A 232,951-nucleotide genomic window follows, 5' to 3' on the forward strand; every position below is an offset into this window, starting at 1 on the left:
GCTGCAATCGATGAAGCGAGTGTTGATTTAGTGGGTCTGGTGAAGACACACTAAATCGATGGGAGAGCACTCTCCCATTGATTTGTGTACTCCATGTCCCTGAGAAGCATAAGGGAAGTCAACAGGAGACATTCTCCCATCGACACAGCACAGTGTAGCCACTGCGGTAAGTGGATCTAACTACGTCAACTTCAATTATGTTATTCATGTAACTGAAGTTGCGAAAATTAGATCGATTTACCATGGTAGTGTAGACCAGGCCTAAGAGACTAGCACAAACAGTGACAATCTTCAGGAAGAGGGCTGAGTCCTGCCACTCACTGTTCTCTCCAACTGGGCATCCAACAAGGACTCAATACTGAGAGAATAGTGCTATGTGAAAGTTTTAAGGCTCCAGACAGCAGCCTTACAAATCTTAGCAATAGCACATATGAAATACAAGTTGCAGTAGCTGCTATCCCTCACCAAGAATGAGCTTTAAGTCCTTCAGGTACTGAATTCCTCCTAAAATATAGCATATCTGAATACATAATTTAATCCATTTAGATAGCCCCAGAACTTGGATATCCTGGCTTTTAGATATTTATTTATTTTATCAAAAAAACCTTGTGGACTTCCAAAACTGCTTTTTCCTATCAAGGGAATAATGAACAGCTCCTTTAACATCCATGTAATGCAGCTTGGTAAATACAAAGGCTTTCAGGGGAAAAAATATACTGACAAAGAAATTGATTCAAATGAAACTGCAAGACTAACCTAGTCAAGAATTTTGCCTGTGGTCTCAAAACCAGCATCATTATGCACCATTCCCATGCTTCTTGGTATGGCAGGAGACACTGATTTCTGTTCAAATAATACACTTGCACTGCACTGGCTGACCAATCCCTATTGCTCTTACTACTAGGGGTATGACTACATTTCAAGATGGAGGTGTAAATTCCAGCTCGAGGATACCTACCCATGCAAACTCTAGAGTCTGAGATGGGTACGTACTTGGAGAGGCTAGAGTCTCCTGCCATTCATGCTGCTGTGGCTATACTCTATTTTTAGCATGCTAGCTCGATTAGAGCTAGCATGGGTCTGTCTCCTTCAGCTGGAATTTACACCTCCAGCTCAAAGTACCCTAAGAGCTTTATGTGAAGTCTAAGTACCCTGGTCTTCTCAAGAACCCCCAGCTAATCCAAAAGAGATCCACCTGAAATGTAAAGCAACTGTGGCTTTCACCATGCATGGAATGGGGGGGAGACGGGGTCAAAGGGTCATTCCCTTCAGAATGAGGTGTCTGGAACGGCTGACTGTAAAGGGGTAAAATCCACCTCTGGCAATCACCCGCTGCCCAGGTGTGCATCTGCACCTCTCTCAGTCTGTGGTGACCCCTGTCGGTGGTTTCTCAGGCAGTTTCAGTGACTCAGCCCTCCGACCAAGTCACACACACAGGCTGTGTGCTTTTAACAAAACAAAACCCCTTCCAGGATAAATAGTTCAAAGGTAAAGTCTCAGTCTGCAGTCTTTATACAGTCCCAACCCTGGTGAGGGGTTGTGCCCCCAGGGCTCCCTCCCTTCCTCTCTCTCTGAGCCTGTCTCATCCCAGCTCAGCCACTAAGCAGTTCAGTTCCCCTTCCAGGGTGCATAACATTTCAACATTCAGGCCACTGCCCCTGTGGCTAATGGGGCGGGACGACTCAGGTCCATCCACTACTCTGGGTCCCAGCCCAGGGACTCTGTGAATAGCAGCCACATGCTGCTGTGTCCCCTTTAACTCTTCACTATGCTGCTTCAGTTCCCTTTGTCACTTCCCCGTAGCTCTAGCATCTTCACAAATGCTTCATCCTTACCGTAGGGCTGAAGTCTTGTATTCAGTCCCAGCAGCCAGTCAAGAGCACCTTCTTGCTCCCGTGGTCCCTGGCAGCACCTGCTCTGTCCGTGGTCCTGTAGCTCCCTCAGCCAGCCAGGAACACCATTCATGCTCCTTCAGCTCCAGGCAGAAACTGACTGTCTCTAGCTCTGCAGCTCCTTGTATATATCTCCCTTCAGCCTCTCTGACTGGCTGCTTCCCCCCGCAGCCACTCCAGGCAGCCTGAAGGACTTCTTTACTGCTCTTTTCTGGCATGGTAGGACCATGAGGTCTCCAGCAGGGTCTCAAAACTACCATCGTTATTCACCATTCCCCACAGACTCAAGAGTCTAGAGCATTAGCCACCCTTCATGTGAGCCAGTTGCCTAGATATGGTTGTGCTTGTGGGCTCTGATGATGAAGGTGGGCTGCCACCCTTGCCAATTATTTGTACAGCACTTAACTTAATGGGGCCCCGAGCCACGAATGAGGTCTTTGGATACTAGTGCAATACAAGTAAATAAAATAACAACAATAATTAATAATAATTAATAATAATAAAGTATACTTTCAATGCTGCAGCCATCCCAAAAAGTAGAACCTTGCACTGGTAGTGATCATTGCTCAGCTCTGAACCCAAATTATTGCCCATGACTTTGCCTTTTTGAGATGCAGAAGAGAAATCCTGAAGATTGAGGGTCTCAGACCTATTCTGAATATATAGGGAAGCACTGATGTTCCCCTGACAAGCCAGACACACTGTATTTTTTCTAAAATACTTGTTCATCTTATGAAAACTTAAAATTGGACACAGACCTCCTTTTTTCATTGGACTAAGACTTCATGGACTTTTTAAAATGGCCTAATTATGGCTCTGGCATAAATTCTATAGATCATACCTCGAAATAAATGCTTTCTACCATAGTATCTTCAGACAAATGTCCTTAAAAAACATGGAATGGGGGTTAAGCTTTGGAATGTCCTCAAACTTGAGGATGTGCCAACTATTCAGTCATCACTAGAACCTATTTGTCCCCAGAGATATTTAGTCAGGCCAATAAAAATTAGGCTAAATAGTCTCCAAAAGGGATAACAAGAATTGAGGCTGCTGACGAGCCTGATCCAACATAGTTTGGCAAATCCTCAAAGTTGCTTCTCTCCTGCATCTAGAGTACAGGATGATGTCCTCAGGGCTGAGGAAGATTATGTAGATTTCTGACCATCTTTAAATTATTATTATTTAACAACAGGAATATTGGTTTGTCATCTAGAAGTCAACCCCATTGGGGCCCCATTGTGCTGCTGTACAATTAGATAGTAATTGACAGATCTGAATTCCCAGACTGATCCTTCTAAAGATGAAAAAGGATGATGGGACTGGCTCCTTTGATACCAGAAAGAAGACTGTCCTTTCCTAAGTGAAGTCTGACTCTGCCCCAGAGACCAAACTGTTCATCTGGCTGCCTGTAACTCTTCTATGGGTCAATTAGTGTTTGAGTGGAAATGCTCAGTCTCCTCAATGTTTTTCATGTACACCTTGTCCAGAAGACCAGAATTTCATAACCAAAAGTACATGTAACTGGTGACAGCTGTAGCCAAGGAGCCAGGTCCAGTATATCATGGGAAGCCCTTAAGAAGGATCTTGCTATGTTCCACCTCGGGAACGATGACCTCTTTTTTTCCTGACTTTTTATACCTAAGCCAAGAAGAATCCTCGGTCCATAAAGAACTATTGTGTCTCAGAACAAGTTGTTAGTCTTCCATCCTCGTAGTAAAAGCTACTGAGCAATATGTCTTCCTCCCAAATATGCCAAAGTTTTCTGGACATATTTGGACAGATTATACCCTACATCCAAGCTCCACTCCACACAGAATGGGAAGCTATGGAGTGAATTAGAGCAGCCATAGCTGCTCTAACTTATGCCAGCTGAGGCATCCCTCACATGCTCTTCCCAACTCACTCCCTATGCATGCAGGATGGCTGGCACATGAGCTGTTTCTGCCAACTTTGCCCTCCACAGGGGGAATTCTTAGCTCCCTTTCCACAGGGGAAATTTTCAGCAGGCTATGTACAGCTGGAATCTGGCTCATGGGGCACAAAAGGGCTGGAGTGTATTTGTGAATCTGGTCCTTTTGGGGCAGGGGCAGATGAAAAATTCTTCCTTGAGCAAGACACTTAGCGGAGCCATCATCATTCCCATATTGCCAATTCTTTTTCTTTTCAATGGAACATTTAAATAGATGTGAGGAACATTCTAACCCTCTAGAGCAGGTCTTCTCCAATTCTTTCACAATACTGGGAACCATGTCTTAATAAAGGGATTGTATCAGGCAGACTCATATCCTCTGTCAGTTGGATGCAGAGGAAGATGCATAACACACACTGACCATTTATGCATTAACTGTCTTTAGTATAGTAAGTGCAAACAGTTGATCTCAGTGCTCACTTTTGTATTGCATGTCATCTTCCCCTCCTTCTTGTTCTGTGTCTCTTAGATGGAGGCAAGGAGAAGTATGTCTACACTGTAATTAGACACCCATGGTGGCCCATGCCAGTGGACTTGAGCTGGTAGGGCTCCAGTTAAGGGGCTGTTTAACTGCGTTATAGACATTTGAGCTTGGGCTGGGGTCTAAGTCTACACCACTATTGAACAGCACCTAGCCTGAGCCCAGTAAGCACAAGTCAGTGGGCTCGGGCCCACGGCAGGTGTCTAATTGTGGAGTAGACATACTCGAGGGAGCCAGCACCATGTGACCAGTTCTGCAAGCATCACCAGTAAGCACCCAGCTCACCATGAGTGATCCAGACTCCACAGAGAACAGTTTGGGGACCTCTACTCTAGAGCTTACCTCAAAGGAGAATGATCTGAAAAACTCAGAACCTCAGACTTAGGAGCCATTGAACCCATCCCTCCATGATCCTTCCTTCCTTCCCTGACCGATCAAATTACTTGTTTACAGACAAAGGGCTTCTCTTCACTTCCAAGTTAACTTGAGTTATAACTTTTGTGTTACCCCTATCTTGAGTCCTGTTCATACATAAAAATCCTTAAATTGTGTGTGATGGTCCTTTTAACTCAATTTAGTTAGCACAATTCGTCAACTAATGTGACCACTCTGGAGTGTGGATGCAGACTAGTGCCACTAGTCAGCCAGTGCCTTCTCACCATTCCCGCTGTATGTCCAGAAGGGACAGACAAATTATCTCACAATTCACTGAGGAAGAATTCATTGAGTGGCTCAGCTTACTGCAGTGCAAAAAATCCTGGAATGTGCCCCCAAATGTCATAGTGCAACTCACAAGTGAGTGCAGCGCCAGTGTGAACATAGCAGCTCGGGTGTGCCAATCTCGATTGAACTAGGCTAACTCAAAAGAATTAACTTGAGCACGTATAACTTGATGCAGTGAAGACATATTCATAGAAAAATTTAAGCACTGGTTCTAAGTAACTTGAATCCTGGATATATGCCAGGGGAATGCTCCACTTGCATCTTGGATTCTCCAAACCTCTTCTTTATTAATGGATGTGAGTCTCAGACTCCTTTCTTTGGTCCTGGATATAAAAGCACAACCATTGATGAGTAAGTGCCCTTTAACTAAGCACTTTAAGCACTGGAGATGTTAGTCTGAAATGCACATTAGAGTGGGATAAGAGGAACACTTATTAAACCTCTTAAATTTATGCTCTTTCTCAACCATGTTATGGGCTTGATGCTTGAATCGCTTGGTGAAATTCTGTGGCCTATGTTATGCACAAAGTCAGATGAGATAAACATAATGGTCCCGTCTTGCCTTGAAATCTATGAAACTAAAACTACATAAACCCTGTTTTCTTCTCCACATCCTCCAAAATAAATAAAATAATAAACTCTAAAAACACAAACCCTGTACACCTTAATAATCACATTAAGGACTATACAACACATTGCAAAAGGCAACATATTTTAGCAGAAAAGGCTAAAAAACCAACTCACGTAACCTTAACTGATGCAGGGAGAGATTTGGTTGTGTGGCTGCACAGGCTATCAGAAAGAGAGGAAATGAAGATATTGAGATGCAAGAGGTTCCTTACGCCCTCATTTCCAGAATGTGATATCCCAAGGAGATGCGTGCACACACACCATTATCTATTTACAACTTTCAATGTGTTCTGTGGTCACACAGCAGGACGATAGACTCCTATAGTGGGGATCAGGAAAGGCAACATCTTCAAGCAAATTCTTCATTACTGGTGATAATGCACAAACAGGAACAGACACAGCCTGACTTTCAGATCCCAGTTTGAGTTTGCAGGGCTGGCAGTTGGCAAATCATCTTTTTACTACTCGTCAACTGAGCAAATTGACTAATGAAGAACGTCAATAAACATGGAACCCCACGGAGTCATTTTTACAGTGTCACCTTTCACTTTAAATGATACAGCATGATAGTGTCTGATGAGAGAGTCACAGCCTGAGCCAGCTCTGATATTTAATTGTTCTAAAGCAGGAATGCTTCCTAAAAACATCTTGTAGGCTTCCATTTACATCACAGTTGGCCTGTAGATAACTACTCAACTGCACAAACATTTGTCCAAAACTCCTCTCAGAAAAGACAGAATTCATAGTGGTGAACGAAGCATGTGATCATTTTCATTGCCACTAACATGTCTATTACTTGTTGCCCTACTGTGTGTTGATATAGTTAGGACTGTGTTATTAGTCCTTCATTGAGGCATCAATTTTGTTTCTATTTTTATTGTGGCAGGTTGGGATCTGAAAAGTGTCCTGGTGCTTCAGCCGTTCTAACCTATCCCAGAGCAGTTTTATTTTAAGTACCTTCTGATTATTAGGTCCCCAATCCTAGCTCAGAACAGGTTTCCTTTTCTATATTATGATCATAGATGGATTAAGTCTATTGAAGAACCAGCACCAAATGTTCCCCATTCCCTCAATATCTGGCTCATGTTCAAATCTGAGCATAGGTGTTCCCTGTTTAGCGCCTCTCTGTGACCACTCCTTGACTCCTATGTCCACTCCTTAGCATCCAATCCCTGGCCCACTCCCCAGCTGTCAAGACCCTCTTTGGATCTCATCCTTAAAATACCAGGATGCCCTAGTACAACCCCTTACCAGGTGTCAACAATCTCCTCATTGTTTCATGACAAGCAACTCTGGCCCCCAGCCCAAGTCTCTCCCAGTTGCCAACCCAAACTTTTCTAATTTCTCTATGAAAAGCACCCGACTGGTCCTCCCTGACAAGCACTCCCAGCCTCCTTTCTTCTCCCAGTGGCTGAAACCCACTTGATTCAATTGCTCTAAAAAATGGACAGTCTGGTGTCCTCTCAGCTGCCAAAGCCCTTTTCATGTCAAGGTGAGTACGCAATGAGTCTCCAGTAATGAGGAAGCCTCAAAGGGCTTTTGTCTACCATGGGAAATGACATTGTGTTGTAACACATGGTAACTAACATGATATTAAACACATGTTACCATCTGCTGTAGACAAGGACTGATGAATTTATAATCAGCTGGTCATGGTTAACCCTAGGCTCTGCTTTAGAAACAACCCTTGTCTATATTGAGTGCTAATATATATTTAACATAATCTCATTTCCCACTGGAAACACTAGTGCAGGGAATTTGAAAGCATGTGGCAATCTGAAAATCTGCAAAGTGGCCGTGAGGTATGCTAGGATCTTCTCCTAATTCTTCAAAGGTAGAAAGAAAAGAGTATTAATAACAGTAACAAAGGGTGTTTGGGCCTGGATCTCCAAAGGGCATTGGCAGTAATGGATCGAAAGGGAATGGTTTGTAGAACAGGAACAAAGGATTCTGCAATTTGCTTATGGTTCAGATAATAATTCAAATGCTTCGTTTGACCTCCAGATCTTTTGAAGTTTATCCATTGCTAAACATAATGAAGATATGTTCTGCACTCCACATTTTTTTTCCTTTCCAAGAATCATAAAATCATAGAAGATTAGGGTTGGAAGAGATCTCAGGAGGTCATCTAGTCCAACCCCCTGCTCAAAGCTGGACCAACCCCAACTAAATCATCCCAGTCAGGGATTTGTCAAGCCGGGCCTTAAAAACCTCTAAGGATGGAGGTTCCACCACCTCCCTAGGTAACCCATTCCAGTGCTTCACCACCCTTCTGGTGAAATACTTTTTCCTAATATCCAACCTAGACCTCCCACACTGCAACTTGAGACCATTGCTCCTTGTTCTGTCATCTGCCACCACTGACAACAGCCTAACACCATCCTCTTTGGAACCTCCTTCAGGTAGTTGAAGGCTGGTATCAAATCCCCCCTCACTCTTCTCTTCTGCAGACTAAATAAGCCCAGTTCCTTCAGCCTCTCCTCATAAGTCATGTGCCCCAGCCCCCTAATCATTTTCGTTGTCTTCTGCCGGACTCTCTCCAATGTGTCCATATCCTTTCTGTAGTGGGGGGCCCAAAACTGGATGCAATACTCCAGATGTGGCCTCACCAGTGTCAAATAGAGGGGAATAATCACTTCCCTCGATCTGCTGGTAATGCTCCTACTAATGCAGCCCAATATGCCATTAGCCTTCTTGGCACCAAGGGCACACTGTTGATTCATATCCAGCTTCTCGTCCACTGTAATCCCCAGATCCTTTTCTGAAGAACTTCCACTTAGCCAGTCGGTCCCCAGCATGTAGCAGTGCATGGGATTCTTCCTTCCTAAGTGCAGGACTCTGCACTTGTCCTTGTTGAAACTCATCAGATATCTTTTGGCCCAGTCCTCCCATTTGTCTAGGTCACTCTGGACCCTATACCTACGCTCCAGCGTATCTACCTTTCCCTCCAGCTTAATGTCATCCGTGAACTTGCTGAGGGTGCAATCCATCCCATCATCCAGATCATTAATGAAGATGTTGAACAAAACCAGCTCCAGGATTGACCCCGGGTATTCCGCTTAATACCAGCTGCCAGCTAGACACAGAACTGTTGATCACTACCCACTGAGCCAGACGATGTAGCCTACTTTCCATCCACCTTGTGGTCCATTCATCCAATCCATACTTTTTTAACTTTTTGGCAAGAATACTGTGGGAGACTATATCAAAAGCTTTGCTAAAGTCAATGTATATCACGTCCACCACTTTCCCCATATCCACAGAGTCAGTTATCTCATCATAGAAGGAAATCAGGTTGGTCAGGCATGACTTGTCCTTGGTGAACCCATGTTAACTGTTCCTGATCATCTTCCTCTCCTTCAAGTGCTTCAAAATGGATTCCTTGAGGACCTGCTCCATGATTTTTCTGGGGACTGAGGTGAGGCTGACCAGTCTGTAGTTCCCCATATTCTCCTTCTTCCCTTTTTTAAAGATGGGCATTATATTTACCTTTTTCCAATCATCTTGGACTTCCCCCGATAGCCACGAGTTTTCAAAGATAATGGCCAATGGCTGTGCAATCACATCAGCCAATTCCCTCAGCACCCTCGGATGCATTAGATCTGGACCCATGTGCATGTCCAGCTTTTCTAAATAGTCCTTAACCTGTTCTTTCACCACTGAAGGCTGCTCAGCTCCTCCCTATACTGTTCTGCCCAGTGCAGCAGTCTGGGAGCTGACATTGCTGTGAAGACCGAGACAAAAAAAGCATTGAGTGTTTCAGCTTTTTGCACAGCATCGGTCACTAGGGTGCCTCCCCCATTCAGTAAGGGTCCCACACTTTCCCTGACCTTCTTCTTGTTGCTAACATACCAGTAGAAACCCTTCTTGTTACCCTTCACATCCTTTGCTAGGCGCAACTCCAATTGTGCTTTGGCCTTCCTGATTACACCCCTGCATGCTTGAGCAATATTTTTATATGCCTCCCTAGTCATCTGTCTAAGTTTCCATTTCCTGTAAGTTTCCTTTTTGTCTTTAAGCTCACCGAAGATTTCTCTGTTAAGCCAAGCTGGTTGCCTGCCATATTTGTTATTCTTTCTGCACATCAGGATGGTTTGTTCCTGCGCCCTCAATAAGGCTTCTTTAAAATACAGCCAGCTTTCCTGGACTCCTTTACCCCTCTTATTAGCTTCTGAGGGGATCCTGCCCATCAGTTCCCTGAGGGAGTCAAAGTCTGCTTTTCTAAAGTCCAGGGTACGTATTATGCTGTTCTTCTTTCTTCCTTTTGTCAGGATCCTGAACTTGACCATCTCATGGTCACTGCTGCCCAGATTGCCACCCACTTCTACTGAAATTATGAAATTACTTCCCCTACCAATTCTTCCCTGGTTGTGAGCAGCAGGTCAAGAAGAACATGACCCCTAGTTGGTTCCTCCACCACTTGCACCAGGAAGTTGTCCCCAATACTGTCCAAAAACTTCCTGGATTCTCTGTGCACTGTTGTATTGCTCTCCCAGCAGATGTCAGCGTGATTGAAGTCCCCTATGAGAACCAGGGACTGTGATCTGGAAACTTCTGTTAGTTATCCAAAGAAAGCCTCATCTACCACATCCTCCTGGTCTGGTGATCTATAGCAGATGCCCACCATGACATTAGCCTTGTAGCTCTTGCTTCTAAACTTAACTCAAGTGATGCCTTTATTGCTATGGCATAGGAAAATAGTCAGTTAAGGACCTTAATCCTTTACGCTGCCTATAAACGGGCATGTTGACAAAGGCCCTTATACAGCAAAGCACTTAAGCACCTTAAGATATGCTTAATAATTATTGATTTCAGTGGCATTTTAATGGGATTTAAGCAGGTGCTTAAGCACTTTGCTGAATAGATACAGACTTAAGCACATGCTTATCAAGGATCGACAACCTATCCTGAAGGACAACCCATCACTCTCACAGATCTTGGGAAACAGGCCAGTCCTTGCTTACTGACAGCCCCCGAACCTGAAGCAAATACTCACCAGCAACCACACACCACACAACAAAAACACTAACCGAGGAACCTATCCTTGCAACAAAGCCCGTTGCCAACTGTGTCCACATATCTATTCAGGGAACACCATCATAGGGCCTAATCACATCAGCCACGCTATCAGAGGCTCGTTCATCTGCACATCCACCAATGTGATATATGCCATCATGTGCCAGCAATGCCCCTCTGCCATGTACATTGGCCAAACCAGACAGTCTCTACATAAAAGAATAAATGGACACAAATCAGATGTCAAGAATTATAACATTCAAAAACCAGTCGGAGAACACTTCAACCTCTCTGGTCACTCGACTACAGACCTAAAAGTGGCAATTCTTCAACAAAAAAACTTCAGAAACAGACTCCAATGAGAGACTGCTGAATTGGAATTAATTTGCAAACTGGACACCATTACATTAGGCTTGAATAAAGACTGGGAGTGGATGTGTCATTACACAAAGTGAAACTATTTCCCCATGTTTATTTCCCCCCTGCCCTACTGTTCCTCACATGTTCTTGTCAACTGCTGGAAATGGCCCACCTAGATTATCACTACAAAAGGTTTTTTTTTCCTCTCCTGCTGGTAATAGCTCACCTTACCTGATCACTCTTTTTACAGTGTGTATGGTAACACCCATTGTTTCATGTTCTCTGTGTATATAAAACCGCCCCACTGTATTTTCCACTGCATGCATCCGATGAAGTGAGCTGTAGCTCACAAAAGCTTATGCTCAAATAAATTTGTTAGTCTCTAAGGTGCCACAAGTCCTCCTTTTCTTTTTATTGTATCTACATGAGTCCTAATAGGTAGAAGGTTTAAAACAAACAAAAGGAAGTCTTTTTTCACACAACACACAGTCAACCTGTGGAACTACTTGCTAGAGGATGTTGTGAAGGCCAAAACTATAACAGGGTTCAAAATAGAACTCAATAAATTCATGGAGGATAGGTCCATCAATGGCTATTAGCTAGGATGGGCAGGGATGGTATCCCTAGCCTCTGTTTGCCAGAAGCTGGGAATGGGCGACGGGGGATGGATCACTTGATGATTGTCTGTTCTGTTCATTCCCTCTGGGACACCTGGCATTGGCCACTGTCGGAAGACAGGATACTGGGCTAGATGGCCTTTGGTCTGACCCAGTATGGCCGTTCTTATGTTCTTACGTACTTTTTTCTCTCAAGCAATGTCTGGAATATGCTTGTATTTGTTCAATTTTCTACAATCATCTTAAAATATTTTGTATTATCTTAATGTATTGTATTGTGAAACACACTTTTTTTTAGGATGCTATGATATTTCAGAGAGAGAATTGCTTAATCTGAACTGGTGTATATAATTTTCTAGAAATCCTTATGATGATGTATTACATGTAAGAGCAGTAATAAGCCTTTCTATCTGTATCTGTAAAACATTTCATAATATCTGCCATGAAAAATGGCATTAAACCCTATTTGGTACTCTTTCCTTGTAACACCAGCTTGCATTGGAGGGTTACTTTTATGACCAGGGCATTGCATCATGACATGGTGGGAATGAAATACTACGACAGAAAGAACAATTGCAACAGTGCACTCACTGGCTGCAGAGCTTGACTTATGATTCATTGTCCCCCACCTTTAACCTTCCCCTCATTTACGATCACAATTGGATCTAAGAGAAAAAGGTCACCATCACCACCACAATAGACACAACCAAACCCCAGGTCCACACACCCCCGAACTTTGGCTGATCCCTGTCGCGCTCTCTCTCAGGCTGAACCAAAGCCTCTGATCCAACACTACATTCCCCACTTTTGGTGGAGGGGATTTCAAATTCCAGATAGGGATCTCGGTTTTGCAGCTTGGGCCCTTTGGTAGCCAGAGGCTAATTATGGCTCCATGTGTGGAAACCAAGAGCAAGGCAATACAATTTTGTAATATTACGGAGCTTTTCCACATTTGATTATGAGGAAAGAAAAGGGGGCTGGTCACCACGGCTTGCTTGGTGTTCGTTCTGTCTCCCCGGGACTGACAGGAGAATGCCCCCGGAACAGACCTTCTGGAGCAATCAGACCAGTCGTCAAGAAAACCTTCTTGGTTTAATTCTTTAATTCCAGGCTACTGTTAGTTATTTGCAAGATCAGGAGTTCTAATCCTATTACCTGTCAATTCACTTTAACCTCAATCTTTTTCTTTACTTTCTTATTCCCAGAACCTGTTTCCTGCTTTCATGATGCCTGATAGAAAATTGCCTTGAGTAGCCCTGAATGATCAAAACTGACCGGATGTGCAGAGTGAATATTCATGATTTAGTGGTGCAGCATCGGCTCACTCTTTAATGCAGGATCCATGCTATAGTCCCATCCACCACATGAATTACCAGGTCATCACTACTTAATCCTAATAGAACGTATCTTGGAGATGCTCTGTTTTACATAAAACAAAGAAAGAAAATGTATTTGTTCTGGACTCGAGACACCTTTAATTCACTCACACACATACTCATGAAAATGGCACTAAAAGAGCATGAAGGGCCAAATTCTCTCCTTGAACATGTACATGAAGCGCACACACTCGTGCGAGTAACTGAGGATGGAACGTATTGATTGCCATAGAACACAATAAAACAGGTGCCAATCTTTAAGATACTGAGGGTTACTTAGGCAACATGCTGAGCATTTGATAGCCAGATCTAATTTGTACATATATATATTTACATACAGGTTTTAATCAAAAATAAACACATGCACAACCATAATGTTTGCTTTGCACTTATATCTTCTTTGGTAGACAAACAGCAATTGTCTGTTGGTTCAATTATTCCAAAATTAAACAAAACCAAATGAAACAAAGCTATTACAGAGTATTAGCTGGGCTGTGGCCGATTAGAATCCTTAGACTTCATAGGCCAGACCTCTATATGCAGGGCTTCCGATTTTTGTTGTAACCAATAAACATTTTGGTTGTTTACCCAATAAACATCAGCAAAACACCAGAAAAGGTTACTTGTATCTCAGGGCTTGTCTACATGGAGCAGTAATGCAGACTATGTGAGTGAGATTTCTGAAGCTCACTAACGTGTTGTAAAATAATTGGTCCATGTAGCTCCTGCTGGCATGCACTAAAGGTTCCCTAGTGCGCTTTAACAGAGTGCTGGTTCAAGCAGTACCACATTAATAGGCACTAGGGAATGTTAAAAAGAGATTACTCATTACAGTATATACTACTGTAATGAGTAATATATATATAGATAGATAGATAGATATAGATAGATATAGATATAGATATAGATATAGATATAGATATAGATATTATAGATATAATTCATTACAGTATATACAAAGAGACAGCCCTGAAAAAAAAATGATTTTTCGACATCTACATAAAAGTCAAAAATTGCTAAAAACACCTCCCCCCCATAACATTAATAAACCCTGAAAGACAAAAGCCCTCTCTATATTGTAACTAATTAGTGGCTGCCAAGAACTTCATAGGTGTCACTATGCTACACAGCATGGCTACCCAGACTTCAGAGTGATAACAGGGAGGGAACTGAGAACCTCCCACTTATATAGCACAGTCTTCTATCACTTCAGATGCTCTGTTAGTTATGGAACCCCCATCATTGGAGGTTTTTAAGAACAGGTCAGACAAACACCTGTTAGGGATGGTCTAGGTTTACTTGGCGCTGCCCCAGTGCAGGGGGCTGGAGTTGGTGACCTCTTGAGGTACCTTCCAGCCCTACATTTCTGTGATTTCTGTGATTAATAGTACAAGGTATATGATGCACAGTTGAGCAGGTCTGCTTCTGTCCAACAGAGGGCAGTGGTGTACATACACTCTAGGCAGTTTCTGCCCATACTATCTAAGATACAGCATGATAGAGGGTGGTTGTCGGTTGCATTAGTGGATGCCATGAACCTTTTGGTCGCTGTTCCATAAAGCAGGGAGTTAAGAGTTAAACTCATGAGCTGTCCTGGTAGATGAATGGGAGCATCATAACTGGAATGGAGGCTAAAGTAGGGTGTGTAAAGAAATGTGATGAACCTCACTTCTCTGATAGGGATGCAAATCTCTAGGAAAAACAGAGCATAAAACTTGAACCCCAACATATCAACCATGAAGTTGCTATCTCCTTGTGTCTACACGTGAGTTTCATGCTAAGGGGACTAACCTCTCAGTGAACAAGGGGATTCATGCCTGTAACAGTTGACATTGATGGAGGAGTTACCATGTGAACTCCCTGTGCAGCATTGGTGGGAGTTAGTGTAACCCTCCCATGAAGCATTGGGCGGAGGATTTCACATGAAGGCCCTTGCTTTAGGTTTTCTAGCATAACCTTAGGCCCAGTCCAGCAAGGTTGCACCTTGCAGGATTGATCAAGTAATGGCAAGTGGGAGGAATGAATTGATTTTTGTTGGTTGGTTGGCTGGTTTTCCCCCACTTCCCCCTCTAATTAATACACAGATGGCTGTGGAGCAATTGTCAGTTTGCAAATGAAAATGTAGTGCCATAGAACGCTGAGGCAGTACTAAAAATGTACTTTGTGGATTGAAACGCTGCCAGGGGACTAAAAGGCAGCATGCACTTACTATAATACAGTCTCTCCGCATGCACGGTGAGACCATGGGCTAAAAATAACCAGGGAAGCTAATGAAAGTAGCTACAAAGGCGCTGTGTGGACCACTTTTAGAACCATCTTTTTTAAAAAAATGTGATGGTTTAAAAGGTTGTTTCATTTTATTTTTTCTACTGTTTAACGTGTCCAGCAACTTGATAGGGTTTTTTAGGAAAAAAAAAATGTTAATGGAGGGAGGAAAGTATCTACAAACAGGAAGGTTTTTTATTATTACTACTTTAATGAGATTAGTAGAATCTGGGCCTAGTTTGTTTGCTAATGATACTGGGATAGCACATTATAAATATTAAGGGTGAGATTTCGACACTGCCAAAGACTAGAGCTCCGGACAGCCATTTCTCATTCAGAATGAATGGGATGAGTTTTCCCACCCAACTTATCCCCGAAAACCTGTGAGGTAAGTTTTGTCATCTCTGTTTTACAGATGTGGATACTGAGGCTATGTGTACATTATGGGGGTTCTCCCGTTTCTTTAGGGTAATCCACCCTTTGACCTAGCACTGTCTATACTGGGGGTTAGGTCAGGATAGCTATGTCTGTCAAGGATGTGGGTTTTTTCACACCCGTGAGAGATGTAGGTAGGCCGATGTAAGTTTTCAGTGTAGACAAGCCCTGAGATGTTACGGGCTGATATTTGCAAGCTAGGATTACTAAAGTTAGGGGCTTGTGCAACTGGGATCAGGTTCTGGCCCACTGTTTTAACAGCTATGTAAAAAATAAATTAAAATAAAAATGGTCTTCTTGGCTGAGGTCTTGTAAGGCCTATTTCAGCCAGGAGAGAAGTTTGCGCCAGATCCCATTTACATAGAAGTCAGTAGCAAAACTCCCATTGGCTTCAGTGGTACAGTATGGGGCCTTTCCAGTGACAATGATGAAATGGGTGGGTTCTACTGGAATAGGACTGGCACAACCTTAGCTATAAATTATAGATGTCAGTGTCTGCAATCAAGATTTTTCTCTCCGCTCTAAACAAAAAGGCTACATTTTGGCATATATAAAAAAATAGCATTTCTCCTTTAAGCCAACTAACCTACCTATTAGCAGCCTCTAGCTATGGACCTTAAAGTATACAACAAATCAGTTCTCACACACATACTTGTGTCCTGGAAATACTGCTCAAGGATGTAATGAATCAGGTATTGTCTCCTAATGCTCCCATAAACAGAGCCACAAAAATGGTAATTAATTCATCAGATCATGCCATGACTAACTTGTAAAAAGAAAGCACTAAAACAGTAGCAGGAATCAGATTTGTGTTCACTTTGAGATCAACTTTTTTTGTTTTGTTTTTTGTTGCCCTAAGAACTGGAGACCAACTATTCCACATTACGAAAGATTGATTTGCCTCCTTTCCTGAGTTTCAGGTCATAATGGAGCTTTGTTATCTTTAATAGATTCATGTAGTCCTTCCCTAGTGCCTTGTCAAATAATAATACATACAAAGCAATAAAAGGGAAAAGAGAAAAAAAAACCCAAGTATCTCATAAGTCCAGATTGGAGTGGATGTGTGGAGGGGGAAAGTGTTTATTGAGCTGTCCTGAGCAGAATGAAATAATTTATGTACCATCTACATGCAAATGCATTTTTCATTTATGTAATAAACTGCATCCTTCTATAATTTAGCCAAACAATGGAGCTGGAAGGACAACACTGCTAATCTTCAAAAATCAACCGTGCCTTTTCAAAAGGGATTTTGTCTTTCTACAAATTGATCAAACTTGACAAGTAATTTCAACCTAATGTTCACGGCCACCCTCCTCCCTCCTCGCCATCTGTAGGTGAGAAATCCTATTTTCTGGTAGTGACAAGGTAATAGGGGAGGCTTCAGACATCTGTAAAAGAGGGAAGAAGTGGTTTTTCCGTAGCTACAGACAAAAATAAAATGTATTCAGAAGGAAATGAGTGGATTTCTTTTAAAAGGAATGATAAATCCCTGTGTCTGTCCATTTGGTCTCTGACTTCTGAAGCTGTCAGGCTAATGAAAAGTAGTAAGAAATTAAAATGTCTCTGGCTTTAAAATACAATGGTGGAAATGCTCCTCCAGTGGCATTTCCTTGTTCTCATTAACAAATACTGTAAAGGCCTTCAGAATACATCCATTCTACCAACTTACTGCATCAATGAAAACTAAATTACAGGCAAAGAGACTGAATTTAAACTGAATTTGATTCAAGATTTATTATAAAAACAGCTTTAACTGAATGTGATTCAGTCCTATACCAAACAACGGCAGAGAAATTGGAAAAAGGTGAGTTATCGCCTTTCATCCACGTCACAAACATGAGTGAGATTAAGCAAAAGCGATTGCACAGTTGCAAGGCTGTCTAGTGAATTCTGTTTTCTTTGAGAAAGTATAATGCTAACATTTTAGGGCCCACAAACACCCACTGCTCTCAGGCTGCTGTGAATTGCTCTAGTGCTGCAAAGCAGCCAATGAATCTGGTCCCTAACATCCACTGGCTGGGGTTATGCAGTATTCAATGTGTACAATCAATATAAACAACCAAATCCGGAGGTCTTTACTCCCTCTTCACTTGAAATCCCTAAATGTGGATGCTGTGCCCACCCCTACCTTCGCCTTCCAGAGATCTGGCACAAGAATTTTTTCCATGGAAACTAGGGATTGCACTGACAGACTAGCAGGCCCACCGGGGTGAAAGACTAATTTAGTCTCCTATGTCCATTCTGTGTATGGAGTGTGGAGGGACTGAAATCTGGGCTGCTGGTCAGGATCCAAGGGGCTAAGAGTTTGCTTCTCTGTATAGCTTTAGCCCTTTTTCATTTTGCAATCTCATTACTTATTATTGTTTAGGCAAAAGATGCTAATGGATTGCACATCAAGTTGCCTGACGAAATGCATCCTAGAACACTCAAGGAACTGACTGAGGAGATATCTGAGCCATTAGCGATTATCTTTGAAAAGTCATGGAAGATAGGAGAGATTCCAGAGGACTGGAAAATGGCAAATGTAGGGCTAATCTAGAAAAAGGGAAATAAGGACAACCCGGGGAATTGCAGACAGCTTAACTTCAGTCCCTGGAAAAATAATGGAGCAAATAATCAAGCAATCAGTTGGCATTAACCTAGAAGATAATAAGGTGATAAATAACAGTCAACATGGATTTGTCAAGAACAAATCATGTCAAACCATCCTAATAGGAACCTGTCTGGTTCCAAAATCTGCTACTGCTCGGCAAAGGGGCAACAATGCATATACTACAGTAGCTCCCAGGGGCTATCCTCGGGCTAAATGCCCCACAGCATTAGGTGCAGTACAAACACATAGGAAAACACAGTCCCTTCAGGTTAGGTCACAGCTTTCAATGCATTTCTACATAACCTCAGGTGTGTATCAGGGATGCGTTCTTGCCCTGGCACTATTCAGTCAAGCTATTAAGTGGATATTAGGATTTGTCGCTCCACACATTGGAATCAAGGTTGGTGAACAAGTGTTTACCAAACAAGACTACACTGATGATGATGCCCTGTTTGCGGAGAAGTCAGAGAAATTCAGCCCCCCTCTCCAAGGTCTCCAAGACACCGGGGTTGAATGTCTCATGGCAGAAGTCCAAGGTCCAGAACCTCAGAGCTGGGCCACCAGAACTCTCACTGCAGGTGGGGTCATGTACTGTGAAGAGCAGTGACAAGTTCATCTACCTAGGCTGCAAGCACAGTTCAAGTGGTCACAGCAAACCGGACACTCTTCAATGAACAGGTCTCACCACCTCCTGCATGAAGTCCATGTCTTGCTAAGGGATGCAAAAATGTCTTTGTGCTGAGACAAAGTTCAGGCTCTATCAAACCTCCATACCACCTGCATTGCGATAAGGATCAGAAACCTGGACTCTCTGATAGGTAGGCTTGGAGCAGCTAGAGTCATTCCATATGTGCTGTCAGCACCAAATCCTGAGCACAAAGTGGTTTGACTTTGTAAGATATGTCACAGTCTTACAGAGATGTGGCTTTCTTTCAGTTGCTCACTGTATTCAAAATCAGCATTGCAGGCTCTTCAGCCATGTTGCCAGGATGGACAAGACACGCCAGCACATTGTGCTCTCACACCCTCCATCAATGCATGAAGGGGTGCAAGCCTTGACCCCTACCTCCCGCAAGGTCACCCCAGAGATTCGTGGAGTTGGGGGATTGAGCCAGATCTGGGACCTTAACTGCACAATGTCTGTGGCAACACCATTAACCATGGTCACTCTTGCTGGTGCAACAGTCCCCAGTAGACCATGCATGGTTGATGATGATGATGTTCCAAACAGCTTATAATCAGAGGCACTGATTCTCAAATGTACAACATTTGGGTACAGCCTGCACGTGCACAGAGCCTCATTGACATGGGGGCTGACCACACATTGTAAATTGCAGGATTAGGACCTAAGAAATGAATGGCAAGTCCACCTTTTGGGGTTTGATCCTGCCAAGTGGTGAGCATGCACAATTCTCACTGCGGTGACTGGGAGTACTCTATTATGAAGCAAAATAAAGGGGCAAGAGAAATTACTCGAAATACATTTCTACCTTCTGATCTACCCCTTTTTCCTCTTTAATCAGAGTGAGGCAGGATTGAAGCAGCACATATTTTATGATGCTCCAGTCTTATGGGGGTTTTATAGCTAGAAATTGGCTTCTGCTGTTACATGAGGACATCTGGTTTCAGCGGAAACTTGTTCAGGCTTGGAGCTGAGGCTTGGCCCGACATGAGTAATTAACGCATGGAGGGAGGCCTCATTTTTTGGAAGATAGAATTAGGGATGTAAATGAATCATCAGGGTTGAGAACAGAATGTTTGTGCTAAATAAGATAAGTAAATAGGTCAGTAGGCTAAGAAGACAGAATGTCTGAGCCAACTAAGACAAGAGGCAGAACACGCAGGGAACTATTTACTATGAACTAGATAACAAGGAACAAAATATGTTAGGAATGTAGAGCTGAGGTAAAGAGGAAGTCGAACCATGGACAGGGCACGCTGCACAGGGACTAGTTCCTGCAAAGTAACCAAACCAATCCAAAAATGTGTGATGCAATGCGTAACTTTAGCACCCTTGTGGTCAAGATGGAGTCTGCTCCTGCAGGCAGCTCTGGCCAAGAGAAGGGGCGTACACGAATACAGCAGGAAAAATCCCTTCCACCCCAGGGGCACCTGTTCCAAATACCCAGAGTGAACACACACACACACACACACACACACACCGGAAAAGTACAATGGATATAAGAAAGGGAAATATTTATTTACAAAGGGACGAGAGGAGAAAAACAACAAGGGGAAATATAGGGGGAGCAGTAGAACAGGGCTGCATCCAAACCAAGGCCCTGCAGGCCCAGTGGTAGCACAGTCTGAAAGGGCAGACACTGAGCAATGTGTCTGCACACAGAGTTCAGAAGGCCTGAGCAAAGTTCCAGTCTAGTGCTGAGTCTTGGGTGCTCCTCGTCATCTTCACCACCAGTAAACTTTCTCCAATAAACCCCTCCGGTGCCCTCTTCCGCCGCTCTCTACAAAGCCACAGAGAGCGACCACCTCCCCACTTAACTAGCTAGCAGCCTCCCTCCTTATTCCCAGTGCAGAGTCACAAGCCCCAGTACTCACAACCCCATGCAGCTCTGGGCAGCAGTGATATTGGGTCCAGCTCTGGCCTGTCCTTCTCGGGCAATTCCCCCCGGCACAGTGCTCCTCCTGGCTCCGGTCCTGGCGTGTCCCCAGTTGGCCACCCTGTCCTTCCCAGGCTTCAGGCAGGTTCTCTGCTGCTTCACTTTGGGAGGGCCTGCTTGCTGCAGCCCTCCTCTCTCACTCCAGCTCCAGCACCCCACCTGGAGTTTCCCTCCTTTCTCTCACTCTCCCCCTTCCCGCTTAGGAAAAAGATTTAAAGGGGCCATGCTCTCTAAACCCCAAGGGGTTACAAATGTACAGTAAAAGCAATGAGATGTTTAATGTATATAAAGGGAGAGGGCTTCTGTGTAACTTTGGAGCCATGATGTACCCTGCAGCCATCTCCACTGCATTTGAGTCTGATCAACTCGGCGTAACACTGCCATATGCCAAATAAAGATACCTAAGTGACAAAGGCTGGAGTCGAACTGAGTTCTTGGAAAGCTGAATGAAAAGAGGTCTCAGAGGAAATCCCAACAAGACTTTCATCCTTGGACCAGATGGACTGAAATTTCTTTGATACTGTAGTGTCTAGGACAAGACCATTCCATGCCGTTTGCTGGTCACTCAGAACAGGAATTGAACCAGGAGTTCAGTCTTTATTATTTGGAGCAGATTAGACTGGAACAGTCATCCCAATGGTCCACAGAAAATGTTCCTTAATTAAATCCCCAAATCTTCTGGAAAATTGTGAGGGGAAACTTTATTATGTTCTGAGCTGAGAGACAGCAGCTGAAATTACTGCAAATTTTCATAAAGTCATAAAAGCCTGGAGGTATCAGTGAGATGGGATTCAATCAAATGCTCATCATTATTCTGAGGGATAGGGGTACATGGAGTGGCCAGAATAATCCAAAATAGATGATGAAATTTCCTTTGGCTCCTCTGATTAAAACTGCAAATCCATAACCCTAACCCTAATCCCTCTGTGCAAAGTGAAGATTAGATGGGGTCTCGGCATAGATAACTCTGTCTTCCTCTTAGGTTACATGTTAAATTTCCGTCTCCTCCCAGGAGACAGAACGCATGGATATTGCTTTTTCCCTCACACTATTTAGAAAGGTATAGGAAAGTAAACATTACTGATCGCATAATAATTTGAATAATAGAGCAGGCTTCCTTTGTGTTCCTGGATTACTGTATTAGTTTACTGGATGCACATACACATCCTGAAAGGATGGATGAATGAGGCTATTTCAAGTCCTCAGGGTCACTATATTTTTCATTATGTTAAGGCAGTGGGTGAAATCCTGCTTTCATTTATACCAATGTAAGTCTCCATGTAATTCCACTGACCACACTAGATTAGCTCCAGATTTACATCTGTGTTGGTGCAAATGGACTTTGGCACAATAACTCCCTGCATTTTGCAACATTTCTCCACCCTCCCACCAATCTTTGATAACTGGGAGCATCTTTAAAGTGGAATTGCTTCTTTCATGAGCTAAATGCGTTGGGCCTGATTCTGATGCTGTTCCAGCCCTGATGTAGCAAGACACTTAAGCATGCGAGAAGCCCCATTGATTTCAGAGTGAGTACTGCCATGCTTAAAGTTCAGTACATGCTTAAATTCTTTGCTTGAGTGGAGTCTTACAGTGGTTTTCCACTGGTGGTAACTCCATTAACCCCTAATGAAATTACTCCTGGTTTGCACTGGACTAAGATCAGAATCAGGCCTGTCTGTTAGGTTTCTTTAGGCAACCAACAATGTAATTAAATAATTAAATTAACAAAAAACAAACAAAAAAAAGAGTTTTCCCATTGACTTTAACAGGAGTTGGATCATACCCTTTCAGACGTGTACTGAGGGTACATTCCCCCTGTTTAACATTTCAAACTGTTTCATTCGCTCTGCGGTGCCGGAGGAAGGGGCTGTTATTATGAAGAGAGAGACTGAGTTTCAGAGGAGTAAACTGGGATTTGGGAGGGAGCCTGCTCATCAAGCAGAGGATTGCATGTCACAGAGTTGATGTAATCAATGTCTAGGGGCAGAGGGTCTTTGCTGCATTGCCCTTGTAGAAACCTCTTCCGACAGGTCTACCAAGCAAGTTCCAAAGAGAGTCATTCGCATGAATGCCTGTCCTACCAGCTGATGAAAGGGTACTGCAATGGGGCAGCTCCCAGTGGAACTGAGAGAAGAAGAGAAAAGAAAACAAAGAATAGAGAAAGAAATGGCCACTTGACTGCATCCACTTAACACATTTTTTTGTCAGCCAGATACTGATTGTGCTCAGTAATAATATCTTAGTGCCATTTTGTTTCTAAACAAGTGAGAACTTTGAAAACAGGCCGGAACCCTGCTGATGTCTTTACAGTACGTTCCTGGGAAGAATACAAAGCATAATAATGATTATTTATTTTGCACAGCATAGCTGTGTTTCTGGATTTTTTTTCTCATTAAGAGCACAGACACACTAGTGCATGTTTCAAAGCTATTAATATGATGGGTAACGTTAATGGAAATATAATAGAGTGAGATGCTTTTAAAAATACCAGATTTCACAGAGTCAGAAAAAGGCATTAATGAAATTTTAATGAGAAAGTCAGCTTGCAAAGTAATGATTATTCGCATTCCACATTCAGTCTGAATAACTTTGTCACTAGTGTCTTGTGTTTGCCAGGTGTTTATTAATAGGATGCACTAGAGGCACTTAGAACAATGCACTAGAGGCTGGAGGGTGATTTTTCTGAAAGAGAAACAAAAATTGTGGGCTAGTAACTGACTGCTTTGACTAAGATATTACACACGCATGCATGCATGGGCACACAAATACCCATACGCGCATTCAGAAGGTTTCTAGCTTGCTATTAAATGATCTATGCCTTTTCTATTAAATCTCTGGCATGCTGACACAAGCAAGGGGGATTTTCATAGCTTTTAAAAAGTAAGGAGTTGAACTATAATGATAAAACTTACCTGGAGTTTTTCAAAGTGCTTTGCAGACATTAACTAATGAATTCTCACAACATCCCTGTGAGGTAGGCAAGTATTGTAATGAACCAGCTCTCTGTGTGTACATATCACTTCTCTCTACTGGACAGAGGTCCTATGCTGTCAAGCTCTCCTTTAACTCGACTGATAAAGGGGTATGGTTTTAGAATAGAACGATCTGAGTTCTATCCCTACAGCTGCTGTGAAGGTCTCAGTGTCCAGGCCATACAGTGTAATGAAAAGCTAAATGATTTGCTATCATATTATTACCCCCATGTTATACTGGGGGAAACTGAGGCAGAGAGGTTTCACTGACCCAAGGCCAAAGAGGGAGCCAGTGTCACTGTGTGGAATTTCAGTTCAAAAGTTCTAGTCTGCCAGTCCTCTGTCAGACCAGACCTCCCTCTAGCTCACTACACTACTTTTTTAATTGATAATGCATTGGTCAAAAAACTGCATTACAATAGTTTACAGTAATGAAAACAATGGAAATCTTATAAGAGTCAGCTTGAAAAGAGACAGATTTCTAGATATTCCTTGAGCACAATGCCCAGAAGATCTTCCCACACGGCCCCAGTCCTGCAGCCCTTATACCAATGTAATTTCTACTGAAGTCAATAAGGGCCAGGTTCTCTGGTCTGCTAATGGTACTTTGCACCACTGGAGAAGGCCCGTGGAGAATTCCCCTGGACAGGAGAACTCTCTGTTGACATAAAGCCTCCTGCACCAGCCACCCCGTCACCCCTGTATTGGATTAATAGATTAGTAGAGTTTAAGGCCAGAAGGGACGGAATAATCATCTAGTCTGAGCTTCGGGGGGAGGAGGGAGGCGGGAAGGGCCATGCAATTTCACCCAGTAATTCTTGCATCAGGCCCCAAATTCGTTGCTGAGCTGGAGCATATCTTTCAGAAAGACATTCAATCACTCAGAGTTTTGCCGGCGAGGTGATGAAGTACTCAGGTGTGGTGTTGCTATGGGGATCTGCTTTCGGCATAGGTCATTCTTGCTAGTATTCATAAGCGCTGTCAAACTTTAATGTGTTAATTTCATGCTCAGTATTCTCCCACATTGTTACTGTTTATTCAGAGAAATGATACAGGTTTAGGTATATTTTGTTTGGGTACTTGGCAGGCCAGAGCCCAGACAATATGCTTACATTTTACATCTGTTATTACTTGACTTTTTCTTTTTTATGTTTTTCCATTTGGGATTTCAAAGGGTTAATGTGAAAATTGGAAGCCAGCCTTCATGCCTCAACTGCAATGAGTATAATACACCAAGGTAGGTCTGGCCACACTGAGACTGTAACACACACGAAAACAAGTGGACACCTCCGATGTGTGGAAGTCGAGACAGTGGCTGTCTGTCGTTTTATTTTCCCCACCCCTGATTACTTTAGTCACTTGTTTTTGTTTGTTTTCCAACATAATGTGAAATTTAAAATTAAAGTTCCATTCTGACGGGAAAGGGAGAGATGCTATAATGTAGCCAAGCTGCTGGGGCAGCAGGGAAACCCATAGCAAGGATATTGTTTGGCATCTGCCCTTTAAGCTAGACTATATTATTCCAAAAGGTGTACAGTATTGTAAGTAACCTCTAGTGCCATTTGCAGCATTGCTTCAGGCTTGGTTGCTTGCAGCTGAATTTCACCAGCGAATTTCTAGCATATTAGGAAATAACACTGCAGACATGGATCACAAAGAAAATATTTTCCTTGTCAGCTGTAGCCTGTCGATTAAAATTGTGGGGTCCTGACAGGCCCCTACTTTTCAATGCATGCAGAATCAAAAGCTGATTAAACACATATCATTGAAACACAGTGATGTTCATGCTGTTTTCCTGTTAGAGTTTTGGTTTTTACTAAATCTCATAGGATTTCATTTTAGCCAAATCATATCATTCTCTTAGGTAACACAGATGAAATGGATTAATTTAAATCCTCATTACATTACGTTACATTTCCCTAGCTGAGTTCTCTGTGGTGCTTAGACTGGTTTGCTTTGGGCCCCGATTCAGCAAAGCCCTCAAATATTGGATCTGTAGATTTGGAAAAGTACAAAGGGCTGAGCAGAAAACAAGGAGCCAGGAACATGTATGTATTTATATCAGCTGTTACCTGTAACAGTTTTCAACATTATTTTAAGATATTTTCAAGATAGGGTACATTTCGCTGATGTAAAGGCAATTACTCTTTCTGCAGCCTTCTGCAAGGCACAGAACTAGTGATGACTGGAAATTTTCTGACAATTTTGTAACAGAAGATTGGGGTTTTCATCTGAACAAAAAAGCCCAGGAAGGGTCTGCTCCCCTCAAACATTTTCAGTTTTTGAAAAACTGAAAATTTTCATCCAAAACCCAAAATGTTTTCATTTTTTATAATTAAAAGTCAAAATTTTCTTCAAATTAAAAAAATAAACAAATCATTTTCTGACCAGCTGTATATGCAACCTCATTGCTTCTGTACTCACCTGAAAAAAGAGGATAATAATATTAACTTGGCTATTTCACAGGATTCATTATTGTTTGTAACATGCTGTGCAGATGAAAAGTTCGGTGTCAGTATTATTAAGCACAATTTTTAAAAGACTATTCTTCATCAGAAGCCTAATGGCTGCACTTTGGATAAAAGCAATCACATAAATGAGTCATGGTATATTTCTGTCCTGTGTAACCTCCATGAAAATTGCTCTTTAGAAAGGCATACATTGATCACTCCAAGAGACCTTAAACAAGGAATTTCACGCTGGAATAAACTTGGGGAAAGTTAAGCAAAAGTAATTAACTTGAGTATTAATTGTCTCTCTTCCCCTTCCTATTACTTCAGATATCTGTGCTTGAACAAAAACATTTTCATGTACAATTTCTCCACCCTGATCCAACAGTGAAGTCATAAACCCATGTTTGTGGAATTACAATCTGTTACCATAAAAGTGATTTTGATGTCAGAAAGTTAGCATTAAGGTCATTGTCAGGGCAGGGAGGAAAGGGACAACCCCTGATTTTAATCAAATATATGTGTATCGTCATCATATGGTGATCTTGGAAGGGATATGTTAGTGGCCTAAGCATCAGGTGGCTGATCTGTATTGTATCAATACTGTATGTGACCTGGTTATTGGGCTAGTCACTGTATGGTTATATTGCGTTATTGGAATGTTTACTGCATACACATGTTGATTTAGTTATTAGCAGGACTGTTAGGAAACTAGTAGGAAGGCAACACAACAATTCCAGATAAGCAACCTCCTGGTAAACATGGCAAGGGGAGAGGGTCACATAGATCCTGAACTATTAACTGGGAGGATGATACTTCCAGGCTCCAGCCTAAGTTACAGGACTTATTTTACCAAGGCTGTGAGCCAGATGCTCAAAAGGATACTAATCAGTGAAAAAGCTACTCTCTAGAGAGAGTGGGGAGAAGCCGTCACCAGGGAGCTGTTTGCAGAGAACAGTCTGACAGAGAGACAGACACCGCCAGTCTGTCTAAAAGCATCTGTTGTCCCTTGTCATATACTTCAAATGTAAGTTCTTTTGGCAGGGACCATCTTTTTGTTCTGTGTTTGTATGGCACCTACTAGAGTGGGGCCCTGGTCCATGAACATTGCGTGCAGTTCTGGTTGCCTGCTCTCAGAAAAGATATATTAGAATTGGAAAAAGTAATGATTAGGGGTATGGAACAGCTTCAGTATGAGGAGAGATTAAAAAGACTGGGTTCACCTTGGAAAAGAAACAAATAAGGCAGAATATGATAGCAGTCAATTATAAATGGTGTGCAGAAAGTGAATGAGGAAGTGTCATTTACCCTTTCACAAAACACATGAACCAGAGGTCACGCAATGAAATTAATAGCAGCAGGGTTAAAAGCAAACATAAGGAAGTACTTCTTCACACAGTGCAGTTAACCTGTGGAACTGATTGCCAGGGGATGTTGTGAAGGCCAAGAGTATAACAGGGTTCAAAAAAGAGTTAGATAAGTTCATGGAGGATAGGTCCATCACTGGCTATTAACCAAGATGGTCATGGACGCAACCCCATACTCTGGGTGTCCTAAAACTCTGACTGCAAGAATCTGGGAGTGGACAATAGGGGATGGATCACTTGACAATTGCCCTGTTCTCTTATTTCCCTCTGAACCATCTGGCAGTGGCCACTGTCGGAAGGTCCATTATGGCTATTCTTATGTTCTTAAGAGGGGACAAAGAGACAGCTAGCCCTATAATGGTGTCATTCACATCCTTGCAACCATAGCTTCTCATCATGATTGGGTTAACTCAGAAGTTCCTTCTGAAGAAATAGATAATGTGGGTATTGTGTATGAGCCTTCTGTATGTGACCTTAACAAGGGCCTGTCTGCACAATGTGTGATCTCAACAATAGGGGCTCCCGCCATGTCCTTGACCAACACTTTTCCTCCCTGCAGCAACCTGTGACTTGGTTGTTGCTTTTCACTTGAGAGATAGCTGCAGGCCAGTGGTTCCCAATCTTGCTTTCCTTGAGGTCAACAGGTAATCTCGTATAGAACTCAAAAGGTGTAGGATCAGAGTTATGGCATTCTTAACATTCAGAATGAAAGGCACTCTGTATTATATAAAGGATTTATGTTTAAGTGTGATATATTTCAAGGGTTTTCCTATATGAAATTCTTCCTTAAATGGAAAAGTAAGTCTACTACATGTTACAATAGCAAAAATCACGGGTTAAAGTTTCTAAAGGGCTGACCTCTGGCCTCTCTTTTTGCAAGTGTAATTTTTGCCTGCAAAATTTGCATTTGCAAAATGAAATGTGGGCACATATGTCAATATTTGCACCTCGAACTATGTGATTTACTCTTGCAAGTTAGAGGCTTCATTGCTCTGATTTGTACCTGCAATTCAATTCCAGATGCAAAGTGTACGTGCAAAATGAGAGGTTGACCTTCTGAATATTAGGCCCTAAATTACTCCCAGCTTCTCTTGCATTTAATTTCAGATTTATGATAAAATAGATATGGAACTCTGCTCATTACTATAATATATAATCATGGATAACTCACCCCTTTAGATCTCTGAATGAGCTGACGTGTAGTCTTTCTGCATTCCAATGTAATGGCATCTCCATCATAATACAAGGAGAGGAAGGGAGAGATGAGTGGAGTAGCCAACCAAATCAGGAAAAGCAACCTGCTAAATTGAGTGCTTTCTAATCTAATGCATTTAAGTCATACTCAATAAAGCTTGCCAATGATCCCTGTCCTTGGTGCTGAAAGACCACAGCAGCATCTGATTAGAATAATGTGCATCTCCGGAAAGCCTATTTTAGAAATATGTTCATTCTAAGCAACTACGATCATGTTATGGCTTTTGAAAGGCGACATGGGATGTCACTGGCCTCACAGCCGCCCAAAGGGGGTGGGGCGGGGTCTCAGAAAATAATCTATCAGTCTAGAAAACTTACCGAAGTGGCACAGGCCAAAAAAATAAAAAACCTGATAATTCCTTTATTTTGTTTTATTTTTGAGACATTTTGGAAGCAATCTTTGACTGTGAAACCTCAATGATATAGTGTAAAGAAGGCCCAATTCCTGCAACACGTACTCCAGTGTGTAATCCTTATTCACACAAGTAGTTCTACTTGCCTCAACAAGGCTGTTTGCCTGAGTAAGTGTGAACCACTGACTGCAGGTGTTAAATTTTGTTTATTTCCAAGAAGAACCTGGATTTCTTATTGACTTTAGTAGCTAGTGTCTGTGTCAATGAGCAATATTCTGAATTTACAGCTTGGGCAAAGCTAAAATTGCAGAAGCTGTCTGGCAAGATTGTGTGAGTGGCTCAGTCCTTTGCTCTGTTTCACCATGGCTCATCAACTCCAATAATGGGGCAAATGAGGTGAGTGGAATCCAGGATAGGGGTTTTGCTCATGTGTTGTATTTTACATATGGCGTGTCATGCTGCTAGAAAGGCCAAGAAACTCAGGTCCTTTCAGCCTACTGGAGAAAGTGAGTGCTGGAGTCTGGGGCCCACCATTGAACAGACCCTGCCCACAGCTCCAGACATGCAAATCTAGGGACAGTCAGCTCAGGCACCCCAGCTGATGACAACTGCTGAGCACAGTCTTCTTTCCAGTTGTGTTGTATTAATCTGAATGGACTAAATGGGCCCAGAGAATCAAAGGCATTAACATGACCTTGTCACTGCACAACACTAACGGTTTTAAACAAGATTTGGGGTTCCAAGTGCAGAGACTCAGCCTGCTTAGTACAACAGCAAACACCTTTAAAAATCCTTTTAAGCTTTTATTAAAGATACAGAAAGAGAAGGGAAACCAGTTAAAACATTTGAAATGTAAAGTATTAACTAAGGCTTCCATTTTAACAATATCTCTTGCCTTTAGCTGTACAGCATTTTTAGAAGCTAAAAGCCCCTTTGACCAGCGTTTAGATGGTATTAAAGATGGTAATAATTCTCCTTTTGCAGTGGGGGCAGAAGAGAAAGAGTTAGCTGAGCTGTGCTGGAGCTGTTGTTGTTAAAGTCTGAGCCCGCTTTCCTTAAAGACAGAACAACACACACACAAAAGTGAAGACAAAAAGAACAGCAAAGAGAAAATGCAGCGTCTGTCTCTGGTGTTGACTTGGTCTAAACTGCAGAGTTGGTCGATATAAGGCAGCTTACATTGGCCTAACTCTGTAAGTGTCTATATTACAACGTTGCTCCCGCCAATGTGAGTCGCCCACTACAGCGACCTAATAACGCCACCTTCGCAAGAGGCGTAGCAATTAAATCGATGTAGTTAGGGCGATGCAGTGTCTGTGTAGACGCTGTGTTACTCACACTGCCTGTTGGCTATCAGCCCCGGCACATGGTGGGGCTGACAGCTCAGGGCAAGGGGCTCCAGCTGTGAGCTGTCTGTGGCTGACTGCTCAGGGTGGGGGTGGGCTCCCGCTGTGAGCCCTGTGTGTGGCTGACAGCTTGGGGCAGGGGCTCCAGATTTGAGCCCTGTGTGGGGCTGACAGTTCAGGGTGGGGGGGCTCCAGATGTGAGCCTCCCCCCCGCACAGCTGACAGTTCCGGCTGTCAGCCGCAGGGTGGGGGTGGGTCTCAGCTGTGACCCCTGTGTGCGGCTGACAGCTCGTGCTGCCAGCACTGCGCCCACCCCCGCCCTACTTAAGTCAGTGCAAGCGCTCCTGATATGGACACGCACTACCAGCAGAAAGAGGGACGCGTGGACATGAACAGTGGCTGTAGGTTGACCTAACTTAGGTTGACTCAATTTTGTGGTGTAGACAAGCCCTTACTTGCAGCCTCCCCGCTGGAGAAATGCAGGCACAGCACAGCCGGTCAGACTTGTACCAGCATCAGGCTGTTTAGGTCATTGCTTTGTGCTATCTTTCTGGTCACAGACTTACAGCAGCATTGCAAAACATATAGTCTTGGCTGGCAAGACCAGAGTATGATTAGACAGAAGGCAAAAGGAGAAAAAAGAGAAGTGATAAGCGGGGAAAGATAAGGGGACACATGGAGATGATGATGACAGAAATCAAAGTCTCACATCCCAGGTGATGCTCAGGGTTCAGGAGAGGCCCGTGGAGAGTTTTTATGCAGTCAAAACTGTTTTTTGTTTAGAAAATGTCAAAAAGACTATCTGACTTTTCATTTCAAAGCAATATTTCATTTTGAAATGTAGCTAGATATGTTTACCAAAAAAAATTTAACGGGGTAAAAAAAACCCACCCAAAACCATAAAAGAAACAAATATATTTCAAATCAAATAAATTGTTTTGTTCAAAATTATTTTTCTTAAATAGTGTGTGTGGAAACTGAAAAGCGACGGTTTTGGTTTGACCCCCAAAATATTTTTTTTTCAGTTCAACCTCTGAACCAAAAACTCAATTATTTGCTCAGCTCTAATCCTGAATTCTAACCCAATTATGAAAATGAATTTTGTGTGTCCTGGGGCAAATCATTTAATTTCTTTGTGCCTCAGTTTCCTCATCAGCAAAATGGGGACAATATTTGTTAGGATTAGTTAGTTAATGTTTTCAAAGCAATGTACAAAAATTAGGGGCTAAATACACCATCTAGATTTACTCTATAATTACTGGGGATCTGAATCTAAAACACAGTATGACATACACTCTTATTGGACCAACAATTGTACCTTATAATGCACACACTTCTAGTCCTGAAATTGGCCTATTTCAGGTGGTGCTGGTTTGCACAAAGAGCACAGATTTCAAAAAGGGTAGCTCTGGCATGTTCACTGTGATTTAAGAGGTTTATGTTGAATAGCAGAGCATGGAAAAGTTGTAAGAAAGTCTGAAGGTAGTTGATAGAGCTGACAGCTGAAAGAGTCAAAATTCCTTTCCTGGATTGCTCCACTATAGCTATGCATTGCCTCTCAAGCCTTGTCTATAATACAGAGTTTTGTCACAAAAGGCAGCTTTTGTCGACAAAAGGATGGATGCGTACAGACTACGATGCAACTTTTGGTGACAAAATAAAACCACCCCCATGAGAGACATAAGGCATTTTGAGCAAAACTTTGGTTGACAAAGTACCAGTGTAGACACCGCACTTGATTTTATTGCTTTAATTGGCCTCCCAGAGTTGTCCCACAATGCCCATCCTGACCGCTCTTGTCAGCAGTTTGAATTCTACTGCCCTGTAACCAGGTAAACAACCATCAACCCCTCCCCTTTTAAAGCCCTGGAAATTTTAGAAATTCCATTTCCTGTTTGCTCAGCATGAAGATGTCTCATCGCATCTTACCAGGTGATCATGGCGGCTTTCAGCAAATGCTCTCCCACTTGGACCTGCTTAGATCTGCTTAGTACTGGGGAGAGGAAGCTGTGCAGTCCAGCTGCGCTTGAGCCACAGGAATTTTGATATCTACAGGCAGATTTCTCGAGGCTTGTGCGAAAGGACTATGATCGGGACACACTGCAGTGCAAAGATAAAGGAGCTGAAGAAGACGTACCATAAGGCAAGGGAGGCAAACCGTCACTCTGGTGCTGCAGCCAAGACCTGCCGGTTCTGTAAGGAGCTGGACGCTATCCTTAGCGGCGACCCCACTTCCACTGCCAAGAGCCCCGTGGATACTTTGGCGGTCCTGGAAGCAGCAGAAAGAGGACCTACCCCAGAGGACGAAGTAATTGATGAAGAGGTGGAGTTAGACGACGATGCGGAGCACACAGCTGGGTCACCCAGTGGGACAGGCAGCCAGGAACTGTTCACTACTACAGCGGTGTCTAGCCAGTCTCAGCAGTTGCTCTCCAGTGAGCAAGAAGCAGTAGAGGGGATGCCTGGTAAGTGGCTGTGGCTTGTGTAGTGTGGAGGTGGGTTCAGGGTATAGAAATGTATAGGGCTGGCTGTGTTTCTGTGTGCCAGACATTTCTCTGTGCAGCTAATCAGTATGGCGGAACAAGATGTTGATGCACGCTGAGATCGCCCAGGAATCCTCCAGAGAGATCTCTAGGAAATGTTCCTGGAGGTACTCGGCAATTCTCCGCCGAAGGTTCCTTGGCAGAGCTGCTTTGCTCCTCCCACCATTGTAGGAAACTTTCCCACGCCATTAGGCAATCATTTGTGCAGGGACCAAAGCAGCACATAGGCGAGCAGCATAGGGACCAGGGCAGAATGCACAAGTGTGTAGTAGATGTGCCCTTGCTTCCCTGCTTGCCCTCAGCAGTGAGAAATCTGCTGCAATGACCCACAGCTGTGGAAAAGTGTGGGAGAATTTTAGAATTTTTTCCCTAGTCAGCTGTACTGCAACCCTTGCAGCATGCTCTTTTCCCCATGTAGAGTGCTTTCCCATCCCAAGCCAATACTCACTATGCTTTGGGTGTTCACCAAGATGTGCACTTGCCAAGGGTCAGTGAGAAAGTGATGTTATGTTACCAGAGGTGTATTTTACAGAAATGTTTCAATGCTATGCATGAACTTAACAATCATGCTTCTGAGCATTGTTTCTTGCGCTTCTGCAGATGTGATCTTGAGGGCCCTCCCCACACACTCCAGCAGAGTGTCTCTGCCAGATAAAAAAGCACCCAAGCAAAGAAGACATGTTCCAGGAGGTACTGGAGTTCTCCAATGCAGAGAAAAGGGAACGCAGGGAGTGGAGAGACGCTGAAAGGCAGGACAGAAAAGAAAATCAGGAGTTCATTAAGGATGCTACTTTCCGGATAATTAAAGTCATGGAGGAGCAAACACAGATGCTGAAGTCCTTAATAATGCTGCAGACTGAGCGGATTGGTGCTCGCCCTCCCCTGAAGCCCATTCAGAACTCTTTTCCATGCCCCCCCCCACTCCAAATACACCGTCCTTTCCGCTTTCCAGAAGTTCTCGGTTTCCCGTTCACTCCACCCCCCTCACACAATGTTCAAAAGGATAGCTGGACCTACACACAGCTGAGAAAGTCTGCTCTTCCCTGGTACCTCCTTTCCCACCAAGCATGTGTGTGTGTGTGTGTGTGTGTGTGTTGTTTTTTCTGAAATAAAAGCAAAGTTTTTGAACGATAACTAACCTTTCTTTGTGTCCTACACACTGAGAGAGCAGGCACAACCAAGACACACACAGGCAGTTTGATCATTTACTAACTGGAATTTAAGGCCCCAAATGTCACCATTACTTCCTAGGAAAACTACATGTGATATAACATTGCAGCACCAATTACATTCCTGGTTCTCATTTTCAAAGTGTTGCCTCAAAGCCTCCCTGATTCAAATTGCCTCCCCTCTGGGCTCCTCTGATAGTCCTGGTATCTGGCTGCTTAAAATCAGCAGCCAAGTGGTCTACCTCAGCACTCCACCCCTGAGCAAACCTTTCACCCTTAGCTTCACACAGATTATGCAACGTACAACACGCGGCTATGGCCATGGGTATATTACTCTCATTGAGATTTAACCTGCCATAAAGGCATCACCAGTGCCCCTTTAATCTGCCAAAGGCACATTCCATGGATGTTGAACCGCTCCTTATTGCTGTCCAGGTGTCCCATGTAAGGTTTCATGAACCATGGTTGTAAGGGTCATGCCGGGTCTCCCAGGATCACTATGGGCATTTCAACATCCCCCCTCACTGTAATCTTCTGGTCTGGAAAAAAAGTCCCAGCTTGCAGCTTTCTATACAGGCCGGTGTTCCTGAAGATACATGCATCATGCACCTTCCCGGACCACTCTGCGTTGATGTCAGTGAAACACCAACAGTAATCCATTAACGCCTGCAACATAAATGGAGAAGTACCCCTTCCTATTGGTGTACTCAGTTGCAAGGTGTTCTGGTGCCAAAATCGGAATATGTGTGCCATCTACCACCCCTTCACAGTTCGGGAAACCCAATTCTGCAAAACCATCCACTATTTCACGCACATTTCCCAGTCACGGTCCTTCGTCGCAGGATGTGATTAATTGCCGTCCACACTTGTACTAATGCAGCCCCAATGGTCAATTTCCCAACTCGAAAATGATTTGCGATTGACCAGTAGCAGTCTGGAGTCGCAAGCTTCCACACTGCAATTGCCACGCACTTCTCTACTGATAGAGCAGCTCTCATTCTGTTGTCCTTGAGCCAGAGTGCTGGGGTGAGCTCCGCCCACTGTTCCAGGAAGGCGGCTTTCGGCATCTGAAAGTTCTGTAGCCACCCCTAGTCATCCCAGACCTGCATGACAATGCAATCCCACCATTCAGTGCTTGTTTCCTGAGCCCAAACGCGACGGTCCACCGTGTGCAGCTGTTCCGTGAATGCCAAAAGCAATCTAAAGTTGCTCCTATCCATATCACACACCATGTCAGGCAACTGGGAGTCTTGTTCATTTAGGAACTTTGTGATTAACAGCACTGCCATTCGCGATGTGTTAATGATAGTTCTCAGAGCATAGGAGAACACTGCGGGATCCATCCCTTCAGATACCGGCATGCACAGCAAACAAGGGCCATTGAAAAATGCTGTGAAAGAAAAACAGAAGCCCATGGAATGCTGGGACGGAAAACAACGCATCATGGGCCATTGAGCCTGGTCCCAAGATGCGCTGCGATCCGCTCCACCTTCCCACAACACCTAGCGGCAGAAGGTGTCGAGCTGGACTGTGGGATAGCAGTGCATTGCTCACAGTCAATGATAGTGGCCCAACTATGGATGCGCTCTGCCGACAGAGTGAGTGTGAACATACAATACCGATTTTTATTACAGCGCTTTTTGAGTGTTGACATAACTTTTGTCCACAAAACTCTGTAGTGTAGACAGGGCCTTACTGTGGGCTAAGAGGAATGTCCCAGTGTAGGGATGTAGCTCTTGGTAATATCCCTTCTACATTGTATAGGGAACTAAAATAGTACCACTAGATCTTCCCTCTTGACAGTCAAGTAAATTTCAAGAGCCTGTTTCTGATCTCAATTGATGTAAATTCAGAAGTAACTCCACTAAATCAGCATAAATGAAATACAGTCTAGCCCAGATGAGCTCCTTTGTCAAATGTGCATTTGTGGTGCCCAAGAGCTCCTTTGTTATTTAAAATTAAGACAAGAATAGCTTTGGGTATGAGTTCTTGAACCTTTTTTCTTCTCCAAGAGTAATTTAAGAAACACGACATGTTTTCATCATTTTATTCCTGATCTCTGTAATCCTTCACAATTTTGGCAGTGGAAAGCCAAATAGACCAGAAAAAGATTACTATTCAGAAATAAGCTGTTGAAATAAAATGCCATTAAATAAAAAAAGCTTGCAGATAATTTAGTCCTGACCTCCTCATCAGCTGAAGTTTTTTTTTTTATTTTTAAGTGAATTCATGACCTATAATTATTGATCTGTGACAGCAATCAGAGAAAGCATTTTGTGCTATACAAACAGCAAGGCCACAAATGGAGTCACTGCCTGTCTTAAACAATCAGAAAGCTTTTTGTTCAAATAAACGTTATAGCCTTCTTGCTATTTTAAGAATTTGCTCCACGCTTTGTACTTTGACAATCTAATACCACCTCCCTTTCACTATTTGTGGTACATTCACATCTGCCACAACAATGTAGTTTTTGAAAATGTCTTACCTGACTTTTAACAGATGGATGTTAATGGGATATTTATTTACAGAATAAAATTAAATCAAAGCTGAATCTTAATGTGTAATTTACATAATCAGCTTTGTTCTGAGCTGATGAGCTGTTTTCCCCAACACTTGGGACCCTTCAGTCACAGCTGCATCAAAGAAACAGCCACTGCGAATGGAGATTAAACAATTTCCTAAAGCTAGAAGTCTTGATGAGAATCTATTATTCCATATTAGAATCCCATAATTTCTCCAGACACTGCCACAGGATCAAAGATGTGTGTTAGAGCTCTGGCATAGCCAAGGATCAAAAGAAAGAGATGTTCAATTTGCATTTTGAAAACATTTCTGTCATTTATAATTTTCTAAAAATGGATAGTTCTGAGTGTTTTCATTATAACACCTTTGCCCCAACACCAACACCTCCACCCCCTATTAACCCAGAGGCACAGAAGCTTTAAAAGAGCTAACATGAATATGTGTGCAATTATTTTGACAGATTTGGTTACGATATTTAGGCACATACAAACATGCAGCCCAATCCTGTCCCCATTGAAGTCAGAGTGAATTTTGTGATTGCTTTCAATGGGAACAGGATCAGACCAGCAGATCTGAATATGGAATGGGTTTCAACAAGGCATATCTATAAACCCACAGGTATGGAGAGGTGGGAGGGAATGAGTATGTGCAACTTCTATAAACATTTAGAATCAGATTCTGATCTAAACGTTTGGTAACTTCATTAGCTACAGGTTTCAGAGTAGCAGCCGTGTTAGTCTGTATCCGCAAAAAGAACAGGAGTACCTGTGGCACCTTAGAGACTAACCAATTTATTAGAGCATAAGCTCTCGTGGGCTACAGCCCACTTCATCGGATGCATAGAATGGAACAGATAGATAGATAGATAGATAGATAGATAGATAGATCACTGCACATCTACCAATGTGCTATATGCCATCATCTGCCAGCAATGCCCCTCTGCCATGTACATTGTCCAAACCGGACAGTCTCTATGCAAAAGAATAAATGGACACAAATCTGACATCAGGAATCATAACATTTAAAAACCAGTAGGAGAACACTTCAACCTCTCTAGCCACTCAGTAAAAGATTCAAGGGTGGCAATTTTGCAACAGAAAAGCTTCAAAAACAGACTCCAACGAGAAACTGCTGCGCTTGAATTAATATGCAAACTAGTTACCATTAACTTGGGTTTGAATAGAGACTGGGAGTGGCTGGGTCCTTACACATATTGAATCTATTTCCTTAAGTTAAGTATCCTCACACCGTCTTGTCAACTGTCTAAATGGGCCACCTTGATTATCACTACAAAAGTTTTTTTCTCCTCCTGATAATAGCTCATCTTAACTAATTAGCCTCTCACAGTTTGTATGGTAACTTCCTACTTATCTGTATGTGTGTATATATATATATATATATCTTACTATATGTTCCATTCTATGCATCCAATGAAGTGGGCTGTAGCCCAGGAAAGCTTATAAAGCTCTAATAAATTTGTTAGTCTCTAAGGTGTCATTAGCTACAGTACGGTTATTCTGAATTTGCACTAGAGTATCTGATATCAGAATCATCAGCCTGTCTGAGGCACACTGAATGTTTGAAGTTCTGGTAGGTTATCTACTAGAGTGAGAAGGATGATCTAGTGGGGAGGGCCCTGGCCTAATCAATTCCCCATCTGTAAAATGAGGTTAGCACTTCCCTTCTTCGCAGCTTCTGACACCCTGGTGTGAGACACATGTCATGAGAAACTGGTAAAGAATCACAGAAAGAGTCCATTTTTTTTCTAACACTGAACAAAGAACTTTATTAAAATAGGAAAACAATACTAACTTTAAAACTTCTCTGTCTCTGCTTCACTCTAGAGCTTCTGCCTTCAACCTTCCCCAGCCCCATCTGAGGCCTGGCTTCCTGCTAGAGTTTTAAGAAACACTATTCATACTCAGAGCCACCAAAATATAAATACTAAATAAATAAATAATGAGAGAGAGAACGAGCAAGCAGAGAGTGAGTGTCTCTGAGGAGACATAGACATAAACATGATCCTCAGCATTCAAATGAGGTATTTAGCTACATGCTCCCCTCTTTAGCTATGCTACTGTCACTAGGCAGGAGCAACCTGGTGGCTCTGAGTGCTCTCATTAAAGTAGGATGATTTCCCAGTTCCTCCCCTCACTTTTTACCTTGCAATTATATACGTAACACTGTATACCTGCGTTCTGCAGAGCCAAATCCTGTATATTCAACCATGAGGTAATTTTCCTCTCAACATTTAGATGTCCTAAAAGCAAAAGCTGATGCTCTATCCTTAGTACTTTGAAATAAACAGTTATTACTGGTATTTGGCCAGGTGTTATCTGAGCGAAATACAAGGTGAAAGATAATTCATCCTTTCAGTAATTTGATGCTTAATCATTTAGAGACTTATAAACTGTAGTGACAAGATGTTTCTCAGGCCACCCTGCAAGATGTAACTCTCACTGTGACCTTTCCTTTTCTCTATAATGACGCTACCTTCAATTACATTGCAGAAACCTTCTTGGTGCTGTCTTGTTAGATTATCTAAAGGTTTCAGTGTTCTGTCTGAAAGATTTTGCCAAATTGCTCTGCATCACAGGAGTCCAAGACAGAGAGAGAGAGAGAGAGAAATACATTTCCAGGTTTTCTAGTCATACCAGTTGTGAGACTAGGTCCAGTTTTCAAACATGGAGGTTTTGTTAGGATGCCCAAATTCTGTATGTGGATAACTCAAATTGGCAATTGGATACATAAAATGGGCGTTTACACACCTAAGTGCTAGTTTGAGCAATGAGATGTGGGATTTGAACATCCAGCAAAACATCTTCTGGAGACTTGGGGTGAAGGAGTTCACACTCCTTGTGGCTGTTCTAGGGATCAGCTCTCACCCAGGTCTGGCACCCTCCTCCATCAGTTACTCAAGGTGTGACTCCTCACTCTCTCTCTTCATAATTCAGGGTGTTCCCTCTTTGTGACTCAACACTAATGTCAGTTCACTCTGTAGTTTTCCCCTTCAGGGTTTACAAAGTCTCTCCAGACCAGCTGTCTGGTAGACATCTCCAATGCTGCTGTGCTATTTCCCCGTGGCTGGTAGGGAAACCCAGGCCTGTCCTCTACATTAGGTTCTAGCCCAGGGACCCTATAACAAGCAGCCAAGGTCTGCCCAGTCCTACCCCTTGCTGCTGTTTCCTTGGGCTTCTTCCTACTAGCCCTTTCAGGCTTCCTTTCCCCACAACTCCTCTGGGGTTGACACTTCTTCCAGGGCTAGAATCTCAGAGCTTATTCTCCCTCTTAGGTTTTCTCCTCCCGTACTCTCTGGTCTCAAAGCGTGACTACTGACACTCTCCCTGCAGCCCCTTTCTGCAGCTAACTTCCTCGTTTTATAATCCAGCCTACTCCTGCCCAGCTGGGCTTCTTGTTCAGTTAGGCTTTCCCTACATGTGCAGCCAGGTACCCTGATTCCCCCCTCAGGCCCACATTACACATCCCATTACATTTGGTTACTTGTTTACTTCTTTGAAAGAAACAGTTTATTAATCAGCAAGCTTATTTGTAGTATGCTGTATATTTACTATGGGCTAGCTAGTCACTTGGACTACTTGCCCATGCAAGGTAGCTAGAGATGGCAAAAGCTTCCTTAATGCCCTAAGGAGGCTATCTGGACCTTATGTCTAGGCACATAGGATAGAGTGAGCACAATGTGTGTCCCCCTACACTCAGGTGGGTCTCTCTCTGACTCTCATAGGCTACTCCCGGAGAGTCACATCTTATACACCACAATCTAGCCCCAAACCAATAGCCCAAAGGACTTCAGGATCTAGCCCATTGTGAATATTTATATAGTTCTATAAATATGCATGGTCCTTTACAGACAAGTAAAAGATAATGTACTTGTCTCAAAGATGTTCTGATGAGGCCCTGATCCAAAGCCCAGTGAAGTCAACAGGAGTCTTTCTAGTGGCTCCAATGGGCTTTAGAGCAAACCCTAAGAGTCCTGTACTCATTTAATTGGATGTACAGTTAACTATAGGGTAGTAGTCTCCCTTGGAATCAATGGGACTTCTCACGCTAATGAACACTGCACTCAGTAGTATGTGCAGGATAAAGCCCAATGCAATATGATGAGAGATGTTAATAAATATTGGGGCAGGAAGAGACATGATGTTCTGGTTGCTAATATACATCTTTGTGAGTTCAGTAATATTTTATGATACTGTTGCTATATGGGAAGAAATGGGTTTATAGACCTCTTTGAGGAAGTGTTTTAAGCAGGGGCTAGAGGCAATGGAAAAAGGCAGGAATATGTGAGAGGAGAAGAGAACAAAGAGAGTGTTCTAGCAGCTCCATTTTCAGTAGGGAAGATCCCATATCCTTGGCCACTGTAAGCCTGTTTGCACATTTTCTGTCGAAATTGTTTTTCAGCAGAAAACTGGGTTTTCGACAAAGTGTCGTTTTTCGTGAAGTGTCCACTTGCTGCCGAAATTTTTGAGTTTTCATCCAAAAACTGAAAACCAAACCACTTTGATTTGGATATTCTGCTGCAGTGCCTCATGGGAGCTGTAATTTGGTTGTCTCACCAAATTTCCTGGTGCCCTGCGCAGCTGCATGCTGCTCCAGCCCCTGCTCCAGCTCTTCCCCAGGGCCCCCGCCCCTGCTCTGCCCCCACCTTGCCTCTTCCCACCCCTTCCCGGCTCCAGCCCAGGCTCTTTCCACCCCTGCACCTCCCGAGCCCCGCTCCCACTCCCCTGAGGAGAGCTGCAGTGAGTGCTGGGGGGGTGGTTCCCTCCTATCCCTCAAGCCAGCCCCGCCCCCCGCAGAGGCCTGGGGCCAGCCCCTGCCCCCCACCCCACCCGCAGAGGCCTGGGCCCCCACACACACACACCCCCATGGCGGGGCTGTGTGGGGCCCCAGAATAGCTAGGGACAGCCCTGCCCTTGCTAGACTACATGTCTCATGATGTGCCATAGCCAGGAACTCACATGCTGCACCACCTTTCTTCTTCAAGAGGGGTAGACTCTGGTGCACCATGGGAGATGTAGACCAACCGGGGACCCTGGTCTGTAGAAGAGAATGGGAGGCATGAGGCAGCTGAACTACAACTCCTATCAGGCATGGGGGCAGCATTTCCTGAATTGAAACGTTTGGGGCGGGAGGTTAGCCAAAATATTTTTGTTTTAAAGTTTCTGCTGAAAAATTGACATTTTCCATGGAGAATGTAGACAAATTATGATTTTATGTTTATTTTTAAATTTTATTTATTTATTTATTTGCATGTTCATGAAAACTTCCTGCAAGGAAAAAAAAATCCATTTTCTGACCAGCTCCAGTTGCAAAATTAGTCAGTGCCTATCTCATGCGGTGATCTGATTAGATCTTAGACGATACGCTGATTTAGACTGTGTAAGTACTTAGATCTCCCAAGTAAAACCCAGGTGCTGGCGATTCAGTGAGTAGCACTCGTATCCCCAAGTTAGAACAAATACTTCCACCTGGGATTGTAGAGGAGGGTGATGATGAGTAGGGTGACGATGAGTAAGGCTGCGAGTCTGTCACGGAGGTCACGGATTCCGTGATTTTCTGGGACCTCGGGGACTTCTGCAGCCGGCTGGTGTGACTGACCCCAGGGCTGCAAGAGCTCGGGTGGCCCTGGGGCCAGCTGTACCCCCTCTCCCACAACAGCAGTGATCCTGGGCCACACACTACACCCCAGCTGTGGTGGGAATTCCGGGCTGCCCCCACCAGCAGCAGCATGGCAGTCCCAGGCTGCCCCCTGACAGCAGTGGCTGCCATGACCCCAGGCTGGCGGGGCTGCTCTCCCTCCAGTAGAAGCTGCGGCTGCTAGGGTCCTGGGCTGGCAGGACCATCCCCTGTCAGCAGCGATGGTGGCAGTCTCATGCCACCCCCCGCACCTCCCCCTCCCGAGCACCAGCAGGTGCCACAGAGCCTCCATCCCAAGCACCAGTGGGCACCCTGAAGCCCCCATCCTGAGCACCAGCGGGCACCCTGGAGGCCCCCCTCAGTACCAGCGAGTGTCCCAGAGCCCTCTCCTTACCTCCCCCCAGCACCAGCAGGTGCCCCAGAGCTTCCCCTCCAGAGCAGCAGCTGCACCCCTGAAGCCCCTCAGAACACCAAAGATTTAGTCAGGGGTATATAGTATAAGTCATGGGCAGGTCACAGGGCCATGCATATTTGTTTATTGTTTGTGACTTGTCCACGACTGTTACTAAAAATACCCATGACTAACTCTTAGCCTTAATGATAAGAGGTAGAAATGGCATCCTTGTCATTACAATTTTCACAAGAAAAGAATATTAGGTGTGAAGGACAATTGTATTCTGAATACCTAGATCTCTCTTGGCTCTTTATTTATATACGGGAAGAGACAGGGAAAATGACTGAAACTTTTCTGCAAACATATAATTGAATTCTGAATACTTTTTGACTTTATGCATTTGCCAGCCTTTTCTTCACTTTTCCACAAACATGTGTGAGGTTTTTGATTGTTATTGTTGTTGCATAATTTGCTTAAATGTGACGGCTAGCTTATACACAATGAACAGCTCAATCAGCTTTTGATATAGATCTTCTTCACTTCTTGTCCTGAACGGTTAGGGTAGTTTGAGAACCCTTCTCCTCTAGCTCCTCACAGAAGATTGCATCAGAGACAAGGTTCATTTACCATGTCAATTCCTATAAAACTTTTTCCTCTAAAGAATCATAACATCCTGATATACTTGGGATATAGCACCGTTAGTCATTCAGGAACAGAATTATCCATTATCTGTACCTGCTGATTTAAAAATGTCTAACTTTAGTAGCTGCAGTTTAACATCCTCCCAAGATACTAATGGACAGAAAAGAGTGTTATCATCATCATATATTAAGACTATAACATCTGTTTTTTCCTAAAAATAGAACAGAAATATTTATTGAATACTTGTGCCTTTTCTGCATTATTATTGATAATTCTGTCATTTCCATTAAGTAATGAACCAATATCATTGTCGGGATTCTTTTTGTTCCTAATACACTTTAAAAATGCCTTCTGACTGTCCTTAAATCTTCGATTGTCCGTAAATCTGCTTGCCATTGATTTCTCCTAGTGTCCCTTTTCTTCCCTTATCATTATTTTATAATTCCTAGATTCTGATATATATTCATTACTATCAACTTCCATTTCTTTTTTTTTCTTCATTTTTTATAGCTGTCTTTACTTCCCCTCTAAACCAGATCTTTTTTTTTTTTTTTTTTTTTTTTACCAGTACAACCTACTTCCTTGATTATGAGATTGTGGCTTTTGGGGTATCTAGTAAAGTGTTAAACAATTCTCATTTATAATTCACATTTTCCTGATTAATTTTTTCCTCACAGCTGATTTGGCTCATAATTGTTTTCAGCTTTGTGAAAATGGCCCCTTTAAAGCATTCAGTGTGTTTGCGTGTATTTATATATATATATATATATATATATATTACTGGTTTTAACTTTATTCTGTTAGAACATTATAAATGTGATCAAGTCACGATCACTTGTACCGATGTTACCATTAATTTTTAGTTCTGTGATCCATTCTTCATCGATCAAGACGAGGTCTGAGATAGAATTCCCTTGTGCTGGATGAAATACTTGAGTTAGGAAATTATCATCTATAATATATAGAAATTCTTGGAAGGGCCCTGATTTTCAGAAAGTGTTGAGCAGTCATCCTCTGACAAACAAGACCCTTTAAGGTATCTCATGTTAGACACCCAGAATCACAAGCCGCATTTAAACGTTTAGGCCTTATTATCCTTAGAGTTACAGTTTAAAAAAATCACTTGGTTGGTAATCCCATGATCCCCTAGGAGTAAAAATCTATCAATCCCTAGCAGATGACATTTTTGCTCACGTGAGGCTAGGAAATATGGCCGACACAGCAACTTCATGACACACACCAATATGCATGTTATCAGAGGAGGAAACAAGAAAATAAAGATAAAGCAAAACATGCAAGTCTCAGAATAAAGCAATATTCCCCCATCTGTTTTTTTCTGAGTCTCCACCAGGACTTTATTAGAAACAAGGAGAGAGGTTTTTCCATCAAATGTGATCTAGCAGGTCTTTAGTGCCAAGCAGCACATTTCTCCTTGCTGATATTCATTTACCAGCACCTGTCTGGCTTCCTCATCTCATTACACTGCACAGGAGAAAGGGTATTGAGCTCCTTTTGCAGTATTTCCATCCTGGCCATAATCTCCAACACTGTGCCTTTCACTACAGTTAGCTGCAGCTTCAACTTATTGTTCTCTTCCCAGAAGACTTTGTTCTCTTCCTGAAGAACCTGGATTGCCTTTTTCTCTTCCAGAAGGGTCTGGTTCTCTTTTAGCAGGGCCTGGAGGGTTTGATTTAGTTTCTTGACAGCCTGGAGAGCCACATTTTCCTCCTGGATACCTGGGGCAGCCTTGTTCTCCTCCTGAACTGGGACAGCTTTGCTTTCCTCCCAGATGTCCTGGACAGAATTACTCATTTTCTGGAGGGCTGAGACAGCCTTGATCTCATTTTGGATTGGGTTGGCTTTGCTGTCCTCCTGGATGGCAGGGACATCATCCTTGCTCTCCTCCTCGATTGGTGTGGCTTTGGTCTCCTTCTGGAAGACTGGGACAGCCTGGGTCTCCTCCCGGAGTACCTGTAAAGCCATATTATTTTCCCGAACAACCTGAAGGGCCTTGTTCTCTTGGCTGACCTGGAAGCCTATATTCCTTTCTCGGAAGATTGGGAAGGGCTTGTTCTCCTTCTGGAGAACCTGCTGGAGGGTCTCATCATAAATAACCTGGATGGCTTTATTCTGCGTCCGGAGGCACTGGAGAGTTTTGTTCTCCTCCCGGAGGGCCTTGTTTTCAATCCGGAGGGCCTTGATCTCTTCCCAGAGTGCTTTGTTCTCCTCCCAGAGAGTCCAGTCATTCTGCATCTTCTTGTTGTAATGTTTCTGTTGGGAAGCAAAAGGTGGCTGATTATAGGTCTCACTCACCCATTTGCCATCTACAAAGACAAATGTCTCATCACTTAGCTTGACCCGAGGGGGAATGTAATCCATATCTGGTTCTGCCCGTTGCATTTGGTGATTCATCAGATCAAAAGTAAATGAAGTGAAGAAGTCTGTATGAAAAGATTTTCTTCAGTAATTTTGTAGTAGACTGTTATCCTTAGCAAGGAGTAGATAGAAAGGGGTCTGTGGAGAGGCTCAGTCAGGACTGCTGGAATATGGAATACAAAAACAGGATTAGTTATGAAGTTCAAAGACAAAACTGAACTCAATTAGACAAGAAATAAACGGATAAATCTAGTTCCCAAAGTCTGTTCGTTGATCAGCCTCTGTCGGAATGGTTGTGTTGGCTGAAAACAATTTTGCAGATGCTGGCAAAACTAATACTACTATATCTACCAGCTTTTTTGTGCACAATACAGCTTCATCCTGAGCGTAGTTAAGGGGCTAAAAGACAGGAATCTAGCTCCTTATGCTATTTCATTCCCAGTCTCTTCACAAGCAAATGAGTTTACAAATGTTATAGGTTTAGGCCCAATTTTCAAAAGTACCTTAGCAGGTTAGATGTCTGACTCGTACTGATATCAGTGGGAGTCAGGCACCTAACTTGCTTAGTGGGATTTTCAACAGCTCCTATCTGCATTTTTGTGGACCTTTGAAAATTCAGTCCTTGGTGCAGAAATTACTGGGTGAATTTCTGTGGCCTGTATTATGCAGGAGGTGAGACTGGATCAAAAAATGTAGAAACTTATGAAATGTAGAGCACAGAATGGTGTAACATGCACACACAAAATGACCAAAAACAGAACAAAAAACAGCCCTGAACCACAGCACCGGCCTCTGGTTTTTCATAGATGATCCTCTTGCATGTTCTGCCACCATCTCAAAAATAGTCATTCTAAAAAAGAATTCCTTATGTTTCTTTCTGATCTCTCTTCATTCTGTTCCTTTGTTTGCATCCATTGGCCGCTCTCCTGGTCTTCCTGTCCCCCAGACTTACATTTTCGGGATTATATTTGACTCTTTAGCTTCCCCTCCCCCAATGCTTGTTTCTTGCTAACCAGTCCTATTGCTTCTTCCTTTTTCACATAACCAAAACCCGTGTTTCCTTACTACTCCTACTGCTTGACCACAACTTAATCACAGAAAGTTGAGGCAATCTGCTCCTTCTCTCACTTTTCCTCCTTCACTTGGACCAAATGTTGCTGCTTATGTCACCTTCCTCTCGCAACCCTCCTTGTATCCATCAGCTGGCTTCCTGTCACATACTGCATCCAATTCGGTCTATTCAGCTTGTGTGCAGGGCCCTTGTCCGCCTCTGAGGTGCTAAGAACACTTTTGGCAAAAGATAAGTAACTATAATAATAAATGCTTTGTCCTCACCTTCAAACCCATATATAGTCTCACCTCCCCACACCTCTGTCCTCATTTTCTCCTATGACTCTTTTATCTGTGCACTCTTCCCAATCTGCTCAGTCCTTCTCTTCTACTCTCCTTCTCTCCTTTGCATCTTCTAGCAGGTTGTTTCATGTGCTGCCAAACAGCCTCTCTCTTGATTCCTTCAAATTCCTCTGTAAAACCCACTTCTTCCAGGGATACTCCCTACCTTCTTCTGCTCTCCAAAACCTCGGCACTTCCTCCTGATGAACTTTTTGTCTTATTTTATAAGCCATTTGGAGCAGGGAACATCTCTCAATGTATGTTTGAGAGTCACAGTGTAAGTTTATGGCAATAATGAGTGGTTTTATATCTGTAGCAAGGACTCACCCAGTCTGGCTTAAGGCCCCTCCACTGCATCAGTTTACCTTCCATTTCACAAGTGGAGCTCTGTGTTGACACAGATTTCACAAAGAATCCTGGCCAAGATTTTCAAAAGTAGGAGCCTAGAATTAAGTGCTTAACTCCATATTTAGGCATCAGATATATAAATGGTCTCATTTTCACAACTGCTCTACTCTCACAAATGCCACCAAAGTCAGTAGGAGCTAGGGCTGCTTGGCACCTCTGAAAACCTGGCCCATTTCTATTAGGTGCCTGCATGTGGATTTAGGACCCTAATTTTAAGCATCCAAGTTTGGAAATGTCGGCCCTGGCTGTGTCCTTTTCCAGAAAGTTTCAAAAAAATCACACATACCACACTGAGTTCTCTTTGCGATCAAGAAAAAGAAAATATGCTAATTTTTAGCTTTTCAGTGGTCCATGCTGCTGCTTCCAGTGGGAACTGAGATCAGCATAATTACCTCCTCCAGCAGCAATACAAACTTGTCTTAATTTTTGAGAAAGAACCCAAGGCATGTTACCCTGGTCAAACCTGAGCTGTGGGACAAGTCTTGTCTGGGTATTGCCAAGAAAATTCCCAGCACAACCTTTCATCATTTTGACTTATGTCTGGGGAAAGTGAGTTAAAACACTTTTTAGGGAGAGGTGTTCTTGTAGGCTTTAAAAACTTTACCTAATTCTGACATAATTCTACTAGACTTTACATCGTTGTTAACTGAAGCAACATAGTCAACTGCTCATGAGGCTGTCTGGGAATCAAAAGAGCCTAATAATGTAGCTTCTTTTGCATAATCTCCATCTCCTTTGTTACCCCCATTGGTTTCTCCTTCACTAAGACTATCCACAACTACCTCATAAATTACTGGAGTTTCTTTGACTTCTGAGGCTGCACCCTCTTTGTCCTAATAAGTGCCTGAATCTCTTACTAATTCATGTTTTTTCTATACATTTTTTAATTTTCTTAACTTTGTACACTCCTCAATTTTCTTACTTAAACTCTTGTGTGACTCAGCTAAGAGTTGAGTCTCTGCTTTTTCTCTAACTGATCGTTTAATAAAAATGCAGTGATCTCAATATCAGAGAGCAAAGATAGAGGTCACTGATTCATGGTTAATTATCTATAGTGTAGCATAAACACGTTACCAAAGTTCAGGGTGCATTCTCCATCACTGATCATTTTAAAATCAAGATTAGATATTTTTCTAAAAGATCTGCTCTAGGAATTATTTTGGGGAAATTCCATGGCCTGCGTTATACAGGAGGGCATCTTAGATTATCACAATGGTCCATTCTGGCCTTGGAATCTAAGAATCTATTAATCTACTATATATACACTAAACCTCCAAGGCAAATTCACTGCTATTCTCTCTGTCTCTCTCTGTCTCACTGATTGACAATCTCTTTTCAAATCTCATTTTACATGGGATTGATTTATCACTGTGTTACTCCAGTTTTACCCTGATTTCTATGGAGTTACATCAGTGTAAAACCAGAGTAATGTCAAGTGGTGAACCACACCCATCTTTTCTCACTAGCAGAGGCCTTTTAATTTCTCTTAATCTCAGTTATCATTTTCGTTTAGCTCTGTATTAAACAATCCTGTAAGCAGTTTGGAGGTACAGTTTGCATGAGCAAAGCTATCTAAAATCAAGTTGAATAGTATTCTTCAGTAGTAGTAGGTATATCTGCTTACCTCTGTTTAAAAGATAATAACTCTACCGATGTCCTGTTTCTTTTCTCTTTATCTTCTCCAATCATGCAGTTGGTTTATAACTATAGTGCATCCAATGCTGAGGCCCAGTGCCAGAAGCTGCCTCAGCCTCTACCTCCTCAAAACTGATTTTCAGCATGGCCAGAGACAGGACCATGGTGTTCAAACTGAGGCATGTAACAAGAAGGAAATGTGTCAGCCCCATTATGACATAGACGCAATATTCAAGCACATCCAGAGTAACAGTACAATTGATGGAGCTGAAAGGCATCTGCTCCCCAGGCCTGTTAGGCTTCAGTAGGATCTCAAGTGTTTCCCACCAAAAGTTTCCTAATACTATATTCTCACAACTTAATCTCCATTGTTCCCACCACAATCTCTGAAGAATATCTTGTTTTTTCCAGATCCGTATGTGGATTTTTTAAATAGAAGATACCTCCATTTCCTTATAATGAGTAGCTCATTCTCAAGCTCCTTCCTGAATCAAGTCCTCCTTCTGTTTTCCATCCTCACATATGATCTTAGAAGCAGTTCAAATGAATTCTTTTTCCAGTACTTTGTTTTTAGAGAATATGATTTGTTCCATCACAGAAATTCAAATTAGGTACACTTCTGAATTGATACTGAAGTTAACAAAACACCTTCCTCTTATCCAGTATGAGGCCTGCAGTAATTTTCCAAAACTAACTTTGAGGTTGGCGGGTTTTGGGGTTTTTTACTACAAATTAAAAGAGCTAGGATATCACTGAATCCTGTTAACAAGAAAATAGACAGCAGAGAGTATCCGGGCATTAAAGTTAATGACATTATCCAAAGCAGTTATTTGCACTTTCACATCTTTCCATTTTTAATGATCTCTTCCTATTTCTTATTTGCTGCATCTTTAAGAGTAAAATAAAGTGTTTTCTAATTCAAGTGTTCCTGAGTCACAAACACTACAGTTAATTTCTTCTCAGATGAAAATACCAAACTTGGCCTTAGCCCTAAGGTAATTGTGATTCTTTTGGAAAGTTGGAGGTAAACCAGTTCAGCTATTTTTGAGTTATGCAAGGATGATAAACCTAGGCATACAAATTCTCACTGTAATTTTTTCCACACTTCTATTTAATCTCAGACAACACTAAAGCATCACTAGTCACTATAGCAACTCCCTGAAGAGCATTCTGTTTACTTTCTAATTCAAGTATTCTACAGTGGAGAGCAGGAAAATCAGTTTCTTGCAAGGAGTTTGTCCTCTGATAGAAGGAGATTGAAGTTTGCTGACTGGTTGTAGGGAGCTTTAGGAAAGGTGATTGTTGAACGGGTGATCCTCCTCAACTCCTGGAGAACCAAGGGTGCCCAATATACTAAAGCAGACCTTGGCAGAAAAGCTTAAGGGCTCAGTAATTTACTGGAGCCAAAGTTAGCGAAGATAAGAACAATCCAGTAATAAGTACTGATCAAAAGAGAAAAATCCAATTCTTCTGAATTAGTAAATACTGCTAGGAGTAAAGTTTGTGTTTCATGTTTGTGTTTTATGTTTTCCTGCCTTTTCTCATAGCTGTACAAACTGGTGTGAATGAATCATCATTCTTTATGCTACCCCAGGATTTAAGGTTGATCCACACCAGACCAAAGTCAGTGGAAAGACTGATACATACTTCAATGGGCTTTGCATCAGCTCCAGAACTGGTTAATTGGGGAGGTACAACAAGGTATTTGTAGCCTATTTCGTCTGTGTTCATGGCATAGTAATTGATCAGAAAGAGTTACCAGGGATATCAAGGCATTCCTTCTGCTCTGAAAAGGACACAAGGGAATTGGGATGGCAGTGTATAAATTAGGGCTGTAAATTAATTGCAGTTAACTCAGCAATTATCTCAAAACAAATTAATCATGATTAAAAAAATTAATCAAGATTAATCGCAGTTTTGATTGCACGGTTAGTACTAAACATTGTTACCTTTTCTTGAATATTCCATTCTTTCGCAACATCAAAGAAATGCTCTACACATGTTTCAGCATAATGTCTCTCTTCAGAATGCATTACTGTTAAAGCAGTCAGGTGTGCCGTGGCTCCAAGATAGCTGTGATTGCTCAAGGATGTCCAGTGATCACCAGTCAAAGCAACAGCTAGTGCATTTTTCAGAAGCTCCAACTTTGTACTCTTCTCACTGTGATCATAGGTGCTGACTTTTGATTTTGCCGATGGGTGGAGCTGGGATGGGGCACCTACTCCCCTGAGGGCCTGCCCCATTCTGCCCCCGAGGCCCTGCCCCCATTCTGCTGCCTCCCCCTAGGCCCTGTCCCCTGAGCACCTCCCACTCACCGCTTGCTCCTTTCTGCCCCTTCCTGCCTTAAGGGTGAGATGTGTGTGTTTGGGGGGGCTCTGCCAGGTTTGGGGTGCTGCCCGCCCATCCTCTCCCCCAGTCCCAGCCCCCTGCAGCCAGCCCAGAAGCTACCTACCCAGGCTGTCTCCTCCGCAGGCCCAGCCCCCTGCGACCAGCCCAAAGCTATCAACCTGCCCTGTCTCCCTCCAGTCCCCTGCAGTCAGTCCAGAAGCTGCCTGCCCACCTTGTTTCCCCCAAGCTCCAGCCCCCTGTGACCAGCTGAGAAGCTGCCTGTGTCCCTGCTAGCCCCTCAACCAGCCGGGCTCCCTCTGCCCTGGAAAAGAACTCACCTGCCTGCAGTGAGAGCCAGGTTGGGAGATGCAGCAGCCACACGTGCTGGGAAACAGATGCTAGCTGCATGCAAACAGCTGATAGGTGGCTTTGCTCCAAAGAGCTGATTGGCCGGATGGGGAACAGCTGATTGGCTTCAGCGCAGCAAACAGCTGATAGGGGCTGTGCAAGCAATATAGCTGGTTGGTAGATCAGCACCCATTCTTTTTCCCCCAGGGGTGCTCCTGTCCCGAAGCACCCATGGAGTCGGCACCTGTGGTTGTAATGGTTTAACTGAAGTCAATCCTTCCTGTATTGGCTCCCCCTTTCCCAAAAGTTTCCCCAGTTCCTAATAAAACTAAACCCCTCCTCCCTACACCATCGTCTCATGCATACATTGAGACCCTGCAGTTCTGCTTGTCTAACTGGCCCTGCACATGGAGCTGGAAGCATTTCAGAGAATGCTACCATGGAGGTGCTGGACTTCAATCTCTTACCTAGCAGCCTCATTTGGCCTCCAGGACCTCTCTCCTATCCTTCCCTATGTCACTGGTACCTGTGACGTTGCACCCCATAATGCTTTATGGGAATATACTTTTGAATGTGTTATACCAATAAAATAAAAACCAGCAGGATCTTATTAAAGGGGAAAAAGCAAAATACCACATTTATTGTGAATACAGAAAGAATCACAGTAAGCAGTTAGTTATAGCTATAACATTCCATTCAATCTCATATTTATTCACACATTCATTCCTACAAACACACACAGAGGTTCTGCAAGGTTGTTATCATAGTTACCAACCTTTGAGTTGCTCATGCCAAGCCACTGGCCAGGTGGCCTGGACATGAGGAGGGAACAGGGCCTTGTCAGATGCTCATCTGATGCTCCTGGAAGTTGGTTTTCAGAATCAGACCCCCAAAGTTCTCACTTTCTAGAGTCCATTTTTATAGGAATTTCTTCCTATGCCAGTCTATGGGAATTGCTTCATCATGCTGTTGCTGAATCAATCAGCAGATAGCACATTCCTGACGGCTCCGTGCTGCTAGATGTTATCTTGTTCTTTGTTCTCCCATTTTTGAGGCTGTTGGGTGGATTCCAGTCTGCCCTCCGGGGGTCCTCTGGTTATTTCCACTTGACGCCTTCTTCAGCCGATGGACACTGGATTCTTAGGCTGGCACCTCCCTGATCATTCAGTCATTATTCACACCAAGCATCCATCCACAAACATCCTCTATCTCTATTTTAATCACAATTGTTAATACAACAAAAGGGCGGGGAGTCTCTGGGTGCTGTTTCTGTTGTTACAGAGTATTGCTTTGAGTCTCTCTCTCTGTGAATTGCTTTGAGAACAGACTCTGTCTTAGAATGTACTAACGCAATTAGCAGCTTGCAAGTTTCACACATAGAGGGAGCGAAACAGTACCAAAAACCAAGAGACCTCTTAATTAGTAATACCCTGGAATTTAAACTATGGGGAATCAAAGTCATTTGTGATTTTAATACAAAACTTCTTTAATATGATCCAACAAATGTATATATGACATAACTGGAATATGCTTTATGCTACATATGCCATGTAACATATTTCGGTAAAGGTTATGATCTGCTGAATCTATTCATCCTATTTGTATGCATGTGTCATTTTTGTACTCAAAGTTATGAATATTGGCTGTATACTTGTTTAATTTTAAATAGCCTCAGTGAAGCAGTTGATCAGCTTCCTGAAAAAAGACTATTCTCAGTAAGTGCCCAATCAAGAAACACTTAAGACAACAATGAACTTGGAGATTCCAATCCACATCTGAGCTTTCGCAGGAATGTGGCTTGGCTGGTAAGGAACTCAGTCATGCATGGACATTTGACTTGCCCATGTGACTCCAAAACTCCATTTTTTGTAGCTGGATTCTACACAGGGGGAGAGAGGGGTGTCCACTCACAAGGGGTATTTGAACCCCTGGGAGACCCCTCCATTTTGTCTTCAGCTGGCTCAAGAGAGAGCCTCTCCACCCCCAAAGGATACCTGAAAGAAACTGATACAAAGGACAGTAACTACAGGGGGTGTGAGTGATTGCTGGATCCAGACTAGAAGGAGGCTAGTCTGTAAAAGAGGCTTATTGGAACATCTCTGAGGGTAAGATTTTATCTGTATTCAGCTTCTTACTGTATTAGGCATAGGCTTGCATGGTTTATTTTATTTTGCTTGGTAATTCACTTTGTTCTGTCTGTTATCACTGGGAACCACTTAAATTCTACTTTTTGTATTTAATAATCACTTATTAATTAATCCAGAGTATGTATTAATACCTGGGGGGGGCAAACAGCTGTGCGTATCTTTCTGTCAGTGTTGTAGAGGGCGAACAATTTATGAGTTTACCCTGTATAAACTTTATACAGGGTAAAATGGATTTATTTGGGGTTTGGACCCCACTGGGAGTTGGGCATATGAGTGTTAGGAACACTTCTTACGCTGCTTTCAGTTAAGCCTGCAGTTTGTGGGACATGGTTCAGACCTGGGTCTGTGTTTGTAGCTGGCAAGCATGTCTGGCACAACCAGGCAGGGTTCTGGAGTCCCAAGCTGACAGGGAGGGCAGGGGCAGGAGTAGTCTTGGCACATCAGTTGGCAGCCCCAAGGGGGTTTCTGTGATCCAACCCGTCACAGTACCTACATGTACCATGACCACCAGCTCCTCCCCAGCACTATACATATGTCTATCTAGATGTCTCGAGAGATCCATAACCTTCACACCAGGCAGGCAAGTTACCACACAGTTCTCCTGGTCATCGCAAACCCATCTATGTTTCTAATGATATCTATGTTTCTAATGATTGAATCTCCCATAACTATTACCTGTCTCTTCCTAATAACTGGAGTGCCCTCCCCTGGAGAGGTATCCTCAGTGCGAGAGGATACCACAACATCATCTGAAAGGAGGGTCCCAACTATGGGATCATTTCCCTCTGCTCCCGGTGGATGTTCTCCTTCCCTGAGACTTTCATCCTCCTCAACAGCACAGACTGTCAGACTGCGAGTGTCCCGGAAAGTCTCATCTATGTACTTATCTGTCTCTCTCAGCTCCTCCAGTTCAGCCACTCTGGTCTCCAAAGCCTGTACACGGTCTCTGAGGGCCAAGAGCTCCTTGCACCGAATGCACTCGTACCCCACCTGCCCATAGGGCAGATAATCATATATGTTACATTGGGTCCAATAAACTGGGTAGCCCCCACTCTGTTGCTGGACTTCTGCCTGCATTCTCTTTTAACTCCTGCAGTGCGTTCCTTTGTTGATGTTTTGTTTTTATCAGGGGGTGTTTCTGACTTTTCAGTTCAAAGACTGTTAAGTGTATCTAGTTCCCCCCTCAAACGCTCCCTCTACGAACTCCCTCGCAAAACTCCCCTGTTAGTCAACCCTGGTCGCTAGCTCCTCTGGTCACTTAGCTGTGGCCTTTTTTAAAGCCCTGCCCCCTGGTTAAGGGTTGATGGGTGCTAAAGGACTTGGGGATCAGAGCCTCCTAAAGAAGCTCTCAGCCATGCCTAGCAGGCCACTAGGCTCAGCACACGGTCCCCCAAACAAACAGACCACACGGTATATTTCAGTCAAGCAGCAAACACACCACAAACACACACACTACTGACAACAAATGTACTTCAAGGGTCACGTAATTGCTTCTCCTTCACCTGAAGAACTCCCTTTCAAAACTCCCCTGTTAGCCTCTCCTGTTCAGGAGCACCTCTCTCTCCCTGATGTTTATCCCTCTGAAGTATTTATAGAGAGCAATCATACTCTCCCCCCAGCCTTTGTTTTGTTAGGCTACACAAGCCAAGATCCTTACGTCTCCTCTTGTAAGACAGTTTCTCCATTCCTCTGATCATCCTCGCAGCCCTTCTCTAACTTGTTCCAATTTGAAATCATCTTTGTTAAACATGAGAGATCAGAATTGCACCCAATGTTCCAGATGAGGTCTGGTAATAACACTTCCCCATCTCTACTGAAAGTACAATGGCTGAAATATCCTAGGAGTCAATTAGCCTTTTTCACAGCTGTATCACATTGGCAGACCCATACACCCAGGTCTCACTCTATCTCTGTCACTTCCAACTGAGAAGTCCCCATGACCTTTCACTTTGCACTACGGCTGTCAATTAAGGATTAATTCACAGCACAATTAATGTGTTAATTTTTTCATGAACTAATCCCACTCCAAAACAGTGGGGGCCTGGAGCCCCAAAACCAAAAGCTCTGTAGGTGGTGGAAAAACTGGAAACCCAACCACAGAGCTCTGTAGGTTTTCTATTTAAGTACAGAAATGGAAAAAAAACCTCCCTGTAAGCAAAGAGCAGCTTGGAATGAAAACCTGGTTTTGAGTCTTCCGTTTTTTGCACCTGGGGCTACTGAGTTATTGCTCTGGGACTTTTCTCCATCTCTTGAAGCCAGGTGTGTAATAGGGAGTCTGCCCTAGGCAAAAGAAACCATTTCCTTCTCTGAGCAGAATGCTCGTCAGGCTGAGAGAATAAAGCGTCATTGACGTAGGAGGTAGAGAAAGCTCTCAAACTAACAAGCAGAAGAGGAAAAGAGAGCATGGCATCTCCACCCAGCAGCAGAGAGAAGCTTGGTCTGGGTTTTGCCAAGGCTGACTGGTCTAGAAAAACGAGGGGCTGAACTTCAAGTCATAAAGAATTGAATCAACTGATTGTATCAAACAGTACTGGGCTCTGAAAGGGTATTGAGCAAGGCCTTTTCTGGAAGCCTCTCACACACTGGTGATGAAGATCCTGGTAAAATGGAAGTCTTCACACAAGTTGAGGAATTAGGAAGACTCCCTGATCTTCTGCTTTACAGTTCGGGAGCAAAACAAGGGAGAAGCAGGCTTTCCCCTCAAACAGAAGGGAAGGCAGCTAGCTCCCTGTCTCCAAAGAAATGGAGTAAAGGGGAAGCAAAAGCAAGGGAATCCTCATTTCCATAGAAATCAGCAGGGGCTTGGGAAGTGCAGAGGAAGGAAAGAAGAGCAGAAGGTCATCCTGCCTCTTGAAAGAAGGTCCTGGAACTTTGGAGGAGAGAAGCCATCTTTGGCATCCATCACTAGACAGACACAAGGCTTCAGAGCACTTGCAAGCTGAGCCCTTCAAGCAAGGAAGGCTTGAAGTCTCTGGGAAGTGAATCCAGGTGAGAAGCCTGTTAAGGCAGACCTCTTTCACCTGGGAGGAGAAGGGAAAGCCAGCTCCTTTTACTTCTGTGCAAGGTCCTGGGCAAGAGGTGACATCAACTCTAACAAGTCTTCCCAAACAACTCCTACAGTGAACAAGAGACGTAAACTAAGGTTGTCAATTAATCTCAGTTAAATCTGTGATTATCTCAAAACAAATTAATTGCAAATAAAAAAATTAATCATGATTAATCACAATTTTGATATCACTGTTAGTACTAATTGTTGTCACTTTTTCTGGAATATTGTATTCTTTCATCACATGGAAGAAATTCTCTACACGTGTTAGCATAATGTCTCCCTTTAGTATTCTTTACTGTTAAAGCAAACTACTGCAATGTCCATGCAACCTCAGTCAGGTGTGCCATGACTCTGAAAGAGCTGTAATTGCTCAAGGCTGTCCAGTAACCACCAGTCAAAGCAACAGCTAGTGCATTTTTCAGAAGCTCCAACTTTGTACTCTTCGCATTGTGATATAGGTCATGTATTCCTGATTCAATGGTTCCCAAGGGCAAGGTGTATAACTGGTTGGAAGATGCAATTTGAATAACATATCTTTGCCCTGAGTCATTTACAATGTTGAGTGGTCTGCAGTCCATAGTTATCCACTTTGAAATAGGATTGGTTAAGCTGTTGTCCTTTGTTTGATCCAATGGCTTATAACCAATCTGAAAGCGTACCCTGTCACAGCTGGCAGGATTCATTTGCTCGTGGGATTCATAGCGCAAGAACTGGAGGAGAAAGCATGTTTGGCATGTAAGTGGTACTGCAGACTTGAAGTACTTTGATGGTATTGAAACTTAGCCTTGCAGTGGCTACTCTAGCAGAGCACCGGCTTTGCCTCCGGTCGTCCTGCACTTCTAGGCGGTTAGGGTTTGCCTCAGAGATTTGCTGTGACCCTCCATGTAGCCCCTCTCCCCACCTAGAGCCCAGGGTTACAGCGTACTGAGTCACCTTCATCATCGACCAGTCAATGGGTTTGGTGTAAGAGCCCTCTTTAGTCCCTGTCTTCCTACTCAGGGAGCGTTTGTGTAGAGTTATGGGGGAAATTGGGGGGAACCTGGGCCTGCCCTGTTCTCTGGGTTCCAGCCCAGGCACCCTAATTGGCAGCAGAAATGTAATTTTCCTATACTGCCAGAGCTATAGTCCTTCCCTGGGCTACTTCCCCAAATGGCCCTTCCTAGCACCCTCCTTGGTACCTGACCACACTTGTTCTCCTGGGTCTTTTACTGTACACCTTCTTTCTCCCAGCTCCTATCAGCAGGCTTCTCTGAAGGGGCTTCCTTTTAAACTAGTCCCAGATAGTTCTAAATGGGCTTCAGGTGATCCGATTAGCCTGTTTCCTATGATTGCTTCTTATCAGTTCTGAATTGGTTCCAGGTGTCTTATGGAGTGTGCATGACTTAATTGCTTTTAGCACCTTCCTGACTGCTCTAGGGTAGCCCCTGCCCTGGTCACTTAGGAAACAGAAAACTATTCATTCAGTGTCCAGTGTGTTTTCCTTCTACCAGACTCCTGCACCCAACCGGTCTGGGTCTGTCACACTACGTATAACTGTCTTTTTTCCACTGTGATTAATCACGACCAATTTTTTTAATTGCTTCACAGCTCTACTTATCAAATTCAGTCTTGAAACAAGTTAGTATTTTTGCCCCTGCTACTCCCTTTGGAAGGTTGTTCCAGAACTTCACTTCTCCGATGGCTAGAAACCTTCATCTATCTTCAAGCCTAATCTTGTTAATGGACAGTTTATATGTATTTGTTATTGTACTACCACTGGCCCTTAACTTAAATTGCACCTTTCTCTCCCTGGTGGCTTTTTTTTAAGTCCAGTTGGGGTCACCAGTACACAAAGTTTGAGAAACTCTGCTGTAAAATTTCATATTGTTTTGTTTTGGAGTACAGTTATGTAAAAAAAAAATCTACATTTGTAAATTGCACTTTCACTATAAAGAGATTGCACGACATTATTTGTATGAGGTGAATTGAAATACTTTCTTTTGTTTATCTTTCTTACAGTGCAAATATTTGTAATAAAAAATAATATAAAGTGAGCACTGTACACTTTGTATTCTGTGTTGTAATTGAAATCAATATATTTGAAAATGTAGAAAACATTCAAAATACTTAAATAAAAGGTTTTCTATTATTGTTTAACAGTGCAATTAAAACTGAGATTAATCACGATTAATTTTTTGAATCACTTGACAGCCCTACTATAAATCAATAATGCAAACCTTCAAAACAATGTATTCCAGACTCATCAAATGTTTGAGGGAGCCATCCATGCCACAGTCTAGTCAGACAAATTCTCCTTCCAGTGGCATACCATAGTGATGTTGATGATGTTCCCTTTACATCCCACATTTGTTACATCATGCAAAATATTGACCTTTCGTTCTCATGGGAGTGAAAGCCAGTGCCATGGAGTGAACTGAGTGCTGCAATGGGAACTTCATAGTTTTAACCTCACCTCTGACCCCTGTGACCTTTGGTAGCATACTTCTGTGCCTGTTTCCTCACGTATGCAATGGGTATAATAATACTCATCAGAAGCGTTGTGAAGATTATTTAGTTCACATTTGTAAAGTGCTTTGAAAATGAAAATCACCATGATAGATAAGTGCTACATGCTACTTTTGTTTATCCTCTCAGGTGTAAAATATACTGTGTTCACAAAAACAACAAGGAGTCTGGTGGCACCTTAAAGACTAACAGTTATTTGGGCATAAGCTTTCGTGGGTAAAACACCACTTCTTCAGATGCATGGAGTGAAAATTACAGATGCAGGCATTATATAATGACACATGAAGGGAAGGGAGTTACCTCACAAGTGGAGAACCAGTGTTGACAGGGCCAATTCAAACAGGGTGGATGTAGTCCACTCCCAATAATAGATGAGGAGGTGTCAATTTCAGGAGAGGCAAACCTGCTTTTGTAATGAGCCACCCAGTCCCTATTGAAGCCCAAATTAATGGTGTTAAATTTGCAAATGAATTTTAGTTCTGCTGTTTCTCTTTGAAATCTGTTTCTGAAGGTTTTTTATTCAAGTACAGCTACTTTTAAATCTGTTATAGAATGTCCAGGAAGATTGACGTGTTCTCCTACTGGCTTTTGTATGTTACCATTCCTGATGTCTGATTTGTGTCCATTTATTCTTTTATGTAGGGACTGTCCAGTTTGGCCAATGTACATGGCAGAGGGACATTGCTGGCACATGATGGCATGTACAACATTAGTAGACATGCAGGTGAATGAGCCTCTGATGGTGTGGCTGATATGGTTGGGTCCTCTGGTGGTGTCACTAGAGTAGATATGGCAACAGAGTAGGCAACGAGGTGTGCTACAGGGATTGGTTCCTCGCTTAGTGTTTCTGTGGTGTGGTGTGTAGTTGCTGGTGAGTATTTGCTTCAGGTTGGGGGGCTGTCTGTAAGCGAGGACTGGCCTGCCTCCCAAGGTCTGAGAGAGTGAGGGATCGTTTTCCAGGATAGGTTGTAGATCGTTGATAATGTGTGTCAAGGTTCCTTCCCCACTCTGAACTCTAGGGTACAGATGTGGGGACCTGCATGAAAGACCCCGTAAGCTTATTCTTACCAGCTTAGGTTAAAACTTCCCCAAGACACAGATTTCTTTCTTGCCTTGGGAACCAGCTTAGGTTTAAAACCTGATACACTGCCACCACCAAGCGATTTAAACAAAGAACAGGGAAAGAGACCACTTGGAGACGTCTTCCCCCAAAATATCCCCGCAAGCCCTACACCCCCTTTCCTGGGGAAGGCTTGATAATAATATCCTCACCAATTGGTACAGGTGAACACAGACCCAAACCCTTGGATCTTAAGAACAATGAAAAATCAATCAGGTTCTTAAAAGAAGAATTTTATTTAAAGAAAAGATAAAAGAATCACTTCTGTAAAATCAGGATGGTAAATACTTTACAGGGTAATCAGATTCCAAACATAGAGAATCCCTTTAGGCAAAACCTTAAGTTACAAAAAGACACAAAAACAGGAATACACATTCCCTCCAGGACAGCGAATTTCACAAGCCAAAAAAACAAAAGAAAATCTAACACATTTTCTAGCTAGATTACTTAGTAACTTTACAGGAGTTGGAAGGCTTGCATCCTTGATCTGTTCCCGGCAAAGGTATCACACAGACAGACAAAACTCTTTGTCCCCCCCGCTCCAGATTTGAAAGAATCTTGTCCCCTCATTGGCCATTTTGGGTAAGGTGCCAGCGGGGTTACCTTAGCTTCTTAACCCTTTACAGGTGGAAGGATTTTGCCTCTGGCCAGGAGGGATTTTTTAGCACTGTATACAGAAAGGTGGTTACCCTTCCCTTTATATTTATGACACGCCCCCCAAATCACAGATAGGGTGAAACACTGGCTGTGATTTTTTTCTGGCGCTCTAGAAGAAAACAGAGTTAATAAGACACATATTTGTCTAAATATACTATTAACTATATAAAGACTAATGCTTCCTAAGTGGACCCCAATTTAATTGACCCAGAGGTCCAAGTGACAATTCAACCCTTCAAGTCAAACTCTTTTGACTTGCCTACAGCCAAGTTGCTGGTCCAGTACAAGGGCTGGTCAGAAACGTGGACTTTTGCAGTCTATGATGATTATCCCATCCCCATGCTGTTGGGGGAAAGAATCTTGTCCCCTCATTGGCCATTTTGGGTCAGGTGCCCTGGGGGTTACCTTAGCTTCTTAAGCCTTTACAGGTGAAAGGATTTTGCCTCTGGCCAGGAGGGATTTTATAGCACTATATAAAGAAAAGTGGTCACCCTTCCTTTTATATTTATGACATTGTGCTGGAGAGGTTTTAACTGGGGGCTGTACATGATGGCATGGCCCCACAGTATGCCAACATTTTTATGGCTGACTTAGAACAACTCTTCCTCAGCTCTCATCCCCTAGCGCCTCTCCTCTACTTGCACTACATTGATGACATCTTCATTATATGGACCCACGGGAAGGAGGCCCTTGAAGAATTCCACCTGGATTTCAACAATTTCCACCCCACCATCAACCTCAGCCTGGACCAGTCCACACAAGAGATCCACTTCCTGGATACTACAGCGCAAATAAGTGATGATCACATAAACACCACCCTATACCGGAAACCTACTGACGACTATATTTACCTACATGCCTCCAGCTTCCATCCAGGACACATCACATGATCCATTGTCTACAGCCAAGCCCTTAGATACAACCAAATTTGCTCCAATCCCTCAGACAGAGACAAACACATACAAGATCTTTATCAAGCATTCTTAAAACTACAGTACCCACCTGAGGAAGTGAGGAAACAGATTGACAGAGCAAGATGGGTACCCAGAAATCACCTACTACAGGACAGGCCCAACAAGGAAAATAATAGAACACCACTGGCCATCACGTACAGCCCCCAGTTAATACCTCTCCAACACATTATCAATGATCTACAACCTATCCTGGAAAATGATCCCTCACTCTCTCAGATCTTGGGAGACAGGCCAGTCCTCGCTTACACACAGCCCCCCAACCTGAAGCAAATATTCACCAGCAACTACACACCACACCACAGAAACACTAAGCCAGGAACCAATCCCTGTAGCAAACCTCGTTGCCTACTCTGTCGCCATATCTACTCTAGCGACACCACCAGAGGACCCAACCACATCAGCCACACCATCAGAGGGCCATTCACCTGCATGTCTACTAATGTTATATATGCCATCATGTGCCAGCAATGCCCCTCTGCCATGTACATTGGCCAAACCAGACAGTCCCTATGTAAAAGCAGTCTTCCTGGACATTCTATAACAGATTTAAAAGTAGCTATACTTGAATAAAAAAAACTTCAGAAACAGACTTCAAAGAGAAACAGCAGAACTAAAATTCATTTGCAAATTTAACATCATTAATTTGGGCTTGATTAGGCACTGGGAGTGGGTGGCTCATTACAAAAGCAGCTTTGCCTCTCCTGAAATTGACACCTCCTCATCTATTGTTGGGAGTGGACTATTGTTGGGAATGGACATCAAATTGGCCCTGTCAACACTGGTTCTCCACTTGTGAGGTAACTCCCTTCCCTATCAGCTGTTAGCGCAGGAAGCTGGGGCAGGCTGAGAAGCAGGCCGCGGCTTCCCGCTCAGGCCCAGGGAGGCGGAGGTGAGCTGGGGCGGGGGGTGGGGGAGGCGTGAGGAGGGCTGCCCGTGCTGCAGCAGGTAACCCGGGAGGGGGAACCACCATCAGCTCCAGCTCACCTCCGCCACCCTCGGCCTGAGTGGGAAGCCGCGGCCTGCTTCTCAGCCCTTCCCAGCTTCTCGCCAAACAGCTGATTCGCGGGAAGCCGGGGCCGGGGGGTGGAGAAGCAGGGCGGGGCGGCACATTCAGGGGAGGAGGAGGAGCAGAGGTGAGGTGATCTGGGGCCAGGCATGGGGCGGGGAGCTGCTGGTGGGTGCTCTGCACCCACCAAATTTTCCCCATGGGTGCTCCAGCCCCGGAGCACCCAGGGAGTCGGCGCCTAAGGCACCACTTTTGATGTGATCAGTGGGGGAGCAGCTGCTCCCCCTGCTCCCCCACCCCTAGGAGCCAGAGGGACGTGCCGGATGCTTCCTGGGAGCTGCCCCAGGTAAGCACCACTGGGACTCCCCACCTCGCCCCCCTGGCAGGTGCCTCTTAGGGATGGGGTGGGCACCCACTACGGTGGCCCACGAGACCCTCCTGCCTGGTTCTGGGGGCAGTCAGGGGATAGGGGAGGGGGGTGGATGGGGCTGGGGGGGACATCAAGTAACGCGGGGGGTTGGATGGGGCAGGAGCCCCGGGGGGCGGGGGTGGGCAATGACCCCCTCGTGGGGTGAGGAGGGAATCCGTTGTTAAGATTTTGGCAGCTGACTGACTGAGACCCACCTGAACCTCACTGAAGCACGCCCACTTACAGCAGGTCTGAATCGGGCCCACATTCTGACTAGAGTGATCCTTCCTAAGCAGCAACCAGGACTGGAGGAACAGGTATCTGTGGGTTGATGAGGAATGCCATCAGTTCCAGTTTTGATTGACATTGAGAAAATTGAGGTTTCAGCTTATTAAGAAGCCCCTAATAGTGATTTATGTGAGCCTGTACATTCTAAATTTTAAAATCATCAAATTAGCTAAGTGTGTAATCCTCCCTATTAATTATCCATTAGCTACTTCTTAATTAAAATGGAACACTTATCAAACAACATGTGACGGCCCCACAGTACCAATTTAATTCATTATCAAACCAGTTCCAGAAACAATAAGGACCAGGTTTACTAAAATCTAACAATTTAGTTTTATCCAAGCTATAAAGCTGACTGAGCTAAAGAGGCCTTAAAATGTAGTCTCACTAGGATTTAGTAGATAAAATACTATAAACAGTGCTACTTTTAATATTGCTAAGCAAAGAAACATGAAGACAAACATTACAAACCTATTAAAGTACTGAAATAGCACAATTAAATGATAACATGATGGAAACCTACCAAAAAAGAGACTCCTGTGATTTAGAAAAACAGGCACTCTCAATTCTGGTATCTCCTGATTTCTGAGCTTGACTTTGCAACCTTAACATTCTTTTAAAGTAGGGTTTGGTTATGGCTTTTTAAATGTAATTCCCTACACTTTGGGAAACGCAAAATGAAAAAACAGATATTCCATCATATTGACACCCACATAGGTCAACAGTAGGTTTAGAACCTTTAGAACCACAGCCAGACCTCTACCACTTCAGGTAACAGGGTAGCTGGTAGCAGTAGTAGGCTGTTGTCCTTTATGTGAAATAGCATTATAGAGGAACAAGATAACAGCTTACCAATGGGTTTCACAGCTATTTGCTGACAGCAGAGGAATGATCAGACTCAGGAATCAATTGGGTTCAATTCCAAGTTCTGGAAGGGAGTGTTCTCCAGTAGATATAGACCCTGCTGCTCTGTCCCCATGGCCTGTGCGCCTCATCACCCCCCAGTGCCTATCCTCATTCTCTCCCTCCAGCTTCTGTCCCCTCTGATGCTATCTACTCCTCTTCCATCCCCTATTCCTGTTCTGTCTCCTCACCACTCTGCTCTTCACCCCTCCACATTTGAGTCAGGCCACCTGGAGTGCCTGGCGTGCCTGCTGAGTAGAGGGAGCAGTTAGAACATCAGAGAAACAACCTCCCTACTCTCAGTTGCAGTGATTGGTACCACAGCTTGAGCATTCAGCTTCCCAGAGGAACAATTGCAAGGGAAATCCTGCTCAGTGCCTGCAGCTCCAGGATGGAGCATGCTTGGTTGCTCTGAGGGGATGGTACATGCCAAATCTAGTCAGTATGTAGGAGCTGTGTGGGGCTGGAGCATCCTCTGTACAGACAGAATCTTCAGAAAATGTAGAGACCGAACTCAAATAAACCTCTCCTGAGCATGTGCTAAATGAGAGTTTCAAAGGCTTATACCTTGGGCAGATTTTCACACATCTAACAAAAGTTATATCTCTGACACTAGGGCAACCCCCCACCAAATCATAGATCCCTGCTCCAGGGTATGGAGAGGCGAGAGCATCTCAATGAAACAGACAAGAATTTTTTAGCATGGTCAAAACAATATTGTTCTCTAACATCATTCTTGGAAATGGCTGAACTATTCTAGTTGATATGGAAAAGAAAATATCAGCCTGAGGCAGACATCAGGCCTGGTACATCTCAGCCCAAATGATTCAAGTTTTTGGCAAAGTTATAATCAACTGAACAGAGGGAGTTATGATGGAAATTGTTAGGCAATCTGATCTACAGATGACACTACCAGCTCCACCTATACTGAAATGAATTGACCATGATTTCAGTTCTCTTTAACTTACATGAGAATATGAATGTATCCCTCTAGTCTCATGTGGTGCTGTGGTTTTTGTTCTGTGTCCATCTCCCTGTTGAACTAAATCGCCAAAATGGAGGTATATGAATTTCTTACAGGTATTGTTATTAAAGTATGGAGAGTGATACATGCTCACCAGTGCCTTTTGAAACACTGCTGTATAATGCCAGTACTGAAAAACATGGTGTTTCTTCCACAGGTCACACGATGCTGATAAGTTTCATGTCCATAATCACTTCCAATGTCTGGGGCAACTCCATAGTATGGGGTATATGTGGAAGAGGGTCCCTCTTTCTCTGTTTTCATCTCCTTCAACCTCTGCCTTAGGATCTGACCAAGTTTTCTTCCTCGCTGCCTCATTTATCACCTTGTCTCATACTCCTCGAATAGCTTATTTATACTGCACAGGCCAAATGCCCTCTGTCTTATCGTTCAACAAATTACTAAACAGTCTCTTATTCTGAGAATCATTCAGGCTGCAATGGGCACATCCCATTCTGTAATATTCCATGCTATTTTATAGATGTTCTTGTAACATCACCATTACCATAGTATCTGAGAGCCTTCCAGAATGTCCCCATCTGTTTTTCACTATACCGTGGGGGCCAGATACTCAGAAGACCTCAAGTGCCATATAAGCAGGGAAATCTAATAACTAGTCACAGACAATCTGATGGCAGGCCAACAGTGTGTAGTGGAGCAACAGGTGGCATTGCTGCCCCTATAAAATGCTACAGATGCCTAAAGACATGGCAAATGTAGGCCTCATCAAAGAAGCCTGTAGCCAACTACAACCTATAGGGGAATGCAGTTGCCCTTACAGCAGTAATTCTGGAAAGGCAGAGAAACCATTCCATCCACATCTGTTGCCCTTCTCATTGCAATTTCTGCACTGAATGTAGCACATGGTTTGCCTGGATGAGAGAGTAAGACCGAAACCGCACACATCTTTCCTACTACCAATTACAGTGCAGGTGATTCAGCAATGCAAATATGTACATACGTACAGTTGGCCCTGATCCTTAGCTGAGGCTGCTAGGTGCTAGTACAATATATATTAATGGTTAATAGTAAGATTATAGGTCCTTTGGGGCAGATACTGATTGCCTACTGCTAGATGGTATCATGTACGTTTGCAGTGCCAGATACATGAATAATAACACAGTAAAGATGAATATAGAATCACAACAAAAATCATATTATGGAGTGGAGCTGATGTGAGATGCCTTCAAACTCTTCAGCTGTCATTGGTTTACCCCCTGATTGCCTTTTTAATACTTGCATTGGTTTGATGAGGCCAAAGTATACCTTGCTCCACCGAACACAGTTTTAACACCTGTTCAGCCCATGCTTCAATGGCTTGAAAATTCTTTCTTGAATCCCATAGTGGTGATTTTTAATAGCATGCAGGCAAAATAGAGAGATTTTAACAATAAGAGAATAAACATTTGGGTCCCAGTTACCATTACCAGCAGTTGCACAAGCAATTTTGGACATGTTATCTAATCCTGAAGAAGGCTTTGCCGCCAGAAAAGCTGCCATTCTTAGTCATTTCCTTCGATCTTTAATTTATGAAGTTTAACCATTGACACCTATGGCCCAGATCCCCAGAAGTACATACGCTCCTAACTTCCATTGATTTCATCTTTCATTTACCTTTGAGGATCTTTCCCTATGTGACTAGAGGTTGCAAAAGGAATATTTTATAAATGGAAGGTAGTAATTGCAACTTCTAATAAATTACCTATAGAACATCTATACAAAATACCCATCCAAACTTGGGTGAGACTCAGAAAAACAACGGGAGCTCGAATACCAGGCAAACTATACAAAGAGCTAGAAATAGGTTAAATAGTTTTCACATGCAACAGGAGGAAAATATTAACATTAATGTAGTCATAAAGCAACATCTGCTGGCATAATATAGCGAACCTTCACTTACTACCAATTAACACTCAAATAATAACAAATTTCCCACTTCCCTCCCCACAAGCAATAACATGTTTTCTGCTAAGCATTATTAATTATAATGGGCCTGATTCAGTTACCCTTTCTCACCTTACTCCGTGAGCAGCCTCATCAGTGGGATTTTTTGCATAGTCAGATATATCTCAACATGAGTAAAGGTGGAAGAAGTAACCACTATAATCTATTGTCCTTGTTGTTTCTTACCCCTTGTCATAAACATAGAAAGAAGGGTAGCCTAAAATCCCTCCTTGGCAGCTGTACTACATCGCTTTACCTGTAAGGGGTTAAGAAGCTCAAATAACCTGGTTGGCACCTGACCAGAAGGACCAATGAGAAAGAAGATACTTTTAAATCTGGGGCGGGGGGAGGATTTGTTTGTGGCTCTCTTTGTTTGTTCCCTCTCTGGCCCGAGGGACAGACCAAGCAGGTACAACAGCTCCTGAAAATATACCTGGAATGATCCATCTAAAATAACATAAATTGTAAGTAGGCAAGGAAATGCGTGAGGTTATCTTTTGTTTTAGCTTGTGAATTTTCCCTATGCTAAAGAGGTAGTTTCATTCCTGTTTTGTAACTGTGAAGCTGAGTCCAGAGGGGAGTCCTCTGTGTTTTAAATCTTTTTATTTACCCTGTAAAGTTACCTTTCATCCTGGTTTTGCAGATGTGATTCTTTTACTTTTTCTTTATAAATAAATTTCTTCTTTTAAGAACCTGATTGATTTTCAGTGTCCTAAAGACAAAGGGTTTGGTCTGTGCTCACCTTGCTAACCAATTGGTTGGTATATTATTCTCAAGCCTCCCCAGGAAAGGGGGTAAGGGGCTTGGTGGGGGGATATTTTGGGGGAATAGGGATTCCAAGTGACCCTTCCCTGAATTTTTGTATAAATCACTTGGTGGTGGGCAGCAATACTGTCCAAGGACAAGGAAAGGAATTTGTGCACTGGGGAAGTTTTAACCTAAACTGGTAAAATATAAGCTTAGGGGGTCTTTCGCTGGTCTGGATTACACCCCGGAAGCTCTACCAAGTCCCTCTGTGTAGGGGCCTACATTGTTTTGGCCCCCTACCATAACTTTGAAGCTGGTTTTAGCCACATAAGTGTCCTCAGGATTTGGACTTTAGTACGCAATGGAAAGAGACAGTGCTACATGGATTTAAAACGTGGGCCTTAAATGTCTGGGATATCGAAGCAAAGTCTGTTTGTAGCCTCAACACAGACACTAGCAGATTGTCCACATTAGAAACCATCAGGCATTACTTACCAACAAAATTAGAAGCCTGTACCAATCAGAATAGGCTGTGAGAGAAATAGACCTAATCACCTTTCACCTGAAAAAAATGCTACTTTATCTCATACGGTTTGTAGGAAGAGGCAAAGCAGTAGAAATATATTGGGTCACAATGGTCATGAAAATAATGTAAATGGTCATTCTTATTACTATTTAACATTAATATTGTGATAGTGCCTAGAGGCCAGCAAGGTCAAGGACCCATTATGGTAGGCGTTGTATAAACATATAATAAATGACAGCTTTTCATGATACAGACATTAAGGTTCCATGTGGAACCTTGCCATTTCCTATATTCTAAATAGAAAAGTATGTCTGCACAAACACAGATATTTGAATGGACAGATTATTTTTATTGATGGACTATTTTTATTGCAGTAGTTCCTGGGAGCCTCTGCATGGACCAGGACCCCATTGTGCTAGACAGTGGATAAACACAGAGCAAAAAGACAGTCCCTGTCCCAAAGAGCTTTCACAGAATAATAATTTAGCATCCCAAGTCACACAGAATGTATTGTTAACAACATTTTTCTTCTGAAAGAATGTGCATTACTAATGTGTGCATTACTTTCATATTTATAGACGTGGTTGAACTGATTCGCAAATAGTGGTTGCCCAAACTTCAGCAATTACTAAAATTGCTTGGCAACTTTCTCTAGAAAATAGGAAGGTCCTTTAAGTGTTTTGCATTATTTCTGGGTTTTGCTGCTTTGCCTGTCACCTTTTCTTTAACTAACAGGGAATCTGGATACTTTTCTCCTGCTTCTAGCTAAAATTTGTACCTGACATTAACAGGTGGTGAAAGGCCAACTACCACCTCTTCAAGACAGAGAAGGTTATTCCAAAAACCCCTGCGGGCCTCATCTAGAACAAACCAAACCAAATCCTGTCATAATCTTATAGACCAGGTGCAATTTGGCAACCTAAGTTCACTCACCTTTTTGCCCCAAAGTTGATTTCTGCAAGTCTCATACCAAGTACTGACGAATGACAAAAAAGGCTATTCCTACAGGTATCACACCAGTTTTGCCAGGGCACCTTCATCTTTGATGCCATAGCTGATAGATCAAAGATATCATTATCATCTGCATTGTAGAGTCTCATTGTCAGAGTTCAGTATTGCTGACCCCAAGCACTCAAAAATCATGAGTCGGCCTGCCCCAAAATCATGAAATTGGCTAAAAATAATGAGATTTGTGTTAGATAGGTACATAGATAGATAGATAGATTAGATAGATAAAAAATGGATTCTTTTTATTTGCCTTCTGGTTTCTGAGTCATATTTTCAAGCTTTTCTTCACAACCATGAAGGCTAGAAGCTTACTTTTTAAAAGATTTTCTTACAATCCCATGTTTCCAGGAGCTGGGGCTTCAAATAAATCACCACATACCATGAGACTCATGACAAAGTCATGAGAGTTGACTGTACTGAAAGTTGTATTGGAAGGTATGTGACGATGTAGAAAATGATTGCCTCTGTCTTGCATGTCAGATTTATAATTTCCGTATGAAATGATGAGCCTGTTTTCTGTAACTTTCCTTCTAAAATGGTACTTTATAAGGGAGCTAAAAGCCATTGAAATATTAATGGAAAATTCCTTCCAGCAAGAAAGCAAAGTGTTGTCCTGTTTTCAAAGGGACTCTGTAAAAGTGTCACCATGGACTTCTACATTTCCTGCCTCTCAATGGCTCATGTATGAAATTTGCTCCATTTGCAAGTAAAAGAGAATATTTTTTTCATATTTTTTCTTTTGAAAACCACTTATTTTTATTTTCTCTGTTTCATCAGGAATAAAAGTATGACTGGTTAAATGACAAGCTTCTGGGAATACAAACAAGCATTTGGGGAGAGTGTAACGGAGGAGAGAAATTGGTGGGCAATCGGAATTTTGTTAACAGTTCTGCTGATGAGCCAGAATGGAATCCAGCTCACTCTTCCAAACTCCACATGCTCAACCTCAGGGGAAACAGGAAGAGGGACTGACAGGTGTCCGCATACCAGCTCTGTGTATGGGAGACGGGTGCAGACGTGTTCTGGAACAGTGGTAAAGAGTAGCTGGGAAGAACTATCGTGACAAGGCCTGATTGGCAGGTACAAAGTGGTTCAGAGTGTCTTTTGATCAGCCCCCAAATTAGGGTCCTATTCGACAAGGTGTTGAGCCCCTTCAACTCCCATTAAAGTGAACAGAAGTTGAAGGTGTTCTGCACTTCAAAGGATCAGCCCCCCCGCCCCCCCGAATAATTTGCAGACATGAAGGAAAACAAATCAAGCTGATGTTCCAGGGCATTCATCAAGGAAAAGGATCAGGCCCTTGTAGTGAGGCCTGGGGGGCATTTTCCATGAGGAAATTAATTGGTGAAATCTGGCACATTCCAAAACAAACAAACTGCACAAAAGAAAACTGTTCACAAGTATCTTTAAGGCAGATTCTCTTCCTTCTTCTCGTCCTGCCTTGAAAACTCTCACCCCACCAAAATTCCACATCATTTATCACCCTCCCAAAAGTCCACCTTCCCCTCCTCACAAAAACTTCAGTCTTTCATTCCCCTTTCCCCAAATCCCACCACTACACCTTTCAGATCTCAAACATCACTCGCTTTCTCTCTTCCCCAACTGTCTCTCCTCTCAAATATTCCTGGAAGGTCAGGGTACCTTTTTGTTGACTCTTTCATATATATTTGCAAATAAAGCAACAAGCATTTTTTTAAATATATATACATATGTATATATATACACATATATATATATATATATATAAATTTATTGCTAACAGTATACATAATTCCCAGATAGCTGTGAATTGCCATGGAGAGAATATTGCAGGTTTAATGGCACAGCTTCCGAACTCTTCATTTACCATCAATGACGCTGAAAAAGTTTCCTTGATAAAACTCCTAAATGGATCCCTCACAAAACTTCCCATTTAAAAACAGAAACATTTTCGGCTTCAGCTCTGCTTAGGAAGTCTGTCTACACAAATATTAAAAATCATGCCTTTCTCACAAGGGCCCATGCGATCTGCCGCAATATTATGACATGAGATCAGTGAGCTCCTTTTTTGAGTCTGATTTCTTCCTTTTTTTTCTTGTTGACATTTCCGTCATCTGCAGGCGTTTTGGAGTGAGTTGGTCATTTGGGAGGCTGGGACTACAAATATGCCTGAAATTAAATCCTGTGTTCCTAGGCCGACATGTCTAACTTCAGTAACCATTCAAGCCAAGAATCTAGGGAAGAAACAGCTGAGGGCTCTGAGATGGGATTTTCATCCAGTTTTGCCCAAGTGAGACTGAGTCTGGACCGTGTGTAAGAGTAAGTATAAAGTTATTTGTACGACAGGATGTAATGTTAGCATGGGACTGATTATGCTAATATTATGCCAGTGCAAACTAGATGTCTTAGAAGTCTGAGCATGTTCAGACTGAGATGGGGCTTCTGTCATTAATAAACGTGCTGTGCCTTCTCTCCTGACAAACCTGCCTCCTCCTGAGTGCTTATTAAATCCTCTTGATTTGCAAGGAACCATCAGAGAAACACAGAGGCTGAAGAGACATTTTTAAAGTGCAGGTTGAGAAATTTCTGTGTGGCAGTCCCAGCAGTATCTTAAGTCTATAAAGCTTTTACATGGAGCGGAAGGAAGTTAAAGAGGATTTGGTACAGATGATAGATCAGTTTTAACACCAGAAAAAAATATTACTTACTCAGGAGAGACATTTGGGTTTTATGTGTAACCAAGGCCAATAGGAACCAATTTATGTCTATCTGAGTTAAAACTCAAAAGCTAATTTGGGGTACAACTCCTTCAAAAAATAATAGGCAGATGGATGGAATAGGAAATCACTGTATCAAGTGCAAAGCGCAAAGCACTGTACGAAGCTGGTTTAATTTAACATGAGCCATTGGCACTAGTGGAGCCAGTGAACCTAGTGCAGTTTTGATCTTTAAGGGCTAGAGTCAAAGCCCATTGAAATCAGCTGGGCTATTTCCATTGACTTCAGTGAGTGTTGAATCAGGCCCTAAGTGACCCAATACCAAATGAGCATCTATTTCATGTGGCACTGTTTCTAAAAGAGAAAATTAGAAATTGGCAAGGCTGATGGCCACCTGTGACTTCTATGGCTGAGACTATTAAATTGTGCAAATAGACTCGCTTTTAAGTTACCTGACCCCATCTCCATTTTTCTCTTGCAGCTTGTCCTCTCTTGTACCTGCCCCTGTTTTACTCATGAGTACAACACCTAGCAAAACGGGACCCTGATCCCCAATGGGGGGGCCTGTAGGTGCTACTGCAAAGAAGAAGAAGAGGAAATGGAAGAAAACAAAATAGTTTCTGACAGGCAGCATTTCCTGTGCAATAAATGTGCTTGAGAAGGTGAGCCAAGAAATTGCTCGGCATTTGGCCAGATGTGCCATTTATGATGCACAGTTGAAGCCAAGAGCATTCGTGTTCTGGTTGATCACCAGGGCCATGATGCAGATCTCTTGGTAGGTACAGTGATCGAAAAGGAAACTGCTTCCAATTGGAAAATACAAGTAAACATTAATGGCAAGCGAAATCATGTCCTTTCAACTCAAAACTTGAATCCAATCTGTTTAAAGGAAAATACATAATACTGTAGCTAAGGCCACTTAACAGTAATCTAAACTAAAGCTTGTTTCATCTTCAGCATATGTAATATCAGTAAATAGTAAGGGACACAACCTTGTCTTTAAAACAATAGTATCACTAGGGAACTTTCCAAATATTAAAGGCAGATGTGTCACCTGTGGTTGAACTGAAATCCTGCCTAGCCATGAAGTTTGTTAAAAAGTGCTTTGATGTAAATGCCCATAGTAGCATACATATATAAAATAACTGGGACAGAGAGTTATATTTCACTATAAAGGCATCTATTCATATTATTTTATGGAAAACATAAGTACAACATTGCACAAGTATATCTGGGCAAACTACATTGTGCTAATCGTTTTCACAGGGAAGAAACGAAGCACCTGCAGCATCTCATATTGTATGTCAGAATTACCTCTAATTAACAAATTAATATTTGTGGTAATGCCCACATCAATCAGGTTGTCAAAGCCTTTTATTGCCTTTTCAGGGATATTTCTAACTTGAGACCTCTGTTATCTCAAGGAGAAACAGAATCCTTGATTCATAATATTGTCATTCTCTGCCTCAACTACTGCTCTTTTCTTGTCTCTGATCTTCCCACTAACTCTTTATATCATTTTCAGCTGCTTCAGAATCCCACAGCAGGGCTACTCATTAGAGGTGTCAAGATTACATTATACCTCCTCTGAGAGACTTCCACCGGTTTCCAAATGATCTTTAAAATCTTTAAGGTGTTTCACCTACAAGGTTCCTCTTAGTTAGGCGACTCCAGTATCTTCGTATACCCTACATCAAGCTCCATACATCTTTGTCTCATTCAGAGAACATACTAGTCTGATCTTTGCATTTAACGCTTGAAAGTTTGAGGAGTCCTCTTTTGCTATTTATGTTCATTGTCTCTTCTGAGTCTCTGGCAACAAGCCTACCATGTATTAATTATTTTGGGGGGAGGAGGGAGGCAAGGGCTGCCATACGAAAAGGATTTTTAGTTTTATTCTCGTGACAATAGACGATGGCTGGAGTTTAAAGTTAACACTATATTGCCACTCTACATAGCAGGAAGTCACCAGACAAACCTTGACAAGTCACTACATGTAGCTGTTTAAGCACTCAAAAGGAGTCAAAAATGTCACTAAACAAAATTTCCAGAGAATTCAACAGAGAATTATATATACACATGCACGCGCGTGCTCCCAGGCCGGTCTAGTCACAAAATCATTCACAAGCCGCTCAACAGTGTTAAGAAAATTCTTTCCATGCTCTTCTTACTACATTCTGTTGGACACCAAGTCAATACTACGTATCAACTGAGCATGTTTTGGGAAGGAATCACATTCCAGGGCTTCTTGGGCTGAGATCACTATAATCTGACTGCAGGAAAGGAAAAGAAGTTCGTGGAGGTTGATGAAACACTTTGCTAAAGCCAGGTGCTCTTTGGAGAGAGCAGCACATTAGCCAGGGCTTCTTTCTAGCCAAATGTGTTCTTTCTCGCTGCTTCGTAGTAGGTTGCACACCCAGTGATGCAGGGAAGATGGCTAATGAAGCGGACAGGGCTGGGGAGGCAGGTTAGCCAGCAAGGAGAGCTGCACGGACGGAAGGAGGGGTGGGAAGAGACAGGGCCATATGCCCCAATGGGATGGGGGGCACTGTTCCCCCAGGGAGGAAGCCCTTACTACAGGATCAAAGATGGAGCTAGCTTGATTTTGCCTCCCCTTTACTCCTTCCCTGGTTTGGTCTGGGGTTAGCTGCCCAGCTGATTTCAGAAATCAAACTCTGGAAATGGGGGAAGGGGTCCGGCTAGTGAATTTTTGTTTTGAAATCTACTTTCTTAGCTCCCTGCAGCGCCAAGATCAGTCAAGTGAATGCCCTCTTCCCTTTGGCTCTTTGCCCTCTCTTTCACTAACCTGTTGGCTCAAATCCAGGCAAGAAAGGGAGGCTTGGCTGAAATTCACCAACCCCAGCCAACCTGCGCTGCAGTGGGATGAGGATATTTTGCAGGTTTAGGTATGCCCAGTGCTTAATTTGTGATGAAAGAAGTGCCAGGGCTCAGCTGTCCTCAGTCCCGGCAAGCTCCAGCACAAATTAAGCATTGCCCAGAGGTGCTGGGGCTATGACCTGCCAAATGCATCTGATTGGTAGGAAAGACCTTCTGCTTTGGGGCTAATGAATATTTCCTCTTTAATCATGTGTGTTTCATTTATAAAACAACGCCATGTTATCGGAAAGGGAGGAGGGGGGCTTTTTGTTTGTTTCGTTGTGCTTTTAATTTCAACAATTTGATCCAGAGGGTAAGTGGAGGAGGAGGATTTACAAACTTTAGCTGTATGGACTTTGCTGTTTGTCTAATAGAGAGTCCAATTTCCACCCACTTAAGGGAGCCTGGCTGCAATGGCAGAACCTCCCCTGGCCCTGATGAAGTGCGCTCCCCCTATCCAAGCCTATTCAGCAGAGGGCTTATGGTTTGTATGTAAGCCAGTGGCCCTCTCATCATTGGGAAGGGCGCTCTGTACACTGTAGCCCAGGTCGGTTAATTTCAGCTGAGTCTTTCTTGCCAGCCTGGATTTGAGCCAACAGGCTAGTGAAAGGGAGGGCCCAGATCTTGGGGGAAAAGGGCATTCGCCTGACTGATCTTGACACTGCAGGGAGCCAAGAAAGTAGATTTAAAAACAAAGATCTGCTAGCCGGACCTCTTCTCCCCACTTCCAGAGTTTGATTTCTGAAATCAGCTGGGCAGCTAATGCCAGGCCAAGCCAAGGGAAGGAGTAAAAGGGAGCCAATATCAAGCTAGCTCCACCTTTGATCCTGTAGTCAGGGCTTCCTCCCTGGGGGCAGGGTGCCCGCCGCCCCATTGGGGCATATGGCCCTGTCTTATCCCACCCCACCTTTCATCCATGCAGCTCTCCTTGCTGGCTTACCTGCCTCCCCAACCCTGTCCCTTTCATTACTGCATCACTGGGTGTGCTACTACGGAGCAGCGAGAAAGAACACATTTGGCTAGAAAGAAGCCCTGGCTAATGTGCTGCTCTCTCCAAAGAGCACCTGGCTTTAGCAAAGTGTTTAATTAACCTCCAGGAACTTCTTTTCCTCTCCCGCAGTCAGATTATATTGATCTCAGCCCAAGAAGCCCTGGAATGTGATTCCTTCCCAAGACATGCTCAACTGAGACATTGACTTGGTGTGCAAAAGAAAGTAGTAAGAAAAGCAAGGAATGCATTTTATTAACACTACTGAGCTGCTTGTGTATGATTTTGTGACTGCGCATATTGGTGATTTCTTTCTCTGAATGTCACTGTAATTGGCAGTGAAAGTTGCTAAATTTGTCACTGGTCACTTTGGCACTTACTTTCTCACTAGGGAAACCAACAAGTCGCTAAATCTAGTGGCAAAGTAGCTAAGCTGGCAAAGCAATTTTTAAATGCAACTATAATTTGGATGGGACCAAATAAGGACAGAAGCTGACTGAGAAAGAGAAACTGGTGGAGTACCCTGCCCCTCAAAAGGTCATCATCCATTATGTGAGTTCCACAGATTCATTTGAAAGAGATGTGATGGCCTTGTCTACACTGAAATTTGTAAGGAAACCTCCAACCTGTTCTTTGAGCAGGATTACATGACCTGAAGACTAAAAAATTAGCAGTCAGTTTAAGCAGTGCCCCTATTACTGTAATGGTGGGAGATGTCCCTAAAAATCTCATCTGTCTAGACAATGCCGTAGATGATGGAGCGTTGTCTGTACTCACATAGTGAGATCTCAGGCTTTGACGTGTTGTGGAATGTTTACTTCTGGTAAGAATTCTGTAGAACTTTGAATTATAAAATGCCCAGGATGTTTGTATGAAGGACACTATGTACACAAATGTCTTCTGAATCTCACTGCAAACAGGCTCCCAGAGCAGTTGTAATGGGACAAAAATTACATGCATTCCAAGAGATCCCATTTGTTCTGTCAAAGTAGTGAGTTTTTGAGATGCCTCATCGTTTTTTTCCCTGTGAAAATTGCAGGCCTGTCAGTTCTCACACTCTTTACTAATACAAGCCCAGTAATTCCGTATCTGTCCTTCACAATCATCACCAGAGTTTTCTGTTCAGACTAGAAAGAGTAAAAGGAAACCCACTCAAGAATATAGGAAAGAACTATCAGCTGTGTAATATGAGTGGTTAGTTGTTACATAGTTGTTATCAGAAAAGAACAGTGCTTTAATCTGTATATGGAGTGTGCTAATAAAAATACTCTAGCTCATTTGTCTCTTTGAATGAAGCCAGCTTAAGTTTTTGATTCAAATTCATGTTCTGTGTCTGTGGTAGCTAAGTAATATGCACCCCCTGATTTCTTCCTTCCATACATCCATGAGCTGTTTGGTTCTTCTGAATGGTTGAATCACAAATTGTTACTGTTCATTAGAGATGGCCAGATGGGGGGCGGGGAGGGGGAGGGGTTGACATTTCAGTGAAATATAGAAAGAAATTCTGGAGAATTTTTTCGAGGATTTTTTTGTTTTAACCTTTTTGCAACCAGTTGTACCCACACATAGGTGAATCCAAACCAGCTAAGTGTGTACATGCTTTGCAGTTTTCCTTTGTTTGACTTGCAATTTGAATACTCTGTTGCCAGCAAAAAATGCATCTCGGTAGCTCAAAGTTTCAGAAAGTTATGAGCAACTAGAGATAAGGTCTTAGGGTAAAATCCTGGCCCTATTGAAGTCAATGACAAAACTCCTATTGACTTCAGTGGAGCCAGGATTTCACACACAGAGTGGAAACATTTTGGCAACCTCTACTACAGCTGTTACTATGCATTTCAAAGAAATGCCATGAGGACTTCACACAGGTGCAGTCTAATGATGAGAGGCAAAATTCTGCTGTCCATTATGCAACAGTGTAAATCCAGAGTAAATCCATAAACAGCTCCAGTGCAGCTACCCTAGACTTGCCCTGGTGTTCATGAAAACCGAATTTTGCCCAAGAAATTATATTGACTACATTTTGCAATAAATTCCATCCTGATGTAGAGTCCAATTCTTCACTCAAGCTAAACTCCCTCGTGAATGAGCAATGACAAGATTTCAGAGGTAATCTGCTGTTCAGTACTTAAGCAACATTATTTTCACCTCTGAGGTTTCAAAAGCCACGAGTGTTATTTTCAGGGCCTCATATATTAAATTAATGCTAAACCAAAAGTCCTGCCCGCCATGGAACTTGATTGGATTTGGACAAAGAATGTAGCTTTTTGGAGTCATCCAGGCTGTAGATCATTTTTTCCCCATGTAATCATGACTGTGGGGGTGTAAATCATGAGAATTACAATAGAGAGACTGATGAATGTGCACCACAGGAACTCACACTTCAATCCACTCTTGGATCATCACTGCAGAAAGTCATTTCCCTTAGTTGTGTTTCCCCCCTTACAGACCCACTGGAGTGTGCTGTCTGTGATGAGATGCTAATGTGCCCCATTTTTCTTTGTTTTGTATCAAAAATGCTTTTTTCCCTTTTAACTGTAAAATAGTGCCTTCTAATTGTCTTCGCTTTAAAGTTTTCCTATCAGTTTTCTATTCACTTAAGATTGTGCTCTTAATAATTGGATGTGAAGCAAGCTCTGGAGTGTAAGTGTAAAGTCTACAACGGCCTGGGAATTCAATTCTCTCAATATTTATGTTTAGCATTAAACACTTTGTGCAAAAATAATGACTTTGGCTCCAGGGGTTTCCCTCCATTATCTCAAAAACTGTTCTTACATATGCTCCAGGACCTCTATCTAAATATAAAAGGGATTAGGGTATAGGTGCAGTAAACTCTGTTTTAGATCAAATAGAAGAAGCTGAGATCTCTTGATCTCTTTGCCTGCTTACTGAATAGTCTTAAGGTTTCCTCCTCTCAGTTATCATTGGAAGACAAGAACTGACCTTTTTCTAAAGGGAAATTGAAGTCAATTATACATATTAAAAAAAAAAACTTATGTCAGGAAGCCCTAAATTCTTCTCTCCCCAAAACCATTCATCTTGAACTGAAATTCCAAGCCCTCTCATCCTTGTAAAAAGTGCATCATAATCTTTTCTAACCCTTTTTCTATACATAACTTGATGGTCTAGGAGTTTGACTTTAACAAGTCCTCCATGATGTCAGATTAAAATCTTAAATTGGCATGGGGGAAGCAGTCTCAGTTGCTGGAGTAGGTAAAGGGATGCAAGCTACTCCAGCTACTCCAGTGTCTCCAACTTTCCTCTTATCAATTTTAACTCCTTCAGAGTGATTGCAAAGGTCAAATCCACTGACATTTTGTTCAATTTCTATTGCCATTTCACAAAGAGAAAAGCAAGGATGTGCTGGCAAGTTGAAGGGCATATAGAGCACAGGGCTTTGCTGGCAACATGGCATTGTGGCCATTGACCTTATCACATTTAGTTTTGTTTCAGTTATTGTCATTTTTCTCATTTCAACACCCAGAATAACAGAACATAAGAAAAATTCTTCCTCGTGAATTACTTAAGGTCACCCTATTGGGCCACCCCATAAGAATAATAGCAAAGATGAAAAATACCCTTCTAAGTAACATATAGGGCTCAGAACCAATGAAACTATCTATAAAAGACAAAGCCATAGCTGCCAGTGAGATCTATGAAGCAAAAGACTCCAAGAAAGTGCAACAGAGTTCTTGGTCACACCTGTCCACATCAGCACTAGACTTTAAAAAAGCTGTCTCTTTAAATGCGGTTATTAGAATCATAGACTCATAGAAGATTAGGCTGGGAAGAGACCTCAGGAGGTCATCCACTCCAAACCCCTGCTCAGAGTAGGACCAATGCCAGCTAAATCATCCCAGCCAGGGATTTGTCAAGCCAGGCCTTAAAAACCTCTAATGATGGAGATTCCACCACCTCCCTAGGTAACGCATTTCAGTGCCCCACTACCCTCCTAGTGAAATAGTTTTTCCTAATATCCAACCTAGACCTCCCCCACTGCAACTTGAGACCATTGCTCCTTGTTCTGTCATCTGCCACCACTGAGAACCGCGTAGCTCCATCCTCTTTGGAACCTCCCCCTTCAGGAAGTTGAAGGCTGGTATCAAATCCCCCCTCTCTCTTCTCTTCTGCAGACTAAATAAGCCCAGTTCCCTCAGCCTCTCCTCATAAGTCATGTGCCCCAGCCCCCTAATCATTTTCGCTGCCTTCCGCTGGACTCTCTCCAATTCATCCACATCCCTTCTGTAAGTGGGGGGCCCAAAACTGGACACAATACTCCAGATGTGGCCTCACCAGTGCCAAAAAGAGGGGAATAATCAATTCCCTCTATCTGCTGGCAATGCTCCTACGAATGCAGCCCAATATGCCATTAGCCTTCTTGGCAACAAGGGCACACTGCTGACTCATATCCAGTTTCTCATCCATTGTAATCCCCAGGTCCTTTTCTGCAGAACTGCTGCTTAGCCAGCCCGTAGCAGTGCATGGGATTCTTCCTTCCTAAGTACAGGACTCTGCACTTGTCCTTGTTGAAACTCATCAGATTTCTTTTGGCCCAATCCTCCAATTTGTCTAGGTCACTCTGGACCCTATCCCTACCCTCCAGCGTATCTACCTCTCCCTCTAGCTTAGAGTCATCCACAAACTTGCTGAAGGTGCAATCTATCCCATCATCTAGATCATTAATGACGATGTTGAACAAAACCGGCCCCAGGACCAACCCCTGGGACACTCTGCTTGATACCAGCTGCCAACTATAGAGTTTCCCTCTTCTTTATGAAGAAACATCTGAGTGATGCACAGAACCAGCCTTTGCCTATTTCCAAAACTTTCCAAACACAGAGGCACTGTAAACTCAGCTGCTCAGATGCCAGGCTAATGGGTAACCATATAAAAACCTGGGTCAATAATTAGATCTGCAGGAGGGATGTGGCATATCAAGGATATATGGAAATGTATCACTCACCGCTGAATTGTAGCACTCTTTTGTGTGGAAAGAGAGCTATTGGTTAACAGCGCAGAACAACAAGGCACCAGGATGACCCCAGAAATTTTTCACATGGTACTGTCTGCTGCCTCTCTCCCGGCAGGCTCTCCAGTGCAGACATGCACTGCAGCTCCCCATACTTGCAGCAGGTCTATCAGGCTGTTACGGAGTGAGTCCTGCAGTGTGGGCACAACAAAGGGGATAGGGGCTCCTGTCAGCAGGGCAAGGTTAGGCTGGCCCAGGGGAAAGCCCTAGTGCAGGAACCAGCCCCACAGCAGCAGCAAAGAGGAGCGGCATTGTCCACCACACCACCCACCGAGATTTGGCCCTGCTGTCCCACTATTGTGACAGCTGGTGGTGGGGCCAAAACTGAGTGAGTGGCACTACAGCCTGGTGCATGGGGGTTGCAGTGTTGTTCCCCTCCGTCATGATGGATGCCTAAGGAATTTCCCCAGCCAGAAAGAAGATGAGTAAGTTGCAAGCAATCCCCCGCGCAGGGTATCTGCTCTCTTGGCGGTGCTCGGCTTGTAGAAAGCATAACACATGAACAGCTGTGGGCCGGCCGAGGGCGGGGCAAATTTAAACTGGGTTCGAGACGAGCTCTGGGCCCCTGGGGGTCCGCTAGTCCCGGCGGCTGAGAGAACGCTAGGACAATGTTTTGCGAACGTTGGAGTCGCGAGGATTCGAAAGGAAGGTCTGAGCAGGGGGAGGGGAATGCTGAGCCGCGGTGATGGCATCCGGGCTAAAAATTGACCAGGAGCGGGACTGGCTGGTCAGGAGAGGTGGGACAGAAGAGAGAAATGAATTGTAGACCGAGTGCTTTTCATTTCTGACAAGCAGGCGCTTCTCTCCTGCTCCAATTAGTTCTTGATGTCACTGAAAGGCAGAAAATGTTGCAAAACAAGGGAAATGAGTTTCCAGGGTTGGAGGGGAAATGTGGTTGCGCGGAGAGAAAGGGTTTGGTTTTTTTTGGTGTTGGGGTTTTTTGTCTGTTTTGTTTTTGAGTTATTGCTAGGGTGACTATATTTCCCAAAGGGAAAACGGGCCACCATGGTGGGCTGGCCAAGCCCTCCACCCCCCAGGTGGGGCTGGCCCAAGTCCCCCAGGCAGGACTCAGATGCACATGCTAGGCTGACTTTGTTGAGGGGTCTGTGTGTTTGGCAAGTCTTGGACTGATTTGACTCAAGGAGAGGGTGGTTCTCATTCACTCAAATCTTTCTTCAGAAAGAAGAGCAAAAAATTACATTTTGTTGAGACAGCTCTGAGATTTTATTACTGGAAGAGGTTTAGGAGAGTCTAGCTGTGAATATTAAACACTGTGGCTGCCTTAATATTGCTTAATATTTTATACTTTCTCTAGTTTGTATTGACTTCCAAATTTTCCCTTCTGCAATGTGGATTAAAAGCAAACAAAACCTTCCCAAAATACTGGCAGCAGGCTTTAAAAAAGGTGAGGGCTTCTCCAAGGGCAAACAATTTTGAATCAGGCATATAGATGGGAACTATAGTGGAGTTCTGGGGGTGCTGGAGTGCTGGGGGTGCTGCCACGTCCTCTGGCTTGAAGTGGTTTCCATTTTATACAGGGGTTACAGTTTAGCTAAATGGCTCTCAGCACCCCCACTATACACATTGTTCTAGTACCACTATATGGGAAAGCTAATAAACTTAGTGGAAAGAGATGAGAGGTATGTTGTATAGAATCTTAGCACCTCACCCACAACCTACACGTTTGCAAGTCAAACTCTGATAAATTTCTGTTGCTAAACTGCTAGTTATAATAGCGATTTCTGGAAGTGTCCCCATCCCCCCCGCCCCTGAGATCTACCCATAGTGCTAGAATTCTAGATGCTTATTTTGGGGGCTATATGAATAATCAAGTGACTCATTTATTCCAGTGTAAATCTGGAGTAACTATATTTACGTCTTTGGTGTTACTGCCAATTTGTCCAGTATAAATGAGACTGGAAACCGGTGTCTTAAATTTGGTCCTTATCCCTGGTATATTTTAGCTTAGTGCCTAACTTCTGTCCCAGAATTTTATAAGATACATGGTGAAACTTACTTTTAGCCCTGTGTTTAGGGCCTATACAGACCCAAGGACTAATGTAAGTATTATTTGCCATGTGTAAAGGTTGCAGAACTGGGCCCTCTTAAAATACTTTCCCTCTGTAAAGGAAAGGGCCTCATGCACTGTTACATGGACTTGATTCTTCTCACATGGGTTAATAAGGAGTAACTCCACTGAAGTCAGTGGAGTTACTCAGGTGTGAAACTCACATAAGTCAAAAATATTTCTGCCTGAAACGTAGTGCAGTGTTGGAAATCAAAACTCTACTCGTGTTTCTGACTCAAACTAGAAATATTACTTAAAGCTAAATATAATAATTCTTCTGTGGTATCATCAGAACAATCATTTCTACTTTCAAAGCACGAAGGAGCCAGTATAACTGGAAATGTTATGTTCTGGGAATTCTTTGCATTAGGACTATCTAGCAACACTTTATCTCTGTTCTTTTATGACAAGAATCCATAAATACTCCCCGATAACTGCAATTTATGGACCAACCCATTCTTTTTTATTATGTCATATAACTGCTTTCCTGTTGAACGATGAAGCTTTTTAGAGAGTATTTCAGAAACGCAAGTTCCTCAACTGTTAATAGAATATGTGCCCAGCCTGCCCTGGGATGCACTGGTGCAACTTGCCATTTAAATATCAATATAATAGGTGAGTTAAAAACACCAAAGACAGAGACTTATGGCCTTATTTTTCCCTCCTCTGAACCTGGTAGAGCCATTTACACCTCTGCAACATGCATGCAGAGAAGTAACTATTCTCATTTACTAGCATTTTACATGTACTTTGCACAGGTGTAAATGACTGCACAAGATGCCAAATGATGGAGAATCAGGCCCAATGATAGAAACTTCCACTGAGTTAAGCTCTTCTCTGAGTAATACTGGTCTCATTTTTGTACAGAGGCCAGATTCTGATACCTTTACTCATGTTGAATGCAGCTGATTCCATGTGTGGTGTGTGTCATTCACTTCGGTAGGAATGATCATGAAGCCAGGTGCCACTCAGTATGAGTAATGCTATGACAATCTGGTCCAGAAGGGATCTAGACACTATGGGCTAGATGGGCTGCTAAGCAAGGCAATGGCAGAGTAGCTGGCTGGGTGCCTAGACAGTAGTAAACTGCTGCACTAAAGGGAATGAAGGAGTTTATTCCCCCAACTCACAGCATGGGGGAGAGCAGAGACGGTATTTTGGCTGGGAGTCATAGTTAGCTCTCAGAGTAACAGCCGTGTTAGTCTGTATTCGCAAAAAGAAAAGGAGTACTTGTGGCACCTTAGAGACTAACCAATTTATTTGAGCATAAGCTTTCGTGAGCTACAGCGTAGCTCACGAAAGCTTATGCTCAAATAAAATAGTTAGCTCTCCCATCCTAAGAGCAGACAAGAGCACAATGCTGCCCCCTTATGCAGAGCAGATTGTAACTTTACAGTCTAGCCCACTTCTGCCACCTTTTAGTTTACACTGAGGTGAACTACCATGAGTACCGCTATTGATTCCAATAGAGCTATTGGTACGTATCTGAGTAAGTGCTACTCAGCGTCAGTAAGGACATCAGAATTGGACCCTGTGTAAGAATTGCGTTATTTGCAATAGTTGATTATTGTACAAACACCTAGAACAGGGCCGAATGGAGCTATTTTTGCTGGTTGCCATAACATCAGCTGCGGTAGGGAAAGCGCAGACCCTGAACGCAGATCTGGGCAGGAATGTGATGGAGGAACTATGTGGGGCTGTTTTGTTTTAAAATGTGTCTGTAAATTTTAAGCCTGCATACTAAGGCTTGACACTCCATTCTGTTACACCACATCTGTGTTGCTGTACCTCACTTGATTTCAATGGGAGTACACAGGTCTAATATTAGTGTCACGGAGGGAAGAACTGGCCTGTACACATGAATGGTTTAGAATTTATGCAGCACTTTTAAATTTTTTCTTTACAAAAGCTTTTCTGGTTACTTCTACCAAGTGTGCCACCCCCATGAGAAGTGTGGGGTCCCTGCCTGTGGGTATGGATGACAAGGGTGTTCATTAGGGTAGCAGGCTGAAAGTGCTGAGTTACAGAGAGAGGTCCCCATGGGTTATATTGGCTTCCTGAACTGCTTGACCTCTCAAGCAAGAGACAAAAAGGATCAGCTATACGTCTGTTGATTCCCCCCCCTTTCCCATCCCTTCTGGCATTTTGTCTTTTGGCAGAAAAATTTAGCACTGCATCCTATTCTCAATGGAGAGAGGGAACAAGTCCAATTAAGGATGGGGCCTGAACGGGAGCAGAATAACATAGTGGGATTTGCCCTTGTGACTGAACTCTTAGGGCTTGTCTAAACAAGCATTTAGTTTGTGGCAATCCAAGATGTGAATCTGCACTCCACTAACCTGCCACATGCTAACTGTTCGTGTGGACCCTGATGACGTGATCTACCCTGCTTTAGAACGGGAGTGGATTAAAATGCTCTAACAAACTGTTAATGCACAACAGCAGGGCCCAGTTAGTGCGTGGTGGGTTAGTGCAGGGTAAATTCACACCGCAGATTGCCGCCAACTAAATACTTATGTAGACAAGCCCTTATTCTTCAACTTTCGTTCATAAAGAAAGCCTTAGGCACATGGGGAAATTTACCAAGAAGCTGAGCAGAAATCAAGTGTATCCAAACGATTAATGGATTTATTAATTCTTATCAGTTTTGTTAATTGTCAAAGATATTAGGGCCTGATTTCCCTCTTGCACCAGTATAACTAGGCTATGCTCAACCCTGCTGTCATTACTCCAGTGAATCCGAAGGAGCTCCATGGGAGTCAGTTCAGTTACTCCAGATTTACACCTGAGTAACTGAGAGCAGAACCTGGCCTGGTGGAATTCACTTTGATTCACAGTGTACATTAGCGGAGAAGCGGGCCCATTTGCTGTTTGCTCCCTCGCAGCAAACCCTGCTTCTCCTCCTGTTTTGCAGTAAAGCCACAATTCTGCAGTTGAGGCCCTTCCTCTGGGTCTCTCAGAGCATTTTGTTTTGTCCACCTGTTGTCGTCTGTAAGCTCCTCTGAGCAGGGGACAGTGCCTTAGAGGAGGGTAATGTAATTAATGAAAATCAACATAGGTTTATGGAAAATAGATTCTGTCAAACTAATTTGATATACATATTTTGGATAAATTACAAGTTTGGTTGATAAAGGTAATAGTTCAGATCTGTACCTGTCAGGGCTTTACAAATAGCAATCACCATTATATGCATTTCCATAGCAATAGACTATGGAAGCAGAGGATTATGAATACTGTGGGATCAAGCAGTCACTGCTTGGCAGGAAAGATCACATATGCAAGCACAACTATCTTTAAATATAACAAAGGCAAATGCAGGCTGAGTAAAATTCTTTTGGCAGAGTATTATTTCCAAGCTTACTGCTGTGTGAAAATTCTCCTTTAGTGCCTAAGTTGCTGTATATAAAAGTCTCTTTAGCATTGCATACATATTAGCTCTCTATCTTTTGGGACAAGTATAGGGAGCTTACAACTAGAAATAATTTTGCTGGAAGTTCTCAGTACGATACTTTGTGTTTAACCTCATTTAAGAGGATTACATTTTCCTCCTCCTGCTGCTGGCTTGGGATGTGCAGTAATACAAATAATAAACATCAAATAATAAGATTCCCTCCCCTGTCCTTGGTTAATCCCAGAAGGAGGGAGTCTTCTCTGTGTACTTGCAGTGTGCACTGGATCTTGATGCAGTTTCATTCAGCTCTTATGCCTGCTAGGGATTCTCTCTGAGAAAGGCTTCCAAGTGCATTCATTACCCGCAAACACGCAAGGTTCCCAGGGGTAGTACCCAGGCTCACCTCACTACAGAGCTTATTGCCAGATACTCTGGGCCCGATTATTCTCCCCAATTGGTGTAAATCAGGAATATCTTAGTGGAGGTTTGCCAATATAAGACTGGTGTGAGAAGAGAATCAGGCCTTATCTATAGTCAGGAATAGGTCTGATTCGGCAATCAGTGGCCATCAATCTGTCTATCTACATCACTGCTGACCCCTATGTGTAGGAAAAGCAAGCTGGAGTTTTTCAGATGACTTACTCAGGGTTTATCCTGGTTGCACCTAGGGGTAAATCTCAATTAGCTCAGTCAAAGTAAACCCCAGGCATAATGTTGTCTATAAGGGTCAGTGCTAGTGCTGAATCAAGGCTATGCCTGAGTACTGACAAGGCCTCGGGGACTCTCTTCACTTTTCTCCCCATGAAAGCTAAGATAGGAAGGTCATGGAAAGGTCATCGGGGAGCATCAGTACATGTGAGAGAGCCGGGTACTCGCCCCATCCCTGAACATAAAGACCCACTTTCAGCCTTCCTTCTTGCATCATTCTCTAAGGCCCATAGCACTTACCCCACTGTCACCTGAAAGAGTTTCTGATTCGCAAATGATGATTTCCTCCAAGCCCAAATCAGGAGTATGCGTGAACTGGAATGAATACAGCTTGATTTTTATGAGCTATGATTGAAGTGCTCAGAGTAAGGGAAACCTGTTTTTAACAGTGAACCAAGGGGATGTGACCAGAATGTATATTAGGCCAACAGTAGGCCATGCTCAGTCGCTTGCTTCACCAGGGGGACTCCGAGATCACTTGAGTGGTCAATTTTATCTGGGCGAGACTGTCAGTTACCAGATGGTTTGGTTTGGTTTTAATGAGGGAAGGCTGCTCTGACACTCACTCCACAGCCTGAAGGCCCTGGATCAAACAAGGTCCTTCTGCTGCTTCCAGCAAATGTGCCAGTTCTGATTGCCATGGAGATTTGAAGTGCACTGGTGGTGAGACAGAAGATGAAACTAAGGAAGAAATAAATGCAAGGGGCAGCTACGCCAGCGAGGCGATTCCACTTTTATTAAAACGAATATGACCCTCTCTTTTCCTATACCCCTGGCCTCATAAGCCTGCAATCTTCAGCCCACTTCAGATGTGTTTGTTTCCTTAAGATTCAAGTGTTCGGACTAGATTACAGCATAGAAAAGCTGCAAGGAATGTGAAACTGTGTAAAGGAAATAGCAGATAAGCATCACTTTTCTAAATACAATTGTGGTGTCTGGATGCCCTGGCACAGCTTGATTTGGTTCAGCTTCGCACGAGAGGAATAGCTGCATGCAAACATCTGTATATTCTAAACAGGTGATCCCTTTTGATATTTTTAATGGCGATTTAACGTTCTGTGGTTTATTTTCTAGGCTGTGACTGGCTTATTATTTGATATTTTATTTCATGGCTTCCTAGACCCGAAGCTCTATGAGGCAGAGACTGTCTTTCATGTTTGTAGAGAACAACGGGGACTTGATCCTTTATGGGGCCCCCTAGAAACTACTGCAATATAAATTGTATTAATAGCGGTACTGTCCAGATGCTTGGATCAGGATGATAGCCCCGTCATGGCAGATGTTGTACAAACAGAGGTAGACACATCCCTAAAGTCTAGGATGTTCGATCTGTACGGCGTTCATACTCTGCACTTGCATGGCATGGGGAAAAATACAGTTGAAATGACTTCCCACCATTAGTTCTTTGTGAAAGTGTGGCACGCTGTCCCTCTCTAGTGGTGGGTAAGTCAACTAGAAATTGAGGAGTCTGCTGCAGCACCGGCTAACAGAGAGGGTTGTGTGTGTTCAGGTAGTAAAAGCTCATGTACTAGGTTCCAAGTGTGATCTCTGCTGCCAACCACCCACCAGAGAGTGTTGGTGTTACATTTGCACCTGGTTTATAAGCTGATTTTGACATTTCATTTTAAGAACATCAGGGTGGGGAAGGTGAGCAGTCAAGCTAAACACCCTGTATATTAGTGGATACTGCTATGAGGCTCTGCTATTGTTGTACAGCTCTAGTCAAAAAAAAGAAAATCCGCTGTGTATGAAAATTAAGAACTCTCTCTGTTTTGCAGCGTTCAAATGGGCCTATTTTCCATTTTTTTCACTAATGTTTATGTGAAATTTTTTATTTTTGTAATGATTTTTTTTAACCACGAGCAAACACAGTCAGCAAAAAAGGATGATCAATATCGGTAAGAATGTCACTGAAATGGTCAAGAAGAAAAAATACAAAGACGGCAACAATTTTTTTGTGAAAAGTTCCATTGGCTGAAAAAAGGCCATTTTTAATCAGAAACAGTATTGACTAGCTCTAGTGTAGTAGCCTTGCTCGGAGCTGCAGAAGAGCAGGGATGGGTTGGTTAGAAGAATCCTCTTCCCCTCCAACAAAACAAAGGAAAAATTATTTGTATTGTGGTAGGCCCCAGTCAAGGTTGGGGTCATAGGTGTTGCACAGTGCACGTTACATAAAGTAAAAGACAGTCCCTGGCCTGCAGAGTTTATATTTTAAAAGCTAGATGAGATCTCTCAAACAGATCTGCCTGGGCTCACCCCTGAGCCTGTATAGATCCCATTGGCAGGATCTAGGCCTATTATGAGAAAAGATATAACAGGGTGCAACAAATGGATGGAAGGGATGAAGAAGAGAGAAAGAAGGGAGAGGAAATGTATGGTTATAAAAACTAGCCATATACAATGCTTAGATGGTTTTGAGACTTGATATTTTAAATAAATAATAAAAATCAGTAAGCAACTAAATAAAATACCAGAAGTCCCAACAGACACTTTGTCTCACTCTTGTCACACACTCAAAACTTCCCCCACAACAACTGGTACTTGAAGAGAAAGTGAGCTGGGAACTCCTCTTCTTGGCCCAGCTAGGGGCGGCGACAGCAGCAGTAATAGTAAAGCTGAGCAGCAGTATGGGCTGGTGGACTGGTACTGAGCTTGAAGTCAGAAAATCTGAGCTTTTGTCCCTGCTTGGCCACAGATTTACTATGTGACCCGGGGTCAGTCACATCAAACCTCTGCCTGTTTTTGTCCTCCCACCCTTAGTTTTTCTTGTCTATTTAGATTGTAAGCTCTATTGGGCACAGACAGTCTTACCTTGTGTTAGTACAACATCTAGCACAATGCGACACTTTACAAAAGATGTTGCCATAATCATTACTATTAACTTTCCCCTTCTTCCACTTGTTTTTATTATCTATCGTTTTTATTTATCTATCTGTCTATAGATAGATAATAAAAACGATAGATAATAAAAACAAGTGGAAGAAGGGGAAAATTAATAGTAATGATTATGAATCAGAAGTTAAGAATTGTAGAAAATTGAAAAGGGAAGCAAAGGGATACAAACAGAAATCTATGGCCAGCAGAATTAAGGACAGTAAGAAAGTTTTAAAATATATTAGGAACAAAAAGAATCCTGACAATTGTATCAGTCTATTACTATATGGAAATGCTAGTGTTATCAATAATAATGCAGAAAAGGCAGAAGTGTTCAATAAGTATTTCTGGTCTGTATTTGGGGATAAAAGAGATGATATAGTCTCATCATATGGTGATGATAATTCCAGCAGTATCTCTGGAGGATGTTAAACAGAAGCTATGAAAGTTAGATTCTTTAAAATCAGCAGATCCAGATAACTTGCATCCAAGAGTTTTAAAAGAGCAGGCAGATGAGCTCTCTGGACTTCTAATGTAGATTTTCATTAAGTCTTGGAGTACAGTACTGGGGAAGTTCCAGAAGAAAGCTACTGTTGTTCCAATATTTTAAAAGGGTAAATGGTATGATATTGATCCTGGGCAATATAATAAAGCAGCTGATATGGGACTCAATTCATAAAGAATTAGAGGAGGGTAATGTAATTAATGAAAATCAACATAGGTTTATGGAAAATAGATTCTGTCAAACTAACTTGATATACATATTTTGGATAAATTACAAGTTTGGTTGATAAAGGTAATAGTGTTGATGTAATATATATATAGACTTCTCTAAGGCGTTTGATTTGGTACCACATGATATTTTGAATAAAAAACTAGCATGACAGAAAATTAATATGGTACCTATTAAGAGGATTAAAAACTGGCTAACTGATAGGTCTCAAAATGTAATTGTAAAAGGAGAATTATCATTGAGCAGGTGTGTTTTCTAGTGGGGTCCTGCAAGGATCAGTTCTTGGCTCTGTTATTTAACATTTTGGTCAATGACCTGGCAGAAAACATAAAATCACCACTGATAAATTTTGCAGATGACACAAAAATTGGGGTAGTGGTAAACAATAAAGAGGATAGGTCACTGATTCAGAGCAATCTGGATTGCTTGGTAAACTGGATGCATTTTCATATGGCTAAATGTAAAATGTATACATCTAGCAACAAAGTATATGTGCCATACTTACAGGATGGGGGACTCTGTCCAGGGAAACAGTGACTGTAAAAAAAGATTTTGGGGTTATGGTTCATAATCAGGTGAACAGGAGCTCTGAGTGTGCTGCTGTGGCCAAAAAAGCTAATGCAATCCTACGGTGCATAAACAGGGGGATCTCTGTTAGGAGTAGAGAGGTATTTTACCTCTATATTTGGCACTGGTGTGACCACTGCTGGAATAGCATGTTCAGTTCTGGTGTCCATAACTCAAGAAGGGTGGTAATAAATTGGAGAGGGTTTAGAGAAGAGCCAGAAGGATGGTTAAAGTGCTATAAAACATGCCTTATAGAGAGAGACTCCAGGGGTTCAATCTATTTAGCTCAACAAAGAGAAGGTTAATGGATGACTTGATTACAGTATATAAGTATCTGTACAGGGAACAAATACTTAATAATGTGTTCTTCAATCTAGCAGCGACAGGTATAACACAATCCAATGGCTGGAGGATGAAGCTAGACAAATTGAGACTGGAAATAAGGTAAATTTTTAACAGTGATGGTAATTAACCACTGGAACAATTAGCCAAGGGTCATGGTGGATTCTCCATCACTGACAATTATTTTAAAATCAAGATTGGATGCTTTTACTAAAAGATCTGCTCTAGGAATTATGTTGGGGAAGTTCTATGGCCTGTGTTACACAGGAGGTCAGCCTAGATGGTCATAATGGTAAATGGTCCCTGCTAGCTTTGGAATCTATGGATGAATGAAGCTATTCTTTAGTGCTTATTATTATTAATTTGTAGCAACTACTGGACCAAATTGTGATCAGGCCTCATTTATATTAATAGATTTTAATAATGGACCATAACATGCATCTAATTTAACCTCCAGCATAACACAGGCCATAGAATTTCACCAAGTGATTTCCAGAATCACACCCATAAACTTCTTCTAGAGCTACAGTGTATCTTTTAAAAAGACATTCACTCTTAATTTAAGGCCTTCAAGTCACAGTATCCATCGCAACCCTAGGTAAGTTGTTCCAACGGTTAAATTTTCTCATTGTTAAGAGTTTGCTCCTTATTTCTAGCATGAATTTGTCTAGCTTCAGCTTCCACCCATTGGATCTTGTTGCCTATGTCTGCTAGATTAAAGAGTCCTCTACTATAAAAATTTCTCCCTCTGGAGGTACTTGTAGATGGTCATCCAAGTCACCTTTTAACTTTCTCTTGGATAAACTAAATAGACTGAGTTTTTTCAGTGTCAATGCAAGGCAGGTTTTCTAGATCTTAAATCATTCTTGTAGCTCCTTTCTAAATCCTTTCCAATTTGTCAACATATATATCTATATATTACTTTTTTTAGCTGCCTTCTCTTTCCCGCTAAACCAGGTGGGTTTTGGTTGGTTTTTTTTTTAATCCTCACAGACTTCTTCATCAGTTGTGGGATTGTGCCTTTTGGAGCATCTAGTAAGGTGTTCTTAAATGACTCCCAATTATCATTCACATTTTTTATTAAATTCTTCCTTCCAGTTGATTTAGTTCATAATTGTTTTCAGCTTTGTGAAACTAGTCATATTAAAGCGTCAAGTATATATATTATGGGCCTGGACTTTATTCTGTTTGCACTTTATAAATGTGATCAAGTCATGATCACTTGTACCTAAGCTATCATTAATTTTTAGTTCTGTGTTCAGTTCCTCCTTATCCATTAGGACAAGGTATAATATAGAATTCCCCCAAGCTGGATGCAATACTTCCTGGGTTGGGAAAATGTCATCCGTAATGTTTTTAGAAATTCAAGGATGTTTTAGTATTGACAGCATATGTCACTCAAATTGAAGTCCCCCGTGATCCGGCAGCTTTTTTTCCTGCACATTATAGATAGGTGCATGAAGTGATCATACTGTTCCCTAGTGTGATCTGTAACAGACACCAACTAATACTCCAGTTTGTGCTTTATTGGTTAGGACAGTGATTCATAAGCATTCCAGATAATTTTCTTCCAAGTTATCAGTGACTCGGAAACAGGTAATGCCATTTTTGACATAGAGTGCTAGTCCCTCTCCCCCTCTATTCACTTGATCTTCCTACATAGGTTAGAACCATTTATTTTAACATTCCAGTTGTGCGCATCATCCCACCAGGGTTCAGTAACACCAGCTAGATCAAATTTATCCTCATAAATGAGCAATTCCAATTCCTCTTGTTTATTACCCTGGCTACTAGCATTGGTGTTAAGGCAATTCATGATTTTTTTTTCTCTTCATGCCCTTTGGTTCCTTGATTAATTTTGTTCTCCTAGTCTTAATTTTGTGCTGAGCACTCAGATCTTCGCTCTTTTTTTACACTCCTCTTTTGCTATTGGTTTACCCCCTCCTGGCTACTCTAGCCAGCCTGTCCCTGGGTAGATTGGAGGCCTTTTTCTGAGGTGGAGGCCATCCAAACTAAACTGCCAGCTCTCCCACAAAAGGTGGATCAGTGTTCCACAAAGCCAAAACTTACACCGCTTACCTAGCCAGTGGTTCACTTCCAGAATCTTCTGTCTTCCTTCTCTTGTGGGACAGCAAGCATCTCAGAGAAGATTGCTTGAACATTCTTCTTCTTCAGCAAGTTTCTGAGTTTCTTGAAGTCATCTACTATCTGCGAGATATTTCGTGACTCAGGGTCATTAGTGTGAATGTGAACCATCCCTGATGGCTCCTTACCCATCAACTTCAGAAGCCTATCCAATCTTGGAGTGAAGTCTCCTGTTTTGGCTCTGGGAAGGCAGCACAATGTCCTGTTGTCCACCTGTCCCTTGCAGAATGTTCTTTCAAGTGTTCTAAGTATTGGATCTCCAACAAGGATTGTCTGTCTTCCTTGGATGGCTGGAACACTCTTTGAGGGCAACTCGATTTTTCATACGGGTTGGACCAAGCTACCATCTACATGTGTGTACCATACATCTCTCTGTCCCCTTAGACCTCCTGGATCTTGAGAGGTCTCTTCCAACGTATCTACGTTTAGGACCTGGTGTCAATTTGAAACTTCTATCTGTGTAGAATTCTTCCTGGTCCTCTTCTCTGTGATGCGCCCATCCTCATCTGTCTCCAGCTGTGCAGATTGCCTCCATGATTTCTTGCCTCTGGTGGTTATGAATTCCCAGACCTCCTCTCTAACTTCCTCTTTCTCTGATTCCTTGGTGGCCAGTTCCATTTTTCTTGAACCTGGGGTTCTGATAGCAGCTGCCAGGAAAGACCACAAAAAACCCATGTATGACATGGTCACCAAGTGTAGGCTGATGAACCTGAAAAATCCCCAAGAGCAATATACCAGTGAGAGCTATGATAATGAACATTTCCTGCTTGCTCTGAAGCAAACAAGACCCATTGCAGATGAGGGCAAGGCTCTTAAAACTTCCTCCAGTCACATCACAGACCCAGAATGGCTGCTCTGCTGGACCTCTTTCCAAATTTGGGATAGGAGACAGGATGCACTACATCAACCCTCTCTACACAGACTACAACATAAGGAGTCTGCAATAATAAGGAAACCTACCCAGGAAAATGTGGGATCCTTTAATGTCCTTAGACACAGGAAACTGTCCCAAAATCCTGTTAGGCAAATGTCCAGTATTACCACATAAAAATAGCAAACACCCTATGTCTGCTTAAATCAGTAAGAGTGAACCTGGTGCTGCTGAGGCTGAACTGGTGGTAGGCCAGCATAGCCAGAGCCCTAGTGTTTTTACCATCCGGTTAATTAAAGTGGTGGTAAAAAAACAGCCTTGTCTACAGGAAGGCTCCCATCAGTGAGAATTTTTTGTAAAGAAGGCCCACCTAGGAAAGAGAAGATAGGTAAGTTCTGCTCCACATGGCCAAGATGGCAATGTTGGAACATACACCTATGACATGGCAGTGTGTATTAACAGGGTGAAAGTAGAGAATAGCTTTGAAAAATTCTAGAGAAAATACTACCGATAAAAAGAGACACAAACCTCTCAGTGGAAGAGAGAAAAAGGAGAAAAGTCCAAAAAAGATGGAAACTTAAGTAAATTTTAATTTTATCAAAAGTTTGACACAAGAATGTCACAATAAAATACTCACTCCCCTATTTCCAAAAGCTTTTCCAAAACTTGCCTCCAAAGTTTCATTCCACCAGCCCCAACCTCAGAATTCCCTGGAATTATTATTAGGAGGAGGAGGAGGGTATGCTCTAAGGAGAGGGTAGGACAGGAAAAGGGGAGCTGTTGTGAGATAGGAAAGGGCAGGTTCAGCAGAATTTCAGAATAGCTAAATGTTTTGAAATGGCTTTTGCAAGACATTCTTGGAAAGCAGCAACAATACATTGTAATAACACCAAACCAATGTACAGCACAGAACTCCTTAAAGAGCCTTGGATGTTCCTTGCAAGGAATTGCATTTGGTTAGAGTCATAGAATATCAGGGTTGGAAGGGACCTCAGGAGGTCATCTAGTCCAACCCCCTGCTCAAAGCAGGACCAATCCCCAATTTTTGCCCCAGATCTCTAAATGGCCCCCTCAAGGATTGAACTCACAACCCTGGGTTTAGCAGGCCAATGCTCAAACCACTGAGCTATCCCTCCCCCCAGGTTCCCTCACCAGACTTGAATTTCCTTGCCCTTAATTTGGACGAATATGGCAGAAGACCCTTCCTTTCCTTTCCTTTCCTTTCCTTTTCATTGGAAACATAATGAACAAAACTCTCCAGAACTTGGAGAGATGTAATGTAGGGCCCCAAAGGAACTATCTGAGAATATAGCATAGCTACAGCAAGGATAATATTTGGCACCAGTGTGATCACTGCTGCAATACTGTGTCCAGTTCTGGTGCCCACAATTCAAGAAGAATATAAATAAATTTGATTGGGCTCAGAGAAGAGCCAGGAGAATGATCAAAGGATTAGAAAACATGCTTATAGGTACAGACTCATGGAGTTCAATCAATTTAGCTTAACAAAGAGAAGGTTAAGGGGTGACTTGATCACAGGCTGTAAGTATCTACATGAGGAACAAATATTGTGCTCCTCAATCTAACAGAGAAAGGTATAACATGATCCAATGGCCAGAAGATGAAGTTAGACAAATTCAGACTGAAATAACATTTTAATTTTTTAATTAGTGATGGTAATTAACCATTGAAACAATTTACCATGGCTCATGATCCATGTTCCCTCTAATTTTTTACGTCCATGTGCAGAATGAATTTTGTTATGTGTACTAATATGCAACTGATGCGTGGCGGGGGTGGGGCTGAGGGGTTCGGAGTGTGGGGGGGGCTCAGAGCTAGTCAGAGGGTTGGAGTGTGGGCTCTGGGGGTTGGTTTGGGGTGTGGGAGGGGGCTCAGGACTGGGGCAAAGGGTTGGGGTGCAGGGGGTGAGGGGCTCTGGCTGGGGGTGCAGGCTCTTGGGGCTGGGGATGAGGAGTTTGGAGTGAGGGAGGGGACTCGGATCTGAGGAAAAGGCTTTGGGTATGGGAGGTGAGGGCTGTGGCTGGGGGTGCGGGCCCTGGGGTGGGGCCAGGGATGAGGGGTTTGGGATGCAGGCTGCCCCGGGACTGCAGCGGGGAGAGAGGACTCCCCCCAGCCCTCTCTCGCTGCAGCAGCCCGGGGCTGGGGGAGAGGTGCATCTCCCCACTGTGCACCTATGCGGCCCTTGATGGCCTGCTGCGCGGCCACACAGATTAGAGGGAGCTTAGGTCATGATGGATTCTCCATCACTGACAATTGTAAAATCGGGATTGGATGTTATACCAAAAGATGTGCTCTAGGAATTATGTTGGGGAAGTTCTATGGCCTGTGATATACACGAGATCTGACTAGATGATCACAATGGTCCCTTTTATTTCCCCCCCGTACTGTTTCTCACACGTTCTTGTCAACTGCTGGAAATGGCGCACCTTGATTATCACTACAAAAGATACCCCCTCCCTCCCTCCCCGCCCCCGCTGGTAATAGCTCACCTTACCTGATCACTCTCGTTACAGTGTGTATGGTAACACCCATTGTTTCATGTTCTCTGTGTGTATATAAAATCTCCCCACTGTATTTTCCACTGCATGCATCCAATGAAGTGAGCTGTAGCTCACGAAAGCTTATGCTCAAATAAATTGGTTAGTCTCTAAGGTGCCACAAGTCCTCCTTTTCTTTTTATAATGGTCCCTTCTGACCTTGGAATCTATGGTAATCAGGTGAGTTTTTCAATCACTGAGAAAAGCTGAATGTTCCTCCAATCTTTAAAAAGGTAAAGGAGAGACTCCAAACTATTCATCTGATGTTTAACATAGGTAAAATGTGTGTTAATGACCATATTGGTGAGCAACTAGAGTAGAGGAAAACAATGCATGATAATATCCAAGATGGGATTGTGAAGCACAGGGGCCGTCAACCTATCTTTAGTCCACTCCCACCCCCCTTTTCCTTTTTCTTTACATAAAACGGATTGGGTGGATCAGAGGAAGAAGCTATCATCAGCCAGGTATTCAAAAGAGCAGGGCAAGTCACTCTGCTTGACTAGTGTATGTTTCACAAAGAGCTGTACAAAACTAAAAATATCAGATCCATACAGGATTTTCAAAGGCTAATATTTTTATTCATTTCAAGTCTTTCTTGGGCTGTCTTGTTTGTCATCTCTTAATTGGCATGTTAAATGGACCACCAGCTGGGCCAGTTAAACAGATTCCTCTGTATATTTGTGGTGGTTGCCAGCATGTAGCATAAAATGCCTAAAACAATTTGTTTGGACGCTGGTAATGAATATAAAGTTCACTTGGATCCAGGCTTCATATGGTAAGTTTCAACCATTCAGCATTTTATAGCCAATGACAAAGCCCCTGGAAAAGTGGGTTAATAATGACATCACCGGCGCAATCTTTAGTGCAGCATTAGTGGGTACCACGGTAATGTGTATTATGAGGCGAGGTATTTAATTCTAGTGTGTTTGGGCCTATGAATATGGAGTTCTCTGAGGTATTTTGGGGTTTCATTTTTTTAAGCTATCCCAGGGCCTGATTCAGCAAAGCACTTAAGCACACGCTTAACAAAGTCCTGCTGACCTCCAGGGGATTTAAGCACATGCTTAATACTAAGGACATGCTTAAGTGCTTTGTTGGATTGGAGCCCTAGTAGACCCTCCTGAAAAGAAAGTGATTTTCAATCTAATAAGGTTATCTCAGTGTGAATATTTTAACTACATAAATCAATGTGCCCAGCAGTAGCAAATGACTAATGGGATTATTCTTTCTTTCTTTCTTTGTTACCAGAATGATGAATTGACTTCTTGCCTGTTGCTGAAGATTTTCATCTCCTTAATGCATTGCAGATATGTCGAAAGGACACAAGCTGTCAGTGGCTGGCAGTAACCAGCCCCAACTGAGAACATCCCCATCTCCCTCTGGGTGTATTTCATCAGATTCCCAATCTGCTATTTTGTGCCTCACTGTAGAAAATGTTAAAAAGCTAGAAAAAGAGTATTTGACTGCAAAAGGAGTCCTTAGTAACCAGTCCGTGGAGGAGTACGTTAAGCAGAGTAATCTCTGTTTGCTGGAGAGAGAGAGGAGTGGGGAAGTCAGCAGAGAGCATGTCCCAGATAAAAAAGATCCAGAAGGAGCCATCTCCTTCCTTTCAAGAGAGCTGGATAAAAAGTACAAGGAAACTCACTTGGAAAAGGCTGAAGAAATTTCACCCAAAGGCAGATTATTGGCAGGTATTTTGGCTGAGAGGGGGATTTCTTTGTCCTTTTAAAATATGTGTTCAGACAAGGAGAACATGGTTATTTGGGGAAGGCTTTTCAAAGATGCTCTCAGTGCTGATCTAAATAATCCCGGTGAAGGCAACAGTAAAACTCCCACTGACTTTGGTGGGAGCAGTTAGGCTGATCATGAGTGTTTTAGAAAATCCCACCCATGGAACACCTACATCCAGATTTAGGCATCTTGTTTTAGGTACCCAGCTTTGAGAAATGGACCCACAGTTGCCACATAAACAGATGGATTTTTTGCATCAGATATCTTGGGTAAAGAAGGGTGTTGAGCTTTGATGGCGGGGTCAGAACCCAAATCTGAATGCAAACACAAACCGTCTGGGAGGGATTTTCAGTAGTGCTGCACTCTGGCCTAGATACTCCCATTGAAGTCAGTGGGAATTTTACCAATGATGGGCACCAGAGTTAGGGCAAGGCTGGGTGCAAATCCCATCCATACGAGGGGCCAAAATGACACCTTGGAACTTTCAAGGTGCTTGAAATCCAGATGTGAATTTTGTGGCTTATGCCCATCTGGAACTTAACAGGTCATTCTGTGGCATACAACCACCAGCAAATTAATAAAAGACAATGTCAGGTGGTGATATCCTAAATCTGTTTGATTGCAACTCTTTTGCTTTATACCCAGCCTTTAGCAGTATTTTATTGCTTGTCACGCAATCTAGCCAACTGTACAACGCAGAAAACTGAGGGAAGAAGAGTTTAATTTTTATTTATTTTTAAAGTACCTCTTAAATCACAAAAATCTTGTTTACTTATACTCATTACCATTTTGCCTCATCACCTGTGTCACGCTGCTTTCAACACCTTTTATTTCACTGTAGTCCCCAATATTCTGGAGTCACTTCGCTATACGTGATTGTCTTTAAAACTGGTAGTAAGAAATACCCAATTCTCCACTCCCTTGTACCAGTGTAAATCAGAAGCCAATCCATTGAAGTCATTGGTGTTCCACTGGTGTAAACCCGGGGAGTGAGTGGAAAAACCAGGTGCTGTACTATAAATGCACTAGTTTGCATGACATAATGTTTTATGGATATGGGATTAAAATTTCAAATTTATTTTGCAGTGGGTTGCTCACGTGTGGTCGATAGCCACACTTCTATTTAATTACACACACAAAATCTCTGTTAAAAGAACAACGATTAAGATTGCAATGTCAAGCGCTCAAAAGTTAGAAAATGTGGCAAAAATAGTATGATTCAGTCTTTAATTATACAATCACATAATGCATATGCATAAGGACACTGAATTAAGGTTTCAGAGGCAACCTTGATTCTGGTATTTTGTAATTTTTGAGAGTTTGACTTTGCAATATTTATAAAGTTCTTTACACACCGGTTTGGGAGAAAGGGTATATAATTTTCTAGATTTTTTTAGAAAAGCAATTGAAAAATATAAATTCAACACTCACATGGGTCAATAGCTGGGTTGGAACTTTCTGGAACCACTGCACAGACCTCTGCCACTTGGGCTAAGGAAGTAACTGATAGCAATAGTAGGTTGTTATCCTCTAAGTAGACCAGCACTAGAGGGGAATGAGAGACACACTTGGTCAGTGAGTTTCAAAGCTATTTGATGGGAGCAGATGGATGGTGAGACTCAGGAACTGTGGGTTCAATTCCAGACTCTGGAGGGGAGTGTTCTCTCATGGGCCCAGACTTTTCTTTCTGTTCCTTTCAAACTTGACCCCTTCAGTCCTAGCCCCTTCAACCTGTCCATGTCCTGTCCTTTCTTGCCTCTTCTCCATCCTTGGCGCCTCATCCCAGTCAATTCTCGACTAGCCAGTCCTAGTCTTTACTCCTCAGGCTGCTCATCCAAGCCCCAGTCTCCTTGCCCAGCCAATCCCAGTTTCTCTCCTGCCCCCAGTCCCAGTCTCACCAGGCTTCTTGTACCAATCTCTCTCCTTTCCTTCACCCCTGGTCCAGCTTTTGTCCCCTCTGCTTTAGAATCAGATGGCTTCCTCCTCCACACAGCATGAATACCAGCAAGACAGGTCACTGAGCACTCAGAGGAGACAGGCTCCCTGTTCTGAGTTCCAGTGACCACTCATCCTCCCCTCCTAGCCCAGAGCACCTGAGAGTGGTCACTAGGAGGAAGTCTGGGCTGCAGCATGCTCTGTAACTGTGTGGGGACTGAGCATGCTCAGTGATGACAAACTTTGGCTTTACAGCTGTTAAAATTGAAGACTTCTCTACTGAGCATGCGTGAACTATGATTTTCAAAGGCTTTATACCAGGGGTGGCCAAATTTACTGACACTCTGAGCCACATATGACAATCTTAAGAACTTTGAAAGCTGAAACCCCAAGACACCCCCTCATCCCTGCTGAGCAGAAGCCAGAGGCGATGCATAGGTGAGGCACGTGGGGTCATGTGTCCCCCCCAGATTTTTGCCAGGGTTTGCTGGCCCCGCTCCATCACATGATGCCACCGGGCCCTCTCCCTGCATAGGAGTTGCTGGAGCCAGCAAGCCAGGAGCTGTGGCTGCGGGGAGAGGCAACGGCAAACAGTTGGGAGCTGCAGGGACAGCTGCTGCTTTTGCAGCTGCCTCTCCCTGCGGAGCGAAAGCAGCAGCATTGTGTTTTCTGGAGATGTAGCGGGGATAGGTGTTTTCCCCTCAAGTCTGTGTAGTTGCCGTGCATGCCTTACCCACTTCCTTAGAATTACAATAGTCATCTCTGCTCACATACAAGGTTTATTTTCTTAATGCATAGAAACCATTTAAAGTCTCTCTTCTCCACAATGAAATCAAATATTCTTAGCATGCATTCACACGAGCTACATCCTTGCAAGTAAATCCCCCACTGGAATAGGTCAAAGATTTGAAACAATGCTGTCAACTAACTAGAACTGAATGCATATAGTAACCTCAACAAATGCCATTCTGAGGAAGGAAGCTAAGAACTAAAATGTTGGACCACAAACTTTTGACTTGCAATTTAAAATGCAAGTAAGATGATACTCTGTCTGTGGCTTCTTTGGCATAGAGTGGTACATGGATGCATGGTAGGTAAAAAAATCAAATATGGGTTTTGGGAACTCCTTGTTTTGGACCCAGAAAGCACAGTCAATAATACAGATTTATACAGACTCTTATCAGTACAAAAATTGTCAAAGAAGGGAAATTCCAAATGTAATTTTGTCGTCTTTATTCATTGTTCATTAGTGGGGGGGGGTTGTTTTTGTTTTGTTTTTTCAAAAAGAAAAAATGAAATATTTCTGTGGGGAAATATCTCAAAAGGAAGGGGAAAACCAGGAAACAATGAAAGCTGGTAAAATAATCTGTAGCAAAAAAAGGAGGAATTTTGCCTTATTCTCTTCATGTGCTGACTGAACAACCTACAGGTTTCTCATTGTTTTTCCAGTTTTTAACATTGTTGGATCAAAAATAGTCACAAATAATTCTTGGACTGTAGATTGTGAGTAATTTGTGGGTGAATTCAATATTTGAAATTTGAACTGGTGTGGTTAGATTTGATTGGTCACGTTGATCACATGGTATGCTATACTGTGATCATGTGGTATGTTTCTGTTCCCTGGTTGGATGAGAGTAACTCTTAAGTCCTGTCTACTCTTCAGAAATTTACAAAAATATTTCATCCCATTCTAAAGCTGATTATCCAGTAATATAAACAAGCTCTAGCAAAGGGATCCATATTTAAAACCAGTTTAGTTAAAACCACTTTTCAACAAGTTAACTAAACCAGATCCATCTTCCAGAGCCTTGTGTGCACTATCCTTCCAACCAGTCCTAGAACAGGTCTGAATGTCTGTATAATGTCAACCCAACTTTAGAATCAGGTTTTCAGTGTGAATACTCCATTTACAAACTCAGAATTTCCTGTCTGTGAACACTTTTGCTTAAAATTTGGTGTTGCCACAAATATTTATGCCAGTAAACTCACTCACTAAAATATTTACAGAAAGCAGATACAACAAGGGTCTGAACATATTAAAATGAACTCCTCTTCATTTTTAAATGACTGTCCTATAAAGTTTAATATAGTGGATATATGTGCAGCTCTACAACACATTGTTTTAGAATGTCCACTGTGACGTAAAAATATAGGGCCAGAGTTTCATTCGCACTACGGCCCCTTTACACTACTCTAGACATGTAAAGGGGCCTAAAAGTGGGTATAAATTTTCACCAGATACCCACTTTTAGGCTTCTTCATGCTGCCAGAGCAGCATAAAGGGGTCCTGGTGTGAATGGCCCATGAAGTATGGGCATTAACATGGCATCCAGGAACCTTGTTTGATTCTTTCGGCTTACGCGTCCAGTTACTTTCAGCACTTCTCTCTTGTGCTTTCTTTTCCCCAGGTGTCTTCTGCATCTTCCCTTTCTTATCCTCAACCTCCTCCCATCACCTTAGTGTATAAACCTCTCTCTTCATCCCCTTGCTGTCCATATGCCTTTTTCTTCTCTCCCCCCGCCCCCCAATCCCTGATGGTCTCTCACGTCTCTCTTCCATCTCCTCCTCATTTCTGAATGGCTCTGTCTTCTTTCCCTCTATTTCTCTCTATATAAGTTCCTCTTTTTTAGATCACAACTATGCTTGGGATTTTTGCTCTGATGCTAGTGTGGCCTTGGCCACCACGTTGGTCAACATCAGGAATTGAACCAAGGATCTTTAAAGCAGAGTGTCTACAGCTTGAGCTAAAGAGCCAGACTCTCTAGCTGAAAGCTGTAACAGACCCATAGTCTCTGAGGGGTGGGTACAGAGGGGGATGTGTAACACTCACTGACCAGTGGGTTACAGCAGCACCTAGTATAGATGTGCTGCACGCGTGTAAAAAGTGGCTTGCATTGATGCAGCTCGCCCTGGTTGCAAACAAGGATAAACCACACCAGCGAAAACTACCTCTTACACTGGTGCAGCATGTTTACACTGAGGGTTTGTACTGGTGTAAGAGGTAATCCCAAGTGTAGACAAGCTCTTACAGTGTGTCTGTAGTGCCGGTAAAGATGGGATGGTAGCACAAGGAGGCATATCCATGCTAGCTTCAGTCTAGGTAACATCAGCAGTGCGGATGTGGTGGCCCTAGTTTCAGCACAGGATAGCAACCTGCAAAAAAGTCCTCCAGGGACCCTGGGCACCTACTCGGGTTGCTCGCCCATACTGAAGCCCATGTCACCATGCCCCCACTGCTATTGTTACCCATGCTATCTGGGTTAAAGCTAGCACAGGTATCCATGCTAAAATCACACCTTTCACTTGCAGTGTAGGCATATTCATGGGCTACATCTACGCTCCGAGCTAGCACGCTGGTTTCCTCTGCTCATGTATGCATACACAGTAGCTGTCATCCAACTATTGTGGGTGTAAATACCAGTGTAGCTGTGGTAACATGGGTAGCAGCAGCAGAGGCCTGGCTGAGACGTGCCATGTACCCACCAAGTTGCAGGTGGGTTTGTACTCGGCACAGCTCAGTCATGGCTTGACTGCTGCTACTCCTGCTACTGTAGCTACACCGCTATTTATACTCATGCTAGCTCTCCCTGAGCACCATCAGAGGACGCTCAATCTCCGCCTCTGTGCTCCTCAGAATACCACGTGTAACGCTGACAGACCGTGGTCCTCGATGGGCAGGATCGAACCGGGGGCCTCTGGAGTTAGGTCATGAGCCTCTATAGCATGAGCTAAACTCCAACTGGCTGTTAGCTAAGGCTGTAGAGCAGACTCATTTTATCTCTCTAAGTGGTCTCAGTGCCACTAGATGGGACCGAACACCACACCCTGGAGGTGTGTGGGTTACACACACTCTGTCTCAGCACCACTAACAATTGTTTTCAACTAGAAAGAATTGATTGTGCAATTCTAGTTAGTTTCAGATTAGTCACACACACACACACACACGCACACATACACACATGCCACCGAGAACACACTACCGTGCAGAAGCACAGGCGTGATTAAGTGGAGTGAGAAGTCCACAGGAGTCCGCTATTTTGATAAGCGGGCAAAATGTGGGGTTCCTGCCAACCTACAGCCAATTTAACTCCCCCTATACATGATTTTACATGGCACTTTGTGGGAGGTTTTCAAAAGTTTTCAAAAGTTTTCAAAACATATTGGTTTATACTCTATGCAAGGAATTCACTTGGCATGCTGTCCGTGGTAGTTTAAAAGGCATATTGCTGTAGGTTGGCATGTGTGTGTGTGTGTGTGTATTATTGGAATTTACATAACAGTGCTAACTGTGTACACATGGCATATTGCTAGGTTTGTAGAGTAATTTACATGGCACACTGTCACAGCTTTATCTCTTTAGGAACAGCATACGGTACAGTCTGCAGAGTATGACATGATACTAGGGTGACCAGATGTCCCGATTTTATGGGGACAGTCCTGATTTTGGGGTCTTTTTCTTATATAGGCGCCTATTCCCACCCCCTGTCCTGATTTTTCACACTTGCTGTCTGGTCACCCTAGGTGATACAGGTTAGTTATAATCATAATTGAATAGGAAGGCAAAGTAAATTTGCTTGTAAAACTTATCATTTTCTGAAAATTCTGTCCTCAGACTCCAAGGACTTCTTTAATAACTAATTTTAAAGGCCTTCCCCCCCCCCCCATACAATTTATTGTATCATTAAAATGCAAAAAGCTTCCAATTAAGGCAGCAACTCTGGCAAAGTGTTGTCTGAAATACAAAACAGTGGAATAGCAAGAAAATTCAATACTGAAAAGCTCCATTGTTCCACAGGGCAAAACATATGTTTAAAGAAAACTTTTCTCTTCCTCTCCCCTCCAGAATTTCAGGTAGATTCTCTATCAACTCCGCATGCCGGTCCTAAATCAAAGGAATCAAAGTAAGGAGAGTATTTGATAACATTTTTCAGTACGATTCAGTCAGGTTACTGTATATTTGTACAATACCTAGGTTAGTACTGTGAACATCTAACAACTGGAGATGTACAGTATGTCTCCAGCATCTACATTCTGGCAGGATCTGCTGTATCTGTGCTATTAATAATCTGGAAGTTACTTCTGTCTAAGTAATTGTCTCATACCCCGCATCGTTTGCTATATTAAAAAGGACATTGTCAACCTGTGCAGACATCAATATAATTGTTTCTTAAAGGAAAATGCAGCCCTGGAAGTTGTGCGTGTATTTATATGATTTTATTTGATGAAATGTTTGTATAGCTTGGGTGAAACAGTGAGCTGGATCCTCTCCTGGTGTAAATCAGCACAGTTCCATTGTTTTCTTCATTGACTTCAGTGGAGCTATGCTCATTTACATGATCTGAGGATCTGGCCCAGTTTTAGGCCCTCCTCTATAAATGTTAGACCTATTTAGAGAGGGGGGAATAACAGGGCCGTTGCAAAAGAAAGTACAATTTGGCTCAGAATGAATTGGACCAAATTAATCTCTGGTGTACTTTACTTGTCACTAAGGGTGAATGTGGCCCACTGATGTTATTCCTTTAACTGTTAATATTTGAGCAATGTTTTCCTGTAGTAAAAGGATGGGCCTTTACGCCTAAGGGTCTGTATGTAACACTAGCCAAAATAGCTATAATAGTCTGTTTATAGAAAGAACATTATTGTATTGCTACATGTAGACACAGTGAAATGTCTCATTCTGAGGTATCCACTCTGATTGCAAATTACAACCTGGAAGAACTGAGGCATCATTCATTTCAAAATTCTGAAAACTGGGGGAACAGTACACTGTGATGGGTTGCCAGCCCCTGTTCTGGGGAGCCACCTGATGTACTGGGGTACCACTGAGCCTGCCTGTTACACCAGCCTGGGCTCCCTCACCCTGTTCTGCTAAGCCAGGACCTCAAGCCTCCTCTAGCATACACTCCCACACAGGTAGGGACACACCCAGCTGAGAAAGACACAGACACTGAAATCAGTACCGCATGGGAAGGCTTTCAGCTAAGGAATTGCCCAGCACTCAAGTGCACTCCCCCTCTGGAGAGTAAACCTAAAATTGTATTGTCTTGCGCTGCACAGAGAACTGTACAGCGTAAGCTAATTGAAATTCACCCTCTCCCTCAATGTGGAGAGAGAGATGCACAGCTTTTTGCACCCCCCAGTTTTGAATTACACAAACTGGGTTTAAAACAAAAACAAGTTTATTAAGTACAAGAGGTAGATCTTAAGTGATTATAAGGGAAAGCCAACAGACCAAAGCAGATTACCTTAGTAAATAAACAAAAACCACAAACTGAGCTTAACACACTAGATAGGTAGGATATAAATTAACAAATTCTCAACCTGAGTGATAACACAGGCTGGCAGACTCTTCAGGCACAAGTTGCCTTGGCTTTCCTAGGTTTTCATACACAGGCTAATGGTCCTTCTAGCCTGGGACCATCATTTTCCACAGTTCAATCCTTGCCCCTTAGGTGTTTCCAGGTATGTTGCTGGACAGAGAGTGAGGACCCCCTATGATGTCATTTTTCCTCTTTTATATCTTCTTCCCACTTGCTGGAATGCTCTTTTGCTGTGACCTGGGTCAAACAGTCTCCATTGTGTAGTGCTATCTCTGAGAGGTTTCTATTGTACACAGTTCCTGGGGTAACCCTTGTGCTTGTGTGCATTTCCTCAATAAGCCATTAACAGTGTTTGGCCTTTTTACAGTTGTACTTGAAAGGCTGTTTGTGGGTGTTTTCAATCTCACAACATGTTTCAGTAGCACATACATAGCCCAACTTCACATATGACAATAACACATACAATCCAACACGATATTAATGTCTAGCAGATCAAGACTTCAGAATGACACCTCACAAGACATACTTTGTACAAAACATATGCTAATTACATGACAGCGGTGAATAGTGAGGTGTCAGGGTGTCATGTACACATCCTGGGGTAAATGCTTCACTGTGATACGAGAAGAGATTAGCTCCACAACTCCCAAGAGGACTAATGGGAGATCACAAGCGTAAGCAAATGCTCTGTGCAAAAGCAAGAAAAATCTTACTGGCAACCTAGAAAGTACAAAAGCATTGGGGGGGGGCTTTATTCCTTCCCTGGAGGTGGGCAGTTCTGGCTCCTAGGTGAGGTAGGATCTGAGCCAGTGATTAGGGTACTAGCCTGGGACTTGGAAGACTTGGGTGCAATTTCCTGCTCTGCAGCAGACTTTCTATGTGACCCTGGGCACATTATTTCGTTTCTCTGTGCTTCTGTGCCTCCTCTATACGCTGAGATTTCTAGCACTTCCCTACCTCCCAGGGTGTTGGGAGGGTAAAAATGTTAAAAGATTGTGAGGCATTCGGATACTACAGTAATGGGGCCATGTAAGTAACTTAGATTGATCATTCCTGCATTCCCCTGGGGGTTTCATCAGTTAATATGTAAATTTCAGTGTATACAGTGTCCAGAATCTTTTAAAATTCTTAACCATAAGACACATAATACAAAGGCAGTGATGTGTAACGGCCTCGCTGAATCACTAATGCTATGGGGAAAAAAATCCACTGGCTTTCTGGGGTCTCATTCAATTAGCCCCTGGTGGCACTTTGCTCAACCTCGTTCCTCCTACGCAGGAGGATACTCATAAAGACCTTGAACACCTTTAAATTACCATTTAGGAGGCAAACCAAATTAACTATCTATCTCACAGGGATGTCAGGCAGAGATGGCTGGACGGGAACCATGTCAGCTCTTAAACACTAGTTCAAAATGATTTCACCGCTTGCCAGTCAATTTTAGGTGAAAAGAAAGTGCAGAAAATGACAGGCCAATCCCTCAGACCTCATTGGTTGCTAATCATACGGAGGTCCAAGAGACCCATCTCCTTCTCCTCACCAATACATGCAGCCCCTGTGTCGGACTGTGGTGTGCACACAATGCAGGGTGAATGCTGCACTAAGAAGTGGAGCTGAGCTGAGCGATCAGCGTGATCAGAAGATGCAGCAGAATCCTCTGAGATGAAATGAGCAGAGCATCAATCACTCCAAATTGAGGTTAGGCTTCATGAGCACATGCCCGTCATGCTTAGGTTAGAAACCCTCGGGGATCAGCGGTAATGAAAGTGACAAGGCTGGAGGCTGGCTCTTATACACTGGATCCCCACTAATGCTGCTCAGTTGTTTCGGGTGCCTGAGGCTGATAGTTGCCCCTATGTTTTCATTCAATTTAAAGCGTGACTTTCTTCTGAAAAGTTCTGTGCAAAGACAGCTGCCTCTTATGCAACAGATCTGTTCCCTTTGAGAGTCCAGAGTGACTGGTGATTGTGGGTGCCCACCTTGAGACACCTTAAAGGGGTCTGGCTTTCAGAAAGTGCAGCCCCCCCACACACACACACACACACGCACACTGAAAATCAGGGCCCTTTAAGGTGTCTTAAGTTGGAGGCACCCAAAATCCAGGGGTGACAAAAGGTGGTGGCTTGCACAGGTAATAGCCACCCGAAACTTTGCCTTGGCCTCCCAGTAGCCACCCCTCCCAGCGCGAAGGCCAAACGTTATGCAGCAGTAAGGGTGTCATGGTACGGTATTGCCATCCTCACGTCGCTGCTGCTGGCGGCGGCGCTGCCTTCAGAGCCGGGCGGCTGGAGAGCGGCGGCTGCTGGCCGGCTGTGAAGGCAGCACCACCTCCAGCAGCAACACAGAACCGCAGAAGTCAGGGGGGCCGTGCACCCACAAGATGGGTAGCGCAGCCCTCCCCCTCCACCCCCAATTTTCTGTCTAGCCCGCCTCAGCCCCGCCGCTGGGAAGAGGTGGCACCGCCCCTGCTGTAATCACTTGTCATGTCTGAAAAATTTGGCTCGTGTCTTACGTCAGCGAACGCTTCTGATGGTTTTTCCGCTCTGGCCACTAGTAGTGATGTAAAAGCCAGTCTGCTGTGGCCTCTTTGCAGAAAGTCTGCGGGTGGATCTTCCGCCACTCACGGAAGAAGATGTGAGGCTGAGGATCTGGGGACCCAGACGGAATGGAGTTATTCAGACAAATCCCTAGCGTCTGTTGAGAACGGTGAGCTCATCAAACAGCAGCACCGTGTTTAACATCCAAAACACTCTGCTTTCCAAAGAGTGCACTTTGGGAAAACGAAACAGTCGGTTTGCTTTTAAAAACGGCTTTGTGGCATCAGTAAAAAAAAAATGCACAATTTTATTCAGCATGAACTTTGATGCATTTGAAGCATTTTGACAGGGGGATAACTGTCTCTCATTCCTGATTTGTGTTGCCCTCCTGTTATTCAGTGCAGCGCATCTACACTTGAACAGCTGGTTTTCTGAAGCCAGGTTTGTTTTGCCTTGTATTTTAGCAGGGTTTTATGCAAAGATTGGCTCAGGTAGCGGTGTTCAGATCCACCTCTAGCATGGAATTAGATATCGGCCAGAGTTCAGGTCTGAGGCTGAATCAGAGCAAGGGTTCCACTTGAGAACTGCCTGTGAGCAGCAGCAGCGCCTTGAGTCATAATGACCCCCTGCATTTAGAGTCCCATCCCCATAGGTTCACAGGGCCTATTTGCAATGGGTCAAGGCCCCAGCACTGAATAGGGCTCCCTGAGAGACCTCACAGGAGTCGGCAGGCAGGGTTGCAACAGAAGAAAGGCCTCAGTGGGAGCTGATCCTCGGGCACGTATGTGCTTCGCCAGACTGCTGTCAGTTTCACTGCCCCTGTTGGCTGCTGGCTCCCTCCTGTGGCCAGTCTGCAGGGGTGTGTGGAAACTTGGACAAAACCAACGAGGACACTCAGGATATGTCTACACTGCGATTAAAAACCTGCGGCTGGCCAAGGCTCACAGGCCTTGGGCGAAGGGGCTGTTTAATGGAGGTGTAGACGTTCTGGCGTGGGCTGGAGCCCAAGCTCTCGGACCCTCCCCCTCACAGGGACTTAGAGTCTGGGCTGCAGCCTGAGCCTGAACATCTATACTGCAATTAAACAGCCTCAGGAACCCGAGTCAGCTGGCCTGGGTCAGCCAGGGGTGTCTAATTCCAGTGTAGACATACCTTACAGCAGACCTCGCACCTAGAAACATTCTAGTTATGGGGAGCTCCTTTCTGCTCACATTCCCATCCTATCCCCATGACCCTTACAGGTCTCTTCCGGCTGATGGGTCCCTTCTCCCTTACTGATAGCTCCTGGTTCATAATGGAGTTGTTCATTTCAGGTATGAGTGCCTTAAAACTTCTACCACAATGGACTCTCAGTCAGCTGGTTCAAAAATGGCCCTACTGTTGTCTTGCAGAAGGAGGTGATTTCTCTAGGATGTCTAGGAACAGGTTAGGTCTCTGTGATGGTGTAAAATCACCTTTAAGGGCCTGCTTGTCCTCTTACACTAGTGTAACTCCAGTAGTTTCAGTGGAGTTACTCTGGGACACTGGTGAGAGAACAAAATCAGGCCCTATGTATCTGCCTTTGAGAAGAATGGGCCCCCTCAAAGGAAGACGTTCCCTCTTCTGTTGCAGAATCTGGGAAAAAATTTAGACTGCACAGGGCCCCAGCTGAGCTAGGTTGTCTGTCATGCCACTGGGAGCAGATGGTGCAGTATTTTCATGGCTTTATGACAGAAAATGCATTACTGCCAACCTATCACAGCCCACCTCTGAATCTATTAAATGCGTAGCAAGCAAAACAAAGGACGTTAACTTATTAACGGTAGCTTTTGCCAAAGACGTGCAAGTTGTGCTTTGAAACAGATGTCCTGGGAGAAAACATACAGGACGTCAGAACTGGGATTCATAGAATTATTATGCTCATTTCTCATTGGTTTTAAATTATTAATAAAACTACCTTGGTGATATTGATCTATCATTGAATCTGAGCTTTATTTCATATCTGTAGTCACAGAAGCAGTAAATTTAATTTCCATCCTACTTCCTAAGCTTACTTCATAACTAAAACATGATCTTTAAGCTATATCAGTAATCAGAGAGGAGAAGAGGAGCAGAGAAGATGTGGATGGCAAGGACAGTCCTGAGCCCACACTGAGTCAAGGTGAGGAGCGCTAAGGGTCAGATTCCAATACACTTTCTTATTTTATGTCTTATTCCGCAAATAGCCACCGTAAAGCCATGTGATCACAGATGGAGTAAAATGCTACTGAACAGAAGTAAGTATCAGAATTAGGCTCTATGGACCAGACCCTCAAAGGCATTTCGGCACCTAACTCCCGTTGATTTTACTGGGATTTAGGTGCCTAAATTCCTCCTGGGAGCATTCTGTTCCAAAAAATTAAAAATTCTGCACACAGTATTTCAAAATTTTATTTGTCAAAATAACACTACATAATCATGCCAGTTTCAAGTATTTTGGTAATTTATTTCAAAATACCTGTCAGCAAGTATGTCTATAACAATACAGACACACACACGAAATTCCCCCAGGAGTAGAGAATTAAAGAAACCCCTATGACAATGCAGTTCCTGTTTCTCTGCACCCTTCCCTCCTCCCCAGAGCCCAGATGGGGGGGAGGGGAGAGGGTCAGACGCGCAAAACCCCTCCCCATATAGCCCAGCCACGTCCCCCCAGCTAATACACCCAAACCCCCATTCCCACCCAGAGCCTAGCCCAGTGATTAAAGTGAGGCCCAGGAAATCCAAAAGGACAGGTTCCTACAGCAATACTAACATGGCCATATTGCATATCCAGTGTATTTACTGTATACATTTAACAATATAAGCAGCAATGTAGTAAGGCCTACCTTCAATAATAAACCAGGGATAGACACTACCACCTAAGAACGGCCATACTGGGTCAGACCAATGGTCCATCTAGCCCAGTGTCCTATCTTCTGACAGTGGCCAATGCCAGGTGCCCCAGAGGGAATGAACAGAACAGGTAATCATCAGGTGATCCATCTCCTGTCGCCCATTCCCAGCTTCTGGCAAACAGAGACTAGGGACACTTCAGAGCATGGTTTTGCATCCCTGCCCATCATGGCTAATAGCCATTGATCAACCTATCCTCCATTAACTTATCTAGTTCTTTTTTTAATGCTATTATAGTCTTGGCCTTCATAACATCGTCTGGCAAGGAGTTCCACAGATTGACTGTGTGTTGTGTGAAGATACTTCCTTTTGTTTATTATAAACATGCTGCCTATTAATTTCATTTGGTGACCCCTATTTCTCGTGTTATGAGAAGGACTAAATAACACTTCCTTATTTACTTTCTCCACACCAGTCATGATTTTATAGACCTCTATCATATCCCCCCTTAGTAGTCTCTTTTCCAAGCTGAAAAGTCCCAGTCTTATTCATCTCTCCTCATATGGAGGCTATTCCATACCCCTAATAATTTTTGTTGCCCTTTTCTGTACCTTTTCCAATTCCAATATATCTTCTTTGAGATGGGTCATTACACGAGTATTCAAGATGTGGGCATACCATGGATTTATATAGAGGCAATATGATATTTCCTGTCTCATTATCTATCCCTTTCCTAATGATTCCCAATATTCTGTTAGCTTTTTTGACTGCCACTGCACGTTGAGTGGATGTTTTCAGATAACTCTGCACAATGACTCCAAGATCTCTTTCTTGAGTGGTAACAGCTAATTTAGACCCCATCATTTAATATGTATATTGTAGTTGAGATTATGTTTTCCAATGTGCATTACTTTGCATTTAACAGCATTGAATTTCATCTGCCATTTCATTGCCCACACACCCAGTTTTGGGACAGTTCCTAACATTTGTCACCTAAAAAGAATGGCTCAGGTTTGGGAATCTCCCTCACATCCTCAACCATGAAGACCAATGCAAAGAATTCATTTAGTTTCTCCACAATGGCCTTATCTTACTTGAGTGTTCCTTTAGCATCTCGATTGTCCAGTGGCCCCACTGGTTATTTAGCAGGCTTCCTGCTTCTGATGTATTTAAAAAAAAAATTCTGTTACTTTTTGAGTCTTTGGCTAGCTGTTCTTCAAATGCTTTTTTGGCCTTCCAAAGTATATTTTATACATAACTTGCCAGAGTTTATGCTCCTGTCTCTTTTCTCACTAGGATTTAACTTCCACTTTTTAAAGGATGCTTTTTTGCCTCTCACTGATTCTTTTACTTTGTTGTTTAGCCACAGTGGCTCTTTTTTGGACCTCTAATTTTTTTTTTTTTAATTTGGGTGTTTATTTAAATTGAGCCTCTATTATGGTGTCTTTAAAAAGTTTCCGTGCAGCTTGCAGGGATGTCACTTCTGGCACCGTACCTTTTAATTTCTGTTTATCTAACTTCCTAATTTTTGTGTAGTTCCCCTTTCTGAAATTACATACCACCATGGTGAGCTGCTTTGGTGCTTTCCCATGCACAGGGTTGTTATGTTATGGTCACTATTACCAAGCGGTTCAGCTACCACTAAATTCTTTGCACGGTGCCTAGCACAATGGGGTCCTCGTCCAGGAGTGAGGCCCTACTTGCTATGGCAATGCACATACTATATGTGATGAGGCCAAGTTAACACAGAAATGTCAGCATTTGGGGCTGGATTCACCAGCAGGATCCAGCTGCTTTGCACCACTGTAACGCTACGAACTCAGTGTAACCAGCCGGTGAAGCTGGGTTTATTACTGCTTTGCCTTTCCAGCATGGTGTAAAGCACTGGAGCATACCAGTGAATCTGGACAGCATGGAAAACATTCTGTGAGATGAGTATAAAAAAAACCCTATGTGCTTAGAACTAAAATGTCTGGAAATATACACTGGTGATTCTTAATAAAATAAACTCTTTAAAAAATTGAATCTGGAACAAACAATGTTTAAACACTGGTATTTGTTAATCTCTTAGGGCATCAGTAATTTTAATCAATAACACATCAGCAGATAAAGCATGTGACAGGGTGTTGGATGGGCTAGTAGTTAGGGAGGTCCAGGACTAAAAGCCAGAGGAATCCTAAATTGTAAATCCAGCTCAACAGCTCTCTCGCTGTGGGACACTGATTCATAGATTATTTTTTTTTAAGGCCTGAAGGGACCATTGTGATCATGTAGTGTGACCTCCTGCGAAACACAGGCCACTAAGTGGTTCCTGCATCAAGTCCATAATGTCTGGCTGAGCTGAGACCTGAGAAGGTCAGGTAACGACCAAATTTACCTGAGAGGGGAAACAACAGTAAATTCCCAGACACTGCAGCTTTCCTGGGTAAATAAATTATAAAATAGTGCATCCCGGCTTCGTAGATCATAGGCAGATGTTCAAAAATAGGTGCCCGTGAAACAGGTGTGCCTGCAAAATGGGTGACCCCATGCACAAGAACCAGATGTTGTATACAAATGTATATCTGTACAGAATGGACCCAACTTAGGTACCTATCTTTGAATATTTGGCCCATAATATTGTGTGTCCCAGAGCCCCCAGAGATAAGTGCCAGCTTGAAAAAAGGAAACCTGTGTAGAGGGAGGGAAGGTTCTTATTAGCTGATCGACAGGCCGTAACAAATTCCTGTAATTCTTCATAGAGGGCAGTTCAATCTTATTCCTATGGAAGGTGCTTGCATGGCCCCCATGACCACCGTATCTGAGCACCTCTCACTCTTTAATGAATTTGTCCTTGCAGCACCCTAGGGAAGGCAGGGAAGGACTTTTATCCCCTTTTTGCAGATGGGGAAGTGAGGCATACAGAGACTAAGTGACTTGCCCAGGTTCACACAGGAAGTCTGTGGCAGAGGCGGGAGTTGACCCTAGGTGTCCTGAATCACCCTAACGCCTGGACCATCCTTCCTCTGTAAGTTATGGACAACTGTGACTACGAAGGAATTAGAACCAACCATTTTATGATTTCTGCCCTTTCATTCTTATCAACCTCTTGCTTTCACAAGTTCCTAGGACCCAAACCGCTCTGCCTGCTGATTCTTCCACCTCCAAGGCATGACTCCAATTTTGATAAGTAACAAAGCAGAGGGACAGGTGTTTGGTTTTTTTAATACTTTTGTAACATCTCTGTTTGGAATCGTGTCTTTCCAGCTCTGTGGAATGCTGGACAAAAACAGAGCGGTCAGGCTGACAGCCAAACTCACTGCCACTGGGCATTCCCGGGCATATAGTCTAGCAAAATAGTATCAGTGTGACACTTCCTGGGTGTACCAAGGTTGTGAGGGGGCCTTGTCTGTCCCTGTCGTGGCTCAGCTCGCCAACCCCACCAGCCACAGGCAACGCAAGCACACCCTTCTAGGCCTATGCACGTCCTGCTTTCACTCTGCAGGTTAGCGATAGGCACACCCCAACTCCTGAGCCCTCTGAGTGGAGTGTCCAGCCCCTGGTCCACTGGACGGACATTTACAGTAGTCACAGATTTACTGCTTCCAAAGAAGCAGTACACCCCAGCTTATCTGCTTCACCTCAGATCACCACTCTGCTTAACCCACATCCCATAGACACGTGTATGGTAAAAACCAGTGTGATCTTATTTAACAAAGCATAGCAATTCAAGGGCAGCAAGGAGAAGTATTGGAAACAAAGGGTCATGTATCAAATAAAGTCATAACACACATTCTAAAACCTAGACTTAATTAACTAGATGCTCTCATGTCTTATAGAGCAAGGCTCACCCAAAGTTCTTCTAGCATTTTACAGCCAGGCTTGGCTGTGATTTTCCATTCGTGAGCCAAGATCCAGGGTGTCTGTTAGCAGCCCCAGATATATCAGAACAATCCATTGTCCTTTTTCATAAGCAGGACGCCCCCCTGGTGGGGTTTTTTTCCTGTATACTCCTTACTTGTCGATTTCCCAATCTGTTAATCAGCATCTGGCTCAATATGCAAATAGGCCTATATTGTTATGAGCACAATACACAATGACCAGACAGGGCGATAAGCGTCTGTTACCCACTGCCTCAAAAGGGATTGTCTGAGACAGGTCACTGCCTGGTTTCCTGTCTTAAGAACATAACTTTTAGTATAGAAATATAACTCCTTAAATATTATCTGTACATACATTTTGCAATGATTATGGCAACCAGTGGATAACTGGCTCTCAGTAGAGACCTTACATGCCAACCTTTGGTGAATTAATATGCATCTATCCAACCCAGGGGTTCCCTGTAAAACTCTATGCACTGTCTCTGTCCTCTAACCATTGGCACCAACAGTTGCCTGTGTCACAATCTGATTTTATACTAACAAAGTTACGTTATCCATTTTTATGCTTAGGGACATAAATGATCCCCAGCTGGGATTGGGAGGTAACTTCCACCCCATGATTCATGGTTACCCAGGCAGTGGTGCTGAAGACAGCTCACAAAACTCTAAACCATGTGTGTTCAAAAGCAATGTGGGAAAGGGTGATTCTCGCTCACACCACACGGGTGCTGCACAGCTCTGAGAGTCTCAAGAATCGCGAACCAGTGCCAGCTCCATTCTGATAGCACCAGCAAACTTTTCACAGTGAAACCTGGGGATGCTGCCTGCAGCATCTGCCGTGCCCCTAGTTCCCGAGCCTATGTTACCCAGGTACAAAAGTTAGGGACATTGCTATGTGGGACAAGAGTTATTGCCACACACCACAGGTCTCTGGTTAAGGATTAGCCTCGTTCAGTTCAGCACAGCCGGCGCTCTATCAGACCAACTCGTAACATGAACTCTGCTTTCATGTTTCAGGCACTGTGGTACTCTTTCCTGACACAGATGAAGAAATTAAGACACATGAGTCTGAAGAAGGAAGCGAAGAATGTAACCAAACTAAATCCAAAGGTGAAGGTAGGGTGCGCTTGTGGAGACTCCGTCATTGGCAATTTTTAAATCAAGATTGGAGCTTTTTCTAAAAAAGAGGCGCTAGTTGAAAAGAAATTATGTTGGGGAAGTTCTATGGCCTGTGGTATACAGGAGGTTGGACTGGCCTGGGAATCTGTGAATAATCCTGATCACTGTAAATTAAAGTGGGGTTTTGAACTAGCCTCCTTTGAAAATCCCAGCCTTGTTGCTGTAGATGAGAGATGGCTAACACTCCGTAGTAATGGGGGATAAATCACCCTGTCTAGGAATAGTGATTTATCCCCCATTAGGTCCAGGGCAGCAACCAAAGCTAGAGGGGTTTTGGCATCTTGGCAGGACAGTTCTGGCTCATGAGTGGGGATTTGAATGAGGTAGGTGTTACTTTGGGCTTGCCCATCTGATGATCTAACATTTCGCCCTTTACCTTCTGACCAAGCAGTCATCTTCCAGCTTCCCTCATCTCCTATCTGTACCTGTCTCACCAGCCTCCAGACTCCCAGGCCTCTCCCACAATACAAGCACACGGGATGCTCGATGAAATTAAAATGATAACAATGAAATACTTTTAACTAGAAAGTATAAGTAACCTACGGAACTGCAGAAGGCTATTGTGGCAACTAAAGTAGCAAGAGTCAGAATGTATTAGACCTTCCAGGCAGACGTGTCTCTGTGAGAAGCATCAAGAGGCATTGTATCCCTGCACAGCATGGACCACCTCTCCAGTCTGCTTGAGGGGGTCAGCCCATGGACAGCTACTGTCCATTCACAGTCTCAGACTGTAGCTTCCATCTGGGCACTGGATCATGCCACCTCCCCTGATCCTGTTTGAGTGTTTGAAGGAGGCAGCCTACCATGCCCTGCCCCAATCTCACCATGAAACACTTAGCAACATGTGGCCTCCCTCCCCAACTTTGCCAGTGGTTCCCATATTTCCATCCCATGGGAGAGTGCAGGGGCCCTACTGGAGGGGTAGGAATCTGTAGACGCCATAAAAGGTGAGAAAAAGCTCGGGCTAGGGGAAAAAGAAAACTGAAAAGGAGAATGTGGGGGAGTCAGAGAGTGGACAATAAATCTGAGAGAAGGGGGGATGACAGAAAAACATTGGGAAGAACTATGTGGGGAGGGAGGAGGAGGCATAGAGCATGAGAGGAAGAGGGAAAGGAGAATGAAAAGAGAGTAAAAGAAAGTGGGAAAAGGTCAGATGATGGGAAAGGCTTGAAAGGGGGGAAATTTAATTAGAGGTAAAGTTGAGGAGAAAAGAAACAGGCAGCTAACAAAGCAAACATAGGAAAGCAAAGAATGAGGCAGACGGACCCAGCAAGTTAATTTTTCTCATTGCTTCATAGAAAATTTGGCACCAAAATATTACATAAAGCCAAATAGGAGTATATTTTGATATCTGTAGATCAGGATGACATCTGTCCATAGCACAGCAAGACAGGAGGAAGGCATGGGGTAGCAGCCTGCTTCCGTGTGTGTGGGTTTTCTTGCTTTTGTTCTGTATTGTGCTGATGCTGGTTTCTATACGTAGCTCTGTGGTTGTCAGGTAGGAAACACCTGCATGAATCTGGGCCCTGGGGTTTTGATGTGCAGTCTTTCTTGGTACTTTAACAGAATGTAATTTGACAGAGGCAACATATTACAGGACAGAATTCCAGACAAACCCATCCCAGCACAGCCTCTCTTCCACCACCACCCTCCCCCAGACCCCATACACTTTAATAACTGAAACATGCTAGTCTTCAAAAATGGAGGGCTTTGGACTTGAGATTCCAAAATTTTATGGAGGAAGCTCCATAGAAACCTTGCTTAATTCTTTCCTCTCGCTCACCACAGCGTCCCCACTTTTGCTTGGTTGGAATGTATGTATATAGGATTAACATCTGCAATTGCACTAGCTAAATTGCACAGGCTATCAATCTTTATGCTTCAGGGCATACAATGATTACCATCTTGGGGGGGTGTCAAAATTAGTTTCTCCCATGCTATCGTCTGGTACTGTATGATTGACCAGGTGCATAAAGGAGGAGGAATGGGTTTGCCTTCACCAGGAGTATCAGTTATATGTCACTATCAGAGGCAAAGTACCTGACTGACTGAACCAACAGCCAGTTTCACTATGACATTTCCTATGTCTCAGTTCAGTCCCCACAAGTCTAACACTTAAACCACTCCTGAATCTGGCCATATGACATGTAGGTCAGGCAACTACCATTGCCCAAGCAGGTTAGCCACTAAAACACGCCATGCTTGTTCTGTATCTGTAGTTGTGAGAGCTGAAAGTGATGCAGCAGGAGGAGAAGACAAGAAGTCAGATGATGAAGGTATGCCAGGATATGTGGCCATTTGGGCTGTTATGAGACAACTGTCCTCTCTGCGCAGTTAAGAGACCAAATCAGGCATCAACGCTTGGAGTTCTTCATTACCACTTTTCTGTCAGGATGTCCCAACCCTGACTAGTTACAGAGGCCAAATAACTGCTTTCTAATATGTCCAGGAAAGGTAAGGGCCACATCCTGTAAATAGCTGAGTGCCTCTTGCAAGGAACTGAGACTCCTCAACTCCTCTTGAGGTCAACAAGAGTTGGGGGCACCCAGCACTTTGCAGGAGGCACCGAGCACTTTGCAAGATCAGGCCCTGGGTGGGAGGGGGCTCATCATGGCAGTGCTGGAGGATACACGAGGGTTTGGGTAATCTGGTGGCTAAGGATGCTTTCCGTTGTGAGGAAGACAGAAAGGGTTGACAGCTGGGAAGGGGGTGGTTTAAGGGCAGGTCAGTGGTGGGCAGTGCAATATATTCCAGGGGTACCTCTGATTAAGGAAGGCCCTTGATCCCACAAGAGTTGAAAACAGCAGTCAGGCTGGGCCCAGCAGAGATTTTGAGATCTGCTGAGACCTCTGATGGATCTAGAATCTACATCCACAAAGGCCCAGGTGCGGACCAGAAGTCGGGGTGGAAAAGAGGGGCTTTGAATGGCAGGAAGTGGAATGAGTCACTGGGTCTAGACAAGAGGTCTCAGGCTGATGTCCGCATGGGGGCTGGGAGCGGGGGTGATACTAAGGGACACCTGGCTAGTGGGCACTCGCCCATAGTTTTGACCCTTCCAAATGCTTGTGAGTGAGGTCTGAGGTTCAGACAAGTTCTTATTTTCCATGGCCAAGTTTGCCTTGCCTCAGGTTTCAGAACATCTTGGCAGCAAATGATTATCTCATTGGAATGGAAGCAAAAAGCACGAAGTGACAGAACTCCAAAATAAGAAACATAATTAGCAGCAAAACTTTTAATTTGCCATTCTGAACCATTTCTAAATGAGTTAGTGGCTTATTTATCGGACCTGGCTTGACATTTAGACAGTTCCTTTTAATGCTAATGGGCTTGATTACCGGGTTGAATCCTACTGCTCGGCAGAAACTGCTGTTCAGTATTCAGAGCTGCCAAATTCTTCCCACACAATAACACCTTCCTTTCTTCACAGTAAATATGTATTATTCAGTGCACCCATATTACAATAAGCCGCTCACTGGTGTGAGGTGTCTGCTGAGATAATTAAAGCAGCAGCCACCAGTTTGCTAGATACCAATTGCACTGGCTCGTGTCGTAGAGTTTTCTGGCCTGGGACTTCCCCAGTTTCTTTAAATGGCACCACACACTTCTCCTGGCCCTTCCCCGCTCCAGCTCACCCCTCTGCAACCTTAAGTTCAGCTGGGAGACTGAACCAAAGCCCATTAAAATCAGTGGGAAAAACCTCCCATTGAGTTCAGTGGGCTTTGGATCAGATCTTTGCAGGGTTTCACTGCACTTTCGTTCCTTACGCCTATTGCTATCTTTTATACCATTAGTTCCCCGGGGCAAGGATTATCATTATCATGAGTTTATACAACCCCTGTTGCAAAGGGGCCTGACCTTGTTGTGACCCTAAGGTGCTTTCAGAATGAAAGTGTTGAATAATTAATAATTAAATCCCCCCAGATGGTTAACACTGCCAGGGCTGGTTCAACAAAGGCAATGATGGTGCATTGGTGACAGCCCATAGGCAGCTAACTGGGCCCTTGCATTTTAAGGTAAACATTTAGTGTGTGACTTTTCCCTCCGTCACTTGCCCCAAACTGCTTTACTTACCGGCTGGGTGAGGAAGGGTGGGGAGACAACAGGGCTCGTGTCCAGTACTGGTGTTGAGAGGTTAGGGGACTTGTGGGTGGAAGCTTCCTTCTAGCTCGAAGGAGGTGGAAACCCTGTGCTGGGTCTCAGATAAAGCCAAGGAACCAGGGCAGGCAGCCTGATTTCCCCATGGGACATCCCAGTTCTCCCAGCGCTCCCAGTCAGCAGGGAGAAGCTGTTACTCCATACCTAGAGCCCTACCAAATTCACAGCCTGAAAAACACATCACAGGCAGTAAAATCTGGTTTCCCGCCATGAAATCTGTTCTTTTGTGCGCTTTTACCCTCTACTACACCCGATTGCCTTCTATGGTGAGATAACTGGCTCTGTGGATAGGGGGAAAGTGGTTGATGTGATATATCTTGACTTTAGCAAAGCTTTTGATACGGTCTCCCACAGTATTCTTGGCAGCAAGTTAAAAAAGTATGGATTGGATGAATGGACTATAAGGTGGATAGAAAGCTGGCTAGATTGTCGGATTCAACGGGTAGTGATCAACAGCTCGATGTCTAGTTGGCAGCCGGTATCAAGCAGAGTGCCCCAGGGGCTGGTTTTGTTCAACATCTTCATTAATGATCTGGATGATGGGATGAATTGCACCCTCAGCAAGTTCACAGATTACACTAAATTGGGGGGGAGAGATAGATACGCTGGAGGGTAGGGATAGGGTCCAGAGTGACCTAGACAAATTGGAGGATTGGGCTAAAAGAAATCTGATGAGGTTCAACAAGGACAAGTGCAGAATCCATATTGGGCTGCATTAGTAGGAGCATTGTCAGCAGATCGAGGAAAGTGATTATTCCCCTCTATTCGACACTGGTGAGGCCACATCTGGAGTATTGCATCCAGTTTTGGGCCCCCCGCTACAGAAAGGATATGGACACATTGGAGAGAGTCCAGCAGAAGACAACAAAAATGATTAGGGGGCTGGAACACATGACTTATGACAAGAGGTTGAGGGAACTGGACTTATTTAGTCTGCAGAAGAGAAGAGTGAGAGAGGATTTGATAGCAGCCTTCAACTACCTGAAGAGGGGTTCCAAAGAGGATGGAGCTCGGCTGTTGTCAGTGGTGGCAGAGGACAGAACAAGGAGCAATGGTCTCAAGTTGCAGTGGGGGAGGTCTAGGTTGGATATTAGGAAAAACTATTTCACTAGGAGGGTGGTGAAGCACTGGAATGAGTTACCAAGGGAGGTGGTGGAATCTCCATCCTTAGAGGTTTTTAAGGCCCGGCTTAACAAAGCCCTGGCTGGGATGATTTAGTTGGGGTTGGTCCTGCTTTAAGCAGGGGGTTTGACTATGACCTCCTGAGGTCTCTTCCAAACCTAATCTTCTATGATTCTATACAGATTTCAGGGAGGAGACCAGCGTTTCTCAAATTGGCGGTCCTGACCCAAAAGGGAGTTGCAGAGGGGTAACAAGGTTATTTTAGGAGGGTTGCAGTATTGCCACCCTTACTTCTGCGCTGCCTTCAGAGCTGGGCGACGGGACAGTGGCGATTGTTGGCCAAGCATCCAGCTCTGAAGGTAGTGCCCTGCCATCACCAATTCAAAAGTAAGGGTAGCAGTACCGCAACCCCCTCTACAATAACCTTGCAACCCCCCGGGGGGCCTGGCCTTGGCCACTATTGGTAGACAGGATACTGGGCTGGATGGACCTTTGGTCTGACCCAGTATGGCCATTCTTATGTTCAACTCCTTTTCAGGTCAGGACCCCTACAATTACAACACCGTGAAATTTCAGATTTAAATAGCTGAAATCATGAAATTTACAACTTTTACCATCCTATGACAGTGAAATTGATCAAAATGGACCATGAATTTGGTAGGGCCCTATCCATACCACATGGTGCTAGAGCATGAGGAGTAACCAGACCACTGGTATGTCAATTTGGCCCTGGTGGGCTGGGAAGGAACCCCCCCAAAATTCATCATTATTATGGATTATTAGTTTGACAGTGATGCTTAGGAGCCTTTGTCATGGACCAGGACCCCATTGTGCTAGGCTCTGTACAAACACAGAACAAAAAAACTGGTCCCTGCCCTGAAGAGCTAAGGTTTGTAGGGGGGCTGTTTGACTTTTGTGTGGGGGGCTTATATTGCTTAAATCTTTGTCACCCCTTTCCTTCTTCTCTTTCACACCATATCTGAGTTGTATAGAAAGACAACACGCTGGGACAGCAGACTGGCTGTGGCACCTGGAGAGAGGGAGGGGGAAGGTTTGTAACTAACACGGCATGTACCCAGCATCACAGGACTTCATCCCAGACATGTTGTTTGAACTTTGTATATTGGTTTTCTCTGTCTTGTCTATTTGCACTGTAAGGTCTTCAGGAGAGACCCCTGTCTGCGATTATATTGTGCCTAGCACAAGGGAGACCGGATCCTGATTGGAGCCTTTGAGCTCTTCCATAATAGAAATAATTGCTACTACTACTAATAATAATAATAGGTGCAGGGAGGGAAGTTCCATTCTGTTTTTCACAGGTCACCACCCGTTTTTTCTCTGTATATGTATTATGCCCTGCAGAGATCCCTTCTTTTCGGGATCAATCAGTCTTAAAGATGGCCTGATTCTCCTCCTGCATCCGTGTAAATCAGCAGTAACTCCAGTGAAGTCAGTTTAGAGTCGCACTGGTGCAAATAAGAACAGAATTGGGTCCTGCATTCGTTAAATTATAAAAAAAATTTAGATTAAAAATGATAGATTTTAGGAGATAAATATTGTGTCTGTGTTGTAAACACTGGTGCAAAATGCCAGCTGAGGAAGCTCATGGGATCCAGAGATCCTTATAAACTAGGACAGCCTGGTAAGCATTCTGAATGACAAGGGCTTGACAAGCCACGCTGGTTTAACAAGCTTTCCTGATGGCTAACCGACCCCAATGAGATTATCATGATCTGTGGAACATAGATACGTGAGCCCAGTAATTTCCCCAGAGGTGTGATTATCTTGTAATAGCCGGATCCCTTGTGCTCATTTCTTATACCTTGAAGAAATTGAGGTCTGAAGTTGGAATGCTCGTTTGTAAGACATATGGTTTTAAAACAGTTCTACAAAAGCACACAGGTAAATAAGTACAGGTTCCTGCAGCTAAGAAGTTGACGCTTTGTCCCAAAAGAGGCCCTCGCATGTTGTATGGTTAGAGCCTCTGCGTGCATGTTTGTTTTAATTTACTAGGGGAAAAGCTGCTATGAGTAATACAGGTTGAGATAACCTAGTGAAGCCAATTTTATTTATGTTCTTTCCACCTCCTACGCCGTCATTCATGTAACCATGAATAATAAGCTGATCAGGAGCCAGTTCTGTCTGAATACTACTTTGCAATGATGGTGAACAGGATGATATAAGCAAGGTTGAGGGAATACAACCTGATTTCCATAAAATGTGCTCATTCAGAAATACGAGCACTGCCAGGGCATGCATCCACTCACAAAGGATGTACATATTAAATGTCTGCATGTAGTGTAACGTGTATGCTCCTGGATTATGAGTAGGTGTGTTTCGGAGTTATTTTTTCTCTAATATAGGTATTTAGGGAGGCCACTGTCTCTGAGAGGGGGATTTGGATTTTATGGATTTCCTCTGATCCCCTAGGTTTGTTTGGATACTGTAAGGGGTGAAAGTAAGTTAGAGGACTTACCGGTACACCGGAGTCCTGAGCAGGGGGTGTGGCCTCAACCAGAAGAGGCGTGGCCTTGACCGGAAGAGGCAGGGCCTTAAATCCCAAAGCCCTTTAAATCTTGATTTAAAGGGCCAGGGCTCCAGCTGCGGTAGTGGCAGCTGGGAGCCTAGGGCCCTTTAAATCACCCCCAGCTACCAGCTGCAGAGGTGGCTGGGAACACCGGGGCTCGGGGGCAATTTAAAGGGCCCAGGGCTCCAGCTGCCGCTACCGCAGTGGAGACCCAGGCCCTTTAAATCACTGAGGAGCCCTGGGGGCTCCCGGCTGCCACCGCTACCCTGGGGCTCTGGGCTCTGGCAGAGCTTTAAAGGGCCTGGGGCTCCACTGTGGTAGCAGCTGCTGGAGCCCTGAGACCTTTAAATCCCCACCTGAGCCCTGCTGCCTGAGCCTTGGGGTAGCAGCAGCCAAGCTCCATCAGGGATTTAAAGGGCTCCGGGGCTCCAGCCGCCGCTACCGCCCCAGCCCTTTAAATCCACTCTGGAGCCCCGCCGCCGCTACCCCAGAGCTTCAGCAACAGGGCTCCGGCGGAGATTTAAAGGACCCCGGGGGGGTAGTGGGGTCTGGAGCTCCGGGGCCCTTTAAATCCCCACCAGAGCCCCACCACCGCTACCCCAGGGCTTTAAATTGCCCTCTGGGAAAGCCGGTCCCGGTACGGCGCACCGGCTCTTACCGGTACGCTGTACCGGCTTACTTTCACCTCTGGATACTGTCTTTTTAATGCATCACTTGCTGAAGCTACAGGAAGCATACAGAACATACAGGAGTTTGACACTTTATTCAGGGGAACCAAAGTCTGCTCAGGGACTCCCATTAATCACCATAGTATAAAAACACCACACTGCTGCCCTCCTCATCTTCCATACAAAGATGTGGCCCCAACAGATTGCAGGGCCCAGTATAAAGTAGTGTATTGTGAGTAAGTGATGCTGTTCTTTAGTGGCTGGCCTAGAGTGAGACTAGGTGACATGCTGCCCATAGAAATTCCCAGAGTTTTCCTTTGGTAGAGGCCTTTTGGGAAGAGTTAAAGGAAAACAAGAGTTCTAGTCCCAGCTTCCTCTGTGTCTGTGGGTGGGATGTGTCCATATCATCATTGTGTCCGCTGTCTCTACCTATGGATTCACTGCAATGGAACGCTCCATCAGGATCTGAGAAGCCATATTTCCTTGATCCAGGCTGTTGTATTAAAGATAAAGATTGGCAGTAGTGTAGGCTTTCATGGGCCACACTTGAACTACTCTGCCGTAATGTGGAAAATTACTTGTCTTAAAATTACCTGAGAATGCATATAAAGTATCCACCCTCTCTCCAGTTTATAAAAACCTAGCAGAGGGGCAGTAGTGAGTGACAATTTGGATGATATCTTAGCTATTTAATAATCTGGGTAAAGTTGGTTCTAACTTATTTTTGTTCTTGACACAGATTTTATAGTTCTTATTTTTCTCTGCATCATCATGCTCTTAAAAGCTATTATATAGAAGTTTATGGCCTGCCATAATAAGACATTTGTATTATACTGTAATATCTCATTTTCATCAATTCTTGCAGTCTAGTATACAGTTTATTACTATGAAACACTTTTATAATCCCTCTTCTATACTATACACCGAAATTCAGAAGTGCATATAAATTATTACACCCTCTTTGCAAAGTTTCCTTATATTTTACTCGCCAAGGCCAAAATGTCCACACCTGGGTTCCTAAAATTAGGCTTCTAAATCCATGTGACAAGTGACTTTTTGTTAAGATTGGCGGGGGGAGATGATTTTTCAGAGAGAGGGTATTCTTCACTTTTTGAAAATCAGGCCGTTAATATGCCTGGAGTTGGACACCACATCTGAAAACCTAAGCACTTACATTTAGGTGGCTACATATGGATTTAAATAGGCCGAAGCGCTGAGCACCCACAGACCCTATAGAACGCAACAGACGCTCCTCAGCACCATTGAAATTTAGGCCGCTTATATTGAGCTGCCTAAGAATAGATGTGGGAGCCTAACCGTAGGCAGTCAGGTTTGAAATTTTTGATTCCAGTGCCTCTGTGGGTGAATTGACAATTGATGCAACTGTCACAACATTTCTACACAGTGAGTGAAGGCTAATTCATGTCTTTGTCTTGTTCGTACAAAAAGCCCCGGAGCCCGATTCAGAAGAGGCGATTCGTGATGACCTGAAAATAACTACCCTATTCCTAGATGAGGTGAGGCCCATGGAGAAATTAAAATGAATACACCAGTCATTTATAAAGAGGAAGCTGCATGACTCAAGGGAGTGGTAACTGGACAATGGAGCCTTTCGCCTGTCTGTCACCATTCCACACCCAACCTGTACTGGTAGAGACTCACAGCCAACTGGTGTAAATTGGTGAGTTTTTTTCACTTGGTGGAGCTCTGCCAATTTACAGCAGCTGAGGATGGGGCTGTGACATTTTCCCTGATGCTGTTTGGTGGCCTGTGTGAAGTGGGTGTGTGGATCTCAGTCCAGTCTGTGCTGGATAAATGTTCACGTCAAAAAATCCTCTCTCAGTCGGGCAGCTTTTTCATCAGTCTCAGCACAGAGGGGGGCCGACCACTGAATGAGCATTAAAACTGAATGATCCTCTCCCACACAGAGGTTCTGTCCCGTCTAGTTAAGGTTGAGGCATGTTTATTTTTGCATTCTTTTGTGGGTCGGCTTTGCGGGGAAGGTTGCAGTGTTGTTTGTGGATAAATGGTGTCCTGTGGGGCATCACTTTCACCACCTCTGACAAGTACTAAATTCTCTCATAACAAAGAGGGACAAAGGAAGGCAGCTCCTCGATGAAAATCGGAAAGGAGCTCATGGAAAGTTCCATGCACCTGACACATAGAAACAGAGGGCCAAATTCATCACTGGTATAACTCCGTTGATCTCCACAGAGTTACACCAAAAGTGCGTCTAATCTAAAGGCTCTTCAGTAACAGAGAGGATTTTAGGCAGGGCTTGTTTTCCCTGACCCCACTAATACCATGTGGTTATATTTCCAGTCAGGTAGTGTAAGATTTGTCAGGTCTGTGGTGAGATGCCTTTCAGAAAAGACATCAAGCTTCCAGAAAAATGCTCTCTTGGGATATTTTGACACTCCTGAAACTGTGAGTAGTGTCCAGGGAAAAGGAAGTTAGCTTTGCTTTCCTGACAGTAGACCAAAAATTGCTGAAGAGGCAAATGCTATTCCCTTTAAGAGAGATTTACATTTGACCATCAAAACAACGGGAGCAGTTTGACAAGAAAAGGAAAGAGTAGGTGTTACTGACTCAGACAGCAGATGGCTCTCGGGCCATGTGACCTGATGAAAAACATGTGGGTGTGTGATGTGTCGAAATGTCTTCCTTATCCTCCCGCTGGTTTTGCAGCTTCTCAAAGTGAAGCCAAGTTTAAAAGGAGACCGATGTCAGACCCTCTGGTATTTCAGCTTGTCAAACTCAATCTTATTTGCCTCCTTTGCAGTGTCATTTGCTTAGCCATCGCCCAGTTAAAAATAAAGACAAGAAAGAGGGCGAGTTGGTTATCTCTCTGTTTCTACTTCCACCAGCATTTCAACTGGGGCTTGGGGGGTTTTTTGTGTCTGGATGTTTACATTGCTCTAGTTCAGAGGTGGCCGAGGAGAAAACCCAATCAGGCCCACACAGTGCAAGGAAGCCTCATCATTAATATGGAGGTTCTGGTCTCAGCATGCAATGCTCCATCTTGAACAGTAGCCTCTGTGCTATGTAGTTTACTGTAGCTGTGGCCTTCACTCTTCTGTCAGCTTCCCATTACAGCCCTCTGTTGGGCAAAGTTGGGCTCCCCTGCTGTAATGATCGTGATTCCTTCCAATGTGTTATATATCAATTCTCTCTTCACCCCTTACTTTCAGGATCTTGTAGTTCTGACTTGGCTGTTAAAAAGAGCTGTTAGCTTAAAGCTAAACAAAGAAATATGCAGTCCAAAAGGGAATGTCCATCCATGATGTGTATATATGAAAATCATTTTTGAAAGCTGTCTCCTGTTTATGGCGGTAACTTATTTCAACAGATATTTTGAAAGGATTTTATTACATGGATTTTGTTTGCCTGCAGAGCAGACACATTAGCATTATAGACCATAATGGCAATACACTAGTAACAATAATACTTCATTAACAAATTCATCTAAATGTCAAGACTTGTATGATAGATGATAACAGCTCTTCCAGAGCCATGTACAGACTGTCTTGTCAGTTCTAATTTCTTGAAAGACTATTCTTTCTAGAAAAACAACAAGGAGTCCGGTGGCACCTTAAAGACTAACAGATTTATTTGAGCATAAGTTTTTTAGGAACAAAGAATGTAGATCATAATTAAAGGATGGGGGACATGTTCTTGGGAAACAGTGACTCCAAGAAAAGATTTGGGCATCGTGGTGGATAATCAGCTGAGCATGAGGTCCTAGTGTGACGCTGTAACCAAAAAGGCTAATGCACTCCTTGGATGTATAAGCGGAGGAATCTCAAGTAGGAATAGAGAGGTTAATTTTCCTCTATATTTGGCACTGATGTGTCCACTGCTGGATTACCATGTCCAGTTCTGGTGTCCACAATTCAAGAAGGATGTTGATCATCTGAAGAGGTTCAGAGAAGAGCTAGGAGAATGATAAAAGGATTAGAAAACATGTCTGATAGTGACAGCTTCAATGAGCTCAGTCTATTTAGCTTAACAAATAGAAGGTTAAAGGACTTGATCATAGTTTATAAGTACCTATGAAATATTTTGGGAACACACATTTAATAATGGGCTCTTCAATTTAGCAGAGAAAGGTATAATGTGATCTAATGGCTGGAAGATGAAGCTAAACAAATTCAGACTGGAAACAGGGTGTACATTTTTAACAATAAGGATAAGGAACCATTGGAACAATTTACCTAGTGTTGTGGTGGATTTTCCATCACTGACCATTTTTCAATGTAGTGGATGTTTTTCTAAAAAAATCTGTGCTAGGAATTGTGTTGGGGAAGTTCTTTGACCTGTGTCATCCAGGAGATCAGACTACGTGATCATACTGGTTTTCATTTTTTTCATCATCAAAAAAAAAAAAAAAACTTCCCCCCCTCCCCGCAAATTTCCCACAAAACACAATTAGCACTTTTCATCCAGCTCTGATGAAGGAGTAAAAATCAGCAATTCACTTGGGAATACAGATTGTCACACATAACCTAGAACTTCCTGGATATCCTCGTGACAGCACCTTACTGATAGTGGTCTTTCTGGAGAGATGCAAACTTGACTCTTTTTAGAGAACTGTGATTTTCTCATGTGAGCAGCTAGGCTTCAAGTACAATTAATTTTTTTAAAAAAAGCTAATGTTCTTCACCATTTTCCTTTGTCCTCTGAGGAAAATCGCATTGCTGAAGGATATGAAAGCTGTGAGTTTTGTAAGGCTGTTGCAAAGCCCATCCCAAGAGTAGAAGACCTGGAGACACAACCACTGGAAACTGTGAGTAGCTGTGCTACTTAAACAATGAAGCTATCTTTTCCTGGTAATCTTCCAGCAGCAAAGCCAATACGTTACCATGCCCTGGCAGTTCCAAACATAGACCAGGACAGTGGAGGTGAGGGAACTGCTAGGTCTTTTGTAATATATTCGGGATTATACTTTGGTCAAGTAGTACCCTGGAAGGAAGAAAATTTGGCATCCCCAAGAATTCCTGCTGCCATCAGCAGTTGGACACGAGACAGGGTCACCCCAAAATCATTGTGAATTATACCAATGGAGGGAAAATCCACAACAAAAAATGGGAGCAGTTTGGTCCAGTGTCCAGGGTGCAAGGTTTGAGATTCAGGACTCTTGTGATCTGTTCCTGATTCTACTATGGACTTGAGGACATGAGCAAATCGCCTTTTTAATCTGAGCCTGAGTTTCCATAAATGTAGTATGATACATTACAGAAAGGGGAGGGAGACAAAGGAAGAAAGCTCCTGCTATATGCTGTAGTGATAATTTTTATGTCTGAAGCAGGGCAACAACCAGACATCAGAGTTGGGAAGGAAGGCAGAAGCAGGGCTAAGGGGGAAATACCTGGGGAGGGTTGAGAGGACAAGCAATTTGGAGTGGATAGGAAATTGGATTAAGAAGGCAAGGGGGAGAAAAGAGGAGCACCTTTTGGGCATGGGTGTTGAGGAGGGAATGGGAAGAGATCACTGAAGGAGTGGATGGTCAGAGAAGCAAAGTTGGAGGGAGACAGCCTGGCTTCAGTCAAGAGGAAGAGCTGTAGCTTGCGAGACAGAAGCATGGGATTCTTGGAAATGGAGCAGCGGGGAGTCAATGGGGGGAGGCATGGCTCAGTGGTTTGAGCATTGGCCTGTTAAACCCAGGGTTGTGAGTTCAATTCCTGAGGGGACCATTTAGGGATCTGGGGCAAAAATTGGGGATTGGTCCTGCTTTGAGCAAGGGGTTAGACTAGATGACTTCCTGAGGTCCTTTCCAACCCTGATATTCAGTGATTCCACAAACGGGCCAGATCCACAGCTGGTGCAATGGAGCTAAGCAGAGAACCTGGTTTACTGGCATTAATAAAGCTACATGAAGTGGGAAAATCCTGCATCACTCATGATCTTGGCTAATCTCAGACTGCTTGCCTGTTGGGAGGAATGTGAAGCCGCGTGTGGAAAAGATCACACTTTTTGCCAGTTCCCTGTAGGCTGGTCCCATTGTGTTCCCACGTCTGGTGTATTTTGTAGATTTTGTGCTGCAGGATGTACAAGGAAGTGTTTGAGTGTGTGATCAAGGAGCTGATGGAAGGCAACTCATTTGACGAAGAGATTGACATTGCTCCTCATCCTCACCTTTCACAAACAATGCTAGAAAGTGACACCAGAAAGAAACTTGAGCAACAGTAAGTGTCTCTGTGAGACCCCATGCTGATTAGGAAGTGCCAGAGAGGCCCTAGTGACAGGGCTAGCCCCGCCTCTCCAGCCTTGTCAATCATGTATGGAAGGGGAGAAGGCATTTAAAAAGGAGGAAACTGCAGTCAGCTCAGGATGGTGAGGAACAGGAATGCCCTAAGCAGGAGACTGCTGTGGGGACTCCTGAAGCCAGAAAGAGAACTCCCGTCTAAGAGACCCCGACCCTACAGGGACTGCAGCAAACAACCAGGGTAAGGCTGACAGAGTAAGCCCGACTCAGCAGTCCAGCCAGAGAGATTTCTCAAAACCCACTCTGCAGGCGCTGTATTGTTGGCTGCATTGTGGATTCCCCCTCCCGCCCCCACAACCCTGTGAGAGGTTCTAGAAAGGGGGTACTCCCAAGTGCGTTAGGGCGTTTAACTTTCCTTCTGATCCCCCATCAAAAGGCAGGGCCTCCTTGCAAGAAGTAAGGCACTAGGGCCTGTACTGGAGTCACCCAGTGTAAATCACTGGGCGTGGTCAGGTTCTCCTACCATCTGGGAGAAAAATCTCAGGTGACTTCTTTACCTTCTCCCATTATCCAGAACCCTTTGCAGGAATCAGGAGTCCCTCTCCACTAAGTTTCCTGACCAATACACTAGAGCGTAACTGATGGAGCATTGCATGTAGAATTCCATATTCTCCTCAGTTTCCCATGTGGTTATGTATGTGGACAAGCAATAAAGCCTCTTCTTTTGGACCTAGAGACAGTGGCTCCTGGAGGGGGCAGAGGGATCCCATAGGCCTGCTGGACCCCATCTCAGTGTTGCCTCTCACAGAAGGCCCTGCTGGGCAGACAACAATGTTGACATGACTTGGGGTGTTCATGTGGAGTAATTATTTATATATGTAAATAGGCAGGTAGGACATCATGACCTAATGTCACATGTTTTTCTGAAATTGTTTAGGTTGTCATTAGCCAAAAACAAGTGTGTGATTTTAAAATATATTGTTTGTTGTCCTTAGGTTGCAAGAGAGAGGTTTTGATAAATACAGGGAACTGTATGAGCGGCATATGAGGTTTGGTGCCTGTAAGTACGGTAACCATGGTACTGTTTTAGTCATTGTGTTTGATTTAGAATCATATCGGACAGGGATGGAAGAGACGTGTTAGGTCACTTGTAATCCATCTTCTAGTCAGGGCAGGATTGTTCCCTACAGAACATTTTATAGCATATTGGCCATTTAGTTTAACTACCCTAAGCAATGAGGCTTTCATCACTCCCCTTGGGAAACTCTCCCACAGACTCATGGGGTATGTCTACACTGCACCTGGGAGTGGGTCCATACACAGACTTGTGTTAGCAGGGCTCACCTTGGCGTGCTCAACATTGCTGTACAGACACTGCAGCTCAGGCTGGCACTCAATCTCTCAGTGCCCGCCCACCCCCCCACACTCGGAAGCCTGAGGTGCAACGTCTACACAGCGATTTTTAGCGCACTAGCACAAGTCTGTGGACCTGGTCTGGGAGGCTCACTCCCAGATGCAGTGTAGACAGACCTATAGAGCTCATCGTCAGGTTTTCCCCTAAAGTTTCCTTGCAGTTTGGTTTACCCTTAAACAGAAGCGCCACAATATAGATGAGATTAGGGCTAACTCTGAGCTTTGAGAGGCTGAGCTGCACTGAATTCCCTGAACACCTTCATTTTAAAATTGTTTCAGTGACCAAAATTTCATTTCAATTCTCGCAATTCCAAGAAGAGAATCCAGCACTGTCTCAAACTTCTGAAGACCTGGATGCAGCGTTCAGAGCAGAGCACTTAAAGGTGTGTGATGATAACCTGACGGCTGTATTCTCTTTTGATGCTAGTACCTATCGCTCCACATAAGTACGTTTTCTGAATGCTCACGAGATTTTGTCTATTCAGCAACATCTCTTGAAAGTGTTGTTATAAGGGCAGCAACACCTGTGACAGAAAATCTCAATGGGACTTAGAAAAGTGGGATGGTGACACGAAACCTTTCACTCAAACCGTGAGATGAATACGCTGAGCCTCTGCTTTAAAGAGAACACCGCTCTCTGTGAGTCGGCACAACTGTTCAGCCCCCTTGCCACTGTGTACTCCACTTTACACGTCTGTTCAGGGGCTTGTGCCAGACCTAGGCTGGTAAGGTGAGTACACTGCAAGTATCTGTGGATCCTGTAACTAGCATACAGAACCCTCCTGCCTGTGGAAAGTACAACCCCAAAATAGGGTGACCAGATGTCCCATTTTTAAAGGGACAGTCCCTTTTTTGGGGACTTTTTCTTATACAGGCACCTATTACTCCCCACTCCTGTCCCGTTTTTTCACAGGTGCTATCTGGTCACTCTACCCCAAAAGAAAGATTCTGGAGAATACCGTCTATTCTATGAACTGCCCAGAGACATGGTTTATTATTGTTAATTTATTTGTGCTGGACTAGCCCCGAGCAGTCCCAACAGAAATCAGGCCTCCATTATGCTAGATACTGTACAAACCCATTAAGAGAGAGTCCCTGCTCCGAAAGACCTTACAGTCAAAATAGACAGACAACAATTGAGAGAAAGGAATTATTATTATCCCCATTTTACAGAAGGGGATCTGAGTCACAGCAAAATTACATGACTTGCCCACGAGACAAGGTGGGTGAGGTAATATCTTCTATTGGCCAATTTCTGTTGGTGAGAGAGACCAGCTTACAAGCTATACAGAGCTCTTCTTCAGGTCTGCGCAGAGCTCCTCTTCACCTAGACCTGAAGAAGAGCTCTGTGTAGCTCGAAAGCTTTAGAGAGCCAACTTCAAATCCTAGCATCGCTCACCAGTGAGCACGGAACTAGTGTCTGATTCCTGTCTCCAGTTCTACACAGGAGGCTAGTCACAATTTGACTCCAGTAGTGGTGTCTCTCACTAGAGATCCAGACAGGGAATAGTATGGATGTTGCATACTAGTACTGAGAAGCACTGGCACAGCAGGGGTGGGAGGTGGATCAAAGCAGGCACAGTAGCTGCTCTTAGGCAGTGTGCTTGGTTCAGACCAGTGCTCTCATACTCTTGATTTCCCTTCTGAATTCTTAAAATAGGTGTGTGGGGGGGGGGACAATTTCACATGCATGGTAGCTAATTTTTCAGAGTTACAGAGGACTTTTTATTTTGTCCACCCATGGTAAGAGCGAGACACAGGTAACAGAGCTCTTCATCTGACAGGGACCAAATATATGACCTAGACCTAACACAAAACCACCACAGCCAAACAGCAGAGCAGGGAGCCAGAGATATGCAGGATCCCTCCTTCAGCATCCCTCTGGTTCCTTGTAGTCTGTTTCCCCACCGTTTCACAATGCAAACAGCGAGATAACAGCAGACCTGTCTGGACAGAGGTAACTTTGAAGCTGAATTGAGTGCGGTGCTTCATAAGCAGGCACAGCTGAAATTTATGCAGGGAGCCAGTTCATTTACACTAGGATGTGCCTCTGGACTGGGATGTGATTTGCTGGCAGTGTTCAACTGCTTTTATAACAGATGTATACTGTGTAGACATATGTATTAGCAAAAGCCAATGATTTACACTGGACTGGAAACCAGTTTATGTACAGGAAGGTGGCAATATGATATGTTGGCTTTTCCCTCCTGATTCCACACCTCTGCTCCTTCATTCACTCCCGGCAAGGGTTTCTTCAGATCCATGTCACAGAACTACAGCCAGTAATCTAGGGCTGGGCTCCTGTTGAGTAACCCCTTTATTCCATGAGGAGTTTCAATCCTATTGTCTCCAGTACGTCACACTCCCCATCAGGACCCGGCCAGAGCTGGGGAAGCTAACGATCCAACCAGCGAACCAAATTTGGTGATGAATCTTGGTCACTTGAGGCACATTGCGCATACATGAAGAAGAAGCGGCAATACCCAAAGATAAGTTGCCACTCCATGGGCCTGAGGCTCTCCTGTGTGGTGCCGATCACCCCCAGCTCCCATGGAAGACAATGGGAGTAGAAGGTGTTCGACACCAAACCTGCATTGTGAACAAGGGCTGGGCTGCTATGTTGAAATCCCTCCTGCTTTCCAAAGCAGAAAATGTTACAGAGCCCATAAATTTACATGAAAATTACCTTGATTTACATCACAAGCAGTGGATGTTTTTTTTATTGTAGATCTAGAAATCCATTATACTACTTTCCCCCGTGAGCTATGTGCATGACAAAGCCTCCTATCTAGAACTGTCTGCTTTTGCGCGTCATAAAAAGTCTTTGAAAAATGGAAGCCAGAGCAACATTTATTTCTCCCCGCCCACCCCCCTCACAACCAGGAGATCATTTTTAGCTAGTTTGCAGAGCCAAAATATACATCCTCGGGCTGGTTATAAATTAGGGCTCTTGTTATGGCCAAAATCAGTCACTTCACGCAGGAGAAAGGCATAAGCCTGGAAGCTACTGAGGTGGAGCTCTAATCTCCCAGAGAGAGAGATAGTGAGGAAGGCCTCTTTCTGCATTTCAGAATTAGCTGTTGCTTTAATAATGCGAAAATGCTAGACTGCAAAGCCGCTCCCGCTCGCCCCACCCCTCCACTAACAAAGCAAACAGTTCGGCATTTTTCTAGGAGAAGCAAATGGCTCTGCTGTTCATTCCTACAAGGAAGCATGGCGCTCAACCTCATGCAGCGCTTGGAGCCAGCCCCAAAGTGAAGACGTGTTTATGTTTTCTCTGCAATCATCTGTCAGTACATTGCAGGGTAAATTAACTTGTGTGTCTGATGGAAAGAAAGCCTCTTGGCAAAATATTATCAGGGAAAGGCTACTAATATAAATGAAAGAGAGCCGAGCTTTGTACATAAGACGTGTAAAATATAAACTATGGAGAGTGTTGTCTCCTGTGTCAGTTAGCAGACTTTTAATTCAAAACCAACTTCAAGGGCAAAATGGGAGATACAGCATCTATAGATGTATATTATTGGGCCAAATGCTTTGGTCCCAGTTGGAGATGAGCAAATATTGGAGGAGAAATTGTTTGTGAATATCGTATTTGGAATCTCAGTCTCTCTGTCACATTGTTACGGATTTTTAGGTGGGGGTGCATGCACTGCATACACAATGGCGAAAAATTCCTGATGGGTATTTGGCCTGGAACTCCTCTCCTCGCCCCACGCTTTCTCTCTTCACCAGCTCACTTTATTTCTACAGATTTGTCATGCTCGTGACCCTGTAAGAAGATATTATCCTGATGGGCAGAAATTCTTTCTTCTTTTTCCAGATGGGACAGGTCAGGTTTTGTATCTTGCAAAGATGTATTCCTTTAAATAGTGGGTCAAATTTCAGAATGATCTCATTGAGGATTTTTCTGGCTAGGAGTTTCCGCCTGTACTAACAGATAAACTAGGTCTCAACATTGTGAGCCAAATCCACAGCTGGTGTAAAGCAGCTTCAGTAACTGCAGTGGTTCTATGCTGATTAAAATCAGCCAAGAACCTGACCCTTTGAGCCTACTGAGGGTGGTGTTCCACTGAAATCTGCCTTATTGCAGGAGCTGTGTGTGGGGGGGGGGTGTTTGTTTTTGGGGGGAGGGTTTTCCTTAACTATTTCGCAGTTATCCATCAGGTAACATTGCCCTCCTGATCGTGTATGTCAAGGAAGGACAGTTTATATACGTCATCCTAGAGGATCACACATACTCAGGGATTCAAGCATTCTTCACAAACCGCGGCTATGCCACGTGCTACCATAGGAATGGGCTCATCTGGTGAGCACAAGTACTGTTAGACAGTCTTCCAGCCAGTACTAATGATTACAGCCAGGAAGCCTGGGCCTAATGATGAGTGACTGGGGACACCACCTTCGCTTTTGGGGTAGGGAAGTCTCAGCGGTGAGGATAGCTAAGCAGGCAGGAGCAGCTGGAGATTTGGCACACTTCCACCAGCTGCAGTGGTGCCAGCTCTCCTAGGGAAGGAGCTGAGCCACTTGCTAGCTGGTTATAGAGGAGGAGCGATGTGCCACTGGGACTTGGGGGAGCCCAGCTGTGTGGGTGGAGAGGGGGTTGCAGAGTGACAGAAGCCCTGCTGTCCTTTGGACTGCTCCTGGTGCATCCAACAGCTAAGTTCTAAAACCTATGGGTGCCCATTTGGCCAGTCCAGCCTTGATTGATTATTGAGTATTGCAGCAGCACCTATGAGCCCCAATCATAGACTAGGGCCCTGCGCTAGGTGCTGTACAAACACAAGACAAAAGGTGGCCCCTGTCCTGAGGAGCTTGCAATATGTGCATAAGATAGGACCCAACACATTCATACAACAAACAAACAGGGGAGCACAAGGTAACTATGAGCCAAAACCGATCAGCATACTCCACTTAAGAGATAGCAACAGCGGACCAAAGGCAGCCCACTACCCTCAGACTTAATCCAGAGGTATAACCTTCGTAGACTACAGGCCATATGGTACTCCATTGTGAGCCGAGGCAAGGGACCAAGACATGCTAGTATTTGTAGTGAGAGTGTCACAGTTCTTCTTTAAAGAGGACAGTAGCTGCTGTCTGCTCCATTTTATATACATTAATTGTAGACTGAGGTCTTTGGGCAAGTTGCCAGTAATTCTGAGTGTTCAGAATTTCAGAGTTTCATTACCCCAGTTACACATCTCATGCCAATTGCAAGGGCCAGTATCATTTGGCTTCATGGCAACCTTGCATTTGGTTTGTTTCTCATATCCAGTGAATGCTCCAGGCCATAAAGCATTGCTCAGATGACCAATTTCTTCCATAGACTAAACCCTAATATCTAATGATAGATTGTTTGCAACAGGAATCCCTGCTTTTTAAGTCATCAAATCCTAATTTCCAACCCCCCACTCCCAGAAAGTTTACCTTAAAAAAAAGCCAGGGAATGAAAGACATCAATGCTGCACATAAATATCAGTTTTTCATTTTAATCTCTTACACGGGGAAGCAAGTGTGTGCTGATTTAAATTTTACAAGTCCTCCCTGTGTTGAAACTAATTATTGGATACATTAAATGTCTTACTGGCTGTTACAAATCATTGCAAATAGCTTTTGTAATAACACATCCATAAAGGCCACTACCCTCCCAGTATTTGCCTCCAGACACATTGCTCTTTCATCCATCATGAAGCAGTATGATTTTTACAACACTGTAACACAGCAATTCCTAGCAGCAGTAAAATACCACTGACCCCCTAGGCTTGAGCCTCTGTTTTCCACCTCTTTCTCCTGCTGTCTTTCCATTACTCTTCTTTGTCTCTCTGGTCTGGAAATGCTTGTGCAGTCGCTTTAAGAACGCAACGGTGGCTCCTCTTGTTTTCAGAAGCATTCCAGCCATTTGTTTCCCTTATTTCAGTCCTTCTCGCTCTCTTCGTCTACAGTTGTGATTGTAGAATAATGGTCCCTCATTTTTATTGTTTGCACCAACTGGAGTCATATCACACCATCTACACTTGTTCGTATTCCGATGGCAATTGGGCCACAGTAGCAATCATGGATCAGAACGAGAAATATTATAGTGCAGCAGCGAAAAGCAAATCCCAGAGAGAAGCAAGCATCATAGTCACAATCCTATTTTCACCATGAGAATGAGTTTATGGAAATGCCCTGCCTCTGAGTAATCTTAAAATTTAAGATTGCTTAACCATGTGCTTCTCATTCCATGATCACAACTTACAATGCACTTAGTTGATCTGCCTCTGCCTTTCTTCAGTTCTTTGAGTTAACACATAATCACTCCAGGTTTCTTTTGGGATTGGTACAAGTTTTTTGGGGGGAACATTAGGGCCACGATCCTGAGCTGGTGTAAATGGTGTAGCTGATTTACACTAGCCAAGGATCTGGTCCGTGATTTATAGCTGTACTGTTGTGAGAGGGGATACCTTTGCTCGGTGCTTCACTGTAGAGAGAAATTAAGGGCTATATAGAATAAATGACTATTACAGTACAGTACCCTTGGTTTCAAAATAAAACTAACGCACTTTTGTGCCATCTAATTTTAACATAGACCAGTTCAAACATGTCTTCAATTTGTGCTCCAGAGCAGCCTAGCTGGGGTCTATTATTGTTTTGCATTTCTTTTAATACTTGACACATAATGTAACATGTCTGCTGAGCCATTCACCGGCCATTGTTCTGGTCAGTTTTGTGTAGCGGTGAGGTAAGAATCAATTTCTTTATTTAAACTAGACAAAAATTCAGACTGACAAATAGGCTGAATTATAAAAACTATCTGAACTCCTCATTTGGGGGCCATTTATCAGCTCTCAGAGCGATCTCCCTGATTGCCTCTCTGCCGGTGTTGTATCTTGTGAATTTGTGATTTTCCATTTCATTCAGCTCTCTTTATCCCGCAAGTCAGCTCGCTCGCTCATACAAACACAAATATACAGAGAACCTGTATTTAGTTTTAATTGAAAGGCTGCACATGTATAAGGTACAGATACATACAGATTCCCACTGATTTCACTAGATCAGGATCAGATCCTTTTAACATATGGGCAAAATCGTAATGAAAATATGAGGCCATCAGCTGCTGTCATTTACACAGCGGCAACCCTCTAGCTGGAAGGGCGTGGGAGTTGCCAGTGGAAATGATGGCAGAGTTTGAGCCAGAGCATCAAAACTGAGCAAGTGAGGTGAGTTACATTAAAGCGAGGAGAACAGCGGCACAGCCCCAATTCACATACATTTCTCCTCCTTCAAGCTGCCGGGATATAGTGTTAGCTCCTGAGAGTGTAATTCTTCACAGATTTAATCTCCTTGTCTAGGGGTTCTCAAACTTCATTGCACCGCAACCCCCTTCTGACAACAAAAATAATTACATGACTTCAGGAGGGGGGACCCAGGGCTTCAGCCCCAGGTGTAGGGCGTGTAACCTGAGCCCTACCACCCAGGGCTGAAGCCTTTGGCCCTAGGCAGTGGGGCTTCAGCGCCGGGCCCCAGCAAGTCTAATGCCAGCCCTGGTGACCTCATTAAAGTGGGGTCGCGGCCCACAGTTTGAGTACCGCTCTTCTAGCCCTAGAGTGAAATCCAGTGGTCCTTTGGACTCACAGTGTAATAAAAGTGTGTCAGACTACGTGTTATAGACAGCATCAAAGCCTGTTTGGGGGAGCCTGAAAGGGTTTTCTCTTTGATTCCACTATGAGGAGAAATGGCTAGGGCATGACATCACCATTCAGAATGGAAAATGGGTCACAAAGCGCTTTGGGCCCAAAAGGCTTGCACTGCTAGGCCAAACCAGAATAGGTGAGTCCCTCTGCCCCCATCCCACACAAGAACTTCTCAGAGTTCCTGCTGAATAAACACAGCAGAATGAAATTCAGTCCTGGGAACAGGAACCGAACTAGGCTGATGCACCACTTACACTTCACTTACAACCTTAAAATAGGGCTTACGTGGTACATCAAGCTAGTGCAGCTGACCCTCTGCGCTGGGGTGACCTTCACCCACCAGGGCGTATAATATAGCAACACAACACACAGAATAAGTGCCTAGCCAATCACTGTCAAAGTGGCTGTACTTAAACCCTCAAGAAAAGCTGCAGTGGAAGTGTCATTTTGCTCTGTGAGTGGGAATTAGGAAACAAAAAGCATCGTAAAATCATTTTCTGGGGGTATATCAGCCCACAAAGTAACAAAGGAATTAAGTTCCACTCATATAGGTCGTTTTTCATCTAACTGTATGTACTGTGTGCTCCTCCCCATGGTATGTGAGTGCCTTACACTTACGATCAAAACACAGTAGAAGGACCCTCTCAAGGCCTAGTCTAGTTTTTTTTCTACAGGCAGCTGGAGTGAGCAATTGTGATGCTACTTTAATAGTTTTTTGTGGAGTAAGCGTGTGACTTTGCCTCTCAGCTTTGGCATTTGCGATGGTCAGTTAAATAATCCCCTTTTGAGGCCATTGAAAATAGTACTCCAAAAACGGCTGTTGGAGAACAGCAGGTGAGAGATGGTCTTCTGCTTGGAAGTGGTTAATCTCATAGCCAGAAATCCTTCCAAGAGGCTATGCAGGGAGCTGCCTTCTTCCACAGCTAGCCATAAGCACCCATTGGGAGCAGCACACATACACCTACCCTGCTCCAACTGCTTTTACAAGTATTCCAGTTATCTCTGTTGCATTTTGAATACCGACAGCGAGGAGTTCAATGGTGAGTGTGCATAGTGTAGAGGAAAGACTGCAGCCTGGCTCGGTGCCACTGTGTAAAAGAAAAGTACCAAAGGGATACATCCAATGGTGAGAGCTCCCTTAGCTCAGGAATATAGATCAGAGGTGGGAAAACACCTGTATGGTTTTAGCATCAAATACTTGCTCAGCTGTGGGAGGTGCACCACACACACTGGCTTCCCCTCATTTTGACAGGCCACTCCCATGAAGTGTCTGGTGGCTGTAGAGTAGCTATTTGCCTAAGATGAAGCCCGTATGGTCCAAGTGAAGCAACTGGACTTCCGTTAAGTTGGATCAGATGCAATGGGGTCAAAAAAAGCTCATCAGCCACAGTCTGGGGCCGATTTTCAAGAACTCTTCTCCCATTCAGGGAGCAGATGAAGAGCCCTGCATGTTGAGCACTGAACTTTTTTAAAAACCCAGCTATAAGTATTATCACAGGACCTAGGCTCTTTTGAAACTCTGGCTGCAACTGTGGGGGGGCTGAGCCCTTGAAAATCTGTTTCCTAGAGCTCCCTCCACCTTCCCCACTTTCCTTTCATTATGGAAACTGTGCTAAGTAGGGCTGGTCAGGAACATATCAAAACTGTTTGAGGGAACAGGTCATTTTCAACAAATTTCTGGGCTCAAAATTTTTTGGAAAATTTGTTTTGAAATTGTCTAAACATCCCATTTTGACATTGCCAAACAAATGTCCATTTTGTTTTCAATCTGAACCAACCTTTCCTTTAGAAATTTAAGCTAATTATAGTACCAATTTTAATAAAAAAGTCAAAATTGAAACCAAACATCACGATTGACCTGACCAGATTTGATTTATTCTTTCTTTGATTGTCAGCTCACGAGAACTTTTGAGCTTGGCTTTTCATCCTGATTGGTGCTGGGAACATTTTTTCAAAAAAATCTCAAAAATGTTCCTGGGATGAAAAAAACCATTTCCTACTCAGCTCTGCTTACGAGTGCATCCATCACTCGATAGGGGTTACCGTAAATGAAGCTTTTGTGTTTGACTGAGTTCACAAGCAAAACATGCCGGGCATGATTCGGATCTCCTTCCTACTGCAGAGCATCAGGAGAAACTACACTGATGGCAACAATTACACCAGTGAGAGGACAGTGGGTCCTAAGAGGCCAAAGAGAGACATTCTTCGTTATTTATATTCCCCAGGCAGTGTGTACTTTGGTCTTCTGCATGCCTTAACTCAGACTCTTTCTCTAGGCTGAATCTGGATAGCCACACTGGCTCCTACTTCGATAAGAAAGGAAGAAGACAGAAGCACTGGAGTTGGCATGACTTCAGCCATCATGTTCATGCACCTCCTTTCCAGCCCATCTGCATGAAACTAAACATCTATATCAGGATTAAAATTGTGGCTCAGGAGAAAATTTACTTATCATTTGCTAAACAACAAAACTGCATCCATTTCAACATGGGGGCTAGGCTAAAGGTAAGTTCTCAGAACTGAGCATCAGCACTACAGATCCATTTCCTATTTACCAATTAATGGGACTAAGCTGTCCCAAAGGACAGGGCATTAACTTCTCCATAGAAAAGGCTCGACTGAGATGTGACATTTGCTGGAGTCCTGTTAGTGCCCGTGGTTAAAAATCCTTACTGACTGCTTACTCAGTTTATTTCACATCTGCAATCGCTGCTGAATAGAGCTAGCTGGAAATTGTACACTGGAGCATTCTTCTGTCAGAAAATGCTGTTTCGGCCAAATTGAAACTTCCACGGGGACTGATTCTGATGAAATTTCATTTCAGAAAAGAAATAAAAAGCATTTTGATCAGGTTAAAACATTCCATTTTAACATTTTCAAAACAGAATGTTTTGATATTTTTGTTTCAAAATTAATTTTCATTTTGAAATGTATTGTAGAAAATAAGTCAATGGAAACAATAAGTTAATGCGGAGGGATAGCTCAGTGGTTTGAGCTTTGGTCTCCTAAACCCAGGGTTGTGAGTTCAGTCCTTGAAGGGGCCATTTAGGGATCTGGGGCAAAAATTGGGGATCGGTCCTGCTTTGAGCAGGGGGTTGGACTAGATGACCTCCTGAGGTCCCTTCCAACCCTGATATTCTATGAAAAGTTTTGATTTTCTGGAAACAAAATGTTTCAATTGACCTGAAACTAATTTTTTTCCCCCCAGAAATCCTGTTTTGCAGGAAACTTAAATGGTTTTTCTTCCAATTCAGAACTAATCCTATGAAATGGAAATTCTGGTTCCTGCCCAGCTAGCTCTCCTGCTGAACTTGGCTTAATCATAGGGTAGTGAACTTGCAGGCATACATGGGTACATCAGTGCCCTCTGCTGGATGAAAACAGAACTACTCAGCTCTTGACCAGTGTTCCCATATTACTAGCAGCTATGGAAATCTCTTAGATCAAGTGGTATGGGTCTTGTGGCTTTGGTTAGGAGGGATAGCTCGGTGGTTTGAGCTTTGGCCTGCTAAACCCAGCATTGTGAGTTCAATCCTTGATGGGGCCATTTATGGATATGGGGCAAAAATTAGGGATTGGTCCTGCTTTGAGTAGGGGGTTGGACTAGATGGCCTCCTGAGGTCCCTGCCGACCCTGATATTCTATGATTCTATGAAGCAGGAAGATCCAAGTTCACACCCATAAACAGTAAGCTGGAGTCCACAAGTCCCAAGATGTTTCCTCAGCTGTTGTATTAATTACTGCACCGCTGAAAGTCCCACTACACAACCTCCCCACGCTCATCTTTTAAAAAATTTAGCTTGTGGGAGAAAGACAAATTGGAGATGGAGGGATTAGTTCCACCTATGTTCACTCAACTTGACTCAGTTCCTGTGTGAAGGACCTAGGGACACTGTTGGACCTTCCTGAGACTTTTAATGAGGGTTTGCTTGGCTTTGTAGAAATTACTCCAGAATGTGACCTCAAATAATATCAAAATGCATTTCTTGTGGCATGCCCTGATAACAGGGAGGGTCTCATAGAATGATGCACTGTGGGATTATTTTCAGTGAACAAAGGACGCACCAGGAGGATTTCACAGTAAACAGGTGTGAAGAGTTTAAATTACTTTCTGCAGCAAATAACCCCTATCTCACGTGGACTATTAGGGACACAGCTTCAAGATGTATAACTATTTTAGATTTTTACAGGTGACGATTTAATGTGGTTTAAATCAAAGCTCACTGTAAACACACTGCAGGAGATGGATAGTGCAGCATTTTTTTTGATATTCTGCAATTGGGACTATAAGTAGTAAGCATGCTGCCTTTCCGGTTGGCTCGGAAGATTAAGTTCTCTTTACATTGGCTATTTTGCAGTTGAAAGACACAGCCACACTCCACTTACTTAAACCAGCAGAAAGCCAGCTGGGGCTACTCCTGCACTCCAAAAGCATTCAGATCAACAGCCTCCTAGCCAAAATGAAGGAAGTATTACAAGACCTGCAGCGCACGCCATTGGACAAAATTCAGGCGCTGCCCCGTGTTCTAGCACAGCTGCGTAAACTGCTGAAATGGAGATGCAGAAAGACTCTTGCCCAGTAGACACGCCGGGTGTTGCAATGTTAGATTTCTCTCTAGTCAAGTAAGGTTACATGGGCAGTTCACTGTGGAAACAATAAAACTCATTTTCAAGCATGTCGTAAGTGTTTAGCTGTATTCCAGCGTAGAGCATCTATGGCACTAAACAGCACATTTGAAAATACGCAGTGGATTGTGTATGCCTACGGATCGACAATACATGCGCGCTAGTTTGAGAGAATGAGAAGGTGGTTCTTATAAGTAGGAGAAAGGACAACAGGGGTCACCTGCAGTTTGGTGGGAGCCTATATCAGACCATGCCTGTTGTGTGACCCAGTGAGCATGCCGGGCACCCTGGCCCAGCATTTCTGCCCAGAAATTCATTGTGGAATGAATACGCAGCATGCATATAATGTAACAAAACACCCCTCATGGTTACTAAAGGGGAAGGGTCTGAATACGAACGAAAGGAAAAGATTGTGGATGAAGAGCCTTGTGTGGTATGAACTCTCTCCAATTCTTATCACAGTGATCGTTCCAGGGGGTTAACAGTGAAGTAGCCTGAGCGACTAGGGTTGGTATTGAACAAGCTGGCTGGTGTGTTTTTATTTGAGGCTTTCAAAGTGAGACAGGGTGAAGAGAATGGGGCTCTGCCACAGATCCTAAGCAAAACGGCAAGTTAATCAAAGAAATGGAGCTAAGAATTTTTTTCCTCTGTGAACTAGTTTTCTTAAATGAAACAGTTAGGCACCACTATTACTTCAGTCTGTCCTTGTAAGTCACTTTCTCCAGTCTTCATGACTCTCTTGCTCTCTGAAAGACCTTCAGTTTGTCTACAATTTTCTTGAAGAGCCCAGACCTGAATGGAGTATATTCTAGGAGTGGTCTGACTGGTACTGACTGAAAAGGGACTGCAAGTTCACTGCTCTCCAACAACATATGGTCTCTGTGCATATAGCCTAAATTTTTTTGCTCCCTACCATTTCACAGTACCAGCTCATACCTAATTCACTATGATCAAACTTGGGCCTCTTAATGTACTGAATGCCAGATTTCTCTCCCCTTGATTAGCTGGGTTTCATATTTCCCCCAGGTACAGTAGCTTGCATTTTAACAAGTTCAGATTCATTTTATTATTTCCTGACGATATTTCTACCTCTCTAGGTCCCTTTATTAATCATCACTATACTTTCTTTAGTCTTTCAGCTAGTTTTCCATCCAGTTTAGTCTTCCAGCTAGTTTGGCAGCACTCATAACCAAATCAATTTCAATTAGTTTTTCCAAGTAAAATTTCAAAATGCTATCAAATTATGTACCAGAATTCAGATCTTAGACGTTTATTAGTTTAGTAAATGTATTAAAAGGTGATCATGTTCACGTGGTATGGCATTCTTTATAAACTCATTCTGCTTATTCTTTATGGCTGTTATAGATGTTTACATCCAGTGTACCTAGGAAGGCATGATGTTACAGAATTTTATAAACTTAGAAAAAAATTACTTATCTAATAAATATTCCTTCCATAAACTGAGTGTGTTCTGAAGTGTTTTATGTTGTCCCCACATCAGTCCTCCTGTTTGAAACTTCTTGGCTTGGACACAGAGGGTGCCCCTATGATTTTCACTATTGTACTAGCAATTGGGATGGATGTGGAAATTGGATCGAGACTCAATACAAATAAATAATAATGTCCAAAAGACTTCTTTGGGTGCCACTTAGTTATTCACTCCATTTAGTTTTGTATGGTGCAATTCAAAGAGGTGTTAGAACCCTGCCTCTTCATTATGTTGTGTGTGTCCAGGGGAGTGATCAGGAAGCAACTGCTGTGACGCACCGCTGTGTGACAATTAAACCACTTGAATTCTACAAATGAGATTAGGGAAAACAGGATTTTTTAAAAATAGTTAATTCAAATGCCACTATCAAAGGCAAGGGATAAATGGGAAGTTTATATTGCCATTACAAGGAAGAAACCACAACCCTCTGGAAGGAACGTTCCTACAGGACTGAATACCAGAAGAACAATACATTCAATACGTAACGGCAAAGGACAGATAGATGAGCCTGCAAGTAGCTAGGCAACAAGAAAAGTCATTAAATAAAATAAGGGTTGAATAATACTTGTGTGTTCTGCCATCAGGTCCCAAGTTTACTCTTAGCAAAAGCCAATTAGTTAAAATATTACAACTTTGGCTTCTTCCCTATAATAAAATTGCAGTGAAGAGACCATTTAGTCACACAAAATCCTTCATGAGTAAAGAAAATACAAATTTACTTTTATTATGACTATAAAGAGATAAATTTAACACAATTAGCTGCACACTCAGTACTCAGTGATACGTCTGTCTGTGCTAGATAAAGTCAGTGCTCTTACTGCTAACAACAAAATAGATCTTGTCTTTCTTAATGAAGCATTGTACATGCCTGCAGGATATTTATTGGTTTGCCATTACAGTTATCTTGTCAGACAAGTCTCAAATACACACAAAGCTTTACTCAGGGACCAAAATAGGAAGCAAAATTTTTATTTAAAAAAAAACATTAAAAACAGCAAATGTCTAGTCAGATCATATAAAGCACTTTAAATTAATCTTTTGAAATTATTTACACTATTGTATATGTAAATATCTGAAACTGTACATGTTTAAACAAATCTTCATTTAGCAAACAGGCTGAATAAACTGATTGCTCTTGTAATCTTTTAAATCAGCTGTCCTAGAGTTGTCTGAGTATTTTAGAAGTGAAAAGATTCAAAACACAAGACTAACATAATATTTTATCCTTCAGACCATTTCTGTACAATTAATTCAGTCATAACTCTGTACAGCAATCATGCACTCTTTTGTAAAACACTATAAAAAGACCAAATGTACATACATTACAAGGCATTGGACATTATTTTACAGCCTAGGTTCTTCAATAGGTAAAGGGAAGGGGTATGTTCTCTTCCTTGTTAGTTCCTTAGTTAATTTCAAAAAGCTACATGAGATCCTGCAAGTACCATTTCCATACCCCAGAGCATCTGCTATAATGCTGCTCATGGTGGCTTTAAAACTTGCCATTTTAGTATCCAGTCAGCTGATCTGTAACAGCAAAACTGATACCAAAAATATGTAAAATTTCTACAACATGCAAGCTAGAGAATAAGTAAAAATCTGCCATTTAAGTCACTGTATTGCCTTCCACATATCTATACAATAAGGTCAGTAAAGACACTTTAAAGCCATTTTCAGTGTTTCATCCAGTTTATGGACAAGTGTTTATGCACTTACCCTTCTGAAATGGAACATACCAATGTTGTGTATCAATCATTCATTGCACGCTGACCATAAACAGATGTTACACATATGCATAGTTTACTGATCAGCAGGTACTTCTCTCATGACCCTAACTTACAAAGGTGCTTTTGTAGTCACTCATCATCTACTTCTCCTTTACACATCTTTACTCCAGAGCACCAGTACTGCACAAGTTCCATAGTCACAGCTTTGCCACCAGGAGCTGCTCTTTGAGCCCCTTTCTCTGGCCTACAGCATCTTAGCACTCACTTCTGACAATGCGGCTGCACTGCTCAACCTTAAATCAGAAAAAATAGAAACCCTTAACCTGAAACCTTAAGTACCTGAAAACTTTAATGCTAAGCCTTACCTTTGCCATAAAGCCTGTAGTACATGGGTCGTTCCCCCTCACGAACATTAACAATTATATTGCACAGCTTTCCACTGCAAACCCCACATATTCATTTCATAACACAGTCAGAACTCTTTAAAGATTCTTCACTTAGAGCACTCCAGAATATCAAAGTACAAGTGTTCATGCTCACGCCTACTAATCATTACAGGGCCCCCAAAATACATTGCATCAAATATTGCAGAACATTCTGAAATTCAAGGGAAACAAGACCGTTTTCACAAACTAATATTCTTTGAACTATGTTCTTCAAATGCATTGTGGACGAATAGGATTCTTCGGAGGGCTGAGAAAAACAAGTGTGGCTGTCAAAACAAAGTTGCAGCAACACTTGACACTCAGGTCAACATCTCATTCAAGCACCTTGCATACGGACTTTTTCCAACTTGGATTTCCTGTCATTTATCGTCCGTGTGTCCTGTGAAATTGCTACTTCTTTTACTGCACACACATCTTTTCCATAAAAGGAAAAGAAGTAAGGTCTTAAATATATTTAAGTCTTAGCATTTCAATCTGAGACGCGTTTACATCTAATGGCAAGGCAGAAACTGAGTTTGGATAAAAATCTTCAGCGAGTTTGTTCCCTTAAGTTTTAGGAAAGAAAAAACTGCCGTACTTGAAACAATTTGTAGAACTCAATTCTTCTGTAAATCAGCATTGAGCAGCCTGGGGAGTATTAAAGTTGATGCCTTGACGGATCCCAGTGTAAATCCTTTATTTACTTCTGGCAAATGACTTCATGTCCCCTTCGCTGCCTGGCATACCACTGAAATTCACCTCAAACAGCCTGACTGTTGGGCTATTTAGACATTGACAAAAGTAGGTTCACCTGAAAGGCAAAATGAAAGTATATGTTAGCTATTGTGTTGTTACCATCATCCAAGGTCAGGAGCAGACTTATGCTGTTTGAGCATCTAAACAAACATTCTACGAATCTCCAAGGATTTAGAGGAACCAAGAGAACAATTATAAGAATATTGGTCAATCACCAGTTCTAGCTAACTTACAGACTCCTACTATGCAATCGATGACTTGAGAGACTAGCTCTTTCAGCTGTTACAGTCTATTGTGTCAACACAGCTTCTAATAAGTCTGTGTGTATCTGCATGTAATTTTAAAAGAAAGTTATGTGCAATAGGCATTTGAGAGACAATTAAGTAAATTTAAAATATCCAAGAGGCGCATTCTGAATAATTTACATTATTAATAACCTGCAAACTTTAGCTTACATAAACCAGAAGGGAAGGCATAAAAGAGATCCAAAAGACTGGGGCATCATTGTCCATCACTGAAAGAACAGAAATCTGACTACTGTGGGGAAAAATCCACCTTATCCCAGTAGATTATTCCTGCTCCATCTTCAGAGGAAGTTAATATTCTTCTCCCACTTCATGTTCCCTGTCAAAATACCCTGTGGGGAAATTCCTCCTGTCCACATATTTGATTAACAGTTTAATACTCTGTGAACAAGAATCACCAGTTGATCCTCTATACCCAAGATACCACTGATGTCCAATAATTTTATTTTTTTTTAAGCTATGGGATTGCTAAGAGATTGGCTTATGCAGGGCCTCCTGATGCAGAGAGTTCCTTCCACTGATTATCTTTGAGGATAAAGGCCCTCCTTACACCTGAAATTCTGTTTAAGTTTCCATGATTAGTCACATTTTTCCAGTTGTTGTTTAGTTCAAACAGATCCTTGCAATTCCTTCAGAATTTTTATACACCTAGGACCTCTGATCATTTCTCCAAAGAGGAAAGATGCCCAAAGTGGGTGTAGTTCACCAGAAAAGTCCTTGCCATGACCTTGTACAATAAAATCCCAATGTTGAATGTCTTAATCACTAATCTCAGTTTCAAAACAGTCTAACAGATATTTGTAAAAACTAAACAATTGTATTTGCTCAGGGTTTAGAGTTCAAATTAATTTTGGATTTTCACAGAATCAGAAAAGAGGAATATGAATAAAAATTGGCCAAAATGGAAAAGCAGGTTAATTTAAAAGTGTGAGCTAGTCATGCAAAAATGAGTAATCTGTAAAATAAGGAGCTTCACTTTATACCTGTTCCATTGAAGGACAAGCTATGATCTGGAGATCTTCATTGCTAAATTCTTCCTTTAACAAAGCATGGAGTTTCTGGAACACTTGCTGAATATTATTCTTTACAAAGGAAAGAAAAACATTTAGTGTTGGAATATCACAAGATCTGTCTCAAATATGATACACAGGATGTTCAGTTTGTTTCAAACAGCCTCTGAAGTGAATGGAGCTGTGTGTGTGGTAGTTCTGTGCTCTTAAAAGTGGTTCTCCTCTAAAAAGTAACTCTAAAAATGGCATGGAGAGGTTTCCTTGTCTATTGTGTGACTACTCCAGGTAATATGTGCTATGTTAACAAATAAAAGATGGGGGGGAGTGTTCTTAACACTTAGCCCTGTACACCTAACTTGGCATCTAAGAACCATGCTGGGTTTTCTTGTGTGTGCACATTCACCAGTAACAGGTCCCCTATTAAACCTGGGCAACCCTCATTGCCTTTGATCGGTCTGCACAGGTATACCTGACTGGACTTACCAAATGTTGGTGATACACAAGAAGAAACAGAATCCAGTCAACTCTCTCACTATAGTGTTTGCTGTGCACACTGGATAGGAGTAAAAGCAATATACATTTATTTTCTTTACTCTGAACACTTACATCAGGTCTGTGGAATAAGGTGCCATTTTTAAATGGTCCCTTTTCAGAGCAAAACCACACTATAATTTATGATACACTAGACTGCTTACTTATTACATGCATGGTGTCTTTCATATGATTACTGTCTGGCTTTCTAATGTACAATAACTCACATACAAGAGTCTATGTAATGGACAAGAGCACCAGAAATTCAGAAAGTCTTGTGAGAGTTAACAAGAAAAATAATCATCTGATAAAGAAACTTAGAAACAGCTACATTAATTCATTCCTACAAAAATAAATGAGCTTACAAAGCACACTTTCAGAAGCTACTCAACTATGTCAAGGTTGGCCAAACTATGGAAAGTATGCTGATGTATACACTAACAATACTTACCCTAACTGGCTTAAACAAAATGAATTCAGTGTCCTTATTGGCCAAGTATAATGACATGCTTCGTAACATTGATGGCAGCTTTGTTTTTATTGTCTTATAAGTGGAAGACACTAAATCATTGACCTTTGCTGGAAATAAAGTTTAAAATTATTAGACACAAATATTTGCTCCTGCTGGTTGAAAGTCTATGTTCCAAATGATCCCCTCTACTTTTTCCCTACTTTATGTACATCACCACCCCAGTCCCCTCTGAACCCCCAAAATCACAGTCACCACCCTTCAGTGGTGAAAAGCCTCGACAAGACTCCTCCCTTCAAGGTTCCTTTTTTAGTTGGAGATGTGACTGTTGGGAAATACTCAGCCCAAAAAAAGAAAACAGTACTTTGAAAATGGCATTGAAAATATGTAGCAACAATATAGAAACCATGTTTCAATCCAGCACAGCACTCCTGTGATGGTAGGCTGAATAGCCATCTGAGGCATATGTTTGGTTCTAGGTGGTCTGTCTGTGTCCATGAAGAATGGCCATGAGCGCTTTAAAGAAATCTTGCAAAGAAGCTTGAAGAAAACATGGGGAAATATTCAAGAGCTTTGGGGAAAATAGGGTTACATCCTTTTTTTTTTTTTTACACTTTCGCAGCTTTTGTATTTTCCTTTCCCTCCTCCTGCCTCTGAGAAATCTGACAGCATGGCAAATAGCTCATTGGCACTGTCCTACATACCAGCTGCTTCTTGAAATTTCATTTAAGATAAACAGGTTTTCATTTGCAAACATGCTATGTTCACATTTACATTTATGTACAGAATCACAAAGCAAATGTTAAGACATATTCCTGAAGAAACTAGAAACTATAGCCAAGAGTTCCAATTAGCAGCAAGATTGTCTGACCTGCAATGAGGCAGCACTGAATTATGAACAAACGGGTCAGGCTTTGCATTTTAAGAACTTAGTGCAACTAAAGGTTCAGATCTATGACACAAAGATTCAGATTTCTAGTTCTCCTTGCTGTAAATATCACAAAATATTAACTGCTCAAAGCCAACAAAGGTTCCTCAGAAGTGTTCTCATTTGAGTTCTTAATATGAGGGAATTTGTAGTTGGCTTCCCACTTTACATTTTCAGCTCTTGAGAATATGCGATGTATTTACAAAACTATAAACAATAAGCCTCAAAGTAATATTCAGTAATCCCTTTGGTGTAGAAGCAGGAGCTTTACCTTAAACTAATCAAGGTAACTTTCAAGTACACTTTGGATTAAATGGTCATCACATGAAAAGTACATTTCAACAGTCACATCTTCAACACTGTTTAATGTACTCATGCACTGCACAAATTAAACTCATGTTTTGAGTTTTTCAGACATTGACAGTCAACCTTCAGAATATGGAAGATGAAGCTCTCTGATATTGGACACTGAAACTTACACAATTGTTGAAAATACTTTGGCCAAGATTTTCAAAAACTAAAGCCACCGAGAGCTTTTGTGTGCTTGGCACTTTGAAAATCAATGAAGTTCCTAAATACGGATTAAGAAACCTAACATTTTAGGCTAATTTTGAAAGTCATGACCTAGTAATACACAAAACAAATTATTCCTGAAATGGCCTAGCCCAGAATGCATTTTGTATTGCTTTAATGTTCTCAAAAGTGATAACTAGAAAGGTTGTTTAGGTAAGTGGAATAGTTTTTAAAACAAATTCTACAGAAAGGCGGGAACTAATATAAACTGTCCTTTATTAGCCAATATACTAACCTACAAGAGCCTCAATAAGACACTTCTGAATAAAATGAAAAATGTAAAGCAAAGGAATACCTGGATGTGCCCAAGGCTGCTGTGAAAGGTTGTATTTGGGACCTCCTTGACTGGCCATTGCTTTTAACGCAGCAACCTAAAACAATTAGATTGAAAGAATGAGAAATTTGTTTCCATTGGAATCAAAAAGTGAAATTATGTCAAACAAGCCAGTAACATTTAAATAAATCTCTTAAAATTTCTAGTCTGAGACCATTTTTTTGCCTTTCTTGTATATTTTGATTGAGGATATAAATAAAAGGAAAGTCAAGTCATGACAAACAATTCCAAAAACAATAGGGTAAGATTTATGCTCCATATTTATTTATTCATACAATTAATAGGAGGCTAATTTGAGCTTGATAATACTTATGCCTGCCATACATGAAAAGGGAAGCAAAATGAGATACATTAACTATTTCACAAGAATCTGTAGCTACATAAAAGATAACAGTAAGCCCTTAAAAGGAAAAGTGTACCTAGCCAATCTTGGCCAAAGAAATGCAAATGCAACAGTCAAAACCATGTACGCATCTTAACATGCTGAGTTGTCAGAATGTCATATGGTACAATACAAAAACTCTTCTCACAACTGAAATTAGAAATGGGACCAGATTTACAAATATGTTTAGATGCCTACAGATAGGCACTTTTGTAAATCCCACTAGGGCCTAAGTGAGTTAGGTGCATAACTCCTATGATTTTCAATAGAATTTATGCACCTAGCTTACTTAGGTCCCCAGTGGGATATACTAAAGTGCCTAAGTAAGCTAGGTTCGTAAATCTGTGATTTTCAATCCATCCTTAGGCATCTAAATATTTCATCTAGTCCATGGACTAAGGTAAGATAGGCACTTTTTTAAAAGTAAATTCACTGTTGTAATTTTCTGAACTCCCAAAAGCAAAGAAACAGGATAACTTTGGTGTCCTTGCAACACTGCAACCACCAGTCTTGAGGTGTCACGATCCTCATGATAAACCTGTTTATAAGCAGTTATGCTAAAGAGGTTACAAATACGAGGATTCATAACAATGCATAGCATGTCCAGTGCTTTTCCTCTTCAAAGCACTTTACAAACATCACTTCTATTGTACGATCTTTCCACACTGACCTTGCATATAAAAGGATAACTTCCAGAGAACAAACAGCATTAACACTGGTTCAGAGATGCATACTGAACAGAAAGGAAGCTTTGCTGCACCCTCCTTCAAACAGACACATTTACTACTTAAAGTCTACCCTACAGAAAGTGTTACTATAAAAAAGTCTGACAAAAGTTACCTCCATGGATCTCTTGCCTCCATCTCAACAGTATACATCAGGAGAAAAAAAAAAAAAGCTATTTAATATAGACTACTTCTATCTGCCAAGGATAAGAACACTATTCTTCCATGAAAAATACTGCCTTAAAAGCACTGTGTTACAATCTCTCACACTGCAAATATAACTTGTATTGCCATTCTAAGCAAGACCATTATGGTTTATTCCCAGGTATGTTCGCTTGGTTGGGTTTAGTTCATGTTCATCACTTAAAATGTGACACGGTAATTCTGTTCTTAAAGCTTTCAATACCATATTCATAAAAAATGTGGTAAGAAAATAAAACAGTTGCAAAGTCAATCATGTAGAAGTTAGGAAATTACAAACTATCGTAATGCATTTGAACATGCAACCTTAATTCTGGCATTTCCTAACTTTTCAGTGAAAAAACTGCTAAATGAACATTATGATGTTCCTGTTTTTTTTAAAAAAAGCAAACTGAAAAAAACAAACAAACAAATTCCATCATGTGGCATCATATTAACATCCACATGGCTCATCAGCAGGGTCAGAACCTTACTATCCACTGCACAGATCTCTGACACTTGAACTAAGAATAACTGGCAGCAATCATAGATGGTCATCCTCCATGTGGACCAGCACTAGAGGGGGATGAGACATATTGGCTAGTGGATAGTTACTGACAGCAGAAGAATGGCCAAACTCAGGAATTTTGGGTTCCATTCCAAGTTAGTGGTTACAGACCCGGTCTCCTCACTCCACTATCCCGTTCATCCGAATCCTGCATCTTCCTCTGCTCCTGCACTAGGAGCAGAACTTGCAAGGAAAAGTCCTGCTCACCCCACACGTGCCCGGGCTCGGGCATTCCCAATACTGACAGAATCTTTGGAGAATGTAACTAATTTAACTAACTGCCAGACTAAGCCTCTAAGTACATGACACCTGTGATTTTTCAAGAGCTTATACACTCAGTAAAATTTGGCTGGCTTTTCACAAAACAGCAAAACATAAATCCCCAGCACCCCCTTCCCTCTGGCTAAATTTCATGTCCCTGCTCCAAAGCACTGAATCAATGCGCTTCTCAATGAAACAGCATGAGAATTATTTTTAACATGGGCAAAATATGTTTCCCTAATCTCATTCTCAGCAATGGAGGAACAATTTCTGCTGAGGTTATAAGCAACTGAAAACGGAGTCTTATAATGGGAAGCGTCAGGCAACCTTAAGTATAGGCTGTTCTACCAGCCCCGCCTATTATAAAATGAACATTAAACAAATTTAAATACAAATTAATCCTGCCATTTCAGGAAAAAACATTTCAGTCAACACAGTGAATACATAGCCTCTTTGTACCTTTGACATGAACTCCTCCAGTTGTTCTATAAACTGTTTGGTTTGCTGCTGAATAAACTGCTCACAAGCGGATTTCAGGTGGTGGTCTACATCTTTCTTAGAGTCAAAATAATGTTCTCTGATCTCTGGAGTACCCTTGAACATAAGACAATTATCTTCTTTTTATTTGCCCAAAAATCACCACACGTTTAAAAGAAATGAGATTTTTTCTTCCTACGCGGAGTTAACAAAAAGACTCCATATTACCTCCAGTAAGAACTGTATCAGTGCATTGTTGCTGTTTAGCCTAAAAAATCTTGGAACAGTCTTTGGGTTCAGGATTTTAAATGCTGCATCTGTGAAGCAGAAAGTCAACCAGACTGTAAATGTGTAGGATTTAGCCAGAGTAAATTTAAACAGAAATACTTCATTTCTTCATTACAATGGCATGGCGTGATTACTACTATTTGTTATTAAAGTAGCGCGCGAGGCCCCAGTCAGATGAGCGTCCCTCGTGCTAGACCCAATACAACAACAAAATGAGAGAGAGTCCACACACTGGGGAGTTTACAATGACCTCACCGCACATTAAGCAGCAGTGCCCTTTGTTTGGCTTGTCAGAGAAGGTGTGTTACCCCTTTAAGGATTAGAAAGCCAGCGAGATACATACTAAATAGAGGCTGCTCCAGGACAGGTCAACGGGGGGATGCAGACCCATTTCCCTCCCCTCCCCAGGTGATCAGAAGAGAAGGGGACTATTTACACCCATATTTGTGCAGTACACACCCTCTTTTTCATTTGGACCAGGCCGAGCAGCACCCCCTCCCATCCACGGCAACGGCTGAAATTACAGATCTCATCATGATCTGTGGTGGGCATTACGCTAGTCATTCTTTGGGGGGGGTCATGCCTAGGAAAGAATTTTTCCCTCACCACCAGACTGGCCAAAGAAAGGTGGTTATTTTTACCTTCCCGCAGCAAGTTGGGGGGCTTAGCAGGATGAACAAATGAAAGGGGGGGGTTACCTCATGAGTTGTGACATGATAGGCTAAGCTTGGAATGGATGTCCACTGCAGCTCTTTTGTAGGGAAGGGATAGAGTGATCAGATAAAATGGACTGGGAAATTATTTAAAGGAGGTATTCTTTAAAGGAGTAGAAATTGGGGGTTTGGGGCTCCAATGACTGATATGGCAGGGAGTCAACCCCTCTTTTATAGCCCCTTTTAATACGCATTCAAGGGGGGGCGGGGTGGTGAGGTCCCAGCAGCAGGTTGGCTGGGGACTAAGACAGGAAAGGGGGAGGGCTGCCAGCAGCCCCCAGGGTATACGTAAGTGATTATGGAAGTACCTGCACTGTACTCTTATCTGCCAGCTACTCTAAGACATTTAGGAATAAAATTGCGGGCTAATTAAACCACATCCAGAGTCTCCTATCCTCCTTCTGGTATAGCCAGACAACCTAATATTTGTTAGTGCCAGCAACGTAAATGGTGCTGTCCAAGACAAAACCTGTTCTTACGAAGGTACACTTCAAATAGACAAATACAATACACCAAAATGCACTCGGCCATACAGAGAATGGTGATTGTTTAGGGCCCATCCTGCAAACCCTGAGTTATGTCTGAGTAGTCCTACAGATGTCACTGGGATTATTCACAGAACTTGCGAGTTAGTCATTTGAGTAAAGGTTTACAGAATTAGACCCATGCAGCATCACAAACCAGTGACTGATGTGTTAGATGCATGGTGTTTGTTTTTTAATAAGGGGAAGGTGACAAAATTTCAGTACTGAAGTGGGTTTGTGTTTATGAGGTTTGTGGAAGTAGTGAGAAGAAAAGCAGTAATACTGATACTTGAAGTAAATGTACCGACATAAAAGTGCCAAAGAAAATGAACCCATTTCCAAAGAGGTGTGAGAGATTAAAGGGATACCATCAGCCTGAAAACTAGTCAAATTTTAAAAAATTAATTAGAAGTATTTTCAGATACTGCCTGTGTCCCAGACGCCATTTGCCGATTTGTTTTATATACCCATATCTTCCTTTTATTTTTAAAAAGTGTTTCTCTCCCATGTTGCTGTATAAAAGGCCCACACAAAACAGGATAAACTGACTATTGGAAGACTAGCTATCTTGGAAATGCTGTTAAATGCACAAAGTCAACAAAAAAAAAAAAGCTATATTCCCCCCCTATCTCTTTCAGTTATAATAATCTTAGTGTTATAAGTATTACTTATAAGTACCTCTTTTTCAGACAGGAGCTTGATTTTTAAGTTGATGATGTCTCAAACTTTAAATCCACATTTGATTTAAGTGAAGTCTATTTGCAGAGAGCTTGGTCCAACCGAACCTCTTTTCCTGTTACTTACCACCTTCGTAAGACACTGGCTGGTACAAAAATTTATTCATTTAAAAAAAAAGATGCAGAACAAACTTTTATGTCAGCCAGGACAAGACACCATAAGGACATATTTACCCTTTAACCTCCAGCCAACTAGAAACTACTTCATAGGAGGGAGGTCTCATTGATGTTCAAATGCAATAGATGTAATTGTTAGTAATAAGATTCAGTAACTTCAAAGCAAAGATAACAGTGTATTAGATGACAGAAAAGAAAGGTTATTTCTGCAACTTACTCTTCTGTAATGGAAAGAGAGGTTCCAGCTCCTTTTTCTCAGGCTTATGAACAGCACTGAGTCTCTCTCACCCTTCCCTTTTTCATTAAGGTTTTTTTCCCCTCTGTGCTTCATAATGCACTCTCAGGAAAACATTAATAACCTCTTCTGGATGACCTCTGCTCTTTATTTTTCCTGCTTACTAGATGTATGTATGCTTCATGAAACAACTCTCACCATGATAAATAGAAAAGTATTGACTAACTTTACAGTATAAGGAATATTTCTCTAGTCAAACTTCGACAGAAAAGACTGGGGCAATTTTAATTTTGGCCTAGGCAAGTAAGTTTCATATTATTAAAATCAATTTGTTAAGTAGCAAGAAACTTCTCTGCAGAGTACAGATAAGGATGAAAGATATTTCAGCACAATACAAATGTGAAGCTTATTATTTAGCAATTTTTTTTTTAAAACAGCATGTATGAATTGGACAAGTCAGTGGCAAAAGCACAGATACAGCACTTGATATAAATCAAAAGTATAGTAGAGTTTGTTAGAAGCATTCTGAGCTGCTCTTCTTAGTAGGTAAAACCTGTATTAGAAAGGATTAGAACAAGGCAAGACAATGTAGCAAGCATGCAGATCATTGCAGGTGAACATAAAATAAACCCACAACCTTTGCTAGCACATCAGGGGAGGGAAAGCCCACCCAGCTCTGTCTGCCAGCACTGTGCAGTACCTCTAGTTTTCTTAAGGTCCAGGGAAATTTCCTTAATGGTGAATTCAGTGTGGAAAGGAGCAATTTGTTCACGAAGAATCAAAAGGTGTTTTATTAAGAAAAGCTGTCCATCAACCTGGGTCTAAATTACAATGAGAAAAAGAATGTCAAAAACAGAGAAATATTAATACAAGAGCATAATTATAAGTTCTCCCAATTATTTCAGTTACTCACTTTAATTAATACTAAAGCCCTAGTTTTGTTTACAAGCCACTCTAGGTTCATAGCACCAATAATTCTGTCCTGTGTCTGACACGCTACATTTCTATATTATTTCTGATAACTCATTCAACAGAAACAGATCATTTGCATGCTCCTTAAAAGACCCTGATTACATGCTTTCTGCATTCGTGTGCAAAGCAAGCATAACTCCCACAATCTGACAAAGGCAGCCCACTCTCTCACTTAGACGATCTTTTGTTTCAGTGTCTTTAGAATATAATAAAATATGAGAGTATGTCAATAGCCAGGCAGCTGTAGCGCCATAGGGTAAACACTTCTCACACCAGCAGAAGGGGTTTTTCTGTTGATATAGTTAATCCACCTCTCCGAGAGGTGGTAGCTAGGTTGAAGGGAAAATTCTTCAATTGACCTAGCTGCATTTACACCGGGGTTAGTCAACTTAACTACAGCACTCAAGGCGCTAAATTTTTCATAGCCCTGAACAACGTACCTAGCTTGATCTACTTTTTAAGTGTAGACCAGGCCTAAGAGTTAAACACATTAGCTCTGCCAGATTGTAGTATTTGCTATTCTGTTTTTATTAGGGCTATCAAGTGATTAAAAAAATTAATTACGATTAATTGAGTAATTAATCCCACTGTTAAAAAAATAGAATACTATTTATTTAAATATTTTTGGATGTCTTCTACATTTTCAAATATATTGATTTCAATTACAACACAGAATACAAAGTGTACAGTGCTCACTTTATATTTATTTTTGATTACAAATACTTGCACTATAAAATACAAAAGAAACAGTATTTTTTTAATTCACCTCATACAAGTACTGGAGTGCAATCTCTATCATGAAAGTTGAACTTACAAATGTAGAATTATGTATAAAAAAACTGCATTCAAAAATACAACAATGTAAAACTTTAGAGCCTACAAGTCCACTCAGTCCTCCTCCTTGTTCAGCCAATCAGGAAGACAAACAAGTTTGGTTACAATTTGCAGGAGATAATGCTGCCTGCTTCGTGTTTACAATGTTACCTGAAAGTGAGAACAGGCGTTCTCCTGGCACTGTTGTAGCCGACGTCAGAAGAGATTTATGTGCCAGAAGTGCTAAAGATTCATGTGCCCCTTCATGCTTCAACCACCATTTCAAAGGACATGAGTCCACGCTGATGATTGCTTCTGCTTGATAACGATCCAAAGCAGAGTGGACCAACACATGTTCATTTTCATCATCTGAGTCAGATGCCACCAGCAGAAGGTTGATTTTCTTTTTTGGTGGTTCGGGTTCTGTAGTTTCCGCTTTGGAATGTTGCTATTTTAAGACTTCTAAAAGCATGCTCCACACCTCGTCCCTCTCAGATTTTGGACGGCACTTCAGATTCTTAAACCTTTGCTCGAGTGCTGTAGCTATTTTTAGAAATCTCACATTGGTACCTTCTTTGCATTTTATCAAATCTGAAGTGAAAGTGAAATCTTAGAATGCATATGTGCTATGTCATCATCCGAGACTACTATAACATGAAATATATGGCAGAATGAGGGTAAAACAGAATAGGAGACATACAGTTCTCCCCCAAGGAATTCAGTAACAAATTTAATTAATGCATTATTTTTTTAATGAGTATCATCAGCACAGAAGCACCTCTGGAATGGTGGCTGAAGCATGAAGGGGCCTACGAACGTTTAGCATATCTGGCACGTAAATCCCTTGCAACGCCGGCTACAGAAGTGCCATACGAACGCCTGTTCTCACTTTTAGATGACGTAAATAAGAAGCAGGCAGCATTATCTTCCGTAAATGTAAACAAACTTGTTTGTCTTAGCTAATGGCTGAACAAGAAGTAGGACTGAGTGGACTTGTAGGTTCTAAAGTTTTACATTGTTTTGTTTTTGAGTGCAGTTACGTAACAAAAAAACCCAAAAACTACATTTCTAAGGTACACTTTCATGATAAAGAGATTGCACTACAGTACTTGTATGAGGTGAATTGAAAAATACTATTTCTTTTGTTCATCATTTTTACAGTTCAAATATTTGTAATCAAAAACAATATAAAGTGAGCACTGTACACTTTGTATTCTGTGTTGTAATAGAAATCAATATATTTGAAAACGTAGGAAAAAATCCAAAAATATTTAATAAATTTCACTTGGTATTCTATTGTTTAACAGTGCAATTAATCACGATTAATTTTTTTAATCATGATTCATTTTTTTTGAGTTAATCACATGAGTTAAATGAGATTGACAGCCCTAGTTTTTATCATTAAATGTAAAGCTTAGTTAATTTCTAAGCAGTAAAACAGATACAGAGAGTACAAGGCCAGAGTTCACTATACTATAAGAACCTTAACTCTTGCATTCTTTGTTATTTCAGCTCTGCACTTTTAATGCTGCACACATTTTTAAATCTTGAAGATCATGCCTCATTAAGGTAAAGGAAATGGGACCCAAGATTACACCTCTGAAGTTGCTATTGCTAGGTAGGAGAGATTTTTCTCCAAGATCAAGTTAACAAAGCAGCAACATGTGTTTGCATTGCAATGGCTATACTTTGGCATTAAAAAAGAAAACATTTTAAAAGAAAACAAAACAAAACTGATGAAAAGTAAATCAAATTAACATTTTTAATAAAACAAGGCATTTCTAACAACACAGTATGGAAATTTGCCTTTTTTTTTTTTAATGCATGACTTAATCTGACAGTGCTCTAGTGAGTGTTAAATTAACATGCCCCAGGAGTGAAGTGCCGCAAACCCCGATACCAGGAAGTGCGGTGCCTGCACAGAACTCACTGCAGGATCAAGGCTTCAGTCTCTACAACACTTTCTATCAAGGTTGATCTAATAAAGGATATTGACACAATACCAAATAACTGCAGAACTCTGAACAAGCTGCATATGAAAGATAATAATTTACAGAAATTTTAAGGAAACTTTTCCCGTATCACTGGATTTCCCCTGAATCTATCAATTAGTTTCATGAATTATGCTTTTAAAATGACACTCGGAAAAAAGTAGGTGTATTTCAAATCAATTACAACCAGCTTTGGTAACAAACAAAGGGACTTTTTTTTTCTTTTTTTCTTTTTTTTAAAAATAAATTCTAAATATTTTTGCCATTTATACAATCCATTAAGTTTGGTCTATTATTATAGCCCACAACATTTTATTTTTGTTTGTAGCAATTTATCTTTCTGGCTTTTATGAATTAGCAACAACACTCCAATGTTTGTGTTCAATAAACTGCAGAGAAACATTTACATTAAAACGTATTTTCAATGAAATTTTAAAAAAGTTTTCACAAATATTTTTATTATATAGAACACCAACTAAATTGACAGTGTTCCATTAAGAAGAAATGATAGATAAGAGCAGCTCTTTTGATCGTACAGACCAATATTGGCAAGGAACAGTCTTATCAACTCGCCCAGTACGGAACTTAATACTCAGTATAATACATGCAAGTCCAGTAAACAAGGTCTAGGACACAGAGAAATATTAGGTGCAGAGATGATTAGAGGAATCCCACTTTAATCTATTGTTTAGTTGAGTCATACGAGTTACACTAGCCTATAAGTTTTATCTCTACGATTTGCAAGTGTAGTTTTTCAGCACGGTTTGTGTATGCATCATTTTCTCTGCTTTACCACATCTTATATCACAGTGGAATGCAAGCAATTCCCACAGATCTTTGGGGACAGAGACAATGTATTGTGATCAGATTTCAACAGAACTCTGGACAACTCTTTAAGGGCCTTCGTTATATATGAAAGAATCTTACCTAATGAACACTACTGCATTCAAAAAGGTAACTTTGCCTGACCTTATTTTTGGAAATTGAATCTGCAGCTCCCAGCAGTGAGTGAATACAGGCAGATAAAGCCTCTTGTGATAATCCTTGGAATACTGCCCTCTGGAGGGAGGAAAAAAAAGTTTGTCAACCTTCTACATAGTTTAAAGAACATACAGGACAGTGGCTCTGATTCTGAAGTCAAAGGTTCCGCTCATGATGCATAAAGTTAAGCACATACGTAAGTGTACAGGGTTGGAGCCACATTAGCAGGGAACACTTTTTCCACATTCAGGAAGATGCAATGGAACCCACAAATATAAAAGATTTTCATAACAAGTAAACAGACTGGATACGGTGGGTGCATAATTAAGCAACTAAAATAAGGAATATACTACATATACTACAAATTTTAACAGTTTGTAACCAGTTAGTGACATGGTTGCTCTGAATATGGTTTGTGTCCTTATACACCACATGGTTAATAGTCTATTAGTAACCATGGCACCTAAACAGTGCTTTGCCATTGCCAGTGGCCTAGGCTAGAACATGCCGGTCTTCCTGTAACTATTCAGCACACTACTTTTGCAGTGTAGATGTCACCACCGGATTGAGCTGGAAAACCAATTGTGGCTAGTCCTCCTTTCTCACAGCTCTCTTGGGTAGTAGGACATCTCATATTGCATTGCTCCACACGCTGCTGGTGCCACTCTGCGTGCATACCTCTGTGCACTCTACCCCTGCTTAGGTAATATAGGATAGTTACTCAGATTTTCCCAGAACACACTGATATAGAGTAAGGTGTGGACACACAAGACCCACTGTTGTGTCATGGAAAAAAAATTGTTTGAACTTGGCTCCACTGTGTTTGCTGTAAACAGTCAAATGAGAGTGTCACAAAAACTGGTTACAAAAACACTTTTGTATGTGTAGCGTAGCAAGGGCTTTAGATACTCAATATATGTAAAGCGTCAGATTTTTAAAAGGTCCACTTAAAACTTCAGTTTGAAAACTGAAACTCTTTTCAGTTGTATGCTGATCAATGATCCCTGTTTCTTCACATACACACTCCCTTATAATTGGGCTACGTAAATAATTCCAAACTGCACTCTCTTTCACACAGTGGGCTCCAACCAAAAACATTAAAAAACACTAAAGAAGTACTTGTCTATTTTTACTGAGATTATCAAAATGTTAATTATTATATTTTTCCATGTTCCATTTAACACCTCCCACACTTTCACAAATTATGCCTCTTAAATAAGGATTTCTTCAAAAGTGATAAAGTAGCCCTTCTGCTGTGTCTCCTATCAACTGAGTAAAAACAAAAATCAACATACAGCAAAAATGCATGTGTTTTGTGGGTTTCTTAGATATTTAGCAGCCTTTTTTTAGTTTTGTTAAATGACAATCTAATTATGAAACTTTTCCTTTAAGAGTAGGTTATCGGAATAAGTACTTCTTGCATCTCCATGAACAGGGTGTTTATTGTATCTGTGATTATTAGATGCGCTTTACACAGATTCACACTGTTGTATACTTTCATATACTTTAAGGCAGGGGTTCTCAGGAAAAAAATTTGGTGGCCTCAGAGTGCCACCATCAACTCTTGCTGGTGGCCACTCTCACACTTCTTCCTAAAATACTTAATTAGCTTTAGGAAAAACAAATAAATATGCACATATACACGTCCAAATCACTGTAATTTATTTATTGCTAATTAGTAAATCTGCTGTGTAAAGTGATATTAATAAACGTACAAGTATCACTTTACACAGCAGATTTATTCAGCCCTGCCACACCTGGGGCAAATGAAGTCCTGGATGGAGCGTCAGGGGAGACAGCAGGGGGCTGGAGCCTGAAGCCCCACAGCTGAAGCCTGGGCCCTGTCACTAAGCAGCTACAGCCTGGAGCTGGAGCCCGAAGCCCCCGGCCAGAGCTTGGTGCCCCGCCATCCTAGGGCTGAAGCCCAAAGCCTGAGTCCCACTACCCTTGGGAAGGTGGGGAATTCACTGGCTGCCTTCTCCTTCAGCATTTTACCCCAGGTGTCTCCGGAGGGAGGCAGGGCCCAACTGCTGCTGGCGGCCCCAGCAACCAACACCAAGGCAGTGCATCCAGGAGCAACAGGGAGTCAGAGGGGCTGCTCTATTGTGCCCCTCCAATCACAGCCCAGGAGGCTGCAGCCACAAGAAAAGCACCTGGTGGCCGCATTTGAGAAACACTGCTTAAAGTAGTCTTTTATTTTACGTAAATTTGTCCGTTTCTTGCTGTTGTACTTTTACAGTTACTAAAAATGTGATGCAAAAGATTTAAAACATTTTCTAAGGTAACTATAAATTATTCCATTTTTAAGGCCAGAAGGGACCATTATGATCATCTAGTCTGACTGCATGCATATCACAGGCCACAGAATTTCACCCAATAATTTCTACATCAATCCCATAACTTGCGATTGAGATAGAGCATTATTATTTTTTTCTTTTTTTTTAAATCTGTGTGGTGTGGTATGTAACTTTTTAAACATTACCTGTTGAAAAATCTTAGCAAGATGGCAAATGCAATTTTGGACCTGATTTGGTGCTTCATTTCTAAATTTACATTTGCAAAATCACTTGTCTTTGAACAATCTGCAATTTGCAATAAGACGAGACCAGCAAAAAGGCAATAGCTAACAAAAGATAGATATCAATGTTCTCCAGTTATTTTTAGACAAAAATATTTAGAATTTGTCATACATTCTCTTTTTATCTACTTTAACTTAAAATGGTACAGTAAGTTACAAGAAGAGGTCCATACATCTATACATCTGTACAGTTTAGAGAGACACACTAGAGTCCTTCTGACAGTGGGATACCACATTCCATGTAGATCTGCCGGTGAAATCATAGTCTGCGGTCTGGGATTAAGGGATTCTGCGGTACCTATTTAAAGGTAGAAAACACACATTAAAAAGTTATCACTCTTCTTCCATCTGAAAACAATACATAGTGAATGTTATTTAATGCTGACCTCCATAGGAATGTTACACATTACAAAATTACTTTGTTTTCAACCTCCTCAGAGGGAAGAAACCTGACTTCCAGTATATACATGCACAGATTATGCGGGCAGCTATGTAGGGTTTGAATTCATCTTGAAAATGCACTGGGTGATCCTGAATTGGTGAATATACTCTGAAACATGTATTTAAGAAGAGGGCATACATGGTTACCAAAAAGAAAACACTAGCCTGCTCTCCTAAATAAAAAAAATTGCTAAAAGACATTTGAAAATAACTTTGCTATCACACTCATTCTTCAGGCCATCAGGTCCAGTCAGTGACCCATATCTGAGACTGCGTATCTTCCTTCACGCAATGACAACCATCTACTCCTTCACCCCTGGCCAATTTTATATGTACTACTGACTATCCAAAGGAGATCTAGTTCATCCTTTGTTAAATGTATTACTTCTATAGGCATTTCTCTAGAAGTTACTGTAGCATCCTAGCTGCTAAAAGGATGTGATGCATAACTACTGAAGAGAGTTATGGGGAAGAAAAGACAGGGGGGAAAATGTAGGAGGGTGCCCACAGGGCTTTAACAGGAACCCAGAGGTCACCCAGAGGGAGGAGAGAAAAGGAATAATATTGAATAAGTTTACTTTGCTATTCTTTCCTTGCTGTACAGTAGATGACCTGAGGAGATTTAATACAGCTGAAATATAGAATTTAAAATCCATGTTAATATGGCAACATTGTTCTCTGTCCTAACAGCTGACAATGATTTTGTCATGGTGATTATTAGAAGTCACAGCCCTGTTACAAGGGCACCCTTCGTGACAGAGAAGGTGCAAAAACAACTGTGCACATTCAGTTTGGGTTTTCTTAACAATTGGTGGCACGGAACTTCACAGAACTCATCTTTCCCCCAGATTTTGGGGCAACTACTAGTTAACCTCAGTGACAACCACTTTAAAAAATAAAAACTAAAAAGGAAGTCTCAGAACCAGTCATGGAACAAAAGCCTGCAATGTCCTGATGTGGGGATAGTCTAACAATCTCTTCCATTTGTGGAGTTCCTACCATTTGTTCAAGGCTAGAATTGTGTGTTCTAGCTGGTTCTAGTCTGGGTCTTTGGTGTGTCAGCCTGGTATGTCCACAGTAGGAAACCATGATTAATCCATGGAATAGTGAAAACAATTGCCAGAGCTAGAAAGATGCAACTAGGAAGCAGAATATTAATGAGTGAGTAAGTTGTAGAAAGATGGAGGGAACAAAAGTCATCCACGGATTCCAGGCACATTTAAAGGCATGTAAGCAGTATTCATGTGGCGTTCTGGTGTTAACAAAATCAAATTTTATGGAATTAATTACCTTTATAAATGTATAAAAACGTGGATCCCAAAATGAAGTTATAAAATTCATAGACTAAAGAACGAATTATTGCAATAACTAGACTACAAGTTATTGAAATCGGTTAAGAAAAACACTAAAAGGATGCAATCACTGTCTGATTCTATGTTTTAAACAGGAAAACATTCTTGAACTACAACTTCCAGAGCGCTCATGTAACACACATGCCAGAATCACAAAAAACTCATTCTTCTCCTGTGAGCTCAGCTCTTTATTATACTTCATATGAAAAGATGCTACGCCCCTTGACAACAGGAGTAAGTATTTTGCAGAATGAATGCGTCTGTAGTACAGACATGCCACAATCACCATCACGGGATTAAGGCAGGTAATAAACACACTGAAAATCCAGTTCCTGAGGTGTTCTGGGAAGACAATTTTAAAAAGTTTAAATTAAAATTCTTCAGTCAAAGTTCCTTTTACGCAAGCTCTTCCCAAAATTCTCCAAATACTTTAAAATAATATTTTATTAAAGTAAATATAATTCTCATTATTTGCTTAGATTAATGCCCACTATGTCTATTTTACTACTTCATTTGATATTAAAAAATATATTCCCAAACATACCAGATTTAATTAGGTTGCAGGACTCTGGATCTTCTAGCCGCACATCTGAAAATGAAGCATCAGAAGGCAACTTCTTCTGTTCATCTTTTAAACTTTGTGCAATTTGCTGCAGGGAAAGATATGTCATGCAACTATTACATTAAACAGATTTTTATTTTTTAAGAAGAATCTGTAACTTATGTTTACAATGTAGAAAAAAGTTAACGTGCCCAGCCTACTTGGATTTTCATGGCAAAACCAGATAACTGAACAAATGTTGCTGCTGCTAAATGGAGCTGGTCAGGAATTTTTTCGAGAAAACTTTTTTTTTGGGGGGGGGGGGGGGGGGGCGGGGGGGGAGATGGGTGGTCAGAAAATGCCAATTCATCAAAATCTAAACTGTTTGTGGGAAAGGGTTGATTCTGAATTTTCCATTGTGAAAAAATTTTGAAAATTCAGAGAGGTGCTCGGCAAATGGACTTAACACTATATTATATGAGGACTGCAAGATATTCATTTTTTCTGCTGCTATTTGCTGTGCTGGGTTCAGCTGCAACCTTAAAACAGAGATCAAGATTGTCTAAAGGTGTCATTTTGACACTTTCCAAATGAAAAAGTTCTTTTGCAAGTCTAAATGATTTTTCATTTAAAAATCCAAGTTAACGTAGTAAAAAAAGTTTAAAAATATTTTTAAAGGTCAAAACCTAGCTGAAGTATTTGGACTGATCCAATCCAAAAAAATTCAGATTTTGGGTTGGGTGAAAATTTGAGACTGACTTTTTGTCTTGATTCAGTATAAGAAAAATTTTCAAAATCTCAAAAATTCTACCATGATGGGAAAACTATTTCCCACCCAGCACTTCTGTTCATACAGAAACAGAGAAATGTTTAGTATTGAGATCAGATTCAGAAGCTTTACACTGAATGGTTCTACTCAAAAAAAGTGAACAATAAAACATCACAATGGGAGTCCAAAGTTTATCGGTCTCAATTCCTATATGAAAAGGTACTCATAAAAATCTTGTTACTTATAAGCTGCCTGCCAGAACTACAAACTAAACCTGGACTCAGTCAAGCTGGATTTGTTTCTTCTCACTCCACCACCAGTAATCAAGGTTCTGTAGGTCAGTTTAGGCCCTCTGTTACACCTGGGCAGCACTACAACCTTCTAATATTGGCTCAGTGACCCCTGTGTAATCTTATTGCCTTTAATTGGTTTGCACAAGTGTAAACAATTGAATCTCAAGTAAACAACTCTGCTGATGAGCCAGAAGGAACAGACATTGGGCTCACTTTGTTAGCTGTGTTACCTTTGTTATGGCTAACAGAAGTAAAAGGCAAAGATATGTCCCTAAAGTGAATATAATTACATACAAACGCATAACATCTATCCAGTAAAGAGGTGCCATTTTGACAGTCACTTGCCACATTTTAAGTCGTTTTTCCTTGATCTAAAAAAACCAGCATCTCCAGAGTGTAAAAAATATTCAAAGAAATACCAAAAAGACAGCAGTGAATGTAAAGTAATATATGTTTTAATATGAGGGTGGTTTCATTAAGCAAAGTTGCTGTAATTGTTACTGTTGGGCCAAAATACATAAATATATTCATGTACTGCAAAAGAAATATTCTTTATATTTTTAAAATGTGAAAAGCAACATAACATGGAGAGTGAAAAATCTATTCATAAATGTGTTGGGCAAATAGAGCAACTCTGACTTAACATTGTATTATATGAAGATTGTGAGATATTTATTTTTTCCACTTCTGTTTACTGTGCTGGGTTCAGACAGGACCTTAAAATAGAGGTTAACATTTACATTTAACAGACTGCAAGCTCTGAGGTGTGGAGAATCTATTTGTTTACATTGTCTGGAAGGTACCACAGAATCATAGAAATATAACGCTGAAAGGGACCCCGAGAAGTCATCTAGTCCATCCCCCGGCAGAGACAGGGCCTATTATACCTAGACTTTCCCTGACAGGCTTGTCTAAGCTGTTCTTAAAAACCTCCACTGACAGTGATTCTACAACCTCCCTTTGTAACCTGTTCCAGTGCTTAACTAGCCTTATAGTTAGAAAGCTTTTTCTAATATCTAACCTAAATCTCCTTCACTGCAGATTAAGCCCATCACTTCTTGTCCTACCTTCAGTGGACATGGAGAACTCTACTGATCACAGTCCTCTCTATAGCAGCCTAACATATTTGAAGACTGATCGGGTACTCCTTAGTCCAGGGGTCCGCAACCTTTCAGAAGTGGTGTGCCGAGTCTTCATTTATTCACTTTAATTTACGGTTTCACGTGCCAGTAATACATTTTAACATTTTTTAGAAGGTCTCTCTCTATAAGTCTATTATATAACTAAACTATTGTCGTATGTAAAGTAAACAAGGTTTTCAAAATGTTTAAGAAGCTTCATTTAAATTAAATTAAAATGCTGATCTTACACCACCAGCCCGCTGCGCCCGCTGCTGGCCTGGGGTTCCGTTCACCTAGGTCGGCAGCGGGCTGAGCAGGGCCTGTGGCCAGGACCCCAGCTGGCAAGGGGCCAGCAGTCAGAACCCCAGACTGGCAGCGGGCTGAGCAGGGCCGGCGGCCAGGACCCCAGACCAGCAGTGGGCTGAGCAGGTACCTACACAGAGTGGGTACCTACCTTCTCCCTGGTTCTAGCCCATTCTCTTCCTCTCTCTCTGCACTGAGCTGAGCACAGGGCTGGGGGTGAAGGAGCAGGCTGGGGGTTGGGGTATAGGGTCTGGCCAGGAGCTAGAATGAGGGAGGGGACTCAGGGTTTGGGCAGGAGGTTTGGGTGTGGAGTGCTTACCTGGGCAGCTCCCATTTGGTGCGAAGGGTGCAGGTGAGAATGGGGGGGGGGGGGAGGGGGGTGCCGCTGGAGCTCCCGTTTGGTGCTCGGGGTGGGGGTGGGAATGTGGGGGTTGCAGGAGTCAGGGCAGGGAGTGTGGGGGGGCCGGGTATGTGTGGGGGATGCTGGAGTCGGGGCTGGGGTTGTGGGGGGGGCAGGGGTCCAGGCAGAGGGCTGGGGGGCAGGGCTAGGGTCGAGGAGGTGCTCCCAGCCCCCTGCCCAGAGTGGCTCACAGGAGGTAGCTGGAGGGGATATGCCCTGATTCCATCCCCGTCCCCTAAGGCCCCGTCCCCACCTGTTTTCCGTCCCCTCCGCCGAGCAGCGTGGGCTCTGCTTCTCCCCCTCCCTCGCAAGGGCCATCAGCTGATTGGCAGCAGGGAGGAAGAGGAGGAGGGGCAGGAACCCAGCACACTGGGAGAAGAGGCGAGGGAGACGGGAGCTTGCCTGCCCTGCAGCAGTAGCCGGCAGGACCAAGCTTCTTCATCCAGCTCCCGCGGGGGGTGGGGCGGAGAAGAGCGGGCCGGGACGGGCAGGATTTTTAATGGCACGCTGCTGCCTGCCGGAGTCCCGGCCACCGGCCCCCCCCCAGCCCGCTGCAGGCCTGGAATCGGCTGCAGGCTGAGCGGGGCCGGTGCCTGGGACCCGGCAGGCAGCAGCGTGCCATTAAAAATCGACTTGCGTGCCTTTGGCACGCGTGCCATAGGTTGCCGACCCCTGCCTTAGTCTTTTCTTCTCAAGACTGAGCATCCCTAGTTTTTTAACCTTTCCTCATAGGTCAGGCTTTCTAAAACTTTTATCATTTTTGTTACTCTACTCTTGACTTCCATTTTGTTCGCATCTTTCTTAAAGTGTACCACACAAAACTGGACATGATACTCCAGCTGAGGCCTCACCAGTGCTGAGTAGAGCAGAACAAATATCTCCAGGTCTTACATATGACACTCTTGTTAATACACTCCAGAATGATATTTGCCTTTTCTTGTAACAGCATCACATTGTTGGCTCAATCAATTTGTGATCCATCATAACACACACTGACCCCCAATCCTTTTATGCAGTACTACTACATGCATCCGATGAAGTGGGTTTTAGCCCACGAAAGCTTATGCTCAAATAAATTTGTTAGTCTCTAAGGTGCCACAAGTACCCCTGTTCTTTTTACTACCTACCAATTACTCCTCACCTTGTATTTGGATATTTGAATTTTCCTTTTTAAATGTAGAACTTTGCACTTGTCTGTATTGAATTTTACCACATTCATTTCAGACCAAGTCTCTCATTTATCAATTTTGAATTCTCATCTTGCCCTCCAAAGTGCTTGCAAGCCCTCTCAGCTTGGTGTCATGTGCAAACTTTATATGCATACTCTCCATCCCATTAGTCAGTCATTCATGAAAATGTTGAATAGTACTGGAAATGGGACAGACTCCAGTGAGCCCCATTAGACATACCCTCCCACTGTGATAGTGAACCATTAATAACTACTGAGTATGTTTTTTCAAACCGTTGTGCATGCATTTTATAGTAATTTCATCTAGACCACATGTCCCTAGTTTGCTTATGAGAATGTCATATGGATCGTGTCCTTACTGCTTCCTTATAACCCTATTAGCCTGTAGGTGCTTATAAATTAATTGTTTGATGATTTGTTCCAGTATCTTTCCAAATATCTAAGCTAGGCTGACTGGTCTATAATTTCCCAGGTTCTCTTTGTTTCTCTTTTTAAAGATAAGTACTATACTTGCCCTTCTCAAGGCCTCCGGGACCACACTGTCCTCCATGAGTTCTCAAAAATAATCCCTAATGGTTCCAAGATTGCTTCATCTAGGGTGAACTTCATGAAGTCCTGCCAACATGAATACAACTAGCTTATCTAAATATTCTTTAGCCTGTTCTTTTCCTATTTTGGCTTGTGTTTCTTCACCCCTTCTGTTAAAATTAATTGTGTTAAGCGGAACTTTGGTACTGTAGAAAAATATATCATTAATGATGCAATGTCAACTAAAAATGGAGGTCGTGTAGAATGAAGTGAAACTTTTTTTTATTTAAATCTTCAGATTTGTATGTGGAAAAAGGACAGAAGTAAGGATAGCAAAACTTGATTTTTGTTTAGCACTTTTTAACTAAATAAATTTAAGGTGTTTTGTTTATCAAGATTTTAACTGAACGCTTCCTAGTATACCAATGTTCACCTATTACAGAGATATGGCCAACTGGCCCACTTAGGAACAGCTGTTCGAATTTGACCCATGGAACCTGATTCAACATTTCAATAGATTCCATGCAGATCACAATTTATGGGATGGGTTTGTTCTGTTTTAGTTAAGTTTGGGCACTGCTTTCTGTTTAAAGGTGGACAATTCTCAGTACTCTAAAATAACATGCTGATTTGGATTGTTTATTCCTATAAATGTTATCATTGGGTGGCATCAGAGAATTATCTTTAGCTCATTCTTCACAAGAATTCAGCAAAAGACTTTCCAGACTCTGCTTAGCACTTTGAAGTCCTGTTACAGCGCTGCACTTTAGCACTTCAAACTATTTGTCAGATTGGCAGCAGCCATTTGAAAATGGAAAGAGGATGTTTGAGCAAAGAGCTTAAAACATGCTCTTACACTGCATTTTAAGCATTACATTTGAATAATTCACTTACTCAGACTTAATCATTGCTCTCCAAATATTCAAAGTTTGAGGTTTAAAAGTGATTGGCAGCAATGATCAGAATCACAATGACAAACACAGGACATGTAAGAAGTGGAAACTTTATACTATCAGTGGAATTAAGTGTAAACCTCTGCTTCTCTATAAATGATCAGCCACAGAACCTTAATTAGCATATTATCCGTAAGACGGACCTTGGCTACACTAGAAAGTTGTACTGTTTTAGTTATACTGCTATAGTTAGAGTGGTAGAAATACCTTCCCTGCTAAGCGTGAGGGCAGTTATATCGGTATAAAGGTATTTTATACCAGTATAGCTATCCATGTATCAGAAGAGGAAGAACTTTACTGGTTTAAAAGTCACTTTATTCCTGTATACCTTTATAACTGCATCCACTAGGGCTTACAGTATAATAATTTCAGTGTTAAAAAAAAGATCTCTAACTGAAAATGTTATATCGGTAAAACTTGAGTGTAGATAGGCTTGAATGGATGGAACACATTTAACAGCTGTTTAAAAGACATTATTATACTATATGGGAAAGCATAATGATACAACATGTAGAAGGCTAATATGTTCACAAATATGAATATCATAACTACATTTATACAATCCTGGGCATTTTGTGCTTACTACTTGTGCTTAATATTATAAGAAGCTTTATACTGGTGAGAAAACATTCATGATTATAGGAACACGGATAGGGCATTGAACAGGACACTTCTTATAAACCTTTGCCAGTTGCAAGGACAGAGTTGTAAAAAAGATTATATAGTTTTACTAAATGTGCTTCTCCTGTCCAAGGCAAGCATTTGTACAACTTAAACCTACAGTAACATGTGCCAACCAAGTGATCACAAAAAACTGCCTCTGAGGATGTTTCAGTAGCAGTAAGTCTGACAATGCCATCTGTGCTGTTAGGGTCAGTTGGAAAATAAAATGGACTACAAGTTACAATCTTACAAACACAATGGCCAAGGAAGGCAACGTTCCAGTCAAATCCTTTAAACATTCTGAGCTCTCATTGCCAAATTAGCATCAGCAATCATTGTTTTTATTTTTTACTATTATAAATTGTTGGGGAAAAGTGAGCATGGTTTCTGTAAAGGGAGATCATGTCTTACTAATCTATTAGAGTTCTTTGAGGGGGCCAACAAACATGTGGACAAGGGGGATCCAGTGGACATAGTGTACTTAGATTTCCAGAAAGCCCTTGACAAGGTCCCTCACCAAAGGCTCTTACGTAAATTAAGTTGTCATGAGATAAGAGGAAAGATCCTTTCATGGATTGAGAACTGGTTAAAAGACAGGGAACAAAGGGTAGGAATAAATGGTAAATATTCAGAATGGAGAGGGGTAACTAGTGGTGTTCCCTAAGGGCCAGTCCTAGGACCAATCCTATTCAACTTATTCATAAATGATCTGGAGAAAGGGGTAAACAGTGAGGTGGCAAAGTTTGCAGATGATACTAAACTGCTCAAGATAGTTAAGGCCAAAACAGACTGTGAAGAACTTCAAAAAGATCTCACAAAACTAAGTGATTGGGCAACAAAATGGCAAATGAAATTTAATGTGGATAAATATAAAGTAATGCACATAGGAAAAAATAACCCCATATATACATACAATATGATGGGGGCTAATTTAGCGACAACTAATCAGGAAAAATATCTTGGAGTCTTCGTGGATAGGTCTCTGAAGACGTCCACACAGCGTGCAGCGGCAGTCAAAAAACCAAACAGGATGTTAGGAATCATTTTAAAAGGGATAGAGAATAAGACGGAGAATATCTTATTGCCCTTATAGAAATCCATGGTACGCCCACTGAATACTGCGTACAGATGTGGTCCCCTCATCTCAAAAAAAGATATATTGGCATATCTAAAATGATTAAGAGGTTTGGAACGGGTCCCATATGAGGAGAGATTAAAGAGGCTAGGACTTTTCAGCTTGGAAAAGAGGAGACTAAGGGGACATATGATAGAGGTATATAAAATCATGAGTGGTGTGGAGGAAGTGAATAAGGAAAAGGTATTTACTTGTTCCCATAATATAAGAACTAGGGGCCACCAAATGAAATTAACGGGCAGCAGGTTTAAAACAAATAAAAGGAAGTTCTTCTTCACTCAGCGCACAGTCAACCCGTGGAACTCCATGCCTGAGGAGTTTGTGAAGGCTAGGACTATAACAGGGTTTAAAAGAGAACTGGATAAATTCATGGAGGTTAAGTCCATTAATGGCTATTAGCCAAGATGGATAAGGAATGGTGTCACTAGCCTCTGTTTGTCAGAGGGTGGAGATGGATGGCGGAACAGAGATCACTAGATCATTACCTGTTAGGTTCACTCCCTCTGGGGCACCTGGCATTGATCACTGTTGGTAGACAGGATACTGGGCTGGATGGACCTTTGGTCTCACCCAGTATGGCCATTCTTATGTTCTTATGACTAACCTCTTTAATGAAATATCCGTTTTTAATATGCCTTAAATTATGTATTAAGTTCACTATTTTCTTTATATCCAAAAGATGTTTTCAAATCATTCTTTGACAAGATATTGACACTATGAGTCATTTGCCTGAGATCTTGTATCAATTATACTTAAATTATAAGTAAAATTATTTTTTTAATTCTTTCCACCAGGACCAGTGTGAAGAGAATGAATTTACCCTGCAAGAAGCTGGGAATGGCTGTAATGAATAGCTAGTGACAGTACTTACTTGAAAGAGAAAGTTATTGGAAACTATTAGCGACCTAACAAATTAATCTTTGAAGCTTTTTTTAAGCCAGTATCAGACCAGCAACTTTGAAAACAAAATATCAGCCGACTGTGTCCGTCCATAGAATTTATCCTACAATTCAGTACATTTAACTCCAACTTTCCATTGATAAAAACCAAGAACATTAAAATAAACAAACAGAAATTGTTTAAAGAGGAGAAAGTTAGAAGCACCACAATGCACACTAACGCCGTGGTGAAAATTGAGTCCAGATTGACTTAGTATAATATCTTTTATCAAGTTATCTGATTTCAGGGCCAAAGATTAATCAACGGATGCCACCCTGATGGTGTCAATGCTTTTAAATGCACATATAAATAGAAAAATCCTGTTTGCCATGCTCTTCACTATATAATTGCATATGATGTATAAACTAGGAAAGCAAATAAAGCAAACTGATACTATACCTCCATCATTTCCAATTTATCTGGATATGCAAGATCCCCAGGAGCAGGCTTGTAACCTATGATGTCTGTCTGAATGTAGATAAATGTCCTGTATACAAGGCGTTCTTGTACATCCTCTAACATCTGCTGGACACCAGCAGCAAATGCACCCAGTTGTTCTGCTGACAAAAGAACACCAATACAATTGCTCAGTAATTACATCTAGAAAATAATGTTTAAAAAGAATTTTTGAGTTTCATACTTTGTCACAAATTAATTTACGTGCTGCAAAGAAAGCCAGGCACAAATAACATTTGAAGAGCTGCACAATGAATGGTTTGTAACAAGCCATGAACTCTTGCGCTCTTAACTACAGCTCTGTCACTGACTTGCTATGTGGCGTGGGGCCAGTCACTTCAGCTCTCTCTCTGCCTAAGATTTCCCCACACGCAAACTGGGAACACGACAGAACATAACATACCATATCACAGTTTAAGTATGCTGATTTTTTGGAGATGCTAAAAATATATGTCAAAATGAAGTTTTTGCCTTTATACTAAGAATATGCCCTAGAGTAGTTTTGTCATATACACAGTACAGTATTACCATGTGGACTGAAGTGTCATACCGCAGGACAAAGAGCTACATGCAATCTGGCCTACCTACCCCAATAAGACATTTGTATGTACTTAACGATCCAAGTAGAAGCAGCTTAAATCAAAATATCGGATCTACGTTTAAATGGTAAAACCAGTAAGTAAAAGTTAGCCCAGAGGCTACACTGCAAAGTTATTGTGTTTCTGTGTTTTGCTTTTGACAGTGTGAGGGATCAGGGTCACAATTCTGTTCTTAGGAAAGTAAATTAACTATCTTCACAATCCCAGAGATGGATAGCCACTCAGATGAGCAGAAATTTCTGCATATTTATTCCATATGCAATTATATACTACAAGGGAATGGAAATCTAAAGGCATATGACTAGATTTAATAGTTTCATAGTAAGCCACAAATGAAGTACTAGTTCCTAACAGGAATGGCATGATATTTACCAGAGGTGGTTTTTACCAGGTAAAATCATGATTTTTACCACCCCAATTTAAGGCATTTTCTATTTTAAAAACTGTTTCATTATTTCACACATTACACTTTATTTTAGTTACGTAAGACAACAGGATTCATAGCTTAATTTAGGATTATACAAATAAAAAGTAAAACTGCAGTGGGTATAATACTAATATATATAAAATTATAATACTGAACATCAGAATGTCTGTACACATTTTGGGCTCAGCATCTTCTCAAGGAAGCTATACATGTTATGACTCATTTCAGTTTTCAATATTACATACACAAAACTCAAAAACATTCCATTATATGAAAACAACAACAATGCAGAGTTCTAGGCTTGAAGCATTAAGCAATCATAAGCATGCAGAGTTGCAGACTACCAGTCCTGATCCATCTGACCTTGCAGCAGCCTACAGCAGAAGACCAACTTTGATGCTGGGGACAGACTGAGCCTATTCCTCAGGTTTGAATGGATGTATCCAAAGTTGAAAAGATTCATTCTATGCTTGCTGAACATGCTGGACACTGATGCAATTACTTTTCCCAGTTTAAACAGGGTTTAAGTGGAATTTACCAGCACCGTGTCCTAATCCAGTTTTTCCCCCCAGGAAATTGCCAACCCTGGTTCCCACATGAATAATAAGACTTTTCAAAAAAAATTGGAATCCCTGACTAGATGTAAAGTATAACATACACTATTCCCTTCATTGCACGCTACATGGCACTAGTCCTGTACCCCACAAGAGCACAAATTCATTGATCTGAGCAAGTCCACTGACATTAACATGATTAGTTGTGAGAGTAAAGTTATACACATGCATAAGCATTTGTAGGATCAAGGCCCGTTAGTAAAATCAAAATGTAGCAAGAATTTCTAGAATACCCCTTGTATACTCATTTCAATACAGAAATGTTTTTAAAAAAAATTTTTTACCATAATGTAACAAAAAAAAGGACAAAGTTCATCTAAAATAATCATGTGTCATCTCTGACACGTTTAGCACATAAACATCTACATCCGGTTTCCTATGAAGTTTAGTAGTTTCTAACACTGATTACACCACAATCACTCATTTTCCACCTATGTATTACCATTGTTCTGTACATGATCTTCAAGCATCTCATTTTTGAGAATTCCACAGAGTTCAGACAAAGTTTCTAAGTGAATAACATGGATGATCAATGGCCTGAAGACATCATATAATGAGAGACACAATTTCTCCAAAAGTTCACTAGAAGAAAGATAAAATGTATGATATTATAAAAAAACATTTCCAGGATACCAAAATACTAACTAAGATCATGTTACAGAAAGGACTAGTTCCTGTATGCCAGCACCAACAAACTGTTTACAGCATAATGTATCCTAATTTTAATCCAACTGAAGTTACCATTCATAACTGAATTATATAAAATCTACACTGAAAATAGATAATCTCAGACCCAATTTACAAGTCTGGCATCCCTTCTCCTTAGAACTGATGTGTAGCTATTGAGAGCACAGTTCTATAATTAAGCCCTACTTACAGAGTATTACATTGTAGCAAACTAGGAAATACTAATATTCATGCTAAAATAAGTTTACACTGTCATTTTTCAGTGCTCCCTCTCCTATCATAGAAGATTTGTATTTTAACAAGAGCTGTCTCACTCTCTCAGATGAGCTTCTCCTAGATTTCAATGAAGTCCCAGTAATGTGCTTATGAAAATCTGAACATTTAAATCATGCCTGCTAATTAACAGAAAATAAATTAAAGAATTCAATCAGAGGATTTAAAGTATTTACACTTTCATATATTTGAAAGTTTACTCCAATAGGAAAGTCCTTCTAAACTATATAAACCATGTTTTTTAAGGCGGAATTACTGACAATTGTAGTAGGCATCTTGAACTATGCCCAAGTAACTGAATAGCTAATTTCAGAGTAGCAGCCGTGTTAGTCTGTATTCGCAAAAAGAAAAGGAGGACTTGTGGCACCTTAGAGACTAACAGATTTATTTGAGCATAAGCTTTAGTGAGCTACAGCTCACTTCATTGGATGCTCAAATAAATCTGTTAGTCTCTAAGGTGCCACGAGTCCTCCTTTTCTTTTTGTGAATAGCTGATGAAAATATAAATTTTTTAAATGCACATATTTTGGTATGGGCATCCTGTAAGAGCTCTCAAAATATAACACAGCATAATCAGGGCTGCTTGCCAAGGTAAAATAAGAGCAGAAACTGAGAAAAGGGGGCAAATTTCAACAGCCCAACACCACACACATACAAAAAAAAAACAGCAGCAGCAAGAATTCAGGGCAAAAATGTCAAGCCTGGGTGCCTAAAAGAAGGTTCATAGATCCATATTCAGGCACCAAAATGAGTGACTCTCAGAGAATCAGCATCTTTGTTGGGAAACAGGGTCACTTTTAGGGTTAAGAAAAGAATAAGCATCTTAATTGTAGTGACCCTAATCTGAATAGTCAATATTTACATATTCCCAATGATGCCAGGGGTTGAACTGACGAGCAAATGAGGCAGGTGTACTGGCTTCCTGGCTCTGTCCAGTCAAGATGTGAAAATTGGGCATTACTCAGCAGATGTTCAAAATACAATCATTTGTGCTCTGCTGGGCTTCATAATTTGGCTCCTCCTTGATGGGGATTAGATATCCCTGGGCTCCTCCTCACTGGAGCATGGATCCCCAATTAGGCTTCAAAGGGCTCCTTGGGTATAGTACCCCAAGTGAGACTCAGATGCCCTGTTAGCATTTCGGAGCTTGGCTTCCTTTTAATAAGGCTCTGATGCCCTTTGCTTCTCCCCTCTAGCTTTTGGCTTCAAGGGGCCAACTGGAAAAATGAGTGGAAGTATTTTCCTCAAGCTCCACCCACCCACAATGTGACACTAAAATGATGTCAGTCAAAGCAGACCGTGTAGATTTTCATAATATCAGTCTCCCTCTTTCGCTTGTGCTTTGATTATCACTGAATTAGTTAATTCTGACATTTAAATAATTTTTGTTACACATCAGTGTTAACTTCCCAATGAGAGGAACCAGAAACAGTTTATGCCCAGGTGCACAGACACTACAATGATAGGCACACTATAAGAACCTGAAATATAGTAGAATAATGACTTCCAGAAGGGACGCCTTTCAAACCACGCACATCAGTTCACACTAGGTTCAGGAGTTTAAGACTATCTTCAGAATCATAAGGGCTAGAGATTTAAAAACATTAAAGCTTTGATTCTGGAGCACAAAACAGAAACCATCAGGAAAAAGTATTAGTCTACGCAAACCACCTCAACACTGCCTAATCTAACCTCTGATGATACTTATTGTATAACACTACATTAAACATGGTATGCAAAAAAACAAGAACAGTATGTACTACCTACTCCAATTTTGGTGTTGGTTTTGTGAAAAACTCATTGTAAAGCTGGTGTTCATCCTGGCACACATGGACCATAAAGGCACAGCCACTTCGTACCTGCATTTCATAAATACAAATACTTAATTAACAAATTCTATTTTTCTTGCATTTACATTGAAAGGGATGTTAGTGATTTTTGCTGCTACAGATAAGACTAATTTGGAGTTTACTCTCTCAGCTGTTCAAAATTACACTATGTTGAAAAGGAGGTACTAGATCTCTAGCACAGATTTTGCCAAACAAGTGAAAGCTCCTTGGGAAACTTTTTGGTTTTGCATGCAGTGGGCAAAGTTTAAAAGAGAACCACTTTTTGTCAGTGTCACTTTGTGAGGAACAGCACAGATTTTACAAGGGGAAAAAACCCATGAACTTTACTAAAAACTGTACAAAATTTCACACTAATAAAATTTCTGGAAATCTGTCATTTTATCCAAGGCTGGTTGGATCTAGAAAGGAATTTGAGTTTTGCTAAAGAAATCTGAAAACATACCAAAAAAACCCCACCACTAAGATTCTTACCAGAGCACAATGATCTCTGTTGTTCTGACTGGTTAATTCCGTTACAGTACTAGTAATACTAGGGCCTAGCAAGTGTTCCCGCTGAGCAAGGTAACATTGATGGATTTCATTCAGAAGTTGCTGGTACCTAGCCAAAAACAAAACCAAAAAAACCTAACAATTGTGTACAAGGGATTTAGATTTTCAGGTCACCATTGCCAGTATTCTAACTTTTCTGCTACATAGTTCAAAACAAAGCAAAGTTATTAGTTTTGGAGGGGGAAGGGGGAGCTTTCCAAAAAGCAGTATTTATTTAACTCAATATTTGTAACTGAGGTAAAATATTCTAAGCTTCCAGAATTTCAAACACTTGAAAATAAATGTATTACATTATACTCACTCTGGCATCTTCTCAGATCTTTGCTCTATTTGCTCAATAAGAGTCTATATTGAAAGAGAACAAAAAAAAAAACAAAAAACCCCATGAACTCCAAGCACATTAAGGGTGAATAAAAATTATTTTTTAATAAAAGAAATCACTCTTAAATTTAAACATTTTTCTTTTTAAAAATACACCCATTTAAAATTACTTTTGAAATTATGGCAACCTACATTAAGGCTTAAGAGTACTATAACCTATTAAAATCAATTAAATAAAAAATATTAAAGCAGTATGTTTGTTGCTGAAGTTTTAAAGAAAGTCAAACCACTGAACTGGTGGAAGGCACTGGCTAACCACTTGGAACAAGAGTTTGTTGAAGTGCTAAACCACCTTTTGACATAGCAGTACGCTCCTCTGCAGATGAAGAGAATATTTTCTTCATTGTAGTTTATTCAACTCATTCATTTCAATATTTAGTTTGTTCAAAGTTGAGAAAAATTAAGAATTGGAAAAACAAAAACAGGAAAGCTTGTTTCCCTCTCCCAATCTATCAAAAATGAGGCGAGAGGTTGAGATCCACTAATTCTAAAGTCTTTGAAAGATGTGGTGATCAGAAACAATCAGATTAATTCACTAGCTACAGATATTTCCCTTGCTTAATAATTCAGTTTTAAATGCAAAACATTCTTTGATACTTACACAAGAAAAAAGTATCAGAACATTTAAAGGTGATTTTATTTAACTAATAACAAACTATTTTAAAATGCTGTTTGTGTATTTTTAATTTAATTCTAATTTCCATCCAAAACACAGCTTGACAAAAATAATGAGTAAAAAATTAATGTTCATCATCTAGTAAGTAAGAAATGCATCATTCACCATTTTCTAACATAGAAAGGTAGATCTGAACACTATCCTTAAAACAGAAATAAACTGCAGTCCACATATTAGCATTAACAATGAATTTAAAACTCATTTTATGGCTTCACTATCAGCTATTGATTACCAAGCTACTTACTCTAACTTTGGGAGCAGCAGCTCTGAATTTTACATAAAATAGCGTGAAGGCATTGTCAGAATTTGGCATAGATGAAGGATCCTGAAGAGAGAAAGAACAAATTGATAAATAAGATTCGTCTATATTTAGCTCATAGTATTAACTGGTTGAGACATTTAAGCTTTTGAGGAACTGTTTTGTGAAATGTTTGCACTTTTATGACCTTTTTTATGCTTTTCTATTCAGTGTGCCAAAGGCTGGCACTCTCTCAAAACTCAGATAAACCCAGTTGGGAGAACAATATTCAAGACCAGAGCAGCAAGGGTTAGAATATTTATTACACACTTTCATTTTTACTTCTCTCCCTTCTTCTCCACTAAAAAACAGTCACAATGCCATTTCCTCTGAAACCTGCCAATGCTGTTCCACTGATTAACCAGAAATGGTGACTACTGATAAATGGAAACCTAACTTCTATCCTGGAACTGAGAGGTTGAGTTAAAATTCAACCCACTCCCACCCAAGCCTGAACTGGGCTGCCAGAATCTCAGGCATTTGCCTTGCCCTCCATGGCTCAGCTCAGTGCAAAGCAAGAGCTTTTACCTGCTCTAGTAATAGACCAGAATGGAGAGCAGAAAAAAGAACTTTGCACATTTGAATACCTTCTGGATAATTTAGCCACCAGCTCACCTCCCTCTCCTGCTCCCAGGGCACTTCCCACAGAGGTCGGGGGGAGAAGTAGCAGCATTCAGCCTGTGACATGAAGAGGGCAAAAAGTATCCCCACCTCTAACTCTTCTTTACCCATCCCCTGAAGCAGTCTGGCTGCGCTCCCACAAATAGAGACCACCACACTGGTTCCCTGTCCCGTTAGGAGGCAGAGAGAAGACCTTCAGAGGGAAAGCAGAAGACACTGCAAATAGCAGGCTAGCCCCCAATGAATTTCTTTCCACAGAAACATATGAACTGCCTTACTGAATCGGACCTGTGGTCCATCTAATCTACTAACCTATCTCAGAAGCCAACACTAGATGCTTCAGAGGAAAGTGCAAAAAAACCTCATTGTAGAAGGATATGGGGTAATCTTCCCTTTCCTCCTCCACGAAGGTCACATTCATAATCCCCCATAGCTAGAGATTGGCTTAAACCCTGAAACATGAAGTTTTGTCTCTCTTCCAGTACCCTTTTTGTTAGCATTACCTAGTATAACTCTGGACATTCTTGTTATTCATATAAAACTGTCCAATCCCTCTTTTAATCTAGCTAAATCCTTAGCCTCGCAGGGTCCCAGAGCCTGGGCTCCAGTGCAAACCTGAACACCTACACTGCAATTTTACAGCCCCACAGCTGACACAAGCCAGCCATGGGTGTCGTACTGTGGTGTAGATGTATCCTTAGGGGACGTCTATGCTGAAAAAAAAAAAAAAAGGTTCACAGCAGTGAGTCTCAGAACCCAGGTAAACCAACTCAGGCTCACTGAGCTCATGTTACAGGGCTAAAAACAACAGTGTCGGCATTCAGGCTCAGGCTGGAGCCCGGGGTCTGAAACCCAACAAGGAGAGTTGGTCTCAGAGCCTAGGTTCCAGCCTGAGGGCAGGCTGAGATCCATGCCTCCCGTTGGGTTTCAAAGCCCAGGCTCCAACCCAAACGTCTACACTGCTGTTTTTAGCCCCATAGCACAAGCCCAACTCAGCTGACCTGGGCTGTGAGACTCACTGCCTGAGTCTGTTTTATTTTTGTTTTGTTTTGGGGGGGGAGGGAGGGGTTTGCATTGTAGACAGTTCCTTAGTTTGCAGGGGATATAGGAGGGAGAGGCTGAAGAGAGAGATTAGAAAAGCAGTGAGACTGAGGAAGAGGGGAACAAGTGAGATTCTCGGGATGAGGAGACGAGAAAGGGAGAAACTGGAAAAAATGGGTGGAAAGGGAGACAGAGCAATGCAGCCAAAGAGAGAAAGGGAAAGAAAATGGAGACACTGAAAAGAAGACAACAGAAGGAAATGAAAAAGAAAAGCATGTAAAATAAAAGCAGTGGAGACACAGTAAGTTACCTCTGTAAACGTATACAGTGTAACAGAAGTCTGAATGGCAATATGTTAGTGTGCACACATTCACGTTCTGAGAAGGGATATGGGCTCATTTCCCCCACCCCCAAATCTTCTGAATCACGTTACAAAACCCTCACAGGAATTATTTATTCTCACCAGATTTCAGCCAAAGTTATATAGTCAAATATGTAATTTTCCTACTCAGATTTTATCATCTCTGCAAGCTTTTTAGGGGAGATTTGCATGGGCACAAAAGGTAGTTAGGTGTTCAACTCCCATTGAAAGTCAATAGAAGCTGGTCACCTAACTCCCCTTTGTTCCTTTTAAAAATTCATCTTTATAGCCTATTTTCAAGATATCGCTTGGATTACTTGCGCCTGTCATTGCAGCTCTGCAGCTGTCCCAGAGCAGCGTAAACTAATGTGCTCTACAAACTAATCAAAAGAAAGTATTTAAATGGGCCATATCACCAAAAAATGCTTGTCTAATACAACAGTGTAATATTAGCATCAGTCAAATTAATATTAAAAGAAGTTGCAGGTATTATTGGTTCTGTCTAGGGCAATGGTTCTCAAACTTTTGTATTCGTGACCCCTTTCACACAGCAAGCCAATGAGTGCGACCCCTTTATAAGTTAAAAACACATTTTTTTATATTTAACACTATTATAAATACTGGAGGCGAAGTGGGGTTTGGGGTGGAGGCTGACAGCTCTCAACCCCCCAAGTAATAACCTTGTCACCCCCTGAGGAGTCACGACCCCCAGTTTGAGAACCCCTGGTCTAGGGTTACTACAAATACATCAGACTAATCAAGTCAGTACCTGCTTACCCAACTTACCCTTTTTATCAACTGGCTTGTGAGGTTCTGTAGTGTGTTCACAGTGTATGTTTTCATAAGGTGCATAGCTTTAGAAAGACATTGTTTAAACTTAACCAAATACACGGGATAATCTTTAAAATTAGGCTGCAAAGAACAAAGAAAAGCATTTTAAATGTGGCAGTAATGGTAGACGTACAAAAAATACTTTTAAAAGAACAAGTAATAGGTAAAAAGTATCCAGTGCAAGCTAACTGTAGCAGGTTTATAAACTTAAGCATAAGTGGACTAAATGTATGCAGATAAGATACATTTTAAAGAGCAAAAAGTGTCTTCCTTGCCTTTTTTCCCCCACTGTAAAAATAAACACATTTTTAAAAAATCCAAAGTAACTAGAATATGTATCTCTAAAGTGTTAAGATTTAATCAAAAAATACAAAATGTTAAGTTACTTACATGTGATGAAATATATGTAATACAATCATCAAGCTTAGCCAGCATAGGTATAAATCCTTCACTGTTCACAGACAACGTTGGGGAATTTAATTTCTTTAAAAACCAAAATACATCAATCAGAAGAAATTAAGAAAACATCAGAAATAACTAATTTTGGTCACAGAACTGAGATGATTAATATAGCCTACTTGACTTTCTAAGATTATAAGAAATAAAACAACACTTACTGTGTTAATATTTTCTAGTTCATTAAAATAAGAGAGTTTCTGTTGGATATTTTCAGCCAGGTCAACAAGTTCTGACTGTTCAAACAGAGCAAATAAAAGACTGTAAGTAACTTAACAAACTATTTAGGTTTCAAATAAGACACGTTAAAAAAATTAGATCAGATTTTGCTAGCTACATAACAGACCACAAAAAAATATGCAGAAAGCAGAAATCCTGTCATGTTCTAAACTCTGAATTAAAGAAAGAAACGTTATCACTAAATGTTGTTCTCAAGTGTATTGTCTTTACAGACACACAACCTAGGGGTCTTGCCATATTCTGAAGGAGCCATAGAATCTTTTCAAGTAGTAAAGCTATTATATCCTATTCTGAAGCATTTCAGGATCCCAACATTCTTTAAAAATATACCATGCAAACATTCCTATCTTCAGTTCCTTTATCCCTCAAAAGCATTCAAAAAAGAACTCGGAAAAAGTCATTATAGATCTGCAGAAGCAGTAGATTTGGAGAATATCATTTACTTTTATATAATCTTTCTTCTTTCAATATCAGAATTGTTTACTGATTTCCAAGCAGTTGCACGTGTGCAAAGCCACTAAATGCAATGGGGTGTTTACACAAGAGTCACTGAGGGCATAAATTTGATCAATGCATGGATGGTGCTTATTGAGAGCATACTTTGCTCTGCAGAACCGTATTATTGGTGGTGATGTGGGATAAGAAAAGGAAGCAGTTAGACTAACATCTCAGACTGAGTTTGCAGTGCTGACAAAAAAAAATTGTATGCAGTGTTGTTGCAGCAGTGGTGTAGCCATGTTGGCAGGTGAGGTAATATCTTCCATTGGACCTGATATAAATATAAAGGGAAGAGTAAACACCTTTAAAATCCCTCCTGGCCAGAGGAAAAACCCTTTCACCTGTAAAGGGTTAAGAAGCTAGAATAACCTTGCTGGCACCTGACCAAAATGACCAATGAAGAGACAAGATACTTTCAAAGCTGGAGGGGAGAAAAAACAAAGCCTCTCTCTCAGTCTGGGTGATGCTTTTGCCGGGGACAGAATAGGAATGGCGTCTTAGAACTTAGTAAGTAATCTAGCTAGATATGCGTTAGATTCTGATTCCTTTAAATGGCTGAGAAAATAAACTGTGCTGATGGAATGGATATTCCTGTTTTTGTGTCTTTTTGTAACTTAAGGTTTTGCCTAGAGGGATTCTCTATGTTTTGAATCTAATTACCCTGTAAGTTATTTACCATCCTGATTTTACAGAGGTGATTCTTTTACTTTTTCTTCTATTAAAATTCTTCTTTTAAGAACCTGATTGCTTTTTCATTGTTCTTAAGATCCAAGGGTTTGGGTCTGTGGTCACCTATGCAAACTGGTGAGGATTTTTATCAAACCTTCCCCAGGAAAGGGGGTGTAGAGTTTGGGAGGATTTTTGGGGGGAAAGACGTTTCCAAGCGGGCTCTTTCCCGGTTATATATATCTGTTAGACGTTTGGTGGTGGCAGCGATAAAGTCCAAGGGCAAAAGGTAAAATAGCTCGTACCCTGTGGAAGTTTTAACCTAAGCTGGTAAAAATAAGCTTGGGGGGTTTTCATGCATGTCCCCACATCTGTACCCTAGAGTTCAGAGTGGGGAAGGAACCTTGACAGGACCAACTTCTGCTGATGACACAGACTGTTCTCCAACAGATGTTGGTCCAATAAAAGATATTACCTGACCTTGTCTCTCTAAATATTAAATATGTTTTCTCGTATACTGAGCACTTGCTCTTGAGGTCAGCTGGATAGCAAACAAACATGGAACCACTCATAATGCTGTTTATGTGGCATCACTTTTCAGAGTAGTATCAGTTTAGCTATAACAGCCTTTGACAATTTTGGTTAATGCTTCATGACCATTTTGTCTGAGTGGAACATGGTGTAAGACAGGCTACAACAGCCTACAACTCATTTAGTTTTCTGTTTTCAAACAGAGAAAGTTTAAGCACCATTCCCACAAATGTTCAAAGAGTAATTTCATCAGTCTGCAGACAACTAAATTGAAACCCGAAGGACTTGTGGGTTTATGAATAAGTGTGAACAGCTTAAGAGACCTTTTAGAAATCCTTTATTAAAGGGGTGCAAAAAATAAAGGGCAGCCCCCAGCTGGGAAATGGTAGGCAGAGACAGCTGCTAAATAAACCTGTATAAATGACAAACCTTAACCCAAATTTTTCACAGGTAAAACAGTCCAAAAAAGAGGAATGGAAAAAGTCTTAGGATGTTCCTCTAATTAGGTGGCTACTGAAGAAAATATTTCCACATTAAAATATATGACTTTCTGGTGAATGGTTTACTCAATTCCAACATGACCTTTCTAATTTCAGAAAAGTGTTTTCACTAGGAACTCTCCTCTTCAACTCCCAGGGACCATAGTGAAGAGACTAGAGAACTCTGCTCCCGTTCTGCTTCTTCCTCTGAACCAAGGACCTCCCCAAAAAGCCCCCCACACTCATCCTCCCCCCCGCCGAGCCCCATCCCCCACTCCAAGACTCCTCTCCGCTGAGCTCTAACCACCTTCAACTGGACCCCTCTGCAGAGTCCCATTGCCCCTGCACCCAGAACTGCCCCAACAAGACCCTGTACATCCAGATGCCCCCACACCCAGACCCTTCTCCACACACACACAGCCACCTGAACCCAGACTGCCCCACACAGAACCCTCTCACCACACATCTGGATCCACCCTCACTAAGACCCTCCACACTTGGATCCTGCTGGGCTGAGCCTGCCTGCCCACACCTGGCATACCTGGCATGGAGAGGCAGAGCCCCTGTGTGTTTCTGGGGCAGGTCTGACCCTTGTGCTGTGTCAGGGTTGGGTGCAGCCTCACTGCCGAGTCTGTGTCCCAGGGTTGGGGGGGGTTGCAGGGTGGTCTCCCACCGCCACTGGGCTGTGCTCCCCACTGCTATGCTGGAGCCTCCACATTTATTTCTTGACAAATGCAATTTGCAGAATTTTAAAATATTGTGTGCAGAACTTTTATTTTTTTTGGCACAGAATTCCCTCAGGAGTAAATAATTGCACTGCCATTACTGCCCACAAGATGCCTGTTCTGTAAACAGAGGACTTTATTTTTTGGTACCTTTCAATTTAAAAAGCTTCAGTAACTACCGTATCACAAATTACCTGCTCTTTCAAAAGCTGCTCACAGGCTTCATGCAGTGTTCCTGTCTTGGTGGACACAAAGAGATACTGTTTCTGCAAAGACTCCAAATGTTGAAGTGCATTGTTCACGTCATTCAATATAGCATCACATTGCTCCTGAAATCCAGACAAATAATCCCTCATCTGTCTAGAAAAGAGAATCACAACGAAAAAGGATAATGCTTTTCTTTTTATATTTAAAAATATAACCAATACATAGCATGATTTACTCCATTTTCCTGAGGATACATAAACCTCTCTAGAAAAGAGTAGATCACTTGCAGGAAGTAAATGCATAGAACAAAAAACAATGTACAATAAAATCTTAAATCACAAACTGACCTGATATTTAAGCTCATGGGTCACAGATTCTGTTTTAAAACTGATAAGACATCAATTTTCAAACACTATTAAGCATAAATTAAAACAATGTTCAGTGTCCAATTTAAATCAAAAAGGAACTTCAAAACTAATGATTCTTGGGCCTCAACTACTGTGCTCCATTTTAGCACATATACAACAGTATGTAAAATCATAAACTCTTCTCAGACTTGTGTAATCCCCAGAATAGTAAGGGCACAGAACTAATTAACACTCTTCTCTAGACTCCTCCAACTAAAACAGATAAAGCATAGCCACATAATAGACCACTTTTCCATCTGTGATCTACAAACACTACTGCCATGCATCAGAAACACATCATAATAGAGAGAACAGGGATGCAACTCTCCAACTTTGCAACAGGTTCACAAGTATGGGCTCAGAATAATCCCAAGCCTTACCATTTTCTGGATACAACACAAAACTCTTCCCACAATAAAGGCCAGAGAACAAGCAGACCGTAAAAACCAAGCGATAGGGAAAAGAGCAGGTTATTTTACAGTAAAATTTAATGCATGCTCTTAATTTTGGATGTGGCAACTCAACATTGTGGCACTAGCCACAGTAGAAATATCTAAGATCATTAGTCACTCAGAAGTGTTTCAGACACAACTCTTTATGAATAGTTGATAAACAGCTAAAGTCAGTTGAAAGTAGTCCTTCCCAGACTGAAGAAAGAAAGTCAGTCAGGTGAAAATAGATACAAATTAAACACAACTGGGAAAAGTGCCATAGGATGCTGAAAAATTAGATGCATATATATTAGTGGACAGGATAAAATCCTACATATCATATGCTGTAATATGTCTAAGGGGGAACTGATATATACATAAAAGCAAAATTTCACTTCTAGTTTAGAAGCTGTTGCTGGGGGCAGAGACTAAAAATATACAGTGATAAAATTCAACAAATGGAAGAAGGATCATACCTGTACTTAGCACCTTCATCTTGATCCATCTGGGCCTGCAGCTGAGCAAACCATGAGAAGAACTAGAACAAAGATTTTTAGATTGTCAATAACCCAGACATTAGAAGGAACCAACTAGAGAAACCGTCATATCTGGAGTTCTAGAGCAATCAACAGGATATAGATGATGAATTGCACCACAACATAAGCATCTTTCATTATTAAAGGAAAAAAACCCTTAAGTACTCAACAATGATTCAGACAGTCCAAAACCTAGCAGAGCACAATTCTACAACCTAACTAAAGGAAAAAGGTAGAATGCGATCTCCTTGAGTTTCTAGGAGCACAACATTAGCACTGTCTATCTCACTGCAAACATTATGGGATTGAAATGCAACATTCTGCGGGCAGCACCACTGTCCTTTGTTGATGCTTTAGCCTCTCAATACAGGAAAACATCTAGTATTGAACAACCAAGATGTTAAAGTTTTGTTTTCTTCAATTTTTTTGCATGTCTCTTAAATGCTAACAAAAGAATTTTATAAAAACATAAGAAAGGCACACTAAAGCTTCACAAATCCACTGGGAAGAATTTTAGCACTGAAATGATGCCTCTAGGATTGTAAAGCAATTAATTTGGTGTGATTTACCTGCTGTGCAGTTTCAATTCTTTCATCTTCCATTCCCAAAGTGGTGAATCCTTTCAAGAGGATATCCTCTGTTGATTCAGGTATTGCTGCAGCCAGCGCGACACTTAGTGACTGTGATGTTAAACTGCATAAATCTTCAATTGGAAGCTGTACACAAAAATCCCATCATTTTAGTTAAATTACTTTTTAAAAATTAACGCTTAATTTTAAATTAATATGCAATAGTGTAAACAACATCTCAATCACACCAAACTTATTTCTTAAGTTCCCGTTTGTTTAATTTTGAAGGAATAATCAGCATGGACATTTTATAAACTATTTCAATAACATATTTAAACACCAGAGTATCAATATTCAGAAATATTTAAAATATTCACTTAATTATCCCAGGACAAAAAAAAATAAATTAATACTTTCTACTAAACAAGATTAACTGAAAATGAATTAATACAACCCTCTTGGATATGATCTATATTATTGAAAAGTGTTACAAATCTCCAGTTTAGCTAGCTAAACAGCAAGACAAATTAATGTTTGTGGACTTAATATCAGAAGACATGGGGCAGGACTACACTATGGGTAAAAGTAGATCTAAGCTACGCAATTTGAGTTACGTTAGTAGCGTAACTCAAGTCGAAGTAGCTTAGATCTACTTACCGCGGAAACTCTCCTGTCAATTCCCCTTACTCTTCTCATTCCAGTGGAGTACCGGAGTCAATGGGAAAGTGATGGGCGGTTGATTTAGCAGGTCTTCACTCGACCCACTAAATCGACCCCCGGTGGATTGATCGCCGCAGCATCAATCCCACCCGTAGTGGAGACAAGCCCATGATGATTCATATTTCCAAGTGCAAGCCAAAATAACAAAGGTTTACAGTATCTACAAAGCACAAAAACCCTTTGACTGGCATACAAGCTAAACAAACTTTCATTAGATTTTTCTGCCATATGACCAAAGGAAATTCCAAGCCCAATATTGTCACAACCTGAAATTCCAATAATTTCAAAATGTTTTAAATAATACTTCCAAATAGATACTCCAGATGATTATACAGGAAGGTTTCTTTAGAAGATAATTCCTATATTTCAGATTTTCAGCTTATTAAATATATTTTACTGAACATAAAAAAATCAAAGTAATTTGGGACAATTTAATGTAAGTATTTTTAGACTGGAGACTGCCTTGGAATTAGATGCTGTATCTTATCCTTGAAAAAAATTTTACAGCTAACGAGGATGTTCTCCCTAACTATTCTAACATAACATCCTCTTCTTTCAGAGTAGCAGCCATGTTAGTCTGAATCTGCAAAAAGAACAGGAGTACTTGTGGCACCTTAGAGACTAACAAACTTATCTGAGCATAAGCTTTCGTGGGCTACAACCCACCATTTGCACAATTAAAGCTTACTCACAACAACCAAGAACATAACAAAAGAGCACTGTACACAATTAAAAAAAAAAGTATTACTTTTCTACACAGAACAAGTTATCTGTGGCAATAAAAGTCATTGTCTGAAAATATTAACCAGATCTCGTCTAGGTTTTAAAAGTCTGATAACTAATGAATTCAACAGAACTTCATATCTTTTTGATTTTTGTTAGCAGGTTGTTTGTTTTTTGTTTGTTTTTGCAAGAGGCAGTTTTAGTAGTCATAAAAGTAGAGGCTGATAACGCCAGATTCCTCAGACAGCTTTGTTAATGCACCTTAATTTTGACATTCAACATGCCTACTATCTAGCTACTATTAGCAGGACTAATTTTAAAGCCTGACCTGCCCCGAGCTCAAGAGGGTTGAGTCATTTTCAGACCTGACCGCAACACTCCCCCTCCGACCCTGTGTTAGCACACCACTGCTTGGGGCTCAGCCTGGTGGGGGATCCGCATAACCATGCCCAGAATCCATCTCCAGCCACCTCCTACCTCTGGGGTTGTCACAGTGGCAGCTGTACGGCTCGTTCCTGCTGGTTGCCACCCGCTGCGGCACTGTGGAGTGAAAGACACTGCGACCCATTGACACAAACACACCTCAGCATATACAGTGCAAAGAGGTTGCGGTGGCTGGCAGGCAGGAGCAGTGCCTACAGCGGATAAGGACCCCCCAACAAGACAAGGTGAACAGGGACAACCCAACCAAACAGGTTCAGGTTGTTTTCTGATCCAACACAAACCTGACCTTTGTAGTGGGGTCTCATTGGGGTGCAAGTCTGCCACAATTTAATCCTGATCCTTGCTTGGGCAGGGTTTGCCATGCCTGCTAAACAAACTGGTAGTTTTATAATATGGACAAACCGGGTCTAAGTATGGGGAAGCTGGTGACTTGAGGTGGAATTTTAACGTAGATTTCCAGAAGTGAAAGGCTAGTGGATAGCACACAGGACTGAGAGCTAAGGGACCTGGCTTCTAATCTGACTAGCTGCGTGACCTCAGGCAAGTCAGCTAGAGTCCAATTTTCAGATACGTTGAAGACCCACAATTCCAATCTACTTCAATGGGAGCTAAGAGTGCTCAGCATCTGTGAAAATCAAGCCCATAACTTCTCTGCTTCTCAGTTTTCCCACCTTCTTTTGTAAGACAAATTTAGATCTATGATAGAACAGCATTATAAAAGTGCTAAGTATTATCATGTGCACGAACCCTTTCGATCACTATGCTGTCCAAGAATGAGTAATCCTTCTATAAACATCTGGTCTATTAGTCTGCTGACAGCTTATTGCATTTCAATTAAATACAATATAAGAAATAGGTAAGTTGGTCATTCATAAATAAGAATTTGTTGTAAAATTCAGCTACAACAGAATGGAGCTAGATGGAAATACTTCAATTAACTCACCTAGTATTTCTGAACAACATTTTTGTTCCCTTTTTTCTTCATAGATCTGTCCATCAATAGCATTTAAAAAAACTAGGATTTGTAACAGGTACTATAATTCTATTCAACTATAAAATATTTTCTCATTCAAAGGGAAATTTTGAAGACCATAACAACATGTTTTACACTTTCTAGCTACTTCATGTATACCCAAATTGCCCATCTTAAATATATTAAGTACACTCCACCAGCACATGTCTGCTGCTATGTATTTTGTTCCTGCTAGCAAACAGATGAGAAAACTGATTGTGAGACTCAGATTTTCACACAAGGAAATTAAATATGCTCAGGGTGTTGAATAAATTAACCTATACTAACAACAGTTATTGACAAGATACAGACCGGCCTGTCTTCTTAGCAGAAATATGTATTCGGAATGCTAACAACACTATTCATCAAAGTAACCTTAACAGCTTAAAACAATTATATGCAACAGGCAGTATTACAGTTTGCAGCTAAGACAAACAAGAGTGATATTGTGCAGAGCTAGTAAAACAAAAACCAATACTACCCTAATGTGTTATTGACTAACTTCTGGTTAAAATAATTTAATTGCATTGCTTCTTGTTAAAAATCAATAGGGCATAAACTTTTATGATTGTAAAAAATAGAAATACTTCATTTTTTAACTGATAGGCTCTACCCCAGCACATCTGCTGTCTAAATAATGCATTCATAACTCAAGTATGCCATACTGCTACAGGTCCCAACTCATCAGACATCACACGAGAGCAGAATCAACTTATGTTTTATTAGCGTTTAACATTTTGTGACATTATGGAAGGTTGGGTTTACGTAGTTGTATTTTAATGAATATTCTCCCTTTCAGTGCTGATTTTAAATTATGTGGCAACAAAGCATCCTAAAGTCCTTTACAAGATGAAAGCCATACACAAAATTTGTATCTGTCTGGATTATTATATTGAAAACATTGGGTGTGTTTAGTCAGGAGAAAAGAATACTGAGGACGAACATAATCTTCAAGAACAGAAAAAAAGAGGATGGTGATAAACTGTTCTCTTCATCCACTGAGAAAGGACAAGCAGTAATGGGCTTAAATTGCAGCAAGAGTGATTTAGGTTTTTCATGAGGAAAACCTCTAACTGTAAGGGTAGTTAAGCAGTGGAACAAATTAGCTAGAAGATTATGGAATGTCCATCACTAAAGAATTTTAAGAACAGGTTAGTCAAACACCTTTCAGGGATGGCCTAGATTCAGGGGTGGCCAAACTTACATATCCTCTGAGTTGCATATGACAATCTTCAGAAGCTTGAGTGTCAGGCACGTGTGTCAATGCTCAGGACTTCAGCAAGAGTAGGGCTGAAGTCCCAAGCCCCAGCAGGTGTCTCCCATGGGGCAGAAGCCCCTAGCCCCACCACTCCTCCACACTGCAGAAACCCGGAGCTTCCCTCCTTCCCCGCGTCTGGTAGGAGGAGAATGATGGGATGTGGGGGGCTCCATGAGCCACACTTTAATTGTAAAACTGCGAGCCGCGGTTTGGCCATTCCTAGAAGATAACAGTAAGTCCTGCTCGGTGCAAGAGACTGGACTAGACGACCTATCGAGGTCCTTATGATTCTACAGTTACTACAATGGAGCCATCTCTGGGGTGGAACGGCCCCCTGCAACAGGAAGCGAATAATGAATCCAGGTGAAACCAGAGCAGTATGCTAGAATAGTTGAAATGTAGTTATTTGCATGGAGAACAGGGCAGGTACTGGAGCTCACTCTTCCGGAAGATGCCAGAGAGGCCTTCTTAACCACATAACTCCTCAAGACTTCGCCCATTTCATCTCCAGGACAGCACTGCGAGCTGCCGCACCACCACCCTGCGGGCCCCCTCCTGCACCACCAGCGAGGTCCCCGCCTGCCAGACCCGGGTCCCCCTCACCGCGGACAGCTCCGCACGGGATCGATGCGGCTCAGAGCCCCACCAGGACCAAGGGCACGAGCTGGGCAGCAGCAGGAGGTGGCCCGACACGCCCCGCCCCCCGGCGGGCCCCGGGTAGCAGCCTCCGGCCAGCCCAGCCCATGGTTCCCCCCCACACACCCCACCCCACCCCGCCCCGCCCAGCCCGCCGCCGCCTGGCTACGTGGCAGTTGCTCCCGTTAGAGGAACGGGGAGGCCCCAGCGTCCGCCAGGCGGCCCCCAACCGCCTCCGCCGCCACGGTCTCCCGCCCCGGCCCCTCCCCGCTCACCTCGGCCGGGACGGGCGGGTTCTCGGCCGCCGCTTTGAGCTCCAGCACCGAGTCCGTCTGTCGGTCGGTGAGAGGCGCCGTGGGCCGGGGCCTGCGGTCCCACAGGCCGAGTTTGTCCCGGATCTCCCTGTCGCCCAGCTCCGGGGGCGGCTCCGCCATCCTCACGGCCAGCGTCAGCCGGAGCGGGCAGGAGAGGCCACTTCCGGGATCCGGGCGCGTCCGACGCAGCGAGGAGCAGAGAGAGGAGCGGAACCATCTGAACCCGGAAACGCTTCCGGAGGGAACGAGACACGCGGGAGGATTCCACGCGCTCACAACCAGCGGGAGGAGCTGATCGGGGACGGAAACTTCCGGTGCAGGGAAGGGACTCTTCGAACCCGATGGGGCGCAAGCGCCTTCGCCCTCATGACGTCATTGCGATGCGTAGACGGGCAGTGGGGACGGGGCCTGCTTGCCCGGCCCGCTGTGACCAATGAGCTCAGGAGACTGCAGCTATTGACAGTGGGCTGCGCCCCTTGCAGCGCAGGCCGCTGCTCAGCTGGGCTGGGAGCCCCGAGACACGCGTTCTAATCCCGTTTTGGCCGCTAGGGTGCAAAGACCCGGAGCAAGTCACTTCCCGCTCTGTAATAATGACATTTTAGCTGGGGTCGGTGGCACTGCTGGCCAATTGTATTCGTCCCCGCAATCCTCCTGCAGCCAAAGACGCTGGAAGCCACAACCCAAGCACCCCCGATTTAAAAATAAAGTTTAGTTCTACCCTGATGACAAACCGATGAAACATGGAGTGTAACTATTGCCAGGGCATATGCCTGAGTCTGCAGCCCAGCCTGGAACAAGAGTGCTGATTGGCCAGAGCCTGAGCGCTCAGACCCATCTAGTCAGCTTCAAGGGGTATTAACTCTAAAACCAGCTACTGAGGGAAAACGGGCACAATCACTACTACCCCAGCAGAGGTCACTGGGTGGAACCCCTCACAGTTATCACCCTTTCGTGGCTAGGGCATGTAATACCTGTACACAATTGTGCAGGACCTGCCTCTTCCCTTCACCCAGGCAAGGGGAAAGGTATTTGAGTCATTATACTTCAACACCTAGAATTATGTATCTCCTCATGGAAATTAACATTGCTTGTCTTTCTTCATTGTATAGTCTCTCAAAGAGCTCTGCAAAATTTATTATTTTTCCTCAATTTGGTTTAGTCACTATTGGACCTTACTATTCCACATTGCCACACGACACATTAAACTCCATCGTCTTTACTTGTATTTAGTCTTCTCACTAGTGGAAGAGCTTCAGACTTGCTCTTTGTTAAATGTAGCTTTATTTGCTTGTGCAGTAATAAAAGATGCTACATTTTGAACATTAAAACCAACATGAAACAATCCTGCAATTATTTCCCAGTTTATCTTTTCAGCTTTGAAACTAGCATCCTAACTTATTTATGTAGTACTTTTTATGCTAAGCACCTTTCTTGCATTAAAAATTGACTTTTTAATTTTACTTTTCCATATTACTTTATGAAAAAAATATACCACTTATCCAATTAGTTGATTAATTTGGTCTTTCTGAAAAGCCCGTGTAACCCATGTGCCTAATAGGGAGATATCTCTTTAAGAGACCTATGGGGGGCGGGGGGGGAGGTAGAAGTGAGCTGTGTCTGGGTCATTGTTTTTTTTATTAAATCTGATTATTTTCCCAGAAGCCCAAGAAATTCACAATCTTATTTCATTTACAAAAGGATTGCATAGCCAGACTATACTTTTTGTTGGTCTGCAGATGTACATGAACGCATACAGGGTTCAGAGTAGCAGCCGTGTTAGTCTGTATTTGCAAAAAGAAAAGGAGTACTTGTGGCACCTTAGAGACGAACAAATTTATTTGAGCATAACCTTTCGTGAGCTACAGCTCGCTTCATCGAATGCATTCAGTGTCATCGGATATTCAGTGGATATTTCCACTGAATGCATCCGATGAAGTGAGCTGTAGCTCACAAAAGCTTCAAATAAATTTGTTAAATATCTAAGGTGCCACAAGTACTCCTTTTCTTTTTGCATACAGGGTGAGGTTCATTTCTATGGGTATGTCTACACTACAAAATTAGGTCGAATTTATAGAAGTCAGTTTTGTAGAAAGCGTTTTTATACAGTTGATTGTGTGTGTCCCCACACAAATGCTCTAAGTGCATGTAGTCGGCGGAGTGTGTCCACAGTACCGAGGCAACCGTCGACTTCCGGACCGTTGCACTGTGGGTGGCTATCCCACAGTTCCCGCAGTCTCCGTCGCCCATTTGAATTCTGGGTAAAAATCCCAGTGCCTGATGGGGCTAAAACATTGTCGTGGGTGGTTCTGGGTACATATTGTCAGGCCCCCATTCCCTCCCTCCCTCCCTCCGTGAAAGCAAGGGCAGACAATCGTTTTGCGCCTTTTTTCTTGAGTTACCTGTGCAGACGCCATACCACGACAAACATGGAGCCCGCTCAGCTAACTGTCACCGTATGTCTCCTGGGTGCTGGCAGATGTGGTACTGCATTGCTACACAGCAGCAATTTATTGCCTTTTGGCAGCAGACAGTGCAGTATGACTGGTAGCTGTCATTGACGTAGTCCTGGGTGCTCTTTGAATTGGGTGCCTGGGCAAACATGGGAGTGACTCAGCCAGGTCATTTCCCTTGTTTCGTCTTGTGGCGATTGAGTCCTACAGGCAGTGCACTGTCTTTTAACCTCCAGCTAGCAGAAGATGATGGCTAGTCGTCATACTGCACCATCTTCTGCCGAGCACCCAGGAGATGATGATGGCTAGCGGTCGTACTGCAGTCTGCTGCCAGCAAGATGTATAAAGATAGATGAAGTGGCTCAAAACAAGAAATAGACCAGATTTGTTTTGTATTCATTTTCTCCTCCCTCCCTCCCTCCGTGAAATCAACAGCCTGCTAAACCCAGTTTTGAGTTCTATCCTTGAGGGGGCCATTCAGTTTCTCGCAAAGCCACCCCCTTTGTTGATTTTAATTCCCTGTAAGCCAACCCTATAAGCCATGTCGTCAGTCGCCCCTCCCTCTGTCAGGGCAACGGCAAACAATCGTTCCGCGCCTTTTTTCTGTGCAGATGCCATACCACGGCAAGCATGGAGCCCGCTCAGATCACTTTGGCAATTAGGAGCACATTAAACACCACGCGCATTATCCAGCAGTATATGCAGACAAGAACCTGGCAAAGCGATACTGGGCGAGTAGGCGACGTCAGCACAGTAACATGAGTGATGAGGACATGGACACACACTTCTCTCAAAGCATGGGCCCTGGCAATGTGGGCATCATGGTGCAAATGGGGCAGGTTCATGCGGTGGAATGCCGATTCTAGGCTCGGGAAACAAGCACAGACTGGTGGAACCGCATAGTGTTGCGGGTCTGGGATGATTCCCAGTGGTTGCGAAACTTTCGTATGCGTAAGGGCACTTTCATGGAACTTTGTGACTTGCTTTCCCCTGCCCTGAGGCGCAAGAATACCAAGGTGAGAGCAGCCCTCACAGTTGAAAAGCGAGTGGCAATAGCCCTGTGGAAGCTTGCAACGCCGAACAGCTACCGGTAAGTCGGGAATCAATTTGGAGTGGGCAAATCTACTGTGGGGGCTGTTGTGATGCAAGTAGCCAAAGCAATCAAAGATCTGCTGATATCAAGGGTAGTGACCCTGGGAAATGTGCAGATCATAGTGGATGGCTTTGCTGCAATGGGATTCCCTAACTATGGTGGGGCCATAGACGGAACCCATATCCCTATCTTGGCACCGGAGCACCAAGCTGGCAAGTACATAAACCACAAGGGGTACTTTTCAATAGTGCTGCACGCACTGGTGGATCACAAGGGATGTTTCACCAACATCAACGTGGGATGGCCGGGAAAGGTACATGACGCTCGCATCTTCAGGAACTCTGGTCTGTTTCAAAAGCTGCAAGAAGGGACTTTATTCCCAGACCAGAAAATAACCTTTGGGAATGTTGAAATGCCTATAGTTATCCTTGGGGACACAGCCTACCCCTTAATGCCATGGCTCACGAAGCCATACACAGGCAGCCTGGACAGTAGTCAGGAGCTGTTCAACTACAGGCTGAGCAAGTGCAGAATGGTGGCAGAATGTGCATTTGGAAGTTTAAAAGCACGCTGATGCAGTTTACTGACTCGGTTAGACCTCAGCAAAACCAATATTCTCACTGTTATTACTGCTTGCTGTGCGCGCCACAATATCTGTGAGACTAAGGGGGAAACCTTTATGGCAGGGTGGGAGGTTGAGGCAAATCACCTGGCTGCTGGTTTCGCACAGCCAGACACCAGGGCGGTTAGAAGAGCACAGGAGGGCGCTGTGCGCATCAGAGAAGCTTTGAAAACCAGTTTCATGACAGGACAGGCTATGGTGTGAAAGTTCTGTTTGTATCTCCTTGAGGAAACCCCCCGCCCCTTGGTTCACTCTACTCCCCTGTAAGCTAACCACTCTCCCCTCCTCCCTTCAATCACAGCTTGCAGAGACAATAAAGTCATTGTTGCTTCACATTCATGCATTCTTTATTTATTCATCACACAAATAGGGGGATAACTACCAAGGTAGCCCAGGAGGGGTGGTGGAGGAGGGAAGGACAAGGCCACACAGCACTTTAAAAGTTTAAAACTTTAAAACTTATTGAATGCCAGCCTTCTGTTGCTTGGGCAATCCTCTGGGGTGGAGTGGCCGGAGGCCCCCCCACTGCGGTCTTGGACGTCTGGGTGAGGAGGCTATGGTACTTGGGGAGGAGGGCGGTTGGTTACACAAGGGCTGTAGCGGCTCCTGCTGCCTTTCCTGCAGATCAACCATACGCTGGAGCATATTGGTTTGATCCTCTAGCAGCCTCAGCATTGAATCCTGCCTCCTCTCATCACGCTGTCGCCACCTTTCAGCTTCAACCCTCTCTTCAGCCCGCCACCTCTCCTCCCGGTCATTTTGTGCTTTCCTGCATTCTGACATAGTCTGCCTCCACGCATTCGTCTGTGCTCTGTCAGTGTAGGACGACGGCAGGAGCTCAGAGAACATTTCATCACGAGTGCGTTTTTTTCACTTTCTAATCTTCACTAGCCTCTGGGAAGGAGAAGATCCTGTGATCCTTGAAACACATGCAGCTGGTGGAGGAAAAAAAAAGACCGTGGTATTTAAAAAGACATTTTCTAGAACAATGGCTACACTCTTTCACAGTAAATCTTGCTGTTAACATTACATACACAGCATATGTGCTTTCGTTCCAAGGTCGCATTTTGCCTCCCCCCACCACGTGGCTAGCCCCTCACCCCTCCCCGTGGCTAACAGCGGGGAACATTTCTGTTCAGCCATAGGCAAACAGCCCAGCAGGAACGGTCACCTCTGAATGTCCCCTTAAGAAAAGCACCCTATTTCAACCAGGTGACCATGAATGATATCACTCTCCTGAGGATAACACAGAGAGATAAAGAACGGATGTTGTTTGAATGCCAGCAAACATACACTGCAATGCTTTTTTCTGCAATGATTCCCGAGTATGTGCTACTGGCCTGGAGTGGTAAAGTGTCCTACCATGGTGGACAGAATAAGGCTGCCCTCCCCAGAAACCTTTTGCAAAGGCTTTGGGAGTACATCCAGGAGAGCCGCAAATGCCAGGGCAAATTAATCATTAAACATGCTTGCTTTTAAACCATGTATAGTATTTTAAAAGGTACACTCACCAGAGGTCCCTTCTCTGCCTGGTGGGTACGGGAGGCAGCCTTGGGTGGGCTCGGGGGGTACTGGCTCCAGGTCCAGGGTGAGAAACAGTTCCTGGCTGTCGCGAAAACCGGTTTCTCCGCTTGCTTGCTGTAAGCTATGTACAACTTCATCATCATCATCTTCCTCATTCCCAAAACCTGCTTCTGTGTTGCCTCCATCTCCATTGAAGGAGTCAAACAACACGGCTGGGGTAGTGGTGGCTGAACCCCCTAAAATGGCATGCAGCTCATCATAGAAGCAGCACGTTTGGGGCTCTCACCTGGAGCAGCCGTTTGCCTCTCTGGTTTTCTGGTAGGCCTGCCTCAGCTCCTTAAGTTTCACGCAGCATTGCTTCATGCCCTGGGAGATTTTGACAAATGTTTTGGCATTTCGAAAACTGGAACGGAGTTCTGATAGCACAGATTCCTCTCCCCATACAGCAATCAGATCCCGTACCTCCCGTTCGGTCCATGCTGGAGCTCTTTGCGATTCTGGGACTCCATCATGGTCACCTCTGCTGATGAGCTCTGGCCAGCGTGGCAAGCTGCAGGTGACCATGCAAACAGGAAATTGAAATTCAAAAGTTTACGGGCCTTTTCCTGTCTACCTGGCCAGTGCATCTGAGTTGAGAGTGCTGTCCAGAGCAGTCACAATAGAGCACTCTGGGATAGCTCCCGGAGGTCAGTACCGTCTAATTGTGTCCACAGTACCCCAAATTCGACCCGGCAAGGCCGATTTAAGTGATAATCCACTTGTCAGGGGTGGAGTAAGGAAATCAATTTTAAGGGCCCTTTAAGTCGAAAAAAAGGGCTTCATCGTGTGGACGGGTGCAGGTTTACATCCATTTAGCGCTGCTAAATTCGACCTAAACTCCTAGTGTAGACCAGAGCTATGTGTAGAGGATCCTCATAGGTAGATTAATCACTCCACATCCAGAAGCTACTGGAACTGGGTGTGGTAGTTTTGGGTCTCCTGCAGTAGGTTCCCTGTTGCTGGGGTCAGACTCCATAAGGGCAAGCAGTCTGGGCAGCTAGTGAGGAGCTGAGCCCAGAAGCAGAAAGCAGACTGTTGTCCCTAACTCTGAAGTATTTTGCAGCAGGGTTTTCTTTAACCAATCACTCAGTTAAGTGTATAGATTTAATCAGTTAGCTGACTGGCTAGTAGTGATTTCAGCAGAGGAAGTGTCTGCATGGATTCCAACAAGCAAGTGGAAGGAAGATGTTATTTTAGACTCAACAGACCATAGATTTGATGATCAAAGACTGAGATTTAGGTGAACAAAACCTTTGGGAACTTTCTTCTCACTGTGTTTCTGTGGGGAGTGAACTCTTCAGATTTTAATTTGTTTTCTTTATTTATGTTTCTGTATAACTGAAGGTAATGGCTGTGGATTATAAAACAGCCATGTCATTCTGTAAACATTAGATTTGTTTCTTTATCAGAAGATTTTATAAAGTTATTTAATTAAATTCCTTTCTTTAATTCCTTTTGGAACTTGAATATGGGGAGGTTGACCCAGTGCAATTCCTGCTGAAAATCCTTAGAGACTGAACTTTAGGTCTCCAGCTATTTTCTGTGGAAGTTGGGTTTTTTTTTTTAAAAGACACTGGAGAAGGGCAATAAAGTGAATGCTAGCCCACCCGAAGGTTACACCTGCACAGACTACTACAATCAGTACAAAAAGCTATGTAACACTTCAGTTTAATGGCAATTATAACTACAGCTAACTATAAATGTAAGATTTTGATATCAAAAGGCATGGTTAGTACTGTTTTAGAAAACAAATTATACTTTAAATTTCATCTTTAAGTAATATATATCAAAATGATTAAGTATCTAAACATTCCTAAATTGTTTGAGTTCTGGTGCTGTGATCATGTTTAATCCAGATTGAAAACTCAAGAGGCTTTCTTTATACTAATTATCTGTAATAAATCACACTATACTCAGGCTTTATCTACTTCTATTATGGAATATGCTGCAGAATTGACTCCTTGGTATGGAGTTGTACTCTATCTGAGCTCTCTCTCAAAAAAGAAATGTTTCTAGCCCTTGTAAGTACAGAGATAACCTTGAAAATGTAACCACAGTACAAACTGATGCAGTGGTGCCTGCCAGAGCCTGGAAAGAACTTGAAAATAAGTGAGGTTCGAACTATATTATCGACCTTAAAAGGCTCTGCACTCTGATTCCACAGTTAGAGTTGGACTTTTCTAATACACAAATTTGGCATTTTTGCTATGGCATTCACCAATTGCTGCAGCTAGGCACGCTATACTGTTTTTTGCCCTTCCAGTCCTGCATCTTGCTCTCTAGCTTTCCCTACAAGATGAGGTTAGTCTGATTACAGTGCATACTTCCTCCTACACTGTTCCATGGAACCAAGCAGCAAAGGTTCAGGGAACGATAGCTCAAGTTTAGTTTGCAGCCAAGGAGTGACAGGAACCAGAAGTGTAGGCTGTCTGAAGGAGATACTTCTTTGGAATATACAATGGAAATGAGGTTCTGGGGCGGGTTGCTTGGACAGTGCCCAAGGAGTGTGGCAAAAATCCCTCATCTTCAAAAATGGTCCAAAAATTGCTACATTTTACACTCCACTGTAAGCCACAGCTGTGTGGAGGTGCAAAATCTATGATAGAATCAACATTGCTACAGAATGTGTCTGATTGTGCCTGACCTCTAGGTGCTTAAAGGTACTATTTCAGACAGATGCTGGCTGAAGTATTTTATTACAGCTTGAGTCCCTCACAAGCACAATGCAAGTTGCCACTAGTCCCTAACTTTGGTTGTGCCCACCTGCTCCAACTTTATCTTTGATAGCCCAAATTATAAATATCCCCAAATAACTGGCATTAGGGCAGTGTTTTTCAAACTTTTTTTCTGGCAACGCAGTTGAAGAAAATTGTTGATGCCTGTGACCCAACATTGCTTAGGATGAGGGTTTTGGAGCATGGGAAGGGCTCAGGGCTGGGGCAGAGGGTTGAGGTACAGGGCTCAAGGTGTGGGAGAGGGCTCTGGGCTGGATGCAGGAGGGTGTCTGTGCTGGGGGTGCAAGCTCTGTGGTAGGGCTAGGAATTTGGGGTGCCAAAAGGGGCTCCAGGTTTGGGGGGGCTCAGGGCTGGGACAAGGGAGTGGGGCACAGTGTTGGGGTGTGGGATTACCTTGGGTAGCTCCCGGTCAGCAGCTCAGCGGGGGTGCTAAGGCAGGCTTCCTGCCTGTTCTGGCACCATGCACCACATTGTGCACCAGAAGCAGCCAGCAGCAGGTCCGGCTCCAAGGCGGAGGCACGCAAGCAGCTCCACACAGCTCTTACCTACAGGCACCACCACCACCCACCCCCCCAAGCTCCCATTGGCTGGGAGTGAGGCCAGTGTGAGTGCAGAGCCAGTGCTCAGGGTTGGGGCAGCGTGCTGAGGCCCGTGGCCGCCCCACCTAGGAGCCAGACCTGCTGCTGGCCACTTCTGGAGTACAGCACAGTGTCAAAACAGGTAGGGATTAGCCTGCCTTAGTCGGGTAGCACCGCCGACAGAACTTTTAACAGACCGGTTGGTAGTGCTGACCGGAGCCACTGCAACCCAGTGCCTTACATTCCTCAACCCAGTACTGGGTCACGACCTGCAGTTTGAAAACCACTGCCTTAGGGGGAAGAAAGGAACGTCCTGTGCTACTAAAGAAATGCCAGCTCAGGGCAGTTCTAGAGCTTCAAGAATAGGCTATTCTTAGTGAACTGCTTCAGAATTGACATCCACCCTTAGGTCACATCCCCTTTCTCTACTACTCCAATTGGTAGGTCTCTGCTCCCTTCAAAATCTGCAGCAAGTTTGTAGTCCTCCCAGCATCTCCAAAATACGGGAGGAAGGAGACAGAAGGATGGCATTTTCCTTCAGCTACTGGAGTCTCCCAGCAGAGGAGGGGGGATACTAAAGTCCATCTTTTTAAAGGTACTTTGGCATCCAAGTACATTTAAAAATATGGCCCTACATGCCTGCCTTCTTTCTTTCTTCTGTCCCAGCCAGTACAGCAGCATCTCCCTACTTCAAGCAGAGTTAGGACATTTTAAAAAAACTCAGACAAAAAATGGTTAAACTTTCACGATATTAGTAAGTTGGTAGAATTAAATCCACAATGTTTTACTTAGATCCAGGGGTGAAGAGGAATTACAAACAAACAGTCTTGACTGTTAATTAGGCAATAAGCATTGTTGAAATGGGAAAACCAAGTTGAGTGAGTTTAGTTAAAAATTTATTTTAGATCCCCAAAGGCCAAAGCATCTTACATTCTCCCCGCAAATGTATTTATTATGCTGAAATAAGACATTTTCCCATGCAGATAAGGCATGTGAACACAAAGCATAAAAACATTCCGTTTCCCTGTAACATTCCATATGAATAAATAACTTCACTAGCACAATAAATCTACAAGCAGCAGTAACAAATTGGGCTGAATGAAACGTACGTTCAATATTTCAGAACACACTGATATGATCTAATATGAAAACAAAGTGATGCAATTCTATAAGTCAATATTTTTGGCACAATAAAGATAACTGCTTTGGTGATTTTCTGAATATTTGCATATCCCTTTCAATGTGATAAGTTGCAGCATGAAAGGTTAGTAATGTCACTTGACAGGTGGTGCACATTACTGCAAATGAGACAATATACTTGCATATACATTACCCACAAACTCAACTTTTTGGTACAGTGGATTGGGGTAACCTGCCTATTCTGCATATCAAGCAGCATTGAAAATTCAATCATACCAGAAAAATATAGAACATTTCTGCAAGAGGCTCATACTATTAATACTAATGTGTAGATGAAAGTACAATTACAACTTATAATTTCAAACATTTAACTTAGCTTAAAATGTCTTTCTCCCCCCCCAGACTTTTCCTTAAGAAAAGTTATTTAAGAGCCCTGGCACTGCTGGGCAAGGCTATTTTGATGCCTTCATGCCATTTAGGATTGTAGGCCAGTGTTTTAAGTATCTATGGCATGGCTTCTCTCCGGGAAATTGCAAACAGTTCCTTTTCTTTATAGTTAGATGGGAATGTGGTCCCAAGACTTTTCTGTTGTAACATGGACTCATGGTTTGGAAAAGGTTGGGAATCACCAATTCTTCCCTCACATCAGGGCAGCACAAGAGGGACAGTGAGAACTGTGAGGACTTCTAAACACTTGTAGTTACTGTCAGGATGTCCATTTTACCCACAGCAATCCTTTGCAAACAAAGGCATTCCAACTGGGATCAAAGATTCTGGTGTTAAGCAGCAGGGGGTACCGAACATGCAAAGGACTGTCTGACCTTTCTGTCATGGAGCCCTTGGGTCTGCAATTGCAAGCCTGTCAAACTGGAAGTGAATTAGCTTGTCAGACTTCCCAACTGATTTCTGTTACTATTAACCTATTGAGACTGTGTGACTGAAATATACATTTTTAATTACAGGAACTCTATTTTAATGTAGCTAAATGATGAATTACAACATACAGTTTGCAGTACCAGCAGAATATTCTCTTACTGACTATCCTAAGTACACTCTAACCACATGCCTCAGAACCATCCCTAGGTTCCATTTGTAAGCAAATGTACCTCAACTTAGCAACAATGCATTTTATTCATTCTAAATAGTTTAAATGATATATCCTTAATTTTGTTTTACATTCTGTATAAAAAATATTTTACAAAGATTTCTACACAAAAGTTTAATTGCAGTAATACAGACAGCACACACGAGCATAACTATGCATCATAATTTTTACCTTAAAACATTCAAACACTTTGAAAAGTAATGCTTTTACCTTAACACTTGGTATTTTCAGAAGAAAAGTGCCTTGTGCATTTAAAAAATACCTACTTTGTGCATCTTGAAACCAACCATTTAAACACTGAAATATTAAGAGTGAAATCCACACTAGAACATGAATTGCTTTAAGTGCAACGTATGACTATGCAGATATTGTAATGAATGTTTCAAGATGAAATCTCCATAGACCACAACTGTACACTTAATAATCCTACACTGCAAGCCGCAATGGATCCAGAATAGGCATTCAGTTCACTCGCTCCCATGCTTTTGTAACTGAATAAACTGCATTCATACAGTAACCCTGATACTAAATTTTCTTTAGTTTATGGCAGAAAGTTTTCCTGCACAATTCAAAGGAAAAGAAGAACCTACAAAGAAGTCAACTCACATTGCTCTTAAAAGAAGTTCTATTAAAGTAACTTCAGCTGAACTCATTTTGCTGAATGAAAGTATCAGCACTGATGAGCACAATTCTCCAATTCTTGTTTAGGAAAGTAGCAATACATTAGATTGCCTCTTTTGGATGTATGCTCTCTGTATGTAAGCATCTGCATTTCTTGAGCTTTCAGTCGTTCAACTGCCTCAATGTGTGGCATGCATCTTTTAGGTGAAGTGTGACGGCCACTAACTGCTTAAAGCAGTTCCTCTTCATAAGACTCAAACAAGTATTGAAAAATTAAGTCTCTCTTTCACAGGAGGCAGATGGGAGAGTGAATGCTCTATTTTTATTACATTTTTTTGAAGTCTATAGATATTAATTTCTTGATGAAACCTGTTAGAATCCCTTCTATTGAAGACCAAGAATAAGGTATCTTAAAAAATGCCAGACCTTTCTCAAACATGGAAAATGGTGACAACAACAAGTCATGTTAAACTGAAGCATCATTGCTCCCAACGTAAGTTACATATACATTTAAATGACAGACGGCAACAGAAATGTGCTCTGAATCCAGAAGTTCATTTAACAAGTATTTTTACAAAGTCCTGGAGTCACTTGGAATAAAATTTTCAATGTCTTGTACTTGAACTCCAAGGCATCAAAAATTTCAGAAGCTTAATCAACTATTTATGACCACATTAATACATCAAGTTTCATTAGTATGGACAAAAGAGTGAGGCTCTTCCAGTACTTACTTACCTCTGGACAAACAGATGTAGCTCTTTTCCTATTAAGATTTCATCCAGAAGAAAAACATTTCAGCAGAAAAACCTCTGGAGTTGTACCATACATTATGTCCAACAGCATTTAAACAGTTGATAGAGGAGTATTGCCAACTTTCAGTTCCATTTCAATAATTGGTGCATAGCATTTGGCACATCAGTTAAGCATCCACAGTTCTGAGATCATTTTATGTATGGTCTTGATTTACAATGTTCTTCTGATGATCCTCCTGCTTTTTGCGAGCAAGTCCTATGCTCTGATGAGAGAACACTGAAGAGCATTTTTAAAAAGATGCCTTGAGTTCAAATACCATGTCAGCACAGTTTACTGATTTATTACACAATCTTGCATCTTTCAGAAATCCAATTTCTTCAGCTGTTCGTATGTCAAAAAGAACTGTGCAATTAGTCAAGGAAAACAATTGCAGATATTTGCATTTTTTATTTAACACACTTGTGATGCATAATTCCTACTGCATTCACTTAACTACTGACTGCAGCCCTGTGGAACTTTGGTCTCCCATTAAATGCCTCCTAACACAACCACCAGTCCACCACAAAACAAGTCACTCCTCTCCAGCAGTTGCTATAATGTTCCCTATAGTTGAGGGCTCAGAGAACTCTAGGCAACATTGTAGCAAACTGCTAATGGGGAAACTTGTTTCAGTGCATGTTACTCTCACCAACAGGATGCTCCTAGTGCAGCCTAATTCTTCCCCAAATTCTATCCCAAACACCTTAAACATGAAAGTTAGAATTGGGGAAAGGTCAGAGGCCACAACAGGAGAGGAACCCAGTCTTTTTGCCTCCTATCTTCTTAGTGGGTGAAACTCTGAAGCTGTGTAGATTCTTGTTTGTGGGAAGAGAGAAAGGAATATTACAGCTGTGCCTCATCTTCTCACAAAACAATGAACTTAAGGATAAACAGATGCCAAATGGTCTACTGTACAAGTTGTATAATAAGCTAAAAATTGGTGTGTGAAAAGATCTTGTGACCATCTACAAACAGTTTTATTAATGCAGGAAATAGTTTCAAACAGAAACCCACCCACCCATCCCCCTCCACCCAAATTGCTAATTGACCTGGTCACTATTATGTCAACTAAACTGCAATCTAAAAACATGCAAATGGTAAATTGGGAGCTAAAGGAAAAAATGTTTTGAAAAAGATTATATTTAGAGGTTCAGCTTTATATAAATCTTAGGGAATATTAATAGGTGCCATAGTACTCCATTTATAAAGAGATGGAAAATAAATTTACTTTTATACTGACAAGTTACACCAAATGTTTTATATGAAGCACAATTCACTAGTCAATTGTCTCTCTACTCAATGCCTACTGCTCTTCACAAAAAAGTTTAATAAATATTTCCAAATACTTCTGAAGAGGATACAATAATATTCCAAGGACCAAGTCTCAACCAGTTTGGCCAGAATCCTTTATATAAAGCAAAAAAGCCTTCATACCTCCAGGTCTGAAACAAATATTTTAAAAACGCATATGAATGAGAAAAGAGTAAAACAAAACTTTCATTGCAAGATTATATCCAAAGAACAGCTAATACTTTACATAATGAATGCAATTACAAGGTGCTCTGTGCTACCTCAGGAGGAAGACATTTGGTTCAATTCACAGTAATAGTCTCTTGTCTCATAGCAACTCAGATTGGGAATGTTGCAGAATTACTGCCCATCCAGTTTTGGACAAAGACAAGTGTCGTGACTACCTTGATAAAACCTTTCAGGGGAAGTCTGGCATTTAAACCTGCTGATCAGTTACCTTCTTGTGGAATCAGCAATAGGACAGCAGGAGTTTCCAACACCAGACTAAGTTAAGATCTTACTTTAACCATAACAATGTGAATTATTTAATTTTAGAGCATATATTTAAATTAAATAATCCACATTGACAGCAACATTACAGAACTAATTTAACTTTACTAGTAAAGAGGTATTAAAAACTAAATTTAAGCCCAGTGAGGGGGTTATTTTTGTCCAGTAAAGGAGCATGAAATATCAGACATAATATTAAGAATCAGACCTAGTCAAAAAGGGTAGGTTTGCAATTGTTTTTTGAAAATCTTTCCCCACATTTTTGAAGTTTGAAAAGTTTCAGCTGCTCTCACAAGAAACATTTAACATATAACTTTAAGACTCAAACAGAGCAAGTCATATGGGACTACAGGCAATAACTCGAGTCTTTTTGAAGAAATAATTTTCATTTTCAAAGATAATTTTATGTAGTGTTATTTTAAAAAGGGATCTTTCATTTACATTGGGCCCACAATTTTCCCTTCCCAATCATCCACTACATACAAAGAACAATATTAGGTTTTATGCATTATGGGGAAAGATTAGTATATTTTTGAAACAGCTTGCATTGCAAAGTTTTTGGAGGGAAATTTAACTTCCCATGCGGCATTGTGAACCCAAACAGCAAGTTAATTCCCCATTCCACACCTTGCTCTGTTTAAACTTCTTCAGTGAAGACTAGGAAACCCACACCTGAAATCTGTAACACAAAGGGTATGTCCACACCACAAATTAAGGAATAATTGTAGCAGAGCTAGGCATACCCACACTGGCTTTGATTTAGCTAGTGAGGGTAACAGTAAAGATGTGACAGAATGGGCTAGCCATCCCAACACAAGCCAACTGGGGATCCTAGGTATGTATTCCAGCAGCTAGCCCAAACCAAGGTCTGTGCTACCATGTCTTCATTGCCACTGTTTCCAGTACTAAATTAAAGCTGTAGCATAGGCAGGCATACCAACACTACTTGCCCCTTAATATTTCCTGTTGCTATTTGGGCTACAAAAAGCTGTTGGGTTTTTTTAGCATGAACCTTTACAAACATATTTTAAAACACAAAGCAACATTTAATGACAAGACACCAGACCCTAAAAACAGCCATACTGGGTCAGACCAATGGCCCATACAACTCAGCAACCTGTCTCTGACAATGGCCAGTGGTAGACTCTTCAGAGGGAATGAAGACAACAGGGCAATCTTAAATGATCCTGCCTGTAGTCCAGTCCAGTCCAGTGCAGTTGCAGGTTTAGGGACACCCAGCGTATGTGGTTACATCCCTGATCATCTCGGCTAATAGCCATTGATGGACCTACCCTTCCATGACTTTATCAAATTATTTTTGAACCCGTTTTACTTTTAGCCTTCACAACATCCTCTGGCAATGAGTTCCACAGGTTGACTGTGCATTGTGTGAAGTACTTATATTTGTTTTAATCCTGCTGCCCATGAATCTCATTGGAAGACCCCTAGTTTTTGTATTATGTGAAGGAGTAAATCACACTTCCCTATTCACTTTCCCCATATCATTCATGATTTTAGACCTCTATCATATCCCCCTTAGTTGTCTCTTTTTTAAGCTGAACAGTCCATGTCTTTTTAATGTCTCTTTGTATGGAAGCTGTTCCATACTCCTAATTATTTTTATTACATTAGAATTGGAAAAGGTGTGACAAAAGGTATCTTTTTTGAAGTAACAACCAGAGCTGTATGTAATATTCAGCGTGGGCACACCATGCATTTATATAGTGGCATTCTGGATATTTTCTGTCATCTTATCTCTTTCTTAAAAGTTCCTAACATTGTTAGCTTTTTTGACCTCTGCTGTATATTAAGCCAGTGTTTTCAGGGAACTATCCATGACGACTCCAAGATCTCTTCCTTGAGTGGTTAACAGCTAATTTAATGTGCATCATTGTGTGTGCACAATTGGGATTATTTTTTTCAGTGTGTATTACTCTGCAGTTATCTACATTGAATTATTTCGCCATTTTGTTTCCCAGTCACCGAATTTAGTGAGATCTGTTTGTAATTCTTCTCGGTCAGCTTTAGACTTAACTATTTGAGTAATTTTATATTATCTGCAAATTTTGCCACCTCACTGTTTACCCCTTTTTCCAGATCAATTACGAATATGTTGAACAGTGATTTAGGCACAGGTGGGAGTTACTTAAAAACCTGCAAGTGAAACAAATGGCCAGGTTGTATTTAATTCATGTTAGTTTCCAAGACAGCCTCCCCAAGAGACCTTGCAGGAGGTAATGACCCATAATCCGCTTACAGCAAAATAGCATTCAGAACCTTTAGACACCAATCACCAAAATCAGTCTTTCCTACTGGCCCTAGCAGCTTCTTCTGGTACCATTTCCCTCCTTCACCAGCAGGTGGCCCTGTGTTAGATGTTCCCCAAGTAGCCTATAAGACAGTGGTCTACAATCTTTTTACACACAAGATCACTTTTTGAATTTAAAATCAACTGAGGATCTATCCCACCCCTTCCCCGAGGCCCTGCCCTGCCCACTCCATTCCCCATTCTCTCCATCACTCGCTCTTCCCCACCCTCACTCACTTTCACTGGGCTGGGAAGGGGGGCGGGCTCTAGGCTGGGGCCAAGGGATTCGGAGTGTGGGAGGGGACTCTGGGCTGAGCCTGGGACAGGGGGGTTGGGGTGCAGGAGTGAGGGGTGCCAGGTGATCAACTGGCAGAGGCTCCAGGATCGACCAGCCAATCGTGATCAACAGGTTAGTGACCACTGCTGAAAAGTGGGTTGAGACAATACAGTAGCCACCACAGGGGGAAACTGCCAGCCTAAGCCATAGACTACAGGGCACTACAGTGGCAATGCTATAGCACCAGCAGCATAGAAATTTCTATAGCGACACATTATCTACACTGACAGAAAAACTGCTTCTATCTCCCCATGCAACAGTAGCTAGGTCTACAGAAGCTCTCTATCTGCCTAGCCACATCTATACCAGGAGTTAGGTTGGCATAGGTACGGCACTCAGAGGTGTGAAGCTACATCGAACTAACTTAAGCATAGACCAGGGCTTAGTACCCACTAACGCAAGATGCAGCTGGTAACAGCAAAAGGTACTACACAAATGCCTCCACCTAAAAGAGGAATGGAGTTCATTATGTCCTGGTAAGAGCCTTTGGGTGACTGTCTCCTTGGAAGCAGCTTCCAATTACACTTACAAATACTCAGGAACAGGATGTTTAACTTTGTTTCCCATAACCCTTTCAAAAAGTTGCTGTGTGTTTCCTACCCACTTCTCTTTTGGAGCCCCGTCTCCCATTCAGTACAATCCTGGCTCACTCCCTCCAAATAATCTAACTCGACTCCTTCTAGGGGAAGTCATTGTTTTTGGCACAGCCAGTCAGAACCTAGGATACAACAAACCACTTCCTGTCTGCTCTGGCTATAATTCTCCTGTCCCCTGCCTTCAAGCAGGAAGTAGAAGCAAGAACTGTGAAAAGTGAGAAATCATTTTTTTTTTTAACTGATTGATTTTTGGCGATACTACACCTCTCTTCATCCCAACTGCAAATGCAAGCTATAAAGAACCGTCAACCTTGGTAGGTCCCTATATTCAGGGATTTGAAATATTCTCCTTTCTCCTTGTCCCAATATTTCAATAAATATTTTCATAAGTTTTTCAGTACCTTTTTAAAAAGTGTGCTCACATCAGAAGAATTCCCTGTTAGTATACCTGACCTAAATACCAGCAGGAATGAATGCATATATGTTCCTCCATGTTGCAAGCAGACCTCCTTCCATTTCATCAACACTGAGAATAGATTTTACATAGCAGAAGGTGGGAGAGGTGGGGCAGGATTTGAGTCCAAATTTTTGAAAGATGCACATGGCACAGCAAGTTCAAAAGTTAGAATGTATTATTCCCAGAATTCTCTCTACAAGTCCTACACCACAGAAGGGGCTTTCTAGAACACCTACCTAGATCCTACATTCTACCTAGAACACTGTCTACCTACAATGCAGAAAACCCTCTAATTCATGTCTGATATCACAAGATTGTATAAAAGTTACCACTAGTTGCTATACACTTTGTACTTACTTGTAATAAGCAATCCAAAGTACCCTTGTACCCTGAATGTGTTCCATCTCGAAATTTTCTCTGATTCATCATCCGTGTCCTCACAACATCAACTGGATTTGATGCAAGTGCTCCAGCTAATCCACAGGTGAAGCTTGAGCTAATGAAAGATAAACCATTATAAAAATATGACCTACTACCACCAACTTAGAAGTATACAGAAACATTCCCTCCCTTATGGAAAATTTTAGCTATAGCATAGACATTTTAAAGTTGTGTTTGCATTTTTATCAATAAACTACTTTTTCAGTCAGTTTTACCTGAAAAAAATATATCTCAAGCTAAGACTTGTTATACACACACACACAGTGCAACAATCAGGAACACGTTTCACACTTTAAAAATCCATCCTTTTATTTTCAAAGTAGTAAACACATTTTAGTTTCAGCCTTTATATACACACCTAATTTAGGTATTTTGAACCATAAAAATGTCTACACAGGTCAAAAATTACATAAATAGCACAAAAAACTATTACCTTCCATGGCATGAAATGTCATTTGAAATAATACTACAAGTAAACATTTAGATACACTAGAAGTATATTTACATCTCAACTGATAGTGAGAAAAAAATGTGAGATCTAATTATATTCTCTGAAGAGTCTAACATTAAGAGATTAATGTGTAACCTCTGAAAGGGGATTTAATCATACAACTAGATCTTTCTAAACTTAACTCTTATGCTTGTTCAAACTTACAGGAAGTGAGTATACACAGTGTCTCCCATGAGTCCAGACATAATTATGTGCTTCTTGGTGAGATCATAGACCGGCAGCTCCACTCCCACAACAATAGCAGCTCTCTGAGCTGTTAGGGACACCCCCTGGCAAAACAAATGTATAATGTTTGAGATTTTAAAAACGGCATCATTTATATGTCTGGTTGAAGATAACTCATACCATTACATTTTAGATTAAAAGCACCTAGGAAATATTCATAAAACAAGTTTTGTATACTGAGAAAATACACTTTATAAAGTTTTTTTAAAAAATAAAGTGGTGTATGGTATAAAGGTGTGTAAATGTACTGCTTGTAAAAGATCCCAGACGGACCAACCTGGTGACTGGAGTTAATTTGCAGAACAGAAAGCACAGCAGCAATACAAACTTCCCCATACTGCCCCACCAACATCTCAGCCATGACCTGCAACAGATGTTCTCAAACTGAAGTCTATGGACTGCTGCTGGTAGTCTGCTGAGAGCTGGCAGGCTGGTGCTGGCTCATCTTAAAGTCAGCTTAGAGAAACCAAGAATATTGAGGGGGGAGATAAAATGGAGAGCAAAAGTAGACTGACTGCATTTTTCAAAGACTAACCACTAATTGTTAACAGGTAGAAGTGCAAATATTTTTCATGCACAGAATTTCAGTAGTGGCCAGAGAGATTTTCTGAAATCATGAATGGTTTACGAGGCAGCCCATGACATGCTAAAATACAATCCACACTGAAAATTTGAAAACCCCCAGTCAGTTACAGGTGAGAAGGTAAGTTCATTAAATATTATTTAATGCCAAGTACAGTTTATTTTAAATACCATAGTGCTTTTCATCAGCAGATCATAACATGTTTTACAAAGGACTTCCCACACCATTTAAATGGCTAATACCCAATTCCTCCACTCTGCAGAAATTATTCCAGTTTTGCAGAAGGGAAAAAGATGTGCACAGCTTAAGTAGCTACTTCAAGTTCACATGGTTCTTGGTAGAACTTGGAATAAAATCCTATTCTCACAGGTCCCATTCTCCGAGACACATGCCTTAACCCACTGGATCACAAGAAACTGACCACTGAACAACTCCTCTACCATCCTGGGCTAAATCTGAAACAGAAGACTATAAATCAAGAGTCTATTCAAATTACCAATCCCCAGAGCCATCTGGTCCCTGCTTTCACAGACATTCATCTAACGAAGCGAGCTTCCCCATACTGAAGCTATTTAACAAAACCAGCCCTGCTCTTGAACCAAAATATATTTAAAGGTGTCTTTCAATTTTAAGTCAGCCAGTAAATGTATACATATTTAAAATTAATTCTACATTGTCGCAATACTCCTTGTAAGTGTTATAACTTGAGGTTAATTAGTTCAAGTTCATGGAAGAGTTCTATTCCCCGTGCCAAGGAAATATTTTACCATCACCAATATAAGTAACAGTTTTCAGCTGGAGAGGATAACTTTTGTCAATAACTTATAGCAGAGCTAAGGTTGAGAAGCATCATTTAAAGGCTAACTCCAAGTTTCTAATATCCGCATGCTTATTCTGATTGCCTTCAAATTAGCTGTACTTCAAAGGGTGAGCTAAGTATCCAAATTTGGGGTCATTTGAGCAAAGGAGTCCCTGAGAAAAAAAAAAGACCCTTAAAAAAAAGAAAAGGAGGACCTGTGGCACCTTAGAGACTAACCAATTTATCTGAGCATGAGCTTTCGTGAGCTACAGCTCACTTCATCGGATGCATACTGTGGAAATTGCAGAAGACATTATATACACAGACACCATGAGACAGTATTTAATGTTCACAAATTCTACTGATGTGTTTTGTGCAGATATGGGACTTAAATCATGGCTTTGATCACACCCCAGATTTAAACCAGATAGTGCATGGCAAGCACTACCTCTTTGGAGAAGTAATATTGAAAATGTTGATCAAAAAAGAGAAACTTTCTAGAGAGGTCTGCACTCAATGTTCACATGCCAAATAGATTACAAAGTACACGTGCAGAAAATCTAGCCAAGAGATTTCTAGTCAGCCAGTTTCCACATGACTTGGGTGGCTCACGGGGACATGATACGGTCATTGAACTTGAGCTGCACGCAGGCAATAAAGTTTGAAACCTACATTTGGAAGAAATCTTTGAAATATCTATATGCATATTTTGTACAATCCCCTTGTACCAGGGTATTTTTTGTTCGGGGAAAATATAATCTGAGTACATCGGGTAATTCAGAAGGTGCTCAAACTATTTCTGAGGAGAAAATAAGATACACCTGCAAACAACTGCTCGGAGGATTAAAGGCAGAGGAGTGGGGGAGGGGCTGAGGTGCGCAAGAGGTTGGGGGCTCAAGTCAGAGGGAGTGGGAGGCAGGGGGCCTGTCAGCTCCCCTCCCCCTCCCCCCCCGTGCCAGGATCTGGGAAAGTTCTACCAGATGGGGATAGGAGCCCCTTTCTGCTCTCCATGTGAGCCAGGATCAAGGGGCTCCTGAAGATAAAGCAAATTGAAACCTCTAAAAAACTAGGAAATGAGTCAAGGTGACTCCCCTGCATGGGGTAGAACAGATAGGTTAGGGGAAAGCTGGGGAAACCTGCCTGAAGCAGGGGCAAAGGGGCCCAGTCTTTCTAACCAAGGAAGTGTGCAATCCTCCAGTAAGGTGCTGCCCATCATGTGTATGCAGCAGAGGGTGCCACATCATATTTATGCAGCAAGGAACAACCTTCTATGTGCTAATGGCTAAATGGGACTGGAAAGGGAGGGTGAGCTAGATGCTGGCTTGGGGCTAGATGTTGCAGGGAATGGTGGGGAAAGAGTGGAGAACAACAGACACCAGTCTTCTCTCACTTGCTTAGTTACTGAAAATGCCATGTAATAGACACAGTTTGTCCCAAACTCCTGATAGGGCTGAGGAGGAATCAAAACTGTCAGCAGTTATATCCTCCAAAACATTTCAAAGCATGACCACTGTCCCCATTCCACTATAACAACGTGCATAGGAAGGTGGAAGTGTATATAGGAATCACATAACCATGTGGCCCAGTAGACAGAGCCAAGGGACTGCGACTCAGCAGACCTGGGATCTATTTCTGGCTATGCCACTGACCTGCTGGGTGAACAATATAATGTTGTTAACCTCCTCTGTAAAGTGTTTCGTGATCTTCTGATGAAAAATGCTGTGAGCTAGACATCACCACCAGCCATGCTAGCATCTCAACTGCAAACCTATGAAATAACTACAACTGCGTAAATGACCACTAACTCCTACAAAAAAATTACTCAAACTAGAAAGTTCACTGACAAGAAACTTCATTAACCTGGAGTTAACTTTGCTCAGTGATGTCTTGAACCCTTCCAGAATGTCAAGTTTAGTGACATTCAAACCTCTGAAAACCAGGAAGTGAAGAGTTAAGGGTCATGTCAATGTAACCTGAACAATGCCCTAGTATGTCCATAAACTCTCACTCTTGTACACTACACTCTTTTTGTAAAATGGAGATAATATTCCAAAGAGGTGATGAGTCTATCTACATACATTAATACTTCTCAAGTGCTTTTGAAACCCTTGAATGGCAAGTAATATAGCAGTTAAAAATATTAATATACATATACACAACTTTAGGTACATCTTACACCAATATTTTGGCAGACATTGCAGAGCTATATACAACAATATGTAGAACAGTAAATGGATTTTTTTTAACGTACTCTTGCAAGAACAACCTCGGAAGAGTTAGTGTAACAGTTGAAGAACTTACTTTCCATAGTCCTCTAGTGCCTTCTTTTTGGTAAATTTGTATGAAATTGCCCATCATTCCTCCTTGAATCACACTCCCTTGGGCCTGCATTCTGATCTAAGGCAGCCCAAAAAAAACCGGTTATCAGTTTTCAAACACTGAAAATGATAATTCAGTTTAGTTTCTCAACATTATGAAGAGGCGCTGCAAAATATTACAGTTTAAAACATTTTCAAAATATGATCTCTGCTTCTTAACTATACAAGTATGGACTGACTGCATCATGGTAGTACCACCTATCTGTAGATACATATCAGCTATCCTTCAAGTGCAGCTGCTATATTTGGAATAGTTGAATTTGAATTAGTACGTGGTATAGCTTTTAGATTAGTTACCACAAATCACTGCTATTTTTGAATTGGTGCACTAACATGTAGATTAGATTGACAGAAGACTTCTGCATGGTGTCCTTTACAGTGTTCTCCCTTGAACTCACCAGCTACATCTTAACACAAAAGGTCAATATGATGAGAGTTTCAGCTGGGAAGAACTATGTACTTTACTTTTTGGATTTGAAATTAAAGACTGATTTTTCAAGGACAAACTGCTGGATTCATGGTAAGTGTGACAAGCAAATGAGAATTCACCCCTAATTTTAGGAGTTAATAGTGTTGTCACCCAGCCCAGCATGCATACCATCACTCTGGAATAGAGCCTGTCACAAGTTCAGGGAAACTGCAGCTGTATTCTCCCTCTACGATCCAGCAAGGGCACGCCCCTCTAGGCTTCCAGCTCCCCAACCATTGCCTCTTCGGGGGAGACATGCATCTCTCTCCCTTCTAACTGGGGTATTTACAGGCTGCACAGACTCCTGACCATGTGATTTTCTCAGAAAGAGGCTGTAAGCAGGCATGATTCAAGTCTCACCTGAGAGTACACAGTGTGATTGTCAGTTATGAGTTACCACACGGCTATTTCTAAGCAAGCAGATTTATTCTTAAGGTAGAAAGCATTACAGAGAAAACACTAAAAACATTAAAACATATGTGCATGCTAAAAAGCTTGCCAGAGATCACCCCCACACTACAACAAGTACTCTGATTGGTGATTAGTCCTTCAAATCCCACCCACATAGCAGTGCTCCCTATGGTCATAAGTTGATCACACCTTCAACTCAGAACAAGTGCTCAGATTATGTGCCCTCAGTAGGTCACAGTCCTTCCAACCCTTCCTTAAAGATTGGGACCCACCTTGGACCAGAAGTCCTGTCCGTTTGCAGGTTAGAAAGGCCCTGAACCTGTTTAAAACCAGGCTGTTTATCCAAAAATCCTTTCTCTGTCCATTGGTTCCTGGAAAAACCAGTTTGACCTAGTATATATGAAGTTCTGCAGAGGCGGCTTCAAAGGGCCAATAACCAGAGGAATTATGTTAGCATCACCCTCCTTCTAAAAAGTTGTACACAATCTCATAACACAATCGCAGTTTTAATACAATGAACTCCAGTGACATTTAACTTAATTCATTAAAGTCTGTCCAGAGTATTGTCCTCTGTCACATTGTATGCTATAATTCCAGAATAGAGCCAATAAAGGCTTACCTGTGTTGATACTTCCACTACCCCTTCTATGACATGGGAAGTTGTAAACAATTTGTTTTCATTCTATTTTATTTGAGAGGAAGGAGGACTAAAATTAGGCACTATGTAAAAAGCAATGTTTTTCCCCTCAATCCTCAGAAAACTTTAGCATGTGCAGAAGCAGCCAAGTAATCTCAGGCCATGATCTTGTAAGTTAAATAGGATCAACCTTACCAATACTTGGACAGGAGATAATCACAAATTTTAAAACAGTTGCTGAAAATGTGGTGTTGGTGATTTCACTAAGTGGCACTCTGCTTAAGTCATTAATGCACCATGCAGGGGCATTGTTTCAAAGGGACACTGTGCTACTAGTTTTTCCATAGGTGACAGAATAGAGATCCTGACCTGCTGGATTTTTTTTCTAGAACCCTAATGCTTCTTCCAACCTAGAGATTTCTGGATGTCAGTGATTAGTAAGTAGTCCTTTACATACTTTCAAATGAACAGCATTGTAAGCAGTGTAGGTCAACTTACACTGATTTCTTAAATTTAGAGTGCAGCTTTAGCACGTCAAGTTTGGAGCAAAAGGGGCGGGGAAAGCAACTTTAGTAGTTCATTGTGTTCTGAAGCAAGAAAAAAGTAAGTAATCAAGTGTTTCTCCTTGCCTCCAAGGACACTGATTTCATCAAATTGCATGCCTCCAGCTGACCAGCATGCCTGGAGGGAAATTTCTACAGTTCAGTTTTTCCCCAGGAACCTTTCTGAATTACTGAGTACGTAATTTCAAAGTGAGTATATTTAAAGCAATAGAACACAGCATGCAATGATCATCATGTAAAAGAAACAGTGAGAGATAAAGGCATCTTTTAAAAGTGGAAGTCAAATCCTAGTGAGGTAAATAGAAAGGAGCATAAACACTGCCAAATTAAATGTAAAAATGTAATAAGAAAAGCCAAAAAGGAGTCTGAAGAACAGCTAGCCAAAAACTCAAAAGGTTATAACAAAATGTTTTTTTAAGTACATCAGAAGCAGGAAGCCTGCTAAACAACCAGTGGGGCCCCTGGATGATCGAGATACAAAAGGAGCACTTAAAGATGATAAAGTCATCGCAGAGAAACTAAATGAATTCTTTGCTTCAGTCTTCACGGACGAGGATGTTAGAGAGATTCCCAAAGCTGAGCCATCTTTTGTAGGTGACAAATCTGAGGAATTGTCACTGATTGAAGTGTCACTAGAGGATGTTTTGGAATTAATTGAGAAACTTATCAGTAACAAGTTATTGGGACCAGATGGCTTTCACCCAAGAGTTCTGAAAGAACTCAAACGTGAAATTGCGGAACTATTAACTATGGTTTGTAACCTGTCCTTTAAATCAGCTACTGTACCCAATAACTGGAAGGTAGCTAATATAACGCCAATATTTAAGAAAGGCTCTAGAGGTGATCCTGGCAATTACAGACCGGTAAGTCTAACGTCAGTACTGGGCAAATTAGTTGAAACAATAGTAAAGAATAAAATAGTCAACAACATAGAAGACCATAAATTGTTGCGCAAAAGTCAGCATGGTTTCTGTAAAGGGAGATCATGTCTTACTAACCTATTAGAGTTCTCTGAGGGGGCCAACAAACATGTGGACAAGGGGGATCCAGTGGACATAGTGTACTTAGATTTCCAGAAAGCCTTTGACAAGGTTCCTCACCAAAGGTTCTTACGTAAATTAAGTTATCAGGGGATAAGAGGGAAGAGCCTTTCCTGGATTGAGAACCGGTTAGAAGACATGGAACAAAGGGTAGGAATAAATGGTAAATATTCAGAATGGAGAGGGGTAACTAGTGGTGTTCCCCCAGGGTCAGTCCTAGGACCAATCCTATTCAACTTATTCATAAATGATCTGGAGAAAGGGGTAAACAGTGAGGTGGCAAAGTTTGCAGACGATACTAAACTGCTCAAGATAATTAAGGCCAAAGCAGACTGTGAAGAACTTCAAAAAGATTTCATGAAACTAAGTGATTGGGCAACAAAAAGGCAAATGAAATTTAATGTGGAAAAATGTAAGTAATGCACATTGGAAAAAAAACCCAAATATACATACAATATGATAGGGGCTAATTTAGCGACAACTAATCAGGAAAAAGATCTTGGAGTCTTCATGGATAGTTCTCTGAAGACGTCCACACAGCGTGCAGCGGCAGTCAAAAAAGCAAACAGGCTATTAGGAATCATTAAAAAAGGGATAGAGAATAAGACGGAGAATATCTTATTGCCCTTATAGAAATCCATGGCATGCCCACATCTTGAATACTGCGTACAGATATGGTCCCCTCATCTCAAAAAAAAGATATACTGGCATTAGAAAAGGTTCAGAAAAGGGCAACTAAAATGATTAGGGGTTTGGAACGGGTCCCATATGAGGAGAGATTAAAGAGGCTAGGACTTTTCAGCTTGGAAAAGAGGAGATTAAGGGGGGATATGATAGAGGTATATAAAATCATGAGTGGTGTGGAGGAAGTGAATAAGGAAAAGGTATTTACTTGTTCCCATAATATAAGAACTAGGGGCACCAAATGAAATTAATGGGCAGCAGGTTTAAAAACAAATAAAAGGAAGTTCTTCTTCACTCAGCGCACAGTCAACCAGTGGAACTCCTTGCCTGAGGAGGTTGTGAAGGCGAGGACTATAACAGGGTTTAAAAGAGAACTGGATAAATTCATGGAGGTTAAGTCCATTAATGGCTATTAGCCAGGATGGATAAGGAACGGTGTCGCTAGCCTCTGTTTGTCAGAGGGTGGAGATGGATGGCAGGAGAGAGATCACTTGATCATTACCCATTGGGTTCACTCCCTCTGGGGCACCTAGCATTGGCCACTGTCTGTAGACAGGATACTGGGCTGGATGAACCTTTGGTCTGAACCAGTATGGCCATTCTTATGTTCTTATCAGTAGACTGTTCTCATCTCAAGAATACAAAGGAACCTATGCCGAAAATAGAAACTTGATAAAAAACATCACTTACCTTCAAAACATCCGTAGGGTTGGCAATAGATGATGAAATCACCCCCGAAAGAATGCCACACAATACATTTACCACCAGGGTTTCATCTATTCCAGAAGCAAAAACAAATTCTCAGCCACAGGCTTTTACACTGTGATAAGACATCAAGTGCAAGTCAATGCTTTACCTTCTTTAATGAAAGAGGCTGTTGAAAGTAAGTAGCCAAACCCTCAAAGTCAATTCTTTTTGTTTTTAAGATAGCTCAATTTTTGTTGGAATTTCATTTGCAGAACCATTTTTAAAATGAATAAATATAAAGCTAATGCATACATATATTTCATTGATACAATACAATGTATGTATGCATCATATGACTGATATTGAAACAATATAAACAACTTTAGATGAAATCTATTAGCAAGCAGTGGTAACAAAGCTGAAAAACCCACTCACCTTCTGGTTGCTCAACAAACATTCTCTTCAAGCTTTGGTAAGTGCCTATTTTTATTGTTCCATATGAAGCCTGGCGTAACATTGCAGGAGCAATCCTATAAAAATAGCAAGAAGCAGATAATGTATACATTCAAAGCTTCCTGAAGTCTTGGTACCCAGAAATAAGGTTTATTCAATGAATTTTTAAGAGTAGGATAGGCTGAACTCAGGGTATGCACTAAAAGTGAAAGGTTTGTTCATTTAAACCAGATGATTTCAGAATCAGGACAGAGAGGGGGAAGGCCTGCAGTAAAAATGATAGTCAAGCATGGAAGAAATGAAGGTGCGGTGGTACTACCGACCCTTTTAAAAGGGCTGAGGAAAAACCCTGACCACAGTGATTGCCATAATGAACACTGGTACTGATTTGGCAATCATTTCTTACTTGGCAACGAGCTGAAAATCTAAAAATCAATGTATACAGAACAAAAGATATTCTCTGAATAATGTTTTAAAACAGTAATTATAATTTCCTGTAACTTGATGTGGTACTTTGAAAGTACCGCCTGACATTAACAGTGCGAGTTTAAAACATGATGTCGCTAAAGCATAAAAGCTACATTTGAATACATATATGCAAAGCACATGCATGTTTCAATATTATGTCAGCTGCAATGAGAGAATACCAGTTTTTCACTTTTGTGTAGGAAAACAAATCTCTTAAAAATAAGGTAATCACTGATTTCATAAGAAACAGGATTTTTTAACCTAATGCCCTATAAAAATCACAACAGTGAAAGTCAAATGGATTTTTACTGCTATTGTTATAATTGATGCATTGCATGTGTGACGATATACTATGACATAGATAATTTTGCTACTACAAGTTTACACCTAAGCTCTAATACAAACGTACCACGCTCACTCTTCATTTCTATGCTAGCTCATGCTTGTATTAATCATCAGTTCAGTAGAGATGTTAACCCTACAAATGGATTCCCAACACCACCACACAAATGAAGTTAGTTATCACTTGGTGAAGGAAGTTAGGATTTAAATTTACTTTTGCCATCACTAATATGAAATGAAGTATCTGACTTACCTTAGCTGATAGAGGGTTTATCGTATGATATAATAGTAAAAATGACTTTTCACAATAACTTACATGGAAGTTATATGGTATTTTATTGGTCTATTCGGATGCATTTTCCAAAAATATAATGCATTGTGAACTACAGTTATAACAGTACACCTACGATCTCAAAGCAAACTTCAAAAAACCTCCCTTCTACTACAGTGGGTAAAGTTTATTAAAAAATAAAATGCCATTCACATATAGCAATTACCATGATGTAAAAATATTGTACTTTGAAATTATGCCCTATATTCTGAACCATTTCTATTCAAATACTTGGTCAGATATGGCCTGCCTCTCCCTCATGATCTCTTTTTTAAGTGGGGCAATAAATTTTTTTTTAGTTAAAATCCAATACCATTGTATGTGACAGTATTTTTTCATAAACTGTCCCAAAATTCACAAATGCAAACTGGTTACATAAAGTATATTTTACCCAGAATACAGTGCTTTCAACCCTTCTTCTTTCCATATCCTCACTAGTGCATGCACCATTCCTCTGTAACGGATCTCTTTAAATTTGGCATCATTAGTTTGACCTTGAACCTGGAGACGTGTTTTGGTGAGATCAATTGGGAAAGTACCTTAAAGTCAGGGGAGGAAAAAGTATATTAATTTAACATAAAACATTTGTCTACCCAAAGCAGATACATCATAAACCAAAATGTTAACATAATGTAGAACCTCAGTGTTTTCTAAAGACAAAAGAAAATGTATAATTAGTTGCAGGCTAACAAAGCCAGTTATTTACATTCAAATGGCTTTATAGAAAGCTCTACAATGGCAGCCAGTGCTTCAATATCAAGTTATATAGACTCAAAGCAGAAACTTCTGCTACAAATCACATAAGAAACCGAAGGCCTGGACCTGCAAATCCCCTTGATCATTTTCACTAACTACAAGTAACAACACAGCTATTGATGTATAATCTCACAGAAAATGAACTTTGGGAGTCTGCTCTTAAACTGCACCTATTTAGAGCCAAATTCTGAAGACCCTTACTCATATAAGCAATCCTTGTTCATATCTGTAGTTGCACTGATGTGTTGTGTTACTTGTAGTTAGTGAAAAATGTGATTCAGCCAATCTAGACTGTGTGCATGCTAAATTATACACATGATAAGTGAATTGAAAGGCTATCATGATTTTATTTTACTGTTAGATGTTTCAAGCTGTACACAAGGGCAAACATTTTGGGAATCAGAAGCCATATGGGCACTTATTATCTACAAATCTTAAGAAAATTATTCCTTCCAAAAAAAATTGCTCCTGATAATGTGTTACACAAATTCTCTTGAGGCCTGAGGAAGAAATGGCTGCTTCTTCACATCTATCCCCTATAATCTCTATTTGTGTTTTAACCTCTGTTATGAGATCACCACCATATTTTATCATAATACTCTACTGGACAGCTATAAATAACCAGGAAAATTCTCATATAAATAAGTGTAGATGCAACACTCTAGTTCACCATTTACTTGACTGCTGTTATTTCTATTTTCTATATCTTTACCATCTGTAAAATTCTGTTCAAAAATTCAACAGACTAAATTGAAATTACTTGTCACATGAGACCTAAAGCCAACAAGATCAGTACTATTTCCAATACCACACTTCCAGATCTCAATGCCACATACATTCACACAAAAAATCCAGCGTTCAAGGCTTCCCCCTTCAATAAAAATTTAAGAAGTGCTCTAGGATATCGTGGAGCAAACAATTCCTTTTTCTTTAAAAAACCAAGTTAACATGACAAACTTTTATTTGGCAATATGAAAACACTTGAGTATCATTAATTGGGTTGGTGACTATTTTTTTCCTTTCCTTCAAAAATAGACATTAGACAAAAAGCAACAATAGCCCTTCAAAATTTAAGTTCTTCTGGAAGCACTTTAAATGTAAGTTAGTAATCTACTGCAGTAGCTATTTTATTTTTCACATTAGATACATTTGAGAGTTGAAACTGAACCTCCTAATGTAGAGTAAGTCATGCAAACAGTTAGAAGATTAACTTCTTACCACATTCTGCGGTGATTGAAGCTAAGCCTCCATAAACAAATGGCTTCCAGTTCAGTGCAGACATTCTTCTGGATTCTTCTTTCTACAAAAGGCAGCAATGGCTTTTATTAGGTATTCGAAAGATACAAAATCTTAGTATTTTTAGGGGAATGACATTGCTCAATATTCTGAACTTATTACTAATATCCCTCCCTCAAATGCATTTATTTTTTTACTACAGCAGCAAGGGATCTAGACTATGTGTGTCACGGTACAGTAAACAGACAGCAAAGCACTGTGTTACACATTAGGAAGCTTGGCATGCTTATAACAGAACATTTTAAAACAAACTCAAATGCATTATCAACTAAAACATTAACCTTCAGAAAATTTAGAAGAAGAATGTGATAATTGATTTTCTGGTTAGGAGAAAGACAATTAATGCTGTCACACATCTGGATTTGAATCAGGATATTCAACAAGTGTTTTGACTACCAATACCTTGATTGTAAAAGGCTAAGACAAATACTTATCAGGGATAATTTTAGGCGCACAGAACTCAATACTATTATGATTGACCTTTAAGATCAAAAAAGTGCCTCCCCTCCTATGTTTCTACAAGTCTAGCTGAGCAAATATTAATCTGACTATGGCTTCATATCCAGTGTGATTTTTATGTAAGTCATTACTGAACTTTTTGGGTCTGTTCTTTTGCAATGAAAAAGTTAACACTACAACCAAGAAACAGGTACCATTGGCTTACTAGCATATGTGCATACAAATACCTAGATATTTGCATTTCAGTGTTACTGAATGTGCTTGTTCTTTTATTATGAAAAACGCTGGGTACAATACATGACCTACCTTCTCTATAGACAACATTCATTTTATAAATCTGACGGGGGAGGGTGGGAGGCACATAGCCACTAGTGTTAGTATCTTCCATATTTGCCAAAGCAAAAAAAAAAAAAAAGGAAGCCTTCTTAATCTTGGGCCTTATGTTCAGAAGTGTGGAGAATCCAGAACTCCAAATGAATTTAATGGAAGTGGTAGACTCTCAGCAAGTTTGAAAGCAGACCCTCCTATCACATTATTTTATGCATTATTTTGTGACACCAGTTTTCCAATGGTCTCAGGACAAGCAAAAGCTACTAGACAGAGATTTCAAATATTTTACCCAATGCCCAAATCTACATGGGAATTCATCCTGCTCTCACTACTATCTCTGTAGTTTTTAACCGAGCTGACAGCACACGTTAGTAGTTTTCCAAAGACAAGTGGTACAAAATGAGGCCATCTTTGTTCCCTGCACTTGTCAGCCTATAGCCTGTCCTAGTCCTCTCCCCTGAAAAACTGGGAGGGCACCAGGAGGAGAGGAGATCTCTGCTCCCGAAAGCAAGGCCGAACAACAGCACCTTTCTCGACGCATGCCGTGAAGCGGGGCACCGAGGCGAGGACACATCCCTCTGAGGCAGTTTTCACTTTCACCCAAGAAAGCTGAGCTGAAGCTTTTATTCGGGGGTGGCGGGAGGGGGGACAACAACAGGAACGTCAGTCAGCCTCCTTGCCACGCTAACTTGTAAAGACAACGTGACCCCTGCGCGGGCTGAGGGGAGGCAAGCAGGCCGGCTGGAGGCGCGCACCGGGCAGTGTCCGGCTCCCGCCAGGAACGGGACTGTCAGCGAGCCCGCCCGAGAAAACGCCCCCTCGGCGCCGCCTGGACGGTGCTTCAGACCCGGGCTCCAGCACGAGGAGACGCCGGCGCAGCGGCCCCCACGGGCAGCCAGGAGCGGTGCCCACAGCAGGGCCCCGCCACGGGGCGACGCGCCAGAGCCCAGCCGGCCACACGCGGGCAGGGCCCCCCTCTCCTCCGCCGCCGCCGCCGGGAACGGGGCGGCCCCGGCCGGCCGCCCACTCCCCTCCCCCACGCGCGCTTACCAGCGGCGTCCGCCCCGCCGAGGTCTCGGGATCAAACGGCGCGGCGGCCGCTTCGCTCCGCGGATTTATACCCTCCGCAGCCAGCCCGCGCCCTGCGTAGGCCGCCCCGCGCGCCGCCGCCAACCCCCGAGCCGCCGCGAGCCACGCCCCGTCCTCCCATTGGTGGAGCGGTGCGGGGCTGCCCGTCAGTGCCGGCTCAGGGTGGGGCGGAGCGCGGCTGAGCTGAGGCGGCCTTTGCCCCGGGGTTATTTACAGGGGCTGCTGGGGTGGCTTTAGGTCTAAACTCTCCCCACTCCAGCCCCGCACAGAGCCATGTGCACAGTAGGCTCTTCGGGGGGAGGGCGGGCACGGCCCCTGTGTCTCCAAGCAAATGATGCCCTTCTTCAGGACAGTTGGGTTTTCTGGCACTGGGAGACCTTGGACAAGTCACCTGTGCCTCGGTTACCGCTGTGCCTCAATTTCCCCATCTGTAGAATGGGGATAATTCTGACCATTGTAAAACACTTTGAAATTTACTA

At 42.3% G+C, this 232,951-nt stretch overlaps 4 protein-coding genes across 7 annotated transcripts; 1 reads left to right on the forward strand and 3 right to left on the reverse strand.

The window, feature by feature from the left end:
* Positions 1-44,971: 44,971 nt before the first annotated feature.
* CBY2 (chibby family member 2) lies at positions 44,972-52,178 on the reverse strand. Of its 2 annotated transcripts, XM_043522605.1 has the most exons (3): positions 52,124-52,178; positions 51,407-51,617; positions 44,972-46,185 (listed from the first exon to the last, which is right to left on the reverse strand). In XM_043522605.1, exon 3 carries the CDS (start codon positions 46,056-46,058, stop codon positions 45,093-45,095), a length of 966 nt encoding a protein of 321 aa, XP_043378540.1. In that variant the 5' UTR covers positions 46,059-46,185; positions 51,407-51,617; positions 52,124-52,178; the 3' UTR covers positions 44,972-45,092. The 2 variants fall into 2 exon arrangements, with proteins under 2 accessions (XP_043378540.1, XP_007058833.2); XM_007058771.4 differs by lacking the exon at positions 52,124-52,178 and having other exon boundaries at positions 51,407-51,652.
* A 47,358-nt stretch (positions 52,179-99,536) lies between these two features.
* Positions 99,537-148,536, forward strand: ERICH6B (glutamate rich 6B). The gene is made up of 15 exons (XM_043522610.1): positions 99,537-99,978; positions 106,797-106,854; positions 110,831-110,979; positions 112,870-112,950; positions 118,541-118,639; positions 120,922-120,978; positions 128,624-128,691; positions 131,859-131,960; positions 133,205-133,359; positions 134,375-134,439; positions 135,072-135,175; positions 138,546-138,634; positions 138,949-139,101; positions 144,742-144,970; positions 146,824-148,536. Exons 1-15 carry the CDS (start codon positions 99,597-99,599, stop codon positions 147,046-147,048), a joined length of 2,016 nt encoding a protein of 671 aa, XP_043378545.1. The 5' UTR covers positions 99,537-99,596; the 3' UTR covers positions 147,049-148,536.
* A 743-nt stretch (positions 148,537-149,279) lies between these two features.
* COG3 (component of oligomeric golgi complex 3) lies at positions 149,280-199,696 on the reverse strand. The gene is made up of 23 exons (XM_037894244.2): positions 199,285-199,696; positions 194,217-194,363; positions 193,588-193,649; positions 192,261-192,426; positions 189,089-189,163; positions 188,862-188,954; positions 188,427-188,552; positions 185,564-185,644; positions 184,564-184,607; positions 184,185-184,311; positions 183,631-183,722; positions 181,346-181,485; positions 179,207-179,367; positions 170,518-170,623; positions 168,354-168,478; positions 165,591-165,680; positions 161,546-161,666; positions 158,460-158,548; positions 158,214-158,348; positions 155,600-155,675; positions 153,786-153,913; positions 152,777-152,875; positions 149,280-151,543 (listed from the first exon to the last, which is right to left on the reverse strand). Exons 1-23 carry the CDS (start codon positions 199,441-199,443, stop codon positions 151,514-151,516), a joined length of 2,472 nt encoding a protein of 823 aa, XP_037750172.1. The 5' UTR covers positions 199,444-199,696; the 3' UTR covers positions 149,280-151,513.
* Positions 199,697-209,243: 9,547 nt separating this feature from the next.
* Positions 209,244-232,592, reverse strand: SLC25A30 (solute carrier family 25 member 30). Of its 3 annotated transcripts, XM_037894275.2 has the most exons (11): positions 232,434-232,587; positions 230,517-230,598; positions 228,934-229,081; positions 227,384-227,478; positions 226,952-227,037; positions 223,957-224,019; positions 222,381-222,476; positions 218,617-218,741; positions 217,878-218,016; positions 213,384-213,464; positions 209,244-212,385 (listed from the first exon to the last, which is right to left on the reverse strand). In XM_037894275.2, exons 2-11 carry the CDS (start codon positions 230,578-230,580, stop codon positions 212,344-212,346), a joined length of 939 nt encoding a protein of 312 aa, XP_037750203.1. In that variant the 5' UTR covers positions 230,581-230,598; positions 232,434-232,587; the 3' UTR covers positions 209,244-212,343. The 3 variants fall into 3 exon arrangements, with proteins under 3 accessions (XP_037750203.1, XP_037750209.1, XP_037750195.1); XM_037894281.2 differs by lacking the exon at positions 223,957-224,019 and having other exon boundaries at positions 232,434-232,592; XM_037894267.2 differs by lacking the exons at positions 222,381-222,476; positions 223,957-224,019.
* Between the last annotated feature and the right edge of the window lie 359 nt (positions 232,593-232,951).

Source organism: Chelonia mydas, chromosome 1 (genome assembly GCF_015237465.2).
Source record: "Chelonia mydas isolate rCheMyd1 chromosome 1, rCheMyd1.pri.v2, whole genome shotgun sequence".
Classification (NCBI taxonomy): domain Eukaryota; kingdom Metazoa; phylum Chordata; order Testudines; family Cheloniidae; genus Chelonia; species Chelonia mydas.

What these genes read in the sequence shown, in the direction of transcription:
- CBY2 (XM_043522605.1), bottom strand. Translation starts at nt 46,058, where the DNA reads ATGAATCACCAAATGCAACGGGCAGAACCAGATATGGATTACATTCCC.
- ERICH6B (XM_043522610.1), top strand. Translation starts at nt 99,597, where the DNA reads ATGTCGAAAGGACACAAGCTGTCAGTGGCTGGCAGTAACCAGCCCCAA. An exon ending in AACTAAATCCAAAGGTGAAG is followed by an intron (nt 118,640 to 120,921) that starts GTAGGGTGCGCT and finishes CTGTATCTGTAG; the next exon opens with TTGTGAGAGCTGAAAGTGAT. An exon ending in ACATGGGGGCTAGGCTAAAG is followed by an intron (nt 144,971 to 146,823) that starts GTAAGTTCTCAG and finishes GCTATTTTGCAG; the next exon opens with TTGAAAGACACAGCCACACT.
- COG3 (XM_037894244.2), bottom strand. Translation starts at nt 199,443, where the DNA reads ATGGCGGAGCCGCCCCCGGAGCTGGGCGACAGGGAGATCCGGGACAAA. An exon ending in AGCAGCTTTTGAAAGAGCAG is followed by an intron (nt 189,164 to 192,260) that starts GTAATTTGTGAT and finishes CTGTTTGAACAG; the next exon opens with TCAGAACTTGTTGACCTGGC. An exon ending in AGATCTGAGAAGATGCCAGA is followed by an intron (nt 184,312 to 184,563) that starts GTGAGTATAATG and finishes GTTTTTGGCTAG; the next exon opens with GTACCAGCAACTTCTGAATG.
- SLC25A30 (XM_037894275.2), bottom strand. Translation starts at nt 230,580, where the DNA reads ATGTCTGCACTGAACTGGAAGCCATTTGTTTATGGAGGCTTAGCTTCA. An exon ending in TTGAAAGCACTGTATTCTGG is followed by an intron (nt 227,479 to 228,933) that starts GTAAAATATACT and finishes CTATTTTTATAG; the next exon opens with GATTGCTCCTGCAATGTTAC. An exon ending in GTTTGTTGAGCAACCAGAAG is followed by an intron (nt 227,038 to 227,383) that starts GTGAGTGGGTTT and finishes CTTCTGGAATAG; the next exon opens with ATGAAACCCTGGTGGTAAAT.